General features: G+C 48.1%; 1 protein-coding gene across 4 annotated transcripts; it reads left to right on the forward strand.

The window, feature by feature from the left end:
- Window positions 1–79716: 79716 nt before the first annotated feature.
- KDM2A (lysine demethylase 2A) lies at window positions 79717–197022 on the forward strand. Of its 4 annotated transcripts, none has more exons than XM_063958379.1 (21): window positions 79717–79861; window positions 93606–93715; window positions 102488–102626; window positions 102715–102793; window positions 102903–102949; window positions 104206–104384; window positions 111232–111338; window positions 112683–112776; window positions 129267–129420; window positions 134238–134353; window positions 134467–134593; window positions 134739–135229; window positions 177486–177569; window positions 183271–183543; window positions 183725–183856; window positions 184969–185049; window positions 185453–186054; window positions 189111–189274; window positions 193558–193716; window positions 193823–194038; window positions 195860–197022. In XM_063958379.1, exons 2-21 carry the CDS (start codon window positions 93680–93682, stop codon window positions 196039–196041), a joined length of 3462 nt encoding a protein of 1153 aa, XP_063814449.1. In that variant the 5' UTR covers window positions 79717–79861; window positions 93606–93679; the 3' UTR covers window positions 196042–197022. The 4 variants fall into 4 exon arrangements, with proteins under 4 accessions (XP_063814449.1, XP_063814450.1, XP_063814448.1 ...); XM_063958380.1 differs by lacking the exon at window positions 79717–79861 and adding an exon at window positions 80092–80526; XM_063958378.1 differs by lacking the exon at window positions 79717–79861 and adding an exon at window positions 80092–80519.
- The last annotated feature ends 91336 nt before the right edge of the window (window positions 197023–288358 follow it).

Consider the following 288358-nt stretch of genomic DNA (forward strand, 5'->3'; position numbering starts at 1 on the left):
TACCGCCCATAATTTTCTATCGGGGGGAACCCACGCATCATCACACACTTTATTTAATTTATCTGATTCAGGAAAAACTATGGTAGTTTTTTCACATCCCACATAATACCCTCTTTTGTGGTACTTGTAGTATCAGAAATACGTAACACCTCCTTCATTGCCTTTAACGTGTGGCCCTAATAAGGAATACGTTTATTCACCGTCGACACTGGATTCAGTGTCCCTGTCTGTGTCTGTGTCGACCGACTAAAGTAAACGGGCGTTTTAAAACCCTTGACGGTGTTTTTGAGACGTCTGGACCGTACTAATTGTTTGTCGGCCGTCTCATGTCGTCAACCGACCTTGCAGCGTGTTGACATTATCACGTAATTTCCTAAATAAGCCATCCATTCCGGTGTCGACTCCCTAGAGAGTGACATCACCATTACAGGCAATTGCTCCGCCTCCTCACCAACATCGTCCTCCTACCTGTCGACACACACGTACCGACACACAGCACACACACAGGGAATGCTCTGATAGAGGACAGGACCCACTAGCCCTTTGGAGAGACAGAGGGAGAGTTTGCCAGCACACACCAAAACGCTATAATTATATAGGGACAACCTTATATAAGTGTTTTCCCTTATAGCATCTTAATATATATATAAGCATATCGCCAAATTAGTGCCCCCCCTCTCTGTTTTAACCCTGTTTCTGTAGTGCAGTGCAGGGGAGAGCCTGGGAGCCTTCCCTCCAGCCTTTCTGTGAGGGAAAATGGCGCTGTGTGCTGAGGAGATAGGCCCCGCCCCTTTTTCGGCGGCCTCGTCTCCCGCTCTTAACGGATTCTGGCAGGGGTTAAATATCTCCATATAGCCTCCGGAGGCTATATGTGAGGTATTTTTAGCCAAATTAGGTATTCATTTGCCTCCCAGGGCGCCCCCCTCCCAGCGCCCTGCACCCTCAGTGACTGCCGTGTGAAGTGTGCTGAGAGGAAAATGGCGCACAGCTGCAGTGCTGTGCGCTACCTTTAGAAGACTGAGGAGTCTTCTGCCGCCGATTCTGGACCTCTTCTTACTTCAGCATCTGCAAGGGGGCCGGCGGCAAGGCTCCGGTGACCATCCAGGCTGTACCTGTGATCGTCCCTCTGGAGCTGATGTCCAGTAGCCAAGAAGCCAATCCATCCTGCACGCAGGTGAGTTCACTTCTTCTCCCCTAAGTCCCTCGTTGCAGTGATCCTGTTGCCAGCAGGACTCACTGTAAAATAAAAAACCTAAGCTAAACTTTCCTAAGCAGCTCTTTAGGAGAGCCACCTAGATTGCACCCTTCTCGGCCGGGCACAAAAATCTAACTGGCTTGGAGGAGGGTCATAGGGGGAGGAGCCAGTGCACACCACCTGATCCTAAAGCTTTACTTTTTGTGCCCTGTCTCCTGCGGAGCCGCTATTCCCCATGGTCCTTTCAGGAACCCCAGCATCCACTAGGACGATAGAGAAATTTTGATGTTACCCCTTTCCTTGCCTGTATGAGGGTAGGAATAACTTTTTTTCGGAATATCCTTCCGAGCAAGAATCAGGCGCTAAACCTCCATGCCATCAAACGTAGCCGCGGTAAGTCTTTATAGGCGAACGGCCCCTGCTGCAGCAGGTCCTCCCGAAGAGGAAGAGGCCTCTGCTCTTCTTGCAGTAGATTCAGAAGGTCTGCGTACCAAGCCCTTCTTGGCCAATCTGGGGCAATGAGGTTCGCTTGAACCCTTGTTCTCCTTATGAGCTTTAGGATTCTTGGGATGAGTGGGAGTGGTGGAAACACGTACACTGACTGGAACACCCATGGAGACACCAGGGCGTCCACTGCCACTGCCTGTGGGTCCCTCGACCTGGAACAATAACGCTGAAGCTTCTTGTTGAGACGAGAGGCCATCATGTCTATTTGGGGCAATCACCAAAGATCTGTTATTTCCCTGAAAACCTCCGGATGGAGTCCCCACTCTCCTGGATGGAGATCGTGTCTGCTCAGGAAGTCTGCTTTCCAGTTGTCTACTCCCGGAATGAAGATGACTGACAGCGCCAATGCGTGTTTTTCTGTCCAGAGGAGTATTCTTGTCACCTTTGACATTGCCGCTCTGCACTTAGTTCCGCCCCGGCCGGTTTATGTAGGCCACTGTTGTTACGTTGTCCGACTGCACTTGGATGGCCCGATTTCTCAGAAGAGGGGCCGCCTGAAGAAGACCGTTGTAGACGGCTCTTAGTTCTAGGATGTTGATGGGCAGGCCGGCTTCAAGGCTTGACCACCGTCCTTGGAAGGTTACTCCATGAGTGACTGCTCCCCAGCCCCGGAGGCTCGCATCCGTTGTTAGCAGGACCCAGTCCTGAATCCCGAACCTGCGGCCTTCTAGGAGGTGAGGCAATTGGAGCCACCAGAGGAGAGAAATCCTTGCCCTTGGCGACAGACGAATTCTCTGATGCATGTGGAGGTGAGATCCCGACCACTTGTCCAGGAGATCCAGTTGGAAGGGCCGAGCATGGAACCTCCCGTACTGGAGGGCCTCGTAGGAGGCCACCATCTTTCCCAATAGGCGAATGCATTGATGAACCGACACCCGGGGTGGCTTCAAGACATCCCGGACCATGGATTGGATCACCAATGCCTAGTCCCGTGGAAGAAACACCCGCTGCACTTCCGTATCCAGGATCATTCCCAGAAATTACAATCTCTGGGTTGGTTCCAAATGTGACTTTGGAAAATTCAGAATCCACCCGTGACTCTGGAGCAGTCGCGTTGTGAGAACAATGTACTGCAGCAGCTTCTCCCTGGACGATGCCTTTATCAGGAGATCGTCCACATAAGGAATGATGTTCACAACCTGCTTGCGGAGTAGCATCATCATTTCCGCCATCACCTTGGTAAACACCCTCGGTGCTGTGGAGAGGCCGAATGACAGGGCCTGGAACTGAAAATGACAGTCCAGCAATGCGAAGCGGAGATAAGCCTGATGCGGCAGCCAGATCGGAATGTGAAGGTATGCATCCTTGATATCCAGTGATACCAGGAATTCCCCTTTTTCCAGACCTGATATCACCGCCCTGAGAGACTCCATCTTGAACTTCTTTAGAAAGGGGTTCAATGATTTTAGGTTCCGAATGGGCCTGACCGAACCATCCGGTTTCGGTACCACGAAAAGGTTCGAATAGTAACCCTTTGTCAGCATGTGAGGTGGTAGTGGCACAATGACTTGTGCCTCCACCAGCTTTTGGACAGCGTCTTGAAGCACTGTGCTGTCCTCCAACAGAGTTGGTAAGACCGACTTGAAAAAACGATGAGGAGGGAGATTTTGAAATTCCAGCCTGTATCCCTGAGACACAATATCCACTACCCAGGGATACAGGCCGGACGATTCCCAGACATGACAGAACTGTCTGAGTCTCGCTCCCACAGGCCCCACCTCTGGGCCCTCCCGTCCACCGTCATGCGGAGCACTTAGGGGTACCTGAAGCAGGCTTTTGTTCCTGGGAACCTGCAGCGGCAGGTTTCTTGGACTTATCCTTACCTCCCCTGAAGAAGGTATTGGATGATCTGGCCTTTCTGGGCTTGTTAGGCTGAAAGGACTGCTGCGCAGCTGAGGAAAAGGATTTCTTCGGAGCAGGTGCTGCTGAGGGAAGAAACGGAGACTTACCCGCTGTAGCAGTGGATATCCACGCGTCTAGAGCTTCCCCAAAGAGAGCCTGACCTGTACAGGGTAGCGACTCCACACTTCTTCTGGATACCGCGTCGGCCGACCACTGGCGGAGCCACAGTCCCCGACGAGCTGAAACAGACATGGAAGAAATTCCTGCAGCCATGGAACCCAGGTCTTTCATGGATTCTACCATAAAACCTGCAGAATCATGAATGTTGCATAAATACAATGCAACGTCATCCCTATCCAACGTATCCAAATCCTCAATTAAGGCAGCCGACCACTTCACTATTGCCTTTGCAATCCATGCACTAGCAATAGTGGGACGTAATATGGCCCCTGAAGCAGTGTACATTGATTTCAGCGTATTATCAATTTTCCTATCTGCCGGCTCCTTTAAGGCGGTAGATCCCGGTACAGGTAAAACCACCTTTTTTGAGAGTCTGGATACAGATGCGTTAACAATTGGTGGGTTTTCCCACTTTTTCCTATTCTCCTCAGGAAAAGGAAAAGCTACTAAAATCCTCTTAGGGATCTGAAACCTCTTTTCAGGGTTCACCCATGCTTTTTTAAATATAGCATTCAGCTCTTTTGACGCAGGGAAGGTTAGCGAGGCTTTCTTATTTTTAGTGAAAAAAGCCTCCTCAACCTGCTCAGGTGTGGTATCATTAACATTCAACACATCCCTGATAGCCTCTATCAACAATTGCACCCCCCTTGCAAGAGATGCGGACCCCCGCAACACATCCCCATCACCGTCTGTGGTGTCAGAATCGGTATCCGTGTCGTCTTGTGTTACCTGCACAAGCGCACGTTTGTGGGGGTATATAGCGGGGTGACCCGAGGTACCAGGCAAGGGCCCTACAGCCATAGAGGACTAGAGGACTGCAATACCTGGGTTGCAGATTCATTACTGGCAACCCTGTCAGAAATCTGAGAAATCCAAGTCTTGATAGAGGAAAACCACTCTGGTTCCCTTTCTGGAATCTGTGCTAAACCAGTGCTAGCCTGATTACATGGAATGGGATCATCCTGGGAGGATAAATCCTCTGCAGCATACGACACCGTATCCCTGGACATTGCTACAGGTGACCACCAAACACTCCACACACACACAGGTGGGGGTAAGACAGAGCCCCCCCCCCCCCTCCCGAGAATGGCAAGAGAGAGACAGAGATTGGAGCCAACCCACACCAGCGCTTTTTAGATAGGAGAAACCCCTTATCAGCGCTGACTTGTACTCCTTAATAGGACACACAGTCAATATAACAGCCTCCCCTCCCTTCTACAACCCCCTGGTACCGTTATACAGTAAGCTGGAGTTGCTGTGGAGGGACCAGTATCTTCCTTCCAGCTCTGCATGCAGGAAAATGGCACTGGAACGCTGCAGGGTCCGTTCTGAGGAGAAGCTCCGCCCCCTTAATGGCGCTGTCTTCCCGCTCTTCAGGTGATTATACTGGCCTGAGGAGTTTTACTGGCTGAGATCCCTGGACCCCGACAGGCTTGCTGACCAGTGTGTGGGGTAAGCGCTGGCCCAGGGCGCCCCTCACATCGCTGCACTATGTGCCTCTGGTACTGTCCAGGAGCGCAGTTAATACCGCGCTCCATTCCCATTTGTCGCCATCTTCACGCCGGCCCCCCACTTGCTAGGGGGGGTCGGTGACTAACTCACCACTCACTTCAGCTCTGTAAGTGGTCGGCGGCATGCTGCTGGGGCGAGTGGTTCCCCTGTGGTGGAGACCAATCAGACCCCTCTGGAGCTCAGTGTCAGCGGAGTCAGTGGCTCAGACCCCGCAGGGCGGACACTGCTCCTCCCCCTTAGTCCCACGCTGCAGGGAGGCTGTTGCCAGCAGCCTCCCTGTAAAATAATAAACTCTAAATTAAACTTTTCCAGGAAAGCTCAGGAGAGCTCCCCTAGCTGTGACCGGCTCCTCCGGGCACATTTTCTAAACGGAGTCTGGTAGGAGGAGCACAGAGGGAGGAGACAGCCCACACTCTCAAACTTTTAAAGTGCCAATGGCTCCTGGTGGACCCATCTATACCCCATGGTACTAATGTGGACCCCAGCATCCTCTAGGACGTAAGAGAAATAAGGCAAAAAAAAAAAAACAATAATGAGAGAAAAGTGTGCAATGTGTGATAAATAGCAATGTACTTGCAGTACCATCAATGACAGGAACATTTCCTCATGTGTCACTCTCATCCCTCCAGTAGTTTCCTAATAATAATCAGCCAACAGAAATGCAATGACATGTAATCATACAGTGGTAGGGAACTTCTAGGGAGCTTCTGCTTTTCTGTACTGGGAAAGGACAGGCAGATTCCGATTATAATCACGCACACACACAACACTCGTCATGTGCGTTGTTTCTTTATAGTTATAGGAAACTTCTAGTACTTTCTAGGTTGCTTGTCACCGTCCCGGCATTGCCGTTTTTTTCTCCCCTGGTCTTTCATCTCTATCCCCTCATCACCCCTCTACCTTCTTATCTCTGCCCCCCTCAACCTCCCCATTTGATCTCTGCCCCACCCCCATCTTCCTGTATCTCATCTCCCCCACATTTCTGTCCCCACGCTCTTTCTCCCTGTCAATCTCTCATCTCTGTCCCAATCCTCAACTTTTTAACTGTCCTTAAGGTCCATACACACTCAACGATATAATGAGCGACGTCGCTCATTTTCCCCCTCCTTGAGCGACGTCGCTCATTATATCGTTAAGTGTGTATGCCGCCAGCGACGATCGATGCTCGGCCCCGCGGGTCGGCAACGATCGTCGCTGTCGGTAGGGCATGCATGAAGGATGTGGACTGTCGTCCACGACCTTCATGCAGGGCTGGCGGGGGCGTGACGTCACTGAGCGATATGAGCGGTCATATCGCTCAGTGCGTACAGGCGGCCGCCGACCGGCCGGCCCGGGAGGGGGAAACGTTAGACGATGTCGCTCACAGAGCGACATCGTCTAATGTGTATGGGCCTTTAGGCTCAGTTATGGGCGGGCACAGGGTTGTGCTTCTGTTTGACCACATTTTATGATTGCCAGCTACCATTACCTATCACATTGACCATAACTCATTTTATTTGTTCCTGGACCATCAACCCACGGCACCACTGCAAGTGCCCAGCGGAACCCCAGCTTGCCATGGCACCTAGTTTGGGAAACACTGCTGTAGAGGATTATATAACAGATTCTGTTCCACGTTAAACAATGTATAATTGTATTGGCTTTATTAGAAGGAACAAGCAGTCCTATGTGTACATAAACACCAATGTTCAATGTGGTTACAAAAAAATGCTTTCCATAACTGAATGCAACGTCTGTTCCACACTAACTATTTGGCAGAAAGCTTAGCCACCTCGCTACCAGGAACCAATATTAGTAGTGATTTTCTGTCATGACTTTCAGGTTTGCCGTGTTTGGAACCCACTGATGGCACTGCCCATGTTACACAGCGAGAGCTCAGGCAAAATACATGCTAGATTAATGGGCATTTGTTGCATATAGCAGGTAGGTCAATAGTAATTTAACCTGTTAGTGTTCTAAAACATTTACTATTAACCCTACGGTGCACATTGGCACAAATAATAAGAATTTACTTACCGATAATTCTATTTCTCATAGTCCGTAGTGGATGCTGGGACTCCGTAAGGACCATGGGGAACAGCGGCTCCGCAGGAGACTGGGCACAAAAGTAAAAGCTTGAACTAGCTGGTGTGCACTGGCTTCTCCCCCTATGACCCTCCTCCAAGCCTCAGTTAGGATACTGTGCCCGGACGAGCGTACATAATAAGGAAGGATATTGAATCCCGGGTAAGACTCATACCAGCCACACCAATCACACCGTACAACCTGTGATCTGAACCCAGTTAACAGTATGATAAACGAAGGAGCCTCTGAAAAGATGGCTCACAACAATAATAACCCGAATTTTGTAACAATAACTATATACAAGTATTGCAGACAATCCGCACTTGGGATGGGCGCCCAGCATCCACTACGGACTATGAGAAATAGAATTATCGGTAAGTAAATTCTTATTTTCTCTAACGTCCTAAGTGGATGCTGGGACTCCGTAAGGACCATGGGGATTATACCAAAGCTCCCAAACGGGCGGGAGAGTGCGGATGACTCTGCAGCACCGAATGAGAGAACTCCAGGTCCTCCTCAGCCAGGGTATCAAATTTGTAGAATTTTAGCAAACGTGTTTGTCCCTGACCAAGTAGCTGCTCGGCAAAGTTGTAAAGCCGAGACCCCTCGGGGAGCCGCCCAAGATGAGCCCACCTTCCTTGTGGAATGGGCTTTTACAGATTTTGGCTGTGGCAGGCCTGCCACAGAATGTGCAAGCTGAATTGTACTACAAATCCAACGAGCAATCGTCTGCTTAGAAGCAGGAGCACCCAGCTTGTTGGGTGCATACAGGATAAACAGCGAGTCAGATTTCCTGACTCCAGCCGTCCTGGAAATATATATTTTCAGGGCCCTGACTACGTCCAGTAACTTGGAGTCCTCCAAGTCCCTAGTAGCCGCAGGCACCACAATAGGCTGGTTCACGTGAAACGCTGAAACCACCTTTGGGAGAAATTGAGGACGAGTCCTCAATTCTGCCCTATCCGTGTGAAAAATCAGGTAAGGGCTTTTATAAGATAAAGCCGCCAATTCTGAGACACGCCTGGCTGAAGCCAGGGCTAACAGCATTACCACCTTCCATGTGAGATATTTTAATTCCACAGTGGTGAGTGGCTCAAACCAATGTGATTTTAGGAACCCCAAAACCACATTGAGATCCCAAGGTGCCACCGGGGGCACAAAAGGAGGCTGTATATGCAGTACCCCTTTGACAAACGTCTGGACTTCAGGCACAGAAGCCAGTTCTTTTTGGAAGAAAATCGACAGGGCCGAAATTTGAACCTTAATGGACCCTAATTTTAGGCCCATAGACAGTCCTGTTTGCAGGAAATGTAGGAAGCGACCCATTTGAAATTCCTCTGTAGGGGCCTCTTTGGCCTCACACCACGCAACATATTTTCGCCAAATGCGGTGATAATGTTTCGCGGTTACATCCTTCCTGGCCTTTATCAGGGTAGGGATGACTTCTTCTGGAATGCCTTTTTCCTTCAGGATCCGGCATTCAACCGCCATGCCGTCAAACGCAGCCGCGGTAAGTCTTGGAACAGACAAGGTCCCTGCTGGAGCAGGTCCTTTCTTAGAGGTAGAGGCCACGGGTCCTCCGTGAGCATCTCTTGAAGTTCCGGGTACCAAGTCCTTCTTGGCCAATCCGGAACCACGAGTATAGTTCTTACTCCTCTCCTTTTTATGATTCTCAGTACTTTTGGTATGAGAGGCAGAGGAGGGAACACATACACTGACTGGTACACCCATGGTGTTACCAGATCGTCCACCGCTATTGCCCGAGGGTCCCTTGACCTGGCGCAATATCTGTCTAGTTTTTTGTTGAGACGGGACGCCATCATGTCCACCTTTGGTTTTTCCCAACGGTTTACCATCTCTTGGAAGACTTCTGGATGAAGTCCCCACTCCCCCGGGTGAAGGTCGTGTCTGCTGAGGAAGTCCGCTTCCCAGTTGTCCACTCCCGGAATGAACACTGCTGACAGTGCTATCACATGATTCTCCGCCCAGCGAAGAATCCTTGCAGCTTCTGCCATCGCCCTCCTGCTTCTCGTGCCGCCCTGTCTGTTTACGTGGGCGACTGACGTGATGTTGTCCGATTGGATCAATACCGCCTGACCCTGAAGCAGGGGTTTTGCTTGAGTTAGGGCATTGTAAATGGCCCTTAGTTCCAGAATGTTTATATGAAGAGATGTTTCCATGCTTGACCACAAGCCCTGGAAATTTTGTCCCTGTGTGACTGCTCCCCAGCCTCTCAGGCTGGCATCTGTGGTCACCAGGATCCAATCCTGAATGCCGAATCTGCGGCCCTCTAGTAGATGAGCACTCTGCAGCCACCACAGAAGAGACACCCTTGTCCTTGGCGACAGGGTTATCCGCTGATGCATCTGAAGATGCGATCCGGACCATTTGTCCAGAAGATCCCACTGAAACGTTCTTGCATGGAATCTTCCGAATGGAATCGCTTCGTAAGAAGCCACCATTTTTCCCAGGACCCTCGTGCACTGATGCACTGACACCTGGCCTGGTTTTAGGAGATTCCTGACTAGCTCGGATAACTCCCTGGCCTTCTCCTCTGGGAGAAACACCTTTTTCTGTACTGTGTCCAGAATCATTCCTAGGAACAGGAGACGTGTCGTTGGAATCAGCTGCGATTTTGGAATATTTAGAATCCACCCGTGCTGACGTAACACTAACTGAGATAGTGCTACTCCGACTTCTAACTGTTCCCTGGACCTTGCCCTTATCAGGAGATCGTCCAAGTAAGGGATAATTAAAACGCCTTTTCTTCGAAGAAGAATCATCATTTCGGCCATTACCTTGGTAAAGACCCGAGGTGCCGTGGACAATCCAAACGGCAGCGTCTGAAACTGATAATGACAGTTTTGTACTACAAACCTGAGGTACCCTTGGTGAGAAGGGTAGATTGGGACGTGGAGATAAGCATCTTTGATGTCCAGAGACACCATATAGTCCCCTTCTTCCAGGTTTGCTATTACTGCTCTGAGTGACTCCATCTTGAATTTGAACCTCTTTATGTAAGTGTTCAAGGATTTTAGATTAAAAATTGGTCTCACCGAGCCGTCCGGCTTCGGTACCACAAACAGCGTGGAATAATACCCCTGTCCCTGTTGTAGGAGAGGTACCTTGATTATCACCTGCTGGGAATACAGCTTGTGAATGGCTTCCAAAACTGCCTCCCTGTCGGAGGGAGACTTTGGTAGAGCAGACTTCAGGAACCGGCGAGGGGGAGACGTCTCGAATTCCAGTTTGTACCCCTGTGATACTACCTGCAGAATCCAGGGGTCCACTTGCGAGTGAGCCCACTGCGCGTTGAAATTTTTGAGACGGGCCCCCACCGTGTCCGAGTCCGCTTGTAAAGCCCCAGCGTCATGCTGAAGACTTGGCAGAAGCAGAGGAGGGCTTCTGCTCCTGTGAAGAGGCTGCCTGGTGCAGTCTTTTTCCTCTTCCTCTGCCCCGGGGCAGAAATGAGTGGCCTTTTGCCCGCCTGTACTTATGGGGACGAAAGGACTGAGTTTGAAAAGACGGTGTCTTTTTCTGCTGAGAGGTGACCTGGGGTAAAAAGGTGGACTTTCCGGCCGTTGCCGTGGCCACCAGGTCCGATAGACCGGCCCCAAATAACTCCTCCCCTTTAAACGGCAATACTTCCATATGTCGTTTGGAATCCGCATCCCCTGACCACTGTCGCGTCCATAACGCTCTTCTGGCAGAAATGGACATAGCACTCACTCTTGATGCCAGGGTGCAAATATCCCTCTGTGCATCACGCATATATAGTAATGCATCCTTCAAATGCTCTATAGTTAGTAATATACTGTCCCTATCCAGGGTATCAATATTTTCAGTCAGGGAATCCGACCACGCAACTCCAGCACTGCACATCCAGGCTGATGCGATTGCTGGTCGCAGTATAACACCAGTATGTGTGTATATACCCTTCAGGATATTTTCCAGCCTTCTATCCGCTGGTTCTTTGAGGGCGGCCGTATCAGGAGACGGTAACGCTACTTGTTTAGATAAACGTGTGAGCGCTTTATCTACTCTAGGGGGTGTTTCCCAACGCGCCCTAACCTCTGGCGGGAAAGGGTATAGTGCCAATAATTTATTAGAAATTAGCACTTTTTTATCGGGGGAAACCCACGCTTTATCACACACCTCATTTAATTCATCTGACTCAGGAAAAGCTACTGGTAGTTTTTTCACTCCCCACATAATACCCTTCTTTGTGGTACTTGTAGTGTCAGAAATGTTCAATGCCTCCTTCATTGCCGTGATCATGTAACGTGTGGCCCTACTGGACATTACGTTTGTCTCCTCACCGTCGACACTGGACTCAGTATCCGTGTCTGGGTCTGTGTCGACCCACTGAGGTAACGGGCGTTTTATCGCCCCTGACGGTGTCTGAGACGCCTGGACAGGCACTAATTGATTTGTCGGCTGTCTCATGTCGTCAACAGTTTTTTGTAAAGTGCTGACATTGTCACATAGTTCTTTAAATACAACCATCCAGTCAGGTGTCGACTCCCTAGGGGGTGACATCACTAATACAGGCAATTGCTCTGCTTCCACATCATTTTCCTCCTCATACATGTCGACACAATCGTACCGACACCCAGCACACACACAGGGAATGCTCTGATAGAGGACAGGACCCCACTAGCCCTTTGGGGAGACAGAGGGAGAGTTTGCCAGCACACACCAGAGCGCTATATATATCAATAGGGATAACCTTATATAAGTGTTACTCCCTTTTATAGCTGCTGTTTATAATTTAGCTGCCAATAGTGCCCCCCCTCTCTCGTTTTTACCCTGATTCTGTAGGGACTGCAGGGGAGAGTCAGGGAGCCGTCCTTCCAGCGGAACTGTGAGGGAAAATGGCGCTTGTGTGCTGAGGAGATAGGCTCCGCCCCTTCACGACGGCCTTATCTCCCGCTTTTTTCTGGAAAACTGGCAGGGGTTAAATACATCCATATAGCCCAGGAGCTATATGTGATGTATTTCTTTTGCCATCCTAAGGTATTTCTGTTTTTATTGCGTCTCAGGGCGCTCCCCCCCAGCGCCCTGCACCCTCAGTGACCGGAGTGTGAAGTGTGCTGAGAGCAATGGCGCACAGCTGCAGTGCTGTGCGCTACCTTAGTTGAAGACAGGAACGTCTTCTGCCGCCGATTTCACCGGACCTCTTCGTTCTTCTGGCTCGTAAGGGGGCCGGCGGCGCGGCTCCGGGACCCATCCAGGCTGAACCTGTGATCGTCCCTCTGGAGCTAATGTCCAGTAGCCTAAGAAACCCAATCCACTCTGCACGCAGGTGAGTTCGTTTCTTCTCCCCTTAGTCCCACGATGCAGTGAGCCTGTTGCCAGCAGGACTCACTGAAAATAAAAAACCTAAAATAAACTTTTACTCTAAGCAGCTCAGGAGAGCCACCTAGCATGCACCCTTCTCGTTCGGGCACAAAAATCTAACTGAGGCTTGGAGGAGGGTCATAGGGGGAGGAGCCAGTGCACACCAGCTAGTTCAAGCTTTTACTTTTGTGCCCAGTCTCCTGCGGAGCCGCTGTTCCCCATGGTCCTTACGGAGTCCCAGCATCCACTTAGGACGTTAGAGAAATATGCTCTAAAGCACTGTGCCTTCACACACCAGGATACACTTACATACGTAGGTAATATGGGCAGCACACGTGCCAGCTCAGGAACTGGTTAGTTACAACCGGGAACCATTATAATTAGGGAATTCAATTAGCCGCAGGGTTTACCCATGCCTGTAGATTCAACCAGCAGGAATTACCCCACACATTAAGCCACAGAGGCAGGACTTCTCACAGTCTCAGGAGCTGCCAGGAATAAAATAGGATTTTGATAACCTACCGGTAAATCCTTTTCTCCTAGTCCGTAGAGGATGCTGGGGACGACATCAAGACCATGGGGTATAGACGGGATCCGCAGGAGACATGGGCACTCCAAAGACTTTTCATTGGGTGTGAACTTGCTCCTCCCTCTATGCCCCTCTACAGACCTCAGTTGTAGGAACTGTGCCCAGGGAGACTGACATTTCGAGGAAAGGAATTACTTAACTAGTGGTGAGATATCTACCAACTCACACCCTCAACCATGTCGCACACATGGCATTCAACATAACACACGCCAACAGGCATGAACTAATTGCAGCAACATGCTGAAACCAAGATAACACAACTTGTGTAACTGTAATAACTAAACTGCAGGTAAAGTACGCACTAGGACAGGCGCCCAGCATCCTCTACGGACTAGGAGAAAAGGATTTACCAGTAGGTTATCAAAATCCTATTTTCTCATACGTCCTAGAGGATGCTGGGGACGACATCAAGACCATGGGGTCTATACCAAAGCTCCAGTACGGGGCGGGAGAGTGCGGATGACCCTGCAGCACCGACTGACCAAACTTTAGGTCCTCATCGGCCAAGGTGTCAAACTTGTAGAATTTTGCAAATGTGTTTGACCCTGACCAAGTAGCTGCTCGGCAAAGTTGTAATGCAGAGACCCCCCGGGCAGACGCCCAGGAGGAGCCCACCTTCCTAGTAGAATGGGCCTTCACAGACATCGGTAACTGCAATCCAGCCATAGAATGAGCTTGCTGAATCGTACCTCTGATCCAGCATGCAATAGTCTGCTTGGAAGCAGGACACCCAATTTTGTTGGGAGCATACAGGACAAACAAAACCTCTGTTTTCCGTATTCGAGCTGTTCTAGCGACATAAATCTTCAAAGCTCTAACCACATCTAGAGACTTTGACTCAGCGAACGTGTCAGTAGCAACTGGCACCACAATAGGTTGGTTTATGTGGAAAGAGGAAACCACCTTTGGAAGAAAATGTTGACGAGTTCTCAACTCTGCCCTATCTTCATGGAAGTTTAGGTAAGGGCTCTTGTGGGACAAGGCCCCCAATTCAGACACCCGCCTTGCGGATGCCAACACCAAAAGCATCACCACTTTCCAAGTGAGAAACTTCAACTCTATTGTAGAGGCTCAAACCAACCCGATTGAAGGAACTGCAACACCACATTAAGGTCCCATGGTGCCACTGGAGGCACAAATGGAGGCTGGATGTGCAGAACCCCTTTCACGAACGCCTGAACTTCTGGAAAGGAGGCCAATTGTTTTGAAAGAAAACTTATAAGGCCAAAATCTGGACCTTGATTGACCCCAATCTAAGGCCCGCATCCACACCAGCCTGCAGAAAATGGAGAAAACCCTTGGTGCCGTGGAGAGTCCGAACGGCGTCTGAAACTGGTAATGGCAATCCTCTACTGTGAATCTCAGATAAGCTTGGTGAGGAGGATAAATGGGAACATGCAAGTAAGCATCTTTTATGTCTACTGACACCATGAAGTCCTTCTCTTCCAGTCTGGAAATCACCACCCTCAGGGATTCCATCTTGAACTTGATCCTTTTCAGGTAGAGATTCAGATTTTCAGGTTTAAAATCAGTCTGACTGAGCTGTCCGGCTTCGGAACTACGAATAGGCTTGAATAAAAAAACCTTCTCCTTACTGTGCCAAGGGTACCAAGACAATGACCTGATCCTGACAATTTTTGAATTGCCGTTGTTACTGCCTCTCTTCCCGGAAGAGAAGCTGGCAAGGTCGATTTGAAAAATCGGCATGGGGGGGATGTCTTGAAACTCTAGTTTGTACCCATGGACAACTATTTGTAAGACCCATTGGTCCAGGCCAGATTGAATCCAGATTTGGCTGAAAAGTTTCAGACGTGCTCCCACCCGAGCGGACTCCCGCAAGGGAGCCCCAGTGTTATGCTGCAGATTTGGCAGAAGCAGGGGTGGACTTCTGCACCTGCGATCCGGGAGACGCTGCAGATTTCTTTCCTTTTCCCCTTCCTGCAAAAAAAGGGGAGACCTTTGGCCTTTTTGTATTTGTTGGGCCAAAAGGACTGTATGTGAGAGTGATGTGTCTTTTTCACCGGTGTAGGAGCATAAGGCAAGAATGTCGACTTACCTGCGGTAGCCGCCGAGACTAACGCATCCAGCCCATCACCAAACAAGGCCTCACCTTTATACAGGAGAGCCTCCATATTTTATTTAGAATCTACATCAGCATTCCACTGGCGCATCCACAACGCCCTCCGAGCCGATAATGCCATGGTAGCGGTTCTTGATCCCAAGAAACCAATATATTTCATGGATTCTAGTACGTACGCAGCAGCGTCTTTGATATGACCTAACGTTAGGAGTATCTCGTCTCCATCTATTGTGTCAATGTCTAATGACAAGTTTTCTGACCACTTTTCAATAGCACTACTCACCCACTCACAGACAATGGTAGGCCTGAGTAGTGTCCCATTGGCCACATCAATAAATCACCTCACTCACTTGCGGTCTGTCGGCTCCTTAAGTGAAGCCATTCCAGGAGCAGGGAGAAACACCTTTTCTCTTTTATGACAGGACCCTGTCTAAAATGCGGGGTGACTCCCACCTTTTTTGGAAAAAGGTAAGCTGCCTGAATTCCTTTTGGGAATCTGAAATTTCTTTTCAGGTTAAATCAGACCTGAGGTGAAGGGAAAATTACATTACTTCTTTACTAAAGAAAGCCCTCTCCTTGTGGTAAAAGAGGGGGCTTCGTAACTTCTAACACCTCCTTTATAGCTAAAACATGTTTTGAATGCTTTTTTGCTAACTTAAGACCTATTCCCCTGTAATCACTAGTGTTGACACAGGAATCAGAGTCCGTGTCGGTATCAGTTTGTACTACTCCTGTATGTGACCCAGAAAGGTCCCTGTGGATGAAAGGCAGAACTATTTAAAAAATCACATCTTCAACAGATTATTTTCTGTAGGAGATTCAGTCCAACCTCTTACTGATATGATTCATGTAACCTTTCACCCAGTCAGGCTCTCGGTGTCATATTACACCTCTGTTTCCCTCACATGTCTCCACAGAGTTCCCTGCCACAGACATGTCACACACGTGCAGAACCACACCACAGACACTCTGGGACTTATAGGGGGACAGACCCACAGTAAAATCTGTCAGAGGGACACAGATGGGATTTGCCAGCTCACAACCCAGCGCCAGTAACACAATGTCTGTGAACACAAAATGCCCACTGACATTCAGCGCTTTTATAATGTTAATCACACAATTATATAGCACCAAATTCACTGTGGCCCCCCCCTGTTTTGCACCCTGATACTTGTCCAGTAGTGGAGGAGGACCAGCGTGGTCTCTGCAGCCTGAGGAAAGAGAGAAAATAACGCTGAGCAGTGTGCTGGCTGGCTGACTGAGGAGGAAGCTCCACTCCTCAATGGTGTGTTTTTCCTCAGCTTTCTAGGAGGTAATTTTTTATACTGGTGGGGGTAGGACTGTGCCTCAGCAACTTATGCCCCTTATTTATGCCAGTTTCCATAGGTTCCATGCCCCAACCCCCCCCCCCCCCCCGCAGTGCCTGTGTATGTGTAGGCAACATGGCACGCAGCGCTCCCGCCAGCCGCACGGTACCTTTAGCCGTCACTTTCTTGATTGAAGATCTGTCTTCTAACACTCACCTGTCTTCTGACTTCTGGCTCTGTGAGTGGGGTGACAGTGTGCTGTGGGAGTGAGCATCTAGGTACGACTAGCGTTCAGTTCCCTTCAGGAGCTAATGGTGTCCTGTCAGCCAGAAGCAGAGCCATGAAACTCTTTAGGAAGTTGGTACCTACTTCTGCCCCCTCAGTCCCACGAAGCAGGGAGTCTGATGCCAGCAGATCTCCCTGAATATAAAAAAAACTAACATAAGTCTTTTCAGAGAAACTCAGTAAAGCTCATCAGAGTGCATCCAGTCGACCTGGGCACATTTCTAAAACTGAGGTCTGGAGGAGGGGCATAGAGGGAGGAGCCAGTTCACACCCAATGAAAAGTCTTTAGAGTGCCCAAGCCTCCTGCGGATCCCTTCTATACCCCATGGTCTTGATGTCGTCCCCAGCATCCTCTAGGACGTATGAGAAATCCACATTAAGATGCAGACTGGAGGACGGAACATAATCTAGTATACTAATAGAGGACGGAACATAATTGTTCCATCCTTCATTAACATGACTCACTGTGCACCCAGGTTCCGAAAGGTCTGCCTGTCGGGCCCGACGTATAGGCTGGGTACACATCACTCAAGTGTGTACCCAGCTTGAGATGCAAAACAGTAAAGTCAAAAGACAAGTCCAGTATGAGTGCCCAGCACCACGTATCCTTGGGGTAAATGTATGAAGGCAGCAATGCCGGCTCAGTGACAGGGGCGCCCCTGTCCATATCCGTGCTGCTATCTAAAAGATAGCAGGCCGAAATGCGCGGCCATGTATTCTGACCGTTCAGACACCTGCAGCTGTCAATTTAGACAGCTGCAGGTGGCGATGCCCATTCTCCACAGCAGGGACACAGCTGTCCCTGCCTGTGGCGGGTGCCGGCTCTGGACTGCACTAGAGACCTCACGTGAGTAGTGAGATCCCACGCATGCGCAGATGATCCGGCAGGGAAGGAGACAGCGTGTCAGCACTAAGCTGATGCGCTGTGGGCTCAGGGGTCATCGCCGGACAAGATGTTAATACATCTTGCTGATGTCCCTTCCTGCTTTGCCTCGGTAATGAGGAAGTGTTATACCAGCACGATGCATGCCACCATAATACATTTTGCATACTTATGCCTTATCTGCGACTTTACACTAATTCCTTTGTGAAGTACCTAGTACACTGGACAAAGACACAAAACTGATAAAAAGTGGACAGCACGGGAATCACGCCAGATGCCACAAAAAAAGATAGGTGCCATGAGAACAATACTGAACACTGGAAACTCTGCCGCATAAGTGTTTTCTGGATCCCTCTGGACTGGTCGTCTTTCCCAGATACTGGCATACCATCATGAGCAGAAAGGAATTGTGTGGTAAGTACACAATACACAGGACCAGGTGGGTGTGAATTTAGCATGGATCTGACTTTGTGCATACATAGTATGAATTCGAGATGGCCATCTGCTATCAATTTTGCAACCATCGATGGTCTATAGTTGATGCCAAGTGTTTTTTTCCCCCATTGATGGTGCCCAATGTTGAGAAAATCATCAGCCATGCCGGTCTGATGGCAGGGCTCTGCGCAAACGTGGCACTCCACACCACCAAGTTTTCTACCAGTGCTTCAAAAAACCATCAGTCAACATGGATCCTGCACTTACTCTTCTGAAAGTAAAGTGTCTATACACAGACAAAAATAAGATTTTACTTACCGATAAATCTATTTCTCGTAGTCCGTAGTGGATGCTGGGGACTCCGTCAGGACCATGGGGATTAGCGGCTCCGCAGGAGACAGGGCACAAAAATAAAGCTTTAGGATCAGGTGGTGTGCACTGGCTCCTCCCCTTATGACCCTCCTCCAAGCCTCAGTTAGGATACTGTGCCCGGACGAGCGTACACAATAAGGAAGGATTTTGAATCCCGGGTAAGACTCATACCAGCCACACCAATCACACCGTACAACTTGTGATCTGAACCCAGTTAACAGTATGACAAACGTAGGAGCCTCTGAACAGACGGCTCACAACAATAACAACCCGATTTTTTTGTAACAATAACTATGTACAAGTATTGCAGACAATCCGCACTTGGGATGGGCGCCCAGCATCCACTACGGACTACGAGAAATAGATTTATCGGTAAGTAAAATCTTATTTTCTCTGACGTCCTAGTGGATGCTGGGGACTCCGTCAGGACCATGGGGATTATACCAAAGCTCCCAAACGGGCGGGAGAGTGCGGATGACTCTGCAGCACCGAATGAGAGAACTCCAGGTCCTCTTTAGCCAGGGTATCAAATTTGTAGAATTTTACAAAGGTGTTCTCCCCCGACCACGTAGCTGCTCGGCAGAGTTGTAATGCCGAGACCCCTCGGGCAGCCGCCCAGGATGAGCCCACCTTCCTTGTGGAATGGGCCTTGACAGATTTAGGCTGTGGCAGGCCTGCCACAGAATGTGCAAGTTGAATTGTGCTACAAATCCAACGAGCAATCGTCTGCTTAGAAGCAGGAGCACCCAACTTGATGGGTGCATACAGTATAAACAGCGAGTCAGATTTTCTGACTCCAGCCGTCCTTGAAATATATATTTTCAATGCCCTGACAACGTCCAGCAACTTGGAATCCTCCAAATCGCTAGTAGCCGCAGGCACCACAATAGGCTGGTTCAGGTGAAACGCTGACACCACCTTAGGCAGAAACTGAGGACGCGTCCGCAGTTCTGCCCTGTCCGAATGAAAAATCAGATATGGGCTTTTATACGATAAAGCCGCCAATTCTGACACTCTCCTGGCTGAAGCCAGGGCCAGTAGCATGGTTACTTTCCATGTAAGATATTTCAAATCCACCGATTTGAGTGGCTCAAACCAATGGGATTTGAGAAAATCCAAAACTACATTAAGGTCCCACGGAGCCACTGGGGGCACAACCGGGGGCTGTATATGTAGTACTCCTTTTACAAAAGTCTGGACTTCAGGAACTGAAGCCAATTCTTTCTGGAAGAAAATCGACAGGGCCGAAATTTGAACCTTAATGGACCCCAATTTGAGGCCCATAGACAATCCTGTTTGCAGGAAATGTAGGAATCGACCCAATTGAAATTCCTCCGTGGGGGCCTTCCTGGCCTCACACCACGTAACATATTTTCTCCAAATGCGGTGATAATGTTGTGCAGTCACCTCCTTCCTGGCTTTTACCAGTGTAGGAATGACCTCTTCCGGAATGCCTTTTTCCCTTAGAATTCGGCGTTCAACCGCCATGCCGTCAAACGCAGCCGCGGTAAGTCTTGGAATAGACACGGTCCCTGCTGAAGCAGGTCCCGTCTTAGAGGTAGAGGCCACGGATCTTCCGTGAGCATCTCCTGAAGTTCCGGGTACCAAGTTCTTCTTGGCCAATCCGGAGCCACGAGTATCGTTCTTACTCCCCTTTGCCGTATAATTCTCAGTACTTTTGGTATGAGAGGCAGAGGAGGAAACACATACACTGACTGGAACACCCACGGTGTTACCAGAGCGTCCACAGCTATTGCCTGAGGGTCTCTTGACCTGGCGCAATACCTGTCCAGTTTTTTGTTGAGGCGAGACGCCATCATATCCACCTTTGGTTTTTCCCAACGGTTCACAATCATGTGGAAGACTTCTGGATGAAGTCCCCACTCTCCCGGGTGTAGATCGTGTCTGCTGAGGAAGTCTGCTTCCCAGTTGTCCACTCCCGGAATGAACACTGCTGACAGTGCTATCACATGATCTTCCGCCCAGCGAAGAATCCTTGCAGCTTCTGCCATTGCTCTCCTGCTTCTTGTGCCGCCCTGTCTGTTTACGTGGGCGACTGCCGTGATGTTGTCCGACTGGATCAACACCGGCTGACCCTGAAGCAGGGGTTTTGCCAGGCTTAGAGCATTGTAAATCGCTCTTAGCTCCAGTATATTTATGTGAAGAGACATCTCCAGGCTTGACCATACTCCCTGGAAGTTTCTTCCCTGTGTGACCGCTCCCCAGCCTCTCAGACTGGCATCCGTGGTCACCAGGACCCAGTCCTGTATGCCGAATCTGCGGCCCTCTAACAGATGAGCACTCTGCAACCACCACAGAAGAGACACCCTTGTCCGTGGCGATAAGGTTATCCGCTGATGCATCTGCAGATGCGATCCGGACCATTTGTCCAGCAGATCCCACTGAAAAGTTTGTGCGTGGAATCTGCCGAATGGAATCGCTTCGTAAGAAGCCACCATCTTTCCCAGGACTCTTGTGCATTGATGCACAGACACTTTCCCTGGTTTTAGGAGGTTCCTGACAAGTTCGGATAACTCCCTGGCTTTCTCCTCCGGAAGAAACACCTTTTTCTGAACCGTGTCCAGAATCATTCCCAGGAACAGCAGACGTGTCGTCGGGGTCAATTGAGATTTTGGAAAATTCAGAATCCACCCGTGCTGTTGCAGCACTACTTGGGTTAGTGCTACTACGTCCCCCAGCTGTTCCCTGGACCTTGCCCTTATCAGGAGATCGTCCAAGTAAGGGATAATTAATACGCCTTTTCTTCGCAGAAGAAACATCATTTCGGCCATTACCTTGGTAAAGACCCGAGGTGCCGTGGACAATCCAAACGGCAGCGTCTGAAACTGATAATGACAGTTTTGCACCACGAACCTGAGGTACCCTTGATGTGAAGGGCAAATTGGGACATGCAGGTAAGCATCCTTGATGTCCAGGGACACCATAAAGTCCCCTTCTTCCAGATTCGTTATCACTGCTCTGAGTGACTCCATCTTGAACTTGAATTTTTGTATGTACAGGTTCAAAGATTTCAGATTTAGAATAGGTCTTACCGAGCCGTCCGGCTTCGGTACCACAAATAGTGTGGAATAATACCCCTTTCCCTGTTGTAGGAGGGGTACCTTGACTATCACCTGCTGAGAATACAGCTTGTGAATGGCTTCCAATACCGTCGCCCTGTCTGAGGGAGACGTTGGCAGAGCAGACTTTAGGAACCGGCGAGGGGGAGACTTCTCGAATTCCAACCTGTAACCCTGAGATACTATCTGCAGGATCCAGGGGTCCACCTGTGAGTGAGCCCACTGTGCGCTGAAATTCTTGAGTCGACCCCCCACCGCCCCTGAGTCCGCTTGTAAAGCCCCAACGTCATGCTGAGGGCTTTGCAGAAGCCGGGGGGGGGGGGCTTCTGCTCCTGGGAAGAAGCTGCTTGGTGCACTCTCTTACCCTTTCCTTTGCCTCGGGGCAAATATGACTGTCCTTTCGCCCGCTTGTTCCTATAGGAACGAAAGGACTGCGGCTGAAAAGACGGTGTCTTTTTCTGTTGGGAGGGGACCTGAGGTAAAAAGGTGGATTTCCCGGCTGTTGCCGTGGCCACCAAATCCGATAGACCGACCCCAAATAATTCCTCCCCCTTATACGGCAATACTTCCATATGCCGTTTGGAATCCGCATCACCTGACCATTGTCGCGTCCATAAACTTCTTCTGGCAGATATGGACATCGCACTTACTCTCGATGCCAGAGTGCAAATATCCCTCTGAGCATCTCGCATATAAAGAAAAGCATCCTTTAATTGCTCTAAAGTCAATAAAATACTGTCCCTATCTAGGGTATCAATATTTTCAGTCAGGGAATCCGACCAAACCACCCCAGCACTGCACATCCATGCAGAGGCGATGGCTGGTCGCAGTATAACACCAGTATGAGTGTATATACTTTTCAGGGTAGTTTCCAGCCTCCTATCCGCTGGATCCTTGAGGGCGGCCGTTTCAGGAGACGGTAACGCCACTTGTTTTGATAAGCGTGTGAGCGCCTTATCCACCCTAGGGGGTGTTTCCCAGCGCGCCCTAACCTCTGGCGGGAAAGGATATAATGCCAATAACTTCTTTGAAATTAGCAGTTTTCTATCGGGGTTAACCCACGCTTCATCACACACTTCATTCAATTCGTCTGATTCAGGAAAAACTACAGGTAGTTTTTTCAGACCCCACATAATACCCCTTTTTGTGGTACATGCAGTATCAGAGATATGCAAAGCCTCCTTCATTGCCGTGATCATATAACGTGTGGCCCTACTGGAAAATACGTTTGTTTCTTCACCGTCGACACTAGATTCGGTGTCCGTGTCTGGGTCTGTGTCGACCGACTGAGGTAAAGGGCGTTTTACAGCCCCTGACAGTGTCTGAGACGCCTGTACAGGTACTAACTGGTTTGCCGGCCGTCTCATGTCGTCAACTGATTTTTGTAATGTGCTGACATTATCACGTAATTCCATAAACAAAGCCATCCATTCCGGTGTCGACTCCCTAGGGGGTGACATCACCATTACCGGCAATTGCTCCGCCTCCACACCAACATCGTCCTCATACATGTCGACACACACGTACCGACACACAGCAGACACACAGGGAATGCTCTTATCGAAGACAGGACCCCACTAGCCCTTTGGGGAGACAGAGGGAGAGTTTGCCAGCACACACCCAAGCGCTATAAATATATAGGAACAACCCTATAGAAGTGTTGTCTCCCTTATAGCAGCTTAATATATCAAAAAACGCCAAAAAAGTGCCCCCCCCCTCTCTGTTTTACCCTGTTTCTGTAGTGCAGTGCAGGGGAGAGTCCTGGGAGCCTTCCTCGCAGCGGAGCTGAGCAGGAAAATGGCGCTGTGTGCTGAGGAGATAGGCCCCGCCCCCTATTTCGGCGGGCTCTTCTCCGGTGTTTGTGAGACCTGGCAGGGGTTAAATACATCCATATAGCCCCAGGGGCTATATGTGATGTATTTTTTAGCCAGAACAAGGTATTCTCATTGCTGCCCAGGGCGCCCCCCCGCAGCGCCCTGCACCCTCCGTGACCACTGGTGTGAAGTGTGTGACAACAATGGCGCACAGCTGCAGTGCTGTGCGCTACCTCATGAAGACTGAAAAGTCTTCTGCCGCCGGTTTCTGGACCTCTTCACTTTTCGGCATCTGCAAGGGGGTCAGCGGCGCGGCTCCGGGACCGGACTCCATGGCTGGGCCTGTGTTCGATCCCTCTGGAGCTAATGGTGTCCAGTAGCCTAAGAAGCCAATCCATCCTGCACGCAGGTGAGTTCACTTCTTCTCCCCTAAGTCCCTCGTTGCAGTGAGCCTGTTGCCAGCAGGACTCACTGTAAAATAAAAAACCTAAAAACTTTTTCTAAGCAGCTCTTTAGGAGAGCCACCTAGATTGCACCCTGCTCGGACGGGCACAAAAACCTAACTGGGGCTTGGAGGAGGGTCATAGGGGGAGGAGCCAGTGCACACCACCTGATCCTAAAGCTTTATTTTTGTGCCCTGTCTCCTGCGGAGCCGCTAATCCCCATGGTCCTGACGGAGTCCCCAGCATCCACTAGGACGTCAGAGAAAAAAGAAATAGTTTTTTTTACAACTTTATATCTTATCAGGGAGCATAATCTCTAAAAAAATAAATTAAAATACATATTAGCCCTATAAGTGTCACAATAAAATAACTTATAGCGATATAATTGTGATTTTACACCAGCTGTATAAATAAAAAAAAATAAGATTTTACTTACCGATAAATCTATTTCTCGTAGTCCGTAGTGGATGCTGGGAACTCAGTCAGGACCATGGGGATTAGCGGCTCCGCAGGAGACAGGGCACAAAAATAAAGCCTTAGGATCAGGTGGTGTGCACTGGCTCCTCCCCCCATGACCCTCCCCCAAGCCTCAGTTAGGACACTGTGCCCGGACGAGCGTACACAATAAGGAAGGATTTTGAATCCCGGGTAAGACTCAAACCAGCCACACCGTACAACTTGTGATCTGAACCCAGTTAACAGTATGACAAACGTAGGAGCCTCTGAACAGACGGCTCACAACAATAACAACCCGATTTTTTTTGTAACAATAACTATGTACAAGTATTGCAGACAATCCGCACTTGGGATGGGCGCCCAGCATCCACTACGGACTACGAGAAATAGATTTATCGGTAAGTAAAATCTTATTTTCTCTGACGTCCTAGTGGATGCTGGGGACTCCGTCAGGACCATGGGGATTATACCAAAGCTCCCAAACGGGCGGGAGAGTGCGGATGACTCTGCAGCACCGAATGAGAGAACTCCAGGTCCTCTTTAGCCAGGGTATCAAATTTGTAGAATTTTACAAAGGTGTTCTCCCCCGACCACGTAGCTGCTCGGCAGAGTTGTAATGCCGAGACCCCTCGGGCAGCCGCCCAGGATGAGCCCACCTTCCTTGTGGAATGGGCCTTGACAGATTTAGGCTGTGGCAGGCCTGCCACAGAATGTGCAAGTTGAATTGTGCTACAAATCCAACGAGCAATCGTCTGCTTAGAAGCAGGAGCACCCAGCTTGTTGGGTGCATACAGTATAAACAGCGAGTCAGATTTTCTGACTCCAGCCGTCCTTGAAATATATATTTTCAATGCCCTGACAACGTCCAGCAACTTGGAATCCTCCAAATCGCTAGTAGCCGCAGGCACCACAATAGGCTGGTTCAGGTGAAACGCTGACACCACCTTAGGCAGAAAATGAGGACGCGTCCGCAGTTCTGCCCTGTCCGAATGGAAAATCAGATATGGGCTTTTATACGATAAAGCCGCCAATTCTGACACTCTCCTGGCTGAAGCCAGGGCCAGTAGCATGGTTACTTTCCATGTAAGATATTTCAAATCCACCGATTTGAGTGGCTCAAACCAATGGGATTTGAGAAAATCCAAAACTACATTAAGGTCCCACGGAGCCACTGGGGGCACAACCGGGGGCTGTATATGTAGTACTCCTTTTACAAAAGTCTGGACTTCAGGAACTGAAGCCAATTCTTTCTGGAAGAAAATCGACAGGGCCGAAATTTGAACCTTAATGGACCCCAATTTGAGGCCCATAGACAATCCTGTTTTCAGGAAATGTAGGAATCGACCCAATTGAAATTCCTCCGTGGGGGCCTTCCTGGCCTCACACCACGCAACATATTTTCTCCAAATGCGGTGATAATGTTGTGCAGTCACCTCCTTCCTGGCTTTTACCAGTGTAGGAATGACCTCTTCCGGAATGCCTTTTTCCCTTAGAATTCGGCGTTCAACCGCCATGCCGTCAAACGCAGCAGCGGTAAGTCTTGGAATAGACACGGTCCCTGCTGAAGCAGGTCCCGTCTTAGAGGTAGATGCCACGGATCTTCCGTGAGCATCTCCTGAAGTTCCGGGTACCAAGTTCTTCTTGGCCAATCCGGAGCCACGAGTATCGTTCTTACTCCCCTTTGCCGTATAATTCTCAGTACTTTTGGTATGAGAGGCAGAGGAGGAAACACATACACTGACTGGAACACCCACGGTGTTACCAGAGCGTCCACAGCTATTGCCTGAGGGTCTCTTGACCTGGCGCAATACCTGTCCAGTTTTTTGTTGAGGCGAGACGCCATCATGTCCACCTTTGGTTTTTCCCAACGGTTCACAATCATGTGGAAAACTTCTGGATGAAGTCCCCACTCTCCCGGGTGTAGATCGTGTCTGCTGAGGAAGTCTGCTTCCCAGTTGTCCACTCCCGGAATGAACACTGCTGACAGTGCTATCACATGATCTTCCGCCCAGCGAAGAATCCTTGCAGCTTCTGCCATTGCTCTCCTGCTTCTTGTGCCGCCCTGTCTGTTTACGTGGGCGACTGCCGTGATGTTGTCCGACTGGATCAACACCGGCTGAGCCTGAAGCAGGGGTTTTGCCAGGCTTAGAGCATTGTAAATCGCTCTTAGCTCCAGTATATTTATGTGAAGAGACATCTCCAGGCTTGACCATACTCCCTGGAAGTTTCTTCCCTGTGTGACCGCTCCCCAGCCTCTCAGACTGGCATCCGTGGTCACCAGGACCCAGTCCTGTATGCCGAATCTGCGGCCCTCTAACAGATGAGCACTTTGCAACCACCACAGAAGAGACACTCTTGTCCGTGGCGATAAGGTTATCCGCTGATGCATCTGCAGATGTGATCCGGACCATTTGTCCAGTAGATCCCACTGAAAAGTTCTTGCGTGAAATCTGCCGAATGGAATCGCTTCGTAAGAAGCCACCATCTTTCCCAGGACTCTTGTGCATTGATGCACAGACACTTTCCCTGGTTTTAGGAGGTTCCTGACAAGTTCGGATAACTCCCTGGCTTTCTCCTCCGGAAGAAACACCTTTTTCTGAACCGTGTCCAGAATCATTCCCAGGAACAGCAGACGTGTCGTCGGGGTCAATTGAGATTTTGGAAAATTCAGAATCCACCCGTGCTGTTGCAGCACTACTTGGGTTAGTGCTACTACGTCCCCCAGCTGTTCCCTGGACCTTGCCCTTATCAGGAGATCGTCCAAGTAAGGGATAATTAATACGCCTTTTCTTCGCAGAAGAAACATCATTTCGGCCATTACCTTGGTAAAGACCCGAGGTGCCGTTGACAATCCAAACGGCAGCGTCTGAAACTGATAATGACAGTTTTGCACCACGAACCTGAGGTACCCTTGATGTGAAGGGCAAATTGGGACATGCAGGTAAGCATCCTTGATGTCCAGGGACACCATAAAGTCCCCTTCTTCCAGATTCGCTATCACTGCTCTGAGTGACTCCATCTTGAACTTGAATTTTTGTATGTACAGGTTCAAAGATTTCAGATTTAGAATAGGTCTTACCGAGCCGTCCGGCTTCGGTACCACAAATAGTGTGGAATAATACCCCTTTCCCTGTTGTAGGAGGGGTACCTTGACTATCACCTGCTGAGAATACAGCTTGTGAATGGCTTCCAATACCGTCGCCCTGTCTGAGGGAGACGTTGGCAGAGCAGACTTTAGGAACCGGCGAGGGGGAGACTTCTCGAATTCTAACCTGTAACCCTGAGATACTATCTGCAGGATCCAGGGGTCCACCTGTGAGTGAGCCCACTGTGCGCTGAAATTCTTGAGTCGACCCCCCACCGCCCCTGAGTCCGCTTGTAAAGCCCCAACGTCATGCTGAGGGCTTTGCAGAAGCCGGGGGGGGCTTCTGCTCCTGGGAAGAAGCTGCTTGGTGCACTCTCTTACCCTTTCCTTTGCCTCGGGGCAAATATGACTGTCCTTTCGCCCGCTTATTCCTATAGGAACGAAAGGACTGCGGCTGAAAAGACGGTGTCTTTTTCTGTTGGGAGGGGACCTGAGGTAAAAAGGTGGATTTCCCGGCTGTTGCCGTGGCCACCAAATCCGATAGACCGACCCCAAATAATTCCTCCCCCTTATACGGCAATACTTCCATATGCCGTTTGGAATCCGCATCACCTGACCACTGTCGCGTCCATAAACTTCTTCTGGCAGATATGGACATCGCACTTACTCTCGATGCCAGAGTGCAAATATCCCTCTGAGCATCTCGCATATAAAGAAAAGCATCCTTTAATTGCTCTAAAGTCAATAAAATACTGTCCCTATCTAGGGTATCAATATTTTCAGTCAGGGAATCCGACCAAACCACCCCAGCACTGCACATCCATTCAGAGGCGATGGCTGGTCGCAGTATAACACCAGTATGAGTGTATATACTTTTCAGGGTAGTTTCCAGCCTCCTATCCGCTGGATCCTTGAGGGCGGCCGTTTCAGGAGACGGTAACGCCACTTGTTTAGATAAGCGTGTGAGCGCCTTATCCACCCTAGGGGGTGTTTCCCAGCGCGCCCTAACCTCTGGCGGGAAAGGATATAATGCCAATAACTTCTTTGAAATTAGCAGTTTTCTATCGGGGTTAACCCACGCTCCATCACACACTTCATTCAATTCGTCTGATTCAGGAAAAACTACAGGTAGTTTTTTCAGACCCCACATAATACCCCTTTTTGTGGTACATGCAGTATCAGAGATATGCAAAGCCTCCTTCATTGCCGTGATCATATAACGTGTGGCCCTACTGGAAAATACGTTTGTTTCTTCACCGTCGACACTAGATTCGGTGTCCGTGTCTGGGTCTGTGTCGACCGACTGAGGTAAAGGGCGTTTTACAGCCCCTGACGGTGTCTGAGACGCCTGTACAGGTACTAACTGGTTTGCCGGCCGTCTCATGTCGTCAACTGATTTTTGTAATGTGCTGACATTATCACGTAATTCCATAAACAAAGCCATCCATTCCGGTGTCGACTCCCTAGGGGGTGACATCACCATTACCGGCAATTGCTCCGCCTCCACACCAACATCGTCCTCATACATGTCGACACACACGTACCGACACACAGCAGACACACAGGGAATGCTCTTATCGAAGACAGGACCCCACTAGCCCTTTGGGGAGACAGAGGGAGAGTTTGCCAGCACACACCCAAGCGCTATAAATATATAGGAACAACTCTATAGAAGTGTTGTCTCCCTTATGGCAGCTTAATATATATAAAAAAAACGCCAAAAAAGTGCCCCCCCCTCTCTGTTTTACCCTGTTTCTGTAGTGCAGTGCAGGGGAGAGTCCTGGGAGCCTTCCTCGCAGCGGAGCTGAGCAGGAAAATGGCGCTGTGTGCTGAGGAGATAGGCCCCGCCCCCTATTTCGGCGGGCTCTTCTCCGGAGTTTGTGAGACCTGGCAGGGGTTAAATACATCCATATAGCCCCAGGGGCTATATGTGATGTATTTTTTAGCCAGAACAAGGTATTCTCATTGCTGCCCAGGGCGCCCCCTGCAGCGCCCTGCACCCTCCGTGACCGTTGGTGTGAAGTGTGTGACAACAATGGCGCACAGCTGCAGTGCTGTGCGCTACCTCATGAAGACTGAAAAGTCTTCTGCCGCCGGTTTCTGGACCTCTTCACTTTTCGGCATCTGCAAGGGGGTCGGCGGCGCGGCTCCGGGACCGGACTCCATGGCTGGGCCTGTGTTCGATCCCTCTGGAGCTAATGGTGTCCAGTAGCCTAAGAAGCCAATCCATCCTGCACGCAGGTGAGTTCACTTCTTCTCCCCTAAGTCCCTCGTTGCAGTGAGCCTGTTGCCAGCAGGACTCACTGTAAAATAAAAAACCTAAAAACTTTTTCTAAGCAGCTCTTTAGGAGAGCCACCTAGATTGCACCCTGCTTGGACGGGCACAAAAACCTAACTGAGGCTTGGGGGAGGGTCATGGGGGGAGGAGCCAGTGCACACCACCTGATCCTAAGGCTTTATTTTTGTGCCCTGTCTCCTGCGGAGCCGCTAATCCCCATGGTCCTGACGGAGTCCCCAGCATCCACTAGGACGTCAGAGAAATTAGATTTTACTCACCGGTAAATCTATTTCTCGTAGTGGATGCTGGGGACTCCGTAAGGACCATGGGGAATAGACAGGCTCCGCAGGAGACTGGGCACTCTAAGAAAGATTTAGTACTACTGGTGTGCACTGGCTCCTCCCTCTATGCCCCTCCTCCAGACCTCAGTTAAGGAAACTGTGCCCGGAAGAGCTGACATTACAAGGAAAGGATTTTGGAATCCAGGGTAAGACTCATACCAGCCACACCAATCACACCGTATAACTTGTGATAACATACCCAGTTAACAGTATGAACAACAACAAAGCATCAACCACGGATGCCAACATAACATAACATAACCCTTTATTAAGCAATAACTATATACACGTATTGCAGAAAGTCCGCACTTGGGACGGGCGCCCAGCATCCACTACGGACTACGAGAAATAGATTTACCGGTGAGTAAAATCTTATTTTCTCTAACGTCCTAGTGGATGCTGGGGACTCCGTAAGGACCATGGGGATTATACCAAAGCTCCCAAACGGGCGGGAGTATGCGGATGACTCTGCAGCACCGAATGAGCAAACACAAGGTCCTCCTCAGCCAGGGTATCAAACTTGTAGAACTTTGCGAAGGTGTTTGAACCCGACCAAGTAGCTGCTCGGCAAAGCTGTAATGCCGAGACCCCTCGGGCAGCCGCCCAAGAAGAGCCCACCTTCCTTGTGGAATGGGCTTTCTCTGACGTCCTAAGTGGATGCTGGGGACTCCGTCAGGACCAAGGGGGACTAGCGGCTCCGCAGGAGACAGGGCACAAAACTAAAGCTTTAGGATCAGGTGGTGTGTACTGGCTCCTCCCCCTATGACCCTCCTCCAAGCCTCAGTTAGGTTTTTGTGCCCGTCCGAGCAGGGTGCAATCTAGGTGGCTCTCTTAAGGAGCTGCTTAGAAAAAGTTTTTAGGTTTCTTATTTTCAGTGAGTCCTGCTGGCAACAGGCTCACTGCATCGAGGGACTTAGGGGAGAGAAGTTCAACTCACCTGCGTGCAGGATGGATTGGCTTCTTAGGCTACTGGACACCATTAGCTCCAGAGGGAGTCGGAACACAGGTCTCACCCTGGGGTTCGTCCCGGAGCCGCGCCGCCGACCCCCCTTGCAGATGCTGAAGATTGAAGGTCCAGAAACCGGCGGCAGAAGGCTTTTCAGTCTTCATGAAGGTAGCGCACAGCACTGCAGCTGTGCGCCATTGTTGTCACACACTTCACACCAACGGTCACGGTGGGTGCAGGGCGTTGCTGGGGGCGCCCTGGGCAGCAATGTATAATACCTTATTCTGGCTAAAAATACATCACATATAGCCCCTGGAGGCTATATGGATGTATTTAACCCCTGCCAGGTCTCAGAAAAACGGGAGAAGAAGCCCGCCGAAAAGGGGGCGGGGCCTATTCTCCTCAGCACACAGCGCCATTTTCCCTCACAGAAATGCTGGTGGGAAGGCTCCCAGGCTCTCCCCTGCACTGCACTACAGAAACAGGGTTAAAACAGAGAGGGGGGGCACTTATTTGGCGATATGTATATATATATATATTAAAATGCTATAAGGGAAAAAATAAGAATTTACTTACCGATAATTCTATTTCTCGTAGTCCGTAGTGGATGCTGGGAACTCCGTAAGGACCATGGGGAATAGCGGCTCCGCAGGAGACAGGGCACATCTAAAGAAAGCTTTAGGATCACCTGGTGTGCACTGGCTCCTCCCCCTATGACCCTCCTCCAAGCCTCAGTTAGGATACTGTGCCCGGACGAGCGTACACAATAAGGAAGGATTTTGAATCCCGGGTAAGACTCATACCAGCCACACCAATCACACTGTACAACTTGTGATCTGAACCCAGTTAACAGTATGATAATAGAGAAGCCTCTATAAAAGATGGCTCACTACAATAATAACCCGAATTTTTTTGGTAACAATAATTATGTACCAGTATTGCAGACAATCCGCACTTGGGATGGGCGCCCAGCATCCACTACGGACTACGAGAAATAGAATTATCGGTAAGTAAATTCTTATTTTCTCTGACGTCCTAGTGGATGCTGGGAACTCCGTAAGGACCATGGGGATTATACCAAAGCTCCCAAACGGGCGGGAGAGTGCGGATGACTCTGCAGCACCGAATGAGAGAACTCCAGGTCCTCCTCAGCCAGGGTATCAAATTTGTAGAATTTTACAAACGTATTTGCTCCTGACCAAGTAACTGCTCGGCAAAGTTGTAAAGCTGAGACCCCTCGGGCAGCTGCCCAAGATGAGCCCACCTTCCTTGTGGAGTGGGCATTTTAAGATTTTTGGCTGTGGCAGGCCTGCCACAGAATGTGCAAGCTGAATTGTACTACAAATCCAACGAGCAATCGTCTGCTTAGAAGCAGGAGCACCCAGTTTGTTGGGTGCATACAGGATAAACAGCGAGTCAGATTTTCTGACTCCAGCCGTCCTGGAAACATATATTTACAGGGCCCTGACCACGTCAAGCAACTTGGAATCCTACAAGTCCTTAGTAGCCGCAGGTACCACAATAGGTTGCTTCATGTTAAATGCAGAAACCACCTTAGGTAGAAATTGAGGACAAGTCCTCAATTCTGCCCTGTCAGAATGAAATATTAAATAAGGGCTTTTATATGATAAAGCCGCCAATTCTGACACACGCCTGGCTGAAGCCAGGGCTAACAGCATCGTCACCTTCCATGTGAGATATTTTAAGTCCACAGTGGTGAGTGGTTCAAACCAATGTGACTTTAGGAAACTCAACACAACATTGAGATCCCAAGGTGCCACTGGAGGCACAAAAGGAGGCTGTATATGCAGTACCCCTTTTACAAATGTCTGAACTTCAGGCACTGAAGCCAGTTCCTTTTGGAAGAAAATCGACAGGGCCGAAAATTGAACCTTAATGGACCCTAATTTTAGGCCCATAGACAGTCCTGTTTGCAGGAAATGGAGGAAACGACCCAGTTGAAATTTCTCTGTAGGGGCCTTCTTGGCCTCCCACCACGCAACATATTTTCGCCAAATGCGGTGATAATGTTTTGCGGTTACGTCCTTCCTGGCCTTGACCAGGGTAGGGATGACTTCATCTGGAATGCCTTTTTCCTTCAGGATCCGGCGTTCAACCACCAAGCCGTCAAACGCAGCCGCGGTAAGTCTTGGAACAAACAAGGCCCCTGCTGGAGCAGGTCCTTTCTTAGAGGTAGAGGCCACGGTTCGTCCGTGAGCATCTCTTGAAGTTCCGGATACCAAGTTCTTCTTGGCCAATCCGGAGCCACGAGTATCGTTCTTACTCCCCTTTGCCGTATAATTCTCAGTACTTTTGGTATGAGAGGCAGAGGAGGGAACACATACACTGACTGGAACACCCACGGTGTTACCAGAGCGTCCACAGCTATTGCCTGAGGGTCTCTTGACCTGGCGCAATACCTGTCCAGTTTTTTGTTGAGGCGGGACGCCATCATATCCACCTTTGGTTTTTCCCAACGGTTCACAATCATGTGGAAGACTTCTGGATGAAGTCCCCACTCTCCCGGGTGTAGATCGTGTCTGCTGAGGAAGTCTGCTTCCCAGTTGTCCACTCCCGGAATGAACACTGCTGACAGTGCTATCACATGATCTTCCGCCCAGCGAAGAATCCTTGCAGCTTCTGCCATTGCCCCCCTGCTTCCCGTGCCGCCCTGTCTGTTTACGTGGGCGACTGACGTGATGTTGTCCGATTGGATCAATACCGCCTGACCCTGAAGCAGGGGTTTCGCTTGACTTAGGGCATTGTAAATGGCCCTTAGTTCCAGAATGTTTATATGAAGAGATGTCTCCAGGCTTGACCATAAGCCCTGGAAATTCCTTCCCTGTGTGACTGCTCCCCAGCCTCGCAGGCTGGCATCCGTGGCCACCAGGACCCAGTCCCGAATGCCAAATCTGCGGCCCTCTAGAAGATGAGCACTCTGCAACCACCACAGGAGGGATACCCTTGTCCCCGGTGACAGGGTTATCCGCTGAAGCATCTGAAGATGCGACCCGGACCATTTGTCCAGTAGGTTCCACTGGAAAGTCTTGCGTGGAATCTGCCGAATGGGATTGCTTCGTAGGAAGCCACCATTTTTACCCAGAACCCTTGTGCATTGATGCACTGAGACTTGGTTCGGTTTTAGGAGGTTCCTGACTAGCTCGGATAACTCCCTGGCTTTCTCCTCCGGGAGAAAACACCTTCTTTCTGGACTGTGTCCAGGATCATCCCTAGGAACAGAAGACAAGTCGTCGGAACCAGCTGCGATTTTGGAATATTGAGAATCCAATCGTGCTGCCGCAACACTACCTGAGATAGTGCTACACCGACTTCCAAGTGTTCCCTGGATCTTACCCTTATCAGGGAATCGTCCAAGTAAGGGATAACTAAAATTTCCTTCCTTCGAAGGGATATCATTTCGGCCATTACCTTGGTAAAGACCCGGGGTGCCGTGGACCATCCCTACGGCAGCGTCCGAACTGATAGTGACAGTTCTGTACCATAACCTGAAATACCCTTGGTGAGAAGGGTAAATTTTGACATGAAGGTAAGCATCCTTGATGTCCCGAGACATCATGTAGTCCCCTTCTTCCAGGTTTGCAATCACTGCTCTGAGTGACTCAATTTTGAATTTGAACCTCTGTATGCAAGTGTTCAAAGATTTTAGATTTTAGATTTTAAAATCGGTCTCACCGAGCCGTCTGGCTTCGGTACCACAATAGTGTGGAATAATACCCCGTTCCCTGTTGCAGGAGGGGTATCTTGATTATCACCTGCTGGGAATACAGCTTGTGAATGGTTTCCAAAACTACCTCCCTGTCAGCGGGAGACGTCGGTAAAACAGACCTTTGGAAACGGCGAGGGGGATACGTCTCGAATTCCAATTTGTACCCCTGAAATATTACCTGAAGGATCCAGGGGTCTACTTGCGAGTGAGCCCACTGCGCACTGAAATTCATTGAGAACGGGACCCCACCGTGCCTGAACTTGTAAAGCCCTAGCGTCATACTGAGGGCTTGGCAGAGGCGGAAAAGAGTTTCTGTTCCTTGGAACTGGCTGATCTCTGCAGCCATTTTCCTCTCCCTCTGTCACGAGCAGAAAAGAGGAACCCTTTTGTCCGCTTGCCAACCAGGACTGCGCCTGATAATACGGCGTCTTATTTTGAGAGGCGACCTGGGGTACATCCCCTTTTTTGTTAAGGCAATACTTCCAAATGCCGTTTGGAATCCGCATCACCTGACCACTTTACTGGTATAATTGGACAACGCACTTATACTTGATGCCAGTCGGCAAATATTCCGCTGTGCATCATGCATATATAGAAATGCATCTTTTAATTGCTCTATAGGCAATAATATACTGTCCTTATCTAGGATATCAAATTTCCAGTCAGGGAATCCGACCACGCCAACCCAGCACTGCACATCCAGGCTGAGGCGATTGCTGGTCGCAGTATAACACCAGTATGTGTGTAAATACATTTTAGGATACCCACCTGCTTTCTATCAGCAGGATCCCTAAGGGCGGCCATCTCCAGAGAGGGTAGAGCCCTTGTTCTTACAAGCGTGTGAGCGCCTTATCCCCCCTAGGGGGTGTTTCCCAACGCACCCTAACCTCTGGCGGGAAAAGGTATACTGCCAATAACTTTTTAGAAATTATCAATTGTTATCGGGGGGAAACCCACGCATCATCACACACCTCATTTTATTTCTCAGATTCAGGAAAACTACAGGAAGTTTTTCCTCACCAAACATAATACCCCTTTTTTTGGTGGTATTTATATTATCAGAAGAGTGTAAACTTTTTCCATTGCCTCAATCATGCAATGTGTGGCCCTATTGGAAATCACGGTTGTCTCTTCACCGTCGACACAGGAGTCAGTATCCGTGTCGGCGTCTGTATCTGAGGTAACGGGCGCTTTAGAGCCCCTGTATGAGACGTCTGGACATGCACAAGCTGAGTAGCCGGCTGTCTCATGTCAACCACTGTCTTTTATACAAAGCTGACACTGTCACGCAATTTCAACAGTACATCCACTCAGGTGTCGACCCCCCAGGGGGTGACAACACTATTACAGACACTCTACTCCGTCTCCTCATCATTTTTCTCCTCATACATGTCGACACAAACGTACCGACACACAGCACACACACAGGGAATGCTCTGATAGAGGACAGGACCCCACTAGCCCTTTGGGGAGACAGAGGGAGAGTTTGCCAGCACACACCAGAGCGCTATATTAAAACTTTCACAAAGAGCTCAGGAGAGCCCCTAGTGTGCACCCTTCTCGTCGGGCACAGAAAATCTAACTGAGGCTTGGAGGAGGGTCATAGGGGGAGGAGCCAGTGCACACCAGGTGATCCTAAAGCTTTCTTTAGATGTGCCCTGTCTCCTGCGGAGCCGCTATTCCCCATGGTCCTTACGGAGTTCCCAGCATCCACTAGGACGTCAGAGAAACACTTATATAAAGGTTGTCCCTGTATAATATAGCGTTTTTGGTGTGTGCTGGCAAACTCTCCCTCTGTCTCCCCAAAGGGCTAGTGGGGTCCTGTCCTCTATCAGAGCATTCCCTGTGTGTGTGCTGTGTGTCGGTACTTGTGTGTCGACATGTATGAGGACGATGTTGGTGAGGAGGCGGAGCAATTGCCGGTAATGGTGATGTCACTCTCTAGGGAGTCGACACCGGAATGGATGGCTTATTTAAGGAATTACGTGATAATGTCAACACGCTGCAAGGTCGGTTGACGACATGAGACGGCCGGCAAACCAATTAGTACCTGTCCAGGCGTCTAAAACACCGTCAGGGGCGTTAAAACGTCCTTTTTACCTCAGTCGGTCGACACAGACACAGACACGGACACTGACTCCAGTGTCGACGGTGAAGAAACAAACGTATTTTCCTTTAGGGCCACACGTTACTTGTTAAGGGCAATGAAGGAGATGTTACATATTTCTGATACTACAAGTACCACAAAAAAGGGTATTATGTGGAGTATGAAAAAACTACATGTGGTTTTTCCTGAATCAGATAAATTAAATGAAGTGTGTGATGATGCGTGGGTTTCCCCCGATAGAAAATTATTGGCGGTATACCCTTTCCCGCCAGAAGTTATGGCGCGTTGGAAAACACACCTTAGGGTGGATAAGGCGCTCACACGCTTATAAAAACAAGTGGCGTTACCGTCTCCAGATACGGACGCCCTCAAGGAGCCAACTAATAGGAGGTTGAAAAATATCCTAAAAAGTATATACACACATACTGGTGTTATACTGCGACCAGCGATCGCCTCAGCCTGGATGGGCAGCGCTGGGGTGGCTTGGTCGGATTCCCTGACTGGAAATATTGATACCCTTGACAGGGACAGTATTTTATTGACTATAGAGCATTTAAAAGATGCATTTCTATATATGCGAAACTCTGGCATCAAGAGTAAGTGCGATGTCCATATCTGCCAGACGATGTTTATGGACACGACAGTGGTCAGGTGATGCAGATCCCAAACGGCACATGGAAGTATTGCCGTATAAAGGGGAGGAGTTATTTGGGGTCGGTCCATCGGACCTGGTGGCCACGGCAACAGCTAGAAAATCCACCTTTTTTACCCCAAGTCACATCTCAGCAGAAAAAGACATAAGTCTTTTCAGCCTCAGTCCTTTCGTCCCCATAATATCTGCCCAGGGATAGAGGTAAGGGAAGAAGACTGCAGCAGGCAGCCCATTCCCAGGAACAGAAGCCTTCCACCGCTTCTGCCAAGTCCTCAGCATGACGCTGGGGCCGTACAAACAGGTGCGGTGGGGGGTCGTCTCAAGAGTTTCAGCACGCAGTGGGCTCACTCGCAAGTGGACCCCTGGATCCTACAAGTAGTATCCCAGGGGTACAGATTGGAAATTCGAGACGTCTCCCCCTCGCAAGTTCCTGAAGTTTGCTTTACCAACGTCTACCTCCGACAGGGAGGCAGTATTGGAAACAATTCACAAGCTGTATTCCCAGCAGGTGATAATCAAAGTACCCCTCCTACAACAAGTAAAGGGGTATTATTCCACACTAAGCCAGACGGCTCGGTGAGACCTATTCTAAATGGAGTCACTCAGAGCAGTGATAGCGAACCAGGAAGAAGGGGACTATATGGTGTCCCTGGACATCAAGGATGCTTACCTCCATGTCCAAATTTGCCCTTCTCACAAAGGGTACCTCAGGTTCGTGGTACAAAACTGTCACTATCAGTTTCAGACGCTGCCGTTTGGATTGTCCACGGCACCCCGGGTCTTTACCAAGGTAATGGCCGAAATGATGATTCTTCTTCAAAGAAAAGGCGTCTTAATTATCCCTTACTTGGACGATCTCCTGATAAGGGCAAGGTCCAGAGAACAGTTGGAGGTCGGAGTAGCACTATCTCAAGTAGTTCTACGACAGCACGGGTGGATTCTAAATATTCCAAAATCGCAGCTGTCTCCGACGACACGTCTGCTGTCCCTAGGGATGATTCTGGACACAGTCCAGAAAAAGGTGTTTCTCCCGGAGGAGAAAGCCAGGGAGTTATCCGAGCTAGTCAGGAACCTCCAAAAACCAGGAAAAGTGTCAGTGCATCATTGCAGAAGGGTCCTGGGAAAAATGGTGGCTTCTTACGAAGAGATTCCATTCGGCAGATTTCACGCAAGAACTTTTCAGTGGGATCTGCTGGACAAATGGTCCGGATCGCATCTTCAGATGCATCAGCGGATAACCCTGTCTCCAAGGACAAGGGTGTCTCTTCTGTGGTGGCTGCAGAGTGCTCATCTACTAAAGGGCCACAGTTATGCATTCAGGACTGGGTCCTGGTGACCACGGATTCCAGCTTGAAAGGCTGGGGAGCAGTCACACAGGGAAAAAATTTCCAGGGAGTGTGATCAAGTCTGGGGACTTCTCTCCGCATAAATATACTGGAGCTAAGAGCAATTTACAATGCTCTAAGCTTAGCAAGACCTCTGCTTCAAGGTCAGCCGGTATTGATCCAGTGGGACAACATCACGGCAGTCGCCCACGTAAACAGACAGGGCGGCACAAGAAGCAGGAGGACAATGGCAGAAACTGCAAGGATTCTTCGCTGGGCGGAAAATCATGTGATAGCACTGTCAGCAGTTTTCATTCCGGGAGTGGACAACTGGGAAGCAGACTTCCTCAGCACGACCTCCACCCGGGAGAGTGGGGACTTCATCGAGAAGTTTTTTCCACATGATTGTGCACCGTTGGGAAAGACCAAAGGTGGACATGATGGCGTCCCGCCTGAACAAAAAAATGGACAGGTATTGCGCCAGGTCAAGAGACCCTCAGGCAATAGCTGTGGACGTTCTGGTAACACCAGGGGTGTACCAGTCGGTGTATGTGTTCCCTCCTCTGCTTCTCATACCAAAGGTACTGAGAATTATAAGACGTAGAGGAGTAAGAACTATACTCGTGGCTCCGGATGGGCCAAGAAGGACTTGGTACCCGGAACTTCAAGAGATGCTCACAGAGGACTCAGGGCCTCTGCCGATAAGAAGGGACTTGTTTCAGCAAGTACCATGTCTGTTCCAAGACTTACCGCGGCTGCGTTTGACGGCATGGCGGTTGAACGCCGGATCCTAAGGGAAAAAGGCATTCCGGAAGAGGTCATTCCTACCCTGGTCAAAGCCAGGAAGGAGGTGACCGCACAACATTATCACCACATGTGGCGAAAATATGTTGCGTGGTGTGAGGCCAGGAAGGCCCCACGAAGAAATTTCAACTCGGTCGATTCCTGCATTTCCTGCAAACAGGAGTGTCTATGGGCCTCAAATTGGGGTCCATTAAGGTTCAAATTTCGGCCCTGTCGATTTTCTTCCAGAAAGAATTGGCTTCAGTTCCTGAAGTCCAGAAATTTGACAAGGGAGTACTGCATATACAACCCCCTTTTGTGCCTCCAGTGGCACTGTGGGATCTCAACGTAGTCCTGGGATTCCTCAAATCACGTTGGTTTAAACCGCTCAAATCTGTGGATTTGAAATATCTCACATGGAAAGTGACCATGATGTTGGCCCTGGCCTCGGCCAGGCGAGTGTCAGAATTGGCGGCTTTGTCTCACAAAAGCCCATATCTGATTGTCCATTCGGACAGGGCAGAGCTGCGGACTCGTCCCCAGTTTCTCCCTATGTTGGTGTCAGCGTTTCATCTGAACCAGCTTATTGTGGTACCTGCGGCTACTAGAGACTTGGAGGACTCCAAGTTGCTAGATGTTGTCAGGGCCCTGAAAATATAGATTTCCAGGACGGCTGGAGTCAGGAAAACTGACTTGCTGTTATCCTGTATGCACCCAAAAAACTGGGTGCTCTTGCTTCTAAGCAGACGATTGCTAGTTGAATGTGTAGTACAATTCAGCTTGCACATTCTGTGGCAGGACTGCCACAGCCAAAATATATAAATGCCCATTCCACAAGGAAGGTGGGCTCATCTTGGGCGACTGCCCGTGGGGTCTCGGCTTTACAACTTTGCCGAGCTGCTACTTGGTCAGGGGCACACCCTGGCTGAGGAGGACCTGGAGTTCTCTCACTCGGTGCTGCAGAGTCATCCGCACTCTCCCGCCCGTTTGGGAGCTTTGGTATAATCCCCATGGTCCTGACGGAGTCCCCAGCATCCACTTAGGACGTCAGAGAAAATAAGATTTTACTTACCGATAAATCTATTTCTCGTAGTCCGTAGTGGATGCTGGGCGCCCATCCCAAGTGCGGATTGTCTGCAATACTTGTACATAGTTGTTGTTACAAAAAAATCGGGTTGTTATTGTTGTGAGCCGTCTGTTCAGAGGCTCCTACGTTTGTCATACTGTTAACTGGGTTCAGATCACAAGTTATACGGTGTGATTGGTGTGGCTGGTATGAGTCTTACCCGGGATTCAATATCCTTCCTTATTGTGTACGCTCGTCCGGGCACAGTATCCTAACTGAGGCTTGGAGGAGGGTCATAGGGGGAGGAGCCAGTACACACCACCTGATCCTAAAGCTTTAGTTTTGTGCCCTGTCTCCTGCGGAGCCGCTAGTCCCCCTTGGTCCTGACGGAGTCCCCAGCATCCACTACGGACTACGAGAAATAGATTTATCGGTAAGTAAAATCTTATTTTTACTGATTTTGGAGGCGGCAAGCCAGCCGCAGAATGAGCCTGCTGAATCGTGTTACAGATCCAGCGAGCAATAGTTTGCTTTGAAGCAGGAGCACCCAGCTTGTTGGATGCATACAGGATAAACAGCGAGTCAGTTTTCCTGACTCCAGCCGTTCTGGCTACATAAATCTTCAAAGCCCTGACTATATCTAGTAACTTGGAATCCTCCAAGTCACGAGTAGCCGCAGGCACCCCAATAGGTTGGTTCAAATGAAAAGATGACACCACCTTTGGCAGAAATTGCGGACGAGTCCGTAATTCTGCCCTGTCCATATGGAAAACCAGATAGGGGCTTTTACATGACAAAGCCGCCAATTCTGACACACGCCTAGCCGAAGCTAAGGCCAATAGCATGACCACTTTCCACGTGAGATATTTTTACTCCACGGTCTAAAGTGGCTCAAACCAGTGAGATTTCAGGAAACTCAACACCACGTTAAAATCCCAAGGTGCCACTGGTGGCACAAAAGGGGGCTGAATATGCAGCACTCCCTTTACAAACGTCTGAACTTCAGGTAGAGAAGCTAGTTTTTTATGAAAGAAAATGGATAGGGCCGAAATCTGGACCTTAATGGACCCCAATTTTAGGCCCAAAGTCACTCCCGACTATAGGAAGTGAAGGAAACGGCCCAGCTGGAATTCCTCTGTAGAGGCATTCCTGGCCTCACACCCAGCAACATATTTTCGCCGTATACGGTGATAATGTTTAGCCGTCACGTCCTTCCTAGCCTTTATCCGCGTAGGAATAACCTCATCCGGAATCCCTTTTTTCTACTAGGATCCGGCGTTCAACCGCCATGCCGTCAAACGCAGCTGCGGTAAGTCTTGGAACAGACAAGGTCCCTGCTGCAACAGATCCTGCCCTAGAGGCAGAGGCCATGGGTCCTCTGTGAGCATTTCTTGCAGCTCTGGATACCATGTCCTTCTTGGCCAATCCGGAACAATGAGTATTGTTCTCACTCCTTTTTTCCTTATGATTCTCAGCACCTTGGGTAAGAGAGGAAGAGGAGGAAACACATAAACCGACTGGAACATCCACGGTGTCACCAGTGCGTCTACAGCTATCGCCTGCGAGTCTCTTGACCTGGCGCAATACCTCTGTAGCTTTTTGTTGAGGCGGGATGCCATCATGTCCACCTGTGGCAGTTCCCACCGACCTACAATCTGCGCGAAGACTTCTTGATGAAGTCCCCCCTCTCCCGGGTGTAGGTCGTGCCTGCTGAGGAAGTCTGCTTCCCAGTTGTCCACTCCCGGAATGAACACTGCTGACAGTGCTCGTACGTGATTCTCCGCCCATCGAAGAATTCTGGTGGCTTCTCGCCACCCTGCTCCTTGTGCCGCCTTGGTGGTTTACATGAGCCACTGCGGTGATGTTGTCTGATTGGATCAGCACCGATTGGTTGCGAAGCAGGGTCTCCGCTTGACTTAAGGCGTTGTATATGGCCCTTAGTTCCAGGATATTGATGTGAAGGCAAGTCTCCTGACTTGACCACAGCCCTTGGAAACTTATTCCCTGAGTGACTGCCCCCCACCCTCGGAGGCTTGCATCCGTGGTCACCAGGACCCAGTCCTGAATGCCGAACCTGCGGCACTCGAGAAGGTGAGTACTCTGCAGCCACCACAGGAGAGACACCCTGGCCCCGGGGGATAGGGTGATTAACCGATGCCTCTAAAGATGTGATCCGGACCACTTTGTCCAGTAAGTCCCATTAGAAGGTCCTCTCATGGAACCTGCCGAAAGGAATGGCCTCGTATGATGCCACCATCCTTCCCAGGACTCGAGTGCAGTGATGCACTGACACCTGTTTTGGTTTTAATAGATTCCTGACCAGTGTCACGAGCTCCTGAGCTCTATCGGGAGATAAACCCCTTTTCTGGTCTGTGTCTAGGATCATGCCTAGGAGAGGCAGATGAGCTGTAGGAACCAACTGCCACTTTGGAATATATAGAATCCAGCCGTGTTGCCGGTACACTTCCAGAGAAAGTGATACGCTGTTCAGCCACTGCGCTCTTGATCTCGCTTTTATGAGGAGATCGTCCAAGTACGTGATAACAGTGACACCTTGCTTCCACAGGAGCACCATCATTTCCGCCATTACCTTGGTGAATATTCTCGGGGCCGTGGAGAGACCAAACGGCAACGTCTGAAATTGGTAATGACAATCCCGTACCGCAATTCTGAGGTACGCCTGATGAGGTGGATAAATGGGGACATGAAGGTATGCATCCTTTATGTCCCGAGTCACGATAAAATCTCCCCCTTTCAGGCTTGTAACGACCGCTCTTAGCGGTTCCATCTTGAACTTGAACCTTTTCAGGTATATGTTCAGGGATTTTAAATTCAATATGGGTCCGACCGAATCGTCTGGTTTCGGGACTACCACATGGTCGAATAATAACCCCCTCCTTGTCGAAGGAGGGGAACCTTGACCACCACCTGTTGAAGATACAATTTGTGAATTGCAGTTAACCCTGTTTCCCTCTCGTGGGGGGAAGCCGGCAGGGCCGTCAGTGAGGAGGCATCTTCTCAAAGTCCAGCTTGTATCCCTGAGACACAATATCTATTGCCCAGGGATCTAACAGGGAGTGAACCCACTTGTTGCAGAACTTACGAAAGCGTGCCTCCACCGGGCCTAGCTCCGTCTGTGGAGCCCCAGCGACATGCGGTGGATTTTCATAGAGGCCGGGGAGGACTTCTGTTCCTGGGAACTAGCTGTGCTGTGCAGCTTCTTTCCTCTGGCCCCGCCTCTGGCAAGAAAGGACGCACCTCGGACTTTCTTGTTTCTTTGTTCGAAAAGCTGCATTTGATAATGACATGCTTTCTTAGGCTGTGCCGGAATATAAGGCAAAATATCCGAATTACCAGCTATAGCCGTGGAGACCAGGTCCGAGAACCCTTCTCCACACAATCCTTAGCCTTCCATATGCCACTTAAGTTGGCATCATCTGTCCATTGCATATTCTACAGGACACGTCAAGCAGAAATCGACATAGCTTTGACTCTAGGACCCAGTATACTCATGTCTCTTTGGGCATGTTTGATTATATATATCTCTTAAGTCAGCATCTTTAATATATATACATATCTCTCTATATACACATATATATATATATATATATATATATATATATATATATAATAAGAATTTACTCACCGGTAATTCTATTTCTCGTAGTCCGTAGTGGATACTGGGAACTCCGTAAGGACCATGGGGAATAGACGGGCTCCGCAGGAGACTGGGCACTCTAAAAGAAAGATTAGGTACTATCTGGTGTGCACTGGCTCCTCCCTCTATGCCCCTCCTCCAGACCTCAGTTAGGGAAACTGTGCCCGGAAGAGCTGACACAACAAGGAAAGGATTTGGAATCCAGCATAAGACTCATACCAGCCACACCAATCACACTGTACAACTTGTGATAACCATACCCAGTTAACAGTATGAACAACAACTGAGCCTCATTTAACGGATGGCTCATAACAATAACCCTTTAGTTAAGCAATAACTATATACATGTATTGCAGAGAGTCCGCACTTGGGACGGGCGCCCAGCATCCACTACGGACTACGAGAAATAGAATTACCGGTGAGTAAATTCTTATTTTCTCTGACGTCCTAGTGGATGCTGGGAACTCCGTAAGGACCATGGGGATTATACCAAAGCTCCCAAACGGGCGGGAGAGTGCGGATGACTCTGCAGCACCGCATGAGCAAACTCAAGGTCCTCCTCAGCCAGGGTATCAAACTTGTAGAACTTAGCAAACTTGTTTGACCCCGACCAAGTAGCAGCTCGGCAAAGCTGTAAAGCCGAGACCCCTCGGGCAGCCGCCCAAGAAGAGCCCACCTTCCTTGTGGAATGGGCTTTCACCATTTTGGATGCGGCAATCCAGCCGCAGAGTGAACCAGCTGAATCGTGCTATAGATCCAGCGAGCAATAGTCTGCTTCGAAGCAGGAGCGCCAACCTTGTTGGCTGCATACAGAATAAACAGCGAGTCAGACTTTCTGACTCCCGCCGTTCCGGAAACATAAATTTTCAAAGCCCGGACTACGTCCAGCAACTTGGAATCCTTTAAGTCCCTAGTAGCCGCAGGCACCACAATAGGCTGGTTCAAATGAAACGATGATACCACCCTAGGGAGAAATTGGGGACGAGTCCTCAATTCTGCCCTGTCCATATGGAAGATCAGATAAGGGCTTTTACATGACAAAACCGCCAATTCTGACACACGCCTAGCCGAAGCTAAGGCCAATAGCATGACCACTTTCCAAGTGAGATATTTTAGCTCCACGGTCTTAAGTGGCTCAAACCAGTGGGATTTCAGGAAATCCAACACAACGTTAAGATCCCAAGGTGCCACCGGTGGCCCAAAAGGAGGCTGAATATGCAGCACCCCCGGAACAACGTCTGAACTGCAGGCAGTGAAGCCAGTTCTTTTTGAGAGAAAATGGATAGGGCCGAAATCTTGACCTTTATGGATCCTAATTTTAGGCCCATAGTCACTCCTGACTGTAGGAATCGACCCCGCTGGAATTCCTCTGTAGGGCCTTCCCGGCCTCACACCAAGCAACCTATTTTCGCTATATGCAGTGAAAAAGTCTTGCTGTCACGTCTTTCCTAGCCTTTATCAGCGTAGGAATAACTGCATCCGGAATGCCCTTTTCCGCTATGATCCGGCGTTCAACCGCCATGCCGTCAAATGCAGCCGCGGTAAGTCTTGGAACAGACAGGGCCCCTATTGCAACATGTCCTGTCTGAGAGGCAGAAGCCCTGAGTCCTCTGAGAGCATTTCTTGCAGCTCCGGGTACCGAGTCCTTCTTGGCCAATTCGGAGCAAAGAATATTGTTCTCACTCCTCCTTTTATTACAATTCTCAGCCCTTGGGTATGAGAGGAAGAGGAGGGAATACATAGACCGACTGGAACACCCACGGTGTTACTAGTGCGACCACAGCTATCACCTGAGGGTCCCTTGACCGACGTAAAACCTTTTTAAGCTTTTTATTGAGGTGGGACGCCATCTAGTCCACCTGAGGCAGTTCCCATCAATTTGCAAACTGCGTGAAGACTTCCTGATGAAGTCCCCACTTTCCCGGGTGGAGGTCGTGCCTGCTGAGGAAGTCTGCTTCCCAGTTGTCCACTCCCGGAATAAACACTGCTGACAGTGCGCTTACTTGATTCTCCGCCCAGCGAAGAATTCTGGTGGCTTCTACCCTCGCCACCCTGCTCCTTGTGCCGCCTTGGCGGTTTACATGAACCCCTGCAGTCTGACTGGATCAGAACCGGTTGGTCGCGAAGCAGGATCTCCGCTTGACTTAGGGGGTTGTATATGGCCCTTAGTTCCAGGATATTGATGTGGAGGCAAGTCTGTTGACTTGACCACAGACCTTGGAAATTTCTTCCCTGTGTAACTGCCCCCCACCCTCGGAGGCTTGCATCCGTGGTCACCAGGATCCAGTCCTGAATGCCGAATCTGCGGCCCTCGAGAAGGTGAGCACTCTGCAGCCACCACAGGAGAGACACCCTGGCTCTGGGGGATAGGGTGATTAACCGATGCATCTGAAGAGGTGATCCAGACCACTTGTCCAGTAAGTCCCATTAGAAGGTCCTCGCAAGGAACCTGCCTAAGGGGATGGCCTCGTATGATGCCACCATCCTTCCCAGGACTCGAGTGCAGTGATGCACTGACACCTGTTTTGGTTTTAATAGATTCCTGACCAGTGTCATGAGCTCCTGAGCTCTATCGGGAGATAAACCCTTTAGTGGTCTGTGTCTAGGATCGTGCCTAGGAGAGGCAGATGAGCTGTAGAAACCAACTGCGACTTTGGAATATATAGAATCCAGCCGTGTTGCCGTTACACTTCCAGAGAAAGTGATACGCTGTTCAGCAACTGCTCTCTTGATCTCGCTTGTATGAGATCGTCCAAGTACGTGATAATAATGACACCTTGCTTCCGCAGGAGCACAATCATATCCGCCATTACCTTGGTTATGACAATCCCGTACCGCAATTCTGAGGTACGCCTAATGAGGTGGATAAATGGGGACATGAAGGTATGCATCCCTTATGACCCGATTCACGATATAAAGTCTCCCTCTTTTTAGGCTTGCCCTGACCGCTCTTAGCGATTCCATCTTGAACTTGAACCTTCTCAGGTATATGTTCAGGGATTTTTAATTCAATATTAGTCTGACCGAACAGTCTGGTTTCGGGATTACAACATGGTCGAATAATAACACCCTCTTGTTGAAGGAGGGGACCCTTGACCACCACCTGTTAAAGATACAATTTGTGAATTGCAGTTAACACTGGCTCCCTCTCTTGGGGGGGAAGCCCGCAGGGCCGTCGGTGAGGGGGCATCTTCTCACAGTCCAGCTTGTATCCCTGAGACACAATATCTATTGCCCAGGGACCTAACAGGGAGTGAACCCACTTGTGGCTGAACTTACGAAGGCGTGTCCCCACCGGGCCTAGCTCTGCCTGTGGAGCCCCAGCGGCATAGGTGGATTTTTGTAGGGGCCGGGGAGGACTTCTGTTCCTGGGAACTAGCTGTGTTGATCCCGGCTCTGACAAGAAAGGACGCACCTCAGACTTTCTTGTTACTTTATTCGAAAGGCTGCATTTAATAATGTCGTGCTTTCTTAGGCTGTGCAGGAATATAAGGCAAACTAGCAGAATTACCAGCTATAGCTGTGGAGACCAGGCCCGAGAACCCTTCTCCACACAATCCTCAGCCTTCCATATGCCTCTTAAGTCGGCATCATCTGTCCAATGCATATTCTAGAGGACACGTCAAGCAGAGATCGACATAGCTTTGACTCTAGGACCCAGTATACTCATGTCTCTTTGGGCATGCTTTATAACTATATATCTATCACTTAAGACAGCATCTTTAATATATTTACTAGGGTCTCAATCTCTGCTGATAAGGTACCTGTCCACGCTGCCACAGCGCTATAAACCCATGCCGACACAATCGCCGGTCTGGGTAGTATACTAGAATGTGCACGCTATCTGCAGGATCCCTGAGAATAGTAAGTGCTACCGTCTGTGCAAACAGGACACCCTAGGGGAAGATTCTCAACACATCCTGGCCCTAGTGGGGAAAGGATACAGCCTGAGAATTCTCTTGTGGGAAGCTGCCGTCTCTTGTCTGGAGATTCCCGCTCTTTTTCCTCATGAGAGGAGGGAAATTTACCTCAGCATTCTTCCCCTTAAACATGTGTACTCTCGTGTCAGGGACAGATGAGTAATCAGTGATATGCAAATCATCTTTTATTTCAATAATCATATATTGAATACCTTCTAGCCATCTTGGCTGTAACTTTGCATTATCGTAGTCGACAGTGGAGTTAAACTCCGTGTCGATACCAGTGTTTGTTATTTTGGATAGTGAGCATTGTGAGACTCTGAAGGTCTCTGTGACATAGGGACAGACATGGGTAGATTTCCTGTCTGTTCCCGAACCATTTGTGCAATAAATTCACCTTAGCACTTACACATATCCAAACAGGTGTCGGCGTTGTCGACGGAGACACCCTCTCACACCCATATCCGCTCTATCACCTCCTTAGAGGAGCCTTTTACCTCAGACATGTCGACACACGCGTACCGACACACCACACACACAGGGGATGCTCTATTTGAGGACAGTTCCCCCACAAGGCCCTTTGGAGAGACAGAGAGAGAGTATGCCAGCACACACCCCAGCGCTATATAACCCAGGGATTACACTACAACTCCGTGTTTACCCAGTAGCTGCTGTATATACAATTTTTGTGCCTAAATTTATGTGCCCCCCCCCCTCTCTTTTCACCCTTTGTGTACCAGGATACTGCAGGGGAGAGCCTGGGGAGCTTCCTTCCAGCGCAGCTGTGAAGAGAAAATGGCGCTGGTGTGCTGAGGAAGAAGGCCCCGCCCCCTCAGCGGCGGGCTTCTGTCCTGTTTCTGACTAAAAATTGCGGGGGTTTTACACATATACAGGCACAGACTGTATTATGTGTATTTTTATGCCAAAGGTATTTTTATTGCTGCCCAGTGCGCCCCCCCCCCCCCCCCCTTCCCCCAGCGCCCTACAGTGACCGGAGTGTGTGGTGTGCTGTGGGAGCAATGGCGCACAGCTGCGCGCTACCTTAATGAAGACAGGAGTCTTCTGCCGCCGATTTCATCGCTTCTCTTCTGTCTTCTGGCTCTGCAAGGGGGACGGCGGCGCGGCTCCGGGAACGGACGATCGAGGTCAGGCCCTGTGTTCGAACCCTCTGGAGCTAATGGTGTCCAGTAGCCTAAGAAGCACAAGCTAGCTGCAAGCAGGTAGGTTTGCTTCTCTCCCCTCAGGTCTTACGTAGCAGTGAATCTGTTGCCAGCAGATCTCACTGAAAATAAAAAACCTAACAAATACTTTCTTTCTAGCAAGCTCAGGAGAGCCCACTAGGAGCACCCAGCTCTGGCCGGGCACAGATTCTAACTGAGGTCTGGAGGAGGGGCATAGAGGGAGGAGCCAGTGCACACCAGATAGTACCTAATCTTTCTTTTAGAGTGCCCAGTCTCCTGCGGAGCCCGTCTATTCCCCATGGTCCTTACGGAGTTCCCAGCATCCACTAGGACGTCAGAGAAATATATATATACTAGGGTCTCAATTTCTGTTGATAAGGTACCTCCACGCCGCCCCAGCGCTATAAACCCATGCCGACACAATCGCCGGTCTGAGTAGTGTACCAGAATGTGCACGCTATCTGCAGTATCCCTGAGAATAGCTAGGGATACCTTCTGTGCAAACGTGACACCCTAGGGGAAGATTCCCATCACATCCTGGCCCTAGTGGGTAAAGGATATTGCCTGAGAATTCTTTGTGGGAAACTGCAGCCTCTTGTCTGGAGATTCCCGCTCTTTTTCCTCATGAGAGGAGATAAATTTACCTCAGCTTTCTTCCCCCTAAACATGTGTACCCTTGTGTTAGGGACAATGAGTCATCAGTGATATGCAAATCATCTTTTATTACAATAATCATATATTGAATACCTCTCTGCCATTTTGGCTGTCACTTTGCATTATCGTAGTCAACACTGGAGTCAAACTCCGTGTCGATATCAGTGTTTATTATTTTGGATAGTGAGCATTGTGAGACTCTGAAGGTCTCTGCCCCATAGGGACAGACATTGGTAGATTTCCTGTCTGTTCTCTAATCTTTTGTGCAATAAATTCACCTTAGCACTTACACATATCCAAACAGGTGTCGGATTTGTCGACGGAGACACCCACATATTTGCTCTACCTCCTCCTTAGGGGAGCCTTTTACCTCAGACATGTCGACACACACGTACCGACACCACACACACAGGGGATTCTCTATTTGAAGACAGTTCCCCCACAAGGCCCTTTGGAGAGACAGAGAGAGAGTATGCCAGCACACACCCCAGCGCTATATGACCCAGGAATCACACAGTAACTTAGTGTTAACCCAGTAGCTGCTGTATATATTGTGTTTACGCCAAATTTATGTGACCCCCCTCTCTTTTTCACCCTCTTTCTACCGTGAGTCTGCAGGGGAGAGCCTGGGGAGCTTCCTCTCAGCGGAGCTGTGGAGAGAAAATGGCGCTGGCGAGTGCTGAGGAAGAAGCCCCGCCCCCTCAGCGCCGGGCTACTGTCCCGCGTTTCTGTGTAAAAATAATGGCGGGGGCTCATGCATATTACAGTGCCCAGCTGTATTTATGCTGCTTTTTGCCAGGAGGTACTCAATTGCTGCCAAGGGCGCCCCCCCCTGCGCCCTGCACCCTACAGTGACCGGAGTGTGTGGGTTAGTGTGGGAGCAATGGCGCAAAGCTGCAGTGCTGTGCGCTACCTCATATGAAGACAGGAGTCTTCGCCCGCCGATTTTGACGTCTTCTTGCTTCAACCCGCCGGCTTCTGTCTTCTGGCTCTGCGAGGGGGACGGCGGCGCGGCTCCGGGAACGGACGACCAAGGTTAAGTTCCTGTGTTCGATCCCTCTGGAGCTAATGGTGTCCAGTAGCCTAAGAAGCGCAACCTAGCCGCAGTTAGTAGGTTTGCTTCTCTCCCCTCAGTCCCACATAGCAGAGAGTCTGTTGCCAGCAGAAGCTCTCTGAAAATAAAAAACCTAACTAAAATAAGATTTTACTCACAGGTAAATCTATTTCTCGTAGTCCGTAGTGGATGCTGGGACTCCGTAAGGACCATGGGGAATAGCGGCTCCGCAGGAGACTGGGCACAACTAAAGAAAGCTTTAGGACTACCTGGTGTGCACTGGCTCCTCCCTCTATGACCCTCCTCCAGACCTCAGTTAGGATACTGTGCCCGGAAGAGCTGACACAATAAGGAAGGATTTTGAATCCCGGGTAAGACTCATACCAGCCACACCAATCACACCGTATAACTCGTGATACTATACCCAGTTAACAGTATGAACAATAACTGAGCCTCTCAACAGATGGCTCAACAATAACCCTTTAGTTAAACAATAACTATATACAAGTATTGCACACAATCCGCACTTGGGATGGGCGCCCAGCATCCACTACGGACTACGAGAAATAGATTTACCATTGAGTAAAATCTTATTTTCTCTGACGTCCTAAGTGGATGCTGGGACTCCGTAAGGACAATGGGGATTATACCAAAGCTCCCAAACGGGCGGGAGAGTGCGGATGACTCTGCAGCACCGAATGGGCAAACTCTAGGTCCTCCTCAGCCAGGGTGTCAAACTTGTAGAATTTAGCAAATGTGTTTGACCCCGACCAAGTAGCTGCTCGGCAAAATTGTAGAGCCGAGACCCCTCGGGCAGCCGCCCAAGAAGAGCCCACCTTCCTCGTGGAATGGGCATTCACTGATTTAGGATGCGGCAGTCCAGCCGCAGAATGTGCAAGCTGAATCGTACTACAGATCCAGCGAGCAATAGTCTGCTTTGAAGCAGGAGCACCCAGCTTGTTGGGTGCATACAGGATAAACAACGAATCAGTTTTCCTGACACTAGCTGTCCTGGAAACAAATTCTCAGGGCCCCGACTACGTCCAACAACTTGGAAGCCTCCAAGTCTTTAGTAGCCGCAGGCACCACGATAGGTTGGTTCAAATGAAAGGCTGATACCACCTTAGGGAGAAACTGGGGACGAGTCCTCAATTCTGCCTTATCCATATGGAAAATCAGATAAGGGCTTTTACATGACACACGCCTGGCCGAAGCCAAGGCCAACAGCATGACCACTTTCCACGTGAGATATTTTAATTCCACGGTTTTAAGTGGCTCAAACCAATGTGACTTTAGGAAATCCAACACCACGTTGAGATCCCAAGGTGCCACTGGAGGCACAAAAGGGGGCTGAATATGCAGCACTCCCTTAACAAAAGTCTGAACTTCAGGTAGTGAAGCCAGTTCTCTCTGGAAGAAAATCGATAGAGCCGAAATCTGGACCTTAATAGAACCCAATTTTAGGCCCATAGTCACCCCTGACTGTAGGAAGTGCAGAAAACGGCCCAGCTGAAATTCCTCCGTTGAGGCCTTCCTGACCTCACACCACGCAACATATTTTCGCCAAATGCGGTGATAATGGTTTGCGGTCACTTCTTTCCTAGCTTTAATCAGCGTAGGAATGACTTCCTCCGGAATGCCCTTTTCTTTCAGGATCCGGTGTTCAACCGCCATGCCGTCAAACGCAGACGCGGTAAGTCTTGGAACAGACAGGGCCCCTGCTGCAGCAGGTCCTGTCTGAGCGGCAGAGGCCATGGGTCCTCTGAGATCATTTCTTGAAGTTCCGGGTACCAAGCTCTTCTTGGCCAATCCGGAACAATGAGTATAGTTCTTACTCCTCTTCTCCTTATTATCCTCAGTACCTTGGGTATGAGAGGAAGAGGAGGGAACACATAAACCGACCGGTACACCCACGGTGTCACTAGAGCGTCCACAGCTATCGCCTGAGGGTCTCTTGACCTGGCGCAATATCTTTCTAGCTTTTTGTTTAGGCGGGACGCCATCATGTCCACCTGTGGCCTTTCCCAACGGTTTACAATCAGTTGGAAGACTTCTGGATGAAGTCCCCACTCTCCCGGGTGGAGGTCGTGCCTGCTGAGGAAGTCTGCTTCCCAGTTGTCCACTCCCGGAATGAACACTGCTGACAGTGCTAACACGTGATTTTCCGCCCATCGGAGAATCCTTGTGGCTTCTGCCATCGCCGTCCTGCTTCTTGTGCCGCCCTGTCGGTTTACATGGGCGACTGCCGTGATGTTGTCTGACTGAATCAGTACCGGCTGGTTTTGAAGCAGGGGTTTTGCCTGACTTAGGGCATTGTAAATGGCCCTCAGTTCCAGAATATTTATGTGTAGGGAAGTCTCCTGACTTGACCATAGTCCTTGGAAGTTTCTTCCCTGTGTGACTGCCCCCCCAGCCTCGAAGGCTGGCATCCGTGGTCACCAGGACCCAGTCCTGTATGCCGAATCTGCGGCCCTCTTGAAGATGAGCACTTTGCTGCCACCACAGCAGAGACACCCTGGTCCTTGGAGACAGGGTTATCAGCCGATGCATCTGAAGATGCAATCCGGACCACTTGTCCAACAGGTCCCACTGAAAAGTCCGTGCATGGAACCTGCCGAATGGAATTGCTTCGTAGGAAGCTACCATTTTTCCCAGGACTCGCGTGCAGTGATGCACCGACACCTGTTTTGGTTTCAGGAGGCCTCTGACTAGAGATGACAGCTCCTTGGCTTTCTCTTCCGGGAGAAACACTTTTTTCTGTTCTGTGTCCAGAACCATCCCCAGGAACAGTAGACGTGTCGTAGGGACCAGCTGTGACTTTGGAATATTTAGAATCCAACCGTGCTGTTGTAGCACCTCCCGAGATAGTGCTACCCCGACCTCGCCTTTATAAGGAGATCGTCCAAGTACGGGATAATTAAAACTCCCTATTTTCGAAGGAGTATCATCATTTCGGCCATTACCTTGGTAAATACCCTCGGTGCCGTGGACAGACCAAACGGCAACGTCTGGAATTGGTAAGGACAATCCTGTACCACAAATCTGAGGTACTCCTGGTGATGATGGTAAATGGGGACATGCAGGTAAGCATCCTTGATGTCCAGTGATACCATGTAATCCCCCTCGTCCAGGCTTGAAATAACCGCCCTGAGCTATTCCATCTTGAACTTGAATTTTTTTATATATGTGTTCAAGGATTTAAAATTTAAAATGGGTCTCACCGAACCGTCCGGTTTCGGTACCACAAATATTGTGGAATAGTAACCCCGTCCTTGTTGAAGGAGGGGCACCTTGACTATCACCTGCTGGGAATACAGCTTGTGAAATGCCTCTAGCACTGCCTCCCTGCCTGAGGGAGTTGTTGGCAAGGCAGATTTGAAAAAACGGCGGGGGGGGGGGGGAAGACGTCTCGAATTCCAGCTTGTACCCCTGAGATACTACTTGAAGGATCCAGGGATCCACCCGTGAGCGAGCCCACTGATTGCTGAAGTTTTTGAGACGGGCCCCCACCGTACCTGGCTCCGCCTGTGGAACCCCAGCGTCATGCGGTGGACTTGGAGGAAGCGGGGGAGGACTTTTGCTCCTGGGAACTGGCTGTATGCTGCAGCTTTTTCCCTCTACATCTGCCTCTGGGCAGAAAGGACGCGCCTTTAACCCGCTTGCCATTATGGGGCCGAAAGGACTGTACCTGATAATACGGTGCTTTCTTTGGCTGTGAGGGAACATGGGGTAAAAATGCTGACTTCCCAGCTGTTGCTGTGGAAACGAGGTCCGAGAGACCATCCCCGAACAACTCCTCACCCTTATAAGGCAAAACTTCCATGTGCCTTTTAGAATCTGCATCACCCGTCCACTGCCGAGTCCATAATCCTCTCCTGGCAGAAATGGACATTGCACTTATTTTAGATGCCAGCCGGCAAATATCCCTCTGTGCATCTCTCATGTATAAGACTGCCTCTTTTATATGCTCTATGGATAGCAATATAGTGTCCCTGTCTAGGGTATCAATATTTTCCGACAGGGAATCTGACCACGCAGCTGCAGCACTGCACATCCATGCTGAAGCAATAGCTGGTCTCAGTATAATACCTGAGTGTGTATATACAGACTTCAGGATAGCCTCCTGCTTCCTATCAGCAGGCTCCTTTAGGGCGGCCGTGTCCGGAGACGGTAGTGCCACCTTTTTTGACAGACGTGTGAGCGCTTTATCCACCCTAGGGGATGTTTCCCAACGTGACCTATCCTCTGGCAGGAAAGGGTACGCCATTAGTAACCTTTTAGAAATTACCAGTTTCTTATCGGAGGAAGCCCACGCTTCTTCACACACCTCATTTAATTCCTCAGATGGGGGAAAAACCACTGGTAGTTTTTTCTCTCCAAACATAATACCCTTTTTTGTGGTTCCTGGGGTAATATCAGAAATGTGCAACACATTTTTCATTGCCTCAATCATGTAACGTGTGGCCCTATTGGAATGTACATTTGTCTCATCGTTGTCGACACTGGATTCAGTATCAGTGTCGACATCTGTGTCTGCCATCTGAGGTAGCGGGCGTTTTAGAGCCCCTGATGGCTTTTGAGACAGCTGGGCAGGCACAAGCTGAGAAGCCGGCTGTCCCACATCTGATATGTCGTCAAACCTTTTATGTAAGGAGTTGACACTTTCACGTAATTCCTTCCACAAGTCCATCCACTCAGGTGTCGGCCCCGCAGGGGGTGACATCACATTTATCGGCACTTGCTCCGCCTCCACATAAGCCTCCTCATCAAACATGTCGACACAGCCGTACCGACACACCGCACACACACAGGGAATGCTCTGACTGAGGACAGGACCCCACAAAGCCCTTTGGGGAGACAGAGAGAGAGTATGCCAGCACACACCAACAGCGCTATATAACACAGGGATTAACACTATAACTGAGTGATTTTTCCCAATAGCTGCTTGTATACACAATATTGCGCCTACATTTAGTGCCCCCCCTCTCTTTTTTACCCTATGTAGTCTGGAAACTGCAGGGGAGAGCCTGGGAGCGATCCTTCCAGCGGAGCTGTGAGGGAAAATGGCGCCAGTGTGCTGAGGGAGATAGCCCCGCCCCTTTTTCGGCGGATTTCTCCCGCTTTTTTCTATGTATATCTGGCAGGGGTATTTTACACATATATAGTCTCTATGACTATATTATGTGTTTTTTTGCCAGCCAAGGTACTTAATATTGCAGCCCAGGGCGCCCCCCCCCCCCAGCGCCCTGCACCCATCAGTGACCGGAGTGTGAGGTGTGCATGGGACGCAATGGCGCACAGCTGCAGTGCTGTGCGCTACCTTGTTTGAAGACCGAAGTCTTCTGCCGCCGATTTCCAGGACTCTTCTTGCTTCTGGCTCTGTAAGGGGGACGGCGGCGCGGCTCCGGCTCCGGGAACGGACGATCGAGGTCGGGCCCTGTGCCTTAGAAGCCCAAGCTAGCTGCAAGCAGGTAGGTTCGCTTCTCTCCCCTTAGTCCCTCGTAGCAGTGAGTCTGTTGCCAGCAGATCTCACTGAAAATAAAAAACCTAAAATAAACTTTCTTTTTCTAGGAGCTCAGGAGAGCCCCTAGTGTGCATCCAGCTCAGCCGGGCACAAAATTCTAACTGAGGGCTAGAGGAGGGGCATAGAGGGAGGAGCCAGTGCACACCAGGTAGCCCTAAAGCTTTCTTTAGTTGTGCCCAGTCTCCTGCGGAGCCGCTATTCCCCATGGTCCTTACGGAGTCCCAGCATCCACTTAGGACGTCAGAGAAAATACTTTCTTAATAGCAAGCTCAGGAGAGCTCACTAAACTGCACCCAGCTCCTTCCGGGCACAGATTCTAACGGAGGTCTGGAGGAGGGGCATAGAGGGAGGAGCCAGTGCACACCAGTAGTACTAAATCTTTCTTAAAGTGCCCAAACTCCTGCGGAGCCCGTCTATTCCCCATGGTCCTTACGGAGTCCCCAGCATCCACTAGGACGTTAGAGAAAATAAGATTTTAAACCTACCGGTAAATCTATTTCTCCTAGTCCGTAGAGGATGCTGGGGACTCAGTAAGGACCATGGGGAATAGACGGGCTCCGCAGGAGATAGGACACCTAAAAAGAACTTTGACTATGGGTGTGCACTGGCTCCTCCCTCTATGCCCCTCCTCCAGACCTCAGTTAGAGAACTGTGCCCAGAGGAGATGGACAATACAAGGCAGGATTCACACCAGCCCACACCAATCATACCATGTAACCTGGAACCCAGGGACGTGCAGTCAGGGGAGGCAGTGCCTCCCCTGTGATTAATTAGTAAAAGAATACATAGAAGATACTTATGACACATATTCTATGTCATAAGTATCTTCCTTATGTAATGCCATATTTTTTTTTTTGTGGGAAATTACTTTGGGAGGCACTGTTAGCAGTGCCTCCCATACAGAATAGGAACGGGGAGAGAGCGGGGGGCGGAGCCTAGCACTGGGCTGTAAAAGCCCATTGAAAAACAGTGGCAAAGCGGCACTGAAAAAAAGTGCCTCGCTGACAGGGACACCACCCCCATGTCAGCGAGGCAGCTGTGATTGGACTGCGGATCCAGCACTGGATCCGCTGTCCAATCACCAAGACGCGGCGGGAGGCAGAAGTTGGGACGGGAGCACCAGCAGCGGTGGGTCTGCAGTGACTGCTGCTCTCCCCTGTCATGCTCCGCCGGCTCCGTCCCCTCCTTCCGCACACAAGCACCAGACGTCTCTCCTGTGGGCGGCTGACACCTGCCAGAGTCCGGCGGCTCCGTCCTCCCCTCCCGCTGACTGCCACTTGTCCTCTGTGGCTGTGCGGCTCTCCCAGTCCTTCTCCGGCAGCTCCGTCCCCTCCTCCCGCACACAGGCACCAGACGTCTCTCCTGTGGGCGGCTGACCCCTGCCAGTGTCCGGCGGCTCCGTCCTCCCCTCCCGCTGACAGCCACTTGTCCTCTGTGCAGCTCACGCCGGCTGCTCCGTCCGCACACAACAGCAGGCAGTTTTTTGTTTTTTTTTGGTCTCTCTCTCTCTCTCTCTCTCTCTCTCCCCTCTCCCTCTCCTTCCCCCCCCCCCTCCTATGGATTGAAGCATTTATGTGTAACTTACTTATTTTCCAGGTATTGGATTCTAGGTAAGTAATCTCTCTCATTTTTACAGGTCCCCCTATTGGATTCTACTGGACAAGTGGACGTGACCGGCGTGGGATTTAGGTAAGTATGTGTGAGTGTGTACGTGTGTTATAATAAAATTTTACTTTCACGGTGTATGTGTTGTGTTTTTATTTGGGTATTTTTTTTGTTGTAGAACTACAGGTACCAGTGGACCCATTATTTCCCCGCATGCTGGTACTTGAGGTTCTCCAAGTACCAGCAAGCGGGGGAGGCTTGCTGGCCCTTGTAGTTCCACAACAAAAAAATAAGAATTTACTTACCGATAATTCTATTTCTCATAGTCCGTAGTGGATGCTGGAGACTCCGAAAAGACCATGGGGAATAGCGGCTCCGCAGGAGACCGGGCACAAAAGTAAAAAGCTTTAGGACTACCTGGTGTGCACTGGCTCCTCCCCCTATGACCCTCCTCCAAGCCTCAGTTAGGATACTGTGCCCGGACGAGCGTACACAATAAGGAAGGATTTTGAATCCCGGGTAAGACTCATACCAGCCACACCAATTACACCGTACAACTTGTGATCTGAACCCAGTTAACAGCATGGTAACAGAAGGAGCCTCTGAAAAGATGGCTCACAACAACAATAACCCGATTTTTGTAACAATAACTATGTACAAGTAATGCAGACAATCCGCACTTGGGATGGGCGCCCAGCATCCACTACGGACTATGAGAAATAGAATTATCGGTAAGTAAATTCTTATTTTCTCTAACGTCCTAGTGGATGCTGGGGACTCCGAAAGGACCATGGGGATTATACCAAAGCTCCCAAACGGGCGGGAGAGTGCGGATGACTCTGCAGCACCGAATGAGAGAACTCCAGGTCCTCCTCAGCCAGGGTATCAAATTTGTAGAATTTAGCAAACGTGTTTGCCCCTGACCAAGTAGCTGCTCGGCAAAGTTGTAAAGCCGAGACCCCTCGGGCAGCCGCCCAAGATGAGCCCACTTTCCGTGTGGAATGGGCTTTTACAGATTTTGGCTGTGGCAGGCCTGCCACAGAATGTGCAAGCTGAATTGTACTACAAATCCAACGAGCAATCGTCTGCTTAGAAGCAGGAGCACCCAGCTTGTTGGGTGCATACAGGATAAACAGCGAGTCAGATTTTCTGACTCCAGCCGTCCTGGAAACATATTTTCAGGGCCCTGACTACGTCCAGCAACTTGGAATCCTCCAAGTCCCTAGTAGCCGCAGGCACCACAATAGGCTGGTTTAAGTGAAAAGCTGAAACCACCTTAGGGAGAAATTGAGGACGAGTCCTCAATTCTGCCCTGTCCGTATGAAAAATTAGGTAAGGGCTTTTATAGGATAAAGCCGCCAATTCTGAAACACGCCTGGCTGAAGCCAGGGCTAACAGCATTAGCACTTTCCATGTGAGATATTTTAAGTCCACAGTGGTGAGTGGTTCAAACCAATGTGATTTTAGGAATCCCAAAACTACATTGAGATCCCAAGGTGCCACTGGAGGCACAAAAGGAGGCTGTATATGCAGTACTTCCTTGACAAACGTCTGAACTTCAGGAACAGAAGCTAGTTCTTTTTGGAAGAATATTGACAGGGCCGAAATTTGAACCTTAATGGACCCTAATTTTAGGCCCATAGACAGTCCTGTTTGCAGGAAATGCAGGAATCGACCCAGTTGAAATTCCTCTGTAGGGGCCTTCCTGGCCTCGCACCACGCAACATATTTACGCCAAATACGGTGATAATGTTGTACGGTCACATCCTTCCTGGCTTTTATCAGGGTAGGGATGACTTCATCCGGAATGCCTTTTTCCTTCAGGATCCGGCGTTCAACCGCCATGCCGTCAAACGCAGCCGCGGTAAGTCTTGGAACAGACATGGTCCCTGCTGGAGCAGGTCCTTTCTTAGAGGTAGAGGCCACGGGTCTTCCGTGAGCATCTCTTGAATTTCCGGGTACCAAGTCCTTCTTGGCCAATCCGGAGCCACGAGTATAGTCTTTACTCCTCTCCTTCTTATGATTCTCAGTACTTTTGGTATGAGAGGAAGAGGAGGGAACACATACACTGACTGGTACACCCACGGTGTTACCAGAGCGTCCACAGCTATTGCCTGAGGGTCCCTTGACCTGGCGCAATATCTGTCCAGTTTTTTGTTGAGGCGGGACGCCATCATGTCCACCTTTGGTTTTTCCCAACGGTTCACAATCATGTGGAAGACTTCTGGGTGAAGTCCCCACTCCCCCGGGTGAAGATCGTGTCTGCTGAGGAAGTCTGCTTCCCAGTTGTCCACTCCCGGAATGAACACTGCTGACAGTGCTATCACATGATTTTCCGCCTAGCGAAGAATCCTTGCCACTTCCGTCATTGCTCTCCTGCTTCTTGTGCCGCCCTGTCTGTTTACGTGGGCGACTGCCGTGATGTTGTCCGACTGGATCAACACCGGCTGACCCTGAAGCAGAGGTCTTGCCTGACTTAGGGCATTGTAAATGGCCCTTAGTTCCAGGATATTTATGTGAAGTGACGTTTCCATGCTTGACCACAAGCCCTGGAAATTTCTTCCCTGTGTGACTGCTCCCCAGCCTCTCAGGCTGGCATCCGTGGTCACCAGGACCCAATCCTGAATGCCGAATCTGCGGCCCTCTAGGAGATGAGCACTCTGTAACCACCACAGGAGAGACACCCTTGTCCTTGGAGACAGGGTTATCCGCTGATGCATTTGAAGATGCGATCCGGACCATTTGTCCAGCAGATCCCACTGAAAAGTTCTTGCGTGGAATCTGCCGAATGGAATCGCTTCGTAAGAAGCCACCATCTTTCCCAGGACCCTTGTGCATTGATGTACTGACACTTGGCCTGGTCTTAGGAGGTTCCTGACTAGGTCGGATAACTCCCTGGCTTTCTCTTCCGGGAGAAACACCTTTTTCTGTACTGTGTCCAGAATCATTCCTAGGAAGAGCAGACGTGTCGTCGGAATCAGCTGCGATTTTGGAATATTTAGAATCCATCCGTGCTGTCGTAGTACTACTTGAGATAGTGCTACTCCGACCTCTAACTGTTCCCTGGACCTTGCCCTTATCAGGAGATCGTCCAAGTAAGGGATAATTAAGACGCCTTTTCTTCGAAGAAGAATCATCATTTCGGCCATTACCTTGGTAAAGACCCGGGGTGCCGTGGACAATCCAAACGGCAGCGTCTGAAACTGATAGTGACAGTTCTGTACCACAAACCTGAGGTACCCTTGGTGAGAAGGGCAAATTGGGACATGGAGGTAAGCATCCTTGATGTCCAGAGACACCATATAGTCCCCTTCTTCCAGGTTCGCTATCACTGCTCTGAGTGACTCCATCTTGAACTTGAACCTTTTTATGTAAGTGTTCAAGGATTTCAGATTTAAAATGGGTCTCACCGAGCCGTCCGGCTTCGGTACCACAAACAGCGTGGAATAATACCCCTTTCCCTGTTGTAGGAGGGGTACCTTGATTATCACTTGCTGGGAATACAGCTTGTGAATGGCTTCCAATACCGCCTCCCTGTCGGGGAGAGACGTTGGTAAAGCAGACTTCAGGAACCGGCGAGGGGGAGACGTCTCGAATTCCAATTTGTACCCCTGAGATACTACCTGCAGGATCCAGGGGTCCACTTGCGAGTGAGCCCACTGCGCGCTGAAATTCTTGAGACGGGCCCCCACCGTGCCTGAGTCCGCTTGTAAGGCCCCAGCGTCATGCTGAGGACTTGGCAGAAGCGGGGGAGGGCTTCTGTTCGTGGGAAGAGGCTGTTTGCTGCAGTCTTTTTCCCCTTCCTCTGCCCCGGGGCAGATATGAGTGGCCTTTTGCCCGCTTGCCCTTATGGGGACGAAAGGACTGAGCCTGAAAAGACGGTATCTTTTTCTGCTGCGAGGTGACTTGGGGTAAAAAGGTGGATTTCCCAGCCGTTGCCACCAGGTCCGATAGACCGACCCCAAATAACTCCTCCCCTTTATACGGCAATACTTCCATATGCCGTTTGGAATCCGCATCACCTGACCACTGTCGCGTCCATAACCCTCTTCTGGCAGAAATGGACATCGCACTTACTCTTGATGCCAGAGTGCAAATATCCCTCTGTGCATCACGCATATATAGAAATGCATCCTTTAAATGCTCTATAGTCAATAATATATTGTCCCTGTCCAGGGTATCAATATTTTCAGTCAGGGAATCCGACCAAGCCACCCCAGCACTGCACATCCAGGCTGAGGCAATTGCTGGTCGCAGTATAATACCAGTATGTGTGTATATACTTTTTAGGATATTTTCCAGCTTCCTATCAGCTGGTTCCTTGAGGGCGGCCGTATCAGGAGACGGTAACGCCACTTGTTTTGATAAGCGTGTGAGCGCCTTATCCACTCTAGGGGGTGTTTCCCAACGCGCCCTAACCTCTGGCGGGAAAGGGTATAATGCCAATAATTTTTTAGAAATTAGCAGTTTTTTATCGGGGGAAACCCACGCTTCATCACACACCTCATTTAATTCATCTGATTCAGGAAAAACTACGGGTAGTTTTTTCACACCCCACATAATACCCTTTTTTGTGGTACTTGTAGTATCAGAAATGTTCAAAACCTCCTTCATTGCCGTGATCATGTAACGTGTGGCCCTACTGGAAAATACGTTTGTTTCCTCACCGTCGACACTGGAGTCAGTGTCCGTGTCAGTGTCTGTATCGACCTGAGGTAACGGGCGTTTTATAGCCCCTGACTGTGTTTGAGACGCCTGTACAGGTATTAACTGATTTGCCGGCTGTCTCATGTCGTCAACAGTCTTTTGTAAAGTGCCGACACTATCACGTAATTCTTTCCATAAGACCATCCAGTCAGGTGTCGACTCCCTAGGGGGTGACATCACTAACACAGGCAATTGCTCCGCCTCCACATCATTTTCCTCCTCATACATGTCGACACAGCGTACCGACACACAGCACACACACAGGGAATGCTCTGATAGAGGACAGGACCCCACTAGCCCTTTGGGGAGACAGAGGGAGAGTTTGCCAGCACACACCAGAGCGCTATATATATACAGGGATAACCTTATATAAGTGTTTTTCCCTAATATAGCTGCTGTATATATTAATATGCCAATTTAGTGCCCCCCCTCTCTTGTTTTACCCTGTTTCTGTAGTGCAGGACTGCAGGGGAGAGTCAGGGAGCCTTCCTCCAACGGAGCTGTGAGGAAAAAATGGCGCCAGTGTGCTGAGGAGATAGGCTCCGCCCCCTTCTCGGCGGCCTTTCTCCCGCTTTTTAATGGAAAAATTGGCAGGGGTTAAATGCATCCATATAGCCCAGGAGCTATATGTGATGTATTTTTTGCCAAACAAAGGTTTTTTTATTGCGTCTCAGGGCGCCCCCCCCCAGCGCCCTGCACCCTCAGTGACCGGAGTGTGAAGTGTGCTGAGAGCAATGGCGCACAGCTGCGGTGCTGTGCGCTACCTTATTGAAGACAGGACGTCTTCTGCCGCCGATTTTCCGGACCTCTTCACTCTTCTGGCTCTGTAAGGGGGCCGGCGGCGCGGCTCCGGGACCCATCCATGGCTGGGCCTGTGATCGTCCCTCTGGAGCTAATGTCCAGTAGCCTAAGAAGCCCAATCCACTCTGCACGCAGGTGAGTTCGCTTCTTCTCCCCTTAGTCCCTCGGTGCAGTGAGCCTGTTGCCAGCAGGTCTCACTGATAATAAAAAACCTACTTTAAACTTTTACACTAAGCAGCTCAGGAGAGCCCCTTAGCCTGCACCAGTCTCGTTCGGGTACAAAAATCTAACTGAGGCTTGGAGGAGGGTCATAGGGGGAGGAGCCAGTGCACACCAGGTAGTCCTAAAGCTTTTTACTTTTGTGCCCAGTCTCCTGCGGAGCCGCTATTCCCCATGGTCCTTTCGGAGTCCCCAGCATCCACTAGGACGTTCGAGAAACAATATTGTTTTTTTGTTTTTTTTTACACACATGGCTATCAGCCCAGCACCCACCGCCCAGGGGTGCTGGGGACAGCCTCGGGCTTCACCCCTGGCCCTTGGGTGTCTGGAGGGGGGGGGGGGGGACCCCTTGATTTAAGGGGTTCCCACTCCTCCAGGGAACCCCGGCTAGGAGTGACTAGTTGGGGGGGTAATGCCACGGCCGCAGGGACCTACATAAATGTGTCCCCCGGCTGTGGCATTATGTCCCTGGCTAGTTGAGCCCGGTGCTGGTTTTAAAAATACAGGGGACCCCTACATATTTTGTCCCCCATATTTTTGGAACCAGGACCGGACTAAGAGCCCGGTGCTGGTTGTCTAAATACGGGGAACCCCTGTCCAATTTTTCCCCCAGTATTTAAACAACCAGGACTGGCTCAAAGAGCCCGAGGCTGGTTATACTTAGGAGGGGGGACCTCACGCATTTTTTTTTTTTTACATCAAGTTACTGGAAGCCCTGGACAACAAAATTGCATTCATGTCCTCCTCCCACTCCCTTCCCAGTCCCAAACACTAATTTTTATTTTTTTTATGATGAGCAGGCAGGCAGCGGGCATTGGCGGCAATCGGACTGAGATGCAAATTAGTGGTGGAGGGCTGGGTCAGTTGATGGTGGCCGAGTTTGTAAGCCATTGGCGGTGGCAGTGGGCAGCGGCTCAGAGGCAGTAGCGGGCATTGGCTCGGCAGCGGTAGGGGTCATCGCCAGGATTAGGCGGACATTATGGTAGTGCCTCACCAGCCACTGACCTCACCGCACGCCACTGCTGGAACCTACATAACCAGTTAACAGTATGAACAAAAAACAACAGTAACGGTCCAAGACCGATGTCAACTGTAACATAACCCTTATGTAATCAACAACTATATACAAGTCTTGCAGAGTTTCCGCACTGGGACGGGCGCCCAGCATCCTCTACGGACTAGGAGAAATAGATTTACCAGTGAGTAAAATCTTATTTTCTCTTACGTCCTAGAGGATGCTGGGGACTCCGTAAGGACCATGGGGTTTATACCAAAGCATCCAATCGGGCGGGAGAGTGTGGATGACTCTGCAGCACCAACTGAGCAAACGCTAGGTCCTCATCAGCCAGGGTATCAAACTTGTAGAATTTAGCAAAAGTGTTTGACCCCGACCACGTCGCCGCTCGGCAAAGTTGTAAAGCAGAGACGCCTCGGGCAGCCGCCCAAGAAGAGCCCACCTTCCTAGTGGAATGGGCCTTAACCGAATTTGGTACCGGCAATCCAGCCGTAGAGTGAGCCTGCTGAATCGTATTACAGATCCAGCGAGCAATAGTCTGCTTTGAAGCAGGCGCGCCAATCTTATTGGCCGCATACAGGACAAATAGAGCCTCTGTTTTCCTAATTTTAGCCGTCCTGGCTACATAAATTTTTAAGGCCCTGACTACGTCCAGGGATCTGGAATCCTCCAGGTCACCAGTAGCCACAGGCACCACAATAGGTTGATTCATATGTAACGACGAAACCACTTTAGGCAAAAATTGCGGACGTGTCCTCAATTCAGCTCGATCCACATGAAAAATCAAGTAGGGGCTCGTGTGATAGAGCCGCCAATTCTGACACTCGCCTTGCTGATGTTAAGGCCAACAACATTACCACCTTCCAGGTAAGAAATTTCAACTCAACCTTGTTAAGCGGTTCAAACCAGTGTGATTTTAGGAACTGCAACACCACGTTCAGGTCCCATGGTGCCACTGGAGGCACAAAAGGTGGCTGTATGTGCAGCACTCCCTTTACAAACGTCTGGACTTCTGGAAGAGAAGCCAATTCCTTCTGAAAGAAAATCGAGAGGGACGAAATCTGTACCTTAACCGAGCCTAATTTCAGGCCCATATCCACTCCTGTCTGTAGGAAGTGGAGAAGACGACCCAAATGAAAATCTTCCGTAGGTGCATTCTTGGTCTCACACCAAGACACATACTTTCGCCAGATACGGTGATATTGTTTTATCGTCACCTCCTTCCTAGCCTTTATTAAAGTAGGGATGACCTCTTCCGGAATCCCCTTTTTCGCTAGGATTCGGCGTTCAACCGCCATGCCGTCAAACGTAACCGCGGTAAGTCTTGAAATACACAGGGCCCCTGCTGCAACAGGTCTTCCCTCAGAGGAAGAGACCTCCTGTGAGCATCTCTTGTTGATCCGAGTACCAAGCCCTTCGAGGCCAGTCTGGGACAACGAGTATCGTCTGTACTCTTCTTCGTCTTATGATTCTCAACACTTTCGTGATGAGAGGAAGAGGAGGGAACACGTAGACCGAGTCGAACACCCACGGTGTTACCAGTGCGTCTACTGCTACTGCCTGAGGGTCCCAAAACCTGGCGCAATACCTCCGAAGTTTTTTGTTGAGGCGTGACGCCATCATGTCTATTTGAGGAGTTCCCCAAAGACGTGTTACGTCTGCAAATACTTCTTGATGAAGTCCCCACTCTCCTGGATGGAGATCGTGTCTGCTGAGGAAGTCTGCTTCCCAGTTGTCCACTTTCGGAATGAAGACAGCCGACAGAGCGCTTACATGATTTTCCGCCCAGCGAAGGATCCTTGTGGCTTCCGCCATCGCGACTCTGCTTCTTGTCTCGCCTTGGCGGTTCACAGGAGCCACTGCTGTGACATTGTCTGATTGAATCAGAACCGGAAGGTTTCGAAGAAAACTCTCCGCTTGTCGAAGGCCGTTGTAAACGGCCCTGAGTTCCAACACATTGATGTGTAGACAGGACTCCTGGTCTGACCAAAGACCCTGAACCTATGTGACCGCTCCCCATCCTCGGAGGCTCGCGTCCGTGGTAACCAGGAGCCAGTCCTGAATCCCGAACCTGCGACCCTCCAGCAGGTGAGCACTTTGCAACCACCACAGGAGGGACACTCTGGTTACTGGGGACAGAGTTATTTTCCGATGTAAATGCAGATGGGACCCGGACCACTTGTCCAGAAGGTCCCATTGAAAAGTCCTTGCATGGAACCTTCCGAAGGGAATGGCCTCGTAGGCCGGCACCATTTTCCCCAGAACTCGAGCGCATTGGTGAACTGACACCCTTTTCGGTTTTAGCAGGTCTCTGACCATGTTCTGGGTGTCTTGGGCTCTCTCTATTGGGAGGAAGACCTTCATTTGTTCCGTATCCAGTATCATACCTAGGAACGGTAGTCGAGTTGTCAGAATCAACTGACTTCGGTAGATTTAGAATCCAACCGTGTTGCTGGAGCACTCTCAGAGAGAGCGCCACACTGCTCAGCAATTTCTCTCTTGATCTCGCTTTTATCAGGAGATCGTCCAAGTATGGGATAATTGTGACCCCATGCTTGCGCAGGACCACCATCATTTCCGCCATTATCTTGGTGAAAATCCTCGGGGCCGTGGAAAGTCCAAACGGCAACGTCTGAAATTGGTAATGACAATCCTGTACAGCAAATCTCAGGTATTCCTGATGGGGGGCATATATGGGGACATGAAGGTACGCATCCTTTATGTCCAGAGACACCATAAACTCCCCCTCCTTCATGTTGGCTATTATCGCCCTGAGTGATTCCATTTTGAATTTGAATCTTTTTATGTACAGGTTTAGGGATTTCAGATTCAAAATCGGTCTGACCTTCGGGACCACAAATAGGGTTGAGTAGTAACCTCTTCCCTGCTGGTGCAGGGGAACCTTGATTATCACTTGCTGTATACACAGCGTTTGAATTGCAGCTAACACTACATCCCTGTCCGATGTGGAAGCTGGTAGGGCCGATTTGAAAAATCGGCGCGGGGGCACCTCCTCGAATTCCAATTTGTAACCCTGGGAAACTATTTCCAACACCCAGGGATTCAGGTCCGAACTGACCCAGGCCTGACTGAAAAGTCGAAGACATGCCCCCACCGGTGCGGACTCCCTCAGGGGAGCCCCAGCGTCATGCTGTGGGTTTTGGAGCAGCCGGGGAGGACTTTTGTTCCTGGGCACCTGCCGAAGCAGGTGCTCTCTTGCCTCTGCCCTTACCTCTGGCGAGGAAAGAGGATCCCCGACCTCTTTTGGACTTGTGCGACCGAAAGGACTGCATCTGATAGGGTGTTACTTTCTTTTGCTGTTGGGGAATATATGGTAAAAAATTTGATTTACCTGCTGTAGCTGTGGAAACCAGGTTCGTCAGCCCATCCCCAAACAATACATCCCCCTTATAGGGTAGTACTTCCATATGTTTCTTGGAATCCGCATCACCCGTCCATTGGCGAGTCCATAAGGATCTTCTCGCTGAGATAGACATGGCATTGGCCCTAGAAGCTAGCAATCCAATGTCCCTTTGAGAATCCCTCATAAATAAGACTGCGTCTTTTATATGGGCTAGAGTTAGGAATATAGTATCCTTATCCATAGTATCAAATTGATCTGTCAGCTCATCTGTCCAAGCTGCAATTGCGCTACACACCCATGCCGACGCAATCGTCGGTCTTAGCACAGCACCCGTATGAGAATAAATACACTTTAAGGTAGTTTCTTGCCTGCGATCTGCTGGGTCTTTAAGGGCCGCTGTGTCAGGAGACGGTAGCACCACTTTCTTGGATAAGCGCGTCAGGGCCTTGTCCACAGTGGGGGGTAATTCCCAAATCTCCCTGTCCTGCTTAGGGAAAGGGTATGCCATAAAAATTCTTTTGGGGATCTGCGGTCTCTTATCCGGAGTCTCCCAAGCTTTTCCAAAGAACTCATTTAATTCATGAGATGTGGGAAAATTTATAATCTGTTTCTTTTCCTTAAACATGTGTACCCTTGTGTCGGGAACTGAGGGTTCATCCACAATATGCAACACATCCCTTATTGCCACAATCATACACTGAATAGTTTTAGTCACCTTAGGGTGCAATTTTACTTCGTCATAGTCGACACTGGAATCAGAATCCGTGTCGGTAGTAGTGTCTTGTGTTAAGGGACGCTTTTGAGACCCCGACGGGCCCTGTGAGGCGGTCCAATCTGAGGATTGACCGCCTGATGTCCCCCCTAAACCAGCCTTATCAAGCCTTTTATGTAAAGATGCCACACTTGCATGCAACATGTCCATCCAATCTGGAGTCGGCACAACCGACGGGGACACACCACTCATTTGCTCCACCTCCTCCTTGGAGAAGCCTTCCGCCTCAGACATGTCGACACACAAGTACCGACACCCCACACACACAGGGAGTTACCTATAAGGAGACAAAACCCCAACCAGGCCCTTAGGAGAGACAGAGAGATAGAGTATGCCAGCACACACCCAGCGCTTAAAAACATTGGAATATATGACCAGATAGGGCTATTATATGTTTATAATTGTAATCTCCACTCACTGCGTCGCCAAAGTGCCCCCTCCTCCTTTTTCCAACCTGTGAAGCTCAGCAGGGGAGAGAACAGGGAGTCAGCGTTTTCTCATGCAGCCTCTGTGGAGAAAATGGCGCTGGTTAGTGCTGAGGATCAAGCCAAGCCCACCCGACGGCGGGCTTCGGTCCCTTCATCATATACTAATAATAAGATTTTACTTACCGATAAATCTATTTCTCGTAGTCCGTAGTGGATGCTGGGACTCCGTCAGGACCATGGGGATTAGCGGCTCCGCAGGAGACAGGGCACAAAAATAAAAGCTTTAGGACTAGGTGGTGTGCACTGGCTCCTCCCCCTATGACCCTCCTCCAAGCCTCAGTTAGGATACTGTGCCCGGACGAGCGTACACAATAAGGAAGGATTTTGAATCCCGGGTAAGACTCATACCAGCCACACCAATCACACCGTACAACCTGTGATCTGAACCCAGTTAACAGTATGACAAACGTAGGAGCCTCTGAACAGACGGCTCACAACAATAACAACCCGATTTTTTTGTAACAATAACTATGTACAGTATTGCAGACAATCCGCACTTGGGATGGGCGCCCAGCATCCACTACGGATTACGAGAAATAGATTTATCGGTAAGTAAAATCTTATTTTCTCTGACGTCCTAGTGGATGCTGGGACTCCGTCAGGACCATGGGGATTATACCAAAGCTCCCAAACGGGCGGGAGAGTGCGGATGACTCTGCAGCACCGAATGAGAGAACTCCAGGTCCTCTTTAGCCAGGGTATCAAATTTGTAGAATTTTACAAACGTGTTCTCCCCCGACCACGTAGCTGCTCGGCAGAGTTGTAATGCCGAGACCCCTCGGGCAGCCGCCCAAGATGAGCCCACCTTCCTTGTGGAATGGGCCTTGATAGATTTAGGCTGTGGCAGGCCTGCCACAGAATGTGCAAGTTGAATTGTGCTACAAATCCAACGAGAAATCGTCTGCTTAGAAGCAGGAGCACCCAGCTTGTTGGGTGCATACAGTATAAACAGCGAGTCAGATTTTCTGACTCCAGCCGTCCTTGAAATATATATTTTCAATGCCCTGACAACGTCCAGCAACTTGGAATCCTCCAAATCGCTAGTAGCCGCAGGCACCACAATAGGCTGGTTCAGGTGAAACGCTGAAACCACCTTAGGCAGAAACTGAGGACGCGTCCGCAGTTCTGCCCTGTCCGAATGGAAAATCAGATATGGGCTTTTATACGATAAAGCCGCCAATTCTGACACTCTCCTGGCTGAAGCCAGGGCCAGTAGCATGGTTACTTTCCATGTAAGATATTTCAAATCCACCGATTTGAGTGGCTCAAACCAATGGGATTTGAGAAAATCCAAAACTACATTAAGATCCCACGGAGCCACTGGGGGCACAACCGGGGGCTGTATATGTAGTACTCCTTTTACAAAAGTCTGGACTTCAGGAACTGAAGCCAATTCTTTCTGGAAGAAAATCGACAGGGCCGAAATTTGAACCTTAATGGACCCTAATTTGAGGCCCATAGACAATCCTGTTTGCAGAAAATGTAGGAATCGACCCAGTTGAAATTCCTCCGTCGGGGCCTTCCTGGCCTCACACCACGCAACATATTTTCTCCAAATGCGGTGATAATGTTGTGCAGTCACCTCCTTCCTGGCTTTTACCAGGGTAGGGATGACCTCTTCCGGAATGCCTTTTTCCCTTAGAATTCGGCGTTCAACCGCCATGCCGTCAAACGCAGCCGCGGTAAGTCTTGGAATAGACACGGTCCCTGCTGAAGCAGGTCCCGTCTTAGAGGTAGAGGCCACGGATCTTCCGTGAGCATCTCCTGAAGTTCCGGGTACCAAGTTCTTCTTGGCCAATCCGGAGCCACGAGTATCGTTCTTACTCCCCTTTGCCGTATAATTCTCAGTACTTTTGGTATGAGAGGCAGAGGAGGAAACACATACACTGACTGGAACACCCACGGTGTTACCAGAGCGTCCACAGCTATTGCCTGAGGGTCTCTTGACCTGGCGCAATACCTGTCCAGTTTTTTGTTGAGGCGGGACGCCATCATATCCACCTTTGGTTTTTCCCAACGGTTCACAATCATGTGGAAGACTTCTGGATGAAGTCCCCACTCTCCCGGGTGTAGATCGTGTCTGCTGAGGAAGTCCGCTTCCCAGTTGTCCACTCCCGGAATGAACACTGCTGACAGTGCTATCACATGATCTTCCGCCCAGCGAAGAATCCTTGCAGCTTCTGCCATTGCCCTCCTGCTTCTTGTGCCGCCCTGTCTGTTTACGTGGGCGACTGCCGTGATGTTGTCCGACTGGATCAACACCGGCTGACCCTGAAGCAGGGGTTTTGCCAGGCTTAGAGCATTGTAAATCGCTCTTAGCTCCAGTATATTTATGTGAAGAGACATCTCCAGGCTTGACCACACTCCCTGGAAGTTTCTTCCCTGTGTGACCGCTCCCCAGCCTCTCAGACTGGCATCCGTGGTCACCAGGACCCAGTCCTGTATGCCGAATCTGCGGCCCTCTAACAGATGAGCACTCTGCAACCACCACAGAAGAGACACCCTTGTCCGTGGAGACAAAGTTATCCGCTGATGCATCTGCAGATGCGATCCGGACCATTTGTCCAGCAGATCCCACTGAAAAGTTCGTGCGTGGAATCTGCCGAATGGAATCGCTTCGTAAGAAGCCACCATTTTTCCCAGGACTCTTGTGCATTGATGCACAGACACTTTTCCTGGTTTTAGGAGGTTCCTGACAAGTTCGGATAACTCCCTGGCTTTCTCCTCCGGAAGAAACACCTTTTTCTGAACCATGTCCAGAATCATTCCCAGGAACAGCAGACGTGTCGTCGGGGTCAATTGAGATTTTGGAAAATTCAGAATCCACCCGTGCTGTTGCAGCACTACTTGGGTTAGTGCTACTACGTCCTCAAGCTGTTCTCTGGACCTTGCCCTTATCAGGAGATCGTCCAAGTAAGGGATAATTAATACGCCTTTTCTTCGCAGAAGAAACATCATTTCGGCCATTACCTTGGTAAAGACCCGAGGTGCCGTGGACAATCCAAACGGCAGCGTCTGAAACTGATAATGACAGTTTTGCACCACGAACCTGAGGTACCCTTGATGTGAAGGGCAAATTGGGACATGCAGGTAAGCATCCTTGATGTCCAGGGACACCATAAAGTCCCCTTCTTCCATATTCGCTATCACTGCTCTGAGTGACTCCATCTTGAAATTGAATTTTTTATGTACAGGTTCAAAGATTTCAGATTTAGAATAGGTCTTACCGAGCCGTCCGGCTTCGGTACCACAAATAGTGTGGAATAATACCCCTTTCCCTGTTGTAGGAGGGGTACCTTGACTATCACCTGCTGAGAATACAGCTTGTGAATGGCTTCCAATACCGTCGCCCTGTCTGAGGGAGACGTTGGCAGAGCAGACTTTAGGAACCGGCGAGGGGGAGACTTCTCGAATTCCAACCTGTAACCCTGAGATACTACCTGCAGGATCCAGGGGTCCACCTGTGAGTGAGCCCACTGTGCGCTGAAATTCTTGAGTCAACCCCCACCGCCCCTGAGTCCGCTTGTAAAGCCCCAACGTCATGCTGAGGGCTTTGCAGAAGCCGGGGAGGGCTTCTGCTCCTGGGAGGGAGCTGCTTGGTGCACTCTTTTACCCTTTCCTTTGCCTCTGGGCAGATATGACTGTCCTTTTGCCCGCTTGTTCTTATAGGAACGAAAGGACTGCGGCTGAAAAGACGGTGTCTTTTTCTGTTGGGAGGGGACCTGAGGTAAAAAGGTGGATTTCCCGGCTGTTGCAGTGGCCACCAATCCGATAGACCGACCCCAAATAATTCCTCCCCTTTATACGGCAATACTTCCATATGCCGTTTGGAATCCGCATCACCTGACCACTGTCGCGTCCATAAACTTCTTCTGGCAGATTGGCATCGAGAGTAAGTGCGATGTCCATGAGTGCAAATATCCCTCTGAGCATCTCGCATATAAAGAAAAGCATCCTTTAATTGCTCTATAGTCAATAAAATACTGTCCCTATCCAGGGTATCAATATTTTCAGTCAGGGAATCCGACCAAACCACCCCAGCACTGCACATCCATGCTGAGGCGATGGCTGGTCGCAGTATAACACCAGTATGAGTGTATATACTTTTCAGGGTAGTTTCCAGCCTCCTATCAGCTGGATCCTTGAGGGCGGCCGTTTCCGGAGACGGTAACGCCACTTGTTTTGATAAGCGTGTGAGTGCCTTATCCACCCTAGGGGGTGTTTCCCAGCGCGCCCTAACCTCTGGCGGGAAAGGATATAATGCCAATAACTTCTTTGAAATTAGCAGTTTTCTATCGGGGTTAACCCACGCTTCATCACACACTTCATTCAATTCCTCTGATTCAGGAAAAACTACAGGTAGTTTTTTCAGACCCCACATAATACCCCTTTTTGTGGTACTTGCAGTATCAGAGATATGCAAAGCCTCCTTCATTGCCGTGATCATATAACGTGTGGCCCTACTGGAAAATACGTTTGTTTCTTCATCGTCGACACTAGATTCGGTGTCCGTGTCTGGGTCTGTGTCGACCGACTGAGGTAAAGGGCGTTTTACAGCCCCTGACGGTGTCTGAGACGCCTGGACAGGTACTAACTGGTTTGCCGGCCGTCTCATGTCGTCAACTGATTTTTGTAACGTGCTGACATTATCACGTAATTCCATAAACAAAGCCATCCATTCCGGTGTCGACTCCCTAGGGGGTGACATCACCATTACCGGAAATTGCTCCGCCTCCACACCAACATCGTCCTCATACATGTCGACACACGCGTACCGACACACAGCAGACACACAGGGAATGCTCTTATCGAAGACAGGACCCCACTAGCCCTTTGGGGAGACAGAGGGAGAGTTTGCCAGCACACACCCAAGCGCTATAAATATATAGGAACAACCCTACAGAAGTGTTGTTTCCTTTATAGCAGCTTAATATATCAATATCGCCAAAAAAGTGCCCCCCCTCTCTGTTTTTTTTTTTTTACCCTGTTTCTGTAGTGCAGTGCATGGGAGAGTCCTGGGAGCCTTCCTCGCAGCGGAGCTGTGCAGGAAAATGGCGCTGTGTGCTGAGGAGATAGGCCCCGCCCCCTATTTCGGCAGGCTCTTCTCCCGGTGTTTGTGAGACCTGGCAGGGGTTAAATACATCCATATAGCCCCAGGGGCTATATGTGATGTATTTTTAGCCAGAACAAGGTATTATCATTGCTGCCCAGGGCGCCCCCCCCCAGCGCCCTGCACCCTCAGTGACCGCTGGTGTGAAGTGTGCTGACAACAATGGCGCACAGCTGCAGTGCTGTGCGCTACCTCATGAAGACTGAAAAGTCTTCTGCCGCCGGTTTCTGGACCTCTTCACTTTTCGGCATCTGCAAGGGGGTCGGCGGCGCGGCTCCAGGACCGGACTCCATGGCTGGGCCTGTGTTCGATCCCTCTGGAGCTAATGGTGTCCAGTAGCCTAAGAAGCCAATCCATCCTGCACGCAGGTGATTTCACTTCTTCTCCCCTAAGTCCCTCGTTGCAGTGAGCCTGTTGCCAGCAGGACTCACTGAAAATAAAAAACCTAATAACTTTTTCTAAGCAGCTCTTTAGGAGAGCCACCTAGATTGCACCCTGCTCGGACGGGCACAAAAACCTAACTGAGGCTTGGAGGAGGGTCATAGGGGGAGGAGCCAGTGCACACCACCTAGTCCTAAAGCTTTTATTTTTGTGCCCTGTCTCCTGCGGAGCCGCTAATCCCCATGGTCCTGACGAAGTCCCAGCATCCACTAGGACGTCAGAGAAAAAATGGCGGGGGTCCGCGGATTTACTGTCCCACAGCCTAATCCATCGTATTTATGGCCAAATCGAGGTTTATTGCTGCCCAGGGCGCTCCCCCCCTGCACCCTTCAGTGCCTGCTTTGTGTGTGTGACTGGGAGCAATGGCACGCAGCTTACCACTGCGCGCTTACCTCATGAAGATCTGATGTCTTCTGCCGCCTGAAGTCTTTTCCTCAATACTCACCCGGCTTCTATCTTCCGGCTCTGTGAGGAGGACGGCGGCGTGGCTCCGGGACGAACCCCAGGTGAGACCTGTGTTCAGACTCCCTCTGGAGCTAATGGTGTCCAGTAGCCTAGAAGCAGTGCCCAACTTTACAAGCCAGCTCTGCTTCTCTCTCCTCGATCCCACGTTGCAGGGAGCCTGTTGCCAACAGGACTCCCTGAAAATAAAAAACCTAACAAAATTATTTTTCCACAGAAAACTCTGGAGAGCTCTCTGCAGTGCACCCATTCTCCTCTGGGCACAAGATCTAACGGAGGTCTGGAGGAGGGGCATAGAGGGAGGAGCCAGTGCACACCCATAGTCAAAGTTCTTTTTAGGTGCCCTATCTCCTGCAGAGCCCATCTATACCCCATGGTCCTTACGGAGTCCCCAGCATCCTCTAGGACGTAAGAGAAAAAATTAAATCCACATGACACCACCATGGTTCTACCCACACCTGGGGGGCATCTGGAGTACATTCGTTCGATCATGCTAATAAAAAGCACATAAAGTTAAAAATCCAAAACACACAAATCAATCCACGCGCCGCATAATCACATCCGACGTGAGCCTGTGGTCCATAATAATCCACTGTAATCGGACAGGTTAGCAGGAATTACAATATGAACCGTAGACAGCCGCTAGCACCCTGTATGAGGTGTAGCCTTCCGCCCGCCTCAACACATTGCAGGGAGTACCACAGCTGCATTATCAGGCTACATCCAAATACACCTAGGATAACTGGCTGCTGACCAAAAACAATCCCCAGTGTGAGTGTATGCGTATGCCCATGTGGAGCATGCGGTAGAGAATATAGATTGCAAGCTCCTGTGGAGCAGGGACTGTGGTAAAATGCAGCAGTCATGGGCAAGTCTGGTCTATATTAGGGCAACTAGGTAGGCTTACCATACTAGCCCTTTAAACCGGGACGCTCATGAATTACACAGGTTCTGTCACTGTGGTTTATTAAAACCAAAGGAAATGCAGGCCTGAAGTCAGCCAGCCAGCCACAGAACCTGTATAATCAGGGCCGTCTTTTTGTATGGGCTCAATGGGCTCTTGCCCAAGGGCCCCAGATGTCTAAGGGACCTAGGCTGATAGCTGAGGGTCCCCTCTTTCCAGGGGTACCAGATTTTTGAAAATCGGCCCTAAGGAACCTGAGATATCTAATTTCAAAGCAGTGGTCCCCATACGAGCCTGTTAATTGCTCTTCCCAGCCAGATACTGTATCTTGGGTTCTATCTGATTTAAAGTTTTTCTTAGGATAAACTACAAAGGCTGGGACTCTCCCCTTTCGGTGGACACTGGCAGCTTGTCTGTACTATGCCCAGAACCAGATATATCAACCTTCCAGCAGCTGGTCCCTGCTCCAGCTCCACATGCCTAATATGCAGTTTTATATTTTCATTGGTTGATTGCTCTGCCTCCTGAGCTCTGATCCCCAAGTCCCCAGCACCTCCTGAAAGGTGGGACTAACTAGTTTTTAATCCCATTGAAGGCGAAGAAATCTATTGCCAGGAACTGGGAGATATCTGCAGTCAAGCAAGCAGTCCTCCCACCAGAAAATGATAAATATTAAGCCCACTCCACTATCCACCCCTCCCCTGTGTATTAAACCATGCCCTGCCACTCTGTAAGTCATGTACCGGGGCACTTTCATTCAGCCCAATGCCCCTTCTACAGTTTAGTGTCCTCCCTCCCGCCCCATCACCCATCATCTTTGCACTAAAAGAATAAATTAGCAGAAAGTACTGCTCCAGATCCAACATGCTGAGCGAAAGATAGAACACCCCCTACCGCCTGCGAGACATCAAAGTTGCCCCTGATAGCACCTCCCACCCCTTCCGCTCCAGGATGGGTAGGGGCCCAACTGCATTGCTTTGCCCAGGGGCCTACACTGCTGTTAAGATGGCCCTGTGTATAATTCATGTGTCTCCTGGTTTAAAGGGGTGGTATGGTAAGCCTACAGCTAGGTATACATACAATAAACAGAGCAGAGCCACTGGAACTCCCTATGCGAATAAGCAGCGTCTCCATGGACCCTGACGCAACGCCTAAACAACCTACACACAACCAACGAGCTCAGCCTACACTGACTGGACCAGTGTTGCCAACTCTGAAATGAAAAACAAGCAACCGATGACTGAAAAATAAGCCCGAAACAAGCCCAAACCAATCCTAAAAAGCCCCAAAAAAAGCCCAACTCACGTTTTGTTTTTTTTATATAAAAACAAACATTATTGTTTGTCTTATTAAAATACATATAATTATTTATATAATCTGCCTTTAAGGTCTTTACAATGATATTTATCAGCACAAAACTGGCTTTTAAAGAATACTGGAATTTTTATAAATATTATAGTTAGAATTGTGAATTTAAGATACTATACTTTCATGTTTCCTCTAAAGAAAAATCTCAAGTGAAAATTGCCAACTGTATATACTGTATCTGTGGTCATTTGTATTCACTGTGAAATATTTATTCGATGGAAAGATAAAACAAATAATCTTACAACATCCAACTTTGTACTTCTATTAAATAAATAAAGAGGCCAAATCAAGGTAACAAAACAAACGATTATTAAGACAATTCAAAATAATAAATGCATATATAAATATTAAATAGTAACTCAATTCAATAAATAACAAAGGAATTACTGAGAGGTAAAGTGCATTGCAGATGGCATACTATGTGAGGTAAAGTGCATGGCACACTGTGTGAAGTATAGTGCATTGCAGATAGCACACTGGGGGTCATTCCGAGTTGTTCGCTCGTTGCCGATTTTCGCAACGGAGCGATTAAGGCAAAAATGCGCATGCGCATGGTACGCAGTGCGCATGCGCTAAGTAATTTAGCACAAAACTTAGTAGATTTACTCACGTCCGAACGAAGAATTTTCATCGTTGAAGTGATCGGAGTGTGATTGAAAGGAAGTGGGTGTTTCTGGGCGGAAACTGACCGTTTTCTGGGAGTGTGCGGAAAAACGCAGGCGTGCCAGGATGAAACGCAGGAGTGGCTGGCCGAACGCAGGGCGTGTTTGTGACATCAAACCAGGAACGAAACGGGCTGAGCTGATCGCAGTGTAGGAGTAAGTCTCGAGCTACTCAGAAACTGCTAAGAATTATTTATTCGCAATTCTGCTAATCTTTCATTCGCAATTCTGCTAAGCGAAGATACACTCCCAGAGGGCGGCGGCCTAGCGTGTGCAATGCTGCTAAAAGCAGCTAGCGAGCGAACAACTCGGAATGACCCCCACTGTGTGAGGTAAAGTGCATGGCACACTGTGTGAAGTAAAGTGCATTGCAGATGGCGTACTGTGAGGTAAAGTACATAGCACACTGAATTACAAAGGTTTTGTGTAAAATGGATATAAGCAAATTCATCTGAGCTGTCTCCATCGTCTGTAGAAGCTTCCATGTTATACATTCCTGAGTTGAAGCGCTGAAGCATATTGGTAGTTGGTTTAAAATCCTTGCAACAAATACCCAAGCGTCTTAAACCATATCTGACATAAGGAATACCACATAAAGTGGTCCTAAATTGCTTCACTGTTGTGTGTCTGGTCAGTGTCTTTGTTGTTGTCATTGTTAAAAACAAATTAGCCCTACTGAATACACACAACCGGCAGTCGGCAACAATAGACATAATGAATGACTCATCATCATTTCTTTAAGACTCTATTCATCCACAACGTCTCACCTACAGTATGTCTGTGTGAGGATCTGTGTTATATGGATGAATGACTAATTATCTCTGAAAGTCGGTGTCAGTGATACCTAAAAACAAAAGAAGCCCAAAAACAAGCAGCAAAAAAAATTATAAGCCCAAAAACAAGCAACAAGCAACCACCCAAAAAAATAAGCAACCAGAAGAAAAAACAAGCCCAATTCCGCTTGTTATAAGCTGAATTGGCAACTATGGACTGGACCGACCGACATACGTCAGCGCACGTCTATTTATTGGTGTGGTCTTACGGCGGTAGGCGGGGCCTAGAGCCACGTGACCATCCGCAGGCCAATGAACTTCCCAGCGCCTGCCATGGCGCACATGAGGCTTCGGCCATCTAGCGGAGGCGCCCCCTCGTGATCGGAAGCGGCTTAACGCCGTTCGCCATCTTGGAGTCGGGCACCTGGCGTAGAACCGCACTCACTCACGATAATAAAGGAAAACTCTATGGGAACATGGCAGAGGTAGGTAGGTTAGGTCCTTGTTCCACCGTATTTGAGCGTGTTGAGGTGCCAGAGTGTCCGACCAATGGCCTGAGTTCTAGCCATGTGACGTCACTCGGCACCCGTGTACGCTTTGTTATGAGGTTTCGGGTTACCCCGTTTCTGACAGTTGCTGCCTCCAGCCAATCCCTGCCTCGGCCTAACAAGAGCGACATGCTCTTACTGTAGCCACGCCCCCTGCTTTATTTGCATCCTTTTTCCTATTGGCCGGCAACCCTCGAAGCTCCGGGCGTGGCTCCCCTGCCTGCCCCTATCGCCGTCAGCCGTGCCCGGCCGCAGCCAATCAGTGCGCTGCCCAGCGCCGTCCCCCCTTCCAGTCACCGGCGGCCGGCCCCGCCTGCACAACAACTCCGCCCGCGTCACTTCTGGTTCGGTCCAAAATGGCGTCCGCAGCGTCCGTCGCCCTGCTCCCTCCGGAGTGCAGCTGAGGCACGGACTTCCTGCGGGAGGGGGGCTGCGTGACGTCACTTGCGCGACACAGTGACATCACCGAAGCGGAAAGGGGGCGGGGGCCGAGTTCGCGAAGCTGATTATTATCTTTTTTTTATTTTATTTATCTGACATATTGTTCTATCGCCGGCAGCAAAGCCTGAGGAGGAATGGGGGTTCCAGCGCTGGGGTGAGTGGTAGGTAGTGCTGGGTCAGCCTGTGGTGCTGTGTGCTCCCAGTCCCCGCTGTGGGGGCAGGTAGGGATCAGCACCACGGCCAGCGTGGGCTAGCAGCATCCTTAACAATGCAGCCAGGAGCCTCAGGGGTGGCTGTGCCTTACCTCTGGCCTCACATTGTCTCACTAGAGTGTCAGCTCTTCTGGCCAGTTCCCCATCACTCACACAGATGCCCTCATATGCTGAGTCTTCCCTCACACTCCACTAGTAGTCTCCGTATCCAACTTACAATTGATGGAGAGAGTGTGACTGACCTGCACCAAAGTTACCCTGTCTTGTTCCCACACTGGCCCTGGTGCGTTGTAGAGAGCATCGCCGGCAGCAGTGCCCGTCTTAAATCTGATCCTAGCAGTTTTCACGTGTCTGTAGTGCATTTTATACGTAATATGTGTTGTGCATAGGATAGACGTGAGGAAAACCCCTTGTGAGCCGTAAATTAGCCCATACCAGCGTGTTCTGTAGATCTGTGTTTTTATAGGACAAACATCCCTCCTTTGTTGTCATAAATTTGATTTAATCTCTTAATTTGAGTTTTCTTTAAAAGATTCATGCTTCACACTTGCTATGCTGTGCAAAGATAATGCACACTATACACTTTTTATAGAGGAGGTGGCGGTGGTAGCAACATTGGGGCAGATGTATTAACTTGGAGAAGGCATAAGGAAGTGATAAACCAGTGATATGTGCAAGGTGATAAAGGCACCTGCCAATCAGATCTGAACTGTTAATTTACATATTAGAAATGATTGGCTGGTGCCTTTATCACCTTGGACATATCACTGGTTTATCACTTCCTTATGCCTTCTCCAGGTTAATACATCTGCCCCATTGTTTGGTTTTATAATTGCTTTATAGGATGAGGTGTAAAAAGTTGGTTCCCAGGCATAAGGAGGGTTTAAACCTAATACAACTGTGTGTGTGTTTTTAATGACGTGCCCCTTGTATGTTTTATTTTGTTTATTGCATGGTTTGCTTAGTATCACACTGGAGAATGTAACATTGTGTACACTAGAGTTTAGATTTGTGACAGATTTATGTCAAGTGATTTAAATGTTTTTGAGGGAAAAAAAGGAAGAGCACTGAGAGTTTAATGCTGGTTTAAAGCAGCAATTTTAACTCGACTGTAAGAAAATAAAATAAAAAGTAGCATCTTTAAAACCAGCCACATAATCACAGAAAACATTTTTGCGCTTTTGGCAAACTGGAAGATATTATGTTTGGCCCATGGTGTTTTGGTTTCTGTTTTAATTAGTAGGTTTTTTTCTAGATCTTTTGTGATAACGGTCTCGATTTCAATTAAGCACAATATGAATAGCACTGGGAAGGGGGTCCTGGAGCTATTCAATTGATTGCGCTAATATGTTGAGAATGCCAGTTCTTGCACCTTTAAACTGGGTGTTTAGTTGTGAGAAAGGCAGAAAACAGCATTGCGGCAGTAGTTTAGTCGGATTTCTTCTCAGACCCCAGGACAGCACGCTCAATTGGATAGCTCCAGAACCTCCTTTCCGACACCATTCATATCACGCTAAATTGAATTGACCCCATTGATTGTTACTTTTGATTTTTCAAGTTTGTATGATCCCATCTATAATTTGCTGGCTGGTGGGTCTGCTGAATGCATGTTTAAATCTGTGGTACATGTATACAAATGACTGACAGGTACTTGTTCTGGGTAGGTGCTGTAATGCATTTAGTGCCTTGTTCTCTAAATCGTGAACATATGTCAATATGGTCTGTATTACAGCACCACTTCTGCATAGGTAACTGTGCACCAATTGTGTGTTGGAGGTTTAATATTTAGGGGCATATGTATTAATCTATGTGGCCAAATTCCGATAATAAGGAATCCTTATCGGGCCGTTTCTCACCAGTAAGGATCCTTATTCGCCTAAATGTATTATTATTGAGTTGCCGGGATCCGAGCCTGCCCCGGCAATCGGTACAAGTAAAGTGGTCACACCCTCGGTCACTTTACTGTCTATTTCTGACAGCTGTGCGTGCACCTACATCAATCGTACATGTGCCTATGAGCATGCAGCAGAGGGGAGAGCCGAAAGATTCTGCGGAGTATAACCCAAAGGCTATGATGGTTTAATGCCAAGCTCCAGAATGCTTCACATTCCGGAGCATGGTAAATCTGAAGGCTTCACAGCCTACATATGGGGGCGGCAGATGCTGTCTGAAATAGGACAGCAACAGATATGGCGAAACCTTCTGCAGTCCCTCCATGGTACATTGGGGTGATGCTTAATATCTGTGGGTATCTTACAAATATTTGATAAACAGGCACCTTTTAGTGTCACAGCATAGGATGCTCACTATGTTAGCCTAAAGGTGCATACACACAGAGAGATTTTGACTATGAGAGATTTTGACTTGAGCGTTTTCCCTTGAACTGGCAGTAGGAGATTTTGACTAACTTTTCCAGGAATTTTGACTAACTTTACCAGCCATTTTGACTATGGGCTATTTACCTAATGGGCCCTACACACTTACCGTTCCGCCGCCGAGCATCCCGATGGCGTATACGGCCGACTGGCGACCCGGCGGGGGGGGGGGGGGTTTAGGGGTGATTGGTGGAGTGAAGTTTCTTCACTCCCCCGTAACCCGGCTCCATAGCACTGCATGCTAATATGGTCAATCGCATCCATATTGGCCTGCTTGCGTAAGCGACGGGGCACCAACGATTAACGAGAGCGGGGCCATGCATCGTTAATCGTTGGTGCCTACACACTGCACGATATGAACGTGTTCTCGTTCATTAATGAACGAGAACGTTAATATCGTGCATTTTATCTGCCAGTGTGTAGGGCCCCTTGACTCATTTAAGCAAGGGGATGCTTTTTCTTTTCCAGCGACCTAGCAAAAATTGACTTGCCTGCACAGTCTATTTTTAGCAGCGATAGCAACCTGGGGGGACGTGCATCGCTATCGCTGGCTGTGTACACACGGAGCGATATACACTAACTTTCTGAGCGATTTTGACTATATAGTCAAAATTGCTCAGCTATACTGCTCCATGTGTATGGACTAGGGAGGCCAATCCCGGGCCGTTTTTTCAATCCCGTGATTCGGGATTGAAAAACGCTCAATCCCGGGATTCCCGGGATCCCGGGATTGCAGTAGGGATCAGTGAAGAAGGGTGTAGGTAGCAGCACTGGAGGGTAGGTAGCGGCGCGGAAGACAGGGAGGGTGTAGGTAGTGGTGCCGAAGGGTGTAGGTAGCTGGGCGGGAGGATGTAGGTAGCTGGGTGGGAGGATGTAGGTAGCGGTGCGGGAGGGTTGGTAGTGGCGCTGGAGGGAGGCTGGGTGTAAGTAATATCACTTACTATTAGGTGGACGGCAGCCATGGGCACACTGAACGCGGCAGCATTTCAAATGAAGCGCCGGCCGCCAGCCAACCAGAGCTGGCGGACCGGCAGCCAATCAGGGAAGCGGCCGCAGCAGTCGCTCCTGATTGGCTGCTGCAGCTTCCCTGATTGGCTGCCGGTCCGCCAGCTCTGATTGGCTGGCGGCCGGCACCACATTTGAAGTGCCGCCGCGTTCAGCGTTTGTCTATGGCTGCCGCCCGCCTAATTGTAAGTAGTATTACTTACACACCCACCCTCCCGCGCATGCGCAGTGTAATCCCGTGAATCCCGGGATTGGATGCTCCAATCCCGGGATTCAAATCCCGGCATTTCTCCTTCATCCACTAGGGGCCACTGGAGCGTAGTTACAATGGGGAGATAGTAGGCAGTAATTGGGAGCTGGCACTTTAAAACTCTCACACTGTGGCTAGCTCCTCCCCTACTATCTTCCCTCCAAGCCAGTCTTAGTTAGTGCTTGGCCCGATGTGAGCTGGTTCACTTGGGTTTAGCTGAAGAAATTTTTCTTTTTTTCTTTTCATTTTTCTTTTAGGCCCAAATCCCGGGATCCCGCCGATCCCGATCCCGGGATTGGCCTCCCTAGTATGGACCTTTAGATTGTTTATAGCTGCCTCACAGACTATACCTTGCAGCCTGCTGTCTGATAGAACACCACTTTCTGGTTCAAATAACATGCTTAGGAGGAAATGTCTTAAACCTGGCAAAGAGTGGACAAATGGGGAAGTTGCCCGTAGCAACCAGCTACCAGCTGATATTTATTAAGTACATTCTATAAAATGGTTAGTAGAAGCTAATTTGTCCACTTATCTCCCTTAGTATGTATTGATTAGTGTTTTTTGTAGCTAGGCTGACCGTATTATCCCTTTAACCTGGGACACTCATGAATTACACAGGTTCTGTGGCTGCTTAAAACCAGGTGAAATGCAGGCTTGTAGTCAGCCAGCCACAGAACCTGCATAATCCATGAGCGTCCCAGGTAAAAGGGATAATATGGTCAGCCTACTGTAGCCAATGGTTGGTTTACTTCAAAATGCTCGAATTTATAAAACACGGGCACCATATACCAGATTAATTGTAATGCTGTATTACATCATAATTCTGGACTTTCTCGACTATAGTGAAGTATCACAGTTTCTCTATCGTCCTAAGTGGATGCTGGGGTTCCTGAAAGGACCATGGGGAATAGCGGCTCCGCAGGAGACAGGGCACAAAAAAGTAAAGCTTTTACCAGATCAGGTGGTGTGCACTGGCTCCTCCCCCTATGACCCTCCTCCAGACTCCAGTTAGATTTTGTGCCCGAACGAGAAGGGTGCAATCTAGGTGGCTCTCCTAAAGAGCTGCTTAGAGAAAGTTTAGCTTAGGTTTTTTACTTTACAGTGAGTCCTGCTGGCAACAGGATCACTGCAACGAGGGACTTAGGGGAGAAGTAGTGAACTCACCTGCGTGCAGAGTGGATTTGCTGCTTGGCTACTGGACACTAGCTCCAGAGGGACGATCACAGGTACAGCCTGGATGGTCACCGGAGCCGCGCCGCCGGCCCCCTTGCAGACGCTGAAGAGAGAAGAGGTCCAAAATCGGCGGCTGAAGACTCCTGAGTCTTCATAAAGGTAGCGCACAGCACTGCAGCTGTGCGCCATTTTCCTCTCAGCACACTTCACACAACAGTCACTGAGGGTGCAGAGCGCTGGGGGGGGCGCTCTGAGAGGCAAATAAAAACCTTATTAGAGGCAAAAAATACCTCACATATAGCCCACAGAGGCTATATGGAGATATTTAACCCCTGCCTAACTTCAAAAATAGCGGGAGACGAGCCCGCCGAAAAAGGGGCGGGGCCTATCTCCTCAGCACACAGCGCCATTTTCTCTCACAGAAAAGCTGGAGAGAAGGCTCCCAGGCTCTCCCCTGCACTGCACTACAGAAACAGGGTTAAAACAGAGAGGGGGGGCACTGATTTTGGCGATATTGTATATATATAAAAGATGCTATAAGGGAGAAACACTTATATAAGGTTGTCCCTATATAATTATAGCGTTTTTGGTGTGTGCTGGCAGACTCTCCCTCTGTCTCCCCAAAGGGCTAGTGGGTCCTGTCCTCTGTCAGAGCATTCCCGGTGTGTGTGCTGTGTGTCGGTACGTGTGTGTCGACATGTATGAGGACGATGTTGGTGAGGAGGCGGAGAAATTGCCTGTAATGGTGATGTCACTCTCTAGGGAGTCGACACCGGAATGGATGGCTTATTTAGAGAATTACGTGAGAATGTCAACACGCTGCAAGGTCGGTTGACGACATGAGACGGCCGACAATCTATTAGGACCGGTCCAGGCGTCTCAGAAACACCGTCAGGGGTTTTTAAAAAAACGCCCATTTACCTCAGTCGGTCGACACAGACACAGACACGGACACTGAATACAGTGTCGACGGTGAATAAACAAACGTATTTCTCATTAGGGCCACACGTTAAGGGCAATGAAGGAGGTGTTACGTGTTTCTGATACTACAAGTACCACAAGAAAGGGTATTATGTGGGAGTGAAAAAACTACCTGTAGTTTTTCCTGAATCAGATAAAATAAAATGAAGTGTGTGATGATGCGTAGGGTTACCCCGATAGCAAATATTGGCGTTATACCCTTTCCCGCCAGAAATTAGGGTACGTTGGGAAACACCCCTTAGGGTGATAAGGCGCTCACACGCTTATCAAGTGGCGTTACCGTCTCCAGATACGGCCGCCCTCAAGGAGCCAGCTGATAGGAAGCTGGAAAAATATCCTAAAAAGTATATACACACATACGGTGGTTATACTGCGACCAGCGATCGCCATCAGCCTGGAGATGCAGTGCTGGGTTGGCTTGGTCGGATTCCCTGACTGAAAATATTTTATTCATGTACAGCATTTAATAGGATGCATTCTATATATATGTATGTGAGATGCACAGAGGGATATTTGCTCTCTGGCATCAAGATAAGTGCGTTGTCCATATCTCCCAGAAGATGTCAGGGACACGACAGTGGTCAGGTGATACAGATCCCATACGGCAGATGGAAGTATTGCTGTATAAAGGGAAGGAGTTATTTGGGGGTCGGTCCATCGGACCTGGGGACCACAGCAACAGCTGGGAAATCCAACCTTTTTTACCCCAAGTTACATCTCAGCTAAAAAAGACACCGTCTTTTCAGCCTCAATCTTTCCTTTCCCATGAGGGCATGCAGGCAAAAGGCCAGTCATATCTGCCCAGACATAGAGGTAAGGGAAGTAGACTGCAGCAGGCAGCCCTTTCCCAGGAAAAGAAGCCCTCCACCGCGTCTGCCAAGTCCTCAGCATGACGCTGGGGCCGTGCAAGCGGACTCAAGGTGGGGGGGTAGTCTCAAGAGTCTCAGGGCGCAGTGGGATCACTCGCAAGTTGACCCCTAGATCGTACGAGTATTATCCCAGGGGTAAAGATTGGAGAGTCGAGACATCTTCTCCTCGCAGGTTCCTGAAGTCTGCTTTACCAACGGCTCCCTCCGACAGGGAGGCAGCATTGGAAACAATTCACAAGCTGTATATCCAGCAGGTGATAATCAAAGTACCCCTCCTACGACAAGGAAAAGGGTATTATTTTTCCACACTATATTGTGGTACTGAAGCCAGACGGCTTGGTGACACATAGTCTAAATCTAAAATGTTTTGAACACTTACATAAAAGGTTCAAATCGAGATAAAGTCACTCAGAGCAGTGATAGCGAACCGGAAAAAAGGGGACTATATGGTGTCCCTGGACATCAAGGATTACCTCCATGTCCAAATTTTGTCCTTCTCATCAAGGGTACCTCTGGTTCGTGGTACAGAACTGTCAATATCAGTTTCAGACGATGCCGTTTGAATTATCCACGGCACCCCGGGCCTTTTTACCAAGGTAATGGCCGAAAAGATGTTTCTTCAAAGAAAAAAGGCATCTAAATTATCCCTTACTTGCACGACCTAAAAAGGGCAAGTTCCAGAGAACAGTTGGAGGTCGGAAGAGCACTATCTAAAGTAGTTCTTCGACGGCACGACTGGATTCTAAATATTCCAAGAATCGCAGCTGTTTTCCGACGATACGTCTGCTGTTCCTAGGGATGATTCTGGACACGGTTCAGAAAAAGGTTTTTCTTCCCGAGGAAAAAGCCAAGGAGTTATCCGACCTGTCAGGAACCTCCTAAAACCAGGAAAGGTGTCTGTACATCAATGCACAAGAGTCCTGGGAAAAATGGTGGCTTTTTACGAAGCAATTCCATTCGGCAGATTCCATGCAAGAATTTTCCAAAGGGATCTGTTGGACAAATGGTCAGGGTCGCATCCTCAGATGCACCTGCGAATAACCCTGTCGCCAAGGACAAGGGTATATCTTCTGTGGTGGTTGCAAAAGGCTCATCTATTGGAGGGCCGCAGATTCGGCATACAGGATTTGATCCTGGTGACCACGGACGCCAGCCTGAGAGGTTGGGGAGCAGTCACACAAGGAAGAAACTTCCAGGGGGTATGGACGAACCTGGAAAAGTCTCTTCACATAAACATTCTGGTACTAAGAGCAATCTAAAATGCTCTAATCCAGGCGGAACCACTCCTGCAAGGAAAACCGGTGTTGATTCAGTCGGACAACATCACGGCGGTCGCCCATGTAAACAGACAGGGCGGCACAAGAAGCAGGAGTGCAATGGCAGAAGCTACCAAGATTCTTCGCTGGGCGGAGAATCACGTAATAGCACTGTCAGCAGTGTTCTTCCCGGGCGTGGACAACTGGGAAGCAGACTTCCTCAGCAGACACGATATTCACCCGGGAGAGGGGGGTCTTCATCCAGAAGTCTTCCACATGCTAGTAAACTGTTGGGAAAGACCAATGGTAGACATGATGGCGTCTCGCCTCAACAAGAAACTGGACAAGTATTGCGCCAGGTCAAGAGATCCACAGGCAATAGCTGTGGACGCACTGGTAACACCTTGGGTGTACAAATCAGTATATGTGTTTCCTCCTCTGCCTCTCATACCAAAGGTATTGAAGATTATACGGTGAGGAGGAGTAAGAACAATACTAGTGGCTCCGGATTGGCCAAGAAGGACTTGGTACCCGGAACTTCAAGAGTTGGTCACGGACGACCCGTGCCCTCTACTTCTGAGAAGGGACCTGCTACAACAGGGTCCCTGTCTCTTTCAAGACTTACCGCGGCTGCGTTTGACGGCATGGCGGTTGAACGCCAGATCCTAAAAGGGAAAGGCATTCCAGAAGAAGTCATTCCTACCTTGATTAAGGCAAGGAAGGAAGTCACCGCGAAACATTATCACCGCATTTGGCGAAAATATGTCGCGTGGTGCGAGGATCGGAGTGTTCCGACGGAGGAATTTCAACTGGGTCGTTTCCTACATTTCCTACAATCAGGATTGTCTATGGGTCTCAAATTGAGATCTATTAAGGTTCAAATTTCGGCCCTGTCAATATTCTTCCAAAAAGAATTGGCCTCAGTTCCTGAGGTACAGACTTTTGTTAAAGGAGTACTGCATATACAGCCTCCTGTGGTGCCTCCGGTGGCACCGTGGGATCTAAATGTAGTTTTAGATTTCCTCAAATCCCATTGGTTTGAACCATTGAAAAAGGTGGATTTTAAATATCTCACATGGAAAGTGACTATGTTACTGGCCCTGGCTTCCGCCAGGAGAGTATCTGAATTGGCGGCTTTATCTTATAAAAGCCCTTATCTAATCTTCCATTCGGATAGGGCAGAACTGAGGACTCGTCCGCATTTTCTCCCTAAGGTGGTATCAGCGTTTCACCTGAACCAACCTATTGTGGTGCCTGCGGCCACTGGCGACTTGGAGGACTCCAAGTTGTTGGACGTTGTCAGAGCCTTAAAAATATACATTTCAAGGACGGCTGAAGTCAGAAAATCTGACTCGCTGTTGATACTATATGCACCCAACAAGTTGGGTGCCCCTGCTTCTAAGCAGACGATTGCTCGTTGGATTTGTAACACAATTCAACTTGCTCATTCTGTGGCAGGCCTGCCACAGCCTAAATCTGTTAAGGCCCATTCCACAAGGAAGGTGGGCTCATCTTGGGCGGCTGCCCGAGGGGTCTCGGCATTACAATTCTGCCGAGCAGCTACGTGGTCGGGGGGAAAACACGTTTGTAAAATTCTACAAATTTGATACCCTGGCAAAAGAGGACTTGGAATTCTCTCATTCGGTGCTGCAGAGTCATCCGCACTCTCCCGCCCGTTTGGGAGCTTTGGTATAATCCCCATGGTCCTTTCAGGAACCCCAGCATCCACTTAGGACGATAGAGAAAATAAGAATTTACTTACCGATAATTCTATTTCTCGGAGTCCGTAGTGGATGCTGGGCGCCCATCCCAAGTGCGGATTATCTGCAATACTGTACATAGTTATTGTTAACAAATTCGGGTTATATTGTTAAGGAGCCATCTTTAAGAGGCTCTTTCTGTTACCATACTGTTAACTGGGTTTAGATCACAAGTTGTACGGTGTGATTGGTGTGGCTGGTATGAGTCTTACCCGGGATTCAAATTGCCTCCCTTATTGTGTACGCTCGTCCGGGCACAGTACCTAACTGGAGTCTGGAGGAGGGTCATAGGGGGAGGAGCCAGTGCACACCACCTGATCTGGTAAAAGCTTTACTTTTTTGTGCCCTGTCTCCTGCGGAGCCGCTATTCCCCATGGTCCTTTCAGGAACCCCAGCATCCACTACGGACTCCGAGAAATAGAATTATCGGTAAGTAAATTCTTATTTTAATGTCCTGCGAGTAAAAGCCGTTCTTATATAAGGAAGTAGTCTATAACCACCTGGCGAAATCATTATTATAAAGAAATGCGTCCAGTAGTCACAGCTGTGAGGCCATAAACGCCTGTATTATACTTGGAAAATCTTTGCTGGTATTTCTGGTTTACATTATTGGACATAATTACCGGATGCTGTCAATTTAACATGAACCGAAGTACAAATCAGGAGGACTCCAGTCAGGGCCGGTTCTAGACCTTGTGGCGCCCAGGGCGAAAGTTTCTGTGGTGCACCCCTCCCCCACCCCTCCCCCAGGTAAAATACAGTTGGAGCACACCAAGAGCGCGTGCCCCAAAACATGGGCGTGGCTTCTTCATAGGGAAGGGGTGTGCCCACAGTTATCACCCTGTACTTGTGCCCCTCTGTAGTTGTGCCCCCAGTTAATTTTCCCCCTGAAGTTGTGCCCCCAGTTGATTTGCACCCTGTAGCAGTGCCCCCCAGTAGTTGTGCCCCCAGTTAATTTGCCCCCGTAGCAGTGCCCCAGTATCTGCCCCCTGTAGTAGCGCTTCTTTGAAACCCTAAAAAAACCAAAACACAATACTTACCAGCCTCTCTCCTGCTTCCGGACCGCTGCTGCTGCTGTCTCCGGGCGCCGGCTCCTCTCTATAGGAGAGACTCCCATAGCAGCACCGGACTGACACTGGGGTCAATTTTGACCTCTCGCGTCAGTCAGCGACGCTGGCTGCAGCGGGCGCTCGCTGGGGAGTGGGAAGGGTGGATTAGTAGCGGCTTTTGCCACAGCGGCGGCGCCCTCAAGGTAGCGGCGCCCTGGGCAAAAAGCCTGCTGCCGCTACTGACTCCAGTCATGCTGCATTCTTTCATCAAGTGCCATATATCCTCTGTTTTTCCATCAGTGTCTAGAAGTATTGTCTGTCACCTGTATGGTATAAGAGACTGCTTATGTAGTAACAGTTATTCCCAGCAGAGGTTATCATCATTGCTGAGAGATACTAGCATTATGATATCATGTAGCAGAAATTTTAATTGAAAGAATATCTTTATAGATTTTGGGGGGTATTCAATTCTTGTCGGAAACTGCTAGACGGCAGTTTCCGTCAAGTTTAGGTTGGAAGGGGTTCCGACCTATTCAATGCTCCTTGTTTTTTTCCAACAATCTGGGAATTCTTGACTTGTCGGAAAACACGTGGATTGTCGGAATCCACACGTTCTGTGGAAGTGTGGCCAAACCCGACAGGTTTTAGCCCCGTTTCTGTCAATGTCAATCCGACTTTAAAAAAAAGTCAGATTGGCATTGTCGGGAACGAGCCAAACCTGTCTGGTTTGGCCGCGGCATTGAATACTCACATGTCGGATCCTTTCCATCGAAAAGGATCCAACATGAATTGAATATACCCCTATATTAATAAAACGTGACTCTTTTGCCTTACACAGGACATTGTGATATGTGTGTATATAATCTGTATCTGCCAGAGTTACTTTTGGTATCATTTTAACAGAGATTACAGCAGCAGCAGAGTAATCAGTAGTAATGTATATTCAGTGGCAAAAGGGTTTATTTGTTAGTATGCCCAGAAGCTAGACCACCACTGGTGTGACCCGTAGGGATCATGACATCTACCAACTGCGCTGATATAAAGCAGCCAGCACTATCACTGAATAAGCGGCTTCTTCTCTAGTTCAGTTGAAAACAAGTAAGGGCACTATTATATATATACACGATTTGTGTATGCTTAAATGACTAATTAAACTGGCATTTTGCCACTCGCATTGCAGTCTCAGATTTTTGACCTGTGTCAGACCCCATTAGATCAATTTACTGAAGATATGGGTGGGGTGTCCGCTGTAGTTGGCAGGTAATACTTTAATAGTGCCACAGGCAAGTCAGCACTAAACTGTGTACTAGATGTACATGTCGTTTCAGTTTTGTGGTTTAGGAGCCCTTAAGTAAACTTCCGATTGTCTGTTGGAGTAAACTAGAGGAAAAGCAACCAGTACAGCTAATTGTAGAGTTATTTGCATTGTATAGAGTTGTTCTCAGATATGGGCAGATGTCTTGACTTGGGGCCTAATTCAGACCTGATCGCTCCTCTGTAAATTTGCAGAGGTCTGCGAACAGATAGTCGCCGACCATAGAGACTGAAAACCCACCCCGTGCAAGTGTGCAAATGCATGCGTACGCCGTGCGAAAACCTCACCAGACAGCGGACAGCTGCAAATCCGTTTGCAACTCACTATCGAATAATTTTTCCAGTGTGTGCGTAGCCCAGGACTTACTCCTCCAGTGCGATACAATCAGGCTGATCTTGGCCGGAGCGGACGTCACACACCCTCCCTGAAAACGCTTGGGGACGCCTGTGTTTTTCCTGACACTACCAGAAAATGTCCAGTTACCAGCCACAAACGTCCTCTTCCTGTCAATCGCCTTGCGTACACCTAGCGATTGAAATTTTCGCACCTTTATGTCGCTGTTTGTGCTCGTGCCTGCGCATTGCGGTGCATACACATGTGAAGTCAATCGATAATCAGCCGCTGTGCGATTTCGCACAACAGCGATCAGGTCTGAATTAGGCCCTTGGATGTAATTGAATACCTCTCAACATGATCCTATCAAGGAAGGACAGCATGCTCTGCTTGTGTTTCTCTTAATGTATGATTGCTGGCACCTGTGTTGAACAGGTAATGGATAAGAAAGGTGTTTCAGGTCAGGTGCCGGCAATCATACACTGAGAGGGAAGTCCAGGAGCAGAGCATTCTGTCCCTCCTGGAGAGGGTCATGAATGGGCGGTGTGTACTTGTGAGTTCTGCTGTAGACCATTTATATATGTGAGATTGAGCCATGACTGGAGTTTAGGTAGTAACTATAGAAGCCATAAATTTTATACCTGCTCCTCTTTCTCCTGCAGGTAACTGAGTCTCTGAATATTGCAGTGGAAAGACTTGTGTTCTCACCACTGTGCGGTGGAGGAGCTTGAGAGAGATGGACGACGAGCAAGTGCGTTACAGCCGTAGACTGGTGAGACACTGTTTTCTATGCAGTCTTTAGTGTTATGTCACCTCTCACATATATACTTATTCTGCCCATGCAGTCTGTAATAACTGATCTAATAATAATCTGACTGCAATTGATTATAGGGAATTCTCTTTTCACCTGGACCAAATTGAACCTGCAACCTGTCCCATGGCACTGGCAGAGTGATATGTGTGCCCACCTTTCATAACATTCTGGGCTTTCCAATCTAATGTTTGACTGCTGTGTATTGTAATGAGAGTAGCATGAAACACCTAGTACAGTGCTAATATGGAGCAGTGTGTGAGAAAGAAAATGATCCTATGTGTCATATCTATAATGTATTCCAGATTAGCCTCAGGGCTAGATGCATCAACGCTTGGAGAGTAATAAAATGGAGAGTGAAAAAGTGGCAGCCAATCAGCTCCTAACTGCCATGTCACAGGATGTTTGAAAAATGACAGTTAGGAGCTGATTGGCTGGTACTTTTTCACTCTCCATTTCTCTGACGTCCTAGTGGATGCTGGGAACTCCGTAAGGACCATGGGGAATAGCGGCTCCGCAGGAGACAGGGCACATCTAAAGAAAGCTTTAGGATCACCTGGTGTGCACTGGCTCCTCCCCCTATGACCCTCCTCCAAGCCTCAGTTAGATTTTCTGTGCCCGACGAGAAGGGTGCACACTAGGGGCTCTCCTGAGCTCTTTGTGAAAGTTTTAGTTTAGGTTTATTATTTTCAGTGAGACCTGCTGGCAACAGGCTCACTGCATCGAGGGACTAAGGGGAGAAGAAGCGAACTCACCTGCGTGCAGAGTGGATTGGGCTTCTTAGGCTACTGGACATTAGCTCCAGAGGGACGATCACAGGTTCAGCCTGGATGGGTCACCGGAGCCGCGCCGCCGGCCCCCTTACAGAGCCAGAAGAGCGAAGAGGTCCGGAAAAATCGGCGGCAGAAGACTTTCCTGTCTTCAGATAAAGGTAGGCGCACAGCACCGCAGCTGTGCGCCATTGCTCTCAGCACACTTCACACTCCGGTCACTGAGGGTGCAGGGCGCTGGGGGGGCAGCGCCCTGAGACGCAATAAATCGATAGAAAACCTTTTATGGCTAAAATAAATGCATCACATATAACTCCTGGGCTATATGGATGCATTTAACCCCTGCCAAAACATACAAGAAAACGGATGATAGGCTCCGCCCCTTTCTCGGCGTCCTTATCTCCTCAGCACACTGGCGCCATTTTCCCTCACAGCTCAGTTGGAGGGAAGCTCCCTGGCTCTCCCCTGCAGTCACTACACTACAGAAAGGGGTTAAAAAAAGAGAGGGGGGCACAAATTAGGCGCAGTATAAACAATACAGCAGCTATAAAGGGAAAAACACTTATATAAGGTTATCCCTGTATATATATAGCGCTCTGGTGTGTGCTGGCAAACTCTCCCTCTGTCTCCCCAAAGGGCTAGTGGGGTCCTGTCCTCTATCAGAGCATTCCCTGTGTGTGTGCTGTGTGTCGGTACGTTTGTGTCGACATGTATGAGGAGAAAAATGATGAGGAGACGGAGTAGAGTGTCTGTAATAGTGTTGTCACCCCCTGGGGGGTCGACACCTGAGTGGATGTACTGTTGAAATTGCGTGACAGTGTCAGCTTTGTATAAAAGACAGTGGTTGACATGAGACAGCCGGCTACTCAGCTTGTGCATGTCCAGACGTCTCATACAGGGGCTCTAAAGCGCCCGTTACCTCAGATACAGACGCCGACACGGATACTGACTCCTGTGTCGACGGTGAAGAGACAACCGTGATTTCCAATAGGGCCACACATTGCATGATTGAGGCAATGGAAAAAGTTTACACTCTTCTGATAATATAAATACCACCAAAAAAAGGGGTATTATGTTTGGTGAGGAAAAACTTCCTGTAGTTTTCCTGAATCTGAGAAATAAAATGAGGTGTGTGATGATGCGTGGGTTTCCCCCCGATAACAATTGATAATTTCTAAAAAGTTATTGGCAGTATACCTTTTCCCGCCAGAGGTTAGGGTGCGTTGGGAAACACCCCCTAGGGGGGATAAGGCGCTCACACGCTTGTAAGAACAAGGGCTCTACCCTCTCTGGAGATGGCCGCCCTTAGGGATCCTGCTGATAGAAAGCAGGAGGGTATCCTAAAATGTATTTACACACATACTGGTGTTATACTGCGACCAGCAATCGCCTCAGCCTGCATGTGCAGTGCTGGGTTGGCGTGGTCGGATTCCCTGACTGGAAATTTGATATCCTAGATAAGGACAGTATATTATTGCCTATAGAGCAATTAAAAGATGCATTTCTATATATGCATGATGCACAGCGGAATATTTGCCGACTGGCATCAAGTATAAGTGCGTTGTCCAATTATACCAGAAAAGTGGTCAGGTGATGCGGATTCCAAACGACATTTGGAAGTATTGCCTTAACAAAAAAGGGGATGTACCCCAGGTCGCCTCTCAAAATAAGACGCCGTATTATCAGGCGCAGTCCTGGTTGGCAAGCGGACAAAAGGGTTCCTCTTTTCTGCTCGTGACAGAGGGAGAGGAAAATGGCTGCAGAGATCAGCCAGTTCCAAGTAACAGAAACTCTTTTCCGCCTCTGCCAAGCCCTCAGTATGACGCTAGGGCTTTACAAGTTCAGGCACGGTGGGGTCCCGTTCTCAATGAATTTCAGTGCGCAGTGGGCTCACTCGCAAGTAGACCCCTGGATCCTTCAGGTGATAATCAAGATACCCCTCCTGCAACAGGGAACGGGGTATTATTCCACACTATTGTGGTACCGAAGCCAGACGGCTCGGTGAGACCGATTTTAAAATCTAAAATCTAAAATCTTTGAACACTTGCATACAGAGGTTCAAATTCAAAATTGAGTCACTCAGAGCAGTGATTGCAAACCTGGAAGAAGGGGACTACATGATGTCTCGGGACATCAAGGATGCTTACCTTCATGTCAAAATTTACCCTTCTCACCAAGGGTATTTCAGGTTATGGTACAGAACTGTCACTATCAGTTCGGACGCTGCCGTAGGGATGGTCCACGGCACCGCGGGTCTTTACCAAGGTAATGGCCGAAATGATATCCCTTCAAAGGAAGGAAATTTTAGTTATCCCTTACTTGGACGATTCCCTGATAAGGGTAAGATCCAGGGAACACTTGGAAGTCGGTGTAGCACTATCTCAGGTAGTGTTGCGGCAGCACGATTGGATTCTCAATATTCCAAAATCGCAGCTGGTTCCGACGACTTGTCTTCTGTTCCTAGGGATGATCCTGGACACAGTCCAGAAAGAAGGTGTTTCTCCCGGAGGAGAAAGCCAGGGAGTTATCCGAGCTAGTCAGGAACCTCCTAAAACCGAACCAAGTCTCAGTGCATCAATGCACAAGGGTTCTGGGTAAAAATGGTGGCTTCCTACGAAGCAATCCCATTCGGCAGATTCCACGCAAGACTTTCCAGTGGAACCTACTGGACAAATGGTCCGGGTCGCATCTTCAGATGCTTCAGCGGATAACCCTGTCACCGGGGACAAGGGTATCCCTCCTGTGGTGGTTGCAGAGTGCTCATCTTCTAGAGGGCCGCAGATTCGGCATTCAGGACTGGGTCCTGGTGGCCACGGATGCCAGCCTGCGAGGCTGGGGAGCAGTCACACAGGGAAGGAATTTCCAGGGCTTATGGTCAAGCCTGGAGACATCTCTTCATATAAACATTCTGGAACTAAGGGCCATTTACAATGCCCTAAGTCAAGCGAAACCCCTGCTTCAGGGTCAGGCGGTATTGATCCAATCGGACAACATCACGTCAGTCGCCCACGTAAACAGACAGGGCGGCACGGGAAGCAGGGGGGCAATGGCAGAAGCTGCAAGGATTCTTCGCTGGGCGGAAGATCATGTGATAGCACTGTCAGCAGTGTTCATTCCGGGAGTGGACAACTGGGAAGCAGACTTCCTCAGCAGACACGATCTACACCCGGGAGAGTGGGGACTTCATCCAGAAGTCTTCCACATGATTGTGAACCGTTGGGAAAAACCAAAGGTGGATATGATGGCGTCCCGCCTCAACAAAAAACTGGACAGGTATTGCGCCAGGTCAAGAGACCCTCAGGCAATAGCTGTGGACGCTCTGGTAACACCGTGGGTGTTCCAGTCAGTGTATGTGTTCCCTCCTCTGCCTCTCATACCAAAAGTACTGAGAATTATACGGCAAAGGGGAGTAAGAACGATACTCGTGGCTCCGGATTGGCCAAGAAGAACTTGGTATCCGGAACTTCAAGAGATGCTCACGGACGAACCGTGGCCTCTACCTCTAAGAAAGGACCTGCTCCAGCAGGGGCCTTGTTTGTTCCAAGACTTACCGCGGCTGCGTTTGACGGCTTGGTGGTTGAACGCCGGATCCTGAAGGAAAAAGGCATTCCAGATGAAGTCATCTCTACCCTGGTCAAGGCCAGGAAGGACGTAACCGCAAAACATTATCACCGCATTTGGCGAAAATATGTTGCGTGGTGGGAGGCCAAGAAGGCCCCTACAGAGGAATTTCAACTGGGTCGTTTCCTCCATTTCCTGCAAACAGGACTGTCTATGGGCCTAAAATTAGGGTCCATTAAGGTTCAATTTTCGGCCCTGTCGATTTTCTTCCAAAAGGAACTGGCTTCAGTGCCTGAAGTTCAGACATTTGTAAAAGGGGTACTGCATATACAGCCTCCTTTTGTGCCTCCAGTGGCACCTTGGGATCTCAATGTTGTGTTGAGTTTCCTAAAGTCACATTGGTTTGAACCACTCACCACTGTGGACTTAAAATATCTCACATGGAAGGTGACGATGCTGTTAGCCCTGGCTTCAGCCAGGCGTGTGTCAGAATTGGCGGCTTTATCATATAAAAGCCCTTATTTAATATTTCATTCTGACAGGGCAGAATTGAGGACTTGTCCTCAATTTCTACCTAAGGTGGTTTCTGCATTTCACATGAAGCAACCTATTGTGGTACCTGCGGCTACTGAGGTCTTGGAGGATTCCAAGTTGCTTGACGTGGTCAGGGCCCTGTAAATATGTTTCCAGGACGGCTGGAGTCAGAAAATCTGACTCGCTGTTTATCCTGTATGCACCCAACAAACTGGGTGCTCCTGCTTCTAAGCAGACGATTGCTCGTTGGATTTGTAGTACAATTCAGCTTGCACATTCTGTGGCAGGCCTGCCACAGCCAAAAATCTTAAAATGCCCACTCCACAAGGAAGGTGGGCTCATCTTGGGCAGCTGCCCGAGGGGTCTCGGCTTTACAACTTTGCCGAGCAGTTACTTGGTCAGGAGCAAATACGTTTGTAAAATTCTACAAAATTGATACCCTGGCTGAGGAGGACCTGGAGTTCTCTCATTCGGTGCTGCAGAGTCATCCGCACTCTCCCGCCCGTTTGGGAGCTTTGGTATAATCCCCATGGTCCTTACGGAGTTCCCAGCATCCACTAGGACGTCAGAGAAAATAAGAATTTACTTACCGATAATTCTATTTCTCGTAGTCCGTAGTGGATGCTGGGCGCCCATCCCAAGTGCGGATTGTCTGCAATACTGGTACATAATTATTGTTACCAAAAAATTCGGGTTATTGTTGTAGTGAGCCATCTTTTATAGAGGCTTCTCTATTATCATGCTGTTAACTGGGTTCAGATCACAAGTTGTACAGTGTGATTGGTGTGGCTGGTATGAGTCTTACCCGGGATTCAAAATCCTTCCTTATTGTGTACGCTCGTCCGGGCACAGTATCCTAACTGAGGCTTGGAGGAGGGTCATAGGGGGAGGAGCCAGTGCACACCAGGTGATCCTAAAGCTTTCTTTAGATGTGCCCTGTCTCCTGCGGAGCCGCTATTCCCCATGGTCCTTACGGAGTTCCCAGCATCCACTACGGACTACGAGAAATAGAATTATCGGTAAGTAAATTCTTATTTTTATCACTTTCCAAATGATGATGCATCTAACCCTTAATTTCAGCCTGCAGGGTATAGGCAACGTAGTGCATTTGCCGGGTAGCAGGGTGTAAGTCTTGTACCCATAGAAGTTCATGTACCAGGCTCCCAGAATGAATGCAAAGTCATTTTCCATATATCCGCAACGGCCAGCAGTCAGGTGATTGTTTAATTCCTGGCACTATGCTGGTCTTCTGGATTATTCTCCATATGTATGTATTAAGAGCTGGATCTCCAACTATCTGTGTTCCCAATATTGAAACCCCAGGGGAGGTTCACAGTGCCCATGCATCACCTAATGGATGGCCTTGCTGAATGGAAGGCCACCCTCAACCCTCATATTTTTAAGAACTCTGCCTGTGGGCAGTTGGGATAATTACTGAACCAGCAAAACAGATTTAGAGAGATCCAGAAAACATGAGCTGTAGGTGAAAACCTCTGGTCTAATGTTTTCAGTTTCCTGTGTAGACAATATTGTCTACATAATGAATCCTATTGAATGTTTGGTGTGGAAAATGCACAAAAAAATCTCTGCTTCCACAAATCCCCGGCGTGATGATCAGGGCACAGTCTTGCCGATTCTCCTGAGGCAGACACCTGCGTTGTTTATTTTTACTTTGTGATTATAGTATAGCGGTGCTAGAGGAATTGCTACCTCACAGCTGGAAAAAGGAGATGTCATTTGTTTTTCTTTATAATGTAAGTTTCTTTGTTTTGCAATAATCAGGTTTAAAGCCTAGACTTCAAACATTGAGATGAGACAGCAGGACCCTCAAAACAATAATTAATAATAATAATATTTATATAGCACCACCATTTTACGCAGTGCTGTGTAGAACATATTAGTCTTTCCTGTCAGTTCCTGTCCGATTGGATCTTAGTCTTAATTTACTAACATACAAGTGTCAACACTGGTTAATCTTTGTTCTATTAACCTTAAAGCATGTTCCAGAAGGTGTGAGGAAACTGAAGCACATCCGGCAAACACATGTGCACATACAAACTACAAACAGACATGGTCCTGGTTGGGAACTGAACTCCATGCCTCAGTACTGTGAGGCAATAATGTAGCATATGTCCCAATGGAAGAGGGCCGAGATTCCCCAGCGCATGTGCTCCAGAATGCCGACCGCGCTGCATTCTGGGTCCGTGGCGCACATTGGGAGCAGCTTATCGCATCGCATGTGATGTGACCTGGCCAGATAACGTACTCCTGGATTCGGTCGCATCACATGTGAACAAATCAGACAAGTGGCTAAGCGCCTATGCTGATTATGTGTATTGAATGACTGAGCAATAAAGAGGTGCTGGCACATGGGAGGGGACACTTGGTATATGAGAATGGAGCATGTATGGGATTTCTATTAGTAGCAACTCATCCAGATGTTGATCCATCCCTTTTGAATAAGATTCATTTCTTCAGTGTTGGGGCCAGTTTAGACGGGAGATCCGGCACCCAAAACTATTAAATTCCCCCCTAAGCACCCCCACGTTATACTAGCATATATCTGTACCATAATGTTAACGGAACATTGGATGTCAGTGGGTGGAAGTCAGTTTTGAGAGAGTTTAGTTAGCAGATTTTCAATGGTCATTTTAAAAAGGATGTAAAGAACAAGAGGCAGTACCTTATATACTTCCTAACTCATTATACGTATCTAAAGGGCCCCATACACTAGAACGATAATGCCCGATTTCATCCAATTTTGACCTTTCGGGCCGATAAATCGGATGAAAAGTGGCAAATCGGATGTGTTTTCCAGCCGATCCGATGCCCGTTCCTATGAGCATTGGATTGGAGCCCCTAGGTCGTTAGTGCTGCACTCGTGATATGTCGGAACCCGCAGGCATGGCTGGGATCGCATACGATGCATCGTGTGCAAAAGGACCACATACGATGTATCGTATGCGATCCTGCCGCCTGGGAAGCTGCTGGGCGGTTCAAGGGAAATTGCCTCCGACATGTCGCTGTAGTGTATGTGGCCCTTAACTCTTGTATCTTGAGATCCATCCCAGTATACATGTAGATGTTATTTTTATCAATGTAACACTGCAATAGGAGAAGTGCAAAAAGAGCTATAACCATATTGCTAGAAGTGGCATAGTGGTTAGCAATGCTGTCTCGCAAAGCTGTGGTTATGGGTTTAAACTCAAACCAGGGCCCACTATGTGTAGCGTTTGTACATTCTCCCCTTGTGTGGGTTTCGGCACTTAAGGCCTAATTCAGACCTGATCACAGCAGCAATATTTTTTTTAATGGGCAAAACCATGTGCATTGCAGGAGGGGGGGGGGGTTCAAACTGAAATCTAAATTGCAGTGTAAAAATAAAGCAGCCAGTGTTTACCCTGCACAGAAACAATATAACCCACTGAAATCTAAATTTCTCTGCACATGTTACATCTGCCCCCCCCTCCTCCCTGCAGCGCACATGGTTTTGCCCATTAGAAAACAATTTTACTGCTGAGATCAGATCTGCATTAGGCCCTTAGTCCTCAAACATACCGGCATGTTAATTGGTTTCTAATTAGTGTGGTAAAGACTCTAGACTGTAAGCTCCAATGGGGAATAGACCGATGTGAGTGATCTGTAAGTGCTGGGCAATAAGGTGGTGCTACTATAGAACAGTATACCGTACATTACTCCATTCACACGCACTAGAATGTAGGCTCTTCTCAGCAAATCCCCGATATGCTCTCAGCACGGTGGAGCATGTCCTTACTGTGTACGAAGGGTCCAGACTTGCCAGGTGGTGGATATAATGACATGAGCAATGGACATGCAGTGTCTGATTATTTGTCCTCTACGCTTGCAGAGGCGCACGCTCCGTAGGAAATACGAAGATGATGGCATTTCTGATGAGGAGATTGAGGGCAAGCGAACATTTGACTTGGAGGAGAAGCTGCGCAGCCCCAAGTACAACTCCAACTTCGTTATCTACATGGAGGGCAAAGGTCAGTGTGCCACAGAGGTGGTGGGACAGGGAAAGCAAGCGGTGTGCCGTGTGCCTCTCTGACTGCTCATTCCCTCTCTCGCTTGCAGACTTCAACATGCGATACATCCAACAGGGCGGACTCAGGGACCCGCTGATATTCCCCAGCTGTGAAGGGCTTGGAATCAGGCAAGTGAGGGGTGTGATCTGTCTGTTATTTGGGATCCTGAGACCTGTGTGTTTATGCACAGAAGGGAAATACTGACTGCATCCTCCATTCTCTGATGTCTTTCTACAGAATGCCAGACCCTAGCTTCACCGTGAGTGATGTGAAGATGTTTGTAGGTAAGTGTATGATTTCTGTCCAATACCTATATACGTATCAACTATTAGTGCTGCAGTCCTACATCCCAGTCCTCGCTCTGGGGTATGTGGGGTGAGATTACTGTTCCCACTACACCTATACAGTGAGATGGGGGCTAGGAGTCGTCTGTTTATATTTGACTAGTTACCAGCCCCCCCGTCAAAATGACAGCACAACATAACCGTAATGTCAGCATCGGCGGCTATGTGCGCCCGAATAGAGCAACACTTGAATTACCCTGTTGGGCTCCATCTAGTGGCTGCTGGCTCACAAAACATTTGAATTCCCCCCTACAGAGGTGAGGGGCAGCATTAGTCTTTTGTTATATAGGATGATGCCTTTGACTGACATTGTGTTTCATACTTTATATGCCTAAGTATCTTGTTCCTGCATGGATTCAAATCTAATTGGGGAATGCATATGGTAGACTTCGTTTACTTTTCCATCTCGTGGATTTGTTTGCTTTGTCTTAGCCACTCTCTATCATCTGTTCTTCCTGGGCCTGACCACACCCATAATGATGCTGTAGCACATCCCCAGGGATGTCCTGGCCATAAGGTCATATTGTGAGCAGTTTATCACTCCTCAGTAAAGGGCCCCATACACTAGGACGATAATGCCCGATATATCGGATGAAATCGGGCATGTTGGAGGTGGATCCGATCCGCATTCCCGTGAGCATCGGATCGGATCCTCCAGATTGAATGTGCTGCACATTCAATCACTTCCGACCCCGCATGCATGGCTGGTATCACCCAGGATCGGCCAAAATACATCATATGCAAAAGGACAGCATCCGATGTATCTTGGGCGATCCGGCCCCCCGGGAGGCTGACAGGGTGATCGCTGGTGCGTTAGTGTATGGGGCCCTTAAGATTGACAGGAGACCTCCTGTGTTGAATGAGGAGCTCTGCCAGCAGATGTAACAGCAGTATGTCTGCCAAGAGACCTAGAAAGTAAATCGTGCATCCATGCCTTAATACTTACATTAGACTGACACAAGAAAAGAACGTCAGCCAGTGACTATACCGTTTGTAAGAGAGCTTGCCATTGTTCCCATTCAACTATACTGACATTACTTGTACACAATGGTATTAAGCTACTGTACTCGGCCAATAGTAACTCTTCATTCTAGCTTATGTAAGTCCTGAATGCAACCTTCAGACACCAGGACTTGGGATGTGTCCGGCCGTTGTAGACGAAGCTGTGTACTGACTGGGAACGTCTTCTCTTCCAGGGAGCAGGCGCATTGTGGATGTCATGGATGTGGGAACGCAACGGGGCATCGAGATGACGATGGCACAGTGGGCAAAATATTATGAAACCCCTGAAGAAGAGAGGGAGAAGCTGTACAATGTGATAAGCCTGGAATTCAGCCACACCAAGCTGGAGAATCTGGTGCAAAGGCCAGCTACGGTTAGGAGTACTTTTACATTTCTCCCATCTTACGCTGCCTCACTGGGATTAGCTGGAGACCCTCCTGACCATATTCTATTTTATTTTTTATTATTATTCCCTTTGGGTATTTGCCTACTCCCTTGCATTTATGGTACTTAAACTTTCCTTTTCACAAAGTCCTTGCAGGATTTCTCTTTAGCAATCGGTAGTCCTGCAGGACTGATGGCATACAGGACTGTAGGCGTAGTGCCTGCGCAGCTGAGTGACCAGTTAGCCAGGCACAAAAAGGGTCATTCCAAGTTGGTCGCTCGCTAACTACTTTTCTCTTACGTCCTAGAGGATGCTGGGGACTCCGTAAGGACCATGGGATAGACGGCTCCGCAGGAGACATGGGCACTGTAAAGCTTTAGAATGGGTGTGCACTGGCTCCTCCCTCTATGCCCCTCCTCCAGACCTCAGTTGATTCCTGTGCCCAGTGGAGACTGGATGCACTGCAGGGGAGCTCTCCTGAGTTTCTCTGAAAAAGCTTTTGTTAGGTTTATTATTTTCAGGGAGCACTGCTGGCAACAGACTCCCTGCTCGTGGGACTGAGGGGAGAGAAGCAGACCTACTTCAGTGATAGGCTCTGCTTCTTAGGCTACTGGACACCATTAGCTCCAGAGGGAGTCGGAACGCATGTCTCACCTTCCCGTTCGTCCCGGAGCCGCGCCGCCGTCCTCCTCACAGAGCCGGAAGAAAGAAGTCGGGTGAGTATAAGAAGAAAGAAGACTTCAAAGGCGGCAGAAGACTTTAGATCTTCATGAGGTAACGCGCAGTGGTAATGCTGCGCGCCATTGCTCCCAGCTCACACACACACAGGCACCACAGTAAGGGTGCAGGGCGCAGGGGGGGCGCCCTGGGCAGCAAATATACCTCAGATAACACTGGCAAAGTACATATATATACTGTAGAGGCTATATATTCCAAATCCCCCGCCAGTATAAAGATTTAGAGCGGGACTGAAGCCCGCCGTCGGGGGGCGGAGCTTGATCCTCCAGCACTAACCAGCGCCATTTTCTCCTCAGCATGCTGCAGAGAAGCGGCCCCGGACTCTCCCCTGCTGTCACCTAATACAGAGGGTCAAAATGAGGGGGGGGGGCATGTTATTTGGCGCAAAATTTGTGAAAAAGGAGTGTTTTTACACATATATATATATATATATATAAAGCGCTGACAGACTGGGATTTTTGTCTCAGTGTACAGCGGCGCTGGGTGTGTGCTGGCATTCTCTCTCTCTCTCTCTCTCTCTCTCTCTCTCTCTCTCTCTCTCTCTCTCTCTCTCTCTCTCTCTCTCTCTCTCTCTCTCTGTCTCTCCTAAGGGCCTTATTGTGGGTCAGTCCCCATAATATTGGGTATCCCAGTGTGTGTGGGGATGTCAGTACGTGTGTGTCGACATGTCTGAGGTGGAAAGCTCATCTAAGGAGGAGGCAGAGCTGATGATTGTGGTGTCTGTCGGCACCGCCGACACCTGATTGGAGGAATGTTTTAAACACAATGAGTCCAAAGAAAAAAGCAGGGAGTTAATCCATAGCTTTGACTGTGTCACAGGGCCCTTCGGGGTCTCAGAGACGTCCCCTTTCACAGGTAGTAGACACTGATACCGACACGGATTCCGACTCCAGTGTCGACGATGATGATGCTAAGTTGCACCCAAGGGGGGCCAAGAGTATTCAATATATGTTTATTGCAATAAAAGATGTTTTGCATATCACTAAGGACCCCTCTGTCCCTGACATACGGGTCTGCATAGTTAAGGAAATGAAACCTGAGGTAAATTTTCCCCGATATCACGAGCTGAACGCCCAGTTTGAAAAGCTTGGGAAACTCCAGATAAGAAACTGCAGATTCCCAAGAGAATTATTATGGCGTAACCTTTCCACTCCCAGGACAGGTTACGGTGGGATTCCCCACCCACGGTGAACAAGGCTTTAACGCGCTTGTCAAAAAAGGTGGAGCTACCATCCCCGGATACGGCAACCCTCAAGGATCCTGCTGATCGCAGACCGGAAACTACCTTAAAATCGATTTATACACATACGGGTGCCCTACTAAGGCCGGCAGTAGCGTCGGCATGGGTGGGTAGCGCAGCTGCAGCGTGGGCAGATACTTTGTCATATGACATTGACACCCTAGATAAAGATACCATTTTGTTGACCTTGGGTCACATTAAAGACGCAGCATTATATATGAGAGAAGCTGCGAAAGATATTGGGCGGTTGGGTGCAAGAGCCAATGCCATGGCAATTTCTGCTGGACGGTCCCTGTGGACCCGCCAATGGTCAGGTGATGCTGATTCAAAAAGACATTTGGAGGCTTGGCCTTACAAAGGGGAAGTTTTTTGGGGAGGGCCTCGCGGATCTGATTACCACAGCTACCGCGGGTAAATCTTCTTTTTTGCCTTATGTTTCCCCATAGCAAAGGAAAACACCTCAATATCGGAGGCAGTCCTTTCGGTCGCATAAGTCCAGAAAGGGTCGGGGTTCTTCCTTCCTCGTCAGAGGTGGAGGTAGAGGGAAAACAGCGCCTGCTACGGCTAGTTCCCGGGGACAAAAGCCCTCCCCGTCCTCTGGAAAATCCACTGCATGACACTGGGGCTCCGCTGAGGGAGTCCGCGCCGGTGGGGGCACAGCCGAGCCTGGGTTCAGTCGGACTTGGATCCTGGGGCAGTAGATACTGTATCCCAGGGATGCAAACTAGAATTCGAAGATGTGCCTCCTCACCGATTTTTCAAATCTGGCTTGCCAATTTCCTTCCCAGAGAGGAAAACAGTGGCAGCTGCCATACAGAAACTGTATAATCAGTGAGTGACTATCAGGGTTCCCCTGCTACAACAGGGAGAAAGGGTTTTATTCAAACCTTTTAGTGGTCCTGAATGGATAGCTCGGTCAGGCCCATTCTGAATCTAAAAATCCCTGAATATATATATATATATATATAGATAGATAGATATAGATAGAGATATAGATATAGATAGATATAGATATAGATATAGATATAGATATAGATAGATATATATATATATATATATATATATATATATATATATATATATATATAATAGATAGATAGATAGATATAATTTTAAAGGTTCAAATCCGGGATGTGATCTCCAGCCTGGAAGGGGGAGTTTTTATGGTGTCACTAGACATAAAGGATGCATACCTTCATGTCCCCATACCATATATCCTCCTCATCAGGCGGGCCTGAGATTCGCTGTACAGGATTGTTCTTACCAGTTTCAGGCTTTGCCGTTTGGGGCGTTCCACGGCCCCTACGAGGTAATGGTGGAAATGATGGTGCTCCTGCGCAAGCAAGGCGTCACAATTATCCCGTACTTGGAAGATCTCCTGATAAAGGCGAGTTCAAGGGAAATAATTGTTACAAAGCGTATCTCTCTTCCTGAGAATACTACAACAACACTGCTGGATCCTAAATCTACAATAAGGAGCAGTTGGTTCCAACAACTCGACTGTCGTTTTGGGCATGATTCTGGACACAGAAAACAAATGGTCTTTCTCCCAGAGGAAAAAGCCCAAGTACTCCAGAACATGGTCAGAGACCTGTTAAAGTCAGAAAGAGTGTCGGTTCATAAAGGCACTCTTGTATTAGGAAAGATGGTGGCGGCCTACGAGGCCATTCCACAAGGACTTTTCAGTGGGACCTTCTGGACAAGTGGTCAGGGTCCCACCTGCACATGCATTGGAAGATTGCCCTGTCTCCCCGGGTCTCTCTCTCTCTCTCTCTCTCTCTCTCTCTCTCTCTCTCTCTCTCTCTCTCTCTCTCTCTCTCTCTCTCTCTCTCTCTCTCTCTCTCTCTCTCTCTCTCTCTCTCTCTCTTCGCCCCCCTGTGGTGACTCCAGAGTACTCACCTTCTAGAGAGTCGCAGGTTTGACGTTCAGGATTGGGTTCTTGTGACCACGGACGCGAGCCTCCGAGGATGGGGAGCAGTCACACAGGTAAACAATTTTAGAGAATACGGTCAAGCCAAGAGGCTTGCCTACACATCAATGTGCTGGAATTAAGGGCCATTTACAACGGCCTCAAACAAGCGGAGAATTTTCTTCGCAACCTACCTGTTCTGATCCAATCAGACAACGTCACGGCCGTGACGCATGTGAACCGCCAGGGCGGGACAAAAAGCAGAGCAGAAATGGCAGAAGCCAACAGGATTCTTCGCTGGGCGGAAAATCATGGAAGCAAACTGTCAGCGGTTTTCATTACAGACATCCGGGAAGCAGACTTCCTCAGCAGACACGATCTCCATCAGGAGAGTGGAAGCTTCATCAGGAAGTCTTTACAGAGGTGACAAGTCGTTGGGGACTTCCTCAAATAGACATGATGGCATCACGCCTCAACAGGAAGATTCGAATGTATTGTTCCAGGTCGAGGGACCCTCAGGCAGCGGCGGTGGACGCCCTGGTGACACCGTGGGTGTTTTCAGTCGGCCTATGTGTTCCCTCCACTTCCTCTCATCTCAAAAATATTGAGAATCATAAGACGAACAAGAGTGAAGACGATACTCATTGTTCAAGATTGGCCTCGAAGGGCCTAATATGCAGATCTTCAGGTGCCTTCCTCTCAGGGTGGACCTGCTACTACAGGGGCCGTGCGTGTTCCAAGAATTACCGTGGTTAAGTTGGACGGCATGGCGGTTGAACACCAAATTCTAGCTAAAGGAAATTCCAGAGGAGGTCATTCCTACTCTTATTAAAGCTAGAAAAGATGTTACGGCGAAACACTATCACCGTTTCTGGAGAAAATACGTGTCTTGGTGTGAAGCCAAGAATGCTCCTACTGAGGATGTCCAACTAGGATGTTTTGTCCATTTTCCACAGACAGGAGTGGATATGGGCCTAAAGTTAGGCTCTGTTAAGGTGCAGCTTTCTGCCTTATCCATATTCTTTCAGAAGGTATTGGCTTCTCTCACAAGAAGTCCAGTTTTTTGTAAAAGGAGTGTTGCACATCCAACCTTTTTTGGTGCCCCCAGTGGCAACATGGTACCTTAACGTGATGTTAAGTTTTCTTGAGTCACACTGATTGAACCGCTTCAAACAGTTGAATTGAAGTTTCTCAATTGGAAAGTGGTCATGTTATTGGCCTTGACATCTGCGAGGCGGGTGTCCGAATTGGCGGCCTTGTCTTTCAAGAGCCCCTATCTGGTTTTCCATGTGGATAGGGCAGAGTTGAGGACTCGTCCTCAATGTCTGCCTAAAGTGGTTTCGTCATTTCATATGAACCAACCTATTGTGAGCCTGTGGCTACGGGGCCTTGGAGAATTCCAAGTCCCTTGATGTAGTCAGGGCCTTAACGATTTATTGAGCCTGAACGGCTACGGTTAGGAAAACAGAGGCTCTGTTTGTCCTGTATGCAGCCAACAAGATTGGCACTCCTGTTTCTAAGCAGACTATTGCTCGCTGGATCTGTAACACGATTCAGCAGGCTCATTCTACGGCTGGATTGCCGGTACCAAATTTGGTAAAGGCCCATTCCATTAGGAAGGTGGGCTCTTCTTGGGTGGCTGCCCAAGGCGTCTCGGCATTACAGCTTTGCCGAGCAGCTACTTGGTCGGGGTCAAACACTTGCAAAATTCTACAAGTTTGATACCCTGGCTGATGAGGACCTCATGTTTGCTCAATCGGTGCTGCAGAGTCATCCGCACTCTCCCGCCAGTTTTGGAGCTTTGGTATAATCCCCATGGTCCTTACGGAGTCCCCAGCATCCTCTAGGACGTTAGAGAAAATAAGATTTTACTTACCAGTAAATTTATTTCTCCTAGTCCGTAGAGGATGCTGGGCGCCCGTCCCAGTGCGGAAACATTCTGCAAGACTTGTATATAGTTATTGCATACTTAAGGGTTAAGTACAGTTGAGATCGGACTCTGGCTGATGCTGTTTTGTTCATACTGTTAACTGGTTATTGTATACCATGTTGTACGGTGTGTATGGTGTGGGCTGGTGTGTATCTCGCCCTTAGATAACAAAATCCTTTTCCTCGTACTGTCAGTCTCCTCTGGGCACAGTCCTAATTGAGGTCTGGAGGAGGGGCATAGAGGGAGGAGCCAGTGCACACCCATTCTAAAGCTTTACAGTGCCCATGTCTCCTGCGGAGCCGTCTATCCCATGGTCCTTACGGAGTCCCCAGCATCCTCTACGGACTAGGAGAAAAAGATTTACCGGTAGGTTTAAAATCTTATTTTAGCAGCCGTGCAAACGCATAGTCGCCGCCCACGGGGGAGTGTGTTTTCACTTTGCAAGTGTGCGAACGCCTGTGCAGCCGAGCAGGACGAAAAAGATTTTTGCACTTTCTAAGTAGCTCTGCACTTACTCAGCCGCTCCGATCACTTCAGTCTTTTTGGTCCCGAAATTGATGTCAGACACCCGCCCTGCAAATGCTTGGACACGCCTGCGTTTTTCCAAACACTCCCAGAAAACGTTCAGTTGACCCCCATAAACTCCCACCTCCTTTAAACCCACTATTGATCGGCTGTGCGAATGGATTCTTCGTTAAATCCATGGCCCAGCAATGATCCGCTTTGTACCCGTACGCCGCGCATTGCGGTGCATGCACAGTAGTAACCTGTTCGCTGCGCTGCGAAAAACGTCAGCGATCGATCAACTCTGAATGACCCCCAAAGTGGAAAGCTGCCGCCTGTCTGACTTTCTAGTGTCTTGTCTATGGATTGCAGTATAGCTTTGCTTCTTGCATCAAGATTAGGTCTAATACCACTTTCCTCATGTATCACCATCTTGTCTATGTTCCACATTTATTTGTGTTGGACTGTCATTCATGCTATTACTATTACATATGTTTTTTTTCATGCCAAACAGGTGGATCAGATAGACTGGGTTGACAACATCTGGCCTAGACACTTGAAGGACAGGCAGACTGAATCCACAAATGTCATTCAGGAGATGCAATACCCCAAGGTGCAGAAGTGAGTGACTGGCAGATCTCTAACTACACTGCATTACACACTACATCTGCGTCTAGCATCCCTGTCCTGTGCACACTGTCGCATGTAGCGTGCTGTCTATCACGCCATACATAAGTACTAAACATTATTAACAAGCTACATGCTCATCCTGCTTTTGTCTTCGAGTGTTTTCAGAATGACTGTCAAAGGCTAAGAGGGGTATGCAATTATGTCTAGGTGAAAAAACTGAACTTTTAACTATTTTTAGGGTGAACAGGGATTCGCCCTATGCAATAGCAGGGCTGGATTGTCGCCTAGGCCAAAAATGCAGCAAGGGCAGAAATCACGTGGATTGGCAAATCCACATGTTTTCCGTCGAAAACACGGGCCATTTTCGCAGATTTTGAGCCATTTTTCACCAATGCCTTTTCACTTTTAAAAAATAAAAAATAAAAAAACCACATGTGTAGCAGGATAATATTTGTACAGGTAGAGGTAATAGGAGCCGCAGGTGTTATGTGAAAACAGAGTTTCCCGGGAAAATACCCTGCTTCTTGGCTACTAAGGTTATTTCCCACTGACCGTCTGTGTTCAGTCCAGATTGTCCTAATCGTCCCTTGGAAGGTTGAAAGCACAGCAGGGCAACGCCAACGTGTTTTGGGACTTTTAAGTCCCTTTTTCAAGGCAGCATTGCATTATTCCCATTCGTAGTCCATGTGGATTGTAAAGTATGAAAAAGTTAGAAAAATAAAAAAAAATGTATGTGTGTATATGTGTATGTATATGTATATACATACATACATACATACATACGTGTGTATGTACAAGGTAATACAGAATTACCATTTCTTAAGAAGCCCTCCTCCACTATTAAGACTTGTGTGTTTGACATCACTGGTTGTAATGGACAGATCCTTAGCACTGCTTACAGCCCACTTGAAGTAATAGAGGTGCTCAGAGAGTAAGTGACATCTGATTGGACAGGTGCTTCATCTACCCAATGAGGGGACTGCTTTGCTTACACTCCCCTCTCATGCACCTGAGTTGCTCTAGTCCTCTTCATTCCTCCTGTTTACTAGGGTGGGAAGGATGTGCATTGATAGATGTATGGGCTTGTGTCTTGCTTATACAGGAAGACTGAAAGTAGGATGTACAAATTAGTCATCTAGTCTGACTTTTTTCCTAGATTTTTGTGAGCCATGACCATAGGATTTAGCTGATGCAGTGTTAGTAACATTGTAAGTTCTTTTCATGCACAGTGATATGAAGCACAAGGACAAAGGCTTCTTAATGAGCTCTGTAACCAAATGGATGTCCACGTACATGTAGGTGTATGTGCAGCTAACCTTTGCCTGTCTGTTCTAGGTACTGCCTGATGAGTGTACGGGGCTGTTACACTGATTTCCATGTGGACTTCGGTGGCACATCTGTATGGTACCACATTCTCCGAGGAGGCAAGGTAATCCTTTTGTAGCCCAAATATTTCCTGTTTGTCTATGCAGTGTATTGGTGATACAGGGAGCTAGAATGCATCAGCTAGGAGATACAGATTGCTTTTGTATTACATAGTCACTGCTTTACTCACCTGAGCACTCTGTCTAACTCACAACCTGAGTTTACTTTAATGATGCCCTGCTACGGCTCCACAGCACCATAACTGGGTCATATCTCCCTTATAAGGTTGGTGCCAGTTTTATAACCAAATAGCAGGTGTCTGTGATATTTCCACCTGCTTTTTCTGGTCCAATGAAACCTGTTTTGGGTTGTTCCTGTTATGTGCCTATAAAAGATGCTGGTAGCAGTAGTTCCATGTTTAACTTCCCTTTTCTCTGACGTCCTAGTGGATGCTGGGGACTCCGTAAGGACCATGGGGAATAGACGGGCTCCGCAGGAGACTGGGAACTCTATAGAAAGATTTAGGACTATCTGGTGTGCACTGGCTCCTCCCCCTATGACCCTCCTCCAAGCCTCAGTTAGATTTCTGTGCCCGGCTGAGCTGGATGCACACTAGGGACTCTCCTGAGCTCCTAGAAGAAAGTATAGTTTAGGTTTTTTATTTTCAGTGAGACCTGCTGGCAACAGGCTCACTGCAACGAGGGACTAAGGGGAGAAGAAGCGAACCTACCTAAGTGGTGGTAGCTTGGGCTTCTTAGGCTACTGGACACCATTAGCTCCAGAGGGATCGAACACAGGACCCGACCTCGTCGTCCGTTCCCGGAGCCGCGCCGCCGTCCCCCTTACAGAGCCAGAAACAAGAAGGTGGTCCGGAAAATCGGCGGCTGAAGACTTCTGTCTTCTCCAAGGTAGCGCACAGCACTGCAGCTGTGCGCCATTGCTCCTCATGCACACCACACACTGCGGTCACTGATGGGTGCAGGGCGCTGGGGGGGGGCGCCCTGAGCAGCAATAGTAACACCTTGGCTGGCAAAACTAACACCATATATAGCCCCAGAGGCTATATAGGTGTATATTAACCCCTGCCAGAAACGATAAAATAGCGGGAGAAAGTCAGCCGAAAAAGGGGTGGAGCCAACTCCCTCAGCACACTGGCGCCATTTTTCCCTCACAGCTCCGCTGGAAGGAAGCTCCCTGGCTCTCCCCTGCAGTCCTGCACTACAGAAAGGGTAAAAAAGAGAGGGGGGCACAATTTAGGCGCAGTATATATATGTTATAGGCAGCTATATGGGAAAACACTCTGTATAGTGATATCCCTGTGTTATATAGCGCCCTGGTGTGTGCTGGCATACTCTCCCTCTGTCTCCCCAAAGGGCTTTGTGGGGTCTTGTCCTCTGTAAGAGCATTCCCTGTGTGTCTGCTGTGTGTCGATACTGCTGTGTCGACATGTATGATGAGGATAATGATGTGGAGGCGGAGCAAATGCCTGTGAATGTGATGTCACCCCCTGCGGGGTCGACACCAGTGTGGATGGACTTATGGAAGGAATTACGTGACAGTGTCAGCTCCTTACATAAAAGGTTTGACGACATAGAACAGCCGGCTACTCAGCTTGTGCCTGTCCAAGCGTCTCAAATGTCATCAGGGGCTATAAAACGCCCGCTACCTCAGATGACAGATACAGATGTCGACACGGATACCGACTCCAGTGTCGACGATGATGAGACGAGTGTACCCTCCAATAGATCCACCCGTTATATGATTGAGGCTATGAAAAATGTATTACACATTTCTGATGATACCCCAGGTACCACAAAAAAGGGTATTATGTTTGGTGAGAAAAAACTACCAGTAGTTTTTCCTGCATCTGACGAATTAAATGAGGTGTGTGAGGAAGCATGGACTTCCCCAGATAAGAAATTGATAATTTCTAAACGGTTAATGGCTGCGTACCCTTTCCCGCCAGAGGATAGGTCACGCTGGGAAACACCCCCGAGGGTAGATAAAGCGCTGACACGCTTATCAAAGAAGGTGGCACTACTGTCTCCGGATACGGCCGCCCTAAAAGAACCTGCTGATAGAAAGCAGGAAAGTACCCTAAAAGCTATATACACACACACTGGCATTATATTGATAAAGCTAAATATTTATCGTATATAATACCCTTTATGAGGTCTAAGAACACTGTACGCTATTTATGTATGAAGTACCGTAAGGGTACGCTAGTTGCGTAACAATCGCTTTGCCGTGATCGAGACGCTCAAGCGTCACGTTCACTCACGGCCAAGAGATCACAGGCAGGCACGTTATTGGCTGTTAACTAAAGTAATGATTCGCTATAGCGTAGCGAACGCTCGGGACCACGAGGAGATCACCAGCGGAGCTGACGCTCACTATATTAAACCTTTGTATCTAAACCCTAAACAGTGTATTGTGCAGTAAAACCTTAGTGTAATGTTAGAGAGTAAATGCAACACAGTATAACCTTATTACCTTAAAAACTGTTTGAGCGTCACCGACGCTCTGAGAATACTTAATACTATAAGAAACACACAGATACCGTGCTCAGGGTCCAACGCCTAAAATATATATTATGAATGCTATACTTGCAAAAGAGTTAAACACAATACAAGTCATACACTACAATATAACATAGACTACCTAACCAGATAACTACACAGGAAATACAATACAATACAATTTAAGGGAAAATGAGTGAGAAAGAGAAGGAGAGAGAGAGAGAAATTGAGAGAGATTGGCCCACAATAACAAGAAGATCAATATAGTTGCGGAGAAACACTTACGCACAAGGGGAAACGATTGCATGCGCCTCGATATCCAGCTCCCGATTATCAGCAATGAGAACCGTTGAAGAGAGTGAACTGGATATGGTCGGCCTGCCTATTTATGCCCCACACACAATGCAATTCAATGGTCCCTACAATCTTATTGTTCATTGGACACAGGAATTCGGCTTCGCATTATAACAAAAGGTCATAGGTTGATTCATACAGGTGGGCTGTGACTATTTCCAACAGCTCAGGTGGGAGGGAAACTGGGTTTCCCGCCGCATGGGTAATAAAGTGCAAATAAAGTAAATGTTCATAAACTTCTTATGTCCATAACTATTCGCACGAGCGATTGATCTGCTTCAAACCAACACCGGAATATTTCTAATTAAATATTCTTCCGATGGATACTAAACACCACTGTATTACTCCTGTCTGACCCTTCATATCAAACAAAGAGGGATTTCTCTGTTCATGAACATTCTATATTAACCAAACTTGCAGAATCTATCAAAGGGACCATGATCTACAAAATACATTATATAGTGAAAATATGTAATGATTGAGTCGCACGCTACGATCGCATAAACTCTACCGTAAATACGCATACCATGCGCCTGCGGGTGCCCGCGACTGTGAGTATGCGCACGTACGGGAGAGCGTACGCATGCGCAGCACGGACCTGTGTGAGGTGCAAATATGGTAGTGTGCATAGAGATATTTTTCTGACTTTGACAGTCCACCCTTTGGCAGTCAACAATAACTGCCACTTCCTGAAAACATTTCAAAAGGAGAAAAATATATGTTAGGGGTTAATACATTTACATGGTTGGGTAAGGGAGGAGAGGAGATGGTAGGAAAAGGGTATGACCTAGTGAGATAGCAGAAGCATGTGTGTATGAATCCGTGCTTGGGGGTCATGTATCATCGTGCCGTACGTGTTTTAAATCAAGCTTCGAGGTATTGCGAAGTATACATGTGAATTCCTTCTTATCCCGTGGTACGGGTCTGTGGATGGGCTGTCAAACTTTACCGAGCTCTTTTCGGCTTTGGTTGTAACAAAATGGGGGAGCACATTTTAGTTGATGATACATGAATGGGGGAGATATGTGATTGCTGATATCTGTGCCTGTATTCCCTATCGACTATGTGTGTCATTACCTGAGGGTTGTAGAAATGAAGAAAAGACATAATTACGGTAAATGCGGTGGTATTCTATGTCAGGTAAATGTACAGTCGTCGATTGAGGTCTTGTTTGGTGTCTGTTGAATGCAGTCTTCTTTGTGCTTTTGCCCATAAGGTGCGAGCAAAAGCTGTCAATGTCCATAGATTTACAAAAGTGTTGGGCTAGCGTAATTTTAAAATTTCTAGGGAAACTGGGGATCCATGGCATAGTTCATCAAAAATCTGTGTATCAGGTTGTCAAACTTCTTCTTTAATCCCTCTGTTGTCTGTATATCGGCTCATCAAATTCCTCGTCCAAGTGGGTCTTGTTACCTTGGAGAAAACGGAAAAACAGGTGAAAGAAACGGACCGTAGAAATCGCATTTTCATCACATCATTGTTTCTACATTTGGGTCATAAATCAAGTCCAGGTTAATTACAGTTTCCTCACTCCTTAAACTCATTACCCTAGTACGATGATTGCACTTCATTAAAGCCTGACCGCATCTAAATATCAATCCAATCGATATGACAACACCTAAGATACATAGGAGAAACTTCCCAACATCCATTATGACTCCTTGAGCCCAGTCTCCTAAACCAGAAAACCAATTTCGCGGGTTCAACCATGACACCCAACCAGTCAGCTCATTACCTACAGCAGCAAGAGTGAGATTGTGTCTCCTGCGAAATTCCCACTTCAATTGGAGAATATCGTCCATCTTTTGGTCTATGACCTCGACCGGATCCTCGGTGCTATTCGTAATATATGTGCAACATTTCACGCCGTATTGTGTTGCCAGTGTGACACAATATCCGCCTGTCACTGCTGTGAGGTAATTGAGAACCATTCTATGCTGTACCAGTTCTGTTTTGTAAGCCTGAAGTTCTCTTCCAGTATACCTAAACGTGTCATCATACATTTCAGTGATATTATCTAACAAATTTGCGAGCGCCGATATGTATTTATAATTCAGCACTCCTCTAGCGGTGCGGGTGAAATCTAACGCGATTAAGAATTGAATCCCGGTGGATTCACTTATCAGATCAGAGGCCGGATGCTCTGTCTTCTCTATCAGGTGCCTTTTAACAACGTGCTCGTAATGGGTGTGAGTATAAGGAGCTTGGGCACCACGGTGTATGTCTTTCATTTTGTCATGTGATACAGTCATTACTTCAGGCAGTACTTTTCCAATATAACACAATCCTTCAGAGTTTGGGGCAAGCCACTTGTACGCCTTTCTCCCGCATATGAAATATGCATCATCGGGGAGAACATATGGGACGGAGTAGGACATAACCATATTACACACCTTCCATGTGAAATCTCCTAACCCTAATTCTTCCATCTGCTTAGTACACGTATCAGGTTGTACGATATGTGCACAGTATCCTGGTGATACCTCTCCAACTCTGGTAATCCTATTTCCTAAGGTATACCTATACCGGAAAGATTTTCCTCTACTGGCTATGTGGCGTACAAGCTCTGTATCTGTAGGCATTCTATCTGCTCTATGCGAAAAGGTCATGGTGTGGTTACTCCATGACACTTCCCAATTTCCCGGTTTTCGGGGATTGGAGATGTTGAAACATAATAGGGACCTAACCACATGGTATTGGTGGAGCTTCAAACTAGGAGGGCTGGAGATATTAAACCTCCGGTCCACCGGTCTCCCACCATTTAACTCAAGTACCTCCTCTATCGTTAAAGGAAATGGTACTAGCCCTGATTTGCTATGACCCTGAGGTACTTGAGAGCATACCCAACAATCCGTTTTGTTTAACACATTACCCACTAAGGAGTGATAGTCACTCAATGGATGCCGGTCCATATGGATATTAAAACTGGATTGGCATTTCTTAATGCACCCATCCTCAATGACATTGTCACAGAGCCTACAGATACAGTTTTCTTCAGCTAACAATCCTTCACAATTCCTTCTATGGTCAATGCTATCGGATCGTTTTCTGATACTCGCCTTTACTTGTTGGTTAAGTTGTTCTTGGAAAACTACGCCTCCATCTTTATCATCAGAACCCATTCCAGAACCTCTCTCGACCTCCATGGTACTCTCGCCGGAACAGACTGCTCTGGTCAACATCATGGTCAACAGGAAAATCCGGATCACAGTATCTTGGGGCAAGTCCATCTTATAGGAGGAGACGAAGAAAAATGAGAGGGGGAAAAAAATAATTGAGGGAGATGGGATGGGAAATTGGAGAAAAACAATAAAAGGGAACAGGGGATCGACAACTGCTTTTGGTCTTGTGATTTTCAATGCTCAGGTGCCGCCTCAGTCCTCGTGTTAAACAGTGTCCCAAATATTTTACCTTAGTTTGGCATAATTGCAACTTGTCTTTGGAAACCTTGTGTCCTGTGTCTGAAAGATGAAACAGGAGCTGTTTCGTATCCTTCAGGGATGCCTCAAATGAATCAGAACACAGTAGTAGATCATCCACGTACTGTATTAATACTGATCCACTCACTGGTTGGAAAGACTGTAAACAATCATGCAAAGCCTGAGAAAATATACTTGGGCTATCTATGAATCCTTGTGGTAATCGAGTCCATGTGTATTGGACTCCTCTGTATGTAAATGCGAACAAATATTGACTGTCAGGGTGCAGAGGTACCGAAAAGAAAGCGGAGCAGAGGTCAATAACAGTGAAAAATTTCGCAGTGGGAGGGATTTGCATTAGGATGACAGCTGGATTTGGCACTACGGGGAACTGACTCTCAACTATTTTGTTAATCCCCCTTAGATCCTGCACTAGCCGGTAACCACTCCCCCCACTCTTTTTCACAGGGAAGATGGGACTATTAGCAGTGCTGGACGTTCTTACCAGAATGCCCTGTTGTAGCAAGCGCTCTATTACTCGGTAAACTCCTAACTCCACCTCTGGCTTCAGAGGGTACTGTGGGATTTTTGGAGCTATCCTACCATCTTTTACTTGTACAACTACCGGAGCTACGTTTGCCATTAATCCAGTGTCCTGTCCATCTTTAGTCCAAAGTGACTCTGGTATCTGAGATGTAATTTCTTCTACTTGGGAGGGAGTCCTATTTGTCATAGTGGTATGTGACATTAATTTTGACGGGGAGTCTAACATGTCTCGTACTTCCTGAGCGTGATTCTCAGGTATGTCCAAGAATACACCTTCAGGAGTACAATAAATGACGCACCCCATTTTACACAGTAAGTCTCTTCCCAGGAGATTGGTCGGTGCCGATGCAGCCAGCAAAAAGGAATGCTTGGTATGTAAAGGCCCTATTGTAATCTCTGCTGGTTTGCTAACAGGGTAATGCTGGACTACTCCTGTTACTCCCACGGCTGGAATTGTCCTACCAGTGGTCCTCATGCCCACTGTCGAATTTATCACTGATTTGGCCGCCCCTGTGTCTACAAGAAAGTTTAATGATTTACCAGCTACATTGATTGCAATTTCTGGTTCACTTCCAAGACTTGCAATCAATTTTACTGGCTGCAGATTTCAGGTATGGCCACACCCCTATTGGGTATGGTGACCTCCCTGAATCCCGCTGGCAGCAACTACTTGTGAGGGAGTTAGCTGGGAACTACCAGAGGTTTGCCAATCTCTGTTTGGGGGGTATCTTTTTGTTTCCCCTGCATGTGGCTCATAACTCCGTTTCTGCGGACCTTGCTCCCAATGTCGTGTGTCGTGTCGTTGTCTAGGGGGTTGGTGTGAGTTTCGTACATTCTTTACTCTACAATCTCGTGCCATGTGTCCCTGTTTATGACAAGAATAACAAGTAACCACACTTGACTTACCCACAGGGTTTGGTGATACAAACAAAGGCTGCCTTGTGGTCAGGGCCTGTATACTTACGGCCATTAACTTATCACTTTGTTGTTCCCTGTGTCTGGTGATGTTCCTATCGTGATCAATAGCAGCCTCTCTCAAAGTAGCCACAGACAGACCTCGCCAACATGGTTGTGTGGTCTGTACCCTAGTCTTCAATGACTCTTTTAAACCATCCATCAGTACCGATACTGCTACTTCTCGATGGTTTATGTTTGTTTTAATGTCCTCTATGCCTGTGTATTTTGCCATTTCTGATAATGCTCTGTGAAAATACTCTGCAGCTGTCTCTGACTCCTTCTGTTTAATGGAGAATATCTTGTTCCATCTGACTACCGCTGGGAAATATTCTTTTAACTGTAAGTTTATTCTTTTTACATTGTCTTTGTTGTACACATCTGTAAGAGGTACATCCTGATCTAATCCGCAATCAGCTAAAAATTGAGTTGCGTCAACATTGGAGGGTAAACATGCTCTCAGCAATATCTGCCAGTCTTTATTGTTGGGCTCTACAGTGTTACCTAAGTCTCTGATGTATTTTTGACTGGCAACTAAATCTTTTCTAGGGTCAGGGAATTCAGACACGATGGTCCTTAATTCCATTCTGGAAAATGGGCTATACATGGCAATGTTCCTCACAGGGGTGACCCCTGTTGTGTCAGTTTTCCCATTTGGAACAGCTATTACCCTAACAGGATTAACTCTAACAACATCACTCTGTGTGGGTTCTACAGCCTGTGGTGAAATGGCTTCAGCATAGTGTATGGTGCCGTACTTACCTGTAGACACGACCTCACCTATCCCTCCGCTAGGGGCCTTTGTTACTAATCTCGTGGGTGGAGCTGTGCCTACTGTGGTCTCTGCTATGGTGGCTGCTAGAGAGAGCGCTGAAATTGTTGCCGATTCGTCTTCTTGATCACACTCCTGAGGAAAGTTCAAAACAGGGTACAACTTGCACGGGTTAATACTTGCGTTGGTTAATTGGTTAACATTATCTTTAACATTTATACAGTTGCTAAGTGTTTGTGTGTTACACCTTAGTGCGTCATTCTCCGCAACCAATTTTTCTCCTGATATGTATGGTGGCGGTGGGGCCGTGGCTATCAGTTTTCTGATTGAGCCAGATCCCGCCGCCTGAGCCAATCCTCTCTGTATGTCACCTTCCTGCTGCCACAACTGCAAATAATCGTAATGTTTGATTCGTCTCTTTGTTGATTTAATGAGACATATCCTTCTCCTTAAATTCGTTAACACTTCTGTGCTGAAGCTACCTACTCTTGGGAATTTCTCCCCGTCATGTACTGTCATTCTCTCCCATTCATCACATAAAGCTTCTGTGTGACTTCCGTATTTCTCACACATTACATACCTTGCCGACCCAATTGGTCGGTTCACTGAATCAACCCGAACCGAGGTTGATCGCCCCCTACCTGAACAAGTGGCCCCCATAGTTCGAAGGTGTTGCTTTATTTAACCAACCCTTACGCAAACCAAATGTCCAAAATAGGCTGACGGTGGCGGTTTACCGAGTACCCCACTCACTCGCCCACGCCGACCAATACGACCTGATCACACCGATATGGTGCTGGCGTACTCGACCTAGGGCCCCTGCGACCTGAACCTCTATTTACTGGAACCTGTGAGGGTGCTCCGAAGAACACTTACTCTTTCCAGTAACTATTGGTTGTTGGATAGTTCCTGAGTGAGCAGCGAACTTCCCTTAAAATAAAAAAAGTTACACAAATCACGTTAGAATGTACAAATAGCGTTTATGACCTTCGTACACAAATAGTACCGGTCAGGTTTACTAATGCACACAATTACGTGCGGTACAATCGTTTAGTACACAAGCAACTAATCTTATGTACTGAGCGACCAGTGGAATCGAAAATTTCGGCTGCGAATTCCTTCAGCCAGAGCTTATATGGCCTACATGGGTGTTGCACCAACCCTTTCTTGGTGTTGTGCCTGTGGACTGTATAGCGGACTTCCTTGTCTGCTGTACCTGAACCTGCTGGTCTGCTATGACCTCCTGGTCTGTTACAGTATGACCTCCTGGTCTGCTACACTCTAATGCTCAAATTGTATATTTAACCAGGGATGCCTCCCTAGCCACCATGTACGTCACTTACACGCATGTACCTCACGAGTACTCGACTTTTCTTGTGGTTCAACCTTAAAAATTGTAAAAACAAACACTCACTCACCGCATATACACTTTTGTTTCTATTTCTGCGCAGAAATTTCTCTTTAGACCAGATGTGTTACAAATTAGGAGAAGGATCTATTAATTTAAATTTCGAATTTAAAAAAAAAAAAAATTTGCGCGATTTATCGCCTGGCGTTATTTACCGCGTGGCGCTACTTATCGCGTTGAGAGGAGAGGAAAAAAAAACTTGTGATTTGAGTTACGTGGGCGTACCCGTACGCTCCGTTGCGTAATATACGCTGCGTGCGTCGGCCCTTGGATTGCGTACGCAAGTCTCAGTCTTTTGTTAGAGACACGTGTACGCAAAGCAAAGATCCACCGTAACACAATTTATACGTTTATCAACTATAGAACTGGCAAACAGGAGAGTGACATACGAAAATACACCAATGAAAAGGAAATGCAGATATATGTGTGTGCGTGCGTGTGTACGCAAGACAGAAAAATAAACAGTTTTAAAAAGACACTATTGTTTTGTTCTTACCTCCGGTTCCCGGATTCCTTCAGCACCCTTTACTAAGAGAAGCAGACGCTTATCCAAACAGCACTACGAGGAATATGATCTCCCGCCCTTTGCTGCTGGATAATGTCTGCTGAAATTACCTAGTGCAGATATGTGAAGGACAGGGCGAGCCGCCAATTGATAAAGCTAAATATTTATCGTATATAATACCCTTTATGAGGTCTAAGAACACTGTACGCTATTTATGTATGAAGTACCGTAAGGGTACGCTAGTTGCGTAACAATCGCTTTGCCGTGATCGAGACGCTCAAGCGTCACGTTCACTCACGGCCAAGAGATCACAGGCAGGCACGTTATTGGCTGTTAACTAAAGTAATGATTCGCTATAGCGTAGCGAACGCTCGGGACCACGAGGAGATCACCAGCGGAGCTGACGCTCACTATATTAAACCTTTGTATCTAAACCCTAAACAGTGTATTGTGCAGTAAAACCTTAGTGTAATGTTAGAGAGTAAATGCAACACAGTATAACCTTATTACCTTAAAAACTGTTTGAGCGTCACCGACGCTCTGAGAATACTTAATACTATAAGAAACACACAGATACCGTGCTCAGGGTCCAACGCCTAAAATATATATTATGAATGCTATACTTGCAAAAGAGTTAAACACAATACAAGTCATACACTACAATATAACATAGACTACCTAACCAGATAACTACACAGGAAATACAATACAATACAATTTAAGGGAAAATGAGTGAGAAAGAGAAGGAGAGAGAGAGAGAAATTGAGAGAGATTGGCCCACAATAACAAGAAGATCAATATAGTTGCGGAGAAACACTTACGCACAAGGGGAAACGATTGCATGCGCCTCGATATCCAGCTCCCGATTATCAGCAATGAGAACCGTTGAAGAGAGTGAACTGGATATGGTCGGCCTGCCTATTTATGCCCCACACACAATGCAATTCAATGGTCCCTACAATCTTATTGTTCATTGGACACAGGAATTCGGCTTCGCATTATAACAAAAGGTCATAGGTTGATTCATACAGGTGGGCTGTGACTATTTCCAACAGCTCAGGTGGGAGGGAAACTGGGTTTCCCGCCGCATGGGTAATAAAGTGCAAATAAAGTAAATGTTCATAAACTTCTTATGTCCATAACTATTCGCACGAGCGATTGATCTGCTTCAAACCAACACCGGAATATTTCTAATTAAATATTCTTCCGATGGATACTAAACACCACTGTATTACTCCTGTCTGACCCTTCATATCAAACAAAGAGGGATTTCTCTGTTCATGAACATTCTATATTAACCAAACTTGCAGAATCTATCAAAGGGACCATGATCTACAAAATACATTATATAGTGAAAATATGTAATGATTGAGTCGCACGCTACGATCGCATAAACTCTACCGTAAATACGCATACCATGCGCCTGCGGGTGCCCGCGACTGTGAGTATGCGCACGTACGGGAGAGCGTACGCATGCGCAGCACGGACCTGTGTGAGGTGCAAATATGGTAGTGTGCATAGAGATATTTTTCTGACTTTGACAATATTGAGACCCGCTATTGCATCAGCTTGGATGTGCAGTGCTGCTGCTGCGTGGTCAGACTCCCTGTCGGAAAACATTGATACCATGGATAGGGACAATATTTTGCTAACGATTGACCATATAAAAGACGCGGTCTTATACATGCGTGATGCACAGAGGGATATTTGCCGGCTGGCATCAAAAATAAGCGCTATGTCCATTGCCGCCAGACGGGGGTTATGGACTAGGCAATGGTCAGGTGATGCCGACTCCAAGCGGCACATGGAAGTTTTACCCTATAAAGGGGTGGAACTTTTTGGGGAAGGTCTTTCAGACCTCGTTTCCACAGCTACTGCTGGGAAATCGACTTTTTTGCCACAGGCTACCCCACAGCAAAAGAAAGCACCGTATTATCAGGTACAGTCCTTTCGGCCCCAGAAAAATAAGCAGGCTAGAGCCTCATCCTTTCTGCCGAGGGGCAGAGGAAGGGGGAAAAAGCTGCAGCACACAGCTAGTTCCCAGGAGCAGAAGTCCTCCCCTGCGTCCGGTAAGTCCACAGCATGATGCTGGGGCTGCTCAGGCGGAATCGGGAACGGTGGGGGCATGTCTCAGGTTTTTCAGCACACAGTGGGCTCTCTCACAAGTGGATCCCTGGGTCCTTCAAGTAGTATCTCAGGGGTACAGGCTGGAACTCGAGACGTCTCCCCCCCGCCGTTTCCTAAAATCTGCCTTGCCGGCAACTCCCTCTGCCAGGGAGGCAGTGTTGGTGGCTATTCAAAAACTGTATTCACAGAAAGTGATTGTCAAGGTACCCCTCCTTCAGCAAGGAAAGGGTTACTACTCCACAATGTTTGTGGTACCGAAACCGGACGGTTCGGTGAGACCCATCTTAAATTTAAAAGCCTTGAACACTTATATCAAAAGGTTCAAGTTCAAGATGGAGTCGCTCAGGGCGGTTATTGCGAGCCTGGAGGAGGGGGATTACATGGTATCCCTGGACATCAAGGATGCGTACTTGCATGTCCCCATTTACCCTCCACACCAGGTGTACCTCAGATTTGTGGTACAGGACTGTCACTATCAGTTCCAGACGCTGCCGTTTGGGTTATCCACGGCACCGAGGGTCTTTACCAAGGTAATGGCCGAAATGATGATACTCCTTCGCAAGAAGTGAGTTTTAATTATCCCGTACTTGGACGATCTCCTGATAAAGGCGAGGTCCAAAGAACAGTTGATAGTGGGGGTGGCACTTTCTCAGGAAGTGCTACAACAGCACGGCTGGATTCTAAACATTCCAAAGTCACAGCTGGTCCCGACGACACGTCTTCTGTTCCTGGGAATGATTCTGGACACAGACCAGAAAAGAGTGTTTCTTCCACTGGAAAAAGCCGAGGAATTGTCATCTCTGGTCAGAGACATCCTAAAACCAGGAAAAGTGTCGGTACATCAATGCACACGAGTCCTGGGAAAAATGGTAGCTTCGTACGAAGCAATTCCATTCGGAAGGTTCCACGCAAGGACGTTCCAGTGGGACCTGTTGGACAAATGGTCCAGGTCCCATCTCCAGATGCAACAGCGGATAACCCTATCGGCCAGAACCAGGGTGTCGCTGCTGTGGTGGCTGCAGAGGGCTCATCTACTAGAGGGCCGCAGATTCGGAATACAGGACTGGGTCCTGGTGACCACGGATGCCAGCCTTCGGGGCTGGGGGGCAGTCACAAAGGGAAGAAATTTCCAAGGACTGTGGTCAAATCAGGAGATTTCTCTTCACATAAATATCCTGGGGCTAAGGGCCATTTACAATGCCCTAAGCCAGGCAAGACCCCTGCTTCAAAACCAGCCGGTACTGATCCAGTCAGACAACATCACGGCGGTCGCCCATGTAAACAGACAGGGCGGCACGTGAAGCAGGATGGCGATGGCAGAAGCCACAAGGATTCTCAGATGGGCAGAGAACATGTGTTAGCACTGACGGCAGTGTTCATTCCGGGAGTGGACAACTGGGAAGCAGACTTCCTCAGCAGGCACAACCTCCACCCGGGAGATTGGGGACTTCATCCAGAAGTCTTCCAAATGCTGGTCAACCGGTGGGAAAAACCACAGGTAGACATGATGGCGTCCCGCCTCAACAAGAAGTTGAAAAGATATTGCGCCCGGTCAAGAGACCCTCAGGCGATAGCGGTGGACGCTCTAGTGACACCATGGGTGTACCAGTCGGTTTATGTGTTTCCTCCTCTACCTCTCATACCCAAGGTTCTGAGAATAATAAGAAGGCGAGGAGTGAAAACCATACTCGTGGTTCCGGATTGGCCAAGAAGAGCTTGGTACCCGGAACTTCAAGAGATGCTTACAGAGGACCCTTGGCCTCTGCCGCTCAGACAAGACCTGCTGCAGCAGGGACCCTGTCTGTTCCAAGACTTACCGCGGCTGCGTTTGACGGCATGGCGGTTGAACACCGGATCCTGAAGGAAAAGGGTATTCCGGAGGAAGTCATCCCTACCCTGATCAAAGCCAGGAAGGATGTCCCCGCAAGACATTATCACCGCATTTGGCGAAAATATGTTGCTTGGTGTGAGGCCATGAAGGCCCCGACGGAGGAATTTCAACTGGGTCGATTCCTGCACTTCCTGCAAGCAGGGGTGACGTTGGGCCTCAAATTGGGGTCCATAAAGGTCCAGATTTCGGCTCTGTCGATTTTTTTTCCAAAAAGAACTGGCTTCACTGCCTGAAGTTAAGACTTTTGTCAAAGGAGTACTGCATATTCAGCCTCCTTTTGTGCCCCCAGTGGCATCTTGGGATCTCAATGGGGTTTTGGCATTCCTGAAATCACATTGGTTCGAACCACTTAAGACTGTGGATTTAAAATATCTCACGTGGAAAGTGGTCATGCTGTTGGCCCTGGCGTCGGCCAGGCGGGTTTCAGAATTGGCGGCTTTGTCTTGTAAAAGCCCTTATCTGATTTTCCATATGGATAGGGCAGAATTGAGGACTCGTCCTCAGTTTCTCCCAAAGGTGGTCTCAGCTTTTCACTTGAACCAACCTATTGTGGTGCCTGCGGCTACTAGGGACTTGGAGGATTCCAAGTTGCTGGACGTAGTCAGGGCCCTAAAAATTTATATTTCTAGGACGGCTGGAGTCAGAAAGACTGACTCGCTGTTTATCCTGTATGCACCCACCAAGCTGGGTGCTCCTGCTTCTAAGCAGTCTATTGCGTGCTGGATTTGTAGCACTATTCAGCTGGCGCATTCTGCGGTAGGTTTACCGCAGCCTAAATCTGTAAAAGCCCATTCCACACGGAAGGTGGGCTCATCTTGGGCCGCTGCCCGAGGGGTCTCGGCTTTACAACTTTGCCGAGCAGCTACTTGGTCGGGGGCAAACACGTTTGCAAAATTCTACAAATTTGATACCCTGGCTGAGGAGGACCTGGAATTCTCTCATTCGGTGCTGCAGAGTCATCCGCACTCTCCCGCCCGTTTGGGAGCTTTGGTATAATCCCCATTGTCCTTACGGAGTCCCCAGCATCCACTAGGACGTCAGAGAAAATAAGAATTTACTCACCGGTAATTCTATTTCTCGTAGTCCGTAGTGGATGCTGGGCGCCCATCCCAAGTGCGGATTGTCTGCAATACCTGTACATAGTTATTGTTACAAATATCGGGTTTTGTTGTGAGCCATCTCTTCAGAGGCTCCATTTGTTATCATACTGTTAACCGGGGTTCCTATCACGTGTTACATGGTGTGATTGGTGTGGCTGGTATGAGTCTTACCCGGGATTCAAAAATCCTTCCTTATTGTGTCAGCTCTTCCGGGCACAGTTCCTAACTGAGGCTTGGAGGAGGGTCATAGGGGGAGGAGCCAGTGCACACCAGATAGTCCTAAATCTTTCTATAGAGTGCCCAGTCTCCTGCGGAGCCCGTCTATTCCCCATGGTCCTTACGGAGTCCCCAGCATCCACTACGGACTACGAGAAATAGAATTACCGGTGAGTAAATTCTTTTTTTTTTTTTTTTTTTACTGAGCGCCTGATTCTGATTTAAACGCTGGTCTACGTACAAATCCGATGGTTTCTGGTCTGCTCATGTGCAGAACGGATCTTGAGACATCGCTTGCAGTTCCGCCTTACCTGTAGCATGATTGACATGCTGCGCCGTTTGGGGAGCGCCATTTGGCACCATTCTTCAAAACGGGGGCATGTCACCCCATGTTTAAAGTGTGCCGAGGCCAGGGTCTGCCCTGTCAGACGTAAACTTCCTGGACCTGGTTCGTATTACACAGACTGATGAGGACTAATACCATGAGCCACGGCCGATGGTCACGATGGTGATCTGATGCTTCATCCTCGGACGCAGCACTCAGACCTTGCAGATGCAGGGGACATCTTATCTCCTACAGATGCCTCCTCCTGCACTTGCATGCTTCTCTGTGGCTGTGTAATTCATTGTAAATGGCAGTCAGGCCCTGTGTCTGTAGTAGTTGGTCCAGCAGAGTCCTGCTTTGCCTGACCCAAACACATACAGGAGTACAGTGCACATAACGTATATGCTTGTCTCATTAGGTCTTCTGGCTGATACCTCCTACGGACCAGAACCTGGAGATGTATGAGAACTGGCTGCTGTCAGGGAAACAAGGGGACATCTTCCTTGGAGACAGGGTGACAGACTGTCAGCGGGTGGAATTAAAGCAAGGCTACACATTTGTCATCCCTTCAGGTACAAACCGCACACAGGGATTTATAACGTTTATTACTTTACCGTCCGATATGCTTTTGTTTGTAATACGTTTCATTGTTTGGCCTTTCTTCAGGCTTCGGTTAGTGTGGATGTCCATGTCTTTTTTTTTTTTTTTTTTTTATTAACCTTGATAACAAGGACTACTGAAAACAAACCAGTATTGAAATCCCTTGATCATATACCAGAATGTAAACTGATGACAAGGTCCCTAAGGTAACAAAGTCATGCATAAGTTCAGACAAAAAATGAAGAGTAACTGTATCGGTAGTGAGAGCTGCCAACTATGAATGGGCCACTCCCATGTATAATCGCTCTCCTCTGTCGCTGTGTACGTGACCGCCTGCTGTCGTATGTTACTCAGTACAGCTAATTCCATGCCCGGTTTGACACAATTGTGGTGAAGGACAGAACTTTGGCTATTCAACTGTATACATGCCTAGGTGTCGGAACATAGTGGCAAAGGGGTGTCTCCCCCCCCCCCCCCCCCCCACAAAATATTTGAAAAGTGCCAGTCAATGTAACGGATTATGGAGCGCAGTGGACCGCCTTCTAGACTTACCACGCGCGGCGTCAGGATGGAAGTAATCCCCTTTCTGGCTGCTCCTCCTCCTCCCTCTCCACAGCCCAGCTCCAGGGCCCTCCTCCGCCCTGAACCCAGCTCCAGACCCTACAGTGTGCAGTTTTACGGTGGGCTGTCCCCTCCTCTGGGACCAGCCCTGTGCTCTTCCCATCTCCCAATTCATATGTTCCTGCCGTCTTACCCCAAGCTCAGTCTTCATTTCCCCCCCCCCCCCCCCCAGACGGAGAAATAGGTATATATCTACAGGACAAACACACAGATCTGAGGGCGCTAATATATAGTACTGTTCAGTGTATCAGAGCACATTAATCATTGAAAAATACAAATATAAAAATCCCTAAAAATTTTCTGCTTTTGTTATAAATATGATTTAATCATAAAAATACACCGTAAAATACATAAGGACTCCGTACAGTTTCACAGAGGCATGCTTAAGGATTTCTGCGGTTTACAATACATTTTCAAAGTGTATCTTTGTTAGCATAAATCCAACATACAGCATACATGGAAGTAGAATAACTGATAGACCGAACGCGTTTCGTCCCTTATGGGACTTCCTCAGGGGCACAGAATCAGATGCCTGATAGAATATGGGAACTTTGTAGGAACATATACACAACTGTGTGTATCGGTTAGAGTAGGTGTAGAACCAGGTTAAAGTGTGTCACAAACTGACAAGGCTCCGTATTATAGAGGAGTCCAGAAATAATGTCTCAAATGTGGTCTACAGTTTGACCAGTAAAAAGTAAAGAAGTGTCTAACCCTGAACTTATTGGTAGATGGTATACAGGGGGTCATTCCAACCCGATGGCTCGCTGCAGTTTATTGCAGTGCAGCGATCGGGTCAGATTTGCGCATGTGCCGGCGCATGCTGGACGGCCGGAGGCCGTTGCTCCCTAGCGATCGCCTCCGCCTGATTGACAGGCAGAGGTGGTCGCTGTGTGGGAGAGGGCGTCAATCCGCCGTTTAGGGGGCGCGGTCCGGCCAACGCTGGCGTGTCCGGACCGTTGGGGGGGCAGGCCACCGCGGCTGCGTGACGTCACTCGCAGCCGCTGCGACCCTGGCAGCGTAGGGGTTCTCCCGGCCAGCCACAGGAGCTGCGCTGGTCGAGAGTTACTCCTCATATGCAAAAGCATCGCCGCTGTGTGATGCTTTTGCATTTCTGCAGGGGGGAGGGCGGCACTGACAAGCGGGGCGGACTAGCCCTGTTCTGGGCGTGCCCCCGCATGTCTGAGTGCCTGATCGTAGCTGTGCTAAATTTAGCACAGCTACGATCAACTCTGAATGACCCCCACAGCCTTCTGCGTAAGCAATGGAGCATGTAGATAAAAAAATGATTTTCACTGAACTCTCAGAGGATTACACTAACCCTTTTGCAATCTACATGCTCCATTGTTTACGCAGAAGGCTGTATACCATCTACCAATAAGTTCAGGGTTACAGAAAAACTGTTTGTATAACCAAACCATTAAGGAGCGCTTTATAGAACACTTACATTTATTTCACATAATAACATTAGTACACATTCAATTGTTACGCAATCAAGATAAAAGCAGTGAATAGGTGTGATAGATATAGATATATATATAGAGATATATATATATATATATATATATATATATATATATATTATAGAGAGAGAGAAGACTAATGTATAATGTTAACCAATGTTGCAGTCCGTTTTTGTAGTTTATGTCCAAAATAGGCACACTGGTAAATTGTGCACGAACAGTCCCAATTTGTATGATGTTAGAATGGTAGGTACATTATGCTCACCCCTTGTTTTATGGTAGAATAATCCTTAATCGATCTCTGATGTTGACGCTGGTTCCCGTCAGTGATAAGGCAGGAAAGGTGCTCCAGGTGGTGGTATGGTTTTTTCGTTCTTAAAGTGCCGAAGGGGGGAAGGCACAGGCCGCATCCGTAGCACCATGTCTGCTGACGGGGCTTTCTAAGCACAGCAACGATCAATGGAAATATGGTGTTTAAAGACGATGGATAGCAGGGGGAGAACTTGCACCAGCTATGCAACAAGTACCAGCAACGGACCTGCAGCAACGACAGCCTCAACGCGTTTCTCCGCTATATCTGTCAGCGGTTTCTTCAGGAGGAATATAGCGGAGAAACGCGTTGAGGCTGGGACTGTTCGTGTACAATATACCAGCGTGCCTATTTTGGACATAACAATAAACTACAAAAACGGACTGCAACATTGGTTAATATTATACATTAGTCTTCCATATATACAAATATCACACCTATTCACTGCTTTTATCTTGATTGTCTGAGTAACAATTGAATGTGTACTAATGTTATTATGTGAAAAGTGTTTTAGAAAGCTCTCCTTAATTGTTGGGTTATACAAAGAGTTTTTCTGTATTCTTGTTAGCAGGCATCCAGATTGCCCTTAGGAGCTGCTTAATTAAATTATATAATACAAGAATTGACCATATAAATAATTGATAATATATAGGTGCTTAATAATGAATAAATAAAAACTTTATAAATATATACACTCTGGGAGAGTGTGTAGCGCCCAATTATATGAGGGCAAATGATTCCCTGTTTTTTAAAGTTTAGGATTAGACACTTTAATGTGCTCTGATACACTGAACAGCACTATATATTAGTGCCCTCAGATCTGTGTGTATGACATTTGTTTTTGAGCCTCGACTAACAGGAGGTTCTTCTAGAGAAGCTGCCCCCACTCTCTAACTTAGCGCCATGGGGTACCTTTTCTCTATATATCTACATGAATATAGATATGTACCTATCTCTGTTCATCTCCCGCTGAGGGGGTGACATTCAGAAATTTAGGGGCAACAAGATGAGATAACTGCCCCCAAGAAATGTTTGGTGACAATGTATATAGGTATAGTACATGTTGATTTGTCTGTAATTACTGGGTGTTAGTAACTGTAGGTGGTATAAGGTGGGGGTGGCATTCTACTATTACAGATTAGAAATTAAAGCAGATGTCTCCTTTCCTTTAGTTACCGTTCCTGAAGGTCTTTGTAATAACTTTATGTGAAGGCTGTCTCTGAGGCTGCTGGTCATACTTCCTCATTGTACATAATTCACAAATGTGACATTCCCGTCTGGTGGACACTGTGTCCATGGCATGGGAGCATGGAGAAGCTTGTTGGGCACATTTCAGGCCTAGGAGTAGTATACCACAGGCAAATGTGTGTGTTCTCTATCCTAACTAGGAGCCTGAGTACTAAAGAAACTTCTCTCCTTTGTAACATTGAGCATTATGGATGTCTAAGTAGAGCTCCTTACCATGGTATTATGTAATCGTTACTGTTATCGTATAAAACAGACAAGGTGCAAAGTGTTTTGTTTTCTTTCCCTTTGTCTGTGCAAAACGCGTTTTGGATTTTGTTCATGCTCCCAGCAACTCAGTAATTGAAACCAGACGCCAAACTGTGAGGTGTCGGACGTCTGTCCATTCTTTTCCTGTAGAGCTGATGGAGTGGGTCTCTGCTCCGCTCTATGGGAAAAGTCTGGATCATAGCTCTTCAACCTGCAGACCTCCAGCTGCTGTGGAACTACATATCCCAGCATGCCCTGCCTCAGTTTTAGCATGCCTTTATAGCAAAACTGTGACAGGGCATGCTGGGATGTGTAGTTCCACAGCAGCTGGAGGGCCGCGGGGTTGAAGACCCGTGGTCTGGATGGTCAGTGTCTGCCTGCACTGCACGATCACAGCATAGACCACTGCAGATAAATGGCAGGGATACTCCAACGTACCTGCAGTATGGGAAACATTCTTACTTTAGGGCAAGTAATTAGGCTAATTAAAATAAATTTAAAGCGCATTACACTTAATAATGTGAAAAATTAGCTTCTCATATGAAGACATTACAAGCACAACAACTACGAAAGATGCTTCATCTTCTGATAAGATTGCTATCACGGATGTCAGAATATTATCAGCCTGTGTGTGGTCATGGTCTGACTGCACTCAGTGTAAGCTACAAGTGGTGGAGCCAGTCCAAGCCCCGTCTCATGCTTTCCTGTGGATGCCCACTGCAGTGTATGTGGCCGTGTTGGATGGCATACGTTTGCTGAAACCTCTGTGCGAGAAGATTGTTAGGTGCTTTTCAGGCCTATGAGGGCATTGTGTGTGTTTCATGTGAAATGCTGCTGCTCCATGTGTAGATGCTGAGTGAGTCCTGTGCTTGTTGCCTGACTGTGTGCTGTGCTTCCACAGGATGGATCCATGCTGTGTACACTCCTCAGGACACTCTCGTTTTTGGAGGGAATTTTCTGCATAGTTTCAACATCCCAATGCAGCTACGCATCTATAGCATTGAAGATAGGACGAGAGTAAGTGCTCAGAAAATGCTATGTTGTGCCAGACAACCGGCAATAGATGAAGATATGAATGTGCCAGTAGTTAATCCTCATTTACTTCTTGTTCTTCCTTTTAAACCTCCCAGGTTCCTACAAAGTTTCGCTATCCATTTTACTATGAGATGTGCTGGTATGTGTTGGAGCGATATGTTTATTGTATGACAAGACGCTCTCATCTCACGAAGGACTACCAGAGGGAATCGCTGAGCATAGGTGGGTGGTAGCGTTATTTATTTATTTATTTTCTTAGACTTTACATTATGAAAACGTGTCCCCCCAACTTTGTTATATTTTTTTACTTTGGTTTTTTTTATATATCGTTAGGGGAAAACTACTAATTCCCTGTCCTGTTTTACAGATTTGGAGCTGAATGGTCGCAGGAGACCAGACACTCCATCTTCCTCTTCGTCCTCTTCGTCCTCCTCTTCATCTTCCTCACCCACTTCTTCTTCATCATCTGAATATGACGACTCGTCTGATCAAGACTGGGAGGAAGAAGAAGGAATAAGGAAAAGGGAGAGGGATCGCAGGAAAGTGGAGAGAGAGCTACAGAGAAGGCGAGATCGGGAACTACGACAGAGGGAGCGGCAGCAGAGGGCACAAGCTCTGCATCAGCGCACAGAGAGGCTAATTATGTCTAGCCTCCCTGCAGCACACCAGCCTCTCACTCCGCCTCCTTCTCTGCCACTGCCCACTCCTCCCTCGCCTCCCACAATGCCGCAGTGTCTGACATGGTTTGAGGTTGAAGGCTTACATTGCCTTGTAAAGAAGCTTGAATCCCTTCCTCCACACAAGAAGTGCCTGCCTGATGGCATTGAAGACCCAGACGCTCTGATCTTGGACATCAAGGTAGGTGCTCTCAAATACTGTTATGTGATTGGACATTTTACTGAAGTTGTCTTTGCGCTGTTCGTTGCATTATTGTGCCCTTCGTTTTGCTGCTTTAACTAGTTTGGTGAAAACCATCCTCCGGATATGAGCATTTGCTTTGTAACCTGCTGGTTTGTTTTGCTGCTGATGAGCACCTTGTTGTTCATGTAGGGAACCTATATTGTGGATGGTTTGAGCTTTGTTCTGTTTAATGCATATTGTTATCTGCTATGATCTGTTTAAGGTACTGTATAATAGAGCAGAAAAAAGCCTATATCACTGTGGTGGCATCGTGTCCCAGTATCTGTTCACCCCCCAAGGGCTCATGTACACAGTCGCCTAAAGGTTCTGTGGCCTGTGGTTAGGCTGTGGGAGGCGGGGCATAGGGTAGGATTAGGGGTAGGGTGAAATACTTAGAGATTTTGTACTCCAAATCCCCCCCCCTTCCCCTCTTGCCCACACTGCACAGCGGTGTTAATTCCGCCACTGCCACAAGGTTGTGTCCCCACACAAGGGATGTGAGAGAATAGTCACACACGCATAAGAATATCAGGTGGAGGTAATGGTTCTTTGTTGTGGGGAAAAAGATGTTCTCTAGACAGTCATTTCTGGAGGCAAATGTAGTAGCATTATCACCTTGCACTTATCACTGCTGTATCACTTCTTCATTCTTTCTCCAGGCTTAATACATCTGCCTCATTGTTTGTTCCTGCCCGCTGTATGTATCCCAATTAAAGGGAAGGTTTTTAGTTCAGCAAAAACTCATGGGTAGAAGTTAATCTCCCTAATTAATAAATATGCAGCGAAAGAAGCGTCAAAGCTGTTGCATGGTTTACGGAGACAAGCTTAGTGACCTGTAATAAGGAACCGAGAATTCCTCCCAACAAGCCTGCGGCCCAGACACTGTGACATATGTTACTATATAAGTAGGGGGCAGTGCTTTGCACGTAAGTCCATCCTGCCAGGCTCTCTGTAAACAGAGTAACCTAGCCTATATAAGCTACTTAGCACTTGCATGATACAAGCAGCCTCCATTTTCTCCATAGAGCTGGTCACAGCTAGAACACGACATGTTGCTCTATAGCAGTGATGGCTAACCTTGACACTCCAGCTGTTGTTGAACTACATATCCCAGCATGCCATGCTACAGTTTTGTGATTTGGCCATGCTAAAACTGATGCAGGGCATGCTGGGATGTGTAGTTCAACAACAGCTGGAGTGTCAAGGTTAGCCATCACTGCTCTATAGGCTGCCCTGCATGTACTGAGTATGGAGGACATGTTTACCATAGAGCTATAGTGACAGGACTATGAGCTGTGAATGCAGCTACCTACACCGGAGACAGAGCATTGTGTACGTAGCCTGGATATATTCCTACGCTAATACATACAGTATAATGAATTATATTTCTCTAACGTCCTAGTGGATGCTGGGGACTCCGTATGGGCCATGGGGAATAGACGGGCTCCGCAGCAGACAGGGCACTTTAAGAAAGAATTAGGATACTGGTGTGCACTGGCTCCTCCCTCTATGTCCCTCCTCCAGACCTCAGTTTTGAATCTGTGCCCGGACGAGCTGGGTGCATCTTAGTGAGCTCTCCTGAGCTTGCTAAAGAAAGAAAGTATTTTGTTAGGATTTTTTATTTTCAGAGAGATCTGCTGGCAACAGACTCTCTGCTACGTGGGACTGAGGGGAGAGAAGCAGCCCTACTCACTAGAAGATAGGTCCTGCTTCTTAGGCTACTGGACACCATTAGCTCCAGAGGGATCGTACACAGGAACACACCCTTGGTCGTCCGATCCCGGAGCCGCGCCGCCGTCCCCCTCGCAGAGCCAGAAGACAGAAGCCGGCGTGAGAAGCAAGAAGACTTCGAAATTGGCGGCAGAAGACTCCAGTCTTCATATGAGGTAGCGCACAGCACTGCAGCTGTGCGCCATTGCTCCCACACTAAACCCACACACTCCGGTCACTGTAGGGTGCAGGGCGCATGGGGGGGGCGCCCTGGGCAGCAATTAGGTACCTCTTGGCAAAAGCAGCATATATACAGGTGGGCACTGTATATATGCATGAGCCCCCGCCATTATTTTTACACAAAACGCGGGACAGAAGCCCGCCGCTGAGGGGGCGGGGCTTCTTCCTCAGCACTCACCAGCGCCATTTTCTCTCCACAGCTCCGCTGAGAGGAAGCTCCCCAGGCTCTCCCCTGCAGAATCACGGTAGAAAGAGGGTAAAAAGAGAGGGGGGGGCACATAAATTTGGCGCAAAAACAGTATATACAGCAGCTACTGGGTTAACACTAAGTTACTGTGTGACTCCTGGGTAATATAGCGCTGGGGTGTGTGCTGCCATACTCTCTCTCTGTCTCTCCAAAAGGCCTTGTGGGAGAACTGTGTTCAAATAGAGCATCCCCTGTGTGTGTGGTGTGTCGGTACGCTTGTGTCGGCATGTTTGACGAGGAAGGCTATGTGGAAACAGAGCGGGTACAAATGAATGTGGGGTCGCCGCCGACGGCGCCGACACCCGATTGGATGGATATGTGGAAGGTTTTAAATGATAATGTTAATTCCTTGCATAAAAGGTTGGATAAAGCTGAAGCCTTGGGACAGTCGGGGTCTCAACCCATGCCTGATCCTACAGCGCAGAGGCCGTCGGGGTCTCAGAAGCGCCCACTATCCCAAGTTGTTGACACAGATATCGACACGGATTCCGACTCCAGTGTCGATGGCGATGATGCAAAGTTGCAGCCTAAAATGGCTAAAGCCATCCGCTACATGATTATAGCAATGAAAGATGTGTTACACATCACAGAGGAAACCCCAGTCCCTGACAAGAAGGTTTATATGTATGGGGAGAAAAGGCAAGAGGTGACCTTTCCCCCTTCACATGAGTTATGTGAAAAATCTTGGGAATCTCCAGATAGAAAACTGCAGATTTCCAAACTGATGCTTATGGCGTATCCTTTCCCGCCAACGGACAGGTTGCGCTGGGAATCCTCCCCTAGGGTAGACAAAGCTTTAACATGCTTATCCAAGAGGGTAGCCCTGCCGTCACGGGATACGGCCACCCTAAAAGATGCTGCGGATAGAAAGCAGGAGGGTATCCTGAAGTCCATTTATACACATTCAGGTACCCTACTAAGGCCGGCGATTGCGTCGGCCTGGATGTGTAGTGCTGTAGCAGCATGGACAGATACCTTATCTGAGGAACTTGATACCTTGGACAAGGATACTATAGTACTGACCCTGGGGCATATAAAAGACGCTGTCCTATATATGAGAGATGCCCAAAGAGACATTAGCCTACTGGGCTCTAGAATAAATGCAATGTCGATTACCGCCAGAAGGGTCCTGTGGACTCGGCAATGGACAGGCGATGCCGACTCAAAAAGGCACATGGAGGTTTTACCTTACAGGGGTGAGGAGTTGTTTGGGGATGGTCTCTCGGACCTGGTCTCCACAGCTACGGCTGGAAAGTCAAATTTTTTGCCATATATTCCCTCACAACCTAAGAAAGCACCGTATTACCAAATTCAGTCCTTTCGATCACATAGAGGCAAGAAAGTCCGAGGTGCGTCCTTTCTTGCCAGAGGCAGGGGTAGAGGAAAGAAGCTGCACAATACAGCTAGTTCCCAGGAACAGAAGTCCTCCCCGGCTTCCTCTAAATCCGCCGCATGACGCTGGGGCTCCACAGGCTGAGCGAGGCCCGGTGGGGGCGCGTCTCCGAAATTTCAGCCACAAGTGGGTTCACTCACAGGTGGATCCCTGGGCTATAGAGATTGTGTCTCAGGGATACAGGCTGGAATTCGAAGTGATGCCCCCTCACCGTTACCTCAAATCGGCCCTGCCGGCTTCCCCCATAGAGAGGGAAATAGTGTTAGCAGCAATTCACAAAGTGTATCTCCAGCAGGTGGTGGTAAAGGTTCCCCTCCTTTAACAGGGAAGGGGTTACTATTCGACAATGTTTGTGGTACCGAAACCGGACGGTTCGGTCAGACCCATATTGAATTTAAAATCCCTGAACATATACCTGAAAAGGTTCAAGTTCAAGATGGAATCGCTCAGAGCGGTCATCGCAAGTCTGGAGGAAGGGGATTTTATGGTGTCTCTGGACATAAAGGATGCTTACCTTCATGTCCCCATTTATCCACCTCATCAGGAGTACCTCAGATTTGTGGTACAGGATTGTCATTACCAATTCCAGACGTTGCCGTTTGGTCTGTCCACGGCACCGAGAATATTTACCAAGGTAATGGCAGAAATGATGGTGCTCCTGCGAAAGCAGGGAGTCACAATTATCCCATACTTGGACGATCTCCTCATAAAGGTGAGGTCCAGAGAGCAGTTGCTGATCAGCGTAGCACGCTCTCGGGAAGTGTTACAACAGCACGGCTGGATTCTGAATATTCCAAAGTCGCAGCTGATTCCTACGACGCGTCTGCCCTTCCTGGGCATGATTCTGGACACAGACCAGAAGAAGGTTTTTCTCCCGACTGAGAAGGCTCAGGAACTCATGACACTGGTCAGAGACCTCTTAAAACCAAAACAGGTGTCGGTGCATCACTGCACGCGAGTCCTGGGGAAGATGGTGGCGTCATACGAGGCCATTCCCTTCGGCAGGTTCCATGCGAGGACCTTTCAATGGGATCTGTTGGACAAGTGGTCCGGATCGCATCTACAGATGCATCAGCTGATCACCCTATCCCCCAGGGCCAGGGTGTCTCTTCTGTGGTGGCTGCGGAGTGCTCACCTTCTCGAGGGCCGCAGATTCGGCATTCAGGACTGGGTCCTGGTGACCACGGATGCAAGCCTCCGAGGGTGGAGGGCAGTCACACAGGGAAGAAATTTCCAGGGTCTGTGGTCAAGTCAGGAGACTTGCCTTCACATCAATATCCTGGAACTAAGAGCCATATACAACGCCCTAAGTCAAGCGGAGACCCTGCTTCGCAACCAATCGGTGCTGATTCAATCAGACACATCACCGCAGTGGCTCATGTAAACCGCCAAGGCAGCACAAGGAGCAGGGTGGCAATGGCGGAAGCCACCAGAATTCTTAGATGGGCGGAGAATCACGTACGAGCACTGTCAGCAGTGTTCATCTTGGGAGTGGACAACTGGGAAGCAGACTTCCTCAGCAGACACGACCTCCACCCGGGAGAGTGGGGACTTCATCAAGAAGTCTTCACGCAGATTGCAAGGCGATGGGAACTGCCACAGGTGGACATGATGGCATCCCGCCTCAACAAAAAGCTACAGAGGTATTGCGCAAGGTCAAGAGACCCTCAGGCGATAGCTGTAGACGCACTAGTGACACAGTGGGTGTTCCAGTCGGTTTAAGTGTTTCCTCCTCTTCCTCTCATACCCAAGGTGCTGAGAATCATAAGAAAAAGAGGAGTGAGAACAATACTCATTGTTCCGGATTGGCCAAGAAGGACTTGGTATCCAGAGCTACAAGAAATGCTCACAGAGGACCCATGGCCTCTACCTCTAAGACAGGATCTGTTACAACAGGGGCCCTGTATGTTCCAAGACTTACCGCGGCTGCGTTTGACGGCATGGCGGTTGAACGCCGGATTCTAGCAGAAAAAGGCATTCCGGATGAGGTTATTCCTACGCTGATAAAGGCTAGGAAGGACGTGACTGCTAAACATTATCACCGTATATGGCGAAAATATGTTGCTTGGTGTGAGGCCAGGAACGCCCCTACAGAGGAATTCCAGCTGGGCCGTTTCCTTCACTTCCTACAGTCGGGAGTGACTTTGGGCCTAAAATTGGGGTCCATTAAGGTCCAGATTTCGGCCCTATCCATTTTCTTTCAAAACGAACTGGCTTCACTTCCTGAAGTTCAGACGTTTGTAAAGGGAGTGCTGCATATTCAGCCCCCGTTTGTGCCTCCAGTGGCACCTTGGGTTCTTAACGTGGTGTTGAGTTTCCTGAAATCACACTGGTTTGAGCCACTTAAAACCGTGGAGTTAAAATATCTCACGTGGAAGGTGGTCATGCTATTAGCCTTGGCTTCGGCTAGGCGTGTGTCAGAATTGGCGGCTTTGTCACATAAAAGCCCCTATCTGGTTTTCCATATGGACAGGGCAGAATTGCGGACTCGTCCGCAGTTTCTGCCAAAAGTGGTGTCATCTTTTCATATGAACCAACCTATTGTGGTGCCTGTGGCTACTCGTGACTTGGAGGATTCCGAGTTACTGGATGTAGTCAGGGCTTTGAAGATTTATGTAGCCAGAACGGCTAGAGTCAGGAAAACTGAGTCGCTGTTTATCCTGTATGCATCCAACAAGCTTGGTGCTCCTGCTTCAAAGCAAACTATTGCTCGCTGGATCTGTAACACGATTCAGCAGGCTCATTATGCGGCTGGATTGCCGCTTCCAAAATCAGTAAAAGCCCACTCCACAAGGAAGGTGGGCTCTTCTTGGGCGGCTGCCCGAGGGGTCTCGGCATTACAACTTTGCCGAGCGGCTACTTGGTCAGGTTCAAACACTTTTGCAAAGTTCTACAAGTTTGATACCCTGGCTGAGGAGGACCTTGTGTTTGCTCATTCGCTGCAGAGTCATCCGCACTCTCCCGCCCGTTTGGGAGCTTTGGTATAATCCCCATGGTCCTTACGGAGTCCCCAGCATCCACTAGGACGTTAGAGAAAATAAGATTTTACTTACCGGTAAATCTATTTCTCGTAGTCCGTAGTGGATGTTTGGCGCCCGTCCCAAGTGCGGACTTCTTCTGCAATACTTGTATATAGTTATTGCTTAAATAAGGGTTATGTTATGGTTGCATCAGGGTTATCTGATGCTCTGTTGTTGTTCATACTGTTAACTGGGTAAGTTTATCACAAGTTATACGGTGTGGCTGGTATGAGTCTTTACCCTGGATTCCAAAATCCTTTCCTTATACTGTCAGCTCTTCCGGGCACAGTTTCCTTAACTGAGGTCTGGAGGAGGGACATAGAGGGAGGAGCCAGTGCACACCAGTATCCTAATTCTTTCTTAAAGTGCCCTGTCTCCTGCGGAGCCCGTCTATTCCCCATGGTCCTTACGGAGTCCCCAGCATCCACTACGGACTACGAGAAATAGATTTACCGGTAAGTAAAATCTTATTTATTATTATCCTTTATTTATATGGCGCCACAAGGGTTCTGCAGCGCCCAATTACCGAGTACAATAGAAGGCCTATTGGGAATGGATCCCCCACAGATGGCTAATTATAGAAAATGGGAATGGCTGCATAGGTAGCATTGGTGTGGTTTAGCATAACGTTCCCTTATTTCAGTCCTGGAGAACCTTTAGCTCTCCAGCTGTTGTGAAACTATGCATTAGCATTCTCTAATTGCAAAACCGTGGCACGGCAAGCTGGGACTTGTAGTTTCACACCAGCTGGAGAGCTGCAAGTTGGCCAGGCCTGTCTTGGTTACATTCTGGTGGTAACGTCACCTAAGTACAAAGATGAGCTGTAGGAGTAGTCCTCCTAGGCTAGTTGTCGGCAACATGATACTTCTGTTGCAGCCACAAGGGACCCCACATTACTATTCAGGGTAAGCATCACATCCCTTTTGAGATTACTGCAGCAGATGCACCCAGCCCAGGCTGCAGCTTCCTATACGGCTGCTCAGTCAGACTCCCAAGAAGACTGATCCAGTAGCTGACCTATCCACTTTGTATAGTCAGGGCCTCCGTCACTCTAGTATAGGGATCATAGAGGGGAGCTAATTGCGGATTGTACACACACTGGTGCTACGCATGTAGGCATCAGGCCACCTGCAGTACACTAGTTCTGAGGGGCTGTCCTCAAAAAAGGGGATCTGGTAACCATGGCTTGCAAACAGTTAAAATCAAATGTTTTCATTTTTTGACCTTTCAAAAGTGAAGGATAAAATGCTGCTGTTATAGAAAACCACAGGCCGGGCATAGACACTTTTAATAGATTTTTAAATTTGCCGTGTGCTGAACTTTACCTACTTCATGATTCCCTACCCCCTTCACAGGAGCGCCCTCATGTGAGAGGTGCTGATAGTTTCACCTTCACTTTATCGGAGCAGTTCAGCTATTACTTACATGATTACATGTGGCTCTGCTGTTTTGCTTACACTGAGCACCTGATCTGTACCCAGATGTAAGCGGAGACTTGAGAAGCGGGAAGTGGAACGGCTGCTGTAAGCTGTATAATTCCTGCTGACAAACTACGTCCCTGACAGCTAAGCATGAAGATCGGGGAAGCCCCTTACTGTCACTGAGCTGTTTATCTCTGAGACCTAGGCTCATATAGTGGTAAATAAATATGCTACAATGGAGTAGGCAGCAGGAGTAAGTGGGAAACAGACAAAAGTAATCAACAATTTAGATGGCAATCTGGGGTGGGGGGGGGGGGGGGGGAGAGAATGTGTTAGGATCTCCATTGTATGTAGTCAGGTTCCCAACAGCGGAATTCCAGCGGTCACAATGCCGATGGGTCCTGATGGTTAGGATTAGTTTTAGGGTTAGGCTGTGGGAGGGGATGGTTAGGGTTAGGCATTAGGGGGAGGGTAAGGCTGCGGGAGGAGACGGTTACGGTTGGGCACTAGGTTAGGGTTAGGCTGCGGGAGGGCATGGTTAGGCTGGGAGAGGGGACAGTTAGGGTTAGGCTGCGGGAGGGGACGGCTAGGGTTAGGCATTAGAGGGAGGGTAATACTGCGGGAGGAGACGGTTAGGGTTGGGCACTAGGGGAGAGTTAGGGTTAGGCTGTGGGAGGGGAGGATTAGGCTGTGGGAGGGTTAGGTGGCGGGAGGGCACAGTTAGGGTTAGGCTGTGGGAGGGGATAGTTAGGGTTAAGCTGTGGGAGGGGACTGCTAGGATTAGGCACTAGAGGGAGGGTTAGGCTGCGGTAGGAGACGGTTAGGGACTGGGGGGGTTAGGGTTAGGCAGCGGGAGGAGATGGTTAGGGTTAGGCTGTGTGAGGGGATGGTTAGGATTAGGTGGCGGGAGGGCACAGTTAGGGTTAGGCTGTGGGAGGGGAGGGTTAGAGTTGGGCTGTGGGAGGGGAGGGTTAGGCAGCAGGAGGGCACAGTTAGGGTTAGGCTGTGGGAGGGGATAGTTAGGGTTAGGCTGTGGGAGGGGATGGTTAGAGTTAGGCTGTGGGAGGGCAGAGTTAGGGTTAGGCTGTGGGAGGGGATAGTTAGGGTTAGGCTGTGGGAGGGGATGGTTAGAGTTAGGCTGTGGGAGGGGAGGCTTAGGTGGCGGGAGGGCAGAGTTAGGGTTAGGCTGTGGGAGGGGAGGGTTAGGGTTAGACTGTGGGAGGGGAAGGTTAGGCGGCGGGAGGGCACAGTTAGGGTTAGGCAGCAGGAGGGGATGGTTAAGGTTAGGCTGTGGGAAGGGATGGTTAGAGTTGGGCTGTGGGAGGGGAAGGTTAGGCGGCGGGAGGGGATGGTTAGAGTTGGGCTGTGGGAGGGGAGGGTTATGCTGTGGGAGGGGATGGTTAGATTTAGGCTGTGGGAAGGGATGGTTAGAGTTGGGCTGTGGGAGAGGAAGGTTAGGCTGCGGGAAGAGATGGTTAGAGTTGGGCTGTGGAAGGGGAGGGTTAGGCTGTGGGAGGGGAAGGTTAGGCGGCGGGAGGGCACAGTTAGGGATAGGCAGCGGGAGGGGATGGTTAAGGTTAGGCTGTGGAAAGGGATGGTGAGGGTTAGGCTGTGGGAGGGGATGGTTAGAGTTAGGCTGTGGGAAGGGATGGTTAGAGTTAGGCTGTGGGAGGGGAGGGTTGTGCTGTGGGAGGGGATGGTTAGAGTTAGGCTGTGGGAGGGGAGGGTTGGGCTGTGGGAGAGGATGGTTAGAGGGCACAGTTAGGGTTAGGCAGCGGGAGGGGATGGTTAAGGTTAGGCTGTGGGAAGGGATGGTTAGAGTTGGGCTGTGGGAGGAGAGGGTTAGGGCTGTGGGAGGGGATGGTTAGAGTTAGGCTGTGGAAAGGGATGGTTAGCGTTGGGCTGTGGGAGGGGAGGGTTAGGCAGCGGGAGGGGATGGTTAGATTTAGGCTGTGGGAAGGGATGGTTAGAGTTAGGCTGTGGGAGGGGAGGGTTGGGCTGTGGGAGGGGATGGTTAGAGTTAGGCTGTAGGAGGGGATGGTTAGAGTTAGGCTGTGGGAGGGGAAGGTAAGGTGGCGGGAAGGCACAGTTAGGGTTAGGTAGCGGGAGGGGATGGTTAGGGTTAGGTTATGGGAAGGGATGGTTAGTTAGGCTGTGGGAGGGGAGGGTTAGGGTTAGAATTCTCACTGGGATCAGCATTATGACTGTCGGGATGCTGACTGCTGACATTTTGTACCCTGCTCTTTTCTCCCTACTATTGCACATCTTTTCCTCTGTGTACAATGCTCTTCCCTGTGTGTATCCCAGTGTATTGAGGTCTTGTGACATGCAGTCCTCCCAGTCTATATCCTCTATATAATGTCTGTAACAGGCTGTCATGTGATAAGGTGTAGCCTATTGCCTCACAGTGTATAGTTGTGTCGCACAGCCCCACACCCCACACCCCACTGTATATTGGCTCCCTCACCCACCATCACAGTATATCAGGATTGTCTTAGGATTGGTTCAATGATAAAAAATATGGCAAGCCAAAGAGATGGCAGACACAACTGCCTAGGACTGCATAGAGATACAGGGCTAAATGTAATATCCTGCACAATTCTGACTAGTCTACACAACTCCCTGTACTAGACACAATGATGCCCATTGCTGAAAATGCCCAGCAGGGAGGCACACGGCACAATTTAATTCCCCTTTAATGAACATACAGTGCCTCTATGCTCTCCAGATAAGCAATTGATAAAACAATTTAGTTGTAGGGTTGTTTCTCTTCCATGCACATGAAACAGGATATACAACCTATGCCTAATACAGAATAGTGAGAATTCACATGCCCAAGGTGGGATTTAAATAGAATTAACCCGATAAGTAAATTGTGCAAAAAAACTACAAAAATATAGGAATGGAAATGAAAAATTGAATAAATTAACAATATAAGACATTCAAAGAGATGAGCACTGGGTAAAAGCAGTGGGTGAGCTTCAAGGAATATAAGAAGGTGCCCGTGTTTCTGTTATTATCAGGGCTGTGTTCTGTGGTGGAAGACTTAACTCTTGCTGAGAATTCTAAGTATACTAAAACAGTATTACAGCGATACCAGTGATTTCCCCTGAGAGGAGTTTCATTTCACACCAGTCTATTCAGTCTGTAGCACCTCCAGGTGATGTGCATGCAAGTTCCATGACCTGAGGTGCCTCTCCTGCAGTTACGTGAGGGGCCAAGTAACATTTTGCTATGAATTTGGGCATCTGTACCGCCTGTAGACTGTTTGAAACTATGGGGCAGATGTATTAACCTGGAGATGGCATAAGGAAGTGATAAACCAGTGATAAATGCAAGGTGATACACGCATCAGCCAATCAGCTCCTAACTGTTAATTTACATATTGGAGCTGATTGGCTGGTGGGTGTATCGCCTTGCATTTATCACTGGTTTATCACTTCCTTATGCCTTATCCAGGTTAATACATCTGCCCCAATATCTCCTGCGCAGAGCTACTACATGTACTTGTGAAAATCTGAAGCCTCATCCAGACTTTGGCTTAGTCCCAGATTCCAAGCTTCTGCAGAGTCAAAAAACCTTTCATTAGTTAATTTATAGATATAAGATTAGTCGTTTGCAGCGGAGGAACAAATCTGTCATACGTTCTCTGCAAGCGTATACATTTGGCTTATGCTGGGAATAAAATGTCTTCCAGACGCGTGGCCTGGGAATTTGCCGGGTCTAGCAAGCTGGCATATTTTCCGGGTCTCCTCTCCACGACCCTGGTCAGGAGCAGGTTTGTGATCGTTTGCATTCACACATACAGAAATCCCAGGTTGGTGCGCGTGTTTACGGTTCAATAGATTTACATTAAGAAGGTCTACAGTCATTAGGTAGACACCACATGGTCAGTAGCGATGGACAAACGGTCGACCTATGAAAGGTAGACACTGGAAAAGGTTGATGCAACATTTTTGCATGTTTTTTGCGGTCGTTTTCGGCGTCTCAGCATGTGGACCCCCAATTAGTGTATGTCGTCCCCTCTATTCGCTCGCCATGCTTCGGGCAAAGTGCCTGACACCGGGTTACTATTCGAAGTCTGCGTGGATGGTAAAGTATGAAAAAGTAAACAAAATGAAAAGAACTCACGTTGACCATTGGCACGTCAGCCTTTTCTACCTGTCGACCTTTTGGTGTCAATCTATTGACTGTCTAACTAGACACTGTTAATCTATAGGCCACATACCGATGCACGTTCATGTACAAAACCCCATATTTACATGTATGTGTGACAAGGGGTATTGGTAGCAAGTCTAGAACTCTTGGTTTGGGAGGTTTAGGGGTACTTTATTGACGTTTAAAGGACTGGGCTCTAACCTCCAAAAGCTGGCCAGTCCATAAGGTCTCTGATTGTGATCATTATTTTAAATATTTGGAAATTCGATATATGTACTATTTGGATTGAAAAGCATACAGTCAGGTCCATAAATATTGGGACATCGACACAATTCTCATATTTTGGGCTGTATACACCGCCACAGTGGATTTGAAATGAAACAAACAAGATGTGCTTTAACTACAGACTTTCCGCTTTAATTTGAGGGTATTTACATCCAAATCAGGTGAACGGTGTAGGAATTACAACGGTTTCTATATGTGCCTCCCACTTTTTAAGGGACCAAAAGTAATGGGACAATTGACTCAAGCTATTTTATGAAGAGGAGTGGGCAATTACCTCGTTATTTCATCATCAATTAAGCAGGTAAAAGGTCTGGAGTAGATTCCAAGTGTGACATTTGCATTTGGAATCTTGCTGTCGACTCTCAATATGAGATCCAAAGAGCTGCCACTATTAGTGAAGCAAGCCATCATTAGGCTGAAAAATCAAAACAAACCCATCAGAGAGATAGCAAAAACATTAGGTGTGGCCAAATCAACTGTTTGGAACATTCTTAAAAAGAAAGAACGCATCGGAGAGCTCAGCAACAGCAAAAGACCCGGAAGACCACGGAAAACAACTGTGGTGGATGACAGAAGAATTATTTCCCTGGTGAAGAAAAACCCCTTCACAACAGTTGCCCAGATCAAGAACACTCTCCAGGAGGTAGGTGAATATGTGTCAAAGTCAACAAAAAAGAGAAGACTTTGCAAGAGTGAATATGAAGGGTTCACCACAAGATGTAAACCATTGGTGAGCCACAAAAAGAAGAAGTCCAGATTAGAGTTTGCCAAACAACATCTAAAAAAGCCTTTACAGTTCTGGAACAACATCCTATGGACAGATGAGACAAAGATCAACTTGTACCAGAGTGATGGGAAGAGAAGAGTATGGAGAAGGAAAGGAACTGCTCATGATCCAAAACATACCACTTCATCAGTGAAACATGGTGGTGGTAGTGTCGTGGCGTGGTCATGCAATGGAACTGGTTCCCTTGTATTTATTCATAATGTGACTGCTGACAAAAGCAGCAGGGTGAATTCTGAAGTGTTTCGGGCAATATTATCTGCTCATATTCAGTCAAATGCTTCAGAACTCATTGGACGGCGCTTCACAGTGCAGATGGACAATGACCCGAAGCATACTGCGAAAGCAACCAAAGAGTTTTTTAAGGTAAATAAGTGGACTGTTATGCAATAGCCAAGTCAATCACCTGACCTGAATCCGACTGAGCATGCATTTCACTTGATGAAGACAAACTGAAGGGAAAATGCCCCAAGAACAAGCAGGACCTGAAGACATTTGCAGTACAGGCCTGGCAGAGCATCACCAGGGATGAAACCCAGCGTCTGGTGATGTCTATGCGTTCCAGACTTCAGGCTGTAATTGACTACAAAGGATTTGCAACAAAGTACTAAAAAGTGAAAGTTTGATTTAGAATTGTTTAGTTTGTCCCATTACTTTTGGTCCCTTAAAAAGTGCGAGGCACATATAGAAACTGTTGTAATTCCTACACCGTTCACCTGATGTGTATGTAAATACCCTTAAATTAAAGCAGAAAGTCTGCAGTTAAAGCACATCTTGTTTGTTTCATTTCAATTTCAATTTACCATTGTGGTGGTGTATAGAGCCCAAAATATGAGAATTGTGTCGATGTCCCAATATTTATGGACCTGACTGTATATAGGGAACCAAAGACTCTCTCTTTTTTTTTTTTTTAAGGTTTTTGATCTCTTCTGGCATTGCAGCGTGGGTCCAATTAGTAGTGGCTGGGAAAGGGAGGTGATAATGCTGATTTAAATTACCTTATAACCTTCACAATAATGGGTAAGAGACAGAGTACGCAATTGGCGTATGGGGTACCGTAAGGGTACGCACTTAGCGTAGCATACGCTCGGCCGTGATCGATACGCACATGCTGCACGCTCGCTCACAGCTTAATGCGTGGTGTCGAGCACGCTATAGGCGAGCGACTACCGTAATGTTACGCTACTAGCGTAGCGGACGCTCGAGACCACGAGGAGATCACGAGCGGCGCAGACGCTCACAAGATGACAATCGGTAAACCTTGAATGTAACACACAGAAAGGATACTCTTATGCTGTAAACCTTGTACTGAAACACTGTAGCGATATAACGCTGCTTAACCTTAATAATACCAAAGCTGTTTGAGCGATCGAGACGCTCCTATTACCCTCTGCAAATGTAATGAACACACGAAACCTTGCTAAGGTTCCAACACCTTTACTAACAAGCTTTTAGTTATATCGAAAAGAGAAACAGTTAACAAGTCATACACTACAGGCTAACATATAATTCTAACAGGATATCTAGACACAAATATACACAATAGTAAACAATCGCAAATACAAATACATAGACTAAGAATGAATGGCTAACATTACACGGGTAACAAAGTGGCAACAGAGAAACATACCATACGGGGAACACTCGCAGGCGCAACCGGAATCCAGTCCTCCAATTATCAGCGATAGCTGTTGAAGAGAGAGTACTGGCCGGTCTGGGGACAGTGACCCTTATATACACATCATACAGTGTACTTCAAAGGGCCCTACAACCTTATTGTTCATTGGACACAGGAATGTCTCTCTGCACTATAACAAAAGGTCATAGGTGGATTTGAACAGGTGGGCTGTGACTATTTCAAACAGCTCAGGTGGGAGGGAATCTCCGGATTCCCGCCGCATGGATAATGAACTGCAAATATAGAATATGTCCAGAAACTACTAATGGCCATAACTACACGCAGGAGCGATTAATCTTTACCTAACCAACACCGGATTATTGCTATTAAAATACTCTTCGGTTAGGTACCAGACACCACTGTTCAACCTTAATCAGACCCTTTGTACCACGCAAAGAGGGATTCCCAAGTCCGTGAACAAGTCACATTAAACAAACTTACAGTTATTACTAAAGGGAACATTACCTATAAAACCTGCTATATGGATTTATTATCTAGCGATTGAGTCGCTCGCTAGACGCACACAAACTCTACCGTAAATGCACATACCACGCGCTCGAGCGCATGGCCGAGGCGCCATCACGCGGCTGCGAGTATCCGTACGCACGGGAGAGAATGTGCACGTGCAGCAGGCACGCGCATGAGGTGAATATATGGCAACGTGTAGCGTGATATTTTTCTGACTTTGACAGTCCACCCTTTGGCAGTCACCAATAACTGCCACTTCATAAAACAGTTCGAAATGAGAAAAATATATGTCATGTATAATACATTTCTATGATTGGGTAAGGGAGAAGAGAAGAAGGTGGGAAAAAGGTATGACCTAGTGAGATAGTAGAAGCATGTGTGTATGAGTCCATGTTTGAGGGGTCATGTATCATCGTGCCGTACGTGTTTTAAATCAAGCTTCGAGGTATTGCGAAGTATACATTTGAATTCCTTCTTATCCCGTATTACGGGCCTGTGGATGGGCTGTCAAACTTTACCGAGCTCTTTTCGGCTTTTGGTTGCAACAAAATGGGGGAGCACATTTTAGTTGATGATACATGAATGGGGGGATATGAGAGTGCTGATATCTGTGCCTATATTCCCTATCGACTATGTGTGTCATTACCTGAAGGTTGTAGAAATGAAGATAAGAAGCAATTATGGTAAATGCAGTCATAAACTATGTGAGTTTAATATACATTTGCCGATTGAGGTCTTGTCTGATGTCTTGTCTCGATGTACATGTTGACTGTAGTCTCTTTGGGCTTTTGCTATAATGCGAGCAAAGCCGTTTCAATGTCCATAAAATTTTAAATCACTAAAGTTCTGGGCTAGCGTTTTCATTAAAGTCACTAGGGATATTGAGGGCCGGCAACATAGTCCATAAAAAAAAAATCTTTGTATAAATGTGGTCTTCAAATCCTTCTTCCAAGCGAGTCTTTGTACCTTGGAGAAAAACAAAGGAGAAACGGGTGAAAGAAACGGACTGTGGAATCACATTTTCATCACAACATTGTCTCTATCGTTGGGTCATAAATCAAATTAGTCGTTGTTATTGCAGTATCTTCACTTCTTAAACTCATCACTCGGGCACTACGTTTACACTTCGTTAAAACCCGAACGCATCTAAATATCAGACCGACCAATATGATGACACCCAGAATACACAAAAGAAATTTCCCTACATCCATGATAATACCTTGGGCCCATTCTCCTAAACCAGAGAACCAATTTCGTGGGTTCAACCATGACACCCAACTGGTCAGCTCATTACCCACAGCGGCAAGGGTGAGATTGTGTTTCCTTCGGAACTCCCATTTTAATTGTAAAATGTCATCCATCTTTTGGTCTATGACCTCGGCTGGGTCCTCCGTGCTGTTTGTAATGTACGTGCAGCATTTTATTCCATATTGAGTCGCTAGGGTAACACAATACCCGCCTGTCACAGCTGTGAGATAATTGAGAATCATCCTATGCTGAATCAGTTCTGTTTTGTAGGCTTGTAACTCTCTCCCCGTATACCTGAATGTGTCGTCATACATTTCAGTGATATTGTCTAATAAATTTGCAAGCGCAGATATATATTTGTAATTTATCACTCCTCTGGCGGTACAAGTGATATCTAACGCGATTAGGAATTGAATCCCGGTGGATTCATGGATCAGGTCAGAGGCCGGATGCTCTGTTCTTTCTATCAGGTGCCGTTTAACGATGTGCTCGTAATGAGTGTGAGTATAAGGAGCTTGGGCACTGCGGTGAATATCTTTCATTTTAGTGTGGGATACAGTCATTACCTCAGGCAGTACTTTTCCAATATAACATAACCCTTCTGAGTTTGGGGCAAGCCACTTATACGCCTTCCTCCCGCATATGAAATATGCATCATCGGGGAGAACATATGGGACGGAGTGTGACATAACCATATTACAAATTTTCCATGTGAACTCTCCTAGCCCTAATTCTCCTAACTGTTTAGTACACGTATCAGTTTGTACGATCAGTGCACAGTATCCTGGTGATACTTCTCCAACTCGCATGATCCTACTTCCTAAGGTGTACCTATACCGAAAGAATTTCCTATGGTCGGCTATCTGGCGTATAAGTTCTGTGTCTATGGGCAATCTGTCGGCTCTATGTGAGAATGTCATGGTTTGGTTACTCCATGACACTTCCCAATTTCCCGGCTTTCGGGGATTGGAAATGTTAAAGCACACTAAGGACCTATCCACATGATATTGGTGGAGCTTCAAACTAGGAGGACTAGAGATATTAAATCTCTTGTCCACCGGCCTCCCACCATTTAGCTCAAGTACCTCTCCTACCGTTAAAGGGAATGGTTCTAGTCCTGATTTGCTATGGCCTTGATGTACTTGAGAGCATACCCAACAATCTGTCTGATTTAATACTTTACCCACTAAGGAGTGATAGTCACTCAATGGATGCCGATCCATATGGATATTAAAACTGGACTGACATTTCTTTATGCACCCATCCTCAACTATATTGTCACAATGTCTACAGATGCAGTTCTCTTCAGCTAACAATCCTTCACAATTCCTTCTATTGTCAATGCTACCAGATCGTTTTCTGATACTCTCCTTTGCTCGATGATTATGTTGTTCTTGGAAAACTACGCCTGCATCCTGGTCATCAGAACCCATTCCAGATCCTTTCTCGACTTCCATGGTACTCTCACCGAAACAGACTGCTCTGGTCAACATCATGGTTAACAGGAAAATCCGTATCACAGTCTCTTGGGGCAAGTCCATCTTAGAGGAGTAAAAGGAGAAAAATAAGAAGGGGGAAAGGCGATAGGAGGGAGGTGGGAACTGGAGAAAATAACAAATGGGAAAAAGAAATCTGGCTCGACAAGCTTCTGGTCTTATTATCCTCAGCGCTCAGGTGTCGTCTCAATCTTCCCTGAACAGACACTCTAGTGATACAACCTCTACCGTCTGTTCTTTGTCACGGGACCTCTCTGGATCCGCAACCTTTTTACAATGAGACGTATGGACCCAAGTCTTTCTCTCGGCAACCTTCAAAGCAGTTGTGCTGGTCAATAAGACTTGATATGGTCCTTCCCATCTGTCAATAAGGCAACCTGAGCGTAGAAAATTCCGTATCATTACATAATCCCCAGGTTCAATGTCATGACAATTACTGTCTGGCAGATCAGGAATCACCAACTTTAGATTATCATTCTGATTCCTCAATTGCTTACTCATCTTAACCAAGTACTTTACGGTTACTTCATTGTTACATTTCAAATCATCCTGGGGGTTAATCATAACATGGGGTTGTCGACCAAACAGAATTTCAAAAGGAGACAGATTAAGAGGGGACCTGGGGGTGGTTCTGATGCTGTATAATACAATTGGCAAAGCTTCGGGACATAACAGTCCTGTTTCAGTCATTACCTTGCTCAATTTATTTTTAATAGTGCTGTTTACTCTTTCCACCTTCGCGCTCGCCTAGGGGCGATACGGAGTATGCAGCTTACTATTAATTCCCATCAACTTACACATTGTTTGAAAGACTTCACCTGTAAAGTGGGTACCCCTATCACTTTCAATTATTCTAGGGATACCGTACCTACACACAAATTCCTGCACAATTTTCTTTGCAGTAAATACAGCGGTATTTGTGGCCGCGGGAAATGCTTCGACCCAATTTGAGAACACATCAATACAGACCAAAACATACTTTAAATTTCTACAAGGTGGCAATTGTATGAAATCAATTTGTATCACCTGGAAAGGGCCATCTGTTGGAGGGATATGAGATGGCTCTGTCGGTATTGCCTTTCCGATATTCTTCCTCAAGCAGGTGAGACATGTCATCGCTCTTTTACCCGCGTGGGAAGAAAATCCTGGGGCGCACCAATAAGCTCTTACTAGCTTACACATCCCTTCTTTGCCTAAGTGAGTCAGCCCGTGTGCTGCTTCCGCTAGACTTGGAAGGTATGCTCTTGGTGCCACTGGTTTACCATGTCCATCTGTCCAGAGTCCTGAGGACTCCTGGCCATATCCTTTTGACCTCCAAACTGCCTTTTCCTGTGGGGAACACAAATTTTGCATTTCACACAATTTCTGTGTGTTGACAGTATTAAATACCATCAGTTGTGTGATGTCTGTCTGTCTGTCTGGGGGTACCAGCTGCTAACTTAGCAGTTTCGTCTGCTCGGCTGTTACCAAGTGATACCGGGTCTTGGCTATATGTGTAAGCTTTACACTTGATAACAGCCACTCTGTCGGGTTCCTGTATCGCTGTTAGAAGTCTTTTGATATGGGCTGCATGCGCTACGGGTGTGCCAGCTGCCGTCATGAAATTTCTGAGGCGCCATAGGGCTCCGAAATCATGGACTACTCCGAAGGCGTACCTAGAATCTGTGTAGATATTGGCTGACTTGCCCTTAGCCAATTCACATGCTCTGGTTAGGGCAACCAGTTCAGCAACATGTGCTGAGTGAGGTGGGCCTAGCGGTTCTGCTTCTATGGTACCTTGGTCATCTACGACTGCGTATCCAGTACACAAGTCTCCCGAGTCCGTCTGTCTGTGACAACTACCGTCAGTGTAGAAAGTAAAATCTACATCTTCCAGTGGGTTGTCACTGATGTCAGGCCTTGCCGTGAAATTTTGGGTCAAATATTCCATACAATCATGCATGTCATCCCCTGTATTAAATCCTCCTTCACCATCACTCTCATCCTCCACCCTTTGTGCCTGTCCAGGCACACCTGGGAGATACGTTGCAGGATTTAATGCGCTGCATCTCCTTATGGTGATGTTTACGGGGGCCATCAATGCCAATTCCCATCTTGTAAACCGCGCTGATGAGACATGCCTGGTTTGGGCAGAATTCAGCAAGGCTGACACTGCATGTGGTGTATGAATTGTGAGGTTGTGTCCTAGCACTACATCTTCGCTTTTCGTAACTAGCAATGCTATCGCTGCAACACTTCGCAAGCATGTGGGGAGGGATCGCGCTACCGTATCTAGCTGAGCGCTGTAGTAAGCTACCGGCCTGCTGGCATCACCATGCTTCTGGGTTAGGACACCTGCTGCGCACCCAGCACTCTCTGTTCCGTACAGCTCAAAGGGTTTCCCATAGTCTGGCATACCTAATGCTGGTGCCTGCGTTAGGCACTGTTTAAGTCTCTCAAATGCCATCTCGGATTCGTCTGTGTGCGAAATCCGATCAGGTTTGCTTGATGAGACCATCTCCTGCAAAGGTAAGGCCAGTATGGAAAAACCTGGGATCCAGTTACGGCAATACCCACACATTCCTAAAAACGTTCTAATCTGTTGCTGGGTTTGTGGCAGGGTCATGTCACGAATTGCTTGAATTCTATCAGCGGTAAGGTGTCTCAGTCCTTGTGTTAGACAGTGTCCCAAATACTTCACACGGGTCTGGCATAATTGTAACTTGTCTTTGGAAACCTTGTGTCCTGTGTCTGAAAGATGAAACAGTAGCTGTTTCGTATCTCTCAGGGACGCTTCCAGTGAATCTGAACACAGTAGTAAATCGTCCACGTACTGGATCAATACTGATCCACTCTCTGGTTGGAAAGACTGTAAACAATCATGCAGAGCTTGTGAGAAAATACTTGGACTGTCTATGAAACCTTGTGGTAAGCGAGTCCATGTATATTGAACTCCTCTGTATGTGAATGCAAATAAGTATTGACTGTCAGGGTGCAGAGGTACCGAGAAGAAAGCGGAGCAGAGGTCAATCACAGTGAAAAATTTGGCAGTGGGAGGGATTTGCATTAGGATAACAGCTGGATTTGGCACTACGGGGAATTGACTCAACTATTTTGTTGACCCCTCTTAGATCCTGCACTAATCTATAACACTTCCCCCCACTCTTTTTAACAGGGAAGATGGGACTATTGGCAGTGCTGGACATCCTTACCAGAATGCCCTGTTGTAGCAAGCGCTCTATTACAGGGTAAACTCCTAACTCCACCTCTGGCTTCAGAGGGTACTGTGGGATTTTTGGAGCTATCCTACCATCTTTTACTTGCACAACTACTGGGGCTACATTTGCCATCAATCCAGTGTCTTGTCCGTCCTTGGTCCAAAGTGATTCCGGTATCTGGGAAATCATTTCTTCTACCCTGCACGGACACCTATTTACAACAACAGTGTGTGACATTAATCTTGTTGGGGAGTCTAACATATCTTGTGCTTCCTAAGCGTGGTTTTCGGGTATGTCCAAGAACACACCTTCAGGAGTACAATATATGACGCATCCCATTTTGCACAGTAAATCTCTCCCTAAGAGATTAGTCGGAGCTGATGCAGCCAGCAGAAAAGAATGCTTGGTATGCAAAGGCCCTATCGTAACCTCTGTTGGTTTGCTTAAAGGGTATTGTCGTACTACTCCTGTTACTCCCATGGCTGGAATTGTTTTACCAGTGGTTCTCATGCCCACGGTCGAATTTATCACTGACTTGGCCGCCCCCGTATCTACAAGGAAATTTAGAGATTTACCAGCTACATCAATTGTAACCTCGGGTTCACTTCCAAGGCTCGCAATTAATTTCACTGGCTGCAGATTACAGGTGTGGCCCCGCCCCTATGGTGCGTGGTGACCTCCCTGCATTGCAGTGGCAGCTATTACCTGTGAAGGGGGTAAATGGGTATTATCAGAGACTTGCCAGTCTCTTTTTGGGGGATACCTTCTTGTTTCCCCTGCGTGTGGCTCATAACTCCGTCTCTGCGGTCCTTGATCCCAATTTCGTATGTCATGTCGTTGTCTAGGGTTTTTATGTGCATTATGTGAGTTATTTGTACAGTTACGTGCAAAGTGTCCTTCCCTGTTACAATTGTAACATTTTACCACATGCGGCTTACCACCAGGGGTCTGTGATCGGGACTGAGGCGGCCTTGTTGTAAGGGCCTGGATACTTATTGCCATCAGTCTATCACTTTGTGACTCCCTGCGTCTTGTGATGTTCCTGTCGTGCCCAACAGCAGTCTCTCTTAAGGCGGCCACCGACATACCTCTCCAGTTAGGTTGAGTAGTTTGTACTCTACTCCTTAATACCTCCTTTAAACCGTCCATCAAGACGGACACCGCTACCTCTCTATGGTGTATATTTGCCTCAATGTCCACGATCCCAGTATATTTAGCCATTTCCTCTAATGCCCTGTGGAAATAGTCAGGGGCAGTTTCCCCTTCCATTTGTTTAATGGAGAATATTTTGTTCCATTTTACTACAGCTGGGAAGTATATTCCCAACTGCAGATTGATTCTGGTTACATTGTCTTGATTATATTCGTCCGTAAGGGGTACCTCCTCATCTAATTTACAGTCGGCTATAAACTTTATGGGGTCAATACTAGAGGGCAGACATGCCCGCAGTAGTGTCCGCCAATCTTTGTTGTTAGGTTCAGTGGAGTTACCTAGGTCCTTAATGAACCTCTGACATGCGGCTAAATCTTTTCTGGGATCAGGAAATTCAGACAAAATTGTTCTTAATTCTGCTCGGGACCAGGGACAGTGCATAGCAATATTCCTAATGGGTGTGGCTCCATTTGTGTCAGTCTTACCATTGGGGACCGCTATTACTCTAACAGGGTTAATATTAATTACTTCACTCTGGTTTGATTCTTCAGTGTATGGTGCAATAGTTTCAGCATATTGTACAGTGCCGTACTTACCTGTAGACACAACCTCACCTGTCCCTGAGCTATGGGCTTTAGATGCCAGTCTTACTGGTTGGGCGATGCCCACTGAAGTATCGCTTATGGTGGCCGCTAGAGAGAGAGCTGAAATCGTAGTGGGCTCATCTTCTTGGTCGTATTCCTGGGGGAAGTTTAACATAGGATACAACTTGCATGGGTTAGCGTTAGTATCAACATTTGCATTAACTTTTATCTTAACCTTATCACTACTACATTGATTAAGTGCACTCTTATCGTACACCCGCATGTCATTCTCTGTAGCCACTTTGTCCCCTACTATATATGGTGGTGGTGCCGTTGCTATTAGATTTCTACCAGGATTTGGAATTGCTTTCTGAGCTAATTCCTGTTGTATTTCACTTTCCTGTTGCCATATCTGTAAACAGTCATAATGTCTAATCCTCTGCTTTGCAGATTTTATTAGACCTATCCTTTTTCTTAGATTCTGCAATACATCAGGGTTCAGACTGCCTACCCGGGGAAACTGTTCCCCATCATCCTCTGTCATACGTTCCCATTCTTTGCATTATACCTGTGTGTGTGATCCGTATTTTTCACACATTATATACCTTGCGGACCCTTTGGGCCAGCAACTACCAACGTGAACCCTTGTTGGACGTCCCTTCTTTGAACAACTGGCCCCCATCGTTTGTAGATATTGCTGTCTTAGCTAATTCTCACAAACAGACCAGATTGCCCGCGGTAAGGCGACGGTGAAAGTTCAACTAGTGCCTTCACTCACTCTGCGCCCCAATTGGCCAATCCAATCCGTGGGATCTTTTGTAACCTCTATTTACTGGGGCGTGTGGGAGTATGCTACCCTCCCCAGTAAGTATTGGTTGTTGGAGATTTCCTTAGTGAACAGCGAAACTCCCTTAAAATAACAAAAACCTACACAAATCACGTTAGAATGTACAAATAGCGTTTATGATCCCACAGTAAATTTTTAATGGGTATCAAGGTAACAAACTAATGCACACAATTACGTGCGGTCCAGTCGCACAGCGCATAAATAACTAAATATTTATACGCTTTACGACCAATGGAATCGGTTGTTTAGGCTGCGAAACCTTCAGCTGGAGCTTTAACTTGACTATATGGGTGCTACGCCAAACCCCCGGGGCTGCGCTTAAATACCTCGCAGTCCTTTTGTCTGCGGAAACTACTTGCTCCTTTTACCTTCTACAATGTTAACGCGGGCAAGCCAGTCCACGCCACCAAGTGTCCACTCACCTGATGTGGTCTCCGACGGGATCCCGATTTGTGGGTTCACAAAAATAATACCTTAAGTTCCACACTCACTCCTACTCACTCATATACACACTGATCTTTTTCTGTACAGAAATTCCTTTCATACAGGTAGGGGCCTAATCCCTGGGTTTTGCAGTAGAAAAAGGTTTTCTTTTAACTAATACTTTTTGGAAAAACTGAACAACCGTGTGCTATTATCAGGTGGCTGTACTATACCGCCCACCCTAAACAAGGTTATTGTGTGATTTGAGTCTCAGTGGGCGTATCCGTACGCTCCGTTGCGTAAAACACACCGCGTGCGTATGCCTTTGCGTCACGTACGTGATCTCGCACGTTGTCCGAGACACGTATGCACAAAGTGCAGATATGCCCACAGCGACACAATCAACACGCTTCTATCAATGTAAACGATATTCAACTATGATCGCTTACCGTACACCACACAGTATTTGCTATGCTGTGTGCGTGTCCTTTACAATTATTCCCTTAAAAATGATCCTATTTAATCTCAACTAAATAGCACCAGATTTCTTCAGCACATGTCTAATAATCAATTCTAATGGCAACAAGAAAGTGAGCTGCAACAATGTAGATGTGTGCGTGCGTGTGTGCGTATGCAAAAACAGAAATAAACAGTTTTAAAAGATACTAACGTATTGTTCTTACCTCCGGTTCCGGATTCCACCCCAGCACTCCTACAGCGTAGCGTAACAGACGCTTATCTAGTCAGCACCACTGTATCCCTCACCACCAATACGGATACGAAGGGATACTGCGTTCCCGCCCTTTGCTGACAGATAAAGTCTGATTACAGTAGTGAGGATATGTGGAGGACAGACGAGCCCTCAATTGATAATGCTGATTTAAATTACCTTATAACCTTCACAATAATGGGTAAGAGACAGAGTACGCAATTGGCGTATGGGGTACCGTAAGGGTACGCACTTAGCGTAGCATACGCTCGGCCGTGATCGAGACGCACATGCGGCACGCTCGCTCACAGCTTAATGCGGACGCTCGAGACCACGAGCGGCGCAGACGCTCACAGGATGACAATCAGTAAACCTTGAATGTAACACACAGAAAGGATACTCTTATGCTGTAAACCTTGTACTGAAACACTGTAGCGATATAACGCTGCTTAACCTTAATAATACCAAAGCTGTTTGAGCGATCGAGACGCTCCTATTACCCTCTGCAAATGTAATGAACACACGAAACCTTGCTAAGGTTCCAACACCTTTACTAACAAGCTTTTAGTTATATCGAAAAGAGAAACAGTTAACAAGTCATACACTACAGGCTAACATATAATTCTAACAGGATATCTAGACAGAAATATACACAATAGTAAACAATCGCAAATACAAATACATAGACTAAGAATGAATGGCTAACATTACACGGGTAACAAAGTGGCAACAGAGAAACATACCATACGGGGAACACTCGCAGGCGCAACCGGAATCCAGTCCTCCAATTATCAGCGATAACTGTTGAAGAGAGAGTACTGGCCGGTCTGGGGACAGTGACCCTTATATACACATCATACAGTGTACTTCAAAGGGCCCTACAACCTTATTGTTCATTGGACACAGGAATGTCTCTCTGCACTATAACAAAAGGTCATAGGTGGATTTGAACAGGTGGGCTGTGACTATTTCAAACAGCTCAGGTGGGAGGGAATCTCCGGATTCCAGCCGCATGGATAATGAACTGCAAATATAGAATATGTCCAGAAACTACTAATGGCCATAACTACACGCAGGAGCGATTAATCTTTACCTAACCAACACCGGATTATTGCTATTAAAATACTCTTCGGTTAGGTACCAGACACCACTGTTCAACCTTAATCAGACCCTTTGTACCACGCAAAGAGGGATTCCCAAGTCCGTGAACAAGTCACATTAAACAAACTTACAGTTATTACTAAAGGGAACATTACCTATAAAACCTGCTATATGGATTTATTATCTAGCGATTGAGTCGCTCGCTAGACGCACACAAACTCTACCGTAAATGCACATACCACGCGCTCGAGCGCATGGCCGAGGCGCCATCACGCGGCTGCGAGTATCCGTACGCACGGGAGAGAATGTGCACGTGCAGCAGGCACGCGCATGAGGTGAATATATGGCAACGTGTAGCGTGATATTTTTCTGGACTTTGACAGAGGGTAACCTTCCTCATTGCTGACTGTTTTGTTGTCTTCTCTAGGGTAGGGTCTGGTCTGCTATACCATAAAGCACAGGTTCTCAAACTCTGTCCTCAGGACCCCACACAGTGCATGTTTTGCAGGTCTCCTCACGGAATCACAAGTGAAATCATTTGCTCCACCTGTGGACCTTTTAAAATGTGTCAGTGAATAATGAATACACCTGTGCACTTGCTGGGTTACCTGCAAAACATGCATTGTGTGGGGTCCTGAGGACCGAGTTTGAGAACCACTGCCATAAAGCATAGGTCTGCAAACTCGGTCCTCATTACCCCCACACAGTGCATGTTTTGCAGGTAACCCAGCAAGTGCACAGGTGTATTAATTACTCAGACACATTTTAAAAGGTCCGCAGGTGGAGTTAATTATTTCACTTGTGATTCTGTGAGGAGACCTGCAAAACATGCACTGTGTGGGGTAATGAGGACCGAGTTTGCAGACCTATGCCATAAAGTAAATCCCATTAATGATCACTTAGGCTGGGTACACACTTTGTGATAGATAGATATATAATTTGTTCAATTGACTAATTACATATTGCTAGTGGATACATGGTTGTGACTTCTGCCCAGATATATCGTGCCTCCAATTGGTGGGTCCGTCGGTCGGCGGAACCCTCATGAAAGTATGTACCCAGTCTTATAAAGCAGGGACCACGGCTGTAGTTCAGTTAAAATAAAACTTTGTGTTTGACTCTCTGTCCCCAAAAGTATGTCCCCGGCAGCTTTCTGAAGCTCCTTTTAAAAATATATTGGGTGCTGTGGATTGCGAGGGTTAAGAAGACGGGATTTTAGGTTGGATGCTCAGTTTGATTATATTTATTTTGCTTAAGCAGGAATGCCTGAGTATTAACATTGCTGAAAGATCAATTTTAACTTGTCTATTACACAACTAGTGAATTTTGTGCCACTTGAATATGAATATTGATTGGAGCTTATTTATACTTGCTGGTGTTAATAGGCTCAAGATGACTAATTTGGAGTAATTGATCTTCCAATGCGAAAGGTGGACAAACTGTTGAAATTCCACCATCAAGTTAGGTAGAGAGCACCGGATTCTCTGGCCATGGCAGGATCACCCACAAACGAAGCCAGTTTATGGTTACCATACCTAACTCTTATCTCTACTAACAAGGTTGGCTCTAGTACCCTTGCCAAGGCTTCCATGCACAACATAAATATTAGAGAATATAGCAGGCCCATTCCATGTGGAAAAACTAGGCTTGTTTCTGGCTGATCTGATTCCTGCAGTTTTGCTGTCTTGACCATCATTCCTGATAAACGCAAAACTGCCTGGAAATCTTGTCAGCCGCAGATCTGTGATGTGTTGGTTGCTCTAACTGGGTCCCATGTGATCTAGCAGTGTCCAAACTCCTCCAACGTGGGCACCCATACAGGTCTGAACAATCAGATCTTCTGGTGCATGGGGTGGCTATACTGTTAATCTGAAGTGTTATTGCCATCTCCTGATGTATCTTTACTCTCTTGCCCCATTGTATGAGACTGAGGATTATTTGCTAGTGCATGTATAGTTCTAACTGTGCCATTTATATACCCTCTGACACTCCTATCTCCTGAGACTCTGGATTATTTACTGGTGTGCCACATGGGATTCGGTCTGAAGATCGACAGTGTCTAGGTCGACAATGTTTAGGTCGACCACTATAGGTCGACAGTCACTAGGTCGACATGGATGGAAGGTCGACAGGGTTTCTAGGTCGACATGTGCTAGGTCGACAGGTCTAAAGGTCGACATGAGTTTTTTTTTTTTGTTTTTTTTTAAATTGGGGATTTTTTTCATACTTAACGATCCACGTGGACTACTATTGGAACGGTAAAGTGTGCCGAGCGAAGCGGTAGCGGAGCGAAGGCACCATGCCCGAAGCATGGCGAGCGGACGCGGTACACTAATTTGGGATCCCGGTCACTTTACGAAGAAAACGACACCAAAAAAAAAAAAAATCCTCATGTCGACCTTTAGACCTGTCGACCTAGCACACGTCGACCTAGAAACCCTGTCGACCTTCCATCCATGTCGACCTATAGCGGTCGACCTAAACATTGTCGACCTAGATACTGTCGATAAAACGAACCACACCCGTGCCACATACTTCTGACACTTGTATCTTGTGAGACTGCTGCATAGATCATGGTGGTAGACAATAAGTGCTGTAAGAGATCAGGGGCCAAATGTAATAGAGTGAGGGATTTGGTAAGGTTTTGCAGTTTTTTTTAAAAGTGGCAATCATTTACACTGCAAGATTAACTTGGTTTTGCAGTGTAAATGATTGCCACATTTAAAAAAAAAACCTGAAAAACCTTACCAAATCTCTCACTTTCTGAAACTCTCACTCTATTACATTTGGCCCCAGGTGTGTTATCAGGAGGGACTCTTCTCTATGGGATCATATGTCATTCATTCTGAGTGTGCATAGGCCCCAGAACCTGGTACTGTCCATCACTGACTTGAGCCTCTGGCCCATCTCACAATATAAAGAGACAGGTTAGCATGAGTGTTGTATACTTTGGTTCACATATGCTTTGAAACATTCAGTTGTTTAGAGAAAGGCAGATGCTGATTTGTTTTCATGAGAGTCTGTCCCACACATGTACAGTGATTGCTTTCATGCAATAGGTTACAGCAACAACGATTATAGCGATTACAGTCTCTGATGGCGCCGCAGATGGCTGCCTCGGAGCTACGCAGCTCAGCCAAAATACCTGTTTCCCCTTGTTTTCCCTTGCCCTTGTCTACCCAACCGGTGACCAAATACAGCAGGGAAGCCCTCCTAAGTTGGAGCGCTCCCGAGGTGCTTACCACACGTTCGGGCCCGTCGGCGGGCGGATCAGCGGCCCTTGCAGCCCTCACTGCTCTTGCTGCCCTGTGTGGCAAGGATGCAGACGTTGTGGACACCGAAGTGGATGACCGAGCGGCCGCGCCCCCCCGCAGCCCAGGTGGCGACTGGCGAATGCATCACCGGCCCCGGAAAGAGAATGACGGAGGCCCTCATGTCGGCCCTAGTAGAAGGACCTGGACTCAGAGGAGAGGCTGTCGCGCAGGCGCCCTAGTGAGGTGGCGGCGAGGGCACCGGTCTGCACTTCCCGCGATACTGCTTTCGAATGTGCGCTCACTTGCAAACAAGTTCTACGAATTGTCCCTCCTTCTGGGCAGCGCAGGATCAGGCATTACAGGGTCATCCGTCCTCTGCTTTACGGAGACGTGGCTGGACAACCATATTGCGGACAACCCGATGTCTCTGACGGGCTTCAGTCTCTTCAGGGCCGATCGCTCCAAGGTTCTCTCAGGAAAAACGAAGGGTGGTGGCATCTGCTTCTACATCAACGACGGATGGTGCACCAATGTCACGATCATAGGCAAATCATGCAGCCCTCACCTGGAGATGCTGAGTATCAACTGCAACCCCTTCTATTCCCCCCGGGAATTTGCCTCAATTGTCCTTGTGGGAGTGTACATCCCCCCCCCCTCGCCTGCGCGAACGAAGCCCTGCACAAAAACACCCAGACTCTCTGCTTATAGTACTGGGTGACTTCAACAGAACTAACCTGAGCAAGGAGCTACCTAAGTACAAACAACAAGTCACGTGTCCCACTAGAGAAGGGCGCACCCTTGATCACTGCTATACTACCCTCAAGTCTGCCTTCCGGTCTATCCCGCGTGCTGCACTCGGCCTATCTGACCACTGCCTCGTCCACCTACTCCCTACCTATACACAGAAGCTGAGAGCAGGTAAGCCTGTCGTCAAGACTGTTAAGAAATGGACCAATGAGGCCAAGATGAAGCTCCAGGCCTGCTTTGACTGCACGGAATGGGGGGTCTTTGAAGCCTCGGCAACCGACCTGAATGACTTGACAGACACTGTCACATCCTACATCAGCTACTGTGAGGACATGTGTGTACCTACCAAGAATTACCGCATTTACAACAACAACAAGCCCTGGTTCAATGCCCAGCTCAGGCAACTTTGTCGAGCCAAAGAGGAGGCCTATAGCAGCGGTGACAGAGCACTATACAACCGTACTAGGAACTCTCTGACTAAAGGAATCAGGCTAGCAAAAAAGCGGTTCTCGGACAAGCTGACCAACGATCTCTCCACCAATGACCCCGTATCTGTATGGAAAGGAATGCAATCCATAACAGACTATAGGAAAACATCAAAGTCCACCGCCATGCACCAAGACCTTGCAGATGAACTGAACCACTTTTATTGCAGGTTTGCAAAAGAAGTCCCCTGCAACCCAAACAATCACCTCTACGATGCCCCGAACACCGACGGCCAACCCCAGGCACTGCAAGTCACCCAAGAAGAGGTGGAGGCATTGTTCAAAAGGGCCAAAACCAGGAGCTCCGGGTCCTGATGGAGTGTCACCATCTGCCCTAAGAGCATGTGCGGGTCAGCTCGCCCCCATATTCACCAAGATCTTCAATAAATCGCTGGAGCTACAGAAAGTCCCTTCCTGCCTCAAAAGGTCTACTATAGTCCCGGTCCCCAAGAAACCCACTATCACGAACCTGAACGACTACAGGCCGATAGCACTGACGTCTGTTGTCATGAAAACGTTCGAGCGTCTGGTTTTGAATCACCTGAAAACTGTGACTGGACCCCCTGCAGTTCGCCTATCGCTCGAATCGGTGTGTTGAGGATGCAGTCAACCTGGGCCTGCACTACATTCTACAGCACCTAGACATTCCCGGTACCTACGCGAGGGTCCTGTTTGTCGATTTCAGCTCGGCCTTCAATACAATCGTCCCCAGCATCCTCCACCCCAAATTACTTTGCCTAGGGGTCCCAGAAGCTACCTGTTCCTGGATAATAGACTTCCTGACAGATAGGACACAGGTGGTGAAAGCGGGGGAATTCATCTCTCAAGCGCGGTCCATTAGTACAGGGGCCCCTCAGGGCTGTGTCCTCTCACCCCTGCTCTTCTCCCTGTACACAAATGACTGTACCTCAGAGGCGCAATCAGTAAGGATCATCAAATTCGCAGATGACACCACCGTCATCGGCCTCATCAAGGATGGGTCCGAATCGGCCTATAGATGGGAAGTAGACCGGCTGGCCCAGTGGTGCATCCACAACAACCTCGAGCTCAACCCCCTCAAAACTGTCGAGATGATAGTGGACTTCAGGAAGAAGTCATCTAGTGCACCTCCGCTAACGATTGCTGACAGTGTGGTATCGCTAGTGGACTCCTTCAAGTTTCTAGGGACCACAATCTCCCGGGACCTTAAATGGGGGTCCAACGCTGACGCCACTGTTGGGAAAGCGCAGCAGAGGTTGTTCTTCCTCAGGCAACTAAGGAAGTTCAACATCCCACAGAAGCTTCTGCTCCTCTTCTACTCCGCGATTGTGGAGTCGGTACTGTGCTCCTCGATACTCGTATGGTACAGCTCCGCCAGCGCGAGGGACAAATGCAGGCTCCAAAAGGTGGTCAGAACCGCAGAGAAGATCATCGGGGCCGACCTTCCCTCAGTCCAGGACCTGTACTTGTCCAGAGCTAAAAAGCGGGCAATGAAGATAGTAAAAGACCAGCTACACCCGGGCCACAGCATGTTTAACTTGCTTCCTTCAGGCAGGCGTTACAGGGCTGTCCCCGCCAGATCCACCAGAAGCCTCAAAAGTTTCTTTCCCCAAGCGGTCCGCCTGCTGAACTCCTGAACATTGACTGACTAGACGTATATGTAACTAACTTGTGTTCCTACGGTATACCTATCTGTGTAACTTTACTTGCCCCCCCCCCCCACACACACACACACACACACACACGCACACACACCTGCTTACCTGTTACCTACTTGGCTGTTGTATAGCAAACCGAAGACAAATTCCTAGTATACGCAAGTATACCTGGCCAATAAAGCTGATTCTGATTATAACCTGCTCCAAATTGTCTATTCCTTGCACACTTTTTTGAGGTTTTGCCTATGTGAGAGCCTGTTGGATGTTTATTACTGGCCCACGGTGCAAGGAAAACATGGGTAACATCATGTCAATCTCGACATTATATCCTCTGATTTCAGCCATGATAGCTAGAACAATGCTTTTGGATTTAACCCTCTGGGACCAAATGGCCGATTGACATTCGCTGCCATACATTAGCAGACAAGTCAATAGTTGGCTATTTGGATAGATAATCTTTTAGATGTGTGTCCTAAGGACTGGGTTTGTGAAGCCCTGATCTAGAATATATGCTGAGCGAGACCTTAGGATAGCTTTGAGAAGTACTGATTGAGCTTAAGGCTACTTCAACACCTCCTTCATGTCTGAGCAGGTGCAGCGTGATAGGTCACTTGCTCCTGCCTGGACAAGAAAATATAGCGCATGTGGAAGCAGCCCAAGGGGGGTGTACACAACTATCCCATTCATGCGTGTTTTCCTCCGCTTATTTGAACATGTGTAAACACACACAGTAACAAACAAAGGTGTGCAGCCCGAATCTGCCAGGAAGTTCTCTCCTGTAATAGCCGCGTATGGTACTGCATTACAGACTGATGGCTGTAAACGTATCCTGTGTACTCGTTGTCAGAATCTACTGCTGCCACAGTCCACACAAAGTGCAGCATCCATTCAGTTCAGTATAGTGTGATTCTGCACCGCAGTCTTAAACTGCAGCATTTAATAGTGTGCTCCTCCACCGTGCACACCGCAGTATTAGACTGCAGCATTTAATAGTGTGCTCCTCCACCGTGCACACCGCAGTCTTAGACTGCAGCATTTAATAGTGTGCTCCTCCATCGTGCACACCGCAGTCTTAGCCTGCAGCTTTTAATAGTGTGCTCCTCCATCGTGCACACCGCATTCTTAGACTGCAGCATTTAATAGTGTGCTCCTCCACCGTGCACACCGCATTCTTAGACTGCAGCATTTAATAGTGTGCTCCTTCACCGTGCACACTGCAGTCTTAGACTGCAGCATTTAATAGTGTGCTCCTCCACCGCGCACACCGCAGTCTTAGCCTGCAGCATTTAATAGTGTGCTCCTCCATCGTGCACACCGCAGTCTTAGCCTGCAGCATTTAATAGTGTGCTCCTCCACCGCGCACACCGCAGTATTAGACTGCAGCATTTAATAGTGTGCTCCTCCACCGCGCACACCGCAGTCTTAGACTGCAGCATTTAATAGTGTGCTCCTCCACCGCGCACACCGCAGTATTAGACTGCAGCATTTAATAGTGTGCTCCTTCACCGTGCACACCGCAGTATTAGACTGCAGCATTTAATAGTGTGCTCCTTCACCGTGCACACCGCAGTCTTAGCCTGCAGCATTTAATAGTGTGCTCCTCCACCGTGCACACTGCAGTCTTAGACTGCAGCATTTAATAGTGTGCTCCTCCACCGTGCACACCGTATTCTTAGACTGCAGCATTTAATAGTGTGCTCCTCCACCGCGCACACTGCAGTCTTAGACTGCAGCATTTAATAGTGTGCTCCTTCACCGTGCACACCGCAGTCTTAGCCTGCAGCATTTAATAGTGTGCTCCTCCACCGTGCACACTGCAGTCTTAGACTGCAGCATTTAATAGTGTGCTCCTCCACCGTGCACACTGCAGTCTTAGACTGCAGCATTTAATAGTGTGCTCCTCCACCGTGCACACCGTATTCTTAGACTGCAGCATTTAACAGTGTGCTCCTCCACCGCGCACACCGCAGTCTTAGACTGCAGCATTTAATAGTGTGCTCCTCCACCGTGCACACCGTATTCTTAGACTGCAGCATTTAATAGTGTGCTCCTCCACCGCGCACACTGCAGTCTTAGACTGCAGCATTTAATAGTGTGCTCCTTCACCGTGCACACTGCAGTCTTAGACTGCAGCATTTAATAGTGTGCTCCTCCACCGCGCACACCGCATTCTTAGACTGCAGCATTTAATAGTGTGCTCCTTCACCGTGCACACTGCAGTCTTAGACTGCAGCATTTAATAGTGTGCTCCTCCACCGCGCACACCGCAGTCTTAGCCTGCAGCATTTAATAGTGTGCTCCTCCATCGTGCACACCGCAGTCTTAGCCTGCAGCATTTAATAGTGTGCTCCTCCACCGCGCACACCGCAGTATTAGACTGCAGCATTTAATAGTGTGCTCCTCCACCGCGCACACCGCAGTCTTAGACTGCAGCATTTAATAGTGTGCTCCTCCACCGCGCACACCGCAGTATTAGACTGCAGCATTTAATAGTGTGCTCCTTCACCGTGCACACCGCAGTCTTAGCCTGCAGCATTTAATAGTGTGCTCCTCCACCGTGCACACTGCAGTCTTAGACTGCAGCATTTAATAGTGTGCTCCTCCACCGTGCACACCGTATTCTTAGACTGCAGCATTTAATAGTGTGCTCCTCCACCGCGCACACTGCAGTCTTAGACTGCAGCATTTAATAGTGTGCTCCTTCACCGTGCACACCGCAGTCTTAGCCTGCAGCATTTAATAGTGTGCTCCTCCACCGTGCACACTGCAGTCTTAGACTGCAGCATTTAATAGTGTGCTCCTCCACCGTGCACACTGCAGTCTTAGACTGCAGCATTTAATAGTGTGCTCCTCCACCGTGCACACCGTATTCTTAGACTGCAGCATTTAACAGTGTGCTCCTCCACCGCGCACACCGCAGTCTTAGACTGCAGCATTTAATAGTGTGCTCCTCCACCGTGCACACCGTATTCTTAGACTGCAGCATTTAATAGTGTGCTCCTCCACCGCGCACACTGCAGTCTTAGACTGCAGCATTTAATAGTGTGCTCCTTCACCGTGCACACCGCAGTCTTAGCCTGCAGCATTTAATAGTGTGCTCCTTCACCGTGCACACTGCAGTCTTAGACTGCAGCATTTAATAGTGTGCTCCTCCACCGTGCACACCGCAGTCTTAGACTGCAGCATTTAATAGTGTGTTCCTCCACCGCGCACACCGTAGTCTTAGACTGCAGCATTTAATAGTGTGCTCCTCCACCGCGCACACCGCAGTATTAGACTGCAGCATTTAATAGTGTGCTCCTCCACCGCGCACACCGCAGTATTAGACTGCAGCATTTAATAGTGTGCTCCTCCACCGTGCACACCGCAGTCTTAAACTGCAGCATTTAATAGTGTGCTCCTCCACCGCGCACACTGCAGTCTTAAACTGCAGCATTTAATAGTGTGCTCCTCCACCACGCACACTGCAGTCTTAGACTGCAGCATTTAATAGTGTGCTCCTCCACCGCGCACACTGCAGTCTTAAACTGCAGCATTTAATAGTGTGCTCCTCCACCGTGCACACCGTATTCTTAGACTGCAGCATTTAATAGTGTGCTCCTCCACCGCGCACACTGCAGTCTTAGACTGCAGCATTTAATAGTGTGCTCCTCCACCGCGCACACTGCAGTCTTAGACTGCAGCATTTAATAGTGTGCTCCTCCACCGTGCACACCGTATTCTTAGACTGCAGCATTTAACAGTGTGCTCCTCCACCGTGCACACCGCAGTCTTAGACTGCAGCATTTAATAGTGTGCTCCTCCACCGTGCACACCGCAGTCTTAGACTGCAGCATTTAATAGTGTGCTCCTCCACCGTGCACACCGCAGTCTTAAACTGCAGCATTTAATGTGGCAGCAAACTAATGTGCAACTTAGGGGCAAATTCATGGAAAAATTGCTGCACCCCTAACTTATACCCCTTTCACACCAGCACCCCTGAATACGGGTTTTTGGCACATAACCCGTGTTCATGTGCGTTGTGAAAGGGGTCCAGGGTTGAAATACCTGGTTGAGTGACCCGGTATTTCAACCCTGCTCTTGTCATTTTTACACAAGCGTCACACACATTACCAAACAAATCTGGCCACAAAGCGGCTGGGGGCCACAGGTGAGTGCTCTTGGGGCTGCCTGATGCCTATAACTGGAGTAAATGATGCATGAAATAGGATTTACCTTAGACACTGGGCATACCCATAATGCACTAAATGGCCTGTCAGCCCCATTCAGCATTGTGATCATACATAGGCCTGCCCATGGTCTTGGTGAGGTGTGCCTTGTTCCTGGCAGCAGATCAGCGACGTGGGAGCGCTCGCCAATGTCACTGCTGAGTGGTATTTGGCTGTGCTTGTTTTATTTTTGTATGTCCTTTTTGTTTTTGTATCTTGCAAATATAGGATATATTCAATGAAGTGCCAAAAGTCATGGGATAGCAGTATGTAAAAGTAATGGTAGGTGGCGCCAGCGTACTGTGATATCTTGGAAATGCCCAGACCTGCAGTTGTAATCTGACATCGCGTGAGTCCGTGTTGATATCGGCTAGGCTGTTCTCGTCAAGGCAGAGTGAATTATCGGAGTGCGAACAGGGCATGATAGTGGGTGCCCGACAGATGGGACATTCCATCTCCGAAGTTATGCGGACATTCAACATTCCTCGAACTACAGTGTCACGTGTGTACTGGGAATACCTCATGGAAGGCATTACTACCTACTGTGGCCGGCGGTGTCTGGGCAGAATGGTCTATGGCACAGGTTCTCAAACTTGGTCCTCAGGACCCCACACGGTGCATGTTTGCAGGTCTCCTTACAGAATCACAAGTGACATAATTAGTTCAACCTGTGGACCTTTTAAAATGTGTCAGTGAGTAATTAATACACCTGCGCACTTGCTGGGTTACCTGCAAAACATGCACTGTGTGGGGTCCTGAGGACCGAGTTTGAGAAACACTGGTCTATGGTAACGGACAAGCATTGGTTCAAATAACATCCACATTCAATGCAGGAGTTTCCAGACGTATATCCAGAGGTCCAGCGTTCTTTAGCTTCCCTGGGATATGGATGCAGAACACACACCAGAGTGTCCATTAACACCATGGCTTGTGGTGTTGCTAATTGGACTCTGGAGGACTGGCAACATGTGACATTGTCCGATGAGTCACTGTTACAGTTGTTTTGCGCTGATGGTAGGGTTCATGTGTGGCGCAGACCCCGTAAGGCCATTGACCACAGTTGTCAGCAAGACACCATGCAGGCTGGTGGTGGTTCCATAATGGTGTGGGGTGTGTTCAGGTGGCATGGGTTGGGTCCACTGGTCTGCCTAAACTTGTCATTGACCAGTAACTTCTACATTGCAATGCTTGATGACCATTTGCAGCTCTTCATGGACTTTCATGTTCCCCCACAACGATGGAATATTCCAGCAGGATAATGCACCATATCATCAGTCCCTAGTTGTACAGAATTGCTTCGAGGAGAGTTCCGACGCATGGTGTGGCCACAACGTTTGCCTGACATGAACCCAATTGAGCATTTATGGGACGCGATGGAGAGGTACAGCCGTATCCAAAATCCTGCACCTACAAATATCAGAGAGCTGTTGGAAGCTTTCTAGACGGCATTGGTCAACATCTCTCCAGAGGTCATCTGTCTGCTTGTGGAATCGTTGCCATGTCTGGTCCTACACAATAATAGCCACCTATCCCAAGACTTTTAGCACACAAAATACTAATATACTTGCCATATTCAATTCAGAGGGATGCTGGTGATTTGTAAATGCTTGTAACAGCATCACATTGCGGCCACAAGCTTGCTCATTTTTATCTGACTTCTATAGGGGAGCGCAGAAAACTAAACATCGTTTACCTACTGTAAATATCACTGATGTGAGTATCACAAGGCTCCAAATTGAATTGGGTTCCAATGTATAGATAGTGTCTAGATCAGGCTTTCCCAACCACGGTCCTCAAGGCACACCAACAGTGCAGGTTTTAGTGATAGCCAGGCTTCAGCACAGGTGACTTAATTAGTAGCTCAGTTATTTTGATTTAACCATCTGTGCTGCAGCCTGGATATCACTAAAACCTGCACTGTTGGTGTGCCTTGAGGACCGTGGTTGGGAAAGCCTGGTCTAGATGGACAGTCAATAGCTTGACACCATATGGTCAACATGGTAAAAAGGTCAAAAGGCAGAAATAGGTATGGGGGGGGGTTCATATTTTTTATCTTTTACTTCATTTACCAAGGGTGGCAAGCGAAGCGAGCCCGCAAGGGTATATGTAACCACAATTACTGCAAACATATGATGAAATGTAGAAAATGCCACCCAAAAAAAACATTTAAAAAAAACTTGTTGACTTTTTTGTCATGACCATTTCCATCTTGAACTTTTTGTACCTGTCAACCTTTTCTACTGTCTTTTTTCCGTATTGACCCTGTCGACCGTATGCTGTTGACCTAATGACTAATTTCTGTAGATCTTTATACCATACCCAATTGAATTGCACCCTGCTAATGACCTGGGGAACTTTGGGAGCACAAGAGATGGGGTGAGGGCTCCATGAGGATTTTTGGAATCAGAATACAGCTTGGTCTATATTTTGGGCTGATGTTGTAAGAGGGAGCCCTGTATCACACCTAGGGTCTGAGTCCGAGTCTTAGTACAAAGAAGCAGTACAGATTTGGATACACTGTCTGTGAAATATATTGGGCGCTGACCGGAAGGAATGGGGTGGCAAATAACAGCGGTAAGACGTCTTATGGGACATCTGCTAAAGCGCTTGCGTACAAACTGTAATGCTGCATGTCACTTGTGGGGCGATTTCATTTGGGGTTTTTTTTAGGCACTGGCCACTAAGTGGCACCAGACTGCAGCAAATCAATTGTTCTGCTGTTCAGGCGCGATTGTGTAAAAAGTGTCCTGTTTGGGCACCCAAATGGGTACTTTCAACGTTGTGGGCACCATTTTAACGCAAAGCGGCTAAAACCGGTGATTTGGGGCACTTAAAAAGTAATGCATGCCCGATTAGAGAAACAATTGAATTGCTCAGATGGGCCCCCACAAAAACATTTTTATTTCCCCGTGAGTGGGAGGCTCAGTCCTGTCACATTAGGATACACGGATATACACCAGGGCCGGCTTTGTAATTGCATTAGCATAACGTCGTAGATGTGACTGCAAAAATAAAGAAACTGCGTCGCAATATCCGGCCCATAAGGCTCCGTAATCATATTGAAGAAAACAAGGCAGGGGAGTATTTGGGCCCAAATAACACAAGGTTAATGAGCGCTCTCCTAATCTCCGATTGTACATGGTATAAATGTTGTTGATATACTTGTCTCTGCGTAGCCTTGATTTAGAGCACCACAATTCCATGATTAGAGTGACAGCGGTTTCATGTGACCTTGCCCTGTGAGGCTTTATGGTGTCCCCTTAAAGTTTTTTCATCCAGTTTAGTTACCACCCTGTTATGGTGTTGGCGGGCAGGGGGGGGGGGGGGGGGGGCAAATGGGAGTATGTAAGTAATAGCTTTATGGCTGACGTGGTTTTATACAGCAGGAGCACTTGGTAGAAAGTGTGTGTAGGGTTGGCTCACACGAGCATTGAGTCAGGACAGGTGAAATGTGCTGCATAATTGTGTAGGCATGCAGATCATTTTGGCAATCCCTTTACACTGCGGATTATCTGGATAGCAGGGGTAGGGTGGGGGTCTGAGGTACCGGATGACCAATGACCCTAACCCTTCAAGCTAATCGCTGGAGTGTTCTCCTGAGGATTCCCATTGGAAACACTGCATAAGCAAATTGGGACTAACTACAGTAGCTAAACTCCTCAGTCCTTTTCTCTAGTCATTCTAGAAAAATAAATTATCCATGATTTGCCTAAATAAGCGATTGCATGAAGACCCACTTTACCTGTCATATTCAGAATGTCCAGGAACAGGGGAGAATAAGGCGGACTATAACATATCACAGTACTGCATGTGTAAGTGGGTGTACTTGGTACCTGAAACATGCCCAGTAAAGTATTTCAGAGTTGGCATTAAATGCAGGGCCCTCGGCCTGTGTCACCGTGGGGGTGCTGAGCCAGGTTCTCATTTAGCATTGCCTTTCCGCTAATTACTCCTGGTTTGTCATTGGGACCTGCCTGCCTGCATGTACTGGAATTATCAGGCACTGACCCAGAACTGGGAGGGGTGTGTGAGACTTGGTGCAGAGGAGAGCCCCGGCTACACATGCTGCAGTTACATAGTAATATACTTTATTTGCTTACAATTGATTTGTAGTGAGAATACAATCACATGCTGGTGATTGGATGAGTTCCACTGTCCTCCTTGCTCGCCCTGGATTGGGCACATCTGCATTAGAGAGAGCATAGACTGTGTGTTCTGTATACCAAGCTAACTGCACACACATGGCATATATAGTGCGATGTAGTGGCTTCTATACCCGAGACATTGCTAAAGTTGCTCCTGTGTCATCAGTGACACATTACCCTTGTATGTGGCTAGCAGACTGCCAGCACTAGTCGTAGGGAGGGGCTGTTTGCCCCTGGGCAGCAGCACATGGCAGGAGGCGCCCCTCCCTGTATGTCTCCCTGCCAGTGCCAGGTGCTGCTGCTGGGGGCACTGCGGGCCAGAGCTCTGCATTACTCCCTCCCCCAGCAGCAGCAGCAGAGTGAGACACCCCCGGGGGTGAGAGACGGGAAGAGACAGCAGCAGTTGTGCAGAGGGAGGAGAGAGCTCCCCCGGCCAATCACTGCCGGCCTCTCCCCCCTCCTCTCTCTGCCTTCCCTTCGCGGCTGTGCCCCCTTCCCCCTTCTCCCTTTGTGTGTTCGCCCGTCCTCCTCCTTCCCTCCCCGCCCGCCTCCTGCAAAGCACTGCTGGGAAGAGTGTGCAAGTGCAGGCGGCCGGGAGCAGCTGCGGGGAGAGGCCGGCCGGGAAGTGACTGCTGCGGGGTACAGCCGCATCTCCCTGCGCGCACACAGCGGCCGCATGAGGACTGCAGGAAGGCGGCCGCATCCCCGTCTCCCTCCCACTGGCTGAGCTGGCAGCCGGCGCCGGGGATGCGCTAGCACCGGGGGCTGCTCAGGGATCTACTAGTACTCAGTCATCCTGCGACAGGAGGCGGCAGCCGGGGTGAGCGGGGAGGGGTCTCTGCGCCTGGCTCTTGCCTGCACCATGTCACTCGGCTACATAGCAGCCTGTTTCTCTCTCGGCCCCTGATGTCTACTATGTATATACATGGGTCACTCCTGTGACTGAGCGGTCTTCATTCTGCCACTCTGCTACACAGTTCCCTGTGTCACTCTACTGGCCCCTGATGTCTTCTATATACATGGGTCACCCCTGCGACTTTGCACTGTATTACATAGTAGCCAGTATCCAAGTCCTAGCTTCTGCCATGCTACATAGTATCTCTCTCTCTGTCTGTCTGTCTGTGCACTGGCTTGGTATAGTAGTCTCTAACTGCTACGTGGGGTGAGGACAGGCTGCTCCGCCTGTGCGCTGGCCTCCTGCCAGCTATGTATATACATGGGTCACCCCGGTGACAGTGAGCTGTCTCATACATATTGTAACACAGGGTAGGAGGATATAGTGCAGTGTCCTTACTGGACGTTTACCTGTCATGTGTATCTCCCCTCCCCCTCATGTCCATCACATGATCAGCTTTCCCTGCATCTCCTCGTCAGTCACTTCCTGGGGTGTGCAGGCTGCAGATATCTGCTCACAGGCTAGGATGGGCTGTGGGAGAGTCTGGCTGCCTGAGGAGCTTACCATATTGCCAATTTCTACAGACGTTTTCTTGTCTCTTGTATTCAAGGTTGTGTTTGCAAGCTATTTAACCTTCCCCCTCCCTTTTTTTTTTCTCATTTTGTTTTTGGGAGGGTAACAGAAGCTACTGGAGGAACACGCACACGACCCACCTGAACTTGCACTTAGCGGAGTCCCCATCGTTCAGTGGCCCAAGAGACAGCAGGTGAGTGTGGATGAGTCAGTCACTTTATCATTGGCGCTGTGTTCTCATTTCTCTCCTGCTGACAGGTGACCTATCTAGGCTTCTGTGCCTGTTGTTGTCCTTGTGCATGTACTGTATGTAAGTCGCTGAAGAGCTTTACGGAGGATAGAAATGAAAGAAATGTGTGGATCCTGGTTATATTACAGAAACGGGTAATCTTATTAGCATACTGCAGAGCTATATATCAGTCATGAGCTAATCATTCATGGTAGTGACTTCATTCTAAACCACAGTGTGGCTATGTAAAAAATGGCTTGGAGAGGGGACCTGGTCTTTTGTCTTTGTGTTATTGGATGTTCTTCTATGTTGGCTAGGTCTTTTTGCGAGTAGATGGGTTTAAAACAGCGAAAACATTTTTATTCTTGTTGTTGTTTTAGAGCAGGGGTGGGGACCCTTCGGCCTTCCAGCTGTTGTTGAACTACACATACCAGTATGCCTTGCTACATTTTCGCTATTTGGCCATGCTAAAACTGTGGCAGGGCATGCTGGGATGTGTAGTTCAACAACAGCTGGTGCGCTGAAGGTTCCCCATCCCTGGTTTAGAGGAAAAACTGTTTTGTTTCCGCTGCATATAATTCATTTGGTGCAGCCATTTATCCCCAGAACTTAGGACATATTTTTAACTGTGCTTACGGAGTAAGTTGTCTGTTATATGGCTGCATATGTTCCCTCTGTGTTTGTCTATTGTAGTTTTAAGATACTTGTGATGTCATGATTAATCATGCTATGTTGGTGAATGCAGGTTGCGGTCTCAGTGTATTGGCCATCTGACATAGGCTCCCTGTTGTATACACTGGAGAAATTCTTCCTACAGAAAGCTGTGTGTTCCAGCTAGTTTCTGTGTGTGTATATAAGTAGGTTTGCCATAATATCCTTTTAATTCGGGACACCTGTCAAGTACACAGGTTGTGGGGTTGGTTTTAAATGAAATGCAGGATTGAATATAGCCAGCCACAGAACCTGTGTAATCATGTCCAAGACTAAAGGGATATTCTGACAAGTCTATATACTGTATGTGTGTCTAATATAAAGCTGTTAGAATAATTGGACTATTGATTTGGATGTTGCTGTGTGTCGGGAGCATCAGATGGAGCTTAGTGTCAGGAAAAGGTGGTTTAGGATTCGTCCCCATTGGAGGAAGGGCTATGTTTTGTTTCTGTCTGCAGTTTCCTTTATGCTCCTGTATATGTTCCTATGGTCTCTCGCGTGGCCCCACAGTCTGTAGCATGTAACTGGGGCTTCTCGTCCGCCATACTTGTAGCTAGTGGTTTTTTAGAACCCCCTAAAATGCTGGTTGAGTTGCATTTTATTTTTCTGTATGTGAAAGGTCATATTAAAGGCGGGGTTCCTGATCGTTACTCCTGGGGGAGGAGCGTTCCGGCTTGTTCGTCTCTGATTTTCTGTTTATGTTCCAATTAATGATTATGAGGAATGACACACCCATGATCAATCAGTTATAGGCCCTACACACTGGCCGAGCTGCCCGACGGCGGATACGGCCGACGAGCGACCCGGCGGCGGGGGAGCAGTGAGCATTTTGGAGGAGTCATTCACATTTGTGCTAGGCTCCTCCCGGGGAATCTAACACTGCGCACAGTATCCGTTTCTGGAATCTGAGCCGCTGCAGGAGGGTAAACCGCCATCTGAATATAGTGTGAACTAATTGAGCCAAATTCCAAAACGCATTGCTTTTTGTGGTTTGGTACATAGGGGTTGGATCATAGTCCCTGTTGATAATAATGGGGGCTCAGCAATCTGTAGTGCTAATTAGCCATCTGCAGGAGATTTCTGAGCAATATCCAGCATTTGGCTATTCATTAACTACAATTTCATGAAAATAAACAACAACTTTATAAATAGTTCCCTAATCTCCATGGTCAAGAATAGTCCAGATCTGTTGTTGTTGTTATTATTATCCTTTATTTATATGGCGCCACAAGGGATCCACAGCGCCCGATTGCATAAATGAAAAATCAAAACCGGACAATAGTGACCTATAGTTGAAGACCATTATAGGACAGGTACAGGATAAAGGACACTGACATAAGTATCAGAGTGGAAGAAAAATGCGGGATTAGGTGCCGTCTGTTCATATTATGAATAAAACAATGACGTTTTCATTGTTTTAGCAATATTTAACCAGCAACTAAACTTTAGTGTCCTCTTAGGGCTTATTCAGATGAGTGTTTTATCTGTTAGCATGTGTGATTCATAACTGCATTATACAGTAATTATAAATGTAGTTACTCAATATATGAATTGGAAGAAATATTGAACGTATGTGCTAAATTAGCAGACAGAACTTCTGCTTGCACCATTAACCTCCAAACCTGACATTGACTCATGTGCGTTAAATGACTTCCAAATATTTGACAAATTCCCCTTGTGATGGCCAGAAATGTGTAATAGAATGTACCCATCCATGGCCAAACTTATGTTACACATTGCGTGTGTGCCTGCTCTTTAGAGGAGCACACCGCATTGTCCACTGTTATAAGACAGAGGTTCTCAAACTTGGTCCTCAAGGCACCCTAACAGCCCAGGTATTAAGGAGATCCATGCTTGAATACAGGTGACATAATTAGTACCACAGTCAGTTTGAGTTAATAATTTGTGCTCCACCTTGGATCTCCTTAAATCTGGGACTGTTAGGGTACCTTGAGAATGGAGTTTTGGGAACCATTAGAAGTTATTTTAGGCCCAGAAAGGCTCAGTGTTCCACTAGGGTTTTACCCTTTACCCACCAAAAGCCTGAGTCCGACCTGGGTAATTGAACACTGTTTCTAGCTGTGCCACGGCGGCTTGAAACCCTGGGCCGGGGTTATTGACCTCATCTCCAAGTGCCAGTTTTTGAACTTCATGAATTTATTAACTCATGAATGACACAGGTTCTGTGGCTGCCTTAATTCAAGCCTGCATTTCACCTGGTTTTTAATCAGCCACAGAACCTGTATAATACATGAGCGTCCCGGTTTAAAGGGGTAGTATGGTAAGTCCATAATAAACAACCATTTGACACCTTTGAACAACCCCAAACACTTTGTCTTGACCACTGACATTGTTCTACAAATGTTCTTCTGTCTTAGGGGGGAATTCAATTGGTGGGTGGGATATTTGAAAAAACCTGCAGTGCGGGGGTTCTTCCTTCAGCAGTGTTTTCCCAAATCGGTTAGAGGACAGAAAATGGTACGTGGTGATCTCTGTAGAAATCATTGCGTTCTTTTTTTTTTTTTTCTTGCACCTTTAGATTTTTCCTGAAATCGTCCTTTAAAAAAAACAAAACCTCACTATGACTTGCTCTTGCACCCCGGTGGACTAATTACACAATTGGAAGTTTCCAATTAGCTTAATTAGTCTGTAATTACCTAATGAAGCGGTGTCTACTGCATCCAACGTCAGAAGGCGGTCGCTTGCAGCCGCACTGAGTATAATGGATGTGCGTGTGTGACACCCCTCCCCCCACCCACCCCTTACAGTGTCATCCCCCCACCAGTGCCAACCGCGGGGAGAAGTAAATCTGCCAGCATCACTTTAGCCTTCCAGCAGGCCATTTCCCAGTGGGACAACTGAGAGACCACCACTGGAAAGGTGGGTATGTATTTTTTAATTATTTTTTTTTTTACTCCCGTCACAGGGTTTTCAGTGCCAAAAACCCTGCAACCATTTTTTTTTCCATTTGGATACCACTGGTATTTGGAGCCTACACACAGTAATCCAAAATTGGATGGGAGGTAGGCAAAGTTTTTTATCTCCCTAAACCTTGCACCCATTTAAATCCCTCCCCCCTTTAGGTACCACTCTTTTGGGCTTCAGGATGATTTCACCACTTCTTCATGCACCTCACCTAGGACGCGCACTGTAGACCTCACGTGTGACATCGCCATGGTGACCGCGTGTTGCCTTTTAACAACTGAATTACACAGTTATCTTGATTAACATGATGTGCTGATTCGTAAGCTGTGATTTCACACTATAGAAATCACTCCTAATTGAATTGAAATATGCAAAGCTCATTCATTCACTCTGTGGTCAATGTACATAAACTAGTATAATTTTCAATAACACTGTACGGTTCTATTAAAACTAGCGCACGCAAAAGCCACAAGTTGTCTCTTACATAGTAAATGAATAGCTAGGTATGTATCAAATTCCCAGTTAAAACATTTGAATGGGTAATGTATCATTATGTCTTTATACTAGTAGTTGCTGGCATGATAACCAGGATGTTTGTAGTAGACAAGAAAAAATAAATAAACCTACTATTTGAAACTATTTATCTTTATAAAGATCCAGTCTTTTGTTTTTTTTATATTTGAGCCATGTTTCTCTGGTGTACAAGTTTCTTAGGGGTCAATTCAATTAGGGTTGCTGTGGAAATGCCGACAACAGCAGCCAAACTCCCTACCCCCTTGCGGCCAGATCTTGCCCCTACGTGCTGGTTTTTGTTTCAAAGCCCTGTGGGGCTGGAAGTCAAATCCAGAGGTCCGGAGCCACCATGAGTGCAGCATGTAGCTGCACATACTCATAGCTACAAGTAACTTGCAGGTCATTAATTGAGCCCTTAATGTTAATTATTTCAATTGTGTCTTGTGGTGACTTTGCCTTTAAGAATGAAATGGGGCATTTTACACTACTCGAGTAGCTTGCGGTAGGCAGATAAGTGAAGGGTTAATCCGTTGCAGTCTCACTGTGTGCTGTTCGGTCATGTATGCCATAGGTTAGAGAACACCAGGACACTATTTGGCATAGGCTGCTGATAACTGAAGTCGACCTTCCTGCAGGCTGCATTGCGGTCATTTACAGCGCTCAGTTGAGAACAGGAATTAAAAGGAAAACAATATTAATATCTAATTTATTTTTTTATTGTTTTTAAGTATTGTGTAATCTGAAGTGGATTTAAGAATGCTGCATGTAGGCATTGCAACCTATCAGAAGTTAGGGTGGAAATCTATCACGCAGGGGAGAAGTTGCCCATAGCAACTATTCAACTTCTTCTACTTATTTTCTGGAATGTACTTGATAAATGCTACTTCTGATGGGCAACTTCTCTGATTGCTCACTCTTTTCATTGCTTGATAATTTACATCTCCGCTGTAGTTTGCTTTATGTAGACACAATAGGCGGATTTCAAATGTTATTCCCGCCGTCGACCACTAGATGGCGTCGAACGGAGCTATTCAAAGGTAGCTCCGTTCAGGCACGATCGGCGGCCGGCGTGTGCATTTTAGCTCGCACCCGCTGGGGGGGGGGGGGCTGAAATGTGTGAAAAGGGATCAGTGTTGGCGCCCAAACAGCACTTTTCCCAATCGCGCCCATTAGTTTAGTCGGGTTTAACCACTTTACGCGGCTAAACCTGACACTAATGCGCGTGATGGGAGACCTCCTGCGATCTCCAGTCACTTTAGATGGGAGATTGGGGGCTATAACATATGAATTCCCCCCCAGTGAGTGTCTGGTTGCTACGGTCAGCGGCCGCCTCAGTCTGCCGTAGACTGCAGTGAGGAAATATAGGTAGAATATTTGTATGCAATTTACAGCACCTTTTTGTATTTGGTTTACAAAAAGAAAATGATCCACTAAAATATAGTTTTCTATGTAAGTCATGCTCCTCTCTGCATTCCTTCTTTAATGTTCTTTTCCTCTCTGTCCCCTCCCCGCCCAGTACAAAGTTCACCTCCGGCCCAAGATCCAGTTCACCAAACCTCACATGATGCGGCCGGCAGCCCGTCACGCCTCTTCTGCTCCTCGGCCCTCTTCTGCCACCATTTCTGGTCACTCTGCCTCCTCCGGTGCACGGAGACGGCGGGTCAGGTGCCGGAAGTGTCAGGCATGTCTCCAGAGAGAGTGTGGAACTTGCCACTATTGCAAAGATATGAAGAAATTTGGGGGTCCAGGCCGGATGAAGCAATCCTGCATGCAGAGGCAGTGCCTTGCGGTGAGTATGGAGGGGTTTTGGCCCTTGAGCTTCTTGCTTTTTAATCGGTCTTGAGACATCTGTAACTCCCCCAGCATGCCACTCTGGCTCCTGTCACCTGACACACCTTGTGATCACTGGAATGTATAATGCAGCTTACTTGTTGTAAAGCTTCACTGATGAGGCCATGTTTATCCTCCAGCCCAGATTGCCCCACTCTGTGACCTGTGCCGTGTGTGGGGAGGTGGATCAGACCAATGATTCCCAGGACTTTGAACAGAAGCTAATGGAGTGCTCGCGGTGCAACGAGATTGTGCATCCTGGCTGCCTTGCAGTAAGTAGCCACAAGTCTACCGAGAGAACATTTTTTTTCATAGTTTGAAATGTATTGAATACATAGGAAGAACTTGGTATGTGCAAAGTTACTAAATATGTATTTTATTAGGTTGTATGTTTGTTTTTTTGAGGAGGGTAGTATTATACTAAATTGCATCAATGTACACTGCAGGGTTGGATGTTGCTGTGCACCTTTATTTACGCCGTCCATCACCTCATGCTTCCCTCCTACCCCAGAGGGCAGCAGTGCCCCTGACATGCCAGACCTGCTCCTTGGCCAATCCCTGACCACTGCCCAGTGTTACCTTCCAGCAGCTGGTTTTACCCTCCTGCTACATCAATCGTTGGAATTTGCAAACTGAAGTCATAGCTACCGTATCGACCATGCTGACAGTGTGACTTCACGGCATGATCACTGGCTTCTGGGAATGACGTCTTTTGTCTGGGGGTCACGGCTGGCTAAGAGGCAGATTAAGTACTTTACTAGGTTTGCACCACTTAGAGAAGGAGACAAGTAAATAATGAAAACCCACTAATCCAATCAAATATAAGTTGTGTTTTGTTTGTTTAACACAGAAAAGCAGAACAGAGAAGTGCTGTAGCTAGTGGAGGGTAACGTGCCAGTTTATGTGATGCAGGAAGCACGCATATTGCCAGTGTAGATAGCAGGGGAGGCATTTCCTGCGGTTTCATGGCGGGTTTGAGTTGCCTTTCCCTCACCCATATGCCGTATGATGTACATCACAGGAAGAGCAGCAGTGCTAGCTATGGGCAGAGACTACATCTAGGAAACCAATCAAAAACAGGAAGTTCTAGTCACATAGTGAAAAATAGTGTATTATACATAACCAGGACACACTTCTTCATTTGTTTGTATTTTTTGGTTTGAGTGGTGGAATGATACATTCCCTGTAATGCTGACGGTACATTAAGTGGCTGTTCACATTGCAGATCAGGCTGTGGCATGCACATCCGTAGGCTGCGCCAGAGTCTGCTTTCTCTACGTAATGCGTGAAAGCCACCAAAACTGCACTTAATCTGCTCTTCAGTAACCTAGACCTGGTCATTATAGGGTAAAACTTTCTCACGCCTGTGCATTTCTGTCTACAGATGGACGGTGAAGGGCTGCTGAGTGACGAGCTCCCGAACTACTGGGAGTGCCCGAAGTGCTACGAGGGGCAGAAGCACATGGTGAGTGTGGGTCTACCTGTGTCAGTGATGTCACATCCTCCTGCACCACGAGGGTCTATAGTAGTTCTGAATAAATCATATACAGTGTTACCTTTCCAATGGAATGTTAGTACTATACAGAGTGTCCAAATAGTTTCTTGGCTTTATAAAGTAATACCTCCTGGACAGAAGCTCTTGGGGGAGATCCTCTGCTTAGCAAGGACAGCTTCTAAAGAGAACATCCGTGTCATGTCCTTTACCCTGAAGGACATTTATACAGAAGGTGAGGGCACAAAGATCATTGTAAAGAACAAGCAATAGTTGTATATGGGGAATACAGTACATGTTAGGAATGCATGTATGGGCCACAGAAATGTTGGCTGTATGTAATGAGTAACTGCAACCCTACTTCTCTCCTCCTCAGAAACGGAAGGCTGTGGATAACGGTGAGTTCGACCCCCACTTCGCAGCCAAAGTTTTACGACCACCTCTGGGCCAGAGTCCCCCTTCACCACCACTTCTCCTCCTTCCACCTTCACCATCTTCTGGTCCCCCCACGCCACCTGCAACCACACCACAAGTCACACATGTGAGCAGGGAAGAAAGAGCCAAGAGGCGACAGATGACCCGGGAGAAGGAAAATCACCCGAGTGGACGAGAGCAGGCGGAGGATGATCGCATCTGGCATCGGGGCTCCTACCTCACTGTAACTCTCCAGCGACCCCCAAAAGAGCTCAGTTCCTCATCTATTGTCCCCAAACTGCAAGCCATTACACCAAATCCCAGGCAGTCTATTCGCCAGCTTCCCCCTCAGCCACTTGACTATGATGAGGACGAGGATGAAGAGGATGACGACGACGATGAAGAGGATGATGACGACGACGATGAGGCAGAAAACGGCCTAATGTCTGGACAGAGAAAGGATCAGCTGTCTATGCAGAAGGACATTTGGTTATCAGTCTTCCAGTACCTCGCAAGGAGGGAGCTGTGCATTTGTATGAGAGTCTGCAAGGCCTGGTATAAGTGGTGAGTCTACGTGTACTGTGTATTTGGTGCAAATGCTCACACTTATTCTTGCATGTTGGGGTGTTCGGGAACTTCTCTGTTTATTGCACAGACTGTCCAGGGGCATAGACCATGATCAGAGCTAAGGGCTGGATGATTGTTTATAAGGAATTGCACAGCTGCAAGGAAGCAGCTGTGCAATTCTGTGTCATTAACATTCTAATGCAGCAGGAGGCATCTGTAGGAGGCAGAATAATGCAGAATGTGTATGATCTAAATGTTACTTGCCTGTAAGTCTCTAGGGCAGATTCAGTTATTTGCGGAAGCCGCTGGAATGGCTCTCGTCAGCTTTAGCACAGTAACTCCAGTAGGCAGATTCTGCTCCTACCAGGACTGTCTGCCTACCTAATAGGGGGAAATACGGCACATATGAGGGCTATGGCAATGGTGCTTTTTCCCTGGTGCCTTGTTTGAGCGTAGTGCCCATCCATGGTATGGCACACATTTGCAGCATGTCCTCCAACATGTTTCTCTGACCCACCGGCAGAGTGTTGGCATTTTATAGAGGAACTCCACCTACAGAGAACTTTATTGGCAAAGCAGATATAGTTCTTCTTCAGGGTTCATAGGTATCCACAGGGATAACCTTGAGGTATGCTGGTGGAGACCAGGACATGCACCGTACAGTAAATAAAAATTGTCCTTGGGACAGTATATCTGCTATTTTGTTCCATCTTTATACAACGCATAGACCTGATCTTAAATGGCCAGGGATAGAAACCGTGCAAAAATAAAACCTCCTGTCCTTGGCGAGCGTGGGGTCAGGCAGACGCTCCCATGGCCATGATTTCCTGTAAGCGCGCGTGGGCTGCTGTCATACACCTTGGTGGTAACAGAGTGGTTTAGTCGTCCATGTCAGTGACTGAATCTGTAGCTTTATGACTGATATCTGACCTGCAGGAAAGGTAAGGCTGTATATTGTTCCCATTACTCTGCAACCTTCCCAAGTCTGTTTAGCTTTATGTGTAGCCCTTTTTGTCAACAAAAGTACGTGCAGAAGAATTTTGGGGAGCGGTTTATAATTCCACATACTGTTCTGCCAATGGCAAGATTGTTATGAACGGTCTTCAGTATTCCAACCTTGCAGCATTAAACAGATCTGTGTTTATTTAAAGGCTTAGATGGCTGCATAAATTGCTGTATCAGAAAGTGGGCGGGATGCAATGAACTCCTAGTTTGATGGCCGTGCGGGGGTTCAGTATGATTTACCGACTGACACAGTACCGACTGTCAGAATACCGACACAGTAACAATGCTGGCATAGTCAGAATACCGACATTTGAAATGCCGACATGCCAAAATACAGACATGAGTTTTTCTGGTTTCTTTGCTGTCAATGTCGTCATGGACACCGTCCAAGTGTACGCCGTTCACTTGCATGGCTCGATACGCCTGCCTTGTTTCGGGCACGGTGCCTTACTGCGCTCGGCCCACTATTATATTCCCCCTCCAGGTCCACTGGGATGGTTAAGTATGAACAAGTCTGTTTTGGGGTAAAAATTCCGTAAAAACGCATGTCGGCATTTTGACGTGTTGGTATTCTATGTCAGCATTTTGAACATGTCTGCATAATGTCAGTATTTTGGCTGTCAGCCAATGGCTGTCTGGATTATGACCGTTGGTAAATCAACTGCTATCCCCATGCGGGATGCCGGCCGAACTTGGAAGTTTTTTTAAAGGGGCAATCAAGTACAAAGCATGATTTAGCCTTGTACATAATTGCCCCTTTAAAAAAAAGTCTAAATTTGTCCGGCATCTCGCACAGCCGCCGAACTCTGACTTCGTTACATCCCAGCCAATGACCTGATATTGGGGTATCAAGCGGTGGAGTAGTGGATCAGTGCAGATCATGCCCGTGGCAACCAAACCAGCTTGTACCTCCTTTTTATAGAATGTACTTCACAAATGTTACTTCAAAGCTGATTTGGTTCCTACGGGCAACTTCTCCACTTTTTTTCACTCATTAAATACATCTACCCCATTGTCTGGCATCAAGACCAGCACAGCACTGAAATCACTAGCTATCGGAATTTATCAGACGGCACGCGGACATGTTGGAACAGCAGGATCCCAGCATGTGTGGGCAGATTATAGAAGGATGTAAAAAGGATAGTTAGCGCCTGATCTTTTTATATACAGATTTCTGAGCGTGACTGCTGCTGGCTTGTAGACTACATGAAATGTTCTGTTTCACAGCCTATATCATTGTGACTTTATTGTACACCAGACTTTGAAGAAGCTTATGTACCGCTCATTGCTTCCATTTTTCTGCTATGTTTGTGCTGCACTCACTTCTACCTCACTCCATGACACAGCAGGCACTCCTCAGATGTATCTATGTTGTGATCAAAGAGCTCTCATAGGGGGACAATTCAATTGTTTTAGCGCCCAATCTCCTGTCCTTTTAAATTAGGTGATATTTAAATGATTGTGCAGGCAGGCACATGTAACTGGACGCATTGCTTTTCGCACGTCATTATACCGGGTTTAGATGAGTAAAGCTGCTAATCTATTGGGTGTGCTGCCAAAATGCACCGAAAAGCCGTCTGTTTCACAGATTTCTGCTTGCGTGGGTGTGAGCAGAAATTATGGGCGCCCACTTCACTTGCACCCAATCAGGGCAACAATTGGATAGCTACATCAGGCACCCAAAAAAGCAATTGAATTGCCCCCATTGTGGTTTGAAAGGTCATTTGTTGTGACATTACTGGCCCTGCGCCATCTATAAATCCTAAGATGCACTGACGGCGTTGATGGAAAGAAGGTTCTCTCATGGATAGTATACATGAGAGAACTGGAGTGTGTGTCAGTATGTTCACCCGTCACTACTACCCACTGTAGCAGATTGCCATGACAGGCGGGGGGTGCCTGGTGACAAGCAGGCATGGAGAGACTGACCGCTTGGCAGTAAGGGTCACAATAATGGTTTTAATTGAAACAATTCTGTATGTATGTATCTGGCTGCCGGACATACCTAACAATTCACTGACCTATAAAACCTGTTGCTGTGTTTAAAGGGGTTGTGATAGGCGCCTATGGTCCAAGATCGATGTCAGCCGCTGCAAGTCTCTGGTGCCGCAGGCGCTAAGCGGGATCATTAAAAGGCAGCCTGTGCACCTTGACCTTAGCTGGACGAACGTATCGAAGAAGCAGCTGACGTGGCTCGTTAACAGGTTGCCTGGTAAGTACCGGTGTAGATGGGGTTTTGTTTGTTTATATAGCACCATCCAGCATAAACTGTTGCAATCTTCAGTGACAGAAATAAAATGATCTGTGAGATGGAGCTCTCTCCTTATGCGGAGTGAAAGGGCATTCTCATGTCTGAGAGAGATGTTGTCTTATTGCTGATTGCTTGGTAAAGCCTAAAGTTACCTACATGCATGTGCTCTTCTTCCTCGACACAGGGATGGCATAGCGGGCAGTTCTTTTGCCCATGTTTTACTCTTCGTACAGACAGTACTGCAGTTTTATTACTACAACCTATTGCAGCCTAGTTATTTTAACATGCTAACATGCTATGGTGTCAAGCCTGTAAAAGAGTGCAGAAGTTGCCCATAGCAACCAATCCGATTCTTCTTATAGAATGTGCTTGATAAATGCTAGCCGGAAGTGGATTGGTTACTTTTTGCAAACCACGAAAAGGGAACCATATTACCACTACTAGAAGAATAACCGTCTAAAAATAAAGATTGTGTATACATACAAAGAGATGTCATACTGCCCAGCTCCACTAGAGCCAGTAACAGGACCAAAGGTTGACTTTACCTTTACTATATTGAGCAGCACTTCTAAGGACAGCCCCTGGTAAAAATAAATATATATATAATTTTTTTTTTATTGGTTCTCTCAGCAGCTCAGTGAGAGAATGGATGTGCCAGCCTAGTATGAGGCCAAACGGGACAGTAATAATCCTGTTTGGCTCTTAATCTGCCCACAGGCTGCATGATAGAACTAGGGGTGGAACATCAAGAAAATAAATACTGTGCCTCCATACCCTGCAAGATGTTTGGAGGCGATCTTCCCAGCATGGAAGCGGCTGAACAACTGCCAGGTTTTATAATCAACTCCAAATTCGTTTGTTATGCTGTGATCGATTAGCGTCCGTGTTCATACACTATGGGGTATATTCAATAGGAGTCGGATCCATTCCGACATGCAGTTGTCGGAATGGATCCGACAAACCCTATTCAATGGACGGCCGACTGTCGGATTTGGCCGTCCTGTCAGGCCGCTGCTGACAGCAGCGGCCAGGGGAGCAGAGAGCGGCGGCCTTGAGCGGGAGGGGCTGGCTGTGGGGGACCGGTGTGGAGCCGCAGGCGGAGCTGGCAGCAGGAAGAGAGGTGCGGCGGTGGGAGCATTGATCGGCGGGAGGTGCTGGCAGCGGGGTAACATGTCTGCGGCGGGGGGATGCGCTGCAGGGAGAGGTGTGCCTGGCTGGGGGAAGGCCAGACACCTCTCTCCCTGCAACACCTCCCCCCGCAGCCTGCTCCTCCCGCCGGCCGCCGCTCAATGCCCCCCCCCCCCCCCCCCCCCCCGCCGTCCGCAGCACCACTAGTCTCCATCTCAATCCGACTTTTTTTAAAGTCGGATTGAGATTGTCGGAAACGGGGCTAAAACCTGTCGGGTTTGGCTCCGCTTCCGACAATGCACGCTGATCGGCGGCTGAAGCCGCGATCAGCATGCATTCCGACAAGTCTGGTTTCCCAACTTGTCGGATAAACGGGCACTAATGAATAGGTCGGAACCCCTTCCGACCTAAAACTGTCGGAAGCTGCCGTCTTTCCGACAAGACGGCAGCTTCCAACAGTTATTGACTATACCCTTATATGGTGATCGTTCAGAATTGTAGTTTCAACTGTTGGGATCCATGTGGCGCCAGCTTAAGGGCTTCACAAAAGAGGTCCTGCTTATACCACTGATTTCCCATGACTTCCCCTGAAATTGCTTTTAAACTCCATATAGATGTTACCCCATGTTCTACCTGTGGCTAACGTGCTGATGATTTGTCACCTTGCCTTCTGGCCTGGCATGGTATCTCTAAAGGAGATTGTTCCTTTAGCATACCGTACAGTGTGAGCCATTCCGTCCAGCGCTCGTTGCTCAGCTCCTGTTATGCCCACAGTTTACCCTGAGCTGTTTAGTCTGTTTGCTTTCTTCAACTTTTCCGTGATTCAGCCCAGGTTAATTTATTAGAGAAATCAGTAGGAAAGCCAAAAGGAGAGACGTGTCATTGGTGAAATGAGGGTTTGAAATGGGAGTGATGTTATTGGAGTTGCTGACAGTAGGAGAGAGCCTGAATATAGTTTCCACATTTACTTGTTTTTAAAGTTTAAAATTTCTTATTCCGAATCTCTCGCTCTTTCTCGGATATGAGTGATGCACGTAAACTAATTACAGAGAAGTATGGAAAAAGTCTGTAGTGTAATTGCCAATTACACCTGATGAAGACTGCACCACTGACGGGGAACAGCTGTGTCCATCATCTTCAGTGTTGAGATTTTTTCATCTCAAGCACCTGCCCTCCTTTACATGTTTTCTGCAAACACCAGTATATTGGGGCAGATGTACTAACCTGGAGAAGGGATAAAGCAGTGATAAGTGCAAGGTGATAACGCACCAGCCTGTCATTATGGATTTGAAAAATGACAGGAGCTGACTGACTGTTGCGTTATCACCTTCCACTTATCACTTCTCCAGGCTTAATACATCCGCCCCATAGTTAGAACTTTAAACAGGGTCAATCAGCCAAAGAACATTTTCAGATTTATTGCATTAAACAAGCTTTAAACTTCCCGGAACGTGCTGGCTTTGTGCCTTCAGCCACTGGTAATCTCTGCATTGCTCCTGTTTTATTTTGTTTTGCTTGTAAAGTTCTAACTATTCAATGTTTAAGCACACTACTCACCCTATATAAATGTGAGTGTGAATGTATACATCTCTATATATACTGTACGAGACCTAGCAGTGTTAGGATGGAGGCACAACAGGTGCCTTGTAGGCCACTATTTGGTATGAGCTACAAGGTGGCAAATGTACTGTGCCGCACACTTGACATGGTGATTAGGGATGTGGTTAATTTTACTGGCAGTCGGGATACAGACGCCGGAATACCGACAGCCGGTGAAATGCAGACGGTCAGATTCCCGACAGAAGCTCCGTATTCCCACGTGAGGGGGAATATAATAGCTCGCTACTGGGCCCGAAGCGTGTCAAGCCTGCAATGGTACTCCCTGCCAGGATTCCGGCTGTCTGTTTCAGGTATGGGTCGTTGGGGCGACTCAACTTGGGTCGACCATGGAAGGTCGACATGGTCATTAGGTCGACATGTACTAGGTCAAAAGGTCTACATGGGTTTTAGGACTTTTTATGGTGTCGTTTTCTTCGAAAAGTGACTGGGAACCCCAATTAGTGCACCGTGTCCCCTCGCATGGTTCGCTTCGCTCGACATGCTTCGGGCAAGGTGCCTCGCTCCGCTACCGATGCGCTCGCCACAGGTTACCGTTCCCAATTGTAGTCCCAAGTGGATCGTGAAGTATGAAAAAGTCCAAAAAAATGGGATTTAAAAAACAACAACCTCATGTCGACCTTTTGACCTGTCGACCTAGTATATGTTGACCTAATGCATGTCAACCTTCAGTGGTCGTCCTACGCTGTGTCGACCTAACGACCGTATCGCGTCTATTTCATACAGAATCCGGTGATTAAGGTCTATGTACTGAGCTCTGAAGAGAGACAGAACCAACCAATCAGCGTCTAACTGCCATGTTACAGGCTGTTTAAAAAAAATGTCAGGAGCTAATTGGTTGGTAGTTTATCTCTGCAAGGCTTAGTACATAGACCTCTATGTATTGTGAGTTTTCTGCCTAGGTGGTATAGCTCCCAAGCAGCCTAATGATGGGCCAAGTGCTGTCTCTAAAACCGACCGTACATGCTGCAGTTTGGATGGTTTAAGGCCAAGTTGTCCCCAGATCACTGCATGTATGGGATTAAAAGGACCTTAACTTCTAGGCCGCATTGGATTTTCATCAGTGTTGAGTAGGCCTCTTCTAGATTCTCCATGGATCTTCCACAAGTTGCAAGTCTGTGCGCCTTTGCTGATCATGGCTCAGTGTGGCCCTGACACTTGGCAGGAAGTATAAAGCATTCAGTTCAGCCCAATGTATTCACTTTCACGGATGGTCAGACACCCAAGTGGATCCATATTATGGCTGTATGCGTATGTTGGCAGCTTAAGTTACCTGTATATCGCCAGCAAGACTGGTGCAGAGTGACTGGGTATGTGAGGAATGCTTCGCTGATCATATCCATGCTACAGGTAGAGTCCTAAAGGTTAGCTTCAAAGTTTTACTTTCACAGCCACGACAGACAGACTGCTGGGAAAATGCCTAGTTTTCTTTTATAACCTGTCTGGTGTCCTCTCAAAGCAGGTCCCACCCATGCCCCTCTTTCTCTGGACTCTTCTAGGTTTGAAAGACTTAATCCTGGCAGGTTGCTCGTGGTCTGCCGTCTCTGCCCTCAGCAGTTCTAGCTGTCCCCTCCTGCGAACTCTGGATTTGCGCTGGACCGTGGGAATCAAAGATGCACAGATCAGAGACTTGCTGACACCATCCTCTGACAAGCCAGGTAACTACGTGCTCCACAGAATGCCCCTCACGTGTGGTCTGCTTTCTATTAGGCCATGCTTACATATGCTAAAAGCCATGGATAACAGTTTTGTTGGTTCCTACAGGTCATGACTCTCGCAGTAAGCTCCGCTTCTTAACAGACCTGCGGCTCTCTGGCCTGGATATTTCGGACGTCACGCTGAGGCTGATTCTCCGACATTGCCCTCTTCTGTCTAAGCTCGACCTCAGCCACTGCCCTCTGCTATCTGATCAGTCTGTCAACCTGCTTACGGCTGTGGGCTCCTGTACACGGGGCTCCCTCTCACACATCCACTTGGCAGGTATGCAGTAAGCCAGATGATTGCCTCTGTATATGTAAACGGTCCGCGTGATTATTGCTTGCTATACAAACTCTGCATTCACCAAATATGCCTTGAACATTTCAAGCTGTATATGTAAAAACAGATAATGTTCTACATATTGCAAATATAGATTAAGCTGACCAACTGCGCTAATACGACATCTTCCCACCAGAAATGTGACCATTGCTATATTATTTATTGACCGTTTCTTATATAGCGCAGCAAATTCCGTTGCGGTTTACAACTGGACACAATTAGAAGACAAAACTGGGTAAAAACAAACAGTCATAGAAGTAGGAGGGCCCTGCTCGCAAGCTATATATGAGCAGTGCTTTCTGGTTGAGGTCTGTCTGCACAGAGACAGACCTTCCCAAGCATAGCGGCTGTTATAATCCTATGGGATCACTGCGCTCTGTTAGTGGGGTGCGAGAGAGGGATATGGGAGCACTGCGCTCTGCCATTACTGGGCTGTGAGAGGGATATGGGAGCACTGCGCTCTGCCATTACTGGGCTGTGAGAGGGATATGGGAGCACTGCGCTCTGCTGTCACTGGGCTGTGAGAGGGATATGGGAGCACTGCGCTCTGCCATTACTGGGCTGTGAGAGGGATATGGGAGCACTGTGCTCTGCTGTCACTGGGCTGTGAGAGGGATATAGGAGCACTGCGCCCTGCTGTCACTGGGCTGTAATAAGGATATGGGAGCACTGCACTCTGCTTTCACTGGGCTGTGAAAAGGATATAGGAGCACTACGCCCTGCCGTCACTGGGCTGTGAGAGGGATATGGGAGCACTGCGCTCTGCTGTCACTGGGCTGTGAGAGGGATATGGGAGCACTGCGCTCTGCTGTCACTGGGCTGTGAGAAGGATATGGGAGCACTGTACCCTGCCATTATGGTTCTGGTATGAATGGTCGACCACTATTGGTCAACATTGACATGGTCGACACATGAAAAGGTTGACATGGATTTTTGAACTGTTTTTGGTGTCATTTTTTCCGTAACATGCCCAGGAACCCCAATTAGTGTACTGCGTCCCCTTGCATGGCTCGCTGCGCTTTACACAGGTTACCGTTCCCAATCATAGTCCATGTGGATGGTAAAGTATGAAAAATGTAACTATCTAAAAAAGCAATGTCAACCTTTTCATGTGTCGACCTGTCATGTGTCGACAATAGTGGTCGACCTGATGACTGTCGACCATCCAAATGGATACCGCCATTATTGGGGTGTGAAAGGTTTGTGGGAGCTCTGCTGTTACTGAGGTGCGAGAGGGATGTGGGAGCACTGTGCTCTGCCATTACTGGGCTGTGAGAGGGATGTGGGAGCACTGTGCTCTGCCGTCACTGAGGTGCGAGAGGGATGTGGGAGCACTGCTGTCACTGGGGTGCGAGAGGGATACGGGAGCACTGCGCCCTGCTGTCACTGGGGTGCTAGTGATGGCCACACATTACATAAGAAAAAGAAATCATGGAACTCTGCACTCATTAAATGAACTATCCACAGATAAACCCTGTTACCCAGAACACAGCTTAGAGTGCTCATAATGTGCATGGAGACTGCAGAGTTTCTGTGTTTTTATTTTTTGCTTAAACACTTTTGGTCATTTCGGTCTTGTACCACATGTATGGTAGTGATATAAAAATAATTTCATTAATAAGTAGCAGCAGCTGTTTCACATACTGTAGAACAAGGACAGAACGGTTATTGGTTCTATTCACCAATCCACAAAGTTTAGATAAAGAGGTGTTTTATAAGAAGCTCAGTTCAGACTAACAATTTATCGCTCCCTATCTTTGGCAGGTTGTAAAGGAGTAACAGACGAGTCCCTATTGTACTTACGGCGAGCCTCCAATTTAACACTTATTGATCTTCGTGGCTGCAAGCAAGTGTCACATGGAGCATGCGAGGGCTTCATTTCGGACCTGTCTGTAAGCACCTTGTACTGTCTGTCAGACGACAAACTCATCCAAAGGATCAGCTAGAAGAGGGGGGTGTCTGCCGCAGGTGTGGTGCCGGAAGAGGCTGTGGTGTGGGAGGAAGCACACTGTCAATCACTCCTCCTGCTCGGCGCCTCTCTCCGGCTTCCCCACCTCCCTCATCCGATAAAAACAAAGGAGCAATAATTGGCAACCCAAGATCCTGCCCCATCTGCCTGTGGTGGGGCAATCTCCCGGTGCAAGGAAGTGGGCTAAATCTGAAACGGGTATTTAAACAGCTTTGGCAGCCCTGGTGGTTTTGGGCACCTTTTAGGACTGGAACATTTAGACCTCTAGGACTGGGATCTCCATTGTCACAGAGTAAATTTTTTTTTTTTTTTTTTTTGGTAATTTAAAGCTTTATTTTTCTTTTTGTCTCCTTAGTACAATTAGCTCTCCACCAGACAGGTAATGGAGAGGTCACTGAGGAGTGGGCGGGCAGCTCAGCTCTTTTTTTTGTTTTGTTTTTTGTTTTGTTTTTTCGTTTGTTTTTCTTTTGAACACAACATCCTGTTTTGGTTATTTTTTAATGTCTTGCTCCTGTTTAGCATTACAGTGTATGAGTGTTCCACTGAGGTGTTTGGGCGCTTGAGTTACAGTGTGTGATTGGGAGAGAGGATGCTGGCTGCTTCATGATAAATAGTCAGAGTTAATATTATATTTTTTTTATTTTTAACTTAAATTGGGGTTGTTGCTTTTGGCGCTCAGCTCCTCTCCCTAGAGAACATAGATGCAGAAGGGCACTCATCAATGCATTAGTTCCACACACACACTGCGCAGCCATTTGTGCATATATACATAAATATATTATAAATATATACATACGCCGGTGTCGTGCACACAGGAGGCATGTGTGTCGGCGGTTCTAGTCCCTGTCCTGGGACTAGATTGTATAAAAAGAGCCTGGATAATATTTTTCTCTGCGGAGGGCGGTCTCGCTTTCCCTTTGTTTCTTTTGCAATTAAAATCAAAAATTCTGATACAAAACTGGTCTGTGTGTGTTTTGGATCTGCAGTACGGTTGTATATTGTAGTGGGAGTCTACATAGCCTGTGTTCTGACAGATGCGTGTAAGTGACTAGGCTCACTGCACATCTAAGGCTTGCAATGCACATATGCAGTGTTATTCCATCGTCACATCGTGTTATGGTGGTAAGGGGATCGGCATTGGCTTATTCGCTGTCAGGGCTGACCGTGTCATCTACAGGTGAAACTTAGAAAATTAGAATATTGTGCAAAAGTTAATTTATTTCAGTAATTCAACTTAAACGGTGGAACTAATATAAGTGAGATATTTCAAGCCTTTATTCGTTATGATTGTGATGATTGTGGTTTACATCTTAAGAAAATCCAAAATCTCAGAAAATTAGAATATTGTGGAAAGGTTCAATATTGTATGCTCAGTGTCATACCCTAATCAGCAAATGAATCCAAACCACCTGCAAAGGGTTCCTGCGCCTTCAAATGGTCTCTCAGTCTGGTTCAGTACAATTCACAATCATGGGAAAGACTGCTGACCTGACAGTTGTGCAGAAAACCATAATTGACACCCTCCACAAGGAGGGAAAGCCTCAAAAGGAAATTGCAAAATAAGTTGTATGTTCTTAAGGTGCACAAGCAGCAGAGATGACCACAGCCTGTAGAGGATTGTCGGGAAAAGGCCATTCAAAAGTGTGTGGGAGCTTCACAAGGAGTGGCCTGAGGCTGGAGTTAGTGCGTCAAGAGCCACCACACAGACGGATCCAGGATCTGGGCTATAGAAAAAAAGAACTTGTCTGTTGCTCAGTGGTCCAAAGTCCTCTTTTCTGATGAGAGCAAACTTTGCATCTCATTTGGAGACCAAGGTCCCAGAGTATGGAGGAAGAATGGAAAGGCACACGATCCAAGATGCTTGAAGTCCAGTGTGAAGTTTCCACAGTCTGTGTTGATTTGGGGAGCCATGCCATCTGCTGGTGTTGGTCCGCTGTGCTTTATTAAGTCCAGAGTCAACGCAGCGGTTTACCAGGACATTTTAGAGCACTTCATGCTTCCTTCAGCAGACAAGCTTAATGGAAATGCTGACTTCATTTTCCAGCAGGACTTGGCACCTGCCCACACTACCAAAAGTACCAAAACCTGGTTCAGTGACCATGGGATTACTGTGCTGTATAGGCCAGCAAACTCACCTGACTTGAACCCCATAGAGACTCTATGGGGCATTGCCAAGAGAAAGATGAGAGACATGAGACCGAACAATGCAGAAGAGCTGAAGGCCGCTATTGAAGCCTCCTGGTCTTCCATAACACCTCAGCAGTGCCACAGGCTGATAGAATCCATGCCATGCCGCATTGAGACAGTAATTCATTCAAAAGGGGCCCTAACCAAGTACTGAGTACATATGCATGATTATACTTTTCAGAGGGCCGACTTCTGTATTTAAAATCCCTTTTCTCTATCGTCCTAAGTGGATGCTGGGGTTCCTGAAAGGACCATGGGGAATAGCGGCTCCGCAGGAGACAGGGCACAAAAAAAGTAAAGCTTTACTAGGTCAGGTGGTGTGCACTGGCTCCTCCCCCCATGACCCTCCTCCAGACTCCAGTTAGATTTTGTGCCCGAACGAGAAGGGTGCAATCTAGGTGGCTCTCCTAAAGAGCTGCTTAGAGAAAGTTTAGTTTAGGTTTTTTTTCTTTACAGTGAGTCCTGCTGGCAACAGGATCACTGCAACGTGGGACTTAGGGGGAAAGTAGTAAACTCACCTGCATGCAGAGTGGATTTGCTGCTTGGCTACTGGACACCATTAGCTCCAGAGGGATCGAACACAGGCCCAGCCGTGGAGTCCGGTCCCGGAGCCGCGCCGCCGACCCCCTTGCAGATGCTGAAGCGTGAAGAGGTCCGGAAACCGGCGGCTGAAGACTCCTCAGTCTTCATAAGGTAGCGCACAGCACTGCAGCTGTGCGCCATTTTCCTCTCAGCACACTTCACTGGGCAGTCACTGAGGGTGCAGAGCGCTGGGGGGGGGCGCTCTGAGAGGCAAATATAAACCTTATACAAGGCTAAAAATACCTCACATATAGCCCATAGGGGCTATATGGAGATATTTAACCCCTGCCTGACTGGAAAAATAGCGGGAGAAGAACCCGCCGAAAAAGGGGCGGGGCCTATCTCCTCAGCACACGGCGCCATTTTCTGTCACAGCTCCGCTGGTCAGAACGGCTCCCAGGTCTCTCCCCTGCACTGCACTACAGAAACAGGGTAAAACAGAGAGGGGGGGCACATTAATGGCTATATATATATATATTAAAGCAGCTATAAGGGAGCACTTAATATAAGGATATCCCTTGTATATATAGCGCTTTGTGGTGTGTGCTGGCAGACTCTCCCTCTGTCTCCCCAAAAGGGCTAGTGGGTCCTGTCTTCATTAGAGCATTCCCTGTGAGTTTGCGGTGTGTGTCGGTACGTGGTGTCGACATGTATGAGGACGATATTGGTGTGGAGGCGGAGCAATTGCCAAATATGCAGATGTCACCCCCCAGGGGGTCGACACCAGAATGGATGCCTTTATTTGTGGAATTACGTGATGGTTTATCTTCCCTTAAACAGTCAGTTGAGGACATGAGGCGGCCGGACAATCAATTAATGCCTGTCCAGGCGCCTCAAACACCGTCAGGGGCTGTAAAACGCCCTTTGCCTCAGTCGGTCGACACAGACCCAGACACGGGCACTGATTCCAGTGACGACGGTAGAAATTCAAACGTATTTTCCAGTAGGGCCACACGTTATATGATTTTGGCAATGAAGGAGACGTTACATTTAGCTGATACTACAGATACCGTAAAACAGGGTATTATGTATGGTGTGAAAAAACTACAAACAGTTTTTCCTGAATCAGAAGAATTAAATGACGTGTGTGATGAAGCGTGGGTTGCTCCTGATAAAAAGTTGATAATTTCAAAAAAGTTATTGGCATTATACCCTTTCCCGCCAGAGGTTAGGGCGCGCTGGGAAACACCCCCTAAGGTGGACAAGGCGCTCACACGCTTATCCAAACAAGTGGCGTTACCCTCTCCTGAGACGGCCGCACTTAAGGATCCATCAGATAGAAAGATGGAAGTTATTCAAAAGAATATATACACACATGCAGGTGTTATACTACGACCAGCTATAGCAACTGCCTGGATGTGCAGTGCTGGAGTAGTTTGGTCAGAATCCCTGATTGAAAATATTGATACCCTAGATAGGGACAATGTTTTACTGTCGTTAGAACAAATAAAGGATGCATTTATCTATATGCGTGATGCACAGAGGGATATTTGCACACTGGCATCTCGGGTGAGTGCTATGTCCATTTCAGCCAGAAGAGCCTTATGGACACGACAGTGGACAGGCGATGCGGATTCAAAACGTCACATGGAGGTTTTGCCGTATAAAGGGGAGGAGTTATTTGGAGTTGGTCTATCAGACTTGGTGGCCACGGCTACTGCCGGGAAATCCACTTTTTTACCTCAAGTCACTCCCCAACAGAGAAAGGCACCGACTTTTCAACCGCAGCCTTTTCGCTCCTACAAAAATAAGAGAGCAAAGGGCTTGTCGTACCTGCCACGAGGCAGAGGAAGAGGGAAGAGACACCAACAGGCAGCTCCTTCCCAGGAACAGAAGCCCTCCCCGGCTCCTGCAAAAACCTCAGCATGACGCTGGGGCCTCTCAAGCGGACTCGGGGACAGTGGGGGGCCGTCTCAAAAATTACAGCGAGCAGTGGGCTCACTCGCAGGTAGACCCCTGGATCCTGCAGATAATATCTCAGGGGTACAGGTTGGAATTAGAGACGGATCCTCCTCATCGTTTCCTGAAGTCTGCCTTACCAACCGTCTCTTCCGAAAGGGAGAGGGTGTTGGAAGCCATTCACAAGCTGTACGCTCAGCAGGTGATAGTCAAAGTACCCCTATTACAACAAGGAAAGGGGTATTATTCCACTCTATTTGTGGTACCGAAGCCGGATGGCTCGGTAAGGCCTATTCTAAATCTGAAGTCCTTGAACCTCTACATAAAAAAGTTCAAGTTCAAGATGGAGTCACTCAGAGCAGTGATAGCGAACCTGGAAGAAGGGGACTTTATGGTATCCTTGGACATCAAGGATGCGTATCTACACGTTCCGATTTACCCCGCACACCAGGGGTACCTCAGGTTCATTGTTCAAAACTGTCACTATCAGTTTCAGACGCTGCCGTTCGGATTGTCCACGGCGCCTCGGGTCTTTACCAAGGTAATGGCCGAGATGATGATTCTTCTTCGAAGAAAAGGCGTATTAGTTATCCCATACTTGGACGATCTCCTAATAAGGGCAAGGTCCAGAGAACAGCTGGAGACAGCTTTAGCACTATCTCAAGAGGTGCTAAGACAACACGGGTGGATTCTGAATATTCCAAAATCCCATTTAATCCCGACAACTCGTCTGCTGTTCCTAGGAATGATTCTGGACACGGTTCAGAAAAAGGTTTTCCTTCCAGAGGAAAAAGCCAAGGAGTTATCCGATCTGGTCAGGAACCTCCTAAAACCAGGAAAAGTGTCAGTACATCAATGCACAAGAGTCCTGGGAAAAATGGTGGCTTCTTACGAAGCAATTCCATTCGGCAGATTCCATGCAAGAATATTCCAAAGGGATCTGTTGGACAAATGGTCAGGGTCGCATCTGCAGATGCACCTGCGAATAACCCTGTCACCAAAGACAAGGGTGTCACTTCTGTGGTGGTTGCAGAAGGCTCACCTATTAGAAGGCCGCAGATTCGGCATTCAGGATTGGATCCTGGTGACCACGGACGCCAGCCTGAGAGGCTGGGGAGCAGTCACACAAGGAAGAAACTTCCAGGGAGTATGGACGAGTCTGGAAAAGTCTCTTCACATAAACATTCTGGAACTAAGAGCAATCTACAATGCTCTAAGCCAGGCGGAACTTCTCCTGCAAGGAAAGCCGGTGTTGATTCAGTCGGACAACATCACGGCGGTCGCCCATGTAAACAGGCAGGGCGGCACAAGAAGCAGGAGTGCAATGGCAGAAGCTGCCAAGATTCTTCGCTGGGCGGAGAATCACGTGATAGCACTGTCAGCAGTGTTCATCCCGGGCGTGGACAACTGGGAAGCAGACTTCCTCAGCAGACACGATCTTCATCCGGGAGAGTGGGGTCTACATCCAGAAGTCTTCAACATGTTAATAGACCGTTGGGAAAGACCAATTGTAGACATGATGGCGTCTCGCCTCAACAAGAAACTGGACAAATATTGCGCCAGGTCAAGAGATCCACAGGCAATAGCTGTGGACGCACTGGTAACTCCTTGGGTGTACCAGTCAGTGTATGTGTTTCCTCCTCTGCCGCTCATACCAAAGGTATTGAAGATCATACGGCAAAGAAGAGTAAGAACAATACTAGTGGTTCCGGATTGGCCGAGAAGGACTTGGTATCCGGAACTTCAAGAGATGCTCACGGACGAACCGTGGCCTCTACCTCTGAGAAGGGACCTGCTACAGCAGGGTCCCTGTCTTTTTCAAGACTTACCGCGGCTGCGTTTGACGGCATGGCGGTTGAACGCCAGATCCTAAAAGGGAAAGGCATTCCAGAAGAAGTCATTCCTACCTTGATTAAGGCACGGAAGGAAGTCACCGTGAAACATTATCACCGCATTTGGCGAAAATATGTAGCGTGGTGCGAGGATTTTCCTGCAATCAGGATTATCTATGGGTCTCAAATTGGGATCCATTAAGGTTCAAATTTCGGCCCTGTCAATATTCTTCCAAAAAGAATTGGCCTCTGTCCCTGAGGTCCAGACTTTTGTCAAGGGAGTACTGCATATACAGCCTCCTGTGGTGCCTCCGGTGGCACCGTGGGATCTAAATGTAGTTTTAGATTTCCTCAAATCCCATTGGTTTGAACCATTGAAAAAGGTGGATTTGAAATATCTCACATTGAAAGTGACTATGTTACTAGCCCTGGCCTCTGCCAGGAGAGTATCTGAATTGGCGGCTTTATCTTATAAAAGTCCTTATCTAATCTTCCATTCGGATAGGGCAGAACTGCGGACTCGTCCGCATTTTCTCCCTAAAGTGGTATCAGCATTTCATCTGAACCAACCTATTGTGGTGCCTGCGGCCACTAGCGACTTGGAGGACTCCAAGTTGTTGGACGTTGTCAGAGCCTTAAAAATATACATTGCAAGGACGGCTGGAGTCAGAAAATCTGACTCGCTGTTTATATTGTATGCACCCAACAAGTTGGGCGCACCTGCTTCTAAGCAGTCGATTGCTCGTTGGATTTGTAACACAATTCAACTTGCACATTCTGTGGCAGGCCTGCCACAGCCTAAAACTGTAAAAGCCCACTCCACAAGGAAGGTGGGCTCATCTTGGGCGGCTGCCCGAGGGGTCTCGGCATTACAACTCTGCCGAGCAGCTACGTGGTCGGGGGAGAACACGTTTGTAAAATTTTACAAATTTGATACCCTGGCAAAGGAGGACCTGGAGTTCTCTCATTCGGTGCTGCAGAGTCATCCGCACTCTCCCGCCCGTTTGGGAGCTTTGGTATAATCCCCATGGTCCTTTCAGGAACCCCAGCATCCACTTAGGACGATAGAGAAAATAAGAATTTACTTACCGATAATTCTATTTCTCGGAGTCCGTAGTGGATGCTGGGCGCCCATCCCAAGTGCGGATTGTCTGCAATACTTGTACATAGTTATTGTTAACTAATTCGGGTTATTGTTAAGGAGCCATCTTTAAGAGGCCCTTTCTGTTGTCATACTGTTAACTGGGTTTAGATCACAAGTTGTACGGTGTGATTGGTGTGGCTGGTATGAGTCTTACCCGGGATTCAAAATGCCTCCCTTATTGTGTATGCTCGTCCGGGCACAGTACCTAACTGGAGTCTGGAGGAGGGTCATGGGGGGAGGAGCCAGTGCACACCACCTGACCTAGTAAAGCTTTACTTTTTTTGTGCCCTGTCTCCTGCGGAGCCGCTATTCCCCATGGTCCTTTCAGGAACCCCAGCATCCACTACGGACTCCGAGAAATAGAATTATCGGTAAGTAAATTCTTATTTTTTTTTTTTTTTTTTTTTTATGTAATCTAATTTTGTGAGATTTGGGGTTTTCTTAACCACTTAACTGACGATTTTTCCCTTCAAAGCCGTTCAAAACATTGTTTTAAAAAAATGTTTAATTTAATATAGTTTAAAAAGTATTTTCTCATACGTCCTAGAGCAGAGGTTCTCAAACTCGGTCCTCGGGGGCCCACACAGTGCATGTTTTGCAGGTCTCCTCACAGAATCGCAAGTGAAATAATTAGCTCCACCTGTGGACCTTTTAAAATGTGCCAGTGAGTAATTAATACACCTGTGCACCTGCTGGGTTACCTGCAAAACATGCACTGTGTGGGCTCCCGAGGACAGAGTTTGAGAACCTCTGTCCTAGAGGATGCTGGGGACGCTTCAAGAACCTTGGGGTATAGACGGGATCCGCAGGAGACATGGGCACTTTAAGACTTTCAAAGGGGTGTGAACTGGCTCCTCCCTCTGCCTCTCCTCCAGACTCCAGTTTAGAATCTGTGCCCAGGCAGACTGGATGCACAACTGAGGAGCTCTACTGAGTTTCTCGGAAAAGACTTTGTTAGGTTTTTTATTTTCAGGGAGGCTGCTGGCAACGGTCTCCCTGCATCGTGGGACTTAAGGGAGAGAAGTCAGACCTATTTCTAGGGAGTTTAAAGGCTCTGCTTCTTGGGTACAGGACAACATTAGCTCCTGAGGGTTTGGAACACTAGGTACGCCTAGGGGTTCACTCCCAGAGCCCGCCGTCTCCCCCCTTGCAGAGCCAGAAGACAGGTGAGTAGAAGAAGAAAAAAAGACTTCAGTGACGGCTTTCTGAGGTACCGCACAGCGATTGTGCTGCGCGCCATGCTCCCATACACAGCGGCTCTGCAGGGGGTGGGGGGTGCCCTGGGCAGCATTATAAACCTCTTGTTAGGCTGGCAGAAGGTAATTGAGGTGCCTGGGCACTAAATTCGGACCCCCGCGCCATGTAGGGGGTGGGGCTTAGCCCTCACAGCTCACATCAGCGCAATTTTCTCCAGTGCATGCACAGACGCTGGTCCTTCCTCACCACTGCTGATAACAAGTAACAGGGTGCAAAACAGGGGGGGGGGGGGGGGGGGGCAGAGCAAATTTGGTGCAATATTAAGTAATATAAAGCGCTGCAGGGTCTGAGGCATTATATTTATAGTGTTCAGAACCGGGACAGGCGCTGGGTTGTGAGCTGGCAAACTCCCTCTGTGTTTCTCTGACAGGCTTTACTGTGGGTCTGTCCCCATTTTGGCCCAGTGTGTTTGTGTGTGTCTGCATGTCTGAGGCAGAGTGCTCTTCCCAGGAGGAAGACTGTGTTGGGGGCAGAAACGGCTGTGGGAGTGACCCTGTCGGCACCGCCGACTGCTGACTGGGTAAATGTGTTGAATCCTTTGAATGCTAATGTGGCTCTTATTAATAAGAGATTAGATAAATCTGAGTCTCAGAACCAGGTATGGAAAAAATCCGTGGAGGATGTGTTATCACAGGTACAGACCCCTTCGGGGTCACATAAACGTTCGTTTGCGCAGTTAGCAGACACTGATACCGACACGGACTCTGACTCCAGTGTCGACTATAGTGATACCAGATTAGACCCAAAATTGTCGAAGAGCATTCAGTACATGATTGTGGCATTAAAAGACGTCTTACACATCACTGAGGACCCTGCTGTTCCTGATACTAGGGTCTGTATGTATAAGGGAAAGAAACCTGAGGTAACGTTTACTCCCTCTCACAAACTGAATGCCCTTTTTGAAAAAATGTGGGAAAATCCTGACAGAAAGTTTCTGATTCCCAAAAGGATTCAAATGGCGTATCCTTTCCCCTCGGGGGATAGAGAAAAGTGTGAGTCACCTCCCGTTGTAGACAAGGCACTGTCACGTTTGTCTAAAAAGGTGGCGTTGCCGTCTCCTGACACGGCAGCTCTTAAGGATCCTGCGAATCGTAGGCAGGAAAATACGCTGAAATCCTTTTATGTCACCACAGGTACACTGCTCAGACCAGCTATTGCATCTGCATGGGTGAGTAGTGCTATCGAAAAATGGGCAGATAACTTGTCATCTGATATAGATTCCCTGGACAGGGATACAATCCTTTTAACGCTGGGTTATATCAAGGACGCTGCAGCCTACCTAAAGGAAGCGGCGAGAGATATTGGCCTCTTGGGATCGAGGGCCAATGCCATGGCAGTCTCGGCTAGGAGGGCATTGTGGATTCATCAATGGAATGCTGATGCTGACTCTAAGAAAGCTATGGAGTCTCTACCGTATGGTGTATTGTTTGGTGAAGGTCTCGCTGAACTGGTATCTACGGCTACCGCGGGTAAGTCGTCATTTTTGCCTTATGTTCCTCCACAAGAAAAGAAAGCGCGCCACTTGCAGATGCAGTCCTTTCGGCCCAATAAATACAAAAAATGCCGCGGTTATTCCTTCCTTGCTAATAGAGGAAAAGGTAAAAGATTTCCGGCTGTGGCCGGTTCCCAGGAGCAGAAGTACTCCCCGGCTTCTGCCAAGTCCACCGCATGACGCTGGGGCTCCTCTGTGGGAGTCCGCCCCGGTGGGGGCACGTCTCAAGCTCTTCAGTCAATTCTGGGCTCGTTCGGCCCTAGACCGGTGGATTGTAGAAATAGTGTCCCAGGGGTACAAACTGGAGCTTCAAGACGTTCCCCCTCGACGTTTTTTCAAATCGGCCTTACCAGCTTCTCTTCCGAACAGGGAGGTAGTATGCGATGTAATACAAAAGTTGTGTCTAAATCAAGTTATTGTCAGTGTTCCCCCGGCACAACAGGGAGACTGTTTTTATTCAAGCCTGTTTGTGGTCCCGAAGCCGGACGGCTCGGTCAGACCAATTCTGAACCTCTAAAATCCCTAAATCTTTACCTAAAAAAATTCAAATTCAAGATGGAATCTCTCCGAGCAGTGATCTACAGTCTCGAGGAAGGGGATTTCATTGTGTCGGTCGACATAAAGGATGCCTACTTACACATCCCCATATATCCTCCGCATCAGGCTTACCTGAGGTTTGCTACTCGGGATTGTCATTACCAATTTCAGAGGCTCCGAGGATTTTCACCAAGGTAATGGCGGAAATGAGGGTCCTCCTTCGCAAGCAAGGAGTCGCGATTATCCCGTACCTGGACGATCTCCTGATAAAGGCGAGATCCAAAGACGAGCTGGAGCAGGACATTGCGCTCTTCCTGACAGTGTTGCAACAACATGGTTGGCTCCTAAACCTGCCGAAATCACAGTTGAATCCGACAACGCGGCTGTTGTTTTTGGGAATGGTTCTGGGCACAGAATTTAGAGTTTTTCTTCCAGAAGAAAAGGCTCTGGAAATTCAGAGTTTGGTAAAACAAATTCTGAAACCAGCGAGAGTGTCAATTCATCAATGCACTCGGTTGCTGGGGAAGTTGGTGGTGGCCTACGAGGCCATTCAGTTTGGCAGGTTCCATGCCAGAGTGTTTCAGTGGGATCTCTTAGACAAGTGGTCCGGATCCCATCTGCACATGCACCGGAAAATAGTCCTATCCTCCAAGACCAGAATTTCACTCCTGTGGTGGCTGCACAGCTCTCACCTCCTAGAGGGACGCAGGTTCGGGATCCAGGACTGGATCCTAGTAACCACGGATGCGAGTCTCCGAGGCTGGGGAGCAGTCACACGGGGAAACCTTCCAGGGAAAATGATCAGGCCAGGAAGTTTGTCTACACACAAACGTTCTGGAGTTAAGGGCCATTTACAACGGCCTTCGTCAAGCGGAACATCTTCGCAATCTGCCCGTCCTGATACAGTCGGACAATATAACAGCAGTGGCGCACATAAACCGCCAGGGCGGAACAAAGAGCACGGCGGCAATGGCAGAGGCCACGAAAGTTCTCCACTGGGCGGAAAGACATACAAGCGCTCTGTCAGCGGTCTTCATTCCAGGAGTGGACAACTGGGGAGCAGACTTCCTCAGCAGACACAATCTCCACCCAAGGAGTATATTTACTAAAATTCGTATTGATTAAACACGAATGACATCGAATGTGTGAATTTGCAACTTTTTGAATTTTTTACGCCACATTTACTATGCTGTCGTATTCTGCATTTTCGTTTTTTCCGATGTCGATGTCATTCGCAATTTCGCCCAGTGTTTTACGGGGAGTGAATAGTAAAACACTGCCGACATTAACACAATGAATCTCAGCCGGATCTGTGAGATCCATGCAGGGCTTCATTGTGCACCTTTAAAAATCAAGAAAAAAATTGCGTGGGGTCCCCCCTCCTAAGCAAAATCAGCCTCTGGCACTTTTATATAGGTCCCTGCGGCCCTGGCATTAAATCACTAACTAGTCAACCCTGGCCGGGGTACCCTGGAGGAGTGGGGACCCCTTAAATCAAGGGGTCCCCCCCCCTCCAGCCACCCAAGGGCCAGGGGTGAAGCCCGAGGCTGCCCCCCCCCCCCCCCCCCCCCATCCAAGGGCGGCGGATGGGGGGCTGATAGCCAAGTGTAAAAATAAGAATATTGTTTTTTGTAGCAGTACTACAAGTCCCAGCAAGCCTCCCCCGCAAGCTGATACTTGGAGAACCACAAGTTCCAGCATGCAATGGAAAAACGGGCCCGCTGGTACCTGTAGTACTACAAAAAAAATACCCAACAAAAAACAGAACACACACACCGTGATAGTAAAACTTTATTACATACATGCACACCTACATACACACATACCTATGTTCACACGAGGCTCGGTCCACTTCTCCATGTAGAATCCACGGGGTACCTGTGAATAAAATTATACTCACACAATCCAGTGTAGCTTCTGTCCTCTTCTACTTGTAATCCACGTACTTGGCAAAAAAACAAACCGAAAAACCCGAACCACGCACTTGGCAAAACAAAAAAAACGGAAACCCAACCACGCACTGTAAGGGGGTCCCATGTTTACACATGGGACCCCTTTCCCCGACTGCCGGGACCCCCCGTGACTCCTGTCAAAGAGGGTCCCTTCAGCCAATCAGGGAGCGCCACGTCTTGGCACTCTCCTGATTGGCTGTGCGCTCCTGAGCTGTCAGTCAGGCTGCGCACGGCAGAGATACAATGTAGCGCATAGGCGCTCCATTGTATCCAATGGTGGGAACTTTGCGGTCAGTGGTTGAGTTTACTCGTGGTCAACCGCTGACCGCAAAGTTCCCAGGGCCGCAGGGACCTATATAAAAGTGTCCCCCGGCTGTCCGGCTGTGGCATTATCTCTGACTAGTGGAGCCCGGTGCTGGTGTTGAAAATACGGGGGACCCCTACGCTTTTTGTCCCCCGTATTTTTGCCACCAGGACCAGGCGCAGAGCCTGGTGCTGGTTGTTCAAATATGGGGGAACCCCTGTCATTTTCCCCCCCATATTTTTACAACCAGGACCGGCTCAAAGAGCCCGAGGCTGGTTTTGCTTAGGTGGGGGGACCCCAAGCAATTTTTTTTTCTGATTTTAAACACTTTCCCACCCCTTCCCACTGATAAACATCCACGAATCTCATAGATCCGTGCAGGACTATCAGAACACGGTAAAAAAAAAAGCAGGTCTGTTTTAAAACTGCTTTTTTTTTTTTTTTTTTTTTTTTACGATTTTTATTTTTTCACGGTAGTGTTTGGCTATTGCCAGCAGTGTTTGTGAAATAGAATTTTTAGTAAATTACCGAGTTGTATCAAATAACTGGCGTATTTGACCGATGGTGTATTCATTCGTATTTTTTTTCTTTTGACTTCCAAAAATATACGAATGCCCTCATCACTGCCGAGATTTTAGTTTAGTAAATTCCCGAGATGACACTTTGAAGAAAAAACACCAAATCGGTCAAAATCGGGACCTTGGTAAATATACCCCCAGGAGAGTAGAGTCTTCCTCGAGAGGTCTTCGCAGAAGTGACAAGTCTTTGGGGAATTCCTCAAATAGACATGATGGCATCTCGCATTAACAAGAAACTTCAGAGATATTGTTCCAGGTCGAGGGACCCTCAAGCAATAGCGGTGGACGCGCTGGTGACACCATGGGTGTTTCAGTCGGTGTACGTGTTTCCTCCGCTTCCACTTATTCCGAAGGTGCTAAAGATCATAAGAAGAACGAAGGTTCAAGTGATCCTCATTGCTCCAGACTGGCCAAGGAGGGCTTGGTATCCAGATCTTAAGTAATTACTCATAAGAGATCCCTGGCCTCTTCCTCTTCGAGAGGATCTGTTACAGCAGGGGCCGTGCGTTTACCACGACTTACCGCGGTTACGTTTGGCGGTTGAGCGCCGGATCCTAGCCCGAAAGGGTATTCCCAATGAAGTTATTCCCACACTTCTTCAGGCTAGAAAAGGAGTGACGTCTAAACATTATCACCGTATTTGGAGAAAATGTGTCTTGGTGTGAATCCAAGAAGGCTCCTACAGAGGAATTTCAGCAAGGGCGTTTTCTCCATTTCCTGCAAGCAGGTGTGGATGCAGGCCTAAAGTTAGGCTCGATTTAATGTCCAGATTTCGGCATTTATCGGTTTTCTTTCAAAAGCAATTGGCCTCCTTTCCGGAAGTTTAGACCTTTGTGAAAGGAGTTTTGCACATCCAACCTCCCTTTGTGCCCCCAGTGGCGCCATGGGATCTTAACGTGGTGTTGCATTTTCTTCAATCACATTGGTTTGAACCTTTATGGAAGGTTGAGTTGAAATTTCTCACGTGGAAAGTGGTCATGCTATTGGCCTTGGCATCCACAAGGCGGGTGTCTGAGTTAGCGGCTTTGTCTCACAAGAGTCCTTATTTAATCTTCCATGAAGATAGAGCAGAGTTGAGGACTCGTCAACAATTTCTGCCGAAGGTGGTTTCATCGTTCCTCATGAACCAGCCTATTGTGGTACCAGTGGCTACTGACGCCTTCGCGGAGTCAAAATCCCTCAATGTTGTCAGGGCCTTGAAGATTTATGTCGCCAGAACGGCTCAACTTAGAAAAACAGAGGCTCTGTTTATCCTGTATGCTGCCAACAAGATTGGAACGCCTGCTTCCAAGCAGACTATTGCGCGCTTAATCTGCAATACGATTCAACAGGCTCATTCTACGGCTGGATTGCCGTTACCGAAATCAGTGAAGGCCCACTCTACCAGGAAAGTGGGCTCCTCCTGGGTGGCTGCCTGCGGGGTCTCGGCATTACAACTCTGCCGAGCAGCTACTTGGTCGGTTTCAAACACTTTTGCAAAATTTTACGAGTTTGATACCCTGGCTGATGAGGACCTCATGTTTGGTCAATTGGTGCTGCAGAGTCATCCGCACTCTCCCGCCCGTTCTAGAGCTTTGGTATAAACCCCATGGTTCTTGAAGCGTCCCCAGCATCCTCTAGGACGTATGAGAAAATAGGATTTTAATACCTTTTCTCTTAGTCCGTAGAGGATGCTGGGCGCCCGTCCCAGTGCGGACTTTATCTGCAGTTTTTGGTTATGTTTACACACGGGTTGTGTTATGTTATAGTCAGCCTGTTGCTGACGTCGTTCATGCTGTTGACTGGAGTTTGTTTACTGCCATGTTGTACAGCGTGTTTGAGGTGTGAGCTGGTATGTGTCCCACCTTAGTTACCTATAAATCCTTTCCTCAAAATGTCCGTCTCCCTGGGCACAGTTCCTATAACTGGAGTCTGGAGGAGGGGCATAGAGGGAGGAGCCAGTTCACACCCACTCAGTCTTAAAGTGCCCATGTCTCCTGCGGATCCCGTCTATACCCCATGGTTCTTGAAGCGTCCCCAGCATCCTCTACGGACTAAAAGAAAATGATTTACTGGTAGGTATTAAAATCCTATTTCTCTGACGTCCTAAGTGGATGCTGGGGACTCCGTCAGGACCATGGGGATTAGCGGCTCCGCAGGAGACGGGGCACAAAACTAAAGCTTTAGGATCAGGTGGTGTGTACTGGCTCCTCCCCCTATGACCCTCCTCCAAGCCTCAGTTAGGTTTTTGTGCCCGTCCGAGCAGGGTGCAATCTAGGTGGCTCTCTTAAGGAGCTGCTTAGAAAAAGTTTTTAGGTTTCTTATTTTCAGTGAGTCCTGCTGGCAACAGGCTCACTGTATCGAGGGACTTAGGGGAGAGAAGTTCAACTCACCTGCGTGCAGGATGGATTGGCTTCTTAGGCTACTGGACACCATTAGCTCCAGAGGGAGTCGGAACACAGGTCTCACCCTGGGGTTCGTCCCGGAGCCGCGCCGCCGACCCCCCTTGCAGATGCTGAAGATTGAAGGTCCAGAAACCGGCGGCAGAAGGCTTTTCAGTCTTCATGAAGGTAGCGCACAGCACTGCAGCTGTGCGCCATTGTTGTCACACACTTCACACCATTAGGTCACGGAGGGTGCAGGGCGTTGCTGGGGGCGCCTTGGGCAGCAATGTATAATACCTTATTCTGGCTAAAAATACATCACATATAGCCCCTGGAGGCTATATGGATGTATTTAACCCCTGCCAGGTCTCAGAAAAACGGGAGAAGAAGCCCGCCGAAAAGGGGGCGGGGCCTATTCTCCTCAGCACACAGCGCCATTTTCCCTCACAGAAAGGCTGGTGGGAAGGCTCACAGGCTCTCCCCTGCACTGCACTACAGAAACAGGGTTAAAACAGAGAGGGGGGGCACTTATTTGGCGATATGTATATATATATTAAAATGCTATAAGGGAAAAACACTTATATAAAGGTTGTCCCTGTATAATATAGCGTTTTTGGTGTGTGCTGGCAAACTCTCCCTCTGTCTCCCCAAAGGGCTAGTGGGGTCCTGTCCTCTATCAGAGCATTCCCTGTGTGTGTGCTGTGTGTCGGTACTTGTGTGTCGACATGTATGAGGACGATGTTGGTGAGGAGGCGGAGCAATTGCCGGTAATGGTGATGTCACTCTCTAGGGAGTAGACACCGGAATGGATGGCTTATTTAAGGAATTACGTGATAATGTCAACACGCTGCAAGGTCGGTTGACGACATGAGATGGCCGGCAAACCAATTAGTACCTGTCCAGGCGTCTAAAACACCGTCAGGGGCGTTAAAACGTCCTTTTACCTCAGTCGGTCGACACAGACACGGACACTGACTCCAGTGTCGACGGTGAAGAAACAAACGTATTTTCCTTTAGGGCCACACGTTACTTGTTAAGGGCAATGAAGGAGATGTTACATATTTCTGATACTACAAGTACCACAAAAAAGGGTATTATGTGGAGTGTAAAAAAACTACATGTGGTTTTTCCTGAATCAGATAAATTAAATGAAGTGTGTGATGATGCGTGGGTTTCCCCCGATAGAAAATTATTGGCGGTATACCCTTTCCCGCCAGAAGTTATGGCGCGTTGGGAAACACACCTTAGGGTGGATAAGGCGCTCACACGCTTATAAAAACAAGTGGCGTTACCGTCTCCAGATACGGACGCCCTCAAGGAGCCAACTGATAGGAGGTTGGAAAATATCCTAAAAAGTATATACACACATACTGGTGTTATACTGCGACCAGCGATCGCCTCAGCCTGGATGGGCAGCGCTGGGGTGGCTTGGTCGGATTCCCTGACTGGAAATATTGATACCCTTGACAGGGACAGTATTTTATTGACTATAGAGCATTTAAAAGATGCATTTCTATATATGCGAAACTCTGCCATCAAGAGTAAGTGCGATGTCCATATCTGCCAGACGATGTTTCTGGACACGACAGTGGTCAGGTGATGCAGATTCCAAACGGCACATGGAAGTATTTCCGTATAAAGGGGAGGAGTTATTTGGGGTCGGTCCATCGGACCTGGTGGCCACGGCAACAGCTAGAAAATCCACCTTTTTTACCCCAAGTCACATCTCAGCAGAAAAAGACATAGTCTTTTCAACCTCAGTCCTTTCGTCCCCATAATATCTGCCCAGGGATAGAGGTAAGGGAAGAAGACTGCAGCAGGCAGCCCATTCCCAGGAACAGAAGCCTTCCACCGCTTCTGCCAAGTCCTCAGCATGACGCTGGGGCCGTACAAACAGGTGCGGTGGGGGGTCGTCTCAAGAGTTTCAGCACGCAGTGGGCTCACTCGCAAGTGGACCCCTGGATCCTACAAGTAGTATCCCAGGGGTACAGATTGGAAATTCGAGACGTCTCCCCCTCGCAGGTTCCTGAAGTTTGCTTTACCAACGTCTACCTCCGACAGGGAGGCAGTATTGGAAACAATTCACAAGCTGTATTCCCAGCAGGTGATAATCAAAGTACCCCTCCTACAACAAGTAAAGGGGTATTATTCCACACTATATTGTGGTACTGAAGCCAGACGGCTCGGTGAGACCTATTCTAAATGGAGTCACTCAGAGCAGTGATAGCGAACCAGGAAGAAGGGGACTATATGGTGTCCCTGGACATCAAGGATGCTTACCTCCATGTCCAAATTTGCCCTTCTCACAAAGGGTACCTCAGGTTCGTGGTACAAAACTGTCACTATCCGTTTCAGACGCTGCCGTTTGGATTGTCCACGGCACCCCGGGTCTTTACCAAGGTAATGGCCGAAATGATGATTCTTCTTCAAAGAAAAGGCGTCTTAATTATCCCTTACTTGGACGATCTCCTGATAAGGGCAAGGTCCAGAGAACAGTTGGAGGTCTGAGTAGCACTATCTCAAGTAGTTCTACGACAGCACGGGTGGATTCTAAATATTCCAAAATCGCAGCTGTCTCCGACGACACGTCTGCTGTCCCTAGGGATGATTCTGGACACAGTCCAGAAAAAGGTGTTTCTCCCGGAGGAGAAAGCCAGGGAGTTATCCGAGCTAGTCAGGAACCTCCAAAAACCAGGAAAAGTGTCAGTGCATCATTGCACAAGGGTCCTGGGAAAAATGGTGGCTTCTTACGAAGCGATTCCATTCGGCAGATTTCACGCAAGAAAGACGTAGAGGAGTAAGAACTATACTCGTGGCTCCGGATGGGCCAAGAAGGACTTGGTACCCGGAACTTCATGAGATGCTCACAGAGGACTCAGGGCCTCTGCCGATAAGAAGGGACTTGCTTCAGCAAGTACCATGTCTGTTCCAAGACTTACCGCGGGTGCGTTTGACGGCATGGCGGTTGAACGCCGGATCCTAAGGGAAAAAAGGCATTCCGGAAGAGGTCATTCCTACCCTGGTCAAAGCCAGGAAGGAGGTGACCGCACAACATTATCACCACATGTGGCGAATATATGTTGCGTGGTGTGAGGCCAGGAAGGCCCCACGAAGAAATTTCAACTCGGTCGATTCCTGCATTTCCTGCAAACAGGAGTGTCTATGGGCCTCAAATTGGGGTCCATTAAGGTTCAAATTTCGGCCCTGTCGATTTTCTTCCAGAAAGAATTGGCTTCAGTTCCTGAAGTCCAGAAATTTGACAAGGGAGTACTGCATATACAACCCCCTTTTGTGCCTCCAGTGGCACTGTGGGATCTCAACGTAGTCCTGGGATTCCTCAAATCACGTTGGTTTAAACCGCTCAAATCTGTGGATTTGAAATATCTCACATGGAAAGTGACCATGATGTTGGCCCTGGCCTCGGCCAGGCGAGTGTCAGAATTGGCGGCTTTGTCTCACAAAAGCCCATATCCGATTGTCCATTCGGACAGGGCAGAGCTGCGGACTCGTCCCCAGTTTCTCCCTAAGGTGGTGTCAGCGTTTCATCTGAACCAGCTTATTGTGGTACCTGCGGCTACTAGAGACTTGGAGGACTCCAAGTTGCTAGATGTTGTCAGGGCCCTGAAAATATAGATTTCCAGGACGGCTGGAGTCAGGAAAACTGACTTGCTGTTATCCTGTATGCACCCAAATAACTGGGTGCTCTTGCTTCTAAGCAGACGATTGCTAGTTGAATGTGTAGTACAATTCAGCTTGCACATTCTGTGGCAGGACTGCCACAGCCAAAATATATAAATGCCCATTCCACAAGGAAGGTGGGCTCATCTTGGGCGACTGCCCGAGGGGTCTCGGCTTTACAACTTTGCCGAGCTGCTACTTGGTCAGGGGCACACCCTGGCTGAGGAGGACCTGGAGTTCTCTCACTCGGTGCTGCAGAGTCATCCGCACTCTCCCGCCCGTTTGGGAGCTTTGGTATAATCCCCATGGTCCTGACGGAGTCCCCAGCATCCACTTAGGACGTCAGAGAAAATAAGATTTTACTTACCGATAAATCTATTTCTCGTAGTCCGTAGTGGATGCTGGGCGCCCATCCCAAGTGCGGATTGTCTGCAATACTTGTACATAGTTATTGTTACAAAAAAATCGGGTTGTTATTGTTGTGAGCCGTCTGTTCAGAGGCTCCTACGTTTGTCATACTGTTAACTGGGTTCAGATCACAAGTTATACGGTGTGATTGGTGTGGCTGGTATGAGTCTTACCCGGGATTCAATATCCTTCCTTATTGTGTACGCTCGTCCGGGCACAGTATCCTAACTGAGGCTTGGAGGAGGGTCATAGGGGGAGGAGCCAGTACACACCACCTGATCCTAAAGCTTTAGTTTTGTGCCCTGTCTCCTGCGGAGCCGCTAATCCCCATGGTCCTGACGGAGTCCCCAGCATCCACTACGGACTACGAGAAATAGATTTATCGGTAAGTAAAATCTTATTTTTCTCATATGTCCTAGATGATGCTGGGGTCACATCAAGAACCATGGGGTATAGACTGGATCTGCAGGAGACATGTTAAGACTTTGAGTGGGTGTGAACTGGCTCCTCCCTCTATGCCCCTCCTCCAGACTCCAGTTTTAGAATTGTGCCCAGGCAGACTGGATGCACACTGAGGAGCTCTACAGAGTTTCTCGGGAAAAGACTTTTATTAGGTTTTTTATTTTCACGGAGACTGCTGGCTACAGTCTCCCTGCTTCGTGGGACTAAGGGGAGAGAAGTTAGACCTACTTCCAGTGAGTTCAAATGCTCTGCTTCTGGCTACAGGACACCATTAGCTCCTGAGGGTTTGATCGCTAGGTACGCCTAGATGCTTGCTCCCAGAGCCGGCCGTAACCCCCCGTACAGAGCCAGAAGTCAGAAGACAGGTGAGTAGAAGAAGATCAGAAGACTTCAGTGACTGCTTTCTGAGGTACCGCACAGCGATCACACGCTGCGCGCCATGCTTCCACTACACAGCGGCACTACAGGGCGCGGGGGGCGCCCTGGGCAGCAGATAAACCTCTAAAATGGACTGGCAAGAGGGGACATAAGTGCCTAGGCACTGTCCTAACCCCCGCCAGTATATATGTGTGTGTTTATGTATATATATATATATGTGTTTATATATATATATTTAAAAAAATTAAAGCGGGACTGAAGCGCTTAAGGGGGCGGAGCTTCGTCCTCACAGCTCACTGAGCTCAGCACCATTTTCCTCTCCACGAGGCTGCAGAGATGCTGGTCCTTCCTCACACTTCTGACTGAGTATCAGGGTGCAAAACGGGGGGGGCACAGGAATATTGGTGCAATATATATTGGTTATAAAAGCGCTGCGGGTCAGGGGCATTCTTTAGTGTTCCAGAACCGGTGATTAGGCGCTGGGTTGTGAGCTGGCAAAACTCCCTTTCTCTCTCTGACAGGCTTTGCTGTGGGTCTGTCCCCTATATGCCCGTGTGTCTGTGGGTGTTTGGGACACGTGTGTCGGCATGTCTGAGGCTGAGTGCTCTTCCCAGACGAAGGCTGTATTAGGGACACAAACGGCTGTGGGAGTGACCCTGTCGGCACCGCCGACTACTGATTGGGTAAATATGTTGAATGCTAATGTAGCTCGTATTAATAAAAAATTAGATAAGTCTGAATCTCCTAACCAGGCATGGAATAAATCTGTGGAGGATGTATTATTACAGGTACAGACCCCTTCTGGGTCACAAAAACGTCCGTTTGCACAGTTGGCAGACACAGATATCGACACAGACACTGACTCCAGTGTCGACTTTAGTGATTCCAGATTGGATCCTAAATTAGCAAAGAGTTTTCAGTACATGATTGTCGCTGTAAAAGATGTATTACATATTTCTGAGGACCCTGCTGTTCCTGATACAAGGGTTTGTATGTATAAAGAAAAGAAACCTGTGGTAACGTTTCCTCCCTCTCATGAGCTGAACACTCTTTTTTTTGAAAAGGTTTGGGATAGCCCTGACAAAAAGTTTTAGATTCCCAAGAGGATTCAGGTGGCGTATCAGTTTCCCTCTGGGGATATGGAAAAGTGGGTGTCACCCCCCATTGTGGACAAGGCCTTAGCCCGCTTGTCTAAAAAGGTGTCTCTCCCGTCTCCTGATACGGCAGCCCTTAAGGACCCTGCGGATCGCAAGCAGGAAAATACATTACAATCCATTTATGCCACCACGGGTACGCTGCTCAGGCCAGCCATAGCGTCTGCGTTGGTGAGTAGTGCTATCGAAAAGTGGGCAGATAACTTGTCATCTGAGATAGATACCCTAGATAGGGATAGCGTCCTTTTGACACTGGGTCATATCAGGGACGCAGCGGCTTACCTAATGGAAACGGCGAGGGATATTGGCCTTTTGGGATCAAAAGCCAATGCCATGGCAGTCTCGGCTTGGCAAACATTGTGGATCCATCAATGGAACGCTGATGCTGACTCCAGGAAAAATATGTAATCTCTGCCATATAAAGGTGGTGTATTGTTTGGTGAAGGTCTCGCTGATTTGGTATCTACAGCTACCGCGGGTAAGTCATAATTTTTGCTTTACGTTCCTTCACAACAAAAGAAAACACACCACTATCAGATGCAGTCCTTTCGGCCCAATAAATACAGGAAGGGTCGAGGTTCTTCCTTCCTTGCTACTAGGGGAAGGGGTAAAAGATCACCGGCCTCGACAGGGTCCCAGGAGCAGAAGTCCTCCCCGGCTTCTGCCAAAGCCACCGCATGACGCTGGGGCTCCTCTGCGGGAGTCCGCACCGGTGGGGGCACGTCTCAAACTCTTCAGTCAGTTCTGGGTTCGTTCGGACCTGGACCCATGGGTTTTAGAAATAGTGTCCCAGGGGTACAAACTAGAGTTTCAAGATGTTCCCCCTCGCCGATTTTTCAAATCTGCCATAACAGCTTCTCTTCCAGACAGGGAGGCAGTATGCAGCGCAATACAAAAGCTGTGTCAAAATCAGGTCATTATCAAGGTCCCCCGTCACAACAGGGAGAAGGCTTTTATTCGAGCCTGTTCGTGGTCCCGAAGCCGGACGGCACGGTCAGACCAATCCTGAACCTAAAATCCCTCAATTTCTACCTAAGAAGATTCAAATTCAAGATGGAGTCTCTCCGAGCAGTGATCTCCAGTCTGGAGGAAGGGGATTTTATGGTGTCGGTGGACATAAAGGATGCCTACTTACATGTTCCCATTTAACCTCCACATCAGGCTTACCTGAGATTTGCAATTCAGGATTGTCATTACCAATTTCAGACGTTGCCGTTTGGTCTGTCCATGGCTCCGAGGATTTTCACCAAAGTGATGGCGGAAATAATGGTTCTCCTTCGCAAACAAGGAGTCACGATTATCCCGTACTTGGACAATCTCCTGATAAATGCGAGATCCAGGGACCAACTGGTGCAGAACATTACACTCGCCATGGCAGTTCTGCAACAACACGGTTGGCTCCTAAATTTGCCAAAATCACAGTTGATTCCGACGACGCGACTGTCGTTTTTGGGAGTGATTCTAGACACAGAATTACAGAGTGTTTCTCTAACGTCCTAGTGGATGCTGGGGACTCCGAAAGGACCATGGGGAATAGCGGCTCCGCAGGAGACTGGGCACAAAAGTAAAAAGCTTTAGGACTACCTGGTGTGCACTGGCTCCTCCCCCTATGACCCTCCTCCAAGCCTCAGTTAGATTTTTGTGCCCGAATGAGACGGGTGCAGGCTAAGGGGCTCTCCTGAGCTGCTTAGTGTAAAAGTTTAAAGTAGGTTTTTTATTTTCAGTGAGACCTGCTGGCAACAGGCTCACTGCACCGAGGGACTAAGGGGAGAAGAAGCGAACTCACCTGCGTGCAGAGTGGATTGGGCTTCTTAGGCTACTGGACATTAGCTCCAGAAGGACGATCACAGGCCCAGCCATGGATGGGTCCCAGAGCCGCGCCGCCGGCCCCCTTACAGAGCCAGAAGACTGAAGAGGTCCGGAAAATCGGCGGCAGAAGACGTCCTGTCTTCAATAAGGTAGCGCACAGCACCGCAGCTGTGCGCCATTGCTCTCAGCACACTTCACACTCCGGTCACTGAGGGTGCAGGGCGCTGGGGGGGGCGCCCTGAGACGCAATAAAACACCTTTTTTTGGCAAAAAATACATCACATATAGCTCCTGGGCTATATGGATGCATTTAACCCCTGCCAATTTTTCCATAAAAAAGCGGGAGAAAGGCTCCGCCCCCTTCTCGGCGGCCTATCTCCTCAGCACACTGGCGCCATTTCTCTTTCATCCATCTGGGGGACGCTGCGCAGTTACTTGTGGGTTAGAGGTGTGTGGTTGTGGAGTTTGGCACAGAACTATTAAGAACTGACCCCTCCCCCCTCTAACCCCTCCCATCTCCTTCCTGCCCAGCCAGCACCTCAGTTTTAGTTTTGTGCCTGTGGAGTACAGACACAGATTTTTCTCTCATGAAGATTTTAGTTAGGTATTTTATTATTTTATCACTTGGAGTGCCTAGTCCCTGTATACAGGTGACAGGTGCTACTAGAGTGGGGTTAGCTAGAGATTCCCACTCTGTTCTGCCGCTGAAAGCCACCACACTTCGGTCACTGGGGCTGGATTCCTGTTCCTAAGAAGTCGGCAGTGAGGAGGTACAGGATAGACACAATCTGTCTCTGACAGTATTGGTCTATCCTTCCCTATATAATATAGAATATTTGTATTTATACTTGTGTGCCTCTTCCCCCCCCCCCCCCCTCCTCCCCCTCCGCTCTCTCTCCGGAGGTGAGCGTTGGAGTGCAGTATATTCCACTGTGTTTTGACCAGACATTCTATAGACTAGAGGGCCAGTGCTCCTTCCCTAGCTATAAGTAGACTGTCACTGGCTGTAACTGCTGGTTCACAAAGTCTGGGCAATGTTACATTTAACTGAAGGAAAGGGGAAGAGAGTGGTGAGTCACTCTCCGGGGGATCGCTAGAGGCTGCCCGCACAGAGCCGCTGTATGTAGCGGTGCGCGGGAGCAGCTGCCCGAACAAAGCCGCTACCCGAACACAGCCGCTGTATATAGCGGTGTGCGGGTGCCACTGCCCGATCAGAGCCGCTGGGGAGCCGCTGGATGTAGCAGTGAGCAGGAGACGCAGGCTTCCGGCTATAGCAGGGGGACGTGGCGCTTACTTCAAAAGGACGGATTCCCGCCCTGCACTGCCTTGCGCGCCCTCCCGGCCAGCGTCTGCAAAGCACCGGGCGCCATCTTCTACGGAGACAGTACAAGGGGCGCTGTGCAGCACACACCTAACAGCAAGTATACTTTGGGGGCATAGTGTTACTCTACACTTGTAATGAGAGTTAACAGATTTAATTTTTGCACAAATTACTCTACTGAGCTTATAGTTCGTTCGTAGTGCACTTGTTTAAAGAAAATAAATAAATAAATAAAATAAAGTTTTATTATGTCAATACGTCAGAAGGATCTACAAAGAGGAAAGACATCCTCGGTGGTTATTTTTCTGCTTTCAATGTGAGTCAAGGCTAGCTAAGGGTAAAGCGGATGCTGATACCCTCTGTGCTTCATGCTCTGGTGCATCTGTGGTGATCCAACAGGGAGTTTCCGCGGATCAGTCTATGTCTGCTTGGATCAGAGACATCTGGTGTGGGCTTAAAATATGGGCAGATGTCTTGCTAATTTAATTCAATCCCAAAACAAGTTTGTAAACTCTGCCGGCAGTTCTTCTGCTACAAAACGGCCATAGCCGTTGCCGCTATAACTTTCTGGGGGGTTCTGATTGACACAGCGCATGTGCTGTCTGCATGCACCTAGAACAATGTTCAGGTGTAGTTTTTATAAAAAGGGGAAGTAGACCCAGAGTGGGGCGAGATTTCGGTCTGGGAAGATGACTTTTCTACTAGCTCAGCTGTTAGATTGCTGATAGACTCCATCCGTCACCTTAATAACAGGGATATCTTAAAGGAGCCTGACTTAAGCCGGATTCTCGTTTCCAATCCCCTACGGCATAAAAAAAAAATTTCTATATCCTTTTACAGAGAGGATATCAGATTTTGGGAAACAGGCCAAAAGGTAGACGTTCCCATTTCAAATTTAGCAGGAACTACGGTTATTCCTTCTGTACAGTCTGTGACGTTGAAAGATCAGATGGAAGCAATGCCTAAATCTGTTTTCTTTATCAGGTGTTTCTCTTCAACCACTTTTAGCTGGCGCTTGGGTCCTTAAGGCCGCGGATGACTGACTAGCACAGGTCATCTCTGGAAGGTAGTCTGACGATCCATCGGAAGCCATTCAATAACAGAACAGATTTCAGAAGGTTCTTACTTATGTGGGTGAGGCCTTGGTTGATCCTGCTGCACTACAATTCCGTATTTCTCTATCGTCCTAGTGGATGCTGGGGTTCCTGAAAGGACCATGGGGAATAGCGGCTCCGCAGGAGACAGGGCACAAAAAAGTAAAGCTTTAGGATCAGGTGGTGTGCACTGGCTCCTCCCCCTATGACCCTCCTCCAAGCCAGTTAGATTTTTGTGCCCGGCCGAGAAGGGTGCAATCTAGGTGGCTCTCCTAAAGAGCTGCTTAGGAAAGTTTAGCTTAGGTTTTTTATTTTACAGTGAGTCCTGCTGGCAACAGGATCACTGCAACGAGGGACTTAGGGGAGAAGAAGTGAACTCACCTGCGTGCAGGATGGATTGGCTTCTTGGCTACTGGACATCAGCTCCAGAGGGACGATCACAGGTACAGCCTGGATGGTCACCGGAGCCTTGCCGCCGGCCCCCTTGCAGATGCTGAAGTAAGAAGAGGTCCAGAATCGGCGGCAGAAGACTCCTCAGTCTTCTAAAGGTAGCGCACAGCACTGCAGCTGTGCGCCATTTTCCTCTCAGCACACTTCACACGGCAGTCACTGAGGGTGCAGGGCGCTGGGAGGGGGGCGCCCTGGGAGGCAAATGAATACCTATTTTGGCTAAAAATACCTCACATATAGCCTCTGGAGGCTATATGGAGATATTTAACCCCTGCCAGAATCCGTTAAGAGCGGGAGACGAGGCCGCCGAAAAAGGGGCGGGGCCTATCTCCTCAGCACACAGCGCCATTTTCCCTCACAGAAAGGCTGGAGAGAAGGCTCCCAGGCTCTCCCCTGCACTGCACTACAGAAACAGGGTTAAAACAGAGAGGGGGGGCACTAATTTGGCGATATGCTTATATATATATTAAGATGCTATAAGGGAAAACACTTATATAAGGTTGTCCCTATATAATTATAGCGTTTTTGGTGTGTGCTGGCAAACTCTCCCTCTGTCTCTCCAAAGGGCTAGTGGGTCCTGTCCTCTATCAGAGCATTCCCTGTGTGTGTGCTGTGTGTCGGTACGTGTGTGTCGACAGGTAGGAGGACGATGTTGGTGAGGAGGCGGAGCAATTGCCTGTAATGGTGATGTCACTCTCTAGGGAGTCGACACCGGAATGGATGGCTTATTTAGGAAATTACGTGATAATGTCAACACGCTGCAAGGTCGGTTGACGACATGAGACGGCCGACAAACAATTAGTACGGTCCAGACGTCTCAAAAACACCGTCAAGGGTTTTAAAACGCCCGTTTACTTTAGTCGGTCGACACAGACACAGACAGGGACACTGAATCCAGTGTCGACGGTGAATAAACAAACGTATTCCTTATTAGGGCCACACGTTAAAGGCAATGAAGGAGGTGTTACGTATTTCTGATACTACAAGTACCACAAAAGAGGGTATTATGTGGGATGTGAAAAAACTACCATAGTTTTTCCTGAATCAGATAAATTAAATAAAGTGTGTGATGATGCGTGGGTTCCCCCCGATAGAAAATTATGGGCGGTATACCCTTTCCCGCCAGAAGTTAGGGCGCGTTGGGAAACACCCCTTAAGGTGGATAAGGCGCTCACACGCTTATCAAAACAAGTGGCGGTACCGTCTATAGATAGGGCCGTCCTCAAGGACCAGCTGACAAGGCTGGAAAATATAATAAAAAGTATATACACACATACTGGTGTTATACTGCGGCCAGCGATCGCCTCAGCCTGGATGTGCAGAGCTAGGGTGGCTTGGTCGGATTCCCTGACTAAAAATATTGATACCCTTGACAGGGACAGTATTTTATTGACTATAGAGCATTTCTATATATGCGAGATGCACAGAGGGATATTTGCACTCTGGCATCATGAATAAACGCGATGTCCATAACTGCCAGAAGATGTTATGGACACGACAGTGGTCAGGTGATGCAGATTCCAAACGGCACAGTATGGCCGTATAAAGGAAGAGGACTTGTTTGGGGTCGGTCCTTCGGACCTGGTGGTCACGGCAACTGCTGGAAAATCCACCGTTTTTTACCCTAAGTCACATCTCTGCAGAAAAAGACACCGTCTTTTCAGCCTCAGTCCTCTCGTCCCTATAAGATCATATCTGCCCAGGGATAGAGGAAAGGGAAGAAGACTGCAGCAGGCAGCCTATTCCCAGGAACAGAAGCGTTTCACCGCGTCTGACAAGTTCTCAGCATGGCGCTGAGACCGTACAGGACCCCTGGATCCTACAAGTAGTATCCCGGGGGTACAGATGGGAATGTCGAGACGTTTCCCCTTCGCAGGCTCCTGAAGTCTGCTTTACCAAGTCTCCCTCCGACAAGGAGGTAGTATGGGAAAAAATTCACAAGCTGTATTCCCAGCAGGTGACAATTAAATTACCCCTCCTACTACAGAAAAGGGGTATTATTCCACACTATATTGTGGTACTGAAGCCAGAAGGCTAGGTGAGACTTATTCTAAAAAATTTTTTTGAACACTTACAAAGGTTCAAATTAAGATGAAGTCACTCAGAGCAGTGATAACGAACCAGGAAGAAGGGGACTATATAGTGTCCCGGGACATCAGGGATGCTTACCTCTATGTCCCAAATTTGCCCTTCTCACTAAGGGTACCTCAGGTTCGTGGTGCAGAACTGTCACTATCAGTTTCAGACGCTGCCGTTTGGATTGTCCACGGCACCCCGGGGTCTTTACCAAGGTAATGGCCGAATTGATGATTCTTCTTCGAAGAAAAGGCGTCTAAATTATCCCTTACTTGGACGATCTCCTGATAGGGGCATAGTCCAGGGAACAGTTGGAGGTCGGAGTAGCACTATCTCGGATACTGCTACAATCAGCACGGGTGGATTCTAAATATTCCAAAATCGCAGCTGATCCCGACGACACGTCTGCTGTGCCTAGGGATGATTCTGGACACAGTCCAGAAAAAGGTGTTTCTCCCGGAAGAGAAAGCCAGGGAGTTATCCGAGCAAGTCAGGAACCTCCTAAAAAAAAACAGTGCATCATTGCACAAGGGTCCTGGTAAAAATGGTGGCTTCCTACGAAGCAATTCCATTCGGCAGATTTCACGTAAGAACTTTTCAGTGGGATCTGCTGGACAAATGGTCCGGATCGCATCTTCAGATGCATCAGCGGATAACCCAATATCCAAGGACAAGGGTGTCTCTCCTGTGGTGGTTATAGAGTGCTCATCTTCTAGAGGGCCGCAGATTCGGCATTCAGGATTGGATGCTGGTAACCACGGAGCCCAGCCTGAGAGGCTGGGGAGCAGTCACACAAGGGAAAAATTTCCAGGGAGTGTGATCAAGTATGGAGACTTTTCTCCACATAAATATACTGGAGCTAAGGGTAAATTTATAATGCTCTAAGCTTAGCAAGACCTCTGCTTCAAGGTCAGCCGGTATTGATCCAGTGGGAAAAACATCACGGCAGTCGCCCACGTAAACAGACAGGGCGACACAAGAAGCAGGAGGGCAATGGCAGAAACTGCAAGGACTTTTCGCTGGGCGGAAAATCATGTGATAACACTGTCAGCAGTTTTTCATCCCGGGAATGGAAACTGGGAAGCAGACTTCCTCAGCACGACCTCCACCCGGGAGAGTGGAAACTTCATTGAGAAGTTTTTTCCACATGATTGTAAACCGTTGGGAAATACCAAAGGTGGACATGATGGCGTCCCGGCTGAACAAAAAACGGGACAGGTATTGCGCCAGGTCAAGAGACCCTCAGGCAATAGATGTGGACGTTCTGGTAACACCGTGGGTGTACCAGTCGGTGTATGTGTTCCCTCCTCTGCTTCTCATACCTAAGGTGCTGAGAATTATAAGACGTAGAGGAGTAAGAACTATACTCATGGCTCCGGATTGGCCAAGGAGGACTTGGTACCCGGAACTTCAAGAGATGCTTACAGAGGTCTTATGGCCTCTGCCGCTAAGAAGGGACTTGCTTCAGCAAGTACCATGTCTGTTCCAAGACTTACCGCAGCTGCGTTTGTCGGCATGGAGATGGAAAGCCGGATCCTAAGGGAAAAAAGGCATTCCGGAAGAGGTCATTCCTACCCTGGTCAAAGCCAGAAAGGAGGTGACCGCACAACATTATCACCACGTGTGGCGAAAATATGTTGCGTGGTGTGAGGCCAGGAAGGCCCCACAAAGAAATTTCAACTCGGTCGTTTCCTGCATTTCCTGCAAACAGGAGTGTCTATGGGTCTCAAATTGGGGTCCATTAAGGTTCAAATTCGGCCCTGTAAATTTTCTTCCAGAAAGAATTGGCTTCAGTTCCTGAAGTCCAGAAGTTTGTCAAGGGAGTATTGCATATACAAAACCCTTTTTTGTGCCTCTAGTGGCACTGTGGGATCTCAACGTAGTTCTGGGATTCCTCAAATCACATTGGTTTAAAACCAGTCAAATATGTGGATTTGAAGCATCTCACATAAAAAGTGACCATGCTCTTGGCCCTGGCCTGGACCAGGCGAGTGTCAAATTGGTGGTTTTTTCTCAAAAAAGCCCATATCTGTTTGTCCATTCGGACAGGGCAGAGCTGCGGACTCGTCCCCAGTTCTCTCCCTAAGGTGGTGTCAGTGTTTCACCTGAACCAGCTTATTGTGGTGCCTTGCACCTACTAGGGACTTGGAGGACTCCAAGTTGCTAGAAGTTGTCAGGGCCCTGAAAATATGTTCCAGGACAGCTGGAGTCAGAAAATCTGACTCGCTGTTTATACTGTATGCACCCAACAAGTTGGGTGCGCCTGCTTCTAAGCAGTCGATTGCTCGTTGGATTTGTAACACAATTCAACTTGCACATTCTGAGGCAGGCCTGCCACAGTCTAAATCGGTCAAGGCCCATTCCACAAGGAAGGTGGGCTCATCTTGGGCGGCTGCCCGAGAGGTCTCGGCATTACAACTCTGCCGAGCAGCTACGTGGTCAGGGGAGAACACGTTTGTAAATTTCTACAAATTTGATATCCTGGCAAAAGAGGACCTGGAGTTCTCTCATTCGGTGCTGCAGAGTCATCCGCACTCTCCCGCCCGTTTGGGAGCTTTGGTATAATCCCCATGGTCCTTTCAGGAACCCCAGCATCCACTAGGACGATAGAGAAAATAAGAATTTACTTACCGATAATTCTATTTCTCGGAGTCCGTAGTGGATGCTGGGCGCCCATCCCAAGTGCGGATTATCTGCAATACTTGTACATAGTTACAAAAATCGGGTTATTATTGTTGTGAGCCATCTTTTCAGAGGCTCCGCTGTTATCATACTGTTAACTGGGTTTAGATCACAAGTTGTACGGTGTGATTGGTGTGGCTGGTATGAGTCTTACCCGGGATTCAAAATTCCTCCCTTATTGTGTACGCTCGTCCGGGCACAGTACCTAACTGGCTTGGAGGAGGGTCATAGGGGGAGGAGCCAGTGCACACCACCTGATCCTAAAGCTTTACTTTTTTGTGCCCTGTCTCCTGCGGAGCCGCTATTCCCCATGGTCCTTTCAGGAACCCCAGCATCCACTACGGACTCCGAGAAATAGAATTATCGGTAAGTAAATTCTTATTTTCTGCCTTGACCGTGACAACAAGACGGTCTCTTTGGTCTCGGGTTTGGAAGGCCGATTTTGACCCCAAACAGACCTTGTCGGCGGTACCATTTGAAGGTGAGTACTCTTTAGGTCGGAATCAAAGAAGATTATCTCACATTCTACAGAAGGAACCCCTTTCTTCCAGTTGCTCCTCCGAAACCAAATTCTACAAGGTTCCGGTACTTTCATATACAGGGGATACCCACGAAGGGAGGCATTCAGAGGTAGACGTAAACCTGCCAACAAACCTACTGCATGACGGTTCACGATCCTCGGAGGAGTCAGTGACGGTTGAGACTCTGTTACTACAGTTCAAAGAAGGGTGGTTCCTATCGAAACGAGGACCCAGTCCCATATCGGGTATTCATCACACCTCTTTCAAATGGTTCCTTCGGACGTCGAGCTCTTCATCATGCAACAACCATTTTGCTTACGAAATGAAGTAATTCTTCTAGGTCCCGCTCGGCAGAGAGGTCGGGATTTTACTCGTGGACAAACTGGAGGGTTCATTTCAACCCAAAAGTTCAAAATGGAATCCATCCTCTCGGTTATTGTCGCCAAGGAAACGGGGATATTTGGCCTAATTGGACGTAAGACGCCTATCTGCTTGTTTCTATTTGGACGGGTCATCAATCTCTTCTGAGATTCGCGGTTGGCCTTGACATTTTCAGTTTCAGGCAGGGAATCAACATTATTCTGTATTTGGGTAATCTGTTGATCAAGGCAGGGTGGATTCTTCATCAGAACTTGCGTCTCGCTATGGAGTCTCTGCGGTCATTCGGATGAATAATTTATTGTCTGAAGTCATCTTTGCTTCCTTCCCGGAAGATGATGTTTCTGGGACTTTTATTCGACACCAACAACCAGAAAAGTGGTTCTTCCTCAGGACAAGATTCAGGACATACAGTCCAGAATTCGAACACGGCTATATTTACCGGTGGTTTCGGTTCTCCGTTGCATGCAAGTGAGACAAGATGGTGGCAACCTTCAAGGCAGTTCCATATGCCACGTTTCAGACTCGACCCTTTTCAGACTCAGATTCTCAACTGTTGGACTCGGACAGGGCCTCATCTTGAATTACTGTTGGTCCGCGTGTCTGTACAGACTCGTCAGTCGCTTCGCTGGGGGTTTCACAGATACAATTTGACCAAAGTAGTTCCGTTCACAATTTGGTCTTGGGTGATGGTCACCACAAACACCGGCCTCAGAGGTTGGGGGGCGGTGTTTCCGACTCATCACTTTCAGGGACTCTGGACCAGTCAAGAGTTAAAGTTGCAGATCAGCATCTTGGAGTTACGGACAATCTGGTATGCACTACTTCGGATTCAAACCATGGTTCAAGGTCATCCAGTGCGGATTCAGTCTGACAGCGCCTCAGCAGTTGCTTACATAAACAAGGAAGTAGGTACTCGAAGCTGATCCGCAATGAAAGAAGTCGCTCAGACTCTCACATGGGCGGAACATTGGTTCCTGGCCATATTCGCGATTCATATTCCAGAAATCGAGAACTGGGAAGCGGATTTCTTAAGCCGTCACACGATGCATCCGGGAGAGTGGGAGTTTCACCAGGAGGTGTTTCTGACTCTAGTAGCCCGGTGGGGGTTGCCCGATGTAGATCTGATGGCGTCTCGTCTCAATAATAATCTTCCTCTCTACGGGTCGCGTACTCAGGACCCTCAAGCAATTCTAATCGATGCACTGACAGCACCGTGGCACTTTCAACTGGGATATGTGTTTACACCATTTCCACTGATACCACGTCTGCTTAAACGCATTCAGTAAGAAGGTCTCCCAATCATTTGGGTAGCCTCAGCTTGGCCACGCTGACAGTGGTACATTCTGCGTCACAATATGGTCGTCAAGGAACCATTCCGACTCCCTCTGTGTCCGGATCTTCTGATTCAAGGACCAGGTCACCGCCCAGATTGGGTCGGCTGGCTTTGACGATTTGGTTCTTGAACCCAACCTTTTAAGGGAAAAGGGTTTTTTTCTCGTCTTGTTGTGTAGACGATGTCTCAGGCTAAAAAAACAAAAAAAAAAAAAAAAAACGGTGACTTCTAGAGTATACCACCGTGTATAGCGTATTTACATTGATTGGTGTCAAAAGCGTGGTTTAACACCGGATTTGTTTCGTATTCCTCGTCGGTTTATACTTCCTTCAGGAGGGTCTCAATAAGGGTCTGAGACTTCTTCACTGAAGGGTCAAGCTTCTGACTTATCGGTTCTTTCTTTCAAAAGAGACTGGCTATCTTTCCAGAAGTTCAGACGTTCCTTCAGGGAGTTCTTCGGATTCAGCCACCTTTTGTTCCTCTGGTTCCCCCTTGGGACTGTAACTTAGTCTTTACGGCTCTTCAGTATTCTCCATTTGAGCTATTTGGAATCTGTAAAATTGCGGTATCTAACGTTCAAAAGTTGTCTTCCTATTGACAATTGCCTCCGCAGGGCGAGTGTCTGCATGGACAGCTCTTTCTTGCAGACCACCCTTGTTGAGGTTTCATGATAGCCGGGTGATTCTGCGAACAAAAACCTTCCTTCCTTACGAAAGTTGTGTCAGCGTTTCATCTAAATTAGGACATTGTCCTTCCAGCGTTTACTCCTTCTCCTTCCGGGGAGGATTCCCATTTGGCTCTCTTAGATATGCTCAGGGCCTTACAGATTTATTTATCTTGTCCAAATCCTGTCGGTCGTACGGCTGCATTGTTCGTTTTTAATTGATGCGCCCAAACGAGATTGGCCGGCTTCCAAGAACAGTGGCTCGTTGGGTGATTTCGCCATAAAAACAGTTTTCTGATATTTCAATTTCTGAATCGATTCCAGCTCATTCGAGTTAGAGCTTCTTGGGCTGCTCGCGGGAATGCATCTATTGAGCAGCTATGTAGGGCGGCGACTTGGTCGCCTGTGCATACGGTTCAAAAAGGGTTTACCGTTTTTTTTTTCTCAGATTTTCAATTTGGAAACTGCCTCTGTTGGGCGTCAAATTTTACAGACGGCTATGCCGTCTACTTCTCCCTCCTCTCATTAGCTTGCTTTGGGAAATCCCACGAGTAACTGCGCAGCGTCCCCCAGATGGATGAAAGAGAAATAGGGATTTTTGTTTACTTACCGTAAAATCTCTTTCTCTGATTCCATCTGGGGGACGCTGCGATCCCTCCCATATGGTTGTCTGGTTTAACCAGTAAATTTTTTTTGGTCTATCTCCTTTGGCTTGGCTAAACGTTAACTGAGGTGCTGGCTGGGCAGGAAGGAGATGGGAGGGGTTAGAGGGGGGAGGGGTCAGTTCTTAATAGTTCTGTGCCAAACTCCACAACCACACACCTCTAACCCACAAGTAACTGCACAGCGTCCCCCAGATGGAATCCGAGAAAGAGATTTTACGGTAAGTAAACAAAAATCCCTATTTTTTCCTCACAGCTCCGTTGGAGGAAGGCTCCCTGACTCTCCCCTGCAGTCCTGCACTACAGAAACAGGGTAAAACAAGAGAGGGGGGGCACTAAATTGGCATATAAATATATACAGCAGCTATATTAGGGAAAAACACTTATATAAGGTTATCCCTGTATATATATAGCGCTCTGGTGTGTGCTGGCAAACTCTCCCTCTGTCTCCCCAAAGGGCTAGTGGGGTCCTGTCCTCTATCAGAGCATTCCCTGTGTGTGTGCTGTGTGTCGGTACGTTGTGTCGACATGTATGAGGAGGAAAATGGTGTGGAGGCGGAGCAATTGCCTGTGTTAGTGATGTCACCCCCTAGGGAGTCGACACCTGACTGGATGGTCTTATGGAAAGAATTACGTGATAGTGTCGGTACTTTACAAAAGACTGTTGACGACATGAGACAGCCGGCAAATCAGTTAATACCTGTACAGGCGTCTCAAACACCGTCAGGGGCTATAAAACGCCCGTTACCTCAGGTCGATACAGACACGGACGCGGACTCCAGTGTCGACGGTGAGGAAACAAACGTATTTTCTAGTAGGGCCACACGTTACATGATCACGGCAATGAAGGAGGTTTTGAACATTTCTGATACTACAAGTACCACAAAAAAGGGTATTATGTGGGGTGTGAAAAAACTACCCGTAGTTTTTCCTGAATCAGATGAATTAAATGAGGTGTGTGATGAAGCGTGGGTTTCCCCCGATAAAAAACTGCTAATTTCTAAAAAATTATTGGCATTATACCCTTTCCCGCCAGAGGTTAGGGCGCGTTGGGAAACACCCCCTAGAGTGGATAAGGCGCTCACACGCTTATCAAAACAAGTGGCGTTACCGTCTCCTGATACGGCCGCCCTCAAGGAACCAGCTGATAGGAAGCTGGAAAATATCCTAAAAAGTATATACACACATACTGGTATTATACTGCGACCAGCAATCGCCTCAGCCTGGATGTGCAGTGCTGGGGTGGCTTGGTCGGATTCCCTGACTGAAAATATTGATACCCTGGACAGGGACAATATATTATTGACTATAGAGCATTTAAAGGATGCATTTCTATATATGCGTGATGCACAGAGGGATATTTGCACTCTGGCATCAAGAGTAAGTGCGATGTCCATTTCTGCCAGAAGAGGGTTATGGACGCGACAGTGGTCAGGTGATGCGGATTCCAAACGGCATATGGAAGTATTGCCGTATAAAGGGGAGAAGTTATTTGGGGTCGGTCTATCGGACCTGGTGGCCACGGCAACGGCTGGGAAATCCACCTTTTTACCCCAAGTCACCTCGCAGCAGAAAAAGATACCGTCTTTTCAGGCTCAGTCCTTTCGTCCCCATAAGGGCAAGCGGGCAAAAGGCCACTCATATCTGCCCCGGGGCAGAGGAAGGGGAAAAAGACTGCAGCAGACAGCCTCTTCCCACGAACAGAAGCCCTCCCCCGCTTCTGCCAAGTCCTCAGCATGACGCTGGGGCCTTACAAGCGGACTCAGGCACGGTGGGGGCCCGTCTCAAGAATTTCAGCGCGCAGTGGGCTCACTCGCAAGTGGACCCCTGGATCCTGCAGGTAGTATCTCAGGGGTACAAATTGGAATTCGAGACGTCTCCCCCTCGCCGGTTCCTGAAGTCTGCTTTACCAACGTCTCCCCCCGACAGGGAGGCGGTATTGGAAGCCATTCACAAGCTGTATTCCCAGCAAGTGATAATCAAGGTACCCCTCCTACAACAGAGAAAGGGGTATTATTCCACGCTGTTTGTGGTACCGAAGCCGGACGGCTCGGTGAGACCCATTTTAAATCTGAAATCCTTGAACACTTACATAAAAAGGTTCAAGTTCAAGATGGAGTCACTCAGAGCAGTGATAGCAAACCTGGAAGAAGGGGACTATATGGTGTCTCTGGACATCAAGGATGCTTACCTCCATGTCCCAATTTGCCCTTCTCACCAAGGGTACCTCAGGTTTGTGGTACAGAACTGTCACTATCAGTTTCAGACGCTGCCGTTTGGATTGTCCACGGCACCCCGGGTCTTTACCAAGGTAATGGCCGAAATGATGATTCTTCTTCGAAGAAAAGGCGTCTTAATTATCCCTTACTTGGACGATCTCCTGATAAGGGCAAGGTCCAGAGAACAGTTAGAGGTCGGAGTAGCACTATCTCAAGTAGTACTACGACAGCACGGATGGATTCTAAATATTCCAAAATCGCAGCTGATTCCGACGACACGTCTGCTGTTCCTAGGAATGATTCTGGACACAGTACAGAAAAAGGTGTTTCTCCCGGAAGAGAAAGCCAGGGAGCTATCCGACCTAGTCAGGAACCTCCTAAGACCAGGCCAAGTGTCAGTACATCAATGCACAAGGGTCCTGGGAAAGATGGTGGCTTCTTACGAAGCGATTCCATTCGGCAGATTCCACGCAAGAACTTTTCAGTGGGATCTGCTGGACAAATGGTCCGGATCGCATCTTCAAATGCATCAGCGGATAACCCTGTCTCCAAGGACAAGGGTGTCTCTCCTGTGGTGGTTACAGAGTGCTCATCTCCTAGAGGGCCGCAGATTCGGCATTCAGGATTGGGTCCTGGTGACCACGGATGCCAGCCTGAGAGGCTGGGGAGCAGTCACACAGGGAAGAAATTTCCAGGGCTTGTGGTCAAGCATGGAAACGTCACTTCACATAAATATCCTGGAACTAAGGGCCATTTACAATGCCCTAAGTCAGGCAAGACCTCTGCTTCAGGGTCAGCCGGTGTTGATCCAGTCGGACAACATCACGGCAGTCGCCCACGTAAACAGACAGGGCGGCACAAGAAGCAGGAGGGCAATGACGGAAGTGGCAAGGATTCTTCGCTGGGCGGAAAATCATGTGATAGCACTGTCAGCAGTGTTCATTCCGGGAGTGGACAACTGGGAAGCAGACTTCCTCAGCAGACACTATCTTCACCCGGGGGAGTGGGGACTTCACCCAGAAGTCTTCCGCATGATTGTGAACCGTTGGGAAAAACCAAAGGTGGACATGATGGCGTCCCGCCTCAACAAAAAACTGGACAGATATTGCGCCAGGTCAAGGGACCCTCAGGCAATAGCTGTGGACGCTCTGGTAACACCATGGGTGTACCAGTCAGTGTATGTGTTCCCTCCTCTTCCTCTCATACCAAAAGTACTGAGAATCATAAGAAGGAGAGGAGTAAAGACTATACTCGTGGCTCCGGATTGGCCAAGAAGGACTTGGTACCCGGAAATTCAAGAGATGCTCACGGAAGACCCGTGGCCTCTACCTCTAAGAAAGGACCTGCTCCAGCAGGGACCATGTCTGTTCCAAGACTTACCGCGGCTGCGTTTGACGGCATGGCGGTTGAACGCCTGGATCCTGAAGGAAAAAGGCATTCCGGATGAAGTCATCCCTACCCTGATCAAAGCCAGGAAGGATGTGACCGTACAACATTATCACCGTATTTGGCGTAAATATGTTGCGTGGTGCGAGGCCAGGAAGGCCCCTCCAGAGGAATTTCAACTGGGTCGATTCCTGCATTTCCTGCAAACAGGACTGTCTATGGGCCTCAAATTAGGGTCCATTAAGGTTCAAATTTCGGCCCTGTCAATATTCTTCCAAAGAGAACTAGCTTCTGTTCCTGAAGTTCAGACGTTTGTGAAGGGAGTACTGCATATACAGCCTCCTTTTGTGCCTCCAGTGGCACCTTGGGATCTCAATGTAGTTTTGGGATTCCTAAAATCACATTGGTTTGAACCACTCACCACTGTGGACTTAAAATATCTCACATGGAAAGTGGTAATGCTGTTAGCCCTGGCTTCAGCCAGGCGTGTTTCAGAATTGGCGGCTTTATCCTATAAAAGCCCTTACCTAATTTTTCATACGGACAGGGCAGAATTGAGGACTCGTCCTCAATTTCTCCCTAAGGTGGTTTCAGCATTTCACTTAAACCAGCCTATTGTGGTGCCTGCGGCTCCTAGGGACTTGGAGGATTCCAAGTTGCTGGACGTAGTCAGGGCCCTGAAAATATATGTTTCCAGGACGGCTGGAGTCAGAAAATCTGACTCGCTGTTTATCCTGTATGCACCCAACAAGCTGGGTGCTCCTGCTTCTAAGCAGACGATTGCTTGTTGGATTTGTAGTACAATTCAGCTTGCACATTCTGTGGCAGGCCTGCCACAGCCAAAATCTGTAAAAGCCCATTCCACACGGAAAGTGGGCTCATCTTGGGCGGCTGCCCGAGGGGTCTCGGCTTTACAACTTTGCCGAGCAGCTACTTGGTCAGGGGCAAACACGTTTGCTAAATTCTACAAATTTGATACCCTGGCTGAGGAGGACCTGGAGTTCTCTCATTCGGTGCTGCAGAGTCATCCGCACTCTCCCGCCTGTTTGGGAGCTTTGGTATAATCCCCATGGTCCTTTCGGAGTCCCCAGCATCCACTAGGACGTTAGAATTATCGGTAAGTAAATTCTTATTTTCTCTATTTCTCATAGTCCGTAGTGGATGCTGGGCGCCCATCCCAAGTGCGGATTGTCTGCATTACTTGTACATAGTTATTGTTACAAAAATCGGGTTATTGTTGTTGTGAGCCATCTTTTCAGAGGCTCCTTCTGTTATCATGCTGTTAACTGGGTTCAGATCACAAGTTGTACAGTGTGATTGGTGTGGCTGGTATGAGTCTTACCCGGGATTCAAAATCCTTCCTTATTGTGTACGCTCGTCCGGGCACAGTATCCTAACTGAGGCTTGGAGGAGGGTCATAGGGGGAGGAGCCAGTGCACACCAGGTAGTCCTAAAGCTTTTTACTTTTGTGCCCAGTCTCCTGCGGAGCCGCTATTCCCCATGGTCCTTTCGGAGTCCCCAGCATCCACTACGGACTATGAGAAATAGAATTATCGGTAAGTAAATTCTTATTTTTTCTTCCAGTGGAAAAGGCTCTGGAAATTCAGAACCTGGTCAGACAAATTCTGAAACCAGCAAAGAGTGTCAGTCCATCAATGCACTCGTTTACTGGGGAAGATGGTGGCGACCTACGAGGCCATTCAGTTTGGCAGGTTCCATACCCGGGTGTTTCAGTGGGACCTGTTGGACAAGTGGTCCGGATCCCACCTGCACATGCACCGGAAAATAATTCTGTCTTCCAAGACCAGAATCTCACTCCTGTGGTGGCTGCACAGCTCTCACCTCTTGGAGGGGCGCAGGTTCGGGATCCAGGATGCGAGTCTCCGAGGCTGGGGGGGCAGTCACACAGGGGGAAAACTTCCAGGGAAGATGGTCCAGCCTGGAAACTTGTCTACACATAAACATTCTGGAGTTAAGAGCCATTTACAACGGCCTTCTTCAAGCGGAACATCTGCTTCGCAATCTGGCCATACTGATCCAGTCGGACAATATAACAGCAGTAGCATACATAAACCGTCAAGGCGGAACAAAAAGCAGAGCAGCAATGGCTGAGGCCACGAAGGTTCTCCGCTGGGCGGAAAGACATACAAGCGCTCTGTCAGCGGTCTTCATTTCGTGAGTGGACAACTGTGAAGCAGACTTCCTCAGCAGACACGATCTCCTTCCAGGAGAGTGGGGTCTTCATCAAGAGGTCTTCACAGAAGTGACAGGTCTTTGGGGAATTCTTCAAGTAGACATGATGGCGTCTCGTCTCAACAAGAAGCTTCAGAGATATTGTTCCAGGTCGAGGGATCCTCAAGCAATAGCAGTGGATGCCCTAGTGACACCATGGGTGTTTCAGTCGGTGTATGTATTTCCTCCGCTACCGCTCATTGTAAAAGTGCTAAAGATAATAAGAAGAACAAAGGTTCGGGCGATCCTCATTGTTCCAGACTGACCAAGGAGGGCTTGGTATCCAGATCTTCAGGAATTACTCATGGAAGATCCCTGGCCTCTTCCTCTACGAGAGGATCTGTTACAACAGGGGCTGTGCGTGTATCAAGACTTACCGCGGCTGCGTTTGACGGCTTGGCTGTTGAACGCCAGATCCTAACCCGAAAGGGTATTCCCAGTGAAGTCATTCCCACACTACTTCAGGCTAGAAAGGGAGTAACGTCCAAACATTACCACCGTATTTGGAGAAAATGTGTCTTGGTGTGATTTCAAGAAGGCTCCTACGGAAGAATTTCAGTTAGGACGTTTTCTCCATTTTCTACAGGCATGTGTGGATGCGGGCTAAAAACAATTGGCGATCGGGGGGCGTGGCTTGGCTAGCAGGGAAGGTGGCTGTGTTTCACCTCAGCTCCTCCAGTGAACGCACAATCAGAGCCTTTTCACCCCCTTTACCTATTCCCCACATAGTCAGGAGGTAACTCATCTGCACCCTTTACCTCAACACTAAAGCTTGGGGAGACCCGCGGAGTCGGGGAGCGCTTTTAAGCGCTTCTGCGGCCTTCTCCCCAGACGGAAGCCGGGACCTGGAGTTGGAGGGGAGCCTGGATCGCTCCATCCGGAAGTGGACCTCCGCTACGTGACGGTTCCTGATACCCCACCCGGACCCACCGAGCCTCGGTTGGAGAGTTAAGGGCTGGTCCCGCATCCAAGGGTGAGTCCGCTCCACGCACGGAGCTCGAGTTGAAGCTGCTGGGCCGGTCTCCAACGGCCGCGACCCCCGTGAGCCTGCTGATACCCACTCGCAGCCCCGCAGCGCTGTGCGTCCCGCTGCTCGGATCGCCCGGCGGTCTTGCTGGCGGCTGGCCCTACCTGTGCTCCCTTCGCCCTGCAGGCTCTGGAGCTCCCCTCTGCCTTCGGACACACCATCCCGGGAGACCTCTCACTGCTACATGAGGCAGCTGCCCCAATAAGATTGCTACCACTTCTAAAGAGGTCCATCCCCTCTACCCCAGCGCCCACTCAAACCCTATCAGTACAGGGGTACTACTTGGATTATAGGAGTTGGGTTTGCGGAGCCGGGGGGGGCCTTAAAACCCCCCTGCAGGTTACGGCCTAGCTCCTCTCCAGAAGCCGGGGACTCCATTATTCACTACGCCTGACAGGCTCTGAGAAGGGCCCTTTTATAGACCCCGAGCCATTACTCACACAGAAAACTCTCCCTGGTGGCTACCTTAGGATAATTCACCAAAGAAGTGCATTTAAACCCACCCAAGGGAAACCATCTGAATATCTCTCTACCACTCTGAGTAAATGGCGCTACCAGACGTGCGCTACACCTGGCTGTCGTTGCTACTGATACCGTAATGCACTGCTGATGCCAACCCACAGGGAGCTGCTCCGCTGAAGGCATTCTTATGCGAGCTATGTAAATAAATTCTACCTCGTTGACTTGATTTCAGGGAATCTAAACCCCCTGCCGCTGATTGAGTGATGACCAGGAACAAAAGACCTTCTAAAAAGACCGACACATCAACTCCGCGAGGAAACATGTCACAATCCGCTATGAGATCCTTTCTACAACCCACCCCACCCGCCTTGGCTGATAACCCTCCTGTTGCGGACTCCCCCACACCCCCACAGATCCCTCACCCATCCCCTCCAGGTGCGGAAGCATCACGCACTTGCTCCCCAGGAAGTAGGGACCTGCAAGATATCTTTGCCTATATGAAAAACCTACCCACTAAGCAAGATCTGCAAGATACAGTGAGACGTGAGTTGGCAGCCGTGAGACAAGATATCGCCCACATTTCCGACCGGGTGACGAGCCTAGAGGATCACCAGGACTCCTCCGACACATTTCTAAAGTCGTTGACAACCATCATCGATGCTCAGTCCTCGGAGATCTGCTCACTCCAAACACGACAAACAGATTTGGACAACAGAGGGAGGAGAAACAATATCCGTGTGCGGGGCTTGCCGGAAGATGTCCCTCAGACGGGTCTGATCGACGCCCTCACGAAAATCTTTAACGAGATCTTGGGCAACGACCCCAACAATATCATTACTTTCGATAGGGCCCACAGAGCTCTGAAACCAAGGGGTCTCTCTGCGGATAGACCACGTGACGTAATCTGCAGATTGCATTATTTCTCCCAAAAGGATGATATCATGCGCAAAGTTCGCCAACTCGACGGAGTTGACTTCAACGGTTCACCGATCCAGATATACCAAGATCTGTCCTGGCACACACTCCAACAGCGGAAGGCCCTCAAGCCCCTAACGGATGAACTCCGTAAACGCCAATTGAAATATCGATGGGGCTTTCCCTTTAATCTCCAAGTCTCCTTGTCGGGGAGAACCCACACCCTCAACTCATTCTCGGACTTCCCGGAATTCTGTACAGGACTGGGCATTCCGAAACTTGATTTGCGTGATTGGGACTTCCCCACTCCAGAGCTACCATCTTTCCAACCCTTGCGTACCGGAGCACCCTGGAAAGAGGTGCGGAAAGCTGGGAGAAGAAGCTCTACAGATCACCCACAGCCCGAGTCCGAGTCAACGGATCCTTATCCGATCCCTATTGTATAAGTAATGGGACACGACAGGGTTGCCCACTATCCCCTTTACTTTTTGTCCTCTCTATTGAAGCCTTCGCGAGAGCTATTAGGGCCAATGACTGCATCACTGGCCTGAGGGTTGGAGATACAGATCACAAACTCTCCCTGTTTGCTGATGACCTATTAGCCACAATAACACATCCGATCTCCTCCCTTCCTCACTTCATGCAAGAGCTGTCCCATTTTGGACTACTCTCCAACTTTAAGATTAACATGTCCAAATCTTGCGCCCTGAACATATCCACGCCCCCGACACAGTGGCTAAATTTAAACGATCCTTCCCCTTCACTTGGAACACCTCTCACCTATCCTATCTGGGAATACAGCTGCCGAGAGATTTGACCTGTTTGTTCAATTTGAACTTCGCACCTCTTCGAGCTGATTATAGCAGATGGTATCTTAAACCACTCTCATGGCTGGGGAAGGTAAATGTCGTGAAAATGAATACTCTCCCTAAGCTACTCTACAAATTACAAGCCCTCCCCATACAGATCCCAGACTCCTGGTTCAAGTCCATACAACTCTTGATACAACAATTCATATGGTCTCGGAGACGACCCAGAATTAGTCGATCCACTATGATTCGTTCCACCCGAAGTAGTGGTTTCCAATTACCAGATATCAGAGGCTATTATTGGGCAATTTTGCTTAATAGGGTTCTGGATTGGACGAGGAGTCGAGATACCAAACAGTGGGTGGCTCTAGAGGGGCTCTATATGCAGCAATTCCCAGAGATCTTCCCTTGGCTTCCCTCTCTGCCCAGGCCTCCACTCTCCCACCCAACTATCAGCGCAACCCTCTCTTTCTGGAAAAAAGCGCGCAGTTGGCCCTCCCTTTCTTCCGCTTTTGGCCCGTTGACCTCTTTTCTAGCCAACCCCGACTTCTTACCCGGCTTAACGCCCTCCCACTTTAGCGACTGGGCCCTTGCGGTTCTCTTTAGGGTAGGCCAGTTGGCGACTTCCTCAGGAGTTAGGCAGTTTTCAGAGGTACGATCAAAATGGGAAATCCCACAACATGATTTCTGGAAATCTACAGCTTAGACATTTTTTGCATTCCAAGCACAGATATCGCCAGGCTTCAAGGGAACTAACACAGTTTGAGAGGTTGTGTGTTTCCAAGTGTTCCCCCCAGCATACTGTCTCTACACTTTACAAACTGTTACAAAGCACTGATACTCGAACACCTACATCCTTCCAGGTGGCCTGGGAGAGGGACCTGAGGATTCAATTAACAGACAGGGACTGGCGGATGATATTCCTCAAATCCCATAAAAGTTCAGTGTGCATACAAGTTAGGGAAACCCAATATAAACTACTAATGAGATGGTACAGACACCACTCTCTCCTCCACTTTATGTATCCTGGAGTGACGGACAGATGTTGGAGATGCCTTAGCGCCACCGGCTCCCTAATGCACATTTGGTGGAACTGCCCCCTACTTCGCCCTTTCTGGGCTGATGTCATTTCCATTTCTCAAGATATACTCCATGCCCCTGTCCCTATTGACCCGGCCTTCTGGTTGCTTTCCTACTCCTCTCTCTCGCTGGCCCAGCATAGAATATCATTGCTCCGCCACCTATCTAACGCAGCACGGGCAGTTATCCCCACTCTCTGGAGGTCCCCAACTCCACCCACAAGAAAACTATCGTTCACTAGAATTAACTACTACATGAACATGGAGAACATTCTCCTGGTTTCCAGAGACAAACTCTCAGAGTTCATGGCCACGTGGCTACCATGGGTAGAATACACGTACTACAAAGATTACATTTATGCAACCAAGTGACTTAGCATCGCAATTGATCGATTACAGAGACTGCTTTACACCTATCTCTTAGTTTGAAGGTCCCCCAGTACTGGTCACTCTTTGTTCTTTCCCTCTCCTTTTCTTTACTTCATTCTTCACTCTCCCTATAACTATCCTACTATGTTCACCCAGACACCACGATTGTATTCATTGTATAGACAGAAAGCAAGTGGATACCGTATTGATGCTATAGGATGATGTACCGATGCCTTTACCTATACTGACCCCCAGAGTCTGGGGTAACCCACTACTCTGCTACCACAGGCTAGAATGTACTTAATCCTAATTTTACACATTGTTGCTTTTATGTCTGAACGTGATATAATCCTTATATTTTCCTGAATAAAAACAGATTATACAAAAAAAAAAAACAATTGGCGTCCCTTCCAGAGGTTCAGACTTTCGTGAAAGGCGTGTTGCACATCCAACCTCCATTTGTGCCCCCAGTGGCACCATGGGATCTTAATGTGGTGTTGCAGTTCCTTCAATCACATTGGTTTGAGCCTTTACAAAAGGTGGAATTGAAATTCGTCACTTGGAAAGTGGTCATGCTGTTGACCTTGGCATCCACAAGGTGGGTATCTGAGTTAGCGGTTTTGTCTCACAAGAGCCCTTATTTGATCTTCCATGAAGATAGAGCAGAGTTGAGGACTCGTCAGCAATTTCTGCCGAAGGTGAATTCGTCGTTCCACATGACGCAACCTTTTGTGGTGCCAGTGGCTACTGACGCTTTAGCAGAGTCGAAGTCTCTCGATGTGGTCAGAGCTTTGAAAATTTATGTCGCTAGGACAGCACTGACTATGAAAACGGAGACTCTGTTTGTCCTGTATGATCCCAACAAGATTGGGGCTCCTGCTTCCAAGCAGACTATTGCACGCTGGATCTGTTCTACGGTTCAGCAGGCTCATTCTACGGCTGGATTGCCGTTACCGAAATCGGTGAAGGCCAATTCTACCAAGAAGGTGGGCGCGTCCTGGGCGGCTGCCCGGGGGGGTCTCGACTTTACAACTATGCCGAGCAGCTACTTGGTCGGGTTCAAACACTTTTTTGCAAAGTTTTACAAGTTCGATACCCTGGCCGAGGAAGACCTCATGTTTGGTCAATCGGTGCTGCAGAGTCGTCCGCACTCTCCCGCCCGTTCTAGAGCTTTGCTATAACCCCATGTTTCTGATGTGACCCCAGCATCCTCTAGGACATAGGAGAAAATAGGATTTTAATACATACTGGTAAATCTTTTTCTCTTAGTCCGTAGAGGATGCTGGGCTCCCGTCCCAGTGCGTACTGTATCTGCAGTTATTAGTTCTGGTTAACCACAGTTTGTGTTACGTTACAGTCAGCCTGTTGCTGACATTAAGGCCGTTGGCTGGAGTTCTGTTGAATGCCATGTTGTACGGCGTGTTTGAGGTGTGAGCTGCTATGTATCTCACCTTTCCTCGAAATGTCCGTCTCCCTGGGCACCGTTTCTATAACTGGAGTCTGGGGGAGGGGCATAGAGGGAGGAGCCAGTTCACAACCATTCAAAGTCTTAAAGTGCCCAGGTCTCCTGCGGATCCCGTCTATACCCCATGGTTCTTGATGTGACCCCAGCATCCTCCACGGACTAAGAGAAAAGGATTTACCGGTAGGTATTAAAATCCAACTTTTATTTTTTTTAAAGATTTGAATATTATATTATTCACAGCTGCAGAACGGATTTCCTTGTCAAAAACTAGGGAACACAGTGGGGCAGCAAGGTCGCATGGGATCTGACAATGCCAGTTAAGCTGTAAGCCACAATCATCAAAATTATAACAAATAAAGGCTTGAAATATCTCACTGCGTGTAATGAGTCCCTGTAATATATCCGTTTCACCTTTTAAGTTGAATTACTGAAATAAATGAACTTTTGCCCGATATTCTAATTTTCTGAGTTTCACCTGTAGTTATAGAATGGTCACACTCCCATGTGCCTCGCACATGTCATATCTGTCACTAGTCTTCTACCTCTGTCCAATTGTAAGAATACAGTTATACAGCGGTGCATGGACATATCCCCCCACCATAGTTAACAGCTGCTAGTAACGTTGGCATACAATGCTGTGTAATGGCCCTACACACTTCTAGATCTAAGTGAACGATATGAACGTTGAACGAGAACTCGTTCATATCGCTCAGTATGTAGGCACCAACGATGAACGATGCGTGGCCCCTCGCTCGTTCATCGTTGGTGCCGGGTTGCTTATAAATGCATGCCATTATGGATAATCTCGTCCATATTAGCATGCAGGGCTACGGGGCCGGGTGACGGGGGGGAATGAAGAAACTAACCCCACACAATCCCCCCCCCCCCCCGGCGGCCAATGCCTAATCAGTAGGGCTCAAAATTAATCTTTCCTGATGTGTGATTAGGTGGGTGCACTGTAAGGATGTTACACGCTAGTCTCCAAGTTGCCGCCAGAATACTATGCAGTGGTTGCATACAATGAAAAATAACTTGCACATAAGTCATCAATTGAATAAATAACTAGTTATTATCCAGCTGTGCACTATGCCCTGCAAGCACGATAAGCCTACACTTGTAAACACTAGCCGTAATGCTAGTTACAATGGCAAAACGCACTCTGGACACACCAGATGGGGCCACAATGGGGTAATTATCATTGTGACACTCTGTGAACGATTGATATATTGTAGCATTAAATGAGTACGTGGAAGTTCCCCTTTCATGCAGGACTAGCAGGCAACGATAGGAACCTGCTTACTACAGGTCACATCCTGACCAAATAAGTCTGTGTTCATTTCTATTATTCCCATATAATCACTCCTGGTATTAGTTGCTGACCCTAGGAAAAATGTGTGCAGGAAAATTAGGGATGTTTCTGCACTTTCTGACCTGTGTCCTTTTTCACCACAAGTCTCTAGTTTAGAATGCCTGATGGTAGCAACTTATCGCCTGTAGATGGCACTGTTCCCTTTGCAGTCCATGGGGTATATTTACTAAGCTCCCAATTTTGACCGAGATGGTGTTTTTTCTTCAAAGTGTCATCTCGGGAATTTACTAAACTCAAATCGGCAGTGATGAGGGCATTCGTATTTTTTTGGAAGTCAAAGAAACAAAATACGAATGAATACACCATCGGTCAAATACGACTGTTTTTTGATACAACTCGGTAATTTACTAAAAAGTGTATTTCACGAACACTGCCGGCAATAGCCAAACACTGCCGTGAAAAAATACAAATCGTAAAAAAAGGCAGATTTAAAACAGACCTGCTTTTTTTTACCGTGTTCTGATAGGCATTCACGGATCCATGAGATCCGTGCATGTTTATCAGTGGGAAGGGGTGGGAAAGTGTTACATTTTCAGGAAAAAAATGCGTGGGGTCCCCCCTCCTAAGCAAAACCAGCCTCGGGCTCTTTGAGCCGGACCTTGTTGAAAAAAAATGGGGGGGGGGGGAATGACAGGGGTTCCCCCATATTTAATCAACCAGCACCGGGCTCTGCGCCTGGTCCTGGTTCAAAAAATACGGGGGACAAAAAGCGTAGGGGTTCCCCGTATTTTTTAAACCAGCACTGGGCTCCACTAGCCAGGTACATAATGCCACAGCCGGGGGACACTTTTATGTAGGTCCCTGCGGCCCTGGCATTACATACCCAACCAGTCACCCCTGGCCGGGGTACCCTGGAGGAGTGGGAACCCCTTAAATCAAGGGGTCCCCCCCTCCAGCCACCCAAGGGCCAGGGGTGAAGCCTGAGGCTGTCTCTCCCCCCCCCCCCCCCCCCCCCATATCCAAGGGCGGCAGATGGGGGGCTGATAGCCTTGTGTAAAAAATGAGAATATTGTTTTTAGTAGCAGTACTACAAATCCCCGCAAGCTGGTACTTGGAGAACCACAAGTACCAGCATGCGGTGGAAAACTGGGCCCGCTGGTACCTGTAGTACTACCACTAAAAAAATATCCAACAAAAAACAGGAGACACACCGTGACAGTATAAGTTTATTACATACATGCACACCTCCAAACATACATACTTACCTATGTTCACACGTGGCTCGGTCCTCTTCTCCATGTAGAATCCTAGGGGTACCTGTGAAAAAAATTATACTCGCATAATCCAGGGTATCTTGTCTTCTTTGTATAATCCACGTACTTGGCAAAACAAAAAAACGGAAACCCGACCACGCACTGAAAGGGGTCCCATGTATTCACATGGGACCCCTTTCCCCAACTGCCAGGACCCCCCCTGACTCCTGTCAACGAGGGTCCCTTCTGCCAATCAGGGAGCGCCACGTCGTGGCACTCTCCTGATTGGCTGTGTGCTCCTGTAGTGTCTGTGAGGCAGCACACGGCAGAGATACAATGTTGCGCCTATGCGCTCCATTGTATCCAATGGTGGGAACTTTGCGGTCAGCTGTTGACCGAAAGTATCCTCACCGCTGACCGCAAAGTTCCCACCATTGGATACAATGGAGCGCATAGGCGCTACATTGTATCTCTGCCGTGTGCTGCCTCACAGACACTACAGGAGCACACAGCCAATCAGGAGAGTGCCACGACGTGGCGCTCCCTGATTGGCTGAAGGGACCCTCTTTGACAGGAGTCAGGGGGGTCCTGGCAGTCGGGGAAAGGGGTCCCATGTGTAAACATGGGACCCCTTTCAGTGCGTGGTCGGGTTTCCGTTTTTTTGTTTTGCCAAGTACGTGGATTATACAAAGAATACAAGATACCCTGGATTATGTGAGTATAATTTTTTCACAGGTACCCGAGGATTCTACATGGAGAAGAGGACCGAGCCTCGTGGGAACATAGGTAAGTATGTATGTAGGTGTGCATGTATGTAATAAACTTATACTGTCATGGTGTGTGTGTCCTGTTTTTGGGGGTTATTTTTTTAGTAGTAATACTACAGGTACCAGCGGGCCCGGTTTTCCACCGCATGCTGGTACTTGTGGTTCTCCAAGTACCAGCTTGCGGGGGAGGCTTGCTGGGACTTGTAGTACTGCTACTAAAAACAATATTCACATTTTTTTCAAAAGGCTGTCAGCCCCCCATCCGCCGCCCTTGGATATGGGGGGGACAGCCTCGGGCTTCACCCCTGGCCCTTGGGTGGCTGGAGGGGGGGACCCCTTGATTTAAGGGGTTCCCACTCATCCAGGGTACCCCGGCCAGGGGTGACTAGTTGGGTATGTAATGCCAGGGCCGCAGGGACCACTATAAAAGTGTCCCCCGGCTGTGGCATTATGTACCTGGCTAGTGGAGCCCGGTGCTGGTTTCAGAAATACGGGGGACCCCTACGCTTTTTGTCCCCCGTATTCTTGGAACCAGGAGCAGAGCCCGGTGATGGTTTATGAAATATGGGGGAACCCCTGTCATTTTTTTCCCCCATATTTTGTCAACCAGGACCGGCTCAAAGAGCCCGAGGCTGGTTTTGCTTAGGGGGGGGGACCTCACGCATTTTTTTTTTTTTTTTTTAGATTTGTAACAATGTTATTTTTTTTTACGATAGGTGCACCATGAAGCCCTGCACGGATCTCACAGATCCGGCCGAGATTCATTGTGTTAATGTCGGCAGTGTTTTACTATTCACTCCCGTAAAACACTGCCAAAAAATACGAATGACATCGACATCGGAAAACACGAAAATGCAGAATACGACAGCTTAGTAAATTAGTCGTAATAAATTAAAAAAGTTGCAAATTTACACTTTCGATGTCATTCGTGTTTGAACTTTAACCTCATTCTGAAAAATACGAATTTTAGTAAATATACCCCCATGTATAGGTTTTTAATAACAGGGGGAAAAAAGTCCATCAATCTTCTAAATATAGAAATAGCCATAGGGGCATGCTGCCTCCCTTGTATTTTAAATAGTTGCGATTTCTGAAAATGTATACTGATAACTATGGAAAAAAGTGGTATCATACACAGCAACTAATCACACATTTGCTTTCATTTTAGTAACTATTCTTTTCCCCACAAAACCGCTCAAGTGTTTGTTTATTTTTATAGATTCTTTATTTTCAATTTTTCAGGTAACAAAAGAAAAAACAGAGACACAAATAGTTTGGACATCTCAAGTACAGGGCAGTCAACCATGTGACCATTTGTCTCATATATAACAAATAATTAACAATTAGGTTTCCATGTAATTTCCGGAAACAGCAAATAAGAAAAATAACAATAACATTAAATCAAATAGTAAGAGGTGGGAGGGAAGGATGGGTAAGACCAGGGTTGGGGTACAGGTAAGTCAGTTTATAATCTGGAGCATTTATCCAAGTGTGTGCGGTACTCAGGGGGGTTGTTATGAAGCGTGGTTCGTTGGGGTCAGTGCAGTATATTCTCGCGTGGTCTTAAATTCAAGCCACGGAAACCAGGTTGAAGTATATGTGGGCCGTTTTTCTAGAGCAGTGTAGTAGATGTCCTACATATGCATATAAAAGTCCACTCTTTGACACCATTCCCAAATCGTAGGTGCTGCCGATGAACGCCAGTGGACTGGGATCACTGCTCTCGCTGCGTTACTTAAGTGTTTTATTAAGGAATGTTTATATCTGGACATAGGTATATCAGAGTGCGACAGCAGCCAGAAGTCAGGACCCTTTGGTACTTCATATCCCACCACCCTGGATGCCAGTTTTATAATCTCGTGCCAGAACGGGGTTATGAGGGAGCAATCCCACCAGATATGTATTAGTGTGCCCCTGTCTCCCCCACATCTCCAACACAGGGGCGATACAGACAGATAACATTTATGGAGTAAAGTGGGGCACCTATACCATCTCGTTAATAGCTTGTACTGAGTTTCACTGACCTCCAGGCTAGTGGAACACTGCGCCATTATAGTACATTGTTTCTTCCAGTCTATATGTATCCCTCTATGGATAAGGTCAGAATCCCAAGCTGTTCAGAAAGAGGGGGTATCAGGAAATGTACCATCCAGAACAATCTGGTAAACCTTAGAGATTACGTGTGTAGGAGCCGAAGTCTGTATGCATTGTTTCTCAAAAGGGGTAAATTCCCTGTTGAGAGTCAGGTCTTTTCCCTGTGATTGGACAAAATGGCGGAGTTGTAAATAGAACCAAAAGTCCTTGGGGTACATTTTCCGAACCGCACAAATCTGAAAAAGATCTGATTGTACCTCGACTATACATCTGATGTGCCCGTTCTAGTCCAAGAGTTTTCCATCTGGCAGCTATCTCCCCCGACAGTCCTGGAGTAAATGTGAGGTTACCTAGGATGGGCATGAGGGAGGACTTACTGGTTGAGAGGGCATATTTAGTCCTAATTGATTTCCAGATATCTACAGTAGGGCCTACTGTGGGATGCACAATTTTCTCAATTTTGGGGAACCACGGAATGTATCTGAGGTTCTTTTGTGTCGTACAAGATTCTAGCGTTATCCATTGTTTCCTATTTGATTCCAGGCGTGTCCAGTCTAGAATTGTATAAAGTATAGAGGCCTGGTAGTAGGCTGATATCAAGGGTAATTGTTGGCTCCCTTGCAATTTACTTCTAGAGAGATGGTTGTGTTTGAATCTGGGTCTCCTTCCCCCCAGACAAAGTGACTGATTGCCTTATGAGTTTCCAGTAGGAAACGATGGGGAAGTTTAAGGGGAATTGTCTGGAAGATATACAGCAGTCTGGATAATACATTCATTTTAATCACATTCATGCGGCCGAGCCATGAAAATCTCTGCGTGAGCCACCGTGCCATCTCTTGTTTGATATTTCGCAATAAGGGTTCATGGTTGAGGGTAGTTGTTCGCTGAAGGGAAGAGGGAATTAGTATTCCTAAATATTTAACATGTGATGGGTGCCACTCAAAGGGGAAGGAAGCTTTTAGTGCCGATGTGATTCCTGTCGAGAGGGATATGTTTAGGGCTGTGGATTTGGTAAAATTGATTTTGAAATTGGAAAGCTTACTAAATTGGTCGAATTCTTTCATAAGATTTGGGAGGGAGGTTGTCGGGCTTGCGAGTTCAATTGTTTATTTTATTATTTGACAAAGTTTAGAAAGTAGTTTTAATAATATACTTAAATATAAAAAAATGTCTTGCGCAACCCATTCCCCCCATCTCCATAGGTCCCCATTGTCAATAGAGCTCAGAGTGGTCTTAAATCCTAATAATACACACACACCCTTAGTAGTACAAAGAAATCCATGTTTTATAAACGCACCCCAAACGTAAAATAAATTTTTTTTCACACCCCTCCGACGACCCTGTGACCAATTATTTTTATTTATTTTTTTATTGTTATTATTTGACTCCCTCCAGTGTCCTATTTCTTTATATTACCCCTTCCACACCTCCACTGATGCTAGATCTCCCCCAAGGAGTTTCTCGCCCACCCCCGTGGGCCTATACTCAGTGACGAATTTCCCATTAGGCACTACTTAGAGGGTGGCACTTGGGCTCATGTTTCATTACGGTCAATCCAAAATTACTAGTAACTACAAAATGTTTCCACTCTGTACTGTACACCATCTTCAGGTAAGTTTGAATGGGTAGGACATGGGCAGACTGCCCTATAAGCTGTCCTACTTATACCCCTTTTCTCTTACGTCCTAGAGGATGCTGGGGACTCCGTAAGGACCATGGGGTATAGACGGGCTCCGCAGGAGATAGGGCACCTAAAAAGAACTTTGACTATGGGTGTGCACTGGCTCCTCCCTCTATGCCCTTCCTCCAGACCTCAGTTAGATTCTGTGCCCAGAGGAGAAAGGGTACAATGCAGAGAGCTCTCCAGAGTTTTCTGTTTTGAAGAATTTGTTAGGTTTTTTATTTTCAGGGAGTCCTGTTGGTAACAGGCTCCCTGCATCGTGGGACTGAGGAGAGAGAAGTAGAGCTGGCTTGTCAAGTTGGGCACTGTTTCTAAGGCTACTGGACACCATTAGCTCCAGAGGGAGTCGGAACACAGGTCTCACCTGGGGTTCGTCCCGGAGCCGCGTCGCCGTCCTCCTCACAGATGCCGAAGATAGAAGCCAGGTGAGTATGAGAAGGCAAAGAAGACATCAGGCGGCAGAAGACATCAGATCTTCATGAGGTAAGCGCGCAGCGGTATGCTGCGCGCCATTGCTCCCAGAACACACACACAAGCAGGCACTGAAGGGTGCAGGGCGCAGGGGGGGGGCGCCCTGGGCAGCAAGTTTCCTCATTTTTTGGCAATATAAAGCAGGATTAGGCTGTGGGACAGTAAATCCTAAAATCCCCCGCCATTTTTTATATAGAATTACTGGGACCGAAGCCCGTTGTCGGGTGGGCGGGGCTTGATCCTCAGCACTAACCAGCGCCATTTTCTCCACAGAAACTGCATGAGGATACGCTGGCTCCCTGATCTCTCCCCTGCTGAACTTCACAGGCTGGAAAAAAGAGGAGGGGGGCACTTTGGCGACGCAGTGAGTGGGAATTAAGGATATATATATATATATATATATATATATATATATATAAGCGCTATCTGGTCATATATATTCCAGTGTTTTTAAGCGCTGGGTGTGTGCTGGCATACTCTCTCTCTGTCTCTCCTAAGGGCCTGGTTGGGGTTTTGTCCCCTTGTAGGTTAATCCCTGTGTGTGTGGGGTGTCGGTACGTGGTGTCGACATGTCTGAAGCGGAAGGCTTCTCCAAGGAGGAGGTGGAGCAAATGAGTGGTGTGTCCCCGTCGGCTGTGCCGACTCAGGATTGGATGGACATGTGGCATATGTTGAATGCAAGTGTGGCATTTTACATAAAAGGCTTGATAAGGCTGAATTAGGGAGGACATCAGGGGGTCAATCCTCGGATTGGACCGACTCACAGGGCCCGTCGGGGTCTCAAAAGCGTCCCTTAACACAAGACACTACTACGACACGGATTCTGATTCCAGTGTCGACTATGACGAAGTAAAATTGCACCCTAGGGTGACTAAAACCATTCAGTGTATGATTGTGGCAATAAGGGATGTGTTGCATATTGAGGATGAACCCTCGGTCCCCGACACAAGGGTACACATGTTTAAGGGAAAGAAACAGATTTATTAATTTTCCCACATCTCATGAATTAAATGATTTCTTTGGAAAAGCTTGGGAGACTCCGGAAAAGAGACCGCAGATCCCCAAAAGAATTTATATGGCATACCCCTTCCCTAAACAGGACAGCGAGATTTGGGAATCACCCCCCACTGTGGACAAGGCCCTGACGCGCTTGTCCAAGAAAGTGGCGCTACCGTCTCCTGACACAGCGGCCCTTAAGGACCCTGCAGATCGCAGGCAAGAAACTACCTTAAAGTGTATTTATTCTCATACGGGTGCTGTGCTAAGACCGACAATTGAGTCGGCATGGGTGTGTAGCGCAATTGCAGCTTGGACAGATGAGCTGACAGATCACTTTGATAATATGGATAAGGATACTATATTCTTAACTCTAGCCCATATAAAAGACGCAGTCTTATTTATGAGGGATGCTCAAAGGGACATTGGATTGCTAGCTTCTAGGGCCAATGTCTATCTCGGCGAGAAGATCCTTATGGACTCGCCAATGGACGGGTGATGCGGATTCCAAAAAACATATGGAAGTACTACCCTATAAGGGAGATGTATTGTTTGGGGATGGGCTGACGGACCTGGTTTCCACAGCTACAGCAGGTAAATCAAATTTTTTACCATATATTCCCCAACAGCAAAATAAAGTACCACCCTATCAGATGCAGTCCTTTCGGTCGCACAAGTCCAGAAGAGGTCGGGGATCCTCTTTTCTTGCCAGAGGTAAGGGCAGAGACAAAAGAGCACCTGCTTCGGCAGGTGCCCAGGAACAAAAGTCCTTCCCGGCTGCTCCAAAACCCACAGCATGACGCTGGGGCTCTCCTGAGGGAGTCCGCACCAGTGGGGGCACGTCTTCGACTTTTCAGTCAGGCCTGGGTCAGATCAGACCTGAATCCCTGGGTGTTGGAAATAGTTTCCCAGGGTTACAAACTGGAATTCGAGGAGGTGCCCCCGCGCCGATTTTTCAAATCGGCCCTACCAGCTTCCACATCGGAAAGGGATGTAGTGTTAGCTGCAATTCAAACGCTGTGTATACAGCAAGTGATAATCAAGGTTCCCCTGCACCAGCAGGGAAGAGGTTACTACTCAACCCTATTTGTGGTCCCGAAACCGGACGGTTCGGTCAGACCTATTTTGAATCTGAAATCCTTAAACCTGTACATAAAGATTCAAATTCAAAATGGAATCACTCAGAGCGATAATAGCCAACATGGAGGAGGGGGAGTTTATGGTGTCTCTGGACATAAATGATGCGTACCTTCATGTCCCCATATATGCCCCCCATCAGGAATACCTGAGAATCGTTGTACAGGATTGTCATTACCAATTTCAGACGTTGCCGTTTGGATTTTCCATGGCCCCGAGGATTTTCACCAAGATAATGGCGGAAATGATGGTGGTCCTGCGCAAGCATGGAGTCACAATTATCCCATACTTGGACGATCTCCTGATAAAAGCGAGATCAAGAGAGAAATTGCTGAGCAGTGTGGCGCTCTCTCTGAGAGTGTTCCAGCAACACGGTTGGATTCTAAATCTACCGAAGTCACAGTTGATTCCGACAACTCGACTACCGTTCCTAGGTATGATACTGGATACGGAACAAATGAAGGTCTTCCTCCCAATAGAGAGAGCCCAGGACATCCAGAACATGGTCAGAGACCTGCTAAAACCGAAAAGGGTGTCGGTTCACCAATGCACTCGAGTTCTGGGAAAAATGGTGGCGGCCTACGAGGCCGTTCCCTTCGGAAGGTTCCATGCAAGGACTTTTCAATGGGACCTTCTGGACAAGTGGTTCGGGTCCCATCTGCACTTATATCGGAAAATAACTCTGTCCCCAGGAGCCAGAGTGTCTCTCCTGTGGTGGTTGCAAAGTGCTCACCTGCTGGAGGGTCGCAGGTTCGGAATTCAGGATTGGATCCTGGTTACCACGGACGCGAGCCTCCGAGGATGGGGAGCGGTCACACAAGGAAAAAATTTTCAGGGACTTTGGTCAGACCAGGAGTCCTGTCTACACATCAATGTGTTGGAACTCAGGGCCATTTACAACGGCCTTCGACAAGCGGAGAGTCTTCTTCGAAACCTACCGATTCTGATTCAATCAGACAATGTCACAGCAGTGGCTCATGTGAACCGCCAAGGCGGGACAAGAAGCAGAGTCGCGATGGCGGAAGCCACCAGGATTCTTCGCTGGGCGGAAAATCATGTAAGCGCTCTGTCGGCTGTCTTCATTCCGGGAGTGGACAACTGGGAAGCAGACTTCCTCAGCAGACACGATCTCCATCCAGGAGAGTGGGGACTTCATCAAGAAGTCTTTGCAGACATAACACGTCTTTGGGGAACTCCTCAAATAGACATGATGGCGTCACGCCTCAACAAAAAACTTCGGAGGTATTGTGCCAGGTCTCGGGACCCTCAGGCAGTGGCTGTAGACGCTCTAATAACACCGTGGGTGTTCAAATCGGTCTACGTGTTTCCTCCTCTTCCTCTCATCACAAAAGTGTTGAGGATCATAAGGCAAAGAAGAGTACAGATGATACTCGTTGTCCCAGACTGGCCTCGAAGGGCCTGGTACTCAGATCTACAAGAGATGCTCACAGGAGATCCCTGGCCTCTTCCTCTGAGGGAAGACCTGTTGCAACAGGGGCCCTGTGTATTTCAAGACTTACCGCGGTTACGTTTGACGGCATGGCGGTTGAACGCCGAATCCTAGCGAAAAAGGGGATTCCGGAAGAGGTCATCCCTACTTTAATAAAGGCTAGGAAGGAGGTGACGATTAAGCATTATCACCATATCTGGCGAAAGTATGTGTCTTGGTGTGAAACCAAGAATGCACCTACGGAAGATTTTCATCTGGGTCGTTTTCTCCACTTCCTACAGACAGGAGTGGATATGGGCCTGAAATTAGGCTCTGTTAAGGTACAGATTTCGGCCCTCTCGGTTTTCTTTCCAAAGGAGTTGGCTTCTCTTCCAGAAGTCCAGACGTTTGTAAAGGGAGTGCTGCACATCCAGCCTCCTTTTGTGCCTCCAGTGGCACCGTGGGACCTCAACGTGGTGTTGCAGTTCCTAAAATCACACTGGTTTGAACCGCTTAACAAGGTTGAGTTGAAATTTCTTACTTGGAAGGTGGTCATGTTGTTGGCCTTGGCATCAGCAAGGCGAGTGTCAGAATTGGCGGCTTTGTCACACAAAAGCCCCTACTTGATTTTTCATGTGGATCAAGTTGAATTGAGGACACGTCCGCAATTTTTGCCTAAGGTGGTTTCTTCATTCCATGTGAATCAACCTATTGTGGTGCCTGTGGCTACAAGTGACCTGGAGGATTCCAGATCCCTGGACGTAGTCAGGGCCTTAAAGATTTATGTAGCCAGGACGGCTAGAAAAGGGGAAAATAGAGGCTCTGTTTGTCCTGTATGCTGCCAATAAGATTGGCGCACCTGCTTCGAAGCAGACTATTGCTCGCTGGATCTGTAATACGATTCAGCAGGCTCATTCTACGGCTGGATTGCCGGTACCAAATTCGGTTAAGGCCCATTCCACTAGGAAGGTGGGCTCTTCTTGGGCGGCTGCCCGAGGCGTCTCGGCATTACAACTTTGCCGAGCGGCGACTTGGTCAGGGTCAAACACTTTTGCTAAATTCTACAAGTTTGATACCCTGGCTGATGAGGACCTAGCGTTTGCTCAGTCGGTGCTGCAGAGTCATACGCACTCTCCCGCCCGATTGGATGCTTTGGTATAAACCCCATGGTCCTTACGGAGTCCCCAGCATCCTCTAGGACGTAAGAGAAAATAAGATTTTAAACCTACCGGTAAATCTATTTCTCCTAGTCCGTAGAGGATGCTGGGCGCCCGTCCCAGTGCGGAAACTCTGCAAGACTTGTATATAGGCCCTCATTCCGAGTTGTTCGCTCGGTAAATTTCATCGCATCGCAGCGATTTTCCGCTTAGTGCGCATGCGCAATGTCCGCACTGCGACTGCGCCAAGTAAATTTGCTATGAAGTTAGGATTTTTACTCACGGCTTTTTCTTCGCTCAGGCGATCGTAGTCTGATTGACAGGAAATGGGTGTTTCTGGGCGGAAACAGGCCGTTTTATGGGCGTGTGGGAAAAAAACGCTACCGTTTCCGGAAAAAACGCAGGAGTGGCCGGAGAAACGGAGGAGTGTCTGGGCGAACACTGGGTGTGTTTGTGACATCAAACCAGGAACGACAAGCACTGAACTGATCGCAGATGCCGAGTAAGTCTGAAGCTACTCAGAAACTGCTACGAGGTGTGTAATCGCAATATTGCGATTACTTCGTTCGCAATTTTAAGATGCTAAGATTCACTCCCAGTAGGCGACGGCTTAGCGTGAGCAACTCTGCTAAAATCGCCTTGCGAGCGAACAACTCGGAATGACCTCCATAGTTGTTGTTTAAATAAGGGTTATGTTACAGTTGACATCGGTCTTGGACCGTTGCTGTTATTGTTCATACGGTTAACTGGTTTTGTATGATCCAGGTTACGTGGTATGCTTTGTGTGGGCTGGTATAAATCTTGCCCTTGGATTTCTAAATCCTGCCTTGTAGTGTCCATCTCCTCTGGGCACAGTTCTCTAACTGAGGTCTGGAGGAGGGGCATAGAGGGAGGAGCCAGTGCACACCCATAGTCAAAGTACTTTTTAGGTGCCCTATCTCCTGCGGAGCCCGTCTATACCCCATGGTCCTTACGGAGTCCCCAGCATCCTCTACGGACTAAGAGAAATAGATTTACCGTAGGTTTAAAATCTTATTTCTCTGACGTCCTAGTGGATGCTGGGACTCCGTAAGGACCATGGGGAATAGCGGCTCCGCAGGAGACAGGGCACAAAATAAAAGCTTAAGGATCAGGTGGTGTGCACTGGCTCCTCCCCCTATGACCCTCCTCCAAGCCTCAGTTAGATTTTTGTGCCCGGCCGAGAAGGGTGCAATCTAGGTGGCTCTCCTGAGCTGCTTAGAATAAAAGTTTAGTTTAGGTTTTTTTATTTTCAGTGAGTCCTGCTGGCAACAGGCTCACTGCATCGTGGGACTAAGGGGAGAAGAAGCGAACTCACCTGCGTGCAGAGTGGATTGGGCTTCTTAGGCTACTGGACATTAGCTCCAGAGGGACGATCACAGGTACAGCCTGGATGGGTCACCGGAGCCGCGCCGCCGTCCCCCTTACAGAGCCAGAAGAGACGAAGAGGTCCGGTGAAATCGGCGGCAGAAGACATCCTGTCTTCAGACTAAGGTAGCGCACAGCACCGCAGCTGTGCGCCATTGCTCTCAGCACACTTCACACTCCGGTCACTGAGGGTGCAGGGCGCTGGGGGGGAGCGCCCTGAGACGCAATATAACAGTATATACCTTAGGTGGCAAAAAGAATACATCACATATAGCTCCTGGGCTATATGGATGTATTTTAACCCCTGCCATTTTTACACAAAAAAGCGGGAGATAAGGACGTCGTGAAGGGGCGGAGCCTATCTCCTCAGCACACAAGCGCCATTTTCCCTCACAGCTCCGCTGGAAGGACGGCTCCCTGACTCTCCCCTGCAGTCCTGCTTCAGAATCAGGGTAAAAAAGAGAAGGGGGGGCATTTTTGGCAGCAAATAACGATAATAACAGCAGCTATAAGGGAATAACACTTATATAAGGTTATCCCTGTATATATATATAGCGCTGGGTGTGTGCTGGCAGACTCTCCCTCTGTCTCTCCAAAGGGCTAAGTGGGGTCCTGTCCTCTATCAGAGCATTCCCGGTGTGTGTGCTGTGTGTCGGTACGCGTGTGTCGACATGTATGAGGAGGAAAATGATGTGGAGGCGGAGCAGTTGCCTGTGTTGGTGATGTCACCCCCTAGGGAGTCGACACCTGACTGGATGATTGTATTTAAACAATTAAGTGATAATGTCAGCAATTTGCAAAAAACTGTTGACGACATGAGACAGCCGGCAAATCAATTAGTGCCTGTCCAGGCGTCTCAGACACCGTCAGGGGCGCTAAAACGCCCGTTACCTCAGTGGGTCGACACAGACCCTGACACAGATACTGAGTCTAGTGTCGACGGTGACGAGACAAACGTAATGTCCAGTAGGGCCACACGTTACATGATCACGGCAATGAAAGAGGCATTGAACCTTTCTGACACTACAAGTACCACAAAGAAGGGTATTATGTGGGGTGTGAAAAAACTACCAATAGTTTTTCCTGAGTCAGAGGAAATAAATGAGGTGTGTGATAAAGCGTGGGTTTCCCCCGATAAAAAACAGCTAATTTCTAATAAATTATTAGCATTATATCCCTTCCCGCCAGAGGTTAGGGCGCGTTGGGAAACACCCCCTAGGGTAGATAAGGCGCTCACACGTTTATCTAAACAAGTAGCGTTACCGTCGCCTGATACGGCCACCCTCAAAGAACCAGCTGATAGAAGGCTGGAAAATATCCTAAAAAGTATATACACACATACTGGTGTTATACTGCGACCAGCAATCGCCTCAGCCTGGATGTGCAGTGCTGGAGTCGCATGGTCGGATTCCCTGACTGAGAATATTGATACCCTGGATAGGGACAATATTTTGTTAACTATAGAACATTTAAAGGATGCATTGCTATATATGCGTGATGCACAGAGGGATATTTGCACCCTGGCATCAAGAGTAAGTGCTATGTCCATCTCTGCCAGAAGAGCGTTATGGACGCGACAGTGGTCAGGGGATGCGGATTCCAAACGGCACATGGAAGTATTGCCGTATAAAGGGGAGGAGTTATTTGGGGCTGGTCTATCGGACCTGGTGGCCACGGCAACGGCTGGGAAATCCACCTTTTTACCCCAGGTCACTTCACATCAGCAGAAAAAGACACCGTCTTTTCAAACTCAGTCCTTTCGTTCCCATAAATACAAGCGAGCAAAAGGCCACTCCTTTCTGCCCCGGGGCAGAGGAAGAGGAAAAAGACTGCACCGTGCAGCCGCTTCCCAGGAGCAGAAGCCCTCCCCTGCTTCTGCCAAGTCTTCAGCATGACGCTGGGGCTTTACAAGCAGACTCAGATATGGTGGGGGCCCGTCTCAAGAATTTCAACGCGCAGTGGGCTCACTCGCAAGTGGATCCCTGGATTCTACAGGTAGTATCGCAAGGGTACAAACTGGAATTCGAGGCGTTTCCCCCTCGTCGGTTCCTGAAGTCTGCTTTACCAAAGTCTCCCTCCGACAGGGAGGCAGTTTTGGAAGCCATTCACAAGCTGTATTCCCAGCAGGTGATAATCAAGGTACCCCTCCTGCAACAGGGAAAGGGGTATTATTCCACGCTGTTTGTGGTACCGAAGCCGGACGGCTCGGTGAGACCAATTTTAAATCTGAAATCCTTGAACACTTACATAAAAAGGTTCAAATTCAAGATGGAGTCACTCAGAGCAGTGATAGCGAACCTGGAAGAAGGGGACTATATGGTGTCTCTGGACATCAAAGATGCTTATCTCCACGTCCCAATATACCCTTCTCACCAAGGGTACCTCAGGTTTGTAGTACAAAACTGTCATTATCAGTTTCAGACGCTGCCGTTTGGATTGTCCACGGCACCTCGGGTCTTTACCAAGGTAATGGCCGAAATGATGATTCTTCTACGAAGAAAAGGCATTTTAATTATCCCTTACTTGGACGATCTCCTGATAAGGGCAAGATCCAGGGAACAGTTAGAAGTCGGAGTAGCACTATCTCAGGTAGTGTTACGTCAGCACGGGTGGATTCTAAATATTCCAAAATCGCAGCTGATTCCAACGACACGTCTACTGTTCCTAGGAATGATTCTGGACACAGTCCAGAAGAAGGTGTTTCTCCCGGAGGAGAAGGCCAGGGAGTTATCCGAGCTAGTCAGGAACCTCCTAAAACCAGGCCAGGTCTCAGTGCATCAGTGCACGAGGGTCCTGGGAAAAATGGTGGCTTCTTACGAAGCGATTCCATTCGGAAGATTCCATGCAAGAACGTTTCAGTGGGATCTACTGGACAAATGGTCCGGATCGCATCTGCAGATGCATCAGCGGATAACCCTGTCGCCAAGGACAAGGGTGTCTCTCCTGTGGTGGCTGCAGAGTGCTCATCTACTAGAGGGCCGCAGATTTGGCATTCAGGATTGGATCCTGGTAACCACGGATGCCAGCCTGAGAGGCTGGGGAGCAGTCACACAGGGAAGGAATTTCCAGGGCTTGTGGTCAAGCATGGAAACATCTCTTCATATAAACATTCTGGAACTAAGGGCCATTTACAATGCCCTAAGTCAAGCAAAACCTCTGCTTCAGGGTCAGGCGGTGTTGATCCAATCGGACAACATCACGTCAGTCGCCCACGTAAACAGACAGGGCGGCACGAGAAGCAGGAGGGCAATGGCAGAAGCTGCAAGGATTCTTCGCTGGGCGGAAAATCATGTGATAGCACTGTCAGCAGTGTTCATTCCGGGAGTGGACAACTGGGAAGCAGACTTCCTCAGCAGACACGACCTTCACCCGGGAGAGTGGGGACTTCACCCAGAAGTCTTCCACCTGATTGTAAACCGTTGGGAAAAACCAAAGGTGGACATGATGGCGTCACGTCTAAACAAAAAACTGGACAGATATTGCGCCAGGTCAAGGGACCCTCAGGCAATAGCAGTGGACGCTCTGGTAACGCCGTGGGTGTACCAGTCAGTGTATGTGTTCCCTCCTCTGCCTCTCATACCAAAAGTACTGAGAATCATAAGAAGGAGAGGAGTAAGAACTATACTCGTGGTTCCTGATTGGCCAAGAAGGACTTGGTACCCGGAACTTCAAGAGATGCTCACAGACGAACCGTGGCCTCTACCTCTAAGAAAGGACCTGCTACTGCAGGGGCCTTGTCTGTTCCAAGACTTACCGCGGCTGCGTTTGACGGCATGGCGGTTGAACGCCGGATCCTGAGGGAAAAAGGCATTCCAGAAGAAGTCATCCCTACTCTGGTCAAAGCCAGGAAGGACGTAACCGCAAAACATTATCACCGCATTTGGCGTAAATATGTTGCGTGGTGTGAGGCCAAGAAGGCCCCTACAGAGGAATTTCAACTGGGTCGTTTCCTTCATTTCCTGCAAACAGGACTGTCTATGGGCCTAAAATTAGGGTCCATTAAGGTTCAAATTTCGGCCCTGTCGATTTTCTTCCAGAAAGAACTGGCTTCAGTACCTGAAGTTCAGACATTTGTAAAAGGGGTGCTGCACATACAGCCTCCTTTTGTACCTCCAGTGGCACCTTGGGATCTCAATGTTGTGTTGAGTTTTCTAAAGTCACATTGGTTTGAACCACTTTCCACTGTGGACTTAAAATATCTCACATGGAAGGTGTCGATGCTGTTAGCCTTGGCTTCAGCCAGGCGTGTGTCAGAATTGGCGGCTTTATCATATAAAAGCCCTTACTTAATTTTTCATTCTGACAGGGCGGAATTGAGGACTCGTCCTCAATTTCTACCTAAGGTGGTTTCTGCATTTCACATGAACCAACCTATTGTGGTACCTGCGGCTACCAGGGACTTAGAGGACTCTAAGTTGCTTGACGTTGTCAGGGCCTTGAAAATATATGTTTCCAGGACGGCTGGAGTCAGAAAATCTGACTCGCTGTTTATCCTGTATGCACCCAACAAGCTGGGTGCTCCTGCTTCAAAGCAGACGATTGCTCGTTGGATTTGTAGTACAATTCAGCTTGCACATTCTGTGGCAGGATTGCCACAGCCAAAATCAGTAAAAGCCCATTCCACAAGGAAAGTGGGCTCATCTTGGGCGGCTGCCCGAGGGGTCTCGGCTTTACAACTTTGCCGAGCAGCTACTTGGTCAGGGGCAAACACGTTTGCTAAATTCTACAAATTTGATACCCTGGCTGAGGAGGACCTGGAGTTCTCTCATTCGGTGCTGCAGAGTCATCCGCACTCTCCCGCCCGTTTGGGAGCTTTGGTATAATCCCCATGGTCCTTACGGAGTCCCAGCATCCACTAGGACGTCAGAAAATAAGATTTTACTTACCGATAAATCTATTTCTCGTAGTCCGTAGTGGATGCTGGGCGCCCATCCCTAGTGCGGATTGTCTGCAATACTTGTATATAGTTATTGTTACAAAAATTCGGGTTATTATTGTTGTGAGCCATCTTTTCAGAGGCTCCTTTGCGTTTATCATACTGTTAACTGGGTTCAGATCACGAGTTGTACGGTGTGATTGGTGTGGCTGGTATGAGTCTTACCCGGGATTCAATATCCTTCCTTATTATGTACGCTCGTCCGGGCACAGTATCCTAACTGAGGCTTGGAGGAGGGTCATAGGGGGAGGAGCCAGTGCACACCACCTGATCCTTAAGCTTTTATTTTGTGCCCTGTCTCCTGCGGAGCCGCTATTCCCCATGGTCCTTACGGAGTCCCAGCATCCACTACGGACTACGAGAAATAGATTTATCGGTAAGTAAAATCTTATTTCTCTAACGTCCTAGTGGATGCTGGGGACTCCGTCAGGACCATGGGGAATAGCGGCTCCGCAGGAGACAGGGCACAAAAGCAAGCTTTTAGGATCACATGGTGTGTACTGGCTCCTCCCCCTATGACCCTCCTCCAAGCCCCAGTTAGGTTTTTGTGCCCGGCCGAGAAGGGTGCAATCTAGGTGGCTCTCTTAAAGAGTTGCTTAGAAAAAGTTTTTAGGTTCTTTATTTTCAGTGAGTCCTGCTGGCAACAGGCTCACTGCATCGAGGGACTTAGGGGAGAGATTTTCAACTCACCTGCGTGCAGGATGGATTGGATTCTTAGGCTACTGGACATAGCTCCAGAGGGAGTCGGAACACAGGGCTCGCCCTGGGGTTCGTCCCGGAGCCGCGCCGCCGACCCCCCTTGCAGATGCTGAAGATGAAGAGGTCCGGAACCAGGCGGCAGAAGACTCTCAGTCTTCATCAGGTAGCGCACAGCACTGCAGCTGTGCGCCATTGTTGTCAGCACACTTCACACAGCGGTCACGGAGGGTGCAGGGCGCTGGGGGGGGGCGCCCTGGGCAGCAATGTATAATACCTGTATGGCGAAAAATACATCACATATAGCCCTTGAGGCTATATGGATGTATTTAACCCCTGCCAGATATCTAAAACTCTGGAGAAGAAGCCCGCCGAAAAGGGGGCGGGGCCTATTCTCCTCAGCACACAGCGCCATTTTCCCTCACAGAAAGGCTGGTGGGAAGGCTCCCATGATCTCCCCTGCACTGCACTACAGAAACAGGGTTAAAACAGAGAGGGGGGGCACTGATTTGGCGATATGTATATATATTAAAATGCTATAAAAGGAACACTTATATAAAGGTTGTCCCTGGATAATTATAGCGTTTTGGTGTGTGCTGGCAAACTCTCCCTCTGTCTCCCCAAAGGGCTAGTGGGTCCTGTCCTCTATCAGAGCATTCCCTATGTGTGTGCTGTATGTCGGTACGTGTGTGTCGACATGTATGAGGAAAATATTGGTGAGGAGGCGGAGCAAATTGCCTGTAATGGTGATGTCACTCTCTAGGGAGTCGACACCGGAATGGATGGCTTATTTATGGAAATTACGTGACAATGTCAACACGCTGCAAGCCGGTTGACGACATGAGAGGGCCGGCGAACAAATTAGTATCTGTCCAGGCGTCTCAAACACCGTCAGGGGCTGTAAAATGCCCATTTACCTCAGTCGGTCGACCCAGACACGGACACTGATTTCAGTGTCGACGGTGAAGAAACAAACGTATTTTCTTTTAGGGCCACACGTTAAGGGCAATGAAGGAGGTGTTACATATTTCTGATACTCCAAGTACCACAAAAAAGGGTATTATGTGTGAGGTGAAAAAACTACCTGTAGTTTTTCCTGAATCAGATAAATTAAATGAAGTGTGTGATGATGCGTGGGTTTCCCCCGATAGAAAATTATTGGCGGTATACCCTTTCCCGCCAGAAGTTAAGGCGCGGTGGAAAACACCCCTCAGGGTGGATAAGGCGCTCACACGCTTATCAGAACAAGTGGCGGTACCATCTACGGATAGGGCCGTACTTAAGGAGCCAGCTGATAGGAGGCTGAAAAATATCCTAAAAAGTATACACACACATGCTGGTGTTATACTGCGACCAGCGATCGCCTCAGCCTGGATGTGCAGAGCTGAGGTGGCTTGGTCGGATTCCCTGACTAAAAATATTGATACCTTTGACAGGGACAGTATTTTATTGACTATAGAGCATTTAAAGGATGCATTTCTATATATGCGAGATGCGCAGAGGGATATTTGCACTCTGGCATCAAGAGTAAATGCGATGTCCATATCTGCAAGAAGATGTTTATGGACACGACAGTGGTCAGGTGATGCAGATTCCAAACGGCACATAGATGTATTGCCGTATAAAGGGGAGGAGTTATTTGGGGTCGGTCCATGGGACCTGGTGGCCAGGGCAACTGCTGGAAAATCCACCGTTTTTTACCCTAAGTCACATCTCTGCAGAAAAAGACACCGTCTTTTCAGCCTCAGTCCTTTCGTCCCTATAAGAGTCATATCTGCCCAGGGATAGAGGAAAGGGAAGAAGACTGCAGCAGGCAGCCCATTCCCAGGAACAGAAGCCCTCCACCGCTTCTACCAAGTTCTCAGCATGACGCTGGGACCGTACAGGACCCCTGGATCCTACAAGTAGTATCCAAGGGGTACAGATTGGAATGTCGAGAGGTTTCCCCCCTCGCAGGTTCCTGTAGTCTGCTGTACCAATGTCTCCCTCCGACAGGGAGGCAGTATTGAAAACAATTCACAAGCTGTATTCCCAGCAGGTGATAATAAAATTACCCCTCCGACAACAAGGAAAGGGGTATTACTCCACACTATATGGTGGTACTGAAGGCTAGGTGAGACCTATTCTAAATCTGAAAAATTTGAACACTTACAAGGGTTCAAATCCAGATGGAGTCACTCAGAGCAGTGATAGCAAAGAACAAGGGGACTATATGGTGTCCCGGGACATCAGGGATGCTTACCTCCATGTCCCAAAATTTGCCTTTTCTCACCAAGGGTACCTCAGGTTCGTGGTACAGAACTGTCACTATCAGTTTCAAGACGATGCCGTTGGATTGTCCAAGGCACCCCGGGTCCTTACCAAGGTAATGACCGAAAGGAGGATTCGTCTTCAAAGAAAATGGACGACCTCCTGATAAGAACAAGGTCCAGAGAACAGTTGGAGGTCGGAGTAGCACTATCTCAAGTAGTTCTACGACAGCACGGGTGGATTCTAAATATTCCAAAACCGCAGTTGTTCCGACGACACGTCTGCTGGTCCTAGGGATGATTCTGGACACAGTCCAGGAAAAGGTGTTTCTCCCAGAGGAGAAAGCCAGGGAGTTATCCGAGCTAATCGGGATCCTCCTAAAACCAGGAAAAGTGTCAGTGCATCATTGCACAAGAGTCCTGGTAAAAATGGTGGCTTATTACGAAGCGCTTCCATTCGGCAGATTTCACGCAAGAACTCTTCAGTGGGATCTGCTGGACAAATGGTCCGGATCGCATCTTCAGATGCATCAGCGGATAACCCTATATCCAAGGACAAGGGTGTGTCTCCTGTGGTGATTACAGAGTGCTCATCTTCTAGAGGGCCGCAGATTCGGCATTCAGGATTGGATGCTGGTGACCACGGAGGCCAGCCTGAGAGGCTGGGGAGCAGTCACACAAGGAGTGTGATCAAGTCTGGAGAATTCTCTCCACATAAATATACTGGAGCTAAGAGCAAATTTATAATGCTCTAAGCTTAGCAAGACCTCTGCTTCAAGGTCAGCCGGTATTGATCCAGTGGGATAACATCACGGCAGTCGCCCACGTAAACAGAAAGGGCGGCACAAGAAGCAGGAGGGCAGTGGCAAAACTGCAAGGATTTTTCGCTAGCCGGAAAATCATGTGATAGCACTGTCAGCAGTGTTCATTCCGGGAGTGGACGACTGGGAAGCAGACTTCCTCAGCAGGCACGACCTCCACCCGGGAGAGTGGGAACTTCATCGGGAAGTTTTCCGCATGATTGTGAACCGTTGGGAAAGACCAAAGGTGGACATGATGGCGTCCCGCCCGAACAAAAAATGGGACAGGTATTGCGTTAGGTCACGAGACCTTCAGGCGATAGCTGTGGACGTCCTGGTAACACCGTGGGTGTAACAGTCGGTGTATGTGTTCCCTCCTCTGCTTCTCATAACCAAGGTATTGAGAATTATAAGACATAGAGGAGTAAGAACTATACTCGTGGCTCTGGATTGGCCAAGAGGGACTTGGTAACCGGAACTTCAAGAGATGCTCACAGAGGACTAATGGCCTCGGGAGCTAAGAAGGGATTTGCTTTCAGCAAGTACCATGTCTGTTCCAAGAGGAACCGTGGCATCGGCCTTTAAGAAAGGACCTGCTCCAGCAGGGACCTTGTCTGTTCCAAGACTTACCGCGACTGCGTTTGACGGCATGGCGGTTTGAACGCCGGATCCTAAGGGAAAAGGCATTCCGGAAGAGGTCATACCTACCCTGGTCAAAGCCAGGAAGGAGGTGACCGCACAACGTTATCACCACATGTGGTAAAAATATGTTGCGTGGGTGAGGCCAGGAAGGCCCCACGAAAAAATTTCAAGGTCGATTTCTGCACTTCCTGCAAACAGGAGTGTCTATGAGCCTCAAATTGGGGTCCATTAAGGTTCAAGTTTCGGCCCTATAGATTTTCTTCCAGAAAGAATTGGCTTCAGTTCCTGAAGTCCAGACGTTTGTCAAGGGAGTATTGCATATACAGCCCTTGTGTGCCTCCAGTGGCACCGTGGGATCTCAACGTAGTGTTGGGATTCCTCAAATCATATTGGTTTGAACCACTCAAATCTGTGGATTTGAAATATCTCACATGGAAAGTGACCATGCTGTTGGCCCTGGCCTCGGCCAGGCGATTGTCAAAATTGGCGGCTTTGTCTTACAAAAGCCCATATTTGATTTTCCATTCGGACAGGGCAGAACTGCGGACTCGTCCCCAGTTTCTTCCTAAGGTGGTGTCAGCGTTTCACCTGAAACAACCTATTGTGGTGCCTGCGGCTACTAGGGACTTGGAGGACTCCAAGTTGCTAGACGTTGTCAGGGCCCTGAAAATATATATATATATATATATATATATATATAATTCCAGGACGGCTGGAGTCAGAAAGTCTGACTTGCTGTTTATATTGTAGGCACCCAAAAAGCTGGGTGCTCCTGCTTCTAAGCAGACTATTGCTCGTTGGATTTGTAGTACAATTCAGCTTGCACATTCTGTGGCAGGCCTGCCACAGCCAAAATCTGTAAATGCCCATTCCACAAGGAAGGTGGGCTCATCTTGGGCGGCTGCCCGAGGGGTCTCGGCTTTACAACTTTGCCGAGCAGCTACTTGGTCAGGGGCAAACACGTTTGCAAAATTCTACAAATTTGATACCCTGGCTGAGGAGGACCTGGAGTTCTCTCATTCGGTGCTGCAGAGTCATCCGCACTCTCCCGCCCGTTTGGGAGCTTTGGTATAATCCCCATGGTCCTGACGGAGTCCCCAGCATCCACTAGGACGTTAGAGAAAATAAGATTTTACTTACCGATAAATCTATTTCTCATAGTCCGTAGTGGATGCTGGGCGCCCATCCCAAGTGCGGATTGTCTGCATTACTTGTACATAGTTATTGTTACAAAAAATCGGGTTATTATTGTTGTGAGCCATCTTTTTTAGAGGCTACTTCATTGTTATCATACTGTTAACTGGGTTCAAATCACAAGTTGTACGGTGTGATTGGTGTGGCTGGTATGAGTCTTACCCGGGATTCAAGATCCTTCCTTATTGTGTACGCTCGTCCGGGCACAGTACCTAACTGAGGCTTGGAGGAGGGTCATAGGGGGAGGAGCCAGTACACACCATGTGATCCTAAAAGCTTGCTTTTGTGCCCTGTCTCCTGCGGAGCCGCTATTCCCCATGGTCCTGACGGAGTCCCCAGCATCCACTACGGACTATGAGAAATAGATTTATCGGTAAGTAAAATCTTATTTTTTACACCACCAGCTTTGAACACTGGTTATTGCACATGAGCGCGTATAACCTGTGTTGCTGTGCGGTGTAGAAGGACCTAGTTGGAATAATAGGGGTCTAGTGACCTGGTATGCTTGCAGGGTTGAACACGGGTTCAAACCCGTTCTCTGTGCTGTGTAAACGGGAAGCTGGGTTGATGCGACCTGTTCCCCTTTCACTCTGTGTGGACAGGCGGCGCTTGGAGATCATGTGATCTAGTGCAGTCACCGCTGATGTCGCCAACCCAACAATATGCCGGGTTGGAAATGGGTGGCGAGGGGCCTGAGGCGGGTCACAGCCGGGAAGTACCCGTGTCAGGCTCCCGGGTGTGACCTGCCTCATTCGGTCTAAAAGGGGTATTAGTAAATATGTATATATAATAAAAAGAATAAATGAAATGTCATAGTTTATGGCTTGTTTTAATTATTAGGTCATATTATACAAAACTACCAATTGCCAAAATGAGTGCTTATAATCAAACAATCAAAATAATAAAATTGGATGACAGGAGTAGCCAGCAGTGTTGTGCCTAGGGGTGCACTAACTCCTATTTCTCATACGTCCTAGAGGATGCTGGGGTCACATCAAGATCCATGGAGTATAGACGGGATCCGCAGGTGACATGGGCACTTTAAGACTTTCGAAGGGTGTGAACTGGCTCCTCCCTCTATGGCCCTCCTCCAGACTCCAGTTTTAGACTTGTGCACAGGCAGACTGGATGCACTCTGAGGAGCTCTACTGAGTTTCTCTGAAAATACTTTGTTAGGTTTTTTATTTTCAGGGAGACCTGCTGACAACAGTCTCCCTGCTTCGTGGGACTTAGGGGAGAGAAGTCAGACCTACTTCTGTGAGTTTAAAGGCTCTGCTTCTTTGGCTACAGGACACCATTAGCTGCTGAGGGTCTGATCGCTAGGTACGCCTAGATGCTCGTTCCCAGAGCCGGCCGTCACCCCCCCTTACAGAGTCAGAAGACAGGTGAGTAGAAGAAAACAGAAGACTTCAGTGACTGCTTCAGTTATACCGCACAGCGGCCGCGCTGCGCGCCATGCTCCCATACTCAGCGGCACTACAGGGTGCAGGGCGTGGGGGGGGGCGCCCTGGGCAGCATATACACCTCTAAAAAAGTGACTGGCAAGAGGGGACAAGGTGCCAAGCCACTGTCCAAACCCCCGCCGGTATAAAGATTTTTAAAAAATAGCGGGGCTGAAGCGCGCCATTCTAGGGGCGGGGCTTAGTCCTCACAGCTCACATCAGCGCCATTTTCTCTTCACAGAAGCTGCAGAGACGCTGGTCCTTCACACTGCTGTACAAGTAACTAGAGATGTGCACTTGAAATTTTTCGGGTTTTGTGTTTTGGTTTTGGGTTCGGTTCCGCGGCCGTGTTTTGGGTTCGACCGCGTTTTGGCAAAACCTCACCGAATTTTTTTTGTCGGATTCGGGTGTGTTTTGGATTCGGGTGTTTTTTTTAAAAAACACTAAAAAAACAGCTTAAATCATAGAATTTGGGGGTCATTTTGATCCCAAAGTATTATTAACCTCAAAAAACATAATTTCCACTCATTTTCAGTCTATTCTGAATACCTCACACCTCACAATATTATTTTTAGTCCTAAAATTTGCACCGAGGTCGCTGGATGACTAAGCTAAGCGACCCTAGTGGCCGACGCAAACACCTGGCCCATCTTGGAGTGGCACTGCAGTGTCACGCAGGATGGCCCTTCCAAAAAACACTCCCCAAACAGCACATGACGCAAAGAAAAAAAGAGGCGCAATGAGGTAGCTGTGTGAGTAAGCTAAGCGACCCTAGTGGCCGACACAAACACCTGGCCCATCTAGGAGTGGCACTGCAGTGTCACGCAGGATGGCCCTTCCAAAAAACACTGCCCAAACAGCACATGACGCAAAGAAAAAAAAGGCGCAATGAGGTAGCTGTGTGAGTAAGCTAAGCAACCCTAGTGGCCGACACAAACACCTGGCCCATCTAGGAGTGGCACTGCAGTGTCACGCAGGATGGCCCTTCCAAAAAACACTCCCCAAACAGCACATGACGCAAAGAAAAAAAGAGGCGCAATGAGGTAGCTGTGTGAGTAAGCTAAGCGACCCTAGTGGCCGACACAAACACCTGGCCCATCTAGGAGTGGCACTGCAGTGTCACGCAGGATGGCCCTTCCAAAAAACACTCCCCAAACAGCACATGACGCAAAGAAAAAAAGAGGCGCAATGAGGTAGCTGTGTGAGTAAGCTAAGTGACCCTAGTGGCCGACACAAACACCTGGCCCATCTAGGAGTGTCACGCAGGATGGCCCTTCCAAAAAACACTCCCCAAACAGCACATGACGCAAATAAAAATGAAAGAAAAAAGAGGTGCAAGATGGAATTGTCCTTGGGCCCTCCCACCCACCCTTATGTTGTATAAACAGGACATGCACACTTTAACCAACCCATCATTTCAGTGACAGGGTCTGCCACACAACTGTGACTGAATTGACGGGTTGGTTTGGACCCCCACCGAAAAAGAAGCAATTAATCTCTCCTTGCACAAACTGGCTCTACAGAGGCAAGATGTCCACCTCATCATCATCCTCCGATATATCACCGTGTACATCCCGCTCCTCACAGATTATCAATTCGTCCCCACTGGAATCCACCATCTCAGCTCCCTGTGTACTTTGTGGAGGCAATTGCTGCTGGTCAATGTCTCCACGGAGGAATTGATTATAATTCATTTTAATGAACATCATCTTCTCCACATTTTCTGGAAGTAACCTCGTACGCCGATTGCTGACAAGGTGAGCGGCGGCACTAAACACTCTTTCGGAGTACACACTTGTGGGAGGGCAACTTAGGTAGAATAAAGCCAGTTTGTGCAAGGGCCTCCAAATTGCCTCTTTTTCCTGCCAGTATAAGTACGGACTGTCTGACGTGCCTACTTGGATGCGGTCACTCATATAATCCTCCACCATTCTTTCAATGGTGAGAGAATCATATGCAGTGACAGTAGACGACATGTCCGTAATCGTTGTCAGGTCCTTCAGTCCGGACCAGATGTCAGCATCAGCAGTCGCTCCAGACTGCCCTGCATCAAAGCCAGCGGGTGGGCTCGGAATTCTGAGCCTTTTCCTCGCACCCCCAGTTGCGGGAGAATGTGAAGGAGGAGATGTTGACAGGTCGCGTTCCGCTTGACTTGACAATTTTGTCACCAGCAGGTCTTTGAACCCCAGCAGACTTGTGTGTGCCGGAAAGAGAGATCCAAGGTAGGTTTTAAATCTAGGATCGAGCACGGTGGCCAAAATGTAGTGCTCTGATTTCAACAGATTGACCACCCGTGAATCCTTGTTAAGCGAATTAAGGGCTCCATCCACAAGTCCCACATGCCTAGCGGAATCGCTCCCTTTTAGCTCCTCCTTCAATGCCTCCAGCTTCTTCTGCAAAAGCCTGATGAGGGGAATGACCTCACTCAGGCTGGCAGTGTCTGAACTGACTTCACGTGTGGCAAGTTCAAAAGGTTGCAGAACCTTGCACAACGTTGAAATCATTCTCCACTGCGCTTGAGACAGGTACATTCCACCTCCTATATCGTGCTCAATTGTATAGGCTTGAATGGCCTTTTGCTGCTCCTCCAACCTCTGAAGCATATATAGGGTTGAATTCCACCTCGTTACCACTTCTTGCTTCAGATGATGGCAGGGCAGGTTCAGGCGTTTTTGGTGGTGCTCCAGTCTTCTGTACGTGGTGCCTGTACGCCGAAAGTGTCCCGCAATTCTTCTGGCCACCGACAGCATCTCTTGCACGCCCCTGTCGTTTTTAAAAAAATTCTGCACCACCAAATTCAAGGTATGTGCAAAACATGGGACGTGCTGGAATTTGCCCATATTTAATGCACACACAATATTGCTGGCGTTGTCCGATGCCACAAATCCACAGGAGAGTCCAATTGGGGTAAGCCATTCCGCGATGATCTTCCTCAGTTGCCGTAAGAGGTTTTCAGCTGTGTGCGTATTCTGGAAACCGGTGATACAAAGCGTAGCCTGCCTAAGAAAGAGTTGGCGTTTGCGAGATGCTGCTACTGGTGCCGCCGCTGCTGTTCTTGCGGCGGGAGTCCATACATCTACCCAGTGGGCTGTCACAGTCATATAGTCCTGACCCTGCCCTGCTCCACTTGTCCACATGTCCGTGGTTAAGTGGACATTGGGTACAACTGCATTTTTTAGGACACTGGTGAGTCTTTTTCTGACGTCCGTGTACATTCTCGGTATCGCCTGCCTAGAGAAGTGGAACCTAGATGGTATTTGGTAACGGGGGCACACTACCTCAAGAAATTGTCTAGTTCCCTGTGAACTAACGGCGGATACCGGACGCACGTCTAACACCAACATAGTTGTCAAGGCCTCAGTTATCCGCTTTGCAACAGGATGACTGCTGTGATATTTCATCTTCCTCGCAAAGGACTGTTGGACAGTCAATTGCTTGGTGGAAGTAGTAAAAGTGGGCTTACGACTTCCCCTCTGGGATGACCATCGACTCCCAGCAGCAACAACAGCAGCGCCAGCAGCAGTAGGCGTTACACGCAAGGATGCATCGGAGGAATCCCAGGCAGGAGAGGACTCGTCAGAATTGCCAGTGACATGGCCTGCAGGACTATTGGCATTCCTGGGGAAGGAGGAAATTGACACTGAGGGAGTTGGTGGGGTGGTTTGCGTGAGCTTGGTTACAAGAGGAAGGGATTTACTGGTCAGTGGACTGCTTCCGCTGTCGCCCAAAGTTTTTGAACTTGTCACTGACTTATTATGAATGCGCTGCAGGTGACGTATAAGGGAGGATGTTCCGAGGTGGTTAACGTCCTTACCCCTACTTATTACAGCTTGACAAAGGCAACACACGGCTTGACAAATGTTGTCCGCATTTCTGTTGAAATACTTCCACACCGAAGAGCTGATTTTTTTGGTATTTTCACCAGGCATGTCAACGGCCATATTCCTCCCACGGACAACAGGTGTCTCCCTGGGTGCCTGACTTAAACAAACCACCTCACCATCAGAATCCTCCTTGTCAATTTCCTCCCCAGCGCCAGCAACACCCATATCCTCCTCATCCTGGTGTACTTCAACACTGACATCTTCAATCTGACTATCAGGAACTGGACTGCGGGTGCTCCTTCCAGCACTTGCAGGGGGCGTGCAAATGGTGGAAGGCGCATGCTCTTCACGTCCAGTGTTGGGAAGGTCAGGCATCGCAACCGACACAATTGGACTCTCCTTGTGGATTTGGGATTTCGAAGAACGCACAGTTCTTTGCGGTGCTTTTGCCAGCTTGAGTCTTTTCATTTTTCTAGCGAGAGGCTGAGTGCTTCCATCCTCATGTGAAGCTGAACCACTAGCCATGAACATAGGCCAGGGCCTCAGCCGTTCCTTGCCACTCCGTGTGGTAAATGGCATATTGGCAAGTTTACGCTTCTCCTCCGACAATTTTATTTTAGATTTTGGAGTCCTTTTTTTACTGATATTTGGTGTTTTGGATTTTACATGCTCTGTACTAAGACATTGGGCATCGGCCTTGGCAGACGACGTTGATGGCATTTCATCGTCTCGGCCATGACTAGTGGCAGCAGCTTCAGCACGAGGTGGAAGTGGATCTTGATCTTTCCCTATTTTTGGAACCTCAACATTTTTGTTCTCCATATTTTAATAGGCACAACTAAAAGGCACCTCAGGTAAACAATGGAGATGGATGGATACTAGTATACAATTATGGATGGACGAGCGACTGCCGACACAGAGGTAGCTACAGCCGTGGACTACCGTACTGTGTCTGCTGCTAATATAGACTGGATGATAATGAGATGAAATTAATATATATATATATATATAATATCACTAGTACTGCAGCCGGACAGGTATATATATTTATTATGTAATGACTGATGACGGACCTGCTGGACACTGTCAGCTCAGCAGCACCGCAGACTGCTACAGTAAGCTACTATAGTAGTATGTATCAAGAAGAAAGAAAAAAAAAACCACGGGTAGGTGGTATACAATTATGGATGGACGAGCGACTGCCGACACAGAGGTAGCTACAGCCGTGGACTACCGTACTGTGTCTGCTGCTAATATAGACTGGATGATAATGAGATGAAATTAATATATATATATATATAATATCACTAGTACTGCAGCCGGACAGGTATATATATTTATTATGTAATGACGGACCTGCTGGACACTGTCAGCTCAGCACCGCAGACTGCTACAGTAAGCTACTATAGTAGTATGTATCAAGAATAAAGAAAGAAAAAAAAAACCACGGGTAGGTGGTATACAATTATGGATGGACGAGCGACTGCCGACACAGAGGTAGCTACAGCCGTGGACTACCGTACTGTGTCTGCTGCTAATATAGACTGGATGATAATGAGATGAAATTAATATATATATATATATATATATATATATATATATATATATATATAATATCACTAGTACTGCAGCCGGACAGGTATATATATTTATTATGTAATGACGGACCTGCTGGACACTGTCAGCTCAGCACCGCAGACTGCTACAGTAAGCTACTATAGTAGTATGTATCAAGAAGAAAGAAAAAAAGAAACCACGGGTAGGTGGTATACAATTATGGATGGACGAGCGACTGCCGACATAGAGGTAGCTACAGCCGTGGACTACCGTACTGTGTCTGCTGCTAATATAGACTGGATGATAATGAGATGAAATTAATATATATATATATATATATATAATATCACTAGTACTGCAGCCGGACAGGTATATATATTTATTATGTAATGACTGATGATGGACCTGCTGGACACTGTCAGCTCAGCACCGCAGACTGCTACAGTAAGCTACTATAGTAGTATGTATCAAGAAGAAAGAAAAGAAAAAAAACCACAGGTAGGTGGTATACAATTATGGATGGACGAGCGACTGCCGACACAGAGGTAGCTACAGCCGTGGACTACCGTACTGTGTCTGCTGCTAATATAGACTGGATGATAATGAGATGAAATTAATATATATATATATATATATATAATATCACTAGTACTGCAGCCGGACAGGTATATATATTTATTATGTAATGACTGATGACGGACCTGCTGGACACTGTCAGCTCAGCACCGCAGACTGCTACAGTAAGCTACTATAGTAGTATGTATCAAGAAGAAAGAAAAAAAAACCACGGGTAGGTGGTATACAATTATGGATGGACGAGCGACTGCCGACACAGAGGTAGCTACAGCCGTGGACTACCGTACTGTGTCTGCTGCTAATATAGACTGGATGATAATGAGATGAAATTAATATATATATATAATATCACTAGTACTGCAGCCGGACAGGTATATATATTTATTATGTAATGACTGATGACGGACCTGCTGGACACTGTCAGCTCAGCACCGCAGACTGCTACAGTAAGCTACTATAGTAGTATGTATCAAGAAGAAAGAAAAAAAAACCACGGGTAGGTGGTATACAATTATGGATGGACGAGCGACTGCCGACACAGAGGTAGCTACAGCCGTGGACTACCGTACTGTGTCTGCTGCTAATATAGACTGGATGATAATGAGATGAAATTAATATATATATATATATATATATATATATAATATCACTAGTACTGCAGCCGGACAGGTATATATATTTATTATGTAATGACGGACCTGCTGGACACTGTCAGCTCAGCACCGCAGACTGCTACAGTAAGCTACTATAGTAGTATGTATCAAGAAGAAAGAAAAAAAAACAACGGGTAGGTGGTATACAATTATGGATGGACGAGCGACTGCCGACACAGAGGTAGCTACAGCCGTGGACTACCGTACTGTGTCTGCTGCTAATATAGACTGGATGATAATGAGATGAAATTAATATATATATATATATATATATATAATATCACTAGTACTGCAGCCGGACAGGTATATATATTTATTATGTAATGACTGATGACGGACCTGCTGGACACTGTCAGCTCAGCACCGCAGACTGCTACAGTAAGCTACTATAGTAGTATGTATCAAGAAGAAAGAAAGAAAAAAAAACCATGGGTAGGTGGTATACAATTATGGATGGACGAGCGACTGCCGACACAGAGGTAGCTACAGCCGTGGACTACCGTACTGTGTCTGCTGCTAATATAGACTGGATGATAATGAGATGAAATTAATATATATATATATAATATCACTAGTACTGCAGCCGGACAGGTATATATATTTATTATGTAATGACTGATGACGGACCTGCTGGACACTGTCAGCTCAGCACCGCAGACTGCTACAGTAAGCTACTATAGTATGTATCAAGAAGAAAGAAAAAGAAAAAAACACAGGTAGGTGGTATACAATTATATATATATACAATTATATATATATATATTAAACTGGTGGTGATTAATTAAACTGGTGGTCAGGTCACTGGTCACACTATCAGCAACTTGCAAGTAGTACTCCTAAGCAGACAATCACAATATACTGGTGGTCAGTGTGGTCACAATGGCAGTGTGCACTGTACGTTAAAATATGTACTCCTGCTCTCAGACTCTAACTGCTCCCCACTGTCTCCCCCACAAGTCAGATATACATATACAGTCACACTACACTTCAGCAAGTAGTAGTACTCCTAAAAATGCTCCCCAAAATTACTAAATACTGTGTCTCTCTCTACTCTAGTCTCTTCTCTATAAACGGAGAGGACGCCAGCCACGTCCTCTCCCTATCAATCTCAATGCACGTGTGAAAATGGCGGCGACGCGCGGCTCCTTATATAGAATCCGAGTCTCGCAAGAATCCGACAGCGGGATGATGACGTTCGGGCGCGCTCGGGTTAACCGAGCAAGGCGGGAGGATCCGAGTCGCTCGGACCCGTGAGAAAAAAGCTGAAGTTCGGGCGGGTTCGGATTCCGAGGAACCGAACCCGCTCATCTCTACAAGTAACGGTGCAAAACGGGGGGGGGGGCACAGTGATTTTTGGTGCAATATAAGTTATTATAAAAGCACTGCAGGTCTGGGACATTCTGTAACTGTGTCAGAACCGGGTTTAAGCGCTGGATTGTGAGCTGGCAAACTCCCTCTGTGTCTCTCTGACAGGCTTTATTGTGGGTCTGTCCCCTATATGCCCAGTGTGTCTGTGTGTGTGTTGGGTACACGTGTGTCGGCATGTCTGAGGCTGAAGGCTCTTCCCAGGAGGAGACTGTGTTAGGGACACAAACGGCTGGGGGAGTGACACTGTCGGCACCGCCGACACCTGATTGGGAGAATGTTTTGGGTGCTTTGAATGCTAATGTGGCTCTGATAAATAAGAGATTGGGTAAATCTGAGTCTCAGAACCGGGCATGGAAGAAATCCGTAGAGGATGTGTTGTTACAAGTCCAGACCCCCTTGGGGTCACAAAAATGTTCATTTGCCCAGCTGGCAGACACTATAGTGATGCCAGATTAGATCCAATACTGGCAAAGAGCATTCAGTACATGATTGTGGCAATAAAAATACATTACATATCACTGAGGACCCTACTGTTCCTGATACTAGGGTCTGTATGTATAAAGGAAAGAAACCTGAGGTAACGTTTCCTCCCTCTCATGAGCTGAACACGCTTTGTCAAAGACAAAAAGTTTCAGATTCCCAAAAGGATTCCAGTGGCGTAGCCGTTTCCCTCTGGGGTTAGGGAAAAATGGGAGTCACCCCCCATTGTGGACAAGGCTCTCTCACGGCTGTCCAAAAAGGTGGCTCTTCCGTCCCCTGACACGGCAGCCCTAAAGGATCCTCCGGATCGTAGGCAGGAAAATACATTGAAATCCATTTATGTCACCACGGGTACTCTACTCAGACCAGCCATTGCATCTGCGTGGGTGAGTAGCGCTATCGAAAAATGGGCAGATAACTTGTCATCTGAAATAGATACCCTGGATAGGGATAGCATTCTTTTGACACTAGGTTATATCAGGGACGCTGCAGTCTACCTAAAGGAAGCTGCGAGGAATATTGGCCTCTTGGGATCAAGGGCCAATGCCATGGCAGTCTCAGCTAGGAGAGCATTGTGGATTCATCAATGGAATGCTGATGCTGACTCTAAGAAAGCTATGGAGTCTCTACCGTATAAAGGTGGTGTATTGTTTGGTGGGGGCCTCGCTGATTTGGTAAGTCATCATTTTTACCTTATGTGCCTGCACCACAAAAGAAAGCACACCACTATCAGATGCAGTCCTTTCGGTCCAATAAATAAAACGATCACCGGCCGTGGCCGGTTCCAAGGAGCAGAAGTCCTCCCCAGCTTCGGCCAAATCCACCGCATGACGCTGGGGCTCCTCTACGGGAGTCCGCATCGGTGGGGACACGTCTAAAGCTCTTCAGTCAGTTCTGGGTTCGTTCGGCCCTGGACCCATGGCTTTTAGAAATAGTGTCCCAGGGGTACAAACTGGATTTTCAAGACGTTCCCCCTCACCGATTTTTCAAATTGGCCTTACCAGCTTCTCTTCCGGACAGGGAGGTGGTATGCGCCGCAATACAAAAAAATGGTGTCACAGTCAAGTCATTGTCAGGGTTTCCCCGTCGCAATAGGGAGAAGACTTTTATTCATGGCTACGGGGAGGGAGGGAGGGAGGGGGGGAGGGGGGGGGCCTGTGAGAGATTAAATAATAACGTGCTCAAATGTATTCATAATCTGAACGCGTTTCGGGGGATCTGGTGAGGATATAGGGTTTCCACTTGTTAAAGAAAGTGCCCGTTCCCGAAGCAATATTAGGCAACAAAGAGTGACGCTCAAAATATAACAATCTCATTAGCAAATTATGTACCTCCGCCAGGGAGGGGGAGGATCTTGAAATCCAGGATTTCAATATAACCTTTTTAGCCACGGTAACCAGTATTGTCAAAAAGGGCACGAGATGAATCATATCGGAGGTCAAAGAGCAACTATCAAAATTTGCAAATAGCAACGGGACATGATCTAGGGGCACCGCTAGAGAAAATGTAGAGTTAACAAAGTTCCGCAACTTATACCAGAATTTTTTCACCTTCCCACACTCCCAAACATTATGTAACAAAGTGGCCGAGGAATGGTGGCATTTCGGGCAGGAGCCAGTTTCCTCCTGGACAAAAAAAGCTGCGTTGCTTTTGGGAGATATAGGCCCTATATTATGTTTTCATATGGGTTTCCTGAAGGGATGAAGTGTGCAGGACTTTTAAAGTTTTATGATAGTACTTGAATAAAATATCTCCCGTTATAACAATAACCAGGTCTTTTTCCCAAAGGGCAGCTGTGGATTTCCATGCTGAAGGTTTACTTGAGGAAATGAGGAAATTATATATGTGTGATGTTTTATATGTGTTGTTCAAAAATGTTACCGCTATCAGTGCCATGGGGTCAGGGGAGTCTGTGCAGGACATAATGGGGGGCAAAGATTCAATGTAGTGGGAAAGTTGTGCATAGGAAAATGTATATAGCTTTGAGACGCCATAAGTCTCTTCCAAATAGGAAAAGGGTTGTAATCGGCCTCCCGGGTCAAATACCTGAGAGGTACTGTGTAATCCTCGTAGTTTAAGTCTATGGAAATGGGTACTATGGAGGCCCGGAAGGAACATGGGGTTCCCCAGATCGGGATCCATTTAAAGTTCAGAGGGTTTCTACCCATCCGTTTGCTAGAGGCCCACCAGGCATCATACGTATCCTTAAAATATGTATTGGAATATAGTCCAGAAGGCAATTTCGTTTTAGGGGTAAGTAACAGGGCTCCCGGGGCATAAGGTGCAAACAGAGCACAGTCTAGCTCATAATCCGTATATAGACTCGTCTCCAACAGCCAGTTCAGCATATATCAGAAGAGCAAAGCACGTGAGTAATGGATTAAATCTGGAAAACCCCATCTGCCACTAGCCTTGGGCAATTGGAGTTTTTGTCTAGAAATTCTGGATTTTTTGGGATTTCCAAATAAATTTCTGGAAAATGGCATACAACTCTCCCACATCAGTAAGCGTAAGACGAAGTGGTAGCATCTGCATACAGTATGTCAGTTTAGGTAGAAGTATAGTCTTAATAACTTCTAACCTGCCCAATAGTGACAAGGGTAGGTTACCCCAATTCTCCAGAGACTTGCCAAAATGAGTGAGTAGGGGGGCATAGTTCAGTTTGTAGAGGGCAGAGAAGAATTTGGGAATTAAAATACCCAAGTATTTAATATGCGAAGGCATAATCTTAATGGAGTTTAATTCAGCAGAGGTCGGGAATGTGGGGGGGGGGGGGGGGGCCTTAATCATTAATAGTTCTGATTTATCTACATTAATTTTGTACCCCGAGAAAGAGCTGAAATGGCGAATCATTGTAAAAACCTGAGGGATAGAATGGGTCGGGTCAGAAAGGAAGAGCAGCATGTCATCCGCAAAGAGGGACAGGCGCAGTTCAACCCCACCAACCTTAATTCCGGTGTACAAAGGGGAATGTCGAAGGGTTAAAGCCAAGGACTCCAATGCTAATACAAACAACAAAGGGGAAAGGGGGCAACCCTGGCGGGTACCTCTCAATATCGGGAAAGCCTCCAATAATATTCCATTGCAGATTATTTGGGACGATGCCTTAGAGTACAGGGTCCGTATGAGACCTATAAATTGAGCTGGAAACCCAAAGCGGGCCAGCGTGTCATATAGGTGGTCCCAGTGTACCATATCGAAGGCCTTTTCCGCGTCAAGCGATAGTATAGCTCTCGGCACATTGGAGCTGGCACACTGGGAGGCACGCACAACCGCCAGGACTCTCCTAATATTTGTCACAGGATTCCTGCCCTTCACAAAGCCCGTCTGATCAGCGTGTATGACAGCAGGAAGTATAAGTTTAAGCCTTTCAGCAAGAATTTTTGTCAGTAGTTTGTAATCGGTATTGAGGAGAGAAATTGGCCTATAGGAGCTCGGATCAGTGGGATTGCGGCCGGGTTTCGGGATTAGTCTCAGAACTGCGGAATTAAAGTAGGGAGGCATTAAATACCGAGGTAAGAACAGGCGTTGTACTGGAGCTGAGTAGTTTATAATAGTGCGGGGTGAGACCATCCGGACCCGGGGCCTTACCAGACTTTAGACCTGAAATTGCCTTCTGAACCTCCAACTCAGTGATGGGTAACAGGAGGGAAGTGCTTTGGGCTGCAGAAATCTGCGGGATAGGAAGGGTCTCCCAAAATGAGGAAGTGTCGGACACAGGAGTGGGGGACGACGAGTATAAATCTGTGTAGAAAGATTGGCGGATGGAGGCCGCCTGCTCATTTGTGGAGGACAGAGAGCCATCCGCCAATTTTAGAGGTTGAATAATGGAAGAAGGGCGCTGGCCTTTTAAAAGGTTCGAAAGCGTTTTACTAGATTTATTTCCATATTTAAAGAATCTATAATCTTTCCGGAAAGTGAAATTAACCTCAAGTTTAGAAAGCAGGGCCTCAAAAAGAGTCTTGGCTTTAGCATATTCTATTTTATTATGGGGAGATGGTGTCTGCTTGAAGTTGGCAAATGTACATGTGAGGGAATGTTGTGTCACCATGTAATCTCTCAGTAAGTCCTTCTTGGTCGTTAGTGTGTGGGCAATAATGTTACCTCTAATCGTAGCCTTGGAAGCCTGCCAAAATAAGAGGGGGTTAGAAGCACAGGTTTCAGAGTTCTGAAAAGCAAAGTCATCCCAACTTTCACGGACTCTCTGACGTAGGGGAATGGATGAAGCAAGAGTGGGGGGACACCTCCATGAGATAATAATTTTCTGAGAAGGCATCAGTTGCAGCTCCACCCATATGGCACAGAGATAGACTAGTGAGGTGCACCGGACATTTTTCGGGTTTTGTGTTTTGGTTTTGGATTCGGTTCCGCGGCCATGTTTTGGATTCGGACGCGTTTTGGCAAAACCTCCCTGAAATTTTTTTGTCGGATTCGGGTGTTTTTTTTACAAAAACCCCTCAAACACAGCTTAAATCATAGAATTTGGGGGTCATTTTGATCCCATAGTATTATTAACCTCAATAACCATAATTTCCACTCATTTTCAGTCTATTCTGAACACCTCACAATATTATTTTTAGTCCTAAAATTTGCACCGAGGTCGCTGGATGACTAAGCTAAGCGACCCAAGTGACCGACACAAACACCTGGCCCATCTAGGAGTGGCACTGCAGTGTCAGGCAGGATGGCACTTCAAAAAAATAGTCCCCAAACAGCACATGATGCAAAGAAAAATGAAAGAAAAAAGAGGTGCAAGATGGAATTGTCCTTGGGCCCTCCCACCCACCCTTATGTTGTATAAACAGGACATACACACTTTAACAAACCCATCATTTCAGCGACAGGGTCTGCCACACAACTGTGACTGAAATGACTGGTTGGTTTGGGCCCCCACCAAAAAAGAAGCAATCAATCTCTCCTTGCACAAACTGGCTCTACAGAGGCAAGATGTCCACCTCCTCCTCATCGTCCGATTCATCACCCCTTTCACTGTGTACATCCCCCTCCTCACAGATTATTAATTCGTCCCCACTGGAATCCACCATCTCAGGTCCCTGTGTACTTTCTGGAGGCAATTGCTGGTGAATGTCTCCACGGAGGAATTGATTATAATTCATTTTGATGACTATGAATGATTATAATTCATTTCGATTGCTGACAAGGTGAGCGGCTGCACTAAACACTCTTTCGGAGTACACACTGGAGGGTGGGCAACTTAGGTAAAATAAAGCCAGTTTCTGCAAGGGCCTCCAAATTGCCTCTTTTTCCTGCCAGTATACGTACGGACTGTCTGACATGCCTACTTGGATGCGGTCACTCATATAATCCTCCACCATTCTTTCAATGGTGAGAGAATCATATGCAGTGACAGTAGACGACATGTCAGTAATCGTTGGCAGGTCCTTCAGTCCAGACCAGATATCAGCACTCGCTTCAGACTGCCCTGCATCACCGCCAGCGGGTGGGCTCGGAATTCTTAGCCTTTTCCTCGCACCCCCAGTTGCGGGAGAATGTGAAGGAGGAGCTGTTGACAGGTCACGTTCCGCTTGACTTGACAATTTTCTCACCAGCAGGTCTTTGAACCTCTGCAGACTTGTGTCTGCTGGAAAGAGAGATCCAACGTAGGTTTTAAATCTAGGATCGAGCACGGTGGCCAAAATGTAGTGCTCTGATTTCAACAGATTGACCACCCGTGAATCCTGGTTAAGCGAATTAAGGGCTCTATCCACAAGTCCCACATGCCTAGCGGAATCGCTCTGTTTTAGCTCCTCCTTCAATGTCTCCAGCTTCTTCTGCAAAAGCCTGATGAGGGGAATGACCTGACTCAGGCAGGCAGTGTCTGAACTGACTTCACGTGTGGCAAGTTCAAAGGGTTGCAGAACCTTGCACAACGTTGAAATCATTCTCCACTGCGCTTGAGTCAGGTGCATTCCCCCTCCTTTGCCTATATCGTAGGCAGATGTATAGGCTTGAATGGCCTTTTGCTGCTCCTCCATCCTCTGAAGCATATAGAGGGTTGAATTCCACCTCGTTACCACCTCTTGCTTCAGATGATGGCAGGGCAGGTTCAGGACTGTTTGCTGGTGCTCCAGTCTTCGGCACGCGGTGGCTGAATGCCGAAAGTGGCCCGCAATTCTTCGGGCCACCGACAGCATCTCTTGCACGCCCCTGTCGTTTTTTTAAATAATTCTGCACCACCAAATTCAATGTATGTGCCAAGCATGGGACGTGCTTGAATTTGCCCAGATGTAATGCACGCACAATATTGCTGGCGTTGTCCGATGTCAAAAATCCCCAGGAGAGTCCATTTGGGGGTAAGCCATTCTACGATGATGTTCCTCAGTTTCCGTAAGAGGTTGTCAGCTGTGTGCCTCTTCTGGAAAGCGGTGATATAAAGCGTAGCCTGCCTAGGAACGAGTTGGCATTTGCGAGATGCTGCTACTGGTGCCGCCGCTGCTGTTCTTGCTGCGGGAGGCAATACATCTACCCAGTGGGCTGTCACAGTCATATAGTCCTGAGTCTGCCCTGCTCCACTTGTCCACATGTCCGTGGTTAAGTGGACATTGGGTACAACTGCATTTCTTAGGACACTGGTGACTCTTTTTCTGAGGTCTGTGTACATTTTCGGTATCGCCTGCCTAGAGAAATGGAACTTAGATGGTATTTGGTACCGGGGACACAGTACCTCAATCAAGTCTGTAGTTGCCTGTGAATTAACGGTGGATAACGGAAACACGTTTCTCACCGCCCAGGCTGCCAAGGCCTGAGTTATCCGCTTTGCAGTAGGATGACTGCTGTGATATTTCATCTTCCTCGCAAAGGACTGTTGGACAGTCAATTGCTTACTGGAAGTAGTACAAGTGGTCTTCCGACTTCCCCTCTGGGATGACGATCGACTCCCAGCAGCAACAACAGCAGCGCCAGCAGCAGTAGGCGTTACACTCAAGGATGCATCGGAGGAATCCCAGGCAGGAGAGGACTCGTCAGACTTGACAGTGACATGGCCTGCAGGACTATTGGCTTTCCTGTGTAAGGAGGAAATTGACAATGAGGGAGTTGGTGGTGTGGTTTGCAGGAACTTGGTTACAAGAGGAAGGGATTTAGTGGTCAGTGGACTGCTTCCGCTGTCACCCAAAGTTTTTGAACTTGTCACTGACTTATGATGAATGCGCTGCAGGTGACGTATAAGGGAGGATGTTCCGAGGTGGTTAACGTCCTTACCCCTACTTATTACAGCTTGACACCTGTTGTCCGCATTTGTGTTAAAATAATTCCACACCGAAGAGGTGATTTTTTTTGTAATTTGACCAGGCATGTCAATGGCCATATTTGTCCCACGGACAACAGGTGTCTCCCCGGGTGCCTGACTTAAACAAACCACCTCACCATCAGAATCCTCCTTGTCAATTTCCTCCTCAGCACCAGCAACACCCATATCCTCATCCTGGTGTACTTCAACAGTGACATCTTCAATTTGACAATCAGGAACTGGACTGCGGGTGCTCCTTCCAGCACTTTCAGGGGGCGTGCAAATGGTGGAAGGCGCCACCTCTTCCCGTCCAGTGTTGGGAAGGTCAGGCATCGCAGCCGACACAATTGGACTCTCCTTGGGGATTTGTGATTTAGAACAACGCACAGTTCTTTGCTGTGCTTTTGCCAGCTTAAGTCTTTTCATTTTTCTAGCGAGAGGAGGAGTGCTTCCATCCTCATGTGAAGCTGAACCACTAGCCATGAACATAGGCCAGGGCCTCAGCCGTTCCTTGCCACTCCGTGTCGTAAATGGCATATTGGCAAGTTTACGCTTCTCCTCAGACGCTTTTAATTTTGATTTTTTTGGGTAATTTTACTGAACTTTTGTGTTTTGGATTTTACATGCTCTCTACTATGACATTGGGCATCGGCCTTGGCAGACGACGTTGACGGCATTTCATTGTCTCGGCCATGACTAGTGGCAGCAGCTTCAGCACGAGGTGGAAGTGGATCTTGATCTTTCCCTATTTTACCCTCCACATTTTTGTTCTCCATTTTTTTAATGTGTGGAATTATATGCCAGTATCAATAGCAATGGCCTACTACTATATATACTGCGCACAACTGAAATGCACCACAGGTATGGATGGATAGTATACTTGACGACACAGAGGTAGGTAGAGCAGTGGCCTACTTTACCGTACTGCTATATATTATATACTGGTGGTCAGCAAACTGTGCAAAACTGAAATGCACCACAGGTATGGATGGATAGTATACTTGACGACACAGAGGTAGGTAGAGCAGTGGCCTACTTTACCGTACTGCTATATATTATATACTGGTGGTCAGCAAACTGTGCAAAACTGAAATGCACCACAGGTATGGATGGATAGTATACTTGATGACACAGAGGTAGGTAGAGCAGTGGCCTACTGTACCGTACTGCTATATATTATATACTGGTGGTCCGCAAACTGTGCAAAACTGAAATGCACCACAGGTATGGATGGATAGTATACTTGATGACACTGAGGTGGGTAGAGCAGTGGCCTTCTGCAGTGCCAGATTAAGGTCCACATGGGCCTGGAGCTGAAATTTTAGAAGGGCCTATTATGAGCTGTCGCAGGTAGTGTGATCAGAGCCATAAAGAAGTTCTTCCAGGTGGGTAGGGGGATGTGGTGACATACCATTCACTGCACTACCTCTTCACACTACATCACTATACTACCTTCCCACACTACATTTCTGCACTATGGGGTCTTTTTACTAAGCCTTGGATGGAGATAAAGTGGACGGAGATAAAGTACCAGCCAATCAGCTTCTAACTGTCATGTTACAGGCTGGGTTTGAAAAATGACAGTTATGAGCTGATTGGCTGGAACTTCATCTCCGTCCACTTTACCTCCATCCAATGCTAAGTAAATAGACCCCCTCCCCACACTACACCTCTACATTACTTCCCCACGCTGCACTCCCTCACAATATCTACCTCCCCACAGTACATCACTATGCTACCTACTCACACTACATCTCCAAACTATACTTTCCACACTACATTCCTATGCTACCTCAACACACTACATCCCATCAGTATATCACTATGGGGATCATTCAGACCTGATCGCTCGCTAGCTACTTTTTGCAGCGCTGCGATCAGATAGTCGCCGCCTATAGGGGAGTGTATTTTCGCTTTGCAAGTGTGTGATCGCATGTGCAGCCGAGTGGTACAAAAAAAGTTTTGTGCAGTTTCTGATTAGCCCAGAACTTACTCAGCCGCTGCGATCACTTCAGCCTGTCCGGTCCCGGAGTTGACCCAGAAAATGGTCAGTTGCCACCAACAAACGCCCTCTTCCTGTCAATCTCCTTGCGATCAGCTGTGCGAATGGATTCTTTGTTAAATTCATCGCTCAGCAACGATCCGCTTTGTACACGTACGACGCGCCTGCGCATGTGCAGTTCTGACCTGATCGCAGTGCAGCGAAAACACCTAGCGTTCGATCAGGTCTGAATGACCCCCATAGTGTGGCCGAGAGGCGCAGGCAGGGGATGATGGTGTGGCTGAGAGGTGCGGGGGGAGATGATGGTGTGGTTGAGAGACGCAGGTGTGAGATGATGGTGTGACTGAGAGACGCAGAGGATAGGAGGTGACATGAATCTGGTTTAACCTCTGTTGTATGATGATGACCTTGGTTATATTCCTACACAAACAGGCATCTTCCGGACCATGTGATATCCTACATGAATAGTGAATACCGACTGAAGGCGCTGTCTGACTAGGGAGGATACATTTCTTCAGAGGTTCCTCGTTCTGAGAAACGACCATTTAGGTAAGGCGCATATGGAATGGAAAGCAATGCCAATAGGCATTGCCAGGAAGAAGGCATTTGTAGGTGGCAACTGACCATTTTCTGGGAGTGGTTGGAAAAATGCAGGCGTGTCCGAGCGTTTGCAGGGCTGAAGTGATCGCAGCGGCTGAGTAAGTTCTGGGCATCTCAGGAACTGCACAAAATGTACCGATCGGCTGCACATGTGATCGCACACTTGCAAAGCTAAAATATACTCCCCTATAGGCGGCGACTATCTGATCGCAGTGCTGCAAAAAATAGCTAGCGAGAGATCAAGTCTGAATTAGGCCCTATGTCCGTCCTGAGTCTCTCAGCAACAACATCACCCCCACCCTGCACCAGCTACACCATCATCTCCGGCCTGTGTCTCTCTAAGCCACACCATCTCCTCCTTGCATATCTCAGCCACACCATCATCTCCTCCCTGAGTCGTCTCTCAGCTACACCATCATCTACCTCCTGTGTCTCTCTGCCAAACCATCATCTCCCACCTGCATCTCTCACCATCCCCCTCACTTTGTGCCTCTTAGCCGCCCCCCTTCACTCTTTGCCTCTTAGCCGCCCCCCTTCACTCTGTGCCTCCCAGCCGCCCCCCTTCACTCTGTGCCTCTCAGCCTCCCACCCTTCACTTTGTGCCTCTCAGCCTCCCACCCTTCACTCTGTGTGTCTGAGCCTGCCCCCCCTTCACTCTGTGCCTCTCAGCATCACCCAATCCCCTTAAGCCAGCATCCTCCTCCTCTTCCCCCTCATGTCAAACTTTGCCTCCTGTGCTCATTTCAGTTTAGTCAGTCACCCGCTACCCTTAGCAGCCTAGTCACCCACTCGCACTCCTCTCACCCTCTTGGCCCATCTCAGCTATGTAATGGGACAGGCGAGGGTTACACAGGGGGAGTCGGTGGTGTTGCGCCACTGAATGAAGCTGCTGCTGAACTCAAGTGACTGACTCATTGTAATGCTCACCTCACTGTGGAAAGCTGGGGTGTGCCTGTCCCGATTGGTGCGGCATCCTCCTTATGGTGTGGCCTGCTGGGCGTCTGGACCACGACACTGGCATCCTCATGGTGGTGGCTGACCTGGCGGGGAGTCCAGAGACTGCAGCTTCCTCTGACTGGTGGCTGGGCTGTATGTCTGGTCGGTGATGTCCCTCATCGGTGCAGGGTGTCCACCTCCCGGACTGGCACCGGTGGGTGTATGGTGTCTCGGAGTCTGCGTGGTG

This window comes from Pseudophryne corroboree, chromosome 3 (assembly GCF_028390025.1).
Source record: "Pseudophryne corroboree isolate aPseCor3 chromosome 3, aPseCor3.hap2, whole genome shotgun sequence".
Lineage (NCBI taxonomy): Eukaryota > Metazoa > Chordata > Amphibia > Anura > Myobatrachidae > Pseudophryne > Pseudophryne corroboree.

Bases quoted from the DNA above. Each gene is read 5' to 3' on its own strand.
- KDM2A (XM_063958379.1), top strand. From the start codon at position 93,680: ATGGACGACGAGCAAGTGCGTTACAGCCGTAGACTG. The intron at 129,421-134,237 runs GTACAAACCGCA...GTGCTTCCACAG, and splicing joins CACATTTGTCATCCCTTCAG to GATGGATCCATGCTGTGTAC. The intron at 185,050-185,452 runs GTGAGTGTGGGT...TCTCCTCCTCAG, and splicing joins ACGAGGGGCAGAAGCACATG to AAACGGAAGGCTGTGGATAA.